This window comes from Dipodomys merriami, unplaced genomic scaffold (genome assembly GCF_024711535.1).
Source record: "Dipodomys merriami isolate MVZ:Mamm:240054 unplaced genomic scaffold, mDipMer1.0.p SCAF_5, whole genome shotgun sequence".
NCBI lineage: Eukaryota > Metazoa > Chordata > Mammalia > Rodentia > Heteromyidae > Dipodomys > Dipodomys merriami.
Window position 1 is genome coordinate 232006 of NW_027206068.1, and position 208154 is coordinate 440159.

Below are 208154 nucleotides of genomic sequence, written 5' to 3' on the forward strand. Positions count from 1 at the left end.
CTTTCTGGCTCTTAGACTTTCTATATGTTCAGTTGGTTTTTTTTGTTGTTGTTTTTTTTGCCAGTCCTGGGGCTTGAACTCAAGGCCTAAGCACTGTCCCTCATCTTCTTTTTTTGCTCAAGGCTAGAACTCTACCACTTGAGCCTCAGACCACTTCTGTATTTTTCTTTTTATGTGGTACTGAACAATCAAACCCAGGACTTTATGCATGCTAGGCAAGCACTCTACTGCTAAGTCTATTCAGTGTTTTTTGTGTTTGTTTTTGGTTTTTTGGGGTCCGGTCGTGGGGCCTGAACTCTGGGCCTGGGTGCTGTTTCTCAGCTCTTCAGCTCAAGGCTAGCACTCTATGACTTGGGCCACAGCGCCACTTCTGGCTTTTTTCTTTTTGCTTAAGTGGTGCTGAGGAATCGAACCCAGGGCCTCAGGCATGCAACGTAAGCGCTCTACCACTAAGCCACCTTCCCAGCCCCATGTTCAGTGGTTTTTTTTACTGTTCATTTCTAAAATCTTTTCCCCTGAGCATTTATTAATACTTCATAAATTCCTTCAATTCTTGTTAGTTGGATAATTCACATGTGCTGGTATTTTAATGACTGCAGATAAAAATATAAATCAAATGTATTTCCTTTTTTTTTAATTTAATTTTATTTTATTTGTGAACATACTGTACAGAGGAGTTACAATTACATGGGCAGGATAATGCATACATTTCTTACCAAGCATTGCAGCCTCCTCCTTTGTTTACCCTTCACATCCCTTCCCAGCCTCCCCCCTCCCCCCCATCCCAATCCTATTCCTTCCCCCCCCCCCCCCACACCGACTTTGTAAAGCTCATTTTGGACATGACAACTTGTACTTCTCATTGTTGCAACAGGTCCACCTGTATCCTTAAACAACTGGTTTTTCCCCATCTCCTCCACAAGTTATACTGACATCAAATATAGTGAAAGCAGGGGTTATACTGTGGGGTAGGGACATACAAAGCAACAAAGAGATAATCTTATAAATGCGTTAGAAACACATGCATGAAAGAAAAAACATTAAAATACACATCTAAGGGTTCATTTTCCTGACATCACATTATCTGACCTTTTCCACTTGACTCAAAATGTATTTCCTTTTAAAGAATATTATACTACTTTGTAAATTAGAACAAAAAAATTAAGTATGTTTAATGATGAGATAGGATCCACAAGCAAAATTTTACCTGGATGAAGCAGAGGAATAAATAGGATGAGAAATATAATTTACTTATATTTACTTCTCAAATTTGACATATCATATAATAGGTTGATATACCATTTCCTATAAAGTATACATCCCTATTGGAGACAAGAATGTGGAAATCAGTAATTTAAAGCTGGTATTTAAAATGAAAAGCACATATTTAGGGAGGAAGTCATCTATAGAATTGAGGAGAAATGAGAATATACTTTCTCTACCAGGTTGTCTGAGATCATTACACCAGGCCATAGTTCTGTACTGTTTCCTATTAACAGGGTACTGCATTCCTAAACCTGAAGTGATTGTGAAGCTGGAGCAAGGGGCAGAGCCATGGCTGGGAGAAGCCCCAGATAAGAGTATCACAGGTGAGTCAGCATTTACTGGACATGGATGTTAAAAAAAGAGCAGAGCTTGCCAGGTGCCAGTGGCTCATGCCTGTAATCCTAGCTACTCAGGAGGCTGAGATCTGAGGATTGTGGTTCAAAGCCAGCCCAGGCAGGAAAGTCCGTGAGATTCTTATCTCCAATAAACCACTAGAAAACCAGAAGTGGTGCTGTGGCTCAAGCGGTAGAGCGCTCGCCTTGAGCTGAAGAGCACAGGGACAGCGCCCAAGCCCAGAGTTCAAACCCACTACCGACAAAAAAAAAAGAGCAGAGCTCAGAAGAGGTGACTATATTGAGATGTTCTCATTCATGTTCCAGCTCCTGGATTCCTGTGTTGCTGGTTCTTTCCCGCAACTGTGGCAATGGATAAAGACTTGTCATAATGACACCATGAGATGTGTCAAGAGAAAATGTCTCTCTTTTTTTTGCTTCTATATGGTCAGATTTTAACAGGGCTAGTTTAAGGGAATTGCAGGAACAGATCAAAAGGTAATATTCTAAGCACTAAAGAACAAGATACTAAAAGGCAGTAAGGTTAAGTGCACAAAGGCAATTTTCCTGTCTTTGATAGGATTATTGCAGAACTTTAGACAGACATAATCCTGTCTTTAATTAAACACAGGATAAGGAATCATAAAACCACCAGTTTTCTACTAGAATAAGTGGCAGATTATATGTCCTAAACTTAAAAGCGTTAGCAGTGAGTTATTGAGTATTTTGACTAAATATCCCTTCTGATAATAAAACAGAGAACAAAACTTAAGAAGAGCATGACTGTATCAGTATTTGTTAAGTAACTTATTAGGGAGAAATGCATGCAGTTCCCATGAGTCCATTCCTAGTGCTATTGTTTTTTAATCTTCAGTAAGGAGGATGGGAAGAAATGATTTTATCTTTACATGAGTATTCATTAAGAAATTCTTACATACCATCATGATTTTATTCTGCCTTTTTGTTAAACATTTTAGATGTCCAGCAAGTTGATGGTTTCATTGAAATGTTCCAGGAATGTCCAGACACACATCTGTTGCAAATTGTAATCACCAATAATAACACAGTGGAGGAAAGAGTTAGGGTTTTAGGTATAAAAAATGTATCAAATCTTGCTACAAACCAGACCTCACTGTGTAACAGGAAACTCACACAGGAGAGATACCCTATGAATATAATGAATGTACTTCCCAGAAGTCAAAACTCATCAAAACTCAGAGAACTCACACAGGAGACAAATGACATGACTGTGGAAAGTCTTTCAAGCAAAACTCATACCTCAGTATGTCTCAGAGAAGACACACAGAAGAGAAATCTTATGAATATGACATATGTGGAAAGTCTTGTAAGTGAAAATCACAGCCAAGTGTGCATCAAAGAACACACAAGGGAGAAACCATATGAATGTAACATGTGTGGAAAGTCTTTCATACTGAATGCAAACCTCAAGGCACATCAAAGAACACACACAGGAGAGAAACAATTTGAATGTAACATATGTGGAAAGTCTTTCAGACAGATGTCACGTCTCCACATGCATCAGAGCACACACACAGGAGTGAAATCTTATGAATGCAACAAATGTGGAAAGTCTTTCTACTATAAGTCCCACCTCAGTGTGCATCAGAGAACACACACAGGAGAGAAACCATATGAATGTAACACATGTGGAAAGTCTTTTGTCATCAAGTCATTCCTCAATGATCATCAGAGAATTCACACAAAAGAGAGGCCTTACGAATGTAACAAATGTAGAAAGTCTTTCAGCAGGAAATCAAGTCTTCTCAGGCATCAGAGAATTCACACAGGAGAAAAACCTTATGAATGTCACAAATGTGGAAAGTCTTTTGTTTTCAAATCAAACCTCAATGAGCATCAGACAACACACACAGGAGAGAAACCATATGAATGTAACACATGTGGAAAGTCTTTTGGCCAGAAATCAAGTCTTAGCAAGCATAAGAGAATTCACACAGGAGAGAAACCTTATGAATGTAACAAATGTGGAAAGTCTTTCCACTACAAGTCATACCTCAATGTTCATCAGAGAACACACACAGGAGAGAAACCATACGAATGTAACACATGTGGAAAGTCTTTTGTCACCAAGTCATTCCTCAATGATCATCAGAGAATTCACACAGGAGAGAAACCTTATGAATGTAACAAATGTGGAAAGTCTTTTGTTTTCAAGTCAAGCCTCAATGAGCATCGGACAATACACACAGGGGAGAAACCATATCAATGTAACACATGTGGAAAGTCTTTCAGCTATATGGCAAGTCTCTGTAGGCATCAGAGAATTCACACAGGAGAAAAACCTTATGAATGTAACAAATGTGGAAAGTCTTTTACCAATAAGTCATACCTCAATGCTCATCAGAAGACACACACAGGAGAGAAACCATATGAATGTAACACATGTGGAAAGACTTTTGTCACCAAGTCATCCCTCAATGATCATCAGAGAATTCACACAGGAGAGAAACCCTATGAATGTAACAAATGTGGAAAGTCTTTTCACTACAAGTCAAGCCTCAATATTCATCAAAGAACACACAAGAGAGAAACCATATGAATGCAACACAAGTGGAAAGTCTTTCAGCAATATTTCAAGTCTCCACAGGCATCTGAGAATTCACACAGGAGACAAACGTGAATATAACATGTGGAAAGTCTTTCACCAGCAAGTCAGATCTTAGACATCAGAGTTTACACTGGAGAGAAATCAGTACCACCAGAAAAATGGAAATGAAAATTCTAAGAGCTTTGAACTTTGGTCTGGGTCAGCCTCTACCCCTCCACCTCCTTCATAGAGCATTGAAAATTACAGAGGTTGACAAGCATTCTTTAAAGCAGCATACTTTGGCCAGATACCTAATGGAACTGACTATGATAGATTATGGAATGGTGCACATTCCTCCTCAAATTGCAGCAGGAGCTCTTTGATTTGCACTGGAAATTCTTGATGGTGAATGGACATGACTTCTCTAGCATCTCTGTCTTACATTGGGAATCTCTTCCTCTTATGCAGCACCTGGCTAACAACATAGTCATGGACAGTTGGGGCTTCCAAAGCACATGACTTTTGAGAAGAGTATGCTACACATAGACATGCCAACATCAGCATCTACTACAGCTGGATTCTATAGTAGTGACAAAGGTCTCAAACTTGTCAACTTGTTTTGGTGTACTATGATAATAACTGCAAATAAAATTGGCACCATGTGCTGCTTGTATATACTATACTACATTGACTGGGATTTTAATGGAGGTTGTGGCCATTTTTACTTTTAATAGCTTAACTTGTCTAAATGTGGTTATTTCCTACTCTAACTTGTAAGTCATAAGTGCATTCTAAATCCAGTTTTCATTTTATGTATTTTTGTTTATTGGTTAGGGAAATAAAACAGGATGTTCAGAACAAATAAGCTAATTTATCCTACCCTTCTGAATCTTATCCTCCTGAAGGATATTGACAGATTAAGAAACATCCAGCTCCCATACCCTCTATAAACATCCATATATATGAGTTGTTGTGGAGAGTTTTTCATGGGTCCATTCACTATACAGCAAAATTCCATCCAGCATGTGTAGCCCTTTTTATATTTAATACTTCACATACTATGCATGTACTAAATGTAATGTAGACATATATTGCCCTGTTGACATTCAGACCACATTTGCTCATTGCCTGTACAGTGTTGGTTAAAAATTATTTTATACCATTTTTTTCTTGATGTGATACACTTCCCAAAGTATATGTGTTCAGGCAGAGCCAAATGAATTTGTCAAATGTCATCAGCAGTGTACACCAGCAGTGTACACCAGTGTTCTCTGCATCTTTGTTAAATCTGAATGTAATCTTTGTGAATGCATCACCCCCTGGTGATAAATACTTCCTTCCAAAGATGGGGCATTTCTTGGGCTCATTTCTTTTTTTGGGGGGGGGAGGGGTTCCGGTTGTGGGGCCTGAACTCTGGGCCTGGGCACTGTCCCTCAGCTCTTCAGCTCAAGGCTAGCATTCTTACCACTTGAGCCACAGCGCACTTCTGGCCTTTTTTTTTTTTTCTGCTTATGTGGTGTTGAGGAATCGAACCCAGGGCCTCAAGCATGCAAGGCAAGCGCTCTACCACTGAGCCACCTTCCCAGCCCCACTGGGCTTATTTCTTACCTAAGGTTTTGTGGTTGATGTGTTTGTAGAGTTTATCTTTTGCTTTTTGTTTTTTGTTTGTAGGTCATGGGCCTGGATGCTGTCTCTGAGCTTTCTTGCTCTAGGCTAGTGCTCTACCACATTGAGCTGCAGTTCCACTTCCAGTTTTCAGATAGTTAATTGTAGATAACAGTCTCACAGCCTTTTCTGCCCCGGCTGGTTTCAAACCATGATCCTCAGATCTCAGCCTTCTTAGTAGCTAGGATTACAGACATATAAGTTTACCAGTGCCTAGTTTTTCCCTGGCCTTTTCATTTTTTCTTGTTTTCTTTTTTTCAGTAACCATGATTACTTATACATGGAAAACTAAGTGAAGAGAAAAATAAAACCCATGAATCATGTAAAGAAAAAGATTTAGAGAATACAGGGAAATACATACACACACAAACACATTCTACCAAGTAACTGAAGAGATAGGTTCAATTTCCCTGTCAAGTAAATTGAAATTAGACCTTGAACAACTATTTGCCACAAAAATATCTGATTCCCAATAATCCTGGAGAGGAACATGAGCCAAAGAAGCATTTATTTTATTTAAAGACATATCAAGGTACTCACTGGTCGCTCGATATAATCCTAGCTACTCAAAAGGCCAAGATGTGAAATTGTGATTCATAGCCAGCCTGGTCAGACACGTTTACAAACGGATCTACAAAGCCCTTATTTCTAATTAAAATGATGATGTCAAAAGTAGAAAATTGGCTCAAATCGTGTTGTGCCAACTTGGAGGGACAAAGTGAAGTGAGAACATGAAGCTCTACATTCAAGCCCCAGTACTAGCAAATGAAGTCACATAAAAAGCTAACTTGTGGAAAGTCTCTCCTCCATATACTCACACTCAGAAATTAAACTCTTAGGAAGCTTATCTGAATGTATGTAAATCACTACTTCCTTTTACCCGTTTTCCTGCAAGAAAATGCAAATAATTATGCATTTTTACTGGACTATGGATTCATCGTAATTATAAAGACCCTAAATAAAAGAATAGGAGGAAAAAACACTAGTCATTTCAAAACCTCAATGAGGCAAATTAATGATTGGCAATGTCAGTCCAGAGAAAATGCTGCATTGGATGGTTCAGAACACATGGACAGGTAGAGCTCTTTCATAGGAGGGCAGAAAAAAAGACCTTCCTTTAGAAGGCCAGCAGGTGGCCACCTAGGCATGTCCACTAGGCATTGTCACAGGGGTTACATAAACAAGCTGTTCTGAGTGGGGTCACAGAAGGTGACCTGGGATAGTACCTTTCATTCTGATTTCTTATGAGGGCTGGCAGAAGGACTCATTCATAGCAAGGTGTACTTCAGATACCAGCAAGGGAATGGTCCTTTTAAGTCTAAATCTAGAGAGCATGGCAGGGGCACCAAATTCATGAGCGGTCCTATAGCTCCCAGAGCCATGTACATGCCTGTGTATGAGCCATACTTTCCTCTCTAGGCTTTATAGTTTTTTGAGAGGTGAACATTGAATATTACAATGTGGTCACTCTGGGAAAGAGATTGTCCCACCTCATGAGTTTGGTTTAGTGCCTTGCTGAAGGTTCCAATCTTCTATTCCAGCACCCAGAATGTGCCCTCCTCTCGATGAATGGGAGAAGACAAACATATAGACCTGCTACCCATCAGGCCAAGGAGGGGCTGAGGTCCCCTTGCAGTTGAAACTCAGAAGCTGACACAGATGTCGCCTTCAGGGCAGAGACAAATCACTGGATGAGGCCACAAAGCCACACCAAGACAGTTGTAAGATCACTTATGTCCTCGGAGAAGTCCGGTCTCAAAAGTTATATACACAGGGAAGCAGCAAGTCTGCTTAGTGTTCTTTGGGTCTGGATTAGGCAGCACTCATTCTCAGCCTCTGTAATATTTATTTTAATGATGCTGCTGGATGTCCCTAGTGAAATTTTCATTTCATATCTTACCTCGCATCCAGAATGTGTGGTTTCTGTTCATCACTTGAGTCTCCACGTTGAAATCCTAAGTGGCTGAAATGTCTTCTTGGTCCCTGGAATGGCAGGGCCCCTGGTTTCCTTCAAGTCACTGAGTATTACTAAACACGAATTTTTTTCTTTGAGTACTAGTCCCAATGTCTGTGATTCCTCCTGGATAGCTTTTGTCAAAACCATGATCCCTGTGCATGAGCCATGCTTTCCTCTCTAGGCTTTATAGTTTTTTTGAGAAGTGAATGTTGAGTATTGCAACCTGGTCACCCTGGGAAAGAGATTTCCCCCCTCATGAGTTTGGTTTAGTGCCTTGCTGAAGGTTCCAGGCTTCTATCCCTGATTACCAAGCCTGATCTCTTCACAGAGGTCACAATGTGTGGATTCTCACCACCACCTCTGGCCCTCAGTGCAATAGATATTTACCTGGAAAGACACTGGGGCTTCCACTCTGCCAATTTGGCTGTATTAGTTACTTTTTCAAAGACACCCAAAGCTGGGACACCAGTGGCTCATGCTTCTAACCTAGCTACTGAGGAAGCTGAGATCTGAAGATCATGGTTCAAAGCCAGTCTGGGCAGAAAACTCCCCGTGAGATTCTTCTCCAATTAACCACTCAAAAACCAGAAGTGGAGCTGTGGCTCCAAGTGGTAGAGTGCTAGCCTTGAACAAAAGAGCTCAGGGACAGCACCCAGGCCTTGGTTCAAGCCCCAAGAACAACAAAAGCAAAAGCACCCAAACAGACATTGCATGTCATATGTCACATACACAGAGGTCTTTTTTTTTTGGGGGGGGGTCCGGTCATGGGGCCTGAACTCTGGGCCTGGGTGCTGTACCTCAGCTCTTCAGCTCAAGGCTAGCGCTCTACCACTTGAGCCACAGCGCCACTTCTGGCTTTTTTCTTTTTGCTTATGTGGTGCTGAGGAATCGAACCCAGGGCCTCAGGCATGCAAGGCAAGCGCTCTATCACTGAGCCACCTTCCCAGCCCCACAGACATCTGAGGATTGAGATTCAGGACTTTCCAGGTGAAGAAGTCTATGAGACTCTTATCTCCATTAAGCAGCAAAAGGCAGAACTGAAATTTTGGCTCAAGTGGTAGAACACCAGCCTTGAATACCAAAAACAGCCCAGGCCCTGAGTTTAAGCTCCAGTACTGGCATAGACACACAAAAACAGTATGTGACAGCCTGTTACAATTCATTATGGTAAGGGCCAAAGTTGTGAAGTTGAAAAATATTGTGATCTCATAGTTACCCTCTATTTCCTTCTGCTCTTGCTGGAATCAAGCAGAGAAGAAAACTTTGCTTTTTAAATATGTGACTGAGTTGTCTTCACTGCATGCTGCTGTATCATTTTGGCATGAGCCCATTGACTATTTCTTTTGTATTCATGACATTAAGAGAGAGACCAGTGTCCACCATCATTGGAGGACATTTCAGCCACTGGAGATTCCACTATGGACATTGGAACAAACAGAAACCAAACATTCTGGATGCCAAGTTAAGAAAAGCAATAAAAAAAAAATTCACTAAGGACATTCAGCAGCCACCATGATGAGGAATGAATAATTTAAAAAATGAAGGTAAGTGAGGCTGAGCACAACATGGATGACCCAGGGAAAAGTGGCTGGTCACTGGTGGAGAAGCGAAGTGGGTGCTGCCTGAGCCAGCCCCAGAGCACACCAAGCAATTTCATGACTTCCCTGTGAATATAATCTTTGAGGCCTGAACTGCAGAGAACAGAAGGTGACCTTCCTTCCTTTGTGCAACGACAATGTGGTCTCATCTTCTAGAGATTTATCGCTGTCTCAATGCATCTGCTTTTGCCAGCTGCAAGGGGAATCCAGCCCCTTCTTGAATTGAAGAACAGGTGCCAGTGTTTATGTCTGTCTTTTCCCCTCCAAATCATTCAGAGGACAGAACATTTTGGGTGCTCTACATGGCCCTGTTGTTTCCCATGCCTCCCATTAATTAGTGCCCGTCATAGTCTCTAGATTCTAGACTACAAGGAATGTTTCCTCTGGTGACATCTGAAATTTCCCTCCATATTGCTCAGTCTCCTTGATAACCTTCTTCAGATAAGAAGTCAGAATGAAAGGCACTACCCCAGGTTGCCTTCAGTGATCCCATTCAGAACAGGCTCCTGTGTTTATATAACCCCAGTGACAAAGCCTGGGGGACAAGCCTAGATGGCCTGGTAAGAGAGAGAACCCAATGAAGTTATGCAAGGATGGAATGGGAAAGGATGAGGGTCTTGGAGTCTGTGACCCCTTCCTGAACCCAAAGATCCATCTGGAGCTAAGCTCTGGTTGACTCACCCCCACCCCCACCCCCCACCCCGGCTACGCCAAGTAACTTACAACCACAGCTTGGAGAACTTGGCTCCAACTCTGGGACTATAGAGACAACATTACCAGGACTCTGCTTTAGGCCTAGTCTAAGGGCACCACAGTCCATAGGTGGTTGTGAGTTGCCCTCTGGCTTTGCTGTAGTTTGTAAAAACCATTCCAGAGTCTACATAGAGCATCAGCAGAGCCCTTTGTGACTTGGTGGTCATTTTTGTATTGTCACCTGAGTCTTCTGTCCTCCTTATTTGAGATACCACGTCCAACAATGTTGGTTGTCACTTGCAAACTTTGCTCTTGCTCTGAAAGGTAAGGGCATGGTGAGTTGGCTAGGGGAACCATGTGAGCATCAGGGACCATTGGGGCAGAAGTTTTACCATGAGAATCATTGGCCCTCAGGGGTTTCTTAAGTCTCCTATTGGCAGGGAAGATAAGTAAGTGTCAATAAACCATGGGGACATTGTTCTACATGACTCTCCTTCTGGTGGCACTTAGGTTTAACATTGACCTTGATAAAATTGGCTGCTATCCACCTTGAGTATGAAGTTGAATCTAGTGATGATGGTACTGACACAGACTGATCTCTCATTTTTACTGATTACAGGTGAAAGCATCCATCCCAGAAGATCATGTGGATACAATCACATATAGGAGAAGGAAGTTTATAAAGAAGGTTTATCAGAGGGGCTGACAAGGCCATCTTCCTCAAGGGAGAGTGAGCAACATGGCACCCATGCCTATTGGGGCTAACATTGGGACTAGAGGTGGGAGGTACTCTGAGGGGTCAGCTGAGACTGAGCAGAGAGTGGAAATGCTGAACTATCCTGGAGAAACTGGTTGGTACCCTGGGAGTATAAGGGTGCAATTCTGGTGCTGCAGGAAGTGAAGTGGAAGGGGCTGAGGCCCTGAGATGGAGGGCATGCTGACAACAGGTATGTGCCAAGGGCAGCCCTGTTATGTTTCTTCCTGATTTTGCTTCTGGTTCTGAATACGGGACTTAAGGTTAGAATCCTTTTATCAGCCACTTGCATGGCTTTATGACTGTGATCCTGTGTGAATGGCCTTAATTGTCACAATCAGGCATTATATCCTTCCTGTTGAAATCAACTGTGATTAGACAGACTGGGTCAAGCCAGACCAAACCATGATAAAGTACATTAGATTGAACTCAAGCTCTCTGTATGTACTCAAACCTTTATATTAGATGAGATTCACTGGATGACAGATGACAGTGTGGAGAACAACAGGTAAAAACTAGGTGGCTGAGGCAGGAGGATTATGAGTTGGATCACAAGTTCAAGGCCAGATTGGCTATGATGTGATACCTAGTCTTAAGAAAACCCAAAGAAGGGGTGGGGTGGGGAGCAGGAGATGGGAAGAGATGGTAAGGGGAAACAAAGGAGGAAGCAACAATGCTTAATAAGAAATGCACTCATTACCTTGTCCATGTAATTGTAACCCCTCTGTATGGTATTTTCACAATAAAAAAAGAAAAAGAAAGAAAACCCAAAGAAACAAAAAAAATCCAAAGGACAACAACACAAAAAGCAAAATCCAAATTGTGGATTATCATTTCTGAAGTGTGGTAGAGTAAAGGAGTCAGGAACCTAAGAGTGAACAGATACTAACAAGTCATCCATACTTCATTGTGTGTGGATCATATTTGCCTAACTCAAACAAATTAAGACAACTAAAACAGATACAGACATTGCCTAACTCGACCCTATTTGATGATTTTAAGGAAGTAGATACAGCTACTGCTGAAGGGTGTCAATGGTACCTAACTTATGGGGAAAAATTATCATTCTGAGGTCTGATCCCAAATAACACTGGAAAAAGAAAATGAATATGACCATAGATTGAATAGACTGATCATAAGTGGACAATGATTGCTTAAGTTGGCTGGTGAATGTGGGGAGATATTACACATTATATGTCTGAAATTTTCCATAATAAAACATTTTGTTTTCATCCTGAGGGTTAAAATCAGGGCCTGGTTCCTATTACTGAGTTCTTTTTTGCTCTAGGCAAGCACTCTGCCATTTGAACCTTAGCTCCACTCTGGCTTTTTTTGGCCACTTTTGGAGATAAGTGTTTCACAAACTTTACTGCCACAGCTGGTTTTAAATTGACGTCCTCAGATCTCACTATCCTGAGCAGTTAGCTTTACAGGACTGAGCCACCAGCACCAGGCAATAAAGAGTCTTTTAAATAGGTTGTTATGGGGCTGGGAAGGTGGCTCAGTGGTAGAGCGCTTGCCTTGCATGCCTGAGGCCCTGCATTCGATTCCTTGGCACCACATAAGCAAAAAGAAAAAAGCCGGAAGTGGTGCTGTGGCCAAGTGGTAGAGCACTAGCCTTGAGCTGAAGGGCTGAGGGACAGCGCCCAGGCCCAGAGTTCAGGCCCCATGACTGGACCCAAAAAAATAAAATTAATAAAAATTAAAAAACAATAAATAAATAAATAGGTTTTTATATTTAGATCTGGGGTTTATACTCATTTAAAGAATGAAGTTGAGATCTAGCATTACTTCTTCCCAGGTTGAGTTGATCTACTACACACTGCCCCCTTTATTCTTCACTAGTGGGAGATGTCTATATTACCATCAAACTCCTTTTAAACTTGTATGTATTTTTTACTTGTTGCTTTTGCTCCAGGGATTTGTCTGTGCAGACTGGCACCAACAATTGTGTGTGTGTGTGTGTGTGTGTGTGTTGGTCATGGGGCCTGGTCTCTGGGCCTGGGAGCTCTCCCTGTGCTCTTCAGCTCAAGGCTAGTGCTCTACCACCTGAGCCACAGCACCAGTTTGGGCTTTTTCTGTTTGTGTGGTGTTAGGAATCAAACCCAGGGACTCATGCATACTAGGTCACTGAGCCACCTTCCCAGCCCCAACAATCTATTTTTGAAAAGTCACAATTTTGTACTGTAAATACCAAGTAGACTGTTTCTTTTCTTTTTTTTTTTTTTTGGTTCTGGTCATGGGGCCTGAACTCTGGGCCTGGGTGCTGTCCCTCAGCTCTTCAGCTCAAGGCTAGCGCTCTACCACTTGAGCCACAGTGCCTCTTCTGGCTTTTTTTTTTTTTTTTTTTTGCTTATGTGGTGAGGAATCAAACCCAGGGCCTCAGGCATGCAAGACAAGCGCTCTACCACTGAGCCAACTTCCAAGCCCTAGACTGTTTCATTTAAAGGAATTGCAATTTTGTAGTGCTAACAAAAATAGACTATCCCAGAAAATAATTTTCCCAATTCTTCTGCTTGTCTCTCTTTCTACTACCACTAAGCAATCTTCTAAACAAGTATTGTAATGTTTTACTAAGTGCCAAACACTACACTTGACTTGCTTGAAGGACAGAACAACCAACTTATAAAGCAGGCCTCAGAACTTAGTTCATAGTATCAAGATTCTGGCTACCATATGACTGCTCTGGCTAGTGAAAGTAGAGAAGAGGTATTGACTTAGACTCAATGCCACTGGTGTGATTCACACCTGCAGTTGACGCAAAATGCTCAGTAATAGGCTGTTGGTGGTGGTGGTGGTGATTGTAGTAGTGGCTATAAAAATCATATGGGTCATTATCTACCATTTTTATTATGTTTTGTTGGTCATGGGGGCTGAACCTAGAGCTCAGGCATGGGCGCTGTCCCTCAGCTCTTCAGCTCAAGGCTAGTGCCCTGCCACATGAGCCACAGTGCCACTGCTGGCTTTTTTCTGTTTATGTGATACTGAGGAATCGAACCCAGGGCCTCATTAATGTGAGGCAAGCACGCTATCACTGAGCCAACTTCCCAGCCCTATCTACCATTTATAAAACCAAGGACTTCCATTTACAATCTGGAACTCACAGAATGGCATACAGAAGATGAAGAAAATACAAAACATTGGTAAAAACACCGAGTCTTTTGAAAATATTTTAGTGTTTTAGTTATGTCTATTGGGGTGGGGGGGAGACATGTGAATAAGTACTATGTCCTCTTACTGCAAGGGACAGAAACTCTACAGGGCAGTGGGAGCTAGGTATACATATTTATTCTCCCCAACGTCTGCAATTGCAGAAGGCGTGCCTACTTAAAAGTAGGCCCAGGCAACTCTGAAGTTCTTGTACTTGTGTTTTCTTCACAGAAACAAGACAATTATCAGCAATAAGTGGAACTTGAAAGTTGAATGATAGAAGCAAAAGCTTGCTAGGCCGTCACTGAAGAGTATATGTGCATACTCAGGCCGGACCCTTGAAACATCACTTTAGGATCTTTAAGTCTTCAGAGATATGAACAAGTCCTGGTGGAGGAGGGTCCAGAGTTGCTACATTATAGCATTCACAATATTCAATTTTCACCAAAAATGGTGAGGAAAATTATTTGAAACAGTGTGAGTAGAGGATAAAAACACCTACTCTGAGAGAATGCAGCTATCAGGTTTAATAAAGTAGGAAAAAGAAACCCAACATAGTTGAGAGGAACAGTTAGGACTGAGGGCAGAGCTGTCCTGGGATGAGAAAATGATACCAGAAGAAAACACGGTGCCACAGAAAGTCATCTAGAGATATTTTCACAGTAGGAATGTGGAAGTAAGGTAAATGACCTTCCACCAATGAATGATCAATGATATGATACATCTATACAATAAAATATGATTTGGCAATGAAATAAAGGACAGACATGATACTACTTAGATGAACCTGGATATAGATTACTCTAAGTGAAAAATGCCACTTACATGCCTGTGTACGATGTGTTCTGCTTAGAAGAAGTTATCAACTGTAGAAACAGAGGGCAGACTGACAATTACTGAGGGCTGGAGAAGGAGGGGGAGGTAAACAAAGGTTGTCTTTTTATTTTTTTGTTTCTTTTTTTTTTTTTTTTTTTTTTTTTTTGAGGTGAGGAGAATGTCCTACAATGAACTACTATAATGGTCACCCAACTCTGGAAATACAAAAACAGTCCTAGCTCATAAAATGGGCATGATGTAAGAACTAAAAAAGATACACACACCAGATAAACATAGAATGGGCTTTTTGCTCTCACAGTTTTGGGATGTCAACAGTGTAGAAGCAAAAGCCAGACCCACATGGAAGCTGACAAATGCAAGAAGAAATCTGCCCTGCAGGGATGACCAGGCCAGTGAGTCAGGCCTGAGTTGTATCTGAGGCTGACAAATGCGGCCTTCCAAAACCTTGCTTTATCTGGATCCCCAATTCTTGCTGATACTGCTCTTCAACATATGGTTTTCAATAGTGAGTACTTAAAAAAAAATTGGATAAAACTGGAAGTGGTGCTGTAGCACTAGCCTTGAGCTGAAGAGCTGAGGGATAGCACTCAGGCCCAGAGTTCAAGCTCCACAATCAACCTCCCCCCCCCCCCAAAAAAAATTCTGTATTAGTTCAAATGTCTGTCATGTAGTGGAGATTTTCTTTGAAAAGTCCCAGACACACAAGCAGTAAAATTCCTAAACTAAAATTCCTACCAAAAGTACTTGTAGTTTAATGATACAGAAAAATGAAAGCATGCAAGGCAAATGCTCTACCACTGAGCCACCTTCCCAGCCCCTGGGTTCGAGTCCTCAGCACCACATAAGCAAAAAGAAAAAAGCCAGAAGTGGTGCTGTGGCTCAAGTGGTAGAGCGCTAGCCTTGAGCTGAAGAGCTGAGGGACAGCGCCCAGGCCCAGAGTTCAGGCCCCACGACCGGACCCCCCCCCCCAAAAAAAAGAAAAGAAAAATGAAAGGATAGCATATTCAGGAAACCAGATGGGGCTAGAAAAGATAAGCCAAGCACAGAAAGCCAAATAGGATGTATTTCCACTCATTTGTGGAATCTGGACACACACAGACACATACACTACACAAACAAGCACCTATTTAAAACATGATTGCCACAGTGGGAAAGAGAATGATGGAGGAACAAAAGTTGCAAAACACATTGTGTCTGTTTGAAGATGGCATAAGGAAACTCATTGAGAAATATGAACAATAGGCAGAAAAGGGACACAGGGAAAAAGGAATAGATGAGTTTAATCCATTATTATATATGCAAGTGTGAAATCCCATGGGGAATATAATTAAGTAATTGATATGTACCGAAAACAAAAAAGTACCAAATAAAAACAGTTGGGTAAAACATCTCTTTTGGGAGCTGAGGATGGAGCAATGGAGAGGCATACTGAGTATATAATATACTTATAAAAAAATATACATTAGTTGTATAAATGGATGAGGTTCTCAGATGTTTATAATGTGCCCATCTCACCCTCTTTATCACCCTCCCTTTCCCCTTTCCAAAACAGTACCAGGAGATTTAAATGTTTTATTCTTACACATGCAAACAAACAATGTTGGCCATTTACAAACATGTTTGAAAACAGAACAATGGACCTGCAGAAATTATTCTAAGAAGAGCACTAGATGATGGAGAATTTTGGAGAGGATTTTTTTTTTTTTTTTTTTTTTGGATGGGCAGTCCTGAGGCTTTAACCCAGCCTGGGTGCTGTCCCTGAGCCTCTTTGTTGTGTTCAAGGCTAGTGGCTCTACTGGAGCCATTGCACCACTTCTGGCCTTTTCAGAGTAGTTTATTAAAGATAAGAGAATCATGGACTTCCTGCTGGGGCTGGCTTCAATCTGTGATTCCCAGATCTCAGACTTCCGAGTACCTAGGATTATAGGCATGAGCCACCAATGCCTGGCTAGTAGGTGATTTGGATAAAGTAAAATATAAGCCTCTATTGTAATGTCACTGTGAAACTCCCCTGAACAATTCTTATGTACCAAAAATATTTTTCTTTAAAAGTAAAACTTTTTTTTTTTTTTTTTTTTTTTTGGTCCGGTCGTGGGGCCTGAACTCTGGGCCTGGGCGCTGTCCCTCAGCTCTTCAGCTCAAGGCTAGCACTCTACCACTTAAGCCACAGCGCCACTTCCGGCTTTTTTCTTATGTGGTGCTGAGGAATCGAACCCAGGGCCTCGAGCATGCAAGGCAAGTGCTCTCCCACTGAGCCACCTTCCCAGCCGAAACTTTTTTTTTTTAACTGTATTTTTTTTGTCTTTTCTTTTTTGGTACTGGGGATCGAACCCAGGACGTTGCACTTGCTAGGCAAGCGCTTTGCCACTGAGCTACATCCCAGCCCTAAAAGTAAAACTTTTTAATAACTATTGATATCAAATATCACAACATAATATCAGGACAAAAATATATGTACTCTAACTCATTTTATTTATTACTGGAGTTGCTAGCAGAGTCAATTTTACAGCAGAAATAAAACTATAATATTCTGCATCCAAAAGAGACTCCAAGATACCCAGTTAAAGGAGCTAGGAACCTTATTACCACCACGCAGGGATGGCTGCCTACCACACCACTGGGAAAGTAGGAGAAAGGCATTGAGCTCAGGGTAGGATGCGTTTTTATAGAGGTAGGTTACATAGATGACTCATGCAAGGCAGATTTGGCACATTTTCATTGATTATAGTATTATGGCCTTTAAAGTCATTTGTTCTTTATGGTAAATATCATATGTAATAATTGGGACTACTCAGTGGTGGTCTTCAATTGGTGGTCTTAAGGTCCTGTTACTGAGGCAAGCAAGCAAGATTACAGAAGCAAAACAGCAAAAGCACAGCCTTGAGTCACAGGAAGAAAGGCAAAATGTAATCTTGACTTGGTCAGCATGACCAAAACTATCAATGCTATTGACAATATTACAGAAATTATTTTTATTATAACCTCCTGACTAATACAGCAACTCAGTGCAGCTGATGATAAGCCTCATGGTTGTCAACAGCCTTCTGTAAAGCTGCCAGCCTGGTAAATGAGTGAGGGAGAGATGTTCTTTTGCTTTTTAGCAAAAGAACTAGTCAGCCTTTGCCTGGGGTTTTCCTTTACCAAGAGTTTTTGCCTTTTTTTTTTTTTTAATTTTTTTTATTGTAAAGATACTATACAGAGGGTTACAGTTACATGAGTGAGGTAATGAGTACACTTCCTCTTGAACATTGTTACCCCCTCCATTGTTTTCCCCCTACCATCCCCTCCCTCCCTCCCTTCCCCGAGGTTCTTTTTTTTTTTGATTGTGATTAAGTGATTACATAATTTCCGGAAATTCACAGTATTGTGGAATAATGATGCTCATTTAAAGTCACAAGTTCATTCTGACTTTCCTGGAGCAAATTGTCTATCACAGTCTGTAATATAACACGGTGCTCACATGTAATATACCATATATGTGATCAGCAGCATGGGGATATTTGGTAGTGGTTCAACCAGATGAGTGGGAGTTCTTTGTTTCTTAAGTCCTGTTAGTTTTGTCATATCACCTAACATTTTGGATTTAGCATCCACTTATCAGGGAGACCATGTACTGTTTGTCTCTTTGTTCTTGGCTTACCTCGCTCAACATGATTCCTTCTAGCTCCATCCATTTCCCTGCAAATGCCATTATTTTGTCATTTCTAATGGCTGCATAATATTCCATTGTGTATAGATACCACAATTTTTGGATCCATTCATCTGTGGTGGGGCATCTAGGTTGTTTCCATATCCTAGCTATTGCGAACAGTGCTGCAATAAACATGGAGGTGCATGTGTCCTTGTATATTGGTTCCTGTTGTTCAGGGTAGATGCCTAGAAGTGGTATGACTGGGTCGTAAGGGAGGTCAATCTTTAGCTTTCTAAGGACCCTCCAGACTGCTCTCCAAAATGGTTGTATAAGTGTACATTCCCACCAGCAGTGTAATAGGGTTCCTCGTTCTCCACATCCCCTCCAGCATTTGTCGTTGGCTGATTTGTGGATGTGGGACATTCTGACTGGGGTAAGGTGGTATCTCAGGGTTGTCTTTATTTGCATTTCCTTCACCACCAGGGATGAAGAACATTTCCTCATGTGTTTCTTTGCCATTTTTATTTCTTCATTTGAGAAGTCCCTCTTTAGTTCCCTTGCCCATTTAGTAATTGGTTTGTTAGGTTTGGGAGGGATTAGTTTCTTGAGTTCCCTGTATATACAGGATGTTAACCCCTTGTCTGATATATTGCTGGTAAATATTTTTTCCATTAGTTGGTTGTCTTTCTAGCTTGGTTGCGATAGCTTTATCTGTGCAGAAGCTTTTTATTTTAAGGTAGTCCCATTTGTCGAGTCTCTCTCCAACTTGTTGTGACCCTGGGACTCTGTTCAGGAAGTTCCTTCCTGTGCCTATTAGTTCAAGTGTCTCTCCTACTCTGTCCTGCAGTAGTTTCAGAGATTCAGGTTTAATGTTAAGGTCTTTAATCCATTTTGAGTTGATGTTGGTGCATGGTGATAGGCTGGGGTCCACTTTTAGTTTTCTGCATGTGGCTGCCCAGTTTTCCCAGCACCAGCGGTTGAAGAGGCTGTGTTTCTTCCATTGTATGTCTTTGGCTCCTTTGTCGAATATCAGCTGGCTGTAGGCCTGTGGATTTATTTCTGGATCTTCTATTCTGTTCCATTGGTCTTCGGGTCTGTTTTTGTGCCAGTACCATGCTGTCTTTGTTATTATAGCTCTGTAGTAGAGTTTGAAGTTTGGCATGGATAGCCCTCCCATATTGTCTTTATCCCCTAGAATTGTTTTGGCTATTCTAGGTCTTTTGTTGTTCCATATGAATTTTTGGACTGTTTTCTGTATTTCAGTGATGTACGTCATTGGGATTTTAATCGGAATTGCGTTGAATTTGTATATTAGTTTTGGAAGTATTACCATCTTTATTAAGTCGGCCTATCCAGGAGCATGGGAGGTCTTTCCATTTCCTAGTGTCTTCTGCAATTTCTTTCTTTAACTTTTTATAGTTCTCATTAAATAGTTCTTTTACATCTTTGGTTAGGTTAATTCCTAAATATTTTATTTTTCGGGAGGTTATTGTGAATGGGGTTGCTCCCTTTATTTCCCTCTCTTCCTGTACATTATCAGTGTATAGGAAGGCAACTGATTTTTGTGGGTTTATTTTGTATCCTGCTATTTTGCCGAAGTGATTTATGATTTCTAAGAGTTTGGGGATGGAGTTTTTGGGATTGTGGAGGTATAGTATCATGTCGTCTGCAAAAAGGGATAGTTTAACTTCTTCTTTCCCTATGCGGATCCCTTTAATGTCTTTTTCTTGCCTTATTGCCATGGCTAAGGGTTCTAGGACTATATTGAAGAGGAGTGGAGACAGTGGGCATCCTTGCCTTGTTCCTGATTTTAGGAGAATTGGTTGTAGCTTTTCCCCATTAAGTATAATATTGGCTATTGGTCTGTCATAAATGGCTTTTATTGTTTTTAGAAATGTTCCTTCTATTCCTATTTTCTCCAGAGCTTTTAGCATGAATGAATGTTGAATTTTGTCAAAGGCCTTTTCTGCATCTGTGGCGATAATCATGTGATTCTTGACCTTGGCTCTGTTGATATGTTGGATTACATTTATTGACTTACATATGTTAAACCATCCCTGTGTCTCTGGGATGAAGCCTACCTGGTCATAGTGAATTATTTTTTTTATGTGTTTCTGGATTCTGTTAGTTAGAATCTTGTTAAGGATCTTTGCATCTGTGTTCATCAAGGAGATTGGCCTGTAATTCTCCTTTTTGGTTGGGTCTTTGCCTGGTTTGGGGATGAGTGTGATATTGGCTTCGTAGAATGAGTTTGGGATAGCTCCCTCCTTCTCTGTTTCTCTGAAGAGCTTGAGGAGTATGGGTATTAGTTCTTGTTTAAAGGTCTTATAGAATTCTGCTGTGAATCCATCTGGTCCTGGGCTTTTTTTTGTTGGAAGACTTTTGATAGCTTCCTGTATCTCATTATAGGATATTGGCTTATTTAATTGGTTAACTTCTTCTTTGCTCAGTTTGGGCAACTTGTATTTCTCTAAAAATGCATCCATTTCTGCCCGATTTTCTTCCTTTAGAGAGTATAGCTTTTGAAAGTAGTCTGTTAGAATTGTTTGGATATCTTGGGTACGTGTTGTGATGTTTCCCGTGGCATCCCTAATCCTATTAATATGGGTTTCCTCTCTTCTTTTTTTAATTAATCTAGCCAATGGGCCATCAATTTTGTTTATTTTTTCAAAGAACCAGCTTTTTGTTTGGTTTATTTTGGTTATGGTTTTCTGATTTTCTAATTGGTTAATCTCTGCTTTTAATTTGGTTATCTGGCTTCTTCTAGTAGCTTTAGGTCCCATTTTTTCTTGTTTTTCTAGCTGTTTTAATTGCAACATGAGATTATTTACTTGGTCTGTCTCCATTCTCTTGATGTGGGCACTAAGGGCAATAAATTTACCCCTCAGGACTGCTTTTGCTGTGTCCCACAAGTTTCTTTGTGCGGTGTTTTCATTTTCATTGAGTTGTAGGAAATGCTTTATTTCTTCTCTGATCTCTTCTGTTATCCAGGCGTTGTTAAGGAGTGTGCTGTTCAATTTTCATGTATTAGAGAAATTTCTGCGGTATGCTTTGTTATTGAGAGCTAGCTTGATTCCACTATGGTCAGATAGGATACAGGGGATTATGTCGATCCCTTTGTATTTGCTTAAGTTCCTTGCATGAACTATGATATGGTCTATTTTGGAGAAAGTTCCGTGAGCTGCTGAGAAGAATGTGTACTGTGTTGTTTTAGGGTGAAATACTCGGTAGATGTCAGTTAATTCCGCTTGGAGTATGGCCTCTCTTAATTCGGTAGCTTCTTTGCCAATCCTCTGGTCGGTAGACCTGTCCTTTGGTGAGAGTGGTGTGTTAAAGTCTCCTAGTATTATTATATTGGGATCTATTTTATTCTGTAAGTTTGAGAGCATTTGTTTGACATATCTGGGTGCACCAATATTTGGGGCATATAAGTTGATGATGGTTATATCCTCCTCTTGGATTGTTCCCTTTATTAATATGTAGTGTCCGTCCTTGTCTTTCTGTACTGATTTTAATGAAAAGTTTATTTTGTCAGATATCAGGATAGCTACACCTGCTTTCTTACTGGGGGCGTTTGATTGGTAGATCCTTTTCCACCCCTTCACTCTGAGTTTGTTTGTATGTTTGGCTGAGAGGTGGGTCTCCTGAAGGCAACAGATGGATGGGTCTTGTTTTCTGATCCAGTCCTCAGTTCGTTTTCTTTTAACTGGCGAATTCAGCCCATTTATATTAAGAGAAAGTATAGAGAGATGCATTGTTGTCCCTGCCATTCCGTTTTCCTAAGTTACTCTTCTTTCCTTTCCTCCTGTGCTTGCTCAGTTAGACTTTGAGTAACGCCTGTTTGGGGCAGGCCCCAGTTCCTGGTTGCTTTCTTCAGGTTGTGTCCCCCCTCTTAGAATTCTTTGTAATGCTGGCTTAATGTTTATGTATTCATTTAGTTTTTCTTTGCTATTAAAAGTTTTCAGTTCTTCATCGAATGTGAATGCTAGCTTTGCCGGGTATATTAGTCTGGGTTGGCAGTTATTGGCTCTCAGGGCTCGTATGGTGCTTTCCCAGGCTTTTCTTGCATTCATTGTTTGTGTGGAGAGATCTGCAGTGATTCTGATTTTTTTTCCCATTGTAGTATAGCTCCTTCTTCATTTTTGCTGCATGCAGGATTGTTTCCTTATTATTCAGATCTATCATTTTTACTATAATGTGTCTAGAAGTGTTTCTCCTGGGGTCTTGCTTGTTGGGTGTTCGATAAGCTTTTGTGATGTAGTTAAGATGGTCGTTTTTGAGGTGGGGAAAATTTTCATTGATTATCTTGTTAAATAGGTGTTGCATTCCCTTGCTCTGGAATTCCTCACCTTCGTCCACTCTGATTATGCGAAGGTTAAATTTTTTAGCATTATCTGCTTGCTCTTGAATATCCCTTTGGTTTAATTTGAGTGATTTTTCCATATCTGTCACTTTTTGGTCCAGTTGGTGTATTCTGTCTTCTGTATCTGACACTCTACCTTCCATTTCATTCACTCTGTTGACCGTGGCTTCTATTGTGGTTTGCATGGAGGAAATGGATCCCTTTATGGATTCAATGTTGGTTCTCAGAGTACTGATCTCACCTCTCAATGAGGTATGCATTATCTCTAATTTGGCATTTATCTCACTTCTTACTGAGGTTTGTGCAGCTTCCATTTTTGCATCCAACTCTTGTTTGATATCCTGTATCTCTTTTGATAGTTCATCCTTGTGCTCTTTCAATTTCTGATCAATTTCTCGCTTTATTTCTTGAGTCATTGCCTCCAGCAACCCTTGGATGTAGCTTTTGTCTTCCATTCCTGCTTTGCTCCCACTGGGGCTCTCCCCTGCGTGGCTGCTGGCTTTTGAGGTGAGCTTGCTGTTCTGGGTGGTGGTAAACCTTGTGATTTTTCTCTGTGATTTTCACATGGAGGTTCAGGAGACTGCTCTTCAATTTTGTTTTGGTGTGTCTGTCTTTGCTTGGTTGCTGATTCTGTATTGGTAGAGAGAGTCTGTGCCTAATCTGGGTTCTGTTGAGAGCCTATTTCCAGCTGCTATTCTGACTTACTTAGGATTCTCAGCTCTCTGCTGTAGATTGCTGGCAGTTTCCGCCTTTGGAAGGGTTGAGCAGCTAGACTGCTTGTGTTTGCTCCTACGGGTGCTCTTGTGAAGAACAGATGCTTTGGATGCACTCTCCCAGATACTGGAGTCTGCTATGGGCTCCTGATGTGTTTTTGTTTGTTTGTTTTGGGCTGGTTGTGGGCTTGAGCTCTAGGTTTGGGTGCTGTCCCTCAGCTCTTCAGCTCAAGGCTGGCACCCTACCATTTGAGCCACAGCACCACTTCTGACCCTTTTTGCTTTTGTGATGCTGAGAAATCAGATCCAGGGCCTCATACATCCAAGACTATCACTCTATTGCTGAGCCGCCTTAACAGTCTGAGCTCCTGCTTACTATCAGGTGCTGGCAGCCTGTGTTGCCCAATTCCCAGTCTAGGGTATATGGGTGGAGTTTTGGTGGGGTTTGGGCTTCTCTTGTCCTGGGCCTCCAGGTCTTTTGTTGTCACAGGCGTGCTTCCCGGGGAGTGTTGTTTCCTGGTTTTCTCCCCTCTGTTGAGGCGTGTGCTCAGCTTTTTGCTTCAGTAGGGAGGAGTTGGTTGTGTTGTTCAGGCGCCGGATCCCCGGGCCTGGTTCCGGCCCCAGCCTGGAGCGCGCTCATTAGGCCTGTGCTGATGTGTATACCACCTAGGTTATGCAGCCTGGAGCGCGCTCGTTAGGCCTGTGCTGATGTGTATACCACCTAGGTTATACAGCCTGGGGGACACAGTTCAAATTTCTTCTACTGTTGGTAGTCTTGACCCAGGGATGCTGTTCCTGGCTTGGGCATTTAGACAGGTCCCTTTATCGCGCTGCTGGTGCTGAGTGGCTTTGGCGGGATGGAGCCTCTCTGCTCCAGTGGAGAGTGAGGGGTGGGGGTGGGATCCTCGTGGAGACTCCCAGCTGGTAGGTTTCTCTGTTCCTGGCGATCTGCTGTTCTGCAAACCGGTACCTGGTGATCTGCAGGCAGCCCCCTGTGTCTCTGGGGCTCGGCAGCCCCCGCCGGGCCGGCTGGCCGGCGGCTTGGCGCACTGCCGCGCAGCCAGTAAAGGTTGGGGGAGGGGTCTTTGCTTTTCTCTGTTCTGAAATTCTTCTTTTCCTCTCTTTCTTTTTTTGTTATTTTCCGCCTCTGGTTTTTCTCTGAGTGTTCGTCTTTTTGTTGTTGTCGGTCTCTTGGGGAGATTAAGCGTTGGAACTCGAACTCTCTTTTTGGTTGGAGAGAGCTGTGGCGATTCCCTACTGCCCCGTCGCCATCTTGGTTCCCCCCTCGAGTTTTTGCCCTTTATCAATAATCTTGTTTTGTTTTTTGATTTCACATTTTTGTTCCCATGGATATTCTTTTCCAAGGGAAAAGGGGGTTCAGGGAAGAAAATAAATTTCCAACAGCAGGAGGGACTGAGGCCAGACATAGGAGGAACTTTCTGCCAGTATATAGCAACTCAGATATTACAAAAACTATCCAGGCTGAAAGGAAGAAGTATAATTGTCATTATTTGCAGATGATATAGTTTATTGAGATAGTGATAGGGATTTCAGTGAAAAAATACTCAATAATTGTGGTTAAAAAAAACTAGCTGGGAAGGTGGCTCAGTGGTAGAGCGCTTGCCTTGCATGCCTGAGCCCTTGGTTTGATTGATTTCTCAGCACCACATAAGTAAAAAGAAAAAACGCCAGAAGTGGTGCTGTGGCTCAAGTGGTAGAGTGCTAGCCTTGAGCTGAAGAGCTGAGGGACAGCACCAGGCCCAGAGTTCAGGCCCCACGACTGGGCCCCCCCAAAAAAAAAACCTAACAGGATGTAGGATTCATATAAAAATAATTTTGCCTGGTGCCAGTGGCTCACACTTGTTATCCTAGCTACTCAGGAGGCTGAGATCTGAGGACCACTGTTTGAAGTCAGTCCAGACAGAAAAGAATCTAACTCCAATTGATCACCAAAATAGCCAGAAGTGGAGTTGTTGCTTAAATAGTAGAGCAGTAATCTGAAGCTCAAAATCTCAGAGACAGCATCCGGGACCACAGATCAAGTCTCAAGACCTGCACACAAATATTAAAAGTCAATTCTATTTTCAGTGGTATCAAAAACAAAACACTTGCCAGGGACCTGTGGCTCATGCCTGTAATCCTAGCTACTCTGGAGGCTGAGATCTGAGGATCATAGTCCAAAGCCAGCCAGGGCAGGAACGTCCAGGAGACTCATTTCTAATTAACCACCAGAAAACCAGAAATGGCTCTGTGGCTCAAGTGGTATAGTAGAAAGACCCCTGCTCAGGCAGGAAAGCCCACCTAGTCATCCGGAGTGACAGACCCCACGGCAGCAAAGTTGTTAACAGAGAAGCAACTTTATGGAGAAGTTTCCTACACTGACCAGTCAGGGTCATAGTACAGGCTGGGAAGCTGATATTGTGATCCCAAGTGGCCCACATATTTCAGTTTTTTTTTGTTTTTTGTTTTTTGTTTTTTGTTTTTTTTTGTCGGCCGTGGGGCTTGAACTCTGGGCCTGGACGCTGTCCCTCAGCTCTTCAGCTCAAGGCGAGCGCTCTACCACTTGAGCTACAGCGCCACTTCCAGTTTTCTGGTGGTTTATTGGAGATAGGAGTCTCACAGTCTCTCCTTCCCTGGCTGGCTTTGAACCGCGATCCTCAGATCTCAGCCTCCTGAGTAGCTAGGATTACAGGCGTGAGCCACCGGCGCCCGGCTCACATATTTCAGTTTTTAAAAGCAAAAGTCATGAGCCCGGTCATGCACAGGTGACCAATAGGATTGTAACACACACAAAGGATTGTACAGTCATACCAGACCACACACACAGGTGGCCAATGAGGTTGCAGTTTGTCTGTAATGGCTGTTTAAACCAGCCTATCACCTTGGTTTAAAGTGGCATGCAAATTTAGCGGGTAAGGCAGGGGTCTACCTTTTGGCGGGCAAAAGGAAGAGTTTACCATAGTCATGTGCAATAGGCGGGGTTTACTGTGTGTGGTGTCACCAGTTTGAGCCAGATTACAACCTGTTTTATTGGTCAGTCTTTAACTGAACAATCAAGAGTGGGTTAGATTGTTAAGGGGAGGGGAAACAGATGCATTTTTTTCATTCTGGGAACTAGGCCCATTAAGTCTAAAATCCCTAAAACAAAGGCAAAGCTTAAAATAGAATCATACCAGCTTGGGCCCCATCTCAGGGTCCACTTCAGTGGTAGAGTGCTAGCCTTATGCTGAAGAGCTCAGGGACAGTGCCAGGCCCAGAGTTCAAGCCCCAGAACAAAAAAAAAAACAAATTTCAAGAAAGTCTAACCTTGAACATTGAAAACTAAAATAACAGCTACTTTGGAAATACCCCATTTTGTTCACCATCCTCTTCTCCTTGCCTCTGATGAATTTACTGTTACAGAAAGTGATTCTGTTGTTGTCCTTTATATTACTAGAGGTATTCTCATGTTTAATGTACACATCTGAATATACCTTATGTTAGGACCACTTTAGCCTAACTCCATTTTTTCCACCTGGTTTGTAAAGTATAAGTAAGAACTGACCTTGCCCGTGAAGTAGGCCCTGAGAGGAGACTTGAGCTGGTACAGCTTCTTTCCAGGCTTTGCCTTTGTTTTAGGGATTTTAGGGGAAAAAAAAAAAACAACCTTTAAACAAGGTTAACTAGACCGTGGCTCCAACTGGCCCAGTTCCTGAAATGGAAAGAAGGCTTCTAGGTCCCCCTCGCCTTAACAACCTAACCTAGCTTGATTGTTCAGTTAAGGACTGACCCGATAAAACAGATAGGTTGTAATCTGGCTCAAACTGGCAACTTCATGAGTTTACCTTAAACTCGGTCTTTTTTCACAAGCTTATGGTAAACACCACTAAACTCCTCCTTTGTGCATGCTTACCATAAACTCTGCCTTACCCACTGAATTTGTGAGTCATTTAAACCAAAAGTGATAGGCTGGTTTAAACAGCCATTATGTGACAAACTGTAACCTCATTGGCCACCTGTGTGTGGTCTGATATGACTGTGCAATCTTTTGCATGTGTGACAATCTCATTGGTCACCTGTGTGACCAGGCTTGACCTCGTGAATTTTACCTTTAAAAACCAAAGTACAGGGGCTGGGAAGGGGGCTGGGAAGGTGGCTCATTGGTAGAGCGCTTGCCTTGCATGCATGAGGCCCTGGGTTCAATTCCTCACCACCACATAAGCAAAAAGAAAAAAACTGGAAGTGGCACTGTGGCTCAAGTGGTAGAGCTCTAGCCTTGAGCTGAAGAGCTGAGGGACAGCGCCCAGGCCCAGAGTTCAAGCCCCACGACTGGGCCCAAAAAAACAAAACAAAACAAAGTACATGGTCTGCTTGGGTTGCAATATCAGCTCCCAAGCCTGTGCTGTGACCCTGGCCAGTCAGTGTAGTTGTTTCTTTGTTAACAACTTTGTTGCAGTGGGCTCTGTCACTCCATAATGTAAGGTCCGCTCCCCTCCTCGCAGCAAAGTCTCCACCAGTACCTGCGTTACCTAGGCAACTGGGATACCTGGAAGAGGTCACTTCTGCATCCACTTAGGTCACATCTGAATTTGATGTGGCCACACCTTTCTCCGCCCATACCCTAAATAAGGCCTAGCCCAGGCCCAGACGCCTTCTCTCTGCTCTTTTCTAGCTCTTCCTTAAATCTTTCCTTCTCTTCTCTTTCCCAGCTCTCTCTCTTTCCCAGCTCTCCCAGCTCTCTTTCCCAGGCCTTTCCCCACCATGTGGAGGATCAAGATGGCCTGGTGCCAGCTGGAACGATGAATAAACCTACCCCTTACCTGAATACCACTTGGGTGGTGCTGTTCTTAACTCGGCTACCTCTTTTTAAAAACCTAACACAGATAACTAGGTGGGCTTGCCTGCCTGAGTAGGGTCTTCCTACTACACCCACATCCATTGTTTGTGCAGTAAGGGCAAGCCGACCCTGTCTGTAAGGGAGCCAAAAAGAAAGAAAGAGAAAAAAACAATTTCCAAAACAGCCAGTTCCCAGAAACAAAGCCAGAACAACAAGGTCAGCAGGCCAGGTGGAGGGGTCCACTCAGCAAAAGCACATATGTAACCCCTCTGTTTTAACCAATAAGAGTAAAATTAGCTATATGTTTACAGTTAGTTTATGATTTTCAGTTTTTCCCTATAAAAGCTAGCCTGTGAGACTAGGCAGGGTTGCACTCACCATAGAGATGGCCCTGAACCGTCAGTTTGATTCTCAATGCTTGACTTTTGCTTTTTATTGGTCTCGTTCCTTAGATCAAGGACTCTTATCACCTTACTTTCACTATCTTCATAAATAACAGCCTCAGGTCCACAAAGAGGAAAAAGGAGATACTGTATAGTAGAAGGTGAATGAAGAAAATGCCCCATACAACCCTTTCTAATCATGTTGTGTGTAAAGGATCCTCAGAACTCACACCATAAATGTTTAAGGAAGAATCACAGAGTCCAGAGGAATGAGGGAAGAAGAGAAAGGATTTTTCCATGTAAGGTCTGCACAGGAACACCTCCCTCCCTCTTGGATAAGTTTCCACCAAGTATCTGTTACCTAGGTAACTGGCAGACCTGGAAGTAGTCACCTTCCCCTCTGTCTAGGTCACATCCTGGGCCACCTCTGGTCACATGCCTCCTGTCTTAGGAGGATCCCAGACCCTGAGATCACAACCAGATCCAGTGTGGCCACACCTTTCCCCCACCTGGCCACACCTCTTCCTGTCCCAGGCCAAGATAAGTCCTGGCCCAGAGGTGGGTGGCTCCTCTCCACCTCCCCCCTTTCCTTTTCAACCATGCTTCTCCATCATGCATGGGGGGTGGAGGGGGGTTGACTGGAGGCAGCAGTTGGGTAAATAAACTTCTCCTGCCTGAACAGCGTGTGGTGTTCTCTTAATCGGCTACCTAATGAAACCTACTTAGTTAATATACCTTACATTCCACAGTCTAATGGAAGAAACTCTGGGAAGTCAAGTCTGAGTTCCCTAGATTTGCAACCTGGAGTTATAGTATTTGGAGTAACTTGTAGAAATAGCAAGAATACAGGAAATCAACCAATGCAGAGCATACAACTCAGAAAGGCTAAAGCAGGCTGACTTTGGGCCCATTGTCAAGCTACACATGGTAACAGACCTACACAAATCTTCACTCCTCCAACTAAGCCCAGGCTGATCACCCAAAACCAACTTCTGTTGGAAGAGCAATAAAATTTCTGTAAGAATCTAGAAAGTATTGGGGTGGCTCCTCAATATTGGGGTCTGTGATCAAAGGAATGAGACTTAAACAAAGCGGAAGTTGGACAAAGCTATATTTCCCTTGAAGCACCTAGAAACTGACTGGTCAGGGCCGCCTTGGCAGAGAGAGAACCCACCCAGCTGCATGGGCTAACTTTTATAGGGAACAGGCCAAGCAGTTTAGGCTGGCCACACGCAGGTGGCCAATAGCATTGTAACACTCACAAAATTGCACAGTCGAGTTACACACAGATGGCCAATGAGGTTACAATTATTCCTAAACAGTTGTTTAAACTAGCTTAGCACTTTGGTCAGTTTTGGCGAGTGGATTTGGCAGGCAAAAGGCGGGGTTTGCATTTCTTGGTGGGTAGGGGGTTACAGATACACTCACTACTGATTGGATGTGTCCACCTGGCCTCTCATCATTATTCTTTAGGCTCTGTTATCAGGGACTTGCAAAACACATTTTATACTGGCTTCCTAGACTTGTTTCTCTAAGTTAGTTCCTCTAGGCTGATTCAGTTCCTTTGGGGGATTGGGGTTAATTTTAGTTTTGCTGCACAAACAACAAGATGGATGTTTAACCAGGCTGGAGTTACATACGCTCACTGGGTCCTAACATTAAGATGGGGTCCCAACAGAAGGGAGCTCTAAGAAATCTTCATGTAGAAACTTTCCCCTAGTTTGTAGAAGACATTGGAAGAAGCAAGGCAAAATCCAAGTCCATCTTAGAAACAAACAACCAAAAATTGCTAACATGTGATAAGCAGAAATTGAAATATATGGGAAAATTATTATGAGCCTTTAGAAATGTAAACTGAGACAAATGTTTTTCAGTACTACTATTTTATTCTAGTGTGTACATTAGAACGGTAACATCCTTTGCAAAATATAATCCATGACAGGCCGCTGGAGGGCAGAGGTAGCCGAGAAAAACCACTTCCTTTTACACCACCTGTCCCAATTATACACCACCTGAACCAATCGTACCTTGGGGGCACTAGCCTGAAACTGCTCCAACTCACAAAACAGGTTGCATGCTAAAAGTTCCTGCTGACCCCAGCCATATAAACCCTGCTACAACCAGACTCTGTGCGACCTCTCTGATTCCAACCAGGGAGTTCATCTGGGAGCGTACCCCAATAAACTTTTTGTAAGGTTCACTCCTGGATGGCAAGCAGACTCTGCCCTCCTTGCAGCCAAGTCTTTGCCCAGTATCTGCATTGCCTAGACACTGGCACACCTGGAAGAGGTCACATCTGCATCTGCTGAGGTCACATCTGGACTGGATGTGGCCACACCTTTTCCTGCCCCTACCCTAGAGGAGGCCTAGCCCAGGGCCAGACCCTCTCTTTCCCAGCTGCACAGAGTGCTAACATGGCCAGGTGCCAGCCAGAACAATGAATAAACCTTATCTGAATACCACCTGCATGGTGCACTTTTTTTTTTTTTTTGGGGGGGGGGTCCGGTCGTGGGGCCTGAACTCTGGGCCTGGGCGCTGTCCCTCAGCTCTTCAGCTCAAGGCTAGTGCTCTACCACTTGAGCCACAGTGCCACTTCCGGCTGTTTTTTCTTTTTGCTTATGTGGTGCTGAGGAATCGAACCCAGGGCCTCATGCATGCAAGGCAAGCGCTCTACCACTGAGCCCCTTCCCAGCCCCCATGGTGTACTTCTTAATCAAACTCTTTAAAAACCTAACACTGTGGGGCTGGGAAGGTGGCTCAGTGGTAGAGCGCTTGACTTGCATACAGGAGGCCCTTGGTTTGATTCCTCAGCACCACATAAGCAAAAAGAAAAAACAGCCGGAAGTGGTACTGTGGCGCAAGTGGTAGATCGCTAGCCTTGAGCTGAGGAGCTGAGGGACAGTGTCCAGGCCTAGAGTTCAGGCCCCACGACCTGACCCCCCCACGCCCACAAAAAAAAACTAACACAGGCGGGAGGGGGAGATGGGAAGGGACGGGAAGGGGAAACAGTGGAGGAGGAAACAATGCTTGATAAAAATTGTACTCATTATCTTGCCCATGTAATTGTAACTCCTCTATACAGTATTTTCACAATAATAATAATAATAATAATAATAACCCCTAACACTTATCTTTCTTCACCCTTACCTCCTCATGCATATTCTTTCCTTGCCTAAAACCTTACAATCCATTAGTCAGTTTAGTGGTTGAGAACAATTGTTTTAAGTGAAATGGGTTGTTTTTAAGGAGAGCAAAAACTGACTCCATCTTTAAGGCACTAAGAGCTGAGAATTAAAATAATGGTTTCAAGGGGCTGGGTAGGTGGCTCAGTGGTAGAGTGCTTGCCTTGCATGCCAGAGGCCCTGGGTTTGATTCCTCAGCACCACAAAAGAAAAAAGCCAGAAGTGGCACTGTGGCTCAAGTGGTGAAAGATTACAAATTAGAGTTACATTTTACAATTGCTAACTGCTGATTTTGCTTCTGTAAACTTGCTTATGCTAGCACTGACCCTTCCCCTCCCTAAAAATAAGTAAAAAAAGTTTCAGAGTCCAGATGCCGGCCCTGAGACATGGTCTGTGGTTAAAGATAAAGAACAAAAGAGTACGTTTTTCTAAGTTCTTGTTTGAAAATTCCCCAAATGGGACCCAATATAAGGACCATCTGGCGAGTCCAGCAAACTAGGTCAAATGTCAACCAATCACAAGCCTGTAACTATGTGAACTCCCCTCCAGGGTGACAGCTCCCCCTAGATTTGCCCTGAGCCAACCATTTTACCAAGAGTGTTACAAATGATTGCTGGAGTACACAGTGACTTGTAAATGGACCAATCCCGGGGCACCTGGTTTCTTATGCTAATCCTGTGGTTTTTGTCTTTAAAAATGCCTGTAACCGCTGCTCGGGCTCTCTCCTGAACCGGGGTAGAGAGACCATTTGCGCAAACGCTGAATAAACTCCTCTTGCTTGTTGCATCTACTGGTTTGGAGTCTTGGTTTTGGGGGCGCCCTCCCGTAGAGGAAAGTATCCCAGTGAGTCTGGGGTCTTTCAGTGGTAGAGCGCTAGCCTTGAGCTTCATGAAGAGCTGAGGGACAGCGCCCAGGCCCAGAGTTCAGGCCCCACGACCGGACCCAAAAAAACCCCAAAAAACTGGTTTCTCACAAGCACCTCAGGGTCAGGAAATATGCTGTGTCTGTTGAGACTCTGGGAAATATGAGACACTGGGAAAACTGTTTGGAAAGTCCCTCTGCTTGTTGTGATAAGATTGTGTAATCTGCTTGACTACCTGCCTTGGGAAATGTGGGAGGTTAACTATAGGAAAACAGCCCAGCCACTACCTTTGCCCTTCCAGGAAGAAGCAGCCTTATCCCCGCCCCACAAGAAAGAATATCTGCCTGCTTTGTGTGGGGACTGCCAAATTCACACACCAATTTAAACTGATTGAAGTCAGGACTATGTCCTCTTTTTGCAATTTACTAAGTTCTTTTTACAATTTACTAACTGCTGATTCTGCTTCTGTAAATATATGCTTATGCTAGCACAGACCCTACCGAGGAAATAAAGTAAAAAGTTACAAAGTCCAGATGCAGGCCCAGGGACAAGGTCTGCAAACATAGATAAAGAACAAAAGAGCATGTTCTCCTGAATTCCTGTGTAAAAACTCACCGCAAGGGGCTCAAGATAAGGACCATCTGGAGAGCCCAGCAAACTAGGTCAAATGTCAACCAATTGCAAGCCTGTAACTATGTGGACTCCCCTCCAGAGAAGCCTCCTCCTAGGGAACCAACCAGTTTTCAACAAGTGTTACAAAACTTCCCGTACAGTTGATTTTTAAGCTGAGCCAATCCTGGGGAGCCTGGCGTCTTATGCTAATCCTATGGTTTTTGTCTTTAAAAGTGCCTGTAATCTATGCTCAGGGCTTCCTGTCTGCCTTGGACAGAGAGCCCGTTTGCACAAACGCCTAATAAACTCCTCTTGCTTGTTGCATCTGCTGGTTTGGAGTCTTGGTTCTTGGGGTGCCCTCCCGTTGAAGAAAGCATCCCCGTGGGTCTGGGGTCTTTCAAAACCACATGATAGGTTAGTTCAAACAGTTACTATGAGGCAGACTATAACCCCACTGGCCACTATGCAATCCTTCTGCATGTGGCCAGGCTTGACCACGTGGTTTTTGGCCTTTAAAAACCCAAGTTTAGTCTCTGCTGCGTCCCTGGCCAGTCAGCTATCCACTTCCCCAATAAATTAATCTATTTGCATGAGACTGTCTCTGCATAGTGGACTCTGGTGGTATGTGGAATCCCCTCCCCCAGAACTGGTAACAGTTACCATTAGAAAATTTAAGGCAGCCGGGCGCTGGTGGCTCACGCCTGTTATCCTAGCTACTCAGGAGGCTGAGATCTGAGGATCGCGGTTCAAAGCCAGCCCGGGCAGGAGAGACTGTGAGACTCCTATCTCCAATAAACCATCAGAAAACCGGAAGTGGTGCTGTAGCTCAAGTGGTAGAGCGCTCGCCTTGAGCTGAAGAGCTGAAGGACAGCGCCCAGGCCCAGAGTTCAAGCCCCACGACCGACAAAAAAAAGAAAATTTAAGGCAAACGGAGACACAACTGTCATGCTTCAGAACATACTGTTAGTGAAATGGGTCCCTTCCCATAGCTTAGTCCACTCCTTCCCTTCTCCACAGCTTGGCATGCTCCCTTCCTAGACAACACCAGGCCCATGTAGTAAAGGCAGTAAATAATCATCTTCCAACCCCCTTTACTTTGGCATGGCACTTCTCTGGGGCAGCTACCACCATATAAGGCAACAAGAGCCCCTTAGAGTGACCTTCAGATCTTGGCAGTTGCAGGACCTTTATCTACCACTTGGATGGCAGCCATAAATCCTAGTCCGACATGATGAATGAAGCCCCTGGCCCACACCAGAGTCTTCGCCTGCTAGCCCATTGTAGCCCCTCTTAAACCTCCTAGGTTATATAGGTCATCCCAGACAATAGCCTGTGCTTCTTCTCATTCCTCCCTCATGAAAATGAGTCTTGCTGGCTTCCCTCTCCTGGCAATAAGCCTTGGCAATAAACCTTTCTTTGTTCTCTGTACGTGGATATCTGTGTGGTTCTCTGGCAAAGTCTATTAATCTTAATTTTGCTAATACATACCGTTAGGAAAAAGAAGATATGGAAAAATTGCATCCATTACCTTAATACAACTAGATACTTAAATAAATTAATTAAATTAAATCTTAAATAATAAATTATTATTTAAGATTGAATATTATTTAAAATTATTATTTAAGATTATTTTGTGCTGTGCCCACATTTGAATTTGTATTTGGTCTCACAACATCGCAGGGGAAAACCAGGATTTCCAGAAAGTACTTCCTCTCACCTGGCTCAGCTGGAAGAGTTAGGTCCTCAGCCAGCCCACAGAAAGCTAAGACATTAGATCTAACTCTGGGTAACAACTCTAAACGTCCTCTTCCACTAGTGTAGCGCAAAGCATAATGGGAAATGTAGTCTTCTCCAGGCACAGACCCACTGGCAGGGCTCTTTCAGGCTCCTCCCGTTCATGCGCCTCCCCGCCCACTCACGGCGTTTTCTGCTCAGGAATTCCGGTTTCTGGCGCTGAGCCAAGCTCCTGGGAAGTTTCAGGAGTGAAGTTCAGTGTTCTGAGCGCCGGAGCAGGGGTGGCAAGAGGCCCCGCCGCGCCTTGGCGAACCTGGGGACCTGAAATGTGAGTGGATGGCAGGCAGGCAGGAAAACGGGCTGCAGGCGGCAGCTGGAGCCGGGCGGGTAGCCTGGAGGCTCCACGCACTGCCGGTCCCTCCGGTCTGGGTGACTGTGCCTGGGGTCGTGATTGCTTTGTCAGAGTCGGTTCTGCCAGAATCAGTGTCCTTCCAGGTGCCGGAACCTAGCTGGCTCGGGAAGGTTCGCGGGCAGGCTAGAAGGTTGTGCAGACTAGGAGAGCTGGGGAGGCCTGCGCTTCTGTTCCACGTCTGATTCTGCTGTGAGCCAGTGTGATGACATCATTTGTCCAGCTGAACGATGGACGAGTCACAATTCTAGTGAGGTTGTGAAGGGTGTGCTGGCCGAGTCATGTGCTATGGCAGTTGTGTTGGTGGGGTTCTGTGTTGTTTCTTGTGGGACTGTTTCTAGTCCTTCAGGGCGCTGTAGCCCTCTTAGCACTCCTGGCTCCAGTTCACACATGATTGTACATGACTGGCTGATGGACCTGTATTCCTTGAAATTAAGTAAGTGTGGCAGATTCGAAGGAGGGCAGATTCTGAACAGGAGTGTGCATCCTGAAAGAACACTGTCCTTGTGAACGCTCACTAGCCCTAAAGAGCAGAGGCAGAGAAACACTAGAACGGGAAGATCTGGTTACCCTCCCTTGCCCTAGCAATGATTGATTCGACTTTCCAGAGCACAAGATTCACCTGGTACAACTTTCTCTAAAGCTTCCAAGCACTCTCCAATGTTGAGAGGAGGGAGGTGAGCTAGACTGAGAAATGAACCAGAGCTGAATTATCAGAGAGTTAGGAGCTGTGGTTTATAGTACAGAGCTATGTTCTCACACCTGAAAGATCTGCCTCTACAAGAAAGCTAATCCCCTTCTCTTTCTCTCAGTCTAACCTCACTGTCTGTCATTTCTAGAATGCAAGCTCTCTCAAACTTATCCTATTATTAAATGCAGCATCTAGTGGTACTAGTTCTTTCTTTTACCTGATGCTTTTTCTGGCAATTCAGGAAATGTGTGCTAGGCACCTTATGCTTTAAAACAAACATGACAAAACACAACTTAAGTGATGTACCTTGCTCACGGTTGTATGGTTTGTAGATGTTAAGTATCCTAAAGGTTTAGCTAGTGTTGGCCATATTGTTACAATCTGCCCAAAGTAGTATTGTTTCACTTTGGAAATTTTTGTGGGGACAGGGGTGAGGGAAGTGAATGAAGTCAATGTCGCACAAACATTGCTTGAAAATATTTCACTTGAAAGATTCTGGTCCTTTTCATATCCTCAGCATTTCCTGTGGCTTTTGTGACTGAAAAATATTACTAATATGGATATATTGCACTTTTAATATGTTCTTGAAATATTACATATTCTTCAGTACAATAATGAACTTATTTTACATTACTTAAAATAGAGTGGACTGCATATACTTTTGTCCTAACCCTGATTCCCTCCCTCTTGTTTTTTTTTTTTTTTTGTCTTTTGCCAGTGGTGAGGCTTGAACTTGGCCTGGGCACTGTTCCTAAGTTCCTGAACTCAAGGCAAGTGCTCTACCACTTGAGCCACAGCACCACCTCCACTTTTCTGGTGGTTAATTGGAGATAACATTTGTAGGCAGAAATTCCATAATATGATTTTTTTTTTGCTCTAGGGATGTCCAAAAGGAAAACAAAAAGAAAAAGTCCTCATGAAATATATGAAAATTTCATTCCCTTAAATTGAGATATTCAGCCTATAACAAATTTATTTTATTTTATTTTTTTTGGTTTTTTTTTGGGGGGGGTGGTCCGGTTGTGGGGCCTGAACTCTGGGCCTGGGCGCTGTCCCTCAGCTCTTCAGCTCAAGGCTAGGGCTCTACCACTTGAGCCACAGCGCCACTTCCGGCTTTTTTCTTTTTGCTTATATGGTGCTGAGAAATCGAACCCAGGGCCTCAGGCATGCAAGGCAAGTGCTCTACCACTGAGCCACCTTCCCAGCCCCCTATTTTACGTTTTTTAAAGTAATAAACAAACTATTGTAATGCAGAAAAAGTTAAAACTAGAATTCATACATTGCCCTTTAATGATTCACTTGATCTTGAGAAGGCTGGCCTGGCCAAAGTGCAACCATATTGGATATTAAGGCCATTTTGTAAAAAAGGCTTTTACTGACATGAGTTCAGGTTCCTCGAAAAATGGCAGGACCAAAACCGCTCTACTGGTAATTCCCTAGCAACAGTCAATCAGTAACTAGCAGGAAAGTAAGACTCCAGATTTTTCTTAAGATAGCATAATTAACATATTTTGCTGCTCAGCTGCTTAGCCTGAGCACTTTAGCCAATAAGATTGTTACAAGACTTACTTACTAAATGTTAACCAATCATGTAACTACTAAGTTGGAAACCTCCTACCCTTGCTAAAACCACAATAAAAACCCTGCTGAATTGGAAGTCAGGGATCTCAACTCTGACCCGTTATGTCGGTGAAGGTTATGAGTCCAGGCTGGAGCTTGCAATAAATGACTCTCGTGAGCTTGCATCAGAATCGGTTCATTGGTGGTCTTTGTGGATCCTTATCTGGGCATAGCAGTCTTTACTTGCAAAAGCAAACTCACTGAATTCTAGACAATTGACTTTTGTGGTGATTTGCATTATTCATCCACTGGTTGAAAAGTTCACTTCATTGTACTTCAGAAATTTGTCTCCTTGGGGAAAAACAAGTTGTTTAAGGATTCAGGTGGACCTGTTGCAACAATGAGAAGTACAAATTGTCTTGTCATAAAACGAGCTTTACAATGTCGGTGGGGGGGAGGGAGGGGAAGGATTGGGTGGGGGGAGGGGGAGGGCTGGGAAGGGAGGGGAAGAGTAAACAAAGGAGGAGGCTGCAATGCTTGGTAAGAAATGAATGCATTATCCTGCCCTTGTAATTGTAACCCCTCTGTACAGTATGATCACAAACAAAATAAAATTTAAATTAAAAAAAAGATTTCTAAAAAAAATGAATTTATCTACAGGTTGACCCATTATAACAATGAGATGTACAAGACACTATGATGAAAACTGAATGTTACAATTTAGGCCGGGGGCAGAGTGGGGGGGAGGGTAGTTGTGGAAGTGGGTGGGAAGGGATGGTAGGGGAAAAACAAAGAAGGAGGCAACAATGCTTGATAGGAAATGTAATGGTTACCTTGCTCATGTAACTGTAAACCCTCTCTACAGTATTTTTACAATTAAGAAGTTATTAAAAATTTATCCTTTAATGGCCAATAGACACATGAAGAAATGTTCAACATCCCTAGCCATAAAAGAAATGCAAATCGGGGCTGGGAAGGTGGCTCAGTGGTAGAGCGCTTGCCTTGCATGCATGAGGCCCCGGGTTCGATTCCCCAGCACCACATAAGCAAAAAGGAAAAAAGCCAAAGTGGCACTGTGGCTCAAGTGGTAGAGCGCTAGCCTTGAGCTGAAGAGCTGAGGGACAGCGCCCAGGCCCAGAGTTCAGGCCCACGACCGGACCCAAAAAAAAAAAAAAAAAAAAAAAGAAATGCAAATCAAAACAACATTGAGATATCACCTCACTCCAGTTAGAACAGCAAAAATCAAGAACTCTAACAACAACAGATGCTGGAGGGGATGTGGACAGAAAGGAACCTTACTTCATTGTTGGTGGGAATGTAAACTTGTTCAACCACTTTGGAAAGCAGTATGGAGGTTCCTCAAAAGACTTCACATAGATCTCCCCTATGATCCAGCAATCCCACTTTTGGGCATTTACCCAAATGTTTACAAACAAGACCACACTAAAGCTACCAGCACAACTATGTTTATTGCAGCATTATTTACCATAGCTAAGATATGGAACCAACCCAGATGCCCCTCAGTAGATGAATGGATCAAGAAAATGTGGTATATATACACAATGGAATTCTATGCCTCCATCAGAAAGAATGACATTTCCCCATTTGTTAGGAAATGGAAAGGTTTGGAAAAAATTATATTAAGTGAAGTAAGCCAGGCCCAAAGAAGCATAGGTCCCATGGTTTCCCTTATTTGCAATATCTAGTATAGGTATGAGTCAAGCGGAAAAGGTCAGATAATGTGATGTTAGGAAAATGAACCCTTAAATATGTATTTTAATGTTTTTGTTTCTTTCATGCATGTGTTTCTAACGCATTTATAAGATTATTTCTTTGTTGCTTTGTATGTCCCTCCCCCACAGTGTAACCCCCGCTTTCACTATATTTGATGTCAGTATAACATGTGGAGGAGATGGGGACAAACAAGTCGTTTAAGGATTCAGGTGGACCTGTTGCAACAATGAGAAGTACAAAATGTCATGTCAAAACCAGCTTTACAATGTCGGTGTGGGGGGGGGAGGGGGATATAATTGGGTGGGGGGAGGGGGGAGGCGGGGAAGGGAGGTGAAGGGTAAACAAAGGAGGAGGCTGCAATGCTTGGTAAGAAATGTATGCATTATCCTGCCCATGTAATTGTAGCCCCTCTGTACAGTATGTTCTCAAATAAAATTAAATTAAATTTAAAAAAAATTTATCCTTTAAAAAAAAAGAAATTTGTCTCCTACATAGTTTTATTAAAAACAAAGCTGTAAGCCGGGCGCTGGTGGCTCATGCCTGTAATCCTAGCTACTCAGGAAGCTGAGATCTGAGGATCGCGGTTCAAAGCCAGCCCGGGCAGGAGAGACTGTGAGACTCCTATCTCCAATAAACCCTCAGAAAACCGGAAGTGGTGCTGTAGCTCAAGTGGTAGAGCGCTCGCCTTGAGCTGAAGAGCTGAGGGACAACGCCCAGGCCCAGAGTTCAAGCCCCATGGCCGACAAAAAAAAAAAAAAAAAAAAAAAGCTGTAGATGACCTAGAATTTCCTATATTATTTACCAACCAATATATATACTGGCAAAAATATGCAGTCATTTCATTCATTTAAAGTTTTGAGAAGCTACATTTTAGGTTGGAATCAGCATTGCATTTCTGTTAGTATTGATTGTTGAACAGATGAGGCTTTACTCATGTCATGTTCTTACTGAGGATAATTGGTTTAGGATGATATCATTCCTATTAAAAGTAATTTATGTTCTTGATTAGGCCGTGTATATCCAGCAGAATAGCCAAGATTCTTAACAATATATTTGTTAGGTTTTTAAAAAGAGGTGACCGAGTAAGAACTGAAACTGCACCACGCACGTGGTATTCAGGTAAGGGGTTTATTCAGTAGACCTGCTGGGACCAGGCAAGGTTGGCACTCCACGCGGCTGGCAAAAGAAAAAAAGAGGGCGGTCTGGCGGCGGTTTAGGCCTTATATAGGGTAGGGGGCGGGGAAGGGTGTGTCCAGGTAAAGGGAAGTGGGATCAGGTGGGAGAAAGGTGTGGCCACATCAGGTTAGGATGTGACCTCAGCAGATGCGGACGTGACCTCTTCCAGGTATCCCAGTTGCCTAGGTAACGCTCAGCAGATGCGGACGTGACCTCTTCCAGGTATCCCAGTTGCCTAGGTAACGCAGGTACTGGGCGAGGTCTGTTCGTCGTCCAGGAATGGACCTTACATTCCAGCCTTTTGATAATTATGAAAAAGGGCGAAGACTCTCTCTGGCTACTTCCTGCTGGCAAGGGGCGTCGTAGGGGTAAAAGGCTGGGATGTGGTCCATGCTGGGAGAAGGCAGCAGGCTGCAGCTGTCACTTGGGTGTTGATTCCTCGATGAAGTCTGGAGGAGGCGAGTCTGTTGGACGGAGTCTGGAGAAGTTTCATGAGGCATTGACGGAAACCTGAACAAATGGAAACTCTGACAATTTTTAAACCTAGAATGGCTAGCCTTTGAGAGGGAACCTAGAGGGGAGGGTCCCCGGGACCCAGCCTGCGTCACACTCTTCAGGGCACAAGCCAAAAAGTAGAGTCAGTCTGGTGAGTGAATAAGAGCTGACCAGGCAGAAGCGGCGTCCCGACTTCCCCCAGAGCCCTCTAGAGAGAAATGGCCAAGCCCCCAAAGCCAAGCGTCCTCGGCTTCAGAGGTGACCGGCCTTTCAGCTAAAGGCCGTAGGAGCTCTCTGGCGTGGCGCCACGTCTGGACAGAGACTGAGTGACAGAGAGCCGTAGAGTAGTTTCACTCACCAGAGTAGAGAAGTGGTGTGGACGTGGATGTGAAGGCCAGAAATGGTATTGGTGAAAAATCTCGCATGGTGTCAAGGCACTTTGGTTCACACAAAAGGGGTAGTTATTGGGTAGATGAAAAGAACACCATGCGCTATTCAGGCAGGAAAAGAAGTTACTGAACTGTAGTCCCACCCAGCATGGTGGAGAAGCATGGCTGAAAAAGGAAAGGGGGGGGAAGAGAGGTGACCTAGTAGGAGGTGACTGCTTCCTGGTCTGCCAGTTCCATGATGTCTGCAAGAAGTGAGTCTCTTCGATGAAGTCTGGAGGAAGTCTTCTCAGGCAGGGGGCTGAACAAAGATGAAAAGCAAATATATTACTGGAAAGAAAAGATTGGATGTCCATGGCTTGGAGGTGACCTAAGGGATGAGGTAGTGAGGTCTTTGGGGAGGAGAGCAATTAGCTCAGTGTTACTCACCCGGATCTTCAGGGATGCGAGATAGCTTTACCTTGGTAGGCCCAAGGGGGGAACAGGTGTACCTCGAAGTCAGTGTTGGCATAGAAGGGGCAGGAGCAGGAGACCTTTTTATTCTTGACAGGTGAATCCACTGTGGCTGTCCCTTGAGCTTGACTGCTGTGGGGGTGGTCAGCAGAACCTGGTGAGGGCCTGTCCACTTAGGGTGTAAACCAGATGGATTAAGGGTCTTGAGAAACACTTGATCACCAGGCAAAATTGGGGGAGTGGGAAAGGGGCCTTGATGAGGCTGAGGGAGACACTGGTCAGCATGTTGGCGCAGCATGTGCCTAAGAAAGGTTAGGACGGGAAGGTAGTCTATTAGTGGAGTTTTGGTATTGTCAGTAGGGAAATTACCTAGGAGAAAAGGTCTTCCATACATTAACTCAAAGGGGCTGAGGAAAGTAGGGCTGCGGGGAGAAACACGTAAGCGGGTGAGCGCCAGGGGTAACAGTTCTGGCCAGGATTGTTGGAGCTCTAGAGAAAGTTTAGTAAGTTGTGTCTTAAGGAGCGCATTAGCTCTTTCAACCTTTCCAGAAGACTGAGGCCTATAAGGAATGTGAAGATTCCACTGGATGTTTAGAGAGGATGCCACCTGTTGGGTCACTTTGGAGATGAAAGCAGGTCCATTGTCAGATTGAAGTGACCTGGGTAAGCCAAACCTAGGAATAATTTCTTTAATAAGGACAGAGGCAACTGTGTCAGCTGTCTCCGACGTTGTGGGATAGGCTTCAATCCATCCTGAAAAGGTATCAACCATAGTTAGAAGGTATTTGAGCCGCTTACATCTGGGCATGTGAGTGAAGTCTATCTGCCAGTCTTCCCCTGGGGTGTGTCCCCGTGCTTGGTGTGTGGGGAATGCAGCTGGTCGGAGACCACCCTGTGAGGAAGTAAGAGAACACGTGGGGCAGGCTTGGGTAACAGCCTTTAGTCGAGTAGTTAGGCTAGGGCAATGGATTAAAGGTTTAAGAAGGTGGGAGAGAGGCTTGTATCCAATATGCAGCGCCTGGTGAACCTGGGAAAGAAAGCTGTCTGCTTGTGTCTCAGGAAGAACAACTCGTCCTTCCAGAGACCACCATCCCTGTGCTTCCTGGGAGGCTCCCTGGTGCATAAGTTCCTCGATCTCCTGTGGGGTATAAGAGGGTTGAATTGAAGGCAATACCAGAAGCAAGGGAGCTGGAAGTTGTCCCTGGAGTTGTCTCTGGGCTGCTAGCTTTGCCTCCCGGTCTGCTTTTGAATTGCCGACTGTAATGGCATCCAATCCTGTCTGGTGTCCTCTGCAGTGGATGACCGCAACCTGTTGGGGAAGGGAAGCAGCTTCTAATAGTTTAAGAATAAGTGAGGCATTAGTTATGGGAGTCCCTTTGGTGGTCAGGAAGCCACGTTCCTTCCAAATTGCTGCATGAGAATGGAGAATATGATAGGCATATTTTGAGTCTGTATAAATATTGATCTTCCGGCCCTTGGCTAGAATTAAGGCCCTAGTTAAAGCTATAAGTTCTGCCTTTTGTGAGGTAGTGCTAGGGGGCAGAGGGCTGCTTTCAAGAATGGTAGAGTTATTAACGATGGCATAGCCCGCAACTCGGCTTCCTGAAGAGGTAGATGTGGAACTGCCATCGATGTACCAGGTGTCTTCTGGGTCAGGAAGAGGAGTTTCCGAGATACCTGTAAAATGGGGTGTGAATTCCTCCAAGGTCTCTGTACAGGAATGGGAAAGAGGGTTAGAATTGGATGGAAGCAAGGTGGCTGGATTGAGCGGGGAGCAGCTTTCCAGTGAAAAGTCAGGGTTTTGAATAACTGTGGGGAGAGCGAATGGTAGTGGGTTGGCCAAAAGTGAGTTTTGTCTATCAAGGGTAATTCTTCTCTCTGTAGGAGTTATGGACAAACCCAAGTATGTTACCTCTGACTTTGCTATCTGGGCCTTTGAAGGAGAGACTCTATATCCTTTTGTCAACAGGAAGTTGAGGAGGTCAGCTGTATGTTGGCGAGCCAACTCAAAGGAAGGGCTGCAAAGCAAAAGATCATCCACATACTGGAGAACAATGCTAGGAGACACCTGAAGAGAGAGGAGATCCTTTGATAAAGCCTGTCCAAAGAAATGGGGACTGTCTCGAAACCCTTGAGGGAGGACCGTCCAGGTCAGCTGTTGTGCCCTTGAAGTGTCTGGGTCCACCCAAGTAAAAGCAAAGAAATCTTGGCAGTCAGGATGCAGGGGGATTGTGAAGAATGCATCCTTGAGGTCCAGCACCGAGAAGTGGGTGGTACCAGGAGGTATCAGATCTCGTTGAGGGGTCTGAGGACCGTTCTCAGCCTTTTTTAACTTTTTTCTAATATCGGGGGCTGATTGGGCAATAAAATGAGTATTGAGAACCACCTTAGCCTCTGGTGACTCTGGGTCCAGCCTTGTATAGCGCTGGAGCGCTACTGTAAGGCGTTCAAGAAATTCCGCCGGGTTTTCATTGGGCCTTTGAGTAATGTGGTTTAATTTGTCGTAATTAACAGGAAGATAGGCTGCCTTTTGAAGGCCAGCCACTAAGCAAGTTATCATCCTATTTCTGCTTTCCCGCCCAGGAGCATTATGTTGATAATTCCAATTGGGCTCTTCCCTAGGCACAGCTGTTGCTCCCACTGGAAAGTTAATATCTAGGCGGTGAGCTTCATCGGCATGTGCCTGGGCTGCAGTCCACACCCTTTCTTTTTCCTCAGCAGTAAGGGTAGAGGATAGCATTAGATATATGTCCTGCCAAGTAAGGTCATAGGTCTGAGCCAGGTTCTTAAACTGCTTGACATAATTATTAGAATCTTGGGCATAAGATCCCAGCCGCTTCTCAATCTGAGCAATATCAAACATTGAGAATGGCGCATGCACCCTAATTACACCTTCAGCCCCTGCCACCTCTCGCAAAGGGCACAGGGGGTCTGGTGGAGGTTGTGTGCCACCAGTGCGAGACCGGGTGTGAGCTGCAGGGGGGGAGGAGATAGAGGGTGAAGGAGAGGAGAGTGAAGAAGGTGGGGAAGGCACCAGATGCTCAGCAGGAAGAGGGGCAGAGTCAAAAAGAGGGTCAGGCACCTCAGGCTCCGGAGGGAGCCCTGCGCTAGAGTTGGGTTCTCCACGTGCCAGGAGGAGTGGAAAGGCCGGGCATGATTGGCATAGGGCCGGGTTGTCCCGGAGAGCAAAGAATGGCTGAATATGAATGACCTCAGACCATTTACCATTACGACGGCAAAAATCGTCTAAATCTCTGAGAATGACATAGTCCAAAGTCCCATCTCTGGGCCATCGAGAACGATTATCCAGTTGGTACTGTGGCCAAACTTGAGTGCAATAATAAATCAGGCGTTTCTTGTCGATGCAGTTAATAGACAAGACGTCCAGGGAACGCAGGAGGCATTTCAATGGAGTTTCCTCCTTTGGGCGTGACTTACAACAACCCATTAGAAATGCAAAAGAGAAAAACGTAGGGGGAAAAATTTAGTGAGTGAAGGAGGGCTTACTGAATGGAAGCGGTGTCCCAATTTACCACCGAGCCCTCTAGAGAGAAGTGACGAACAACCGGAGTCAAGTAAAGGCCTAGTAGGTTCTCCGGCGTGGTATCTGTAAAGAGACTGAACGACAGAGACCCCTTAGGGAGCAGGTCACTCACCAAAATGTAGAAGTGTCGAGGAAGATGCAGAGGCCAGCAATAGAATTGATGCACTGTGTCCGCAGCAGATAGACGGGTTCATAAAAGGCCGTCAGAACTGTGGGTATTCCTCAGAGCAAAAAGGGAAAAACAAAAATGAAAAAAAGAAAAAAAAACAGAGAGGAATCTCGGCTGTCCTGACTTTAAGCCCTTTATCCGAGTCACGGCACCATTTATGTTAGGTTTTTAAAAAGAGGTGACCGAGTAAGAACTGAAACTGCACCACGCACGTGGTATTCAGGTAAGGGGTTTATTCAGTAGACCTGCTGGGACCAGGCAAGGTTGGCACTCCACGCGGCTGGCAAAAGAAAAAAAGAGGGCGGTCTGGCGGCGGTTTAGGCCTTATATAGGGTAGGGGGCGGGGAAGGGTGTGTCCAGGTAAAGGGAAGTGGGATCAGGTGGGAGAAAGGTGTGGCCACATCAGGTTAGGATGTGACCTCAGCAGATGCGGACGTGACCTCTTCCAGGTATCCCAGTTGCCTAGGTAACGCTCAGCAGATGCGGACGTGACCTCTTCCAGGTATCCCAGTTGCCTAGGTAACGCAGGTACTGGGCGAGGTCTGTTCGTCGTCCAGGAATGGACCTTACAATATTGTGTTAAGGGAGGCACTCACTAAGGAATTTTCAAAACTTTGTTCACACAATATTCATTGACATCTTTTTGGCCAAAGCAAGTTAAATGACAAAGTCCATATCAATGCTTGAGGCTACTTTGTTAGAGAAAGATGAGCTATCTGGGATCCATTATTGAAACAGGAAGCCACAAGAAATATATATTCTATTCACTTTCCCCCTGTAATTCTGAGTTTAAAATACTGAGTTGTAACCAACATTTTGCATGATGTTTAAATATTCCAAAACATGAGATATAGTAAAATACTCAATGGAGTCCTATGTGATATCTTTACATTAACCAGAAAATAGTTCATAGATTCCTAATTGCAATTCTGTAATTTGTAATTTTAGTAAAGAGATTATATGTCTCTCTTTGAGTTAGATTATTCTACAATTTTTTAGGGAAAAGGTCTTCTGTACAGGAAGGTGTTTTTTTTCTTCTTTTCCAATCCATGTGAATGTATTGCCTTGAGCAGGAAAATTTAAGACAAATTTGAAAGATTAAAAATTAGAGTTACATTTTACAATTGCTAATTGCTGATTTTGCTTTTGTAAACTTGCTCGCCCTAGCACTAACCCCCACCCCCAGCCCCCTTTCTGGAAATAAGGAATTGAGTAAAAAGTTTCAGAGCCCAGATGCCGGCCCTGGGACTAGATCTGTGGTCATAGATAAAGAACAAACAAGTAAATTCCCCAAGTGGCCAAATGGGACCTAAGATAAGGACCCAAGATAAGGACCACCTGCCAAGTCCAGCAAACTAAGCCAAATGTTAATCAATCACAAGCCTGTAACTATGTAAACTCCCCTCCCTGGTGACGATCCCCCTAGACTTGCCCCTAGCCAACTGTTTTACAAAGAGTGTTATAAACTTCTCCACATAGTAAAAATGATCCTGGGACACCTGATGTTATATGCTAATCTTGTGATTTTTGCCTTTAAGAATGCCTGTAACCGCTGCTCAGGGCTCTCTCCCTTGCCGGGGCTGAGAGACCGTTTGCACAAACGCTGAAAGTATCCCATAGACGAAAGTATCCCAGGAGTCTGGGATCTTTCAAAATTCATATTGGTTCTTTCCTGATTCCATTTCATTTGCTTTCTCTTCCAGCTTTGCTTTCACAATCATCTCTGCATTGCCAACAGCAACAAAAAAATGAGTGGATCCCTGGTGAGTTTTTTGCTTATGTCTTTCTTTGCTTTTTAGAAACTTTTTATTAACAATGTGCTCCAAAATTAAAATGGAAAAGTAGAAAATATTTAGCCTCAGGAAAACATTCAAAAATAAGATGAAGATGGCTTTTAGATTTAGTGGATTTTATGTTCTTAAGAGTCAAACTGAGGGAGGGGGCTGGGAAGTAGCTCAGTGGTAGAGCACTTGCCTTGCATGCATGAGGCCCTGGGTTCGATTCCTCAGCATCACATAAGCAGAAAAATAAAAAGCCGGAAGTGACACTGTGGCTCAAGTTGGTAGAGTGCTAGCCTTGAGCTGAAGAGCTGAGGGACAGCACCCAGGCCCAGAGTTCAGGCCCCCCTCAAAAAAAAGTCAAACTGAGTTGAATACAAGTTTACCTCAAATTTATCTGTTTTTACTGATGTCAGAAAAAGTAGCAAGCGCTACATGATCCACTGACACTTAGGAGGTTAGTATGCTAACTTCTGATGGAATGTACATTTGCAGGCCCTTGGTCAGAAATCTTACCCTTATTAGACACAAATTAAACTATCTTCATGATGCTAAACTGGGTAGTGATTATTTTTGGAGTAATTGAATTAGTATGATTCCAAGTATCTTTGAATGTTAAAGGCCTGAGTAAGCCATCTATATATTTAAATGACTGTCCACATATAACCTTTGGCTGTTGTGTCTTTTCTATAGGGAGTGGAACAGGCTGCATGGAGTTGTATTTTTTTCCAAAGCTGTCATCAATTGCTTAAATTATTGTCAAACCCAATGACTGCATTTATTGTTTTTCTTACTTGACTGTGGTGCTATATTTAAAGACTTTGTCTGTGGCCTTTCTAGAAATATGTTTTTATTCTCTTTTAAATTGACCTCCTAGGGGCTGGGAAGGTGGCTCAGTGGTAGAGCACTTGCCTTGCATGCTTGAGGCCCTGGGTTCGATTCCTCAGCACCACATAAGCAGGGAAAAAAAGCCAGAAGTGGCACTGTGGCTCAAGTGGTAGAGTGCTAACCTTGAGCTGCAGAGCTGAGGGACAGCGCCCAGAGTCCAAGCCCCATGACCGGACTCAAAAAAACAAACAAACAAACAAAATAAATAAATAAATTGACCTCCTACACTATTTTCCTCCATTACTCTCTTTCCTTTTATTGTTACTATTTTTTCCTTTTTTGGGGGGGGGGCGTCCAGTAGTGGGGCCTGGGCGCTGTCCCTCAGCTCTTCAGCTCAAGGCTAGCACCCTACCACTTGAGCCACAGCGCTACTTCCGGCTTTTTTTTCTTTTTGCTTATGTGGTGCTAAGGAATCGAACCCAGGGCCTCATGCATGCAAGGCAAGCGCTCTACCACTGAGCCACCTTCCCAGCCCCTTATTATTATTTTTTAATTAAACAAAAGTTTACACTTACGTAAGTCAGGCAAAGAGATATCCTTTTGGATAATGTCACTCCTTCCCTCACTTTTCCCCAGTTTTTTTCCTCCCTTCATACTCACAGGTTCTATAGTTCATTTTCAACACGGTTTCCAGTGAGTACCATTGCTTTCCTTTTATTTGAAAATAGAGACATTGGTGATAAGGGTCCTTGATTAAAGGAACGAGACTAATACAAAGTGAAGTCAAGCAAAGCTTTATTCCATGCCAAGGAATCAAACTAACTGGTCAGGGCTCTGTCTGTGGAGAGTGACCCCCACCTAGTCTCACAGGCTAGCTTTTATAGGGCAAAACAGCAAACTACAAACTAATTGTAAACATGTAGCTAATTTTACTCTTATTGGTTAAAACAGAAGGGTTACATATGTGCTTTTTACTGATTGGACACCTCCACCTGGCCTGGCCTGGCCTTCCCTTCCTTCCCCCCCCCCCCCCCCCAGGCTTCATTTCTGCTAACTGGCCGTTTTTGGAAATTGTTTTTCTTTTTTTCTTTTGGTTCTGTAAGGTATATTAACTAAGTAGGTTTCATTAGGTAGCCGATCAAGAGAACACCATGAGCTATTCAGACAGGAAAAGAAGTTTATTTACCCAACTGCTGCCTCTCCTCCCCCCCTCCCATGCATGGTGGAGAAGCACAGCTGAAAAGGAAAAGGGGGGGAGAGGAGGAAGAGTGGTGACCCCCCTCTGGGCCAGGACTTGTCTAGGCCTGGGGCAGGAAGAGGTGTGGCCTCAGGGTCTGGGACCCTCCTAGGGTCAGATGGAAGGCATGTGACCAGAGGTGGCCCAGGATATGACCTAGTAGGAGGGGAAGGTGACTGCTTCCAGGTCTGCCAGTTGCCTGGGTAACATATACTAGGCGGAAACTTAGCCAAAAAGGAGAGAGGTGTCCCTGTGCAGACCTTACAGTTCCTTTACAGACAGAGTCAGTTTGCCCTTACTGCACAAAGAACAGGTGCAGGCAAGGTCAGCTCATACTTATACTTTACAAACCAGATGGCTGCCTTTACAAAATGGAGTTACTTTGGCTAAGCTGGACGACCTAATAATTGGGTTTTTGCTTATTTCATCTTTGTGTTTATTTTTGTATTCTTTTTTTCGGGGGGGGGGGTCCAGTCGTGGGGCCTGAACCCTGGGCCTGGGCGCTGTCCCTCAGCTCTTCAGCTCAAGGCTAGCGCTTTACCACTTGAGCCACAGTGTCACTTCCGGCTTTTTTCTTTTTGTTGTGCTGAGGGATCGAACCCAGGGCCTCAGGCATGCAAGGCAAGCGCTCTACCACTGAGCCACTTTCCCAGCCCTATTTTTGTATTCTTAAAGGTATGCTTTTATGAGTGATATATTATTGAATTGTTTCCCTTTTTTCTCATGTCAGGCAATGGCATGTATCTTTACTCCATTTACATTACATACTAATATGGTTTCATTTATGTCTACCATTTTGCTACTTACTTTCTCCTTGCTTTATCTGATATTTATTTGTTACTTTCTATCTTTTTAGGGGTGTGATCATATCTTTCTAGCATAGTCATCTCTGGGTATCCACAAATAGCAAAATAAATGTTCATGTTTCTTATGTAAAACTGTGTTGTGATTTCATATAAGCAGCACACATCCATCTATATACTTTAAATCACCTCTGACAACTAGTACAAATTAAATGCAATGTAAGTAGTTGTTATTTGGTATTTTCCAGCATATTATCACAAAATTTTAGGACTGTACATGTTCAGTACAGTAGCTATATGTTTTCAAAGTTCTGGATCCATAGTTGGTTGAATTTGTGGGACTCACAAATATGCAAGGCCCACTGTATTTTAAGGTTATCATGGATGAGCACTAATGGAGTGTGGTACTACATTTTTCCTCATGAATGAAAAATGAGTGATTTTACATTTACTGGAAGTTCATCCTCAGCCTGAAGCATGATGTTTTAGAAGAAGCCAAACCTACAGGCAATTGTTCTATTGTTCTTGAGTTCTCATCTCTAGAACTACAAGAAAATATATTTCTCTCTCAATTCTGTTTTTTTTGGGGGGGGGAGATCCGGTTGTGGGGTCTGAACTCTGGGCCTGGGCGCTGTCCCTCAGCTCTTCAGCTCAAGGCTAGCGCTCTACCACTTGAGCACCACTTCCAGGTTTTTTTCTTTTTTCCTTATGTGGTGCTGAGGAATTGAACCCAGGGCCTCAGGCATGCAAGGCAAGCGCTCTACCACTGAGCCACCTTCCCAACCCCCTCAATTCTGTTTTGATATGGCAGCCATAGGAAACTAATATACTGTAATGCATTGCATTATTATTAGTTACTCTGAGTTTTGAATATGCTTAGAGTACTGTTTTACTGCATCAAAATCTATAGGTGCTTTACAAGGGAATAGCTCTATATATAAGCTTTATGCTTAATACCTTTAAAAAATTGGCTATATTGTGGCTTTGAACTTAGGGCATGACATGTACAAAGCAAGTGCAGTAGCAGCTGGATATTGGTTCTTTATCCCTAGTGCATGTACTTTTGTATTCAATACATGTATGTATGCACATATTGAATTCTCATTTATATGAATCACCTATATACTATGGTATTTTTGCATTAAGCCATCATTTAAAAAATTACATAAAATAAATATGTTTGTATCCGTATCTGTGTGTGTGTGTGTGTGTGTGAGTGTAGAGGAGTAGTCCTTTATGCTTACCTACAATTTCACTATTTCTGTGATTCTGATTCTATGAGTACATCTAAGTTAGCACATATTGTGATGTAGCACCTTTTCATGTAGCTCTCTGGTAATGCAGGTGTGTTGCTGATAAATTAGCTTAATCAGAAAATATATTCAATACATATTTTTAGAATAGTTCCTCTGGAACTGTTGGGGTGAGGGAAGTTATTTTCTTTTAATACTTTATACACATATTTCCTTTTGGTATATTGGGGGGTCATCATTCATTTCTGGTATTGTTAAGCATAGTGACAGTAGAAAAATGGTTAGTCATTCTTTTTTTTCTTTTCTTTTCTTTTTTTCTTTGTTTTTGTTGGTTGTGGGACTTGAACTCTGGGCCTGGGTGCTGTCCCTCAGCTCTTCAGCTTAAGGCTAGCACTCTATCACTGGAGCCACAATGCCACTTCCAGTTTTCTGGTGGTTTATTGGAGATAAGAGTCTCACAGACTTTCCTGCCTGGGCTGGCCTTGAACCGCAATCCTCAAATCTCAGCCTCCTGAATAGCTAGGAGGCACCAGCTTTTTTTTTTTTTTTTCCTAATGCTTAAACTCAGGGTGTGGAAACTATCCCTGAGCTTGTTTTGCTTAAGGCTAGTTCACTCTACCACTTGAGCCATAGTGCCACTTCTGGCCTTTTCTGTGTATGTGCTACTAAGGAGTCAAAACCAGGGCTTCATGTATGTTAGGCCAGCACTCTACCACTGACCACCTTCCCAGCCCTTCCCTGATCTTTATTCTTATTTTTCTTTGCCTTGCTGGGGGTTGCTAGGTCTGACAGTGCTTTCTGATATTCTTAGTTCTTTTTCCATGTCCCTTCCATCCTTCCATGAGGTACTAGTAAATGCAAATATGGTCAAGACACATTTTATTTCATTATGATTAATGTTTTGTAATGCAGAAGGAGGGTGATGTCATAATAGTTAATGCTACCAGTTCAATGGTTTTTAGGAATGACATATAAGAAGGCTTCAGAACATCTTTAGGGTTATACTAATAATGAGACGTTTATTGTGAGAACTAAGTAAAATATTCTGTGTCCCAGATTATATTACTAATCAGTTTCTTGAGTACTGTTACTTTCTTTAATACTTACCTAGGCACTGTGTTTTTATAGATCTGCTAATGTGGTTGGTACCCCTTGTGATTTCTTTTTATTTTTTTTTATTTTTTTTGGTCCAGTCGTGGGCATGAACTCTTGGGTGGGCACTGTCCCTCAGCTCTTAGGCTCAAGGCTAGCGCTCTACCACTTGAGCCACAGCTACTTTCGGATTTTTTCCCCTGCTTATGTGGTGCTGAGCAATCGAACCCAGGGCCTCAGGCATGCAAGGCAAGCACTCTACCACTGAGCCACCTCGCAGCCCTCTTTTTTTTTTTTTATGTTCATTTTTTTTATTGTGAAAATACAGAGGGGTTACAATTACATGGGCAAAATAATGAGTACATTTCTTATCAAGCATTGTAGCCTCCTCCTTTGTTTCCCCTTCCCATCCCTTCCCATCTTCCCCCCACCCCTCCACCCAATCCTCCCCACTTCCCCCCCACCAAAGCTGTAAATTTCATTTTCGACATAAGGACTTGTACATTTCATTGTTGCAATGGGTCTACCTGTATCCCTATTTAAACAATTTGTTTTTCCCCTTCCCCTCCACAAATTATACCCACATCAAATACAGTGAAAGCAGGGGTTATACTGTGGGGGAGGGACATACAAAGCAACAAAGAAATAACCCCTTGTGATTTCTTGACTGAGCTCTGGACGATCTAGATTCTAGGCATCTAGTTACAATTGATGCCAGTAGTGAAGGTCATTAGCTCTTTAAAAGAGGAATTTTATCTTGTTTCTATTGCTAGCACCAGAAACACTTCCTGATTAATAAGGTAAAACTTATTTTAATAATTAATAAGTTTGTATAGAGGCAGCTATTCATACTTTGACTTTTTTGTCCTGTATTGCATAGATAACAGAGCAAGGTCCAGCCATTTTTTTTTCCAGTCCTGAGGCTTGAACTCAGGGCCTGGGCATTGTCCCTGAGCTGCTTTTGTTCAAGGCTAGCACACTATTACTTGAGCCCCAGTGCCATTTCCAGCTTTTTCTGTTTATGTGGCACTGAGGAATTAAACCCAGGGCTTCATTCATGCTAGGCCAGCCCTCTACCAATAAGCAACATTCCTGGCTCTCCAACCATTTTATGTAAGACAGAAACATACATGTAGAGAAATAGAGTCCTCAGAGTTGGTTATCTCATGACTCATGGCTAATGACTTCTTAAATATGCCATTACAGGGGTTGGTATCATTTGAGGATGTGTCTGTGGACTTCAGCTGGGAGGAGTGGAAGGACCTGGATGATGCTCAGAGGACCCTCTATAAGGATGTAATGCTGGAGATCTATCGCAACCTGGTGTCCTTGGGTGAGCAAAGGTCACATCAATTCTCATGAGCAAGTGCTTTGTTCTTGATAGATATATGAATACGGATCAGATTTAATGCTATTTAGATGTAATATTCTGGTTTGTTTTTTTTGGGGGGGAGGGTCCGGTCATGGGGCCTGAACTCTGGGCTTGGGCACTGTCCCTCAGCTCTTTAGCTCAAGACTAGTGCTCTACCACTTGAGCCACAGCGCCACTTCTGGCTTTTTTCTTTTTGCTTATGTGGTGCTGAGGAATCGAACCCAGGGCCTTGAGCATGCAAGGCAAGCGCTCTACCACTGAGCCACCTTCCCAGCCCAATATTCTTTTTTTTGAGGACCATCATGTTCCCATAAGAGAAAGTTCATTCTTCAAAGTAGTTTGGTGAAAGTTCTATACTATTACCCAATAACAGGGCACTAGTTTCCCAAATCTAACTTACTTCTGAAGCCAGAGCAAACAGCAGAGCCATTGATGGAAGAAGGATACTCTAAACAGGGCTTCCCAGGTGATTCAGTGCAGTTTAGACAGGGAGGTTGTGAAGATCAGAGCCAGTGTGGCTGTGTTGAGCTGTTCTCCACAGTTCCCACAGTTTCTTCACCTAAGACAGATCCTGTCATGCATTGGACATCTGCCCTCTGCAGTCTTCATTGGTATCTCTTTTATAAATATACCTCCTCATTTTTCTTTCCTTAAGTGTTACTGAGACTCTAGTCATGTTCTGGCTCTTAGACTTTCTTCTTGGTTAGTTTTTCTATGTTTTCAGTTACTTTTTCTCTATCCAATTATAAAATCTTTCCCCCTAAACTATTTACTAATACTTCATGAATTCCTTCAAGGTTGGTTAATAGAATAATTTGCATGTGCTTTTATTTTTGTGATGTGAAGATAACAAGAAAAATCAAATATATTTCCTTTTAATGAACTTAATACTATTTTCAGAACAGACACAAACAAAACAAATATGTTTAGTTGTGAGATGAGATCCACAAAGAAGTTTTTGTTTTTCTTTTGTCCATCGTGGCACTTGAACTCTGGGCCTGAGCTCTCCAGCTCAAAGCAAGCGCTCTACCACTTGAGTCACAGCACCACTTCCAGTTTTCTGAGTGGTTTATTGGAGATAAGAGTCTCATGGAGTTTTGATGGGGCTGACTTTGAACCGCGATCCTCAGAACTCATCCTCCTAAGAAGCTAGGATTACAGGCGTGAGCCATTGGTGCCCAGTTTCCACAAAGAAATTTTACCTGGATGAGACTGAGGAAAATATTGAATAAGAGATATTCTTATTTATTTTTATTTTTATTTTTATTTTATTTTATTTTATTTTTTTTGTCAGTTGTGGGCCTGAACTCTGGGCCTGGACACTGTCCCTCAGCTCTTCAGCTCAAGGTTAGTCCTCTACCACTTGAGCCATAGCACCACTTCCAGCTTTTTCTGCTTATGTGGTACTGAAGAATCGAACCCAGGGCCTCCTGCTTACAAGGCAAGCACTCTACCACTGAGCCACCTTCCCAGCCCGAGATATTATTTACTTAAGAAAAACTTTATTTCATTTTAATATTTATTTATTTATTTTATTTATTTATTTTTGTTGTTTTTTGTTTTTTGGGTCCGTTTGTGGGGCCTGAACTCTGGGCCTGGGCACTGTCCCTCAGCACCTTAAGCTCAAGGCTAACACTCTACCACTTGAGCCACAGCGCCACTTCTGGCTTTTTTCTTTTTGCTTATGTGGTGCTGAGGAATCGAACTCAGGGCCTCAAGCATGCAAAGCAAGCACTCTACCACTGAGCCACCTTCCAGCCCCTATTTTAATATTTAAAATTTTATTGTAAACACGATGTACAGAGTAGTTAAAGTTACATTTGTCAGGAAATGAGGACATTGCTGTTGGAAAGTGTTATGCAATACCTCATTTTCTCTCCCTGTTTCCCCCAGGATAACTTAATTTTTTTTTTTTTTTTTTTTGCTTATGTGGTGCTGGGGAATCGAACCCAAGTCTCAGCACTCTACCACTGAGCCACCTTCCCAGCCCCGATAACTTAATTTTTATGTGATGCTTTTCTAAATTTGCCATACGATATATAGGTTGATATATAATCTAATATAAAGTGTACATCACTATTATAGACACAAATTTGGAATTCAGTAATTTAAAACTGGTATTTAAAATCAAGAGCACATATTTGAGGTCTTCTTTAGAATTTATGAGAAAGAAGAAAATAGGTTCAAAAGTAGCCTTCTACCAGGTTGTCTGAGATCATTACACCAGACCAAAGTTCTATGTTCCCCATTAACAGGACACTGTGTTCCTAAACCTGAAGTGATTGTTAAGCTGGAGCAAGGAGCAGAACCATGGCTGGGAGAAGCCCTAGATAAGAATATCACAGGTGAGTCAGCATTTGCTGGACATGGATGTTAAAAAGAGAGAGCTCAGAAGATGTGACTATATTGAGATGTTCTCATTCCTATCCCATCTCCTGGATTCCTGTGTTCCTAATTCTTTTCAGCAGGTACTAGGGTAATGGATGAAGACATACTATAACTTTGTAATAACATCATAAGAGGAGGAATGAATGTAACTAACCTACATGACTTAATAGACAATGTCTCTCCTTTTTTTGCCTCTATATCATCAGATTTTACCAAGGCTAGCTTATGGGAATTACAGGAACAGATCAAATAGGCATATTCTAAGCAATAAGAAATAAGATATCAGGGGGTTGGGAAGGTGGCTCGGTAGAGTGCTTGCCTTGCTTGCATGATACCCTGGGTTCGATTCCTTAGCACCACATAAGCAGAAAAAGCTGGAAGTGGTGCTGTGGCTCAAGTGGTACGGTGCTGGCCTTGAGCTGAAGAGCTGAGGGACAGTGCCCAGGCCCAGAGTTCAGGTTCCATGACCAGCAAAAAAAAAAAAAAAAGAAAGAAATAAGATATCAGAAGGCAGTAATGTGAGTACACAAAGGCACTTTTCCTGTCTTTGACAGGAAGATTAGAAAAATTGATCTTATATAAATCAGGTGCCTATAATCCTAGCTACTCAAAAGGCTGAGATCTGAGGACTGTGGTTCAAAGCAAGCCAGAGCAGGAAATTTTGTGAGATTCTTATTTCCAGTTAACTACCAGGAACCCAGAAGTGGCACGGTGGCTCATGTGGTAGAGTGCTAGCTTTGAGCTGAAGAGCTCAGGCCCAGGCCCAGAGTTCAAGCCCCACTACCAGCACCACACACACACCCCAAAAAAATCCTGTCTTAAACACAGGATAAAGAACCATAAAACAATAAGTTTTCTGCTAAGATCAGTCACTCTGCAAATATTCACAGTTCCCATCGGGATGAGGGTCCCCATACTGTGTGTGGCAGAAAAGAAGTTCTTTAGACTCAAGTCCAAGTGAGCCAACACTAATGTGGAGCATCCTAAAATCTGTGTGAGAGTATTTAAGGTTAGCCTTTCTGTTTTATCTTTGGAACCCATTCTGAAACAAAGAAAATGGAAAACTTACAGGAACTCCATTTTCTGTTAACCCTGATGATAGATGGTATCAGGAACTAAGGAGGACAGGATATTTGCAGCCTCAGATAAGTCAGAAAAGAAACTTCTCAACGGTGGAGCAGAAACCTAGGATTCAGAACCAAAGCTTTTAAAAAATGTAACCAAGTTTGGGGGTCTAGTGTCACCCATGTGGGCAATGCTATGAAAATAGGAATGTGGAAGATATTTTTTAGAACATACAAAAAAAAGAGACTTGAAAATCCCCATAGGTACCAGGTAGAATTTTCTGGGAGGAGAGTTTGTCAAAGATAGGCATGAATCCTCCCTTCAGGAACCACTCCTGCTTAGGTGACAGGTAATTTACCCTTTTATATATCCTTAGGTTCTCTGAACCTGGAACACATGCTGTCTTCAAATCTAAAGGTTTCAGAAGGAAAGTAGCACATAATTTTTGCAAAATATATAAAAACTTCCCTAAAACAAAACAAAATTGAGCCGGGTACTGGTGGCTCATGCCTGTAATCCTAGCTACTCAGAAGGCTGAAGACTGAAGATCTCAGTTCAAAGCCAGCCCAGGCTGGAAAGTCCATGAGACTCTTATCTCCAGTTAACCACCAGAAAACTGGAAATGATACTGTGGCTCAAGTGGTAGAGCTGAAGACCTCAGGGACAGTGCCCAGACCTAGAGTTCAAGCCCTACAACAGACCAAAAATAAAAAAAAAAAAATTGAAAGAAAAGAAAGGAAGAGAAATAATTGGCAGATTATTTGTCTTCAGCTTAAAAGCAATAGCAGTTATTGAGTATTTTGACCAAATATTTCCTCTGATATTTAAACACACAATAAAACTTTAAGAACCAGAGAAGAATATGATTTTATTAGTATTTGTTAAGTAACTCCTTAGGGAGGAATGCATTCAATTCTCATAATTCCATTCCTAGTAGTATTATCTTTAGTAAGTAGAATGGGAGGAAATGTGTTTACCTTTACTTGAGTATTCTCTAAGTAATTCTTGGATCCCATCATGATTTTAATCTACTTATTTGTTAAACATTTTAGATGTCCAGCAAGTAGATGGCTTCGGTGAAATGTGCCAGGAAAGTCCAGACAGACATCTGTTACAAGTCATAATCAAAAGTAGCAACATAGTGGAGGAAAGAGTTCGTTTTTTAGGTGTAAAAAATGAAACAAATCTTCTTACTACAAACCAGATCTCAGTGCACAGCGGGAAACTCTCTCAGGAGAGATACCCTATGAATATCATGAATGTAATTATCAGAAATCAGATCTCAGCAAGCCTCAGAGAACTCAAGCAGGAAACAAATCACATGAGTGTAACACATGTGGAAAGTCTTTCAAGCAAAACCCATACCTCAACCAGAAAAGACACACAGGAGAGAAATCTTATGAATATAACCCATGTGCAAAGTCTTTCAAAAGGAAATCATAGCTCAAGGTGCATCAGAGAACATACAGGGGAGAAACCACATAAATGTAACGTGTGTGGAAGGTCTTTCAGCAAGATGTCTTATCTCTGCAAACATCAGAGCACACATACAGGAGAGAAACAATCTGAACGTAATGCATGTGGAAATTCTTTTGTCATCGAATCAAACCTAAAAAGGAATCAGAACACACACAAAGAGGAGAAACCATATGAATGTGAGTCATGTGAAAAGTCTTTCAGCAAGATGTCTTATCTCCACAAGCATCAGCTTACACATACAAGAGGGAAACCATATGAATGTAACACATGTGGAAAGTCTTTCACCCAGATGTGGTATCTCCACAGACATCAGAAAACACACACAGGAGAGAAACCTTATGAATGTAACACATGTGGGAAGTCTTTCATAGTGATTTCACATCTCCGCATGCATCAGAGCACACACACAGGGGAGAAACCATATGAATGTAATACATGTGGAAAGTCTTTTGTCATCAAGTCCAACCTCAATAGGCATCAGAGAACACACACAGGGGAGAAACCATATGAATGTAAATCATGTGGAAAATCGTTTAGACGGATGTCACATCTCTGTAGCCATCAGAATAAACACACAGGAGAGAAATCTTATAACTGCAACACATGTGGAAAGTCTTTCTTCTACAAGTCAAACCTCACTGACCATCAGAAAATACACACAGGAGAGAAACCATATGAATGTGACACATGTGGAAAGTCTTTTCTCATGAAGTCACACCTCAATACACATCAGAAAACACACACAGGAGAAAAACCATATGAATGTAACATCTGTGGAAAGTCTTTCACCAAGAAGGCAATCCTCAATTATCACCAGCCAATTCATACAGGAGAGAAGCCTTATGAGTGTAACAAATGTGGAAAGTATTTTGTCTACAAGTCATCCCTCAGTATACACCAGACAACACACACAGGACAGAAACCATATAAATGTAACAGATGTGAAAAGTCTTTTCTCACGAAGTCATACTTCAGTAAGCATCAGAAAACACATACAGGAGAGAAACCATATAAATGTAACACATGTGGAAAGTCTTTTCTCATAAAGTCACACCTCAATACACATCAGAAAACACACACAGGAGAAAAACCATATGAATGTAATATCTGTGGAAAGTCTTTCACCACGAAGGCAATCCTCAATTATCACCAGCCAATGCATACAGGAGAGAAGCCTTATGAGTGTAACAAATGTGGAAAGTATTTTGTCTACAAGTCATCCCTCAGTATACACCAGAAAACACACACAGGAGAGAAACCATATAAATGTAACAGATGTGGAAAGTCTTTTCTCATGAAGTCATACTTCAGTATGCATCAGAAAATACATACAGGAGAGAAACCATATGAATGTAATTTATGTGGAAAGTCTTTCAGCCAGAGGTCTCGTCTCTGCATTCATCAGAGCACACATAAAGAAACCATATGAATGTAACACATGTAGAAAGTCTTACTGAAAGATTAAAAATTAGAGTTACATTTTACAATTGCTAACTGCTGATTTTGCTTCTGTAAACTTGCTTGCGCTAGCACTGACCCTTCCCCTCCCTGGAAATAAGTAAAAAGTTTCAGAGTCCAGATGCCAGCCCAGGGACAAGGTCTGTGGTTAAAGATAAAGAACAAAAGAGTATGTTTTTCTAAGTTCTTGTTTGAAAATTCCCCAAATGGGACCCAATATAAGGACCATCTGGTGAGTCCAGCAAACTAGGTCAGACGTCAACCAATCACAAGCCTGCAACTATGTGAACTCCCCTCCAGGGTGACAGCTCCCCCTAGATTTGCCCTGAGCCAACCATTTTAAGAAGAATGTTACAAAGTTTCCCGCGTAGCAAAATGATTGCTGGAGTACACAGTGACTTGTAGATGGACCAATCCCGGGGCACCTGGTTTCTTATGCTAATCCTGTGGTTTTTGCCTTTAAAAATGCCTGTAACCGCTGCTCGGGGCTCTCTCCCATGCAGAGGCAGAGAGACCGATAGTGCAAGCGCTGAATAAATTCCTCTTGCTTGTTGCATCTGCTGGTTTGGGGTCTTGGTTTCTGGGGCGCCTTCCCGCAGACGAAAGTATCCCAGGAGTCTGGGGTCTTTCATTACCAAGTCACACCTCAGTACCCATCAGAGAACACACTCAGGAGAAAAGCCATATGAATAGCACAATTCATCCTTCAAGAGGCATCAGAGAACACATAAGGGACATGCCATATTAATTGAACACAGGTGGAAAGCCTTTCAGACATATCAAATCTCCTCGAGCATCAGAGAACACAGAGAAAAGAAATATTAGAAATGTAACAAATGTGGAAAGTCCACTACAAGTCAAACCTCAATGTTCATCTGAGAATACAGACAGGAGAGAAACCTTATGAATGTAACAATTGTGGAAGGTCTTTCAAGCAGAAGTTTAATCTGAGTGTGCATCAGAGCATTCACACAGGAGAGAAACCTTATGAATGTTGCAAATGTGGAAAGTCTTTCACTTACAAGTCAGATCTTAGCAGACATCAGAGTTTGCACAGGAGAGAAATCAGCACCAAATCAGACAGATGGAAATGAGGATTATAAGAGTTTTGAACATGTATTTTAATGCTTTTTTATTTCATGCATTTGTTTCTAATGCATTTATAAGATTATCTCTTTGTTGCTTTGTATGTCCCTCCCCCACAGTATAACCCCTGCTTTCACTATATTTGATGTCAGTATAACTTGTGGAGGAGATGGGGAAAAACAAGTCATTTAAGGATACAGGTGGACCTGTTGCAACAATGAGAAGTACAAGTTGTCATGTCGAAAACAAGCTTTACAACCTTGGTGCGGGGGGAGGGGGGGAAGGTAGGGAAGGGATGTGAAGGGTAAACAAAGGAGGAGGCTGCAATGCTTGGTAAGAAATGTATGCATTATCCTGCGCATGTAATTGTAACCCATCTGTACAGTATGTTCACAAAAAAAATAAAAAAGAATTTTGAACTTTATTCTTAGCCACCTTTTAACCCTGTACCTCCTTCATAGAACATCAGAATTAGAGAAGTTGATGTTGAGCAGCATATTTGGTGAACTACCTGATGGAACTGTCTATATTAGATTATGAAATGGTGCACTTTCCTCCTCAATTCCAGTAGGAGCCTTTTGCTTTGCCCTAGAAGTTCCTGATGATGGTAAATAGACACTACCTCTTCAGAATTACCTGCTTTACACTAAGGAATCTCCCCTTACTACAAAGCACCTTGCTAAGGACATACTCATGGTGAAGGCGGCTTTCAACATGACTCTCAAGAACAAGTATGTGAGGCTGGGAAGATGGCTAAGTGGTAGAGTGCTTCCCTTGCATGCATGAGGCCCTGGGTCCAATTCCTCAGCACCACATAAGCAGAAAAAACCGGAAGTGGTGCTGAGGCTCAAGAGGTAGACCGCTACCCTTAAGCTGAACAGCTGAGGGACAGCACCCAGGCCCAGAGTTCAGGCCCCATGACCAAAAAAAAACAAAACAAAACCAATGAGTATGCTCCATCTAGGCCTGTCAACAGCATTTTAACACAGGTGAATTCTACAGTAGTTCAACATATATCCAGAGCAGGGGTCAAAGTGTAACTTGTGAGCTTGAGTTAAAATACTGTGATAATAGTTGCAAATAAAATTGGCACCATGTGTCATTTTTTTAAATTTAATTTAATTTGTGAACATACTGTACAAAGGGGTTACAATTACATGGGCAGGATAATGCGTACATTTCTTACCAAGCATTGCAGCCTCCTTCTTTGTTTACCCTTCACATCCCTTCCCAGCCACCATGTGTCATTTTTGAATATTATCTTACATTGACTAGGATTTTAATGAAGGTTGTGAAATATTTACTATTAATACCTTAACTCATCTGAATGTAATTAGCTCTAGGGGATCCCAAATCTCACCTTAGCCCAAACAATCCTACTGACATGACATCTTAACTCTATCCCCTAACTCCACCTAATGCTAAACCTAACCCAATTCTGACCCTAAACACAGCCAAAATGTAAACCCTAACTGAACCTCAACCCTCATACCTGATTGGAGCCTACAGTCGAACCTCTGATCAAGCCTCATTCCATTGCTAATGCTCAGCCTAGCACAACTTGTGATCCTAACTCTAAGCAGAACCCTAGCCTTACTACCTAAGACCACTCAAAACCCTTGTCTATACTGCTGAGGCCACCAATAAGCCTAACCTAAGCAAAAGCCTCATTCTAACATGAAGAAGCCTTCAAACAAAGAAAAGGGTGGTCTGTGCTCTGAATCTAACAATTCCTGAGTCTAGCACCATTGGACATGCAGGCAATGCTAGTTTCCCTGGCCTCCTTTTCCCTGATCTATTATCTTTTTCACAGTTCTAGAGACATGCAAAGGTGTGTGGTGCAATAGGTGGAAATAAAAGAATAATGAAGCAGCCAGTGTTTGTCTATTTTCCAGTCTGGGAATAAAATTATGGGCCTTGCCAACGTTGGGCAAACTTAAGCTAACAGAATGCACCACAGACTGTGTGGATAGCTCAGTGGACCCATCTACTCATCCATCCAACTAAACAAAGAATTTAAAAAGCATCAACAACAATACATTCAAGCTAGCAACCAAACCATGAGGTGTCCCAGAAATTTTTTTTAGAAGCTCACATCTAATTCTTCCTAGACAGGAGTTTCAGTACACGAGCCACAACCCTAACAGTTGTTTTTTTCTTAGTTCTTCTTTGTTTCTTTAGATTTTGTTTTTAATGACTTACTATTCAAAAGGGGGCAAGGTTTGGTCACAAGTCCATGAGCAAAACAAGGACATGTGCCTTTTAGCTGCCCAGAAGAAGCCGGTTGGACCCTAGATAAGGCCTAGCCCAGGCCCAGATGCCCTCTCTCTGCGCTCTCTCTGCTCTCTGCTCTTTTCTAGCTCTTTCCTCTCTTTCCTAGCTCTCTCTCATTCCCAGACCTTTCCCAGCCACGTGGTGTGCCAACCTTGCCTGGTCCCAGCAGGTTTACTGAATAACCTACCCCTTACCTGAATACCACGTGCGTGCTGCTGTTCTTACTCTGCTACCTCTTTTTAAAAACCTAACATAAATGGTGCCGTGACTCGGATAAAGGGCTTAAAGTCAGGATAGGTGGGATTCCTCTCTGGGTTTTTTTCCCCTCTTTTTTCTTTTTCTGTTTGTTTTTCCCTTTTTGCTCTGAGGAATACTGACGGCCTTTTGCGAAGCCGTCTGTCTGCTGCGGACACAGCACATCGATACCATTGCTGCCTTCACATCCACATCCACACCACTTCTCTACTCTGGTGAGTGAAACTACTCTCTACGGCTCTCTGTTGCTCAGTCTCTGTTCAGATGTGGCGCCACGCCAGAGAGCTCCTGTGGCCATTAGCTGAAAGGCCGGTCACCTCTGAAGCCGAGGACGCTTGGTTTTGGGGGGGTTGGCCATTTCTCTCTAGAGGGCTCTGGGGGAAGTTGGTACACCGCTTCTGATTGGTCAGCGCTCTCCTTCATTCATCAGACTGACTCTACTCATTTAATGGGGTGCTGCGAATCACGCCTGAGCCGTGAAACCCCTTTGAAATGCCTCCTATGCTCCCTGGAAAGACAGAGCGCCTCATTTTTATGCCATTCTTAGATGTAGACAGTTTTTGCCACTGCAATGGTAAATGATCAGAAGTCTGTTTACTTTTGGGCTCTCTTTGCTCTCTCTGCCATTCATGTCCAACTTTCCCTATCTCTCCCTTTCTCTTTTCTACATTTTGGCTTGTACCCTGAAGGGTGCGATGCAGGCTGGGTCCTGGGGACCCCCTTCTAGGTTCCCTCTCAAAGGCTAGCCAATGTAGGCTTGATCTATTTGTTCAGGGTTTCTTTGCATTTTTCAGAAATTCGCCATCTTGAATTCTCCATCTTGGTCACATGGTGGGTTAAGGGTTTGGCCCCATCTGACCCTTAACCTTCCACCAAACTTACAATGCCATCCAGCTATTCTAAGATGCCTTGCTAATAAGTTGCTCTTTTCACAGGCCCTGGCAACTGAGGCCCAACCATGTGATGTGCTTTGTTAGCAAAGATGTCTAAACATTGTTGTCAAAATTTTAGATTTTGAGTTTTGCCTACATGGTTCTAAAATACTGGGCATATCTGTGCTATAATTCTCATTACATCTAATGAGTTTTGTCATTTCAGAATATTTGTGGGCAATTCTTGATAAGGACTAGGTAAGCTCTACTTATTCTATTTGATCTCCTTGTTGCTTTAATTGGAAATAATAAAGGGCTTTTGTGGCAAAGATTGCAGTTCAAAGCCAGCCCAAGCCAAAAAGTCCCTAAGACTCCATCTCCCAACTAACCTGCAAAGAGCCAGGCTGGAAGCATGGCTCAAGACTCTACTCTGCAAGTGGTACTATAACTCAAAGTGGTTCAGTGCTAGCCTTGAGCAGAAGTGCTCAGGGACATTGCCTAGGCCTTGAGTTCAAACCTCCTTGAATACCAACTGGGAGGGACAAGCCATCCCAGCAACGAGCACCTAGACTCACCAGTCTGGGGAAGAAGGGAACATGGAGAGGAGTAAGAGGAGATGATGTCACATCAGCCACTTGGTGCCTGCCCTTTCAAAATTAACCAGAGCCGGGAGATTAGTAGAAGTAAGAAGCTTGCCCATCTAGTGTCCATACCTGTCTACCTATTAACTGGACAAGAATTTATATTCTTGCCTTTGTTACCTGACTTCTCCTCTACCTAGTCACCAGATGTCAGAAGTAGCTAGGGACATTTCTACCAACATTTTCAGCCCCAAGTCCTTCTCTTGCCATTTATTTGCTCTCTGGTATTTTTTTTCCAGCCCCTCTCTGGTATTTTTTTTCCAGCCCCTCAATGCTCATGAGACTTCTCCTGACTTCATCTAAGGACTCACGCCACCAACGGATAGCTGGTCCTCACTGCCTTCTCTGGGAGGGGACCAAATTCCAGCCTTTTACCCCTATTGTCGACACCCCTTGTCAGCAGGAAGTAGCCAGGGAGAATCCACGCCCTATTTCATGATTATTAAAAGGCTGGAATGTAAGGTCCACTCCTGGATGGCTAGCAGACTCCACCCTCCTCACAGCAAAGTCTCCACCCAGTACCTGCCTTACCTAGGCAACTGGTACACCTGGAAGAGGTCACATATGAATTTGATGTGGCCACACCTTTCTCCACTGATACCCTAGATAAGGCCTAGCCCAGGCCCAGATGCACTCTCTCTGTGCTCTCTCTGCTCTTTTCTAGCTCTTTCCTCACTCTTTCCTCTCTTTCCCAGCTCTCTCTCATCCCAGGCCTTTCCCAGCCACATAGAGTGCCAACCTTGCCTGGTCCCAGGAGGTCTACTGAATGAACCTAACCCTTACCTGGAAAAAAAAAAAAAAGCCGGTTGGTGGATAATGCCTGCACTATCCAGATCTGACATAGATACACAGGTCAAGCTAGCACTGTGTCACCCAGAAACAGGAAGCCTACCCATGGCTTCTGCTTATCCAACCAAATAAAAAAAATATGTGTGTCAGTGTGTATATATAGATATATACATACATATATACACATATGTATATATATATATATATATATATATATATGATTTAAGTTGGAAACTCAACAAACTCCCCTTGAGTAGAAGTGCTCAGGGCTCTGTGTTTTTCTGACAAATCCTCCTCAATCTTAAAACACATGTTGACTGAAGGTTAAAAATATTTTCACTAAAGAAAAGTGGATTTGCAAGGTTCCCAACCTACAATCAGTGTACAGAAAGGACTCACTTGACAGGTCTTTGACCATAATGGAGATAAAGGTTGAGTGTATGTGGAGCAGGTGATTGTCACTCGGAGGGACTCAGCATGCCAGAAGGTGTATAAGCATGTGTGGAGAAGTGAGGGTGACCGGTGTGGGCTGGGGTTGTAAAGAAGGAGGCTAAGAGGGGCTGGCTTTGATAAAACAACAGTTGAGCTAAGCCTCATTTCAGTGACTGGAATTCTTCTATTCAAGGAGTAGGCATCACACATAGAGAAGGTTGGGCAAAGCCACAAAGAAGCCCCTCAGGTACCCACAGGAAGTCATGCCAGGCAGTAGAGGGGCGGGTGGAGTGTCTGAGTGATGGGCGGATACCGGTCCGGGTCCGGTCAGGGAGCTGCTGGCCACAGGCTAGATGTGATTGCAGCCAGAAGCGAGAAACCAGTGAGCTAGGCAAGAGCGGTGGGGGGGGGGGGGGGGGTGTGGGGTGGGTGTGAGTGCGCCCCCGTGCGGAAGTGCAGGGTGTGGCACGGGCCTGCGGTGTGGTCAGAGTGTGTGGGGTGGGCAGGGGCTCCCTAGGCAGGGCTGTGAGCACGGTGGAGCTAGGGGTTGAGTGTGTGTGGAGCAGGTGATTGTGACTGTGAGGGAGTCAGCGTGGCAGGAAGGTGTGTGAGCATGTGTGGAGAAAGTGTGGAGAAGGCAGGCTGAGCGGTGCGGGCTGGGGTTGTGAAGAAGCCGACTAAGGTGGGCTGGCTTGGAGGAAAGAAGAGGGCAGGGGTGTGGAGGGGGGCGGAGGAGGCAGTAGGCCTGGGGTGGGCGTGGAGAGGTGGAAGGGCGGGGCGGGCCCCCGGGCCGAGTGGAGGCAAAAGCCTACAGCACCCGATATTCCCAGGCGGTCTCCCATCCAAGTACTAACCAGGCCCGACCCTGCTTAGCTTCCGAGATCAGACGAGATCGGGCGCGTTCAGGGTGGTATGGCCGTAGACGCCTGCTGCCGCTGCGCGCAGCCCCAAATGCTGCTCGCCGCCTCTGCAGCCTCCGCTCTCCACACTCTCGCCAGCCTCTGCCTCTGCCTCTGCCTGCGGCTCTCGCCTCACACACACCTGCTGCGCCTGCCTGCCTGCCTGCTCGCGCACAACTGCATCGGAGCACGCTCGCACCAACGCACGGACCGCAGCCTCTGCCAGCAAGCCGAGCCTGCTGCTCTCGCCGCCAACCGCTCTCTCCCCCCTGACACCCAACCTTCCCCACACACGCACTAATGCCCACAAGGAGACCGGGCCGATTTCCCAGCGACTCACTGCCCTGCCATCCTACCCCGCACCCTGCCTGCGTCAGCCACGCACATTCAAGCGCTTAAGGCAAGTGCACTTGCAAGGCTCCCCACCTGTCTTCTCCGGCCGCCAGGCTACTGAGGGACCGCTTCCATCTCTCCGTGCATGCCTGTGCATTTGCCTGCTTCCCGATGCTTTGCATCTCACTGCGCTTGCCTCCCTCCCTCACCTCGCTTTGCCCTCACCGGCCGTGCACTGAGCAGAGGCCTGGGCTTTGCAGAGCATCGTGCAAGTCACCTCTCTAGTGCCGGTGCACAACCACCTAACCCAGAAACCTGGTCCACAACTGTCCTCAGGACAGGCCCATTCCTCACCCCACCAGGAACCCTCACCCAAACCCTCAACCCCATGGAGTAGGTCTACACCTAAGCTCAAACCTATCCCAAGTCTCACCCTAACCCCATCTTCCATACTGAAATCGCACCTGACCCCTGTCCCCTACCTCTTCCCTAACCCTCACCTAATCCAAGCCTAAGGCCAATGCTGACCCCAATTCACAGCCAAAAGGTAAAGCCCAACCGAACCCCCGCCCTAACACCTAATTGGACCCTTCAGCCCAACCTCTGATCAAGACCTGCACAGCAGGTCTCTAGATCCCACCAGGGCCCCAACCCTCCCTGCAAGGAAAACGAGGGAGGACAGGACTCCCTTGGACGGTACATGGAATGGGAGGTCCCCAGTGTGGGAAAGCACGAGCGTGAGGCTGGTGCCTTGTCCTTTTTCTGTCCATCCAATCCAGCCTTGCCAGCCTCCTGAAACCACTGTGACTCTGTGTTTGCGAGAAGGGAGGGGTGATTCTCTCCCTAAACCAATTGCTTGCTAGTGATCTCTCTGTCTTTCTCTCTCTCTCTCTCCCATCCCAGACTTGCCTCTAACCCCTTGCGTGGCCAATGCTATTCTTACCAATGTAATCCTGTTAAAATGACCTTTAATATGGAGGAAAAAGGATAACTAACTGGGAGGTGGGTCTGCCATTAAAACAAAAAAGTGGCAATCTGTGGAGCACATGGGCAGCAAAGATGATGCTGAGAGGGAGTTGAGTGAGCAGAGTCCGATATGCTTTGAGTTCAGTGCATAACAAGCCCCTGGAACCTTAGGTGCATGATAGGGTGTGACCTTGACAGTGATTGGTTCCTTTTCCTCCCCTCCCATGCACCCTCTCCTTTTTGCTATAAAAACTGCTTGCTCTGTGTTAATAAACATGTTCCTACTTGACTTGACTCTCCACTGTGTCTTATTGTCTCCCAGTCTCTTTCTTTCTGTTGTAGAATTTGCCATGGCTTTAGAGGAAGAACTAGGTTGTGGCAAGATGGCAGGGCAGTGTGTCTAGCACAGACAGAGGTGGTAAATCAAAACACTCAACTCCCATGCTCAAGGCAATGAACCTGCCTTGCAGTTCCATAGCGGATAGACAAAGCAGCAATGGAAAATTAAAAAAGCAACCCCCAAGTAAAAGTAATCATACCACAATTCCAAAGAGAGTAGATGAAAGATGATAGTCTAGGATGTAAGATATTCCATGAAATAACATTTTAGTTATGAAGAATAGGAATGAAAATAATTGAAAAAAATAATGCTTGAGAACAAAACTAGGCAAAGGAAAACAAAAGGAGGATGGACAGGAATAAAGTAGATAGAAAGCAGGATGAGAAAGAAGAGGAGGAGAGAAAAGATCCAGATAATGTAAAATAACAAAGGAAATAATATGACATACAGCATAACAAAATCAATATAAAGAATTTTAGGTTGAAAGATGATGAAGAAAAAGCAATGTAGGCACAAGGCTCTTCAGTTCAAATTCCAGTTCAGACAGAAAGATGAAGCAAGAAAGGAAGGAACAAAGGAAGGAAGAATCAAAGGAAGGGAAGGGAAAGAGAGAAAACAAGTGAAAAAGGAGAAAAGTGAATGGGGGAGGGAATGGAAAAAAACAGAAACAAAGCAAAGAAGGAAGGAGGAAAGAAGGAAAGGAAGGGTAGAAGAATGGAACAAAAGAGGAAGGAAAGATGAAGAGAAGCTGGAAAGAAGGAATGAAAGGACACAAAATTCATCTTTATTGTAGACACAGACCTAAGGCACAAAGAATCAAGCAAGTTCATGTGAGCTAACAATTAGATCCAATTTCTCATTATTAAACAAGTAGCATTTGTTAAAATCCAATCCATTGTATGGAATACAATTGTTATAAGTGATATGTGACTTACTTTTTTTAATTTGTAGAGCTTTTCTGGTGTTCACATCATCAAGTTTGTCCCAGTAATATTGTACATTTTCCCCAGGTAGGGAAATAATAGAATGTCACTGTCTTGTCTCAAAATCATGATAATGAGAGGTGTGGTGTTTAGAAATGCCTTTTTTTTTTGATCCGGTAGTGGGGGCTGAACTCTGGGCCTGGGTGCTGTCCCTCAGCTCTTCAGCTCAAGGCTAGCCCTTTACCACTTGAGCCACAGTGCCACTTCTGTTTTTTCTGCTTATGTGGTGCTGAGGAATGCCTATGTTTTAAAGTCTGGTAAATCTGATTGATGATAGAGCTGAGAAAGAGAGCAAGTGCTTTAAAAGAAAGCTAAATCCTTGAAAATGATGATTTTTACGTGGTACACTGCTGGTAGATTCACATAAATATGCCACCTGCAACAAATACAATTTTCCAGCCAGGATATGATATCTCGTGCCTATTGAAGAGGCTGAGATCTGAAGATTGAAGTTGGAAGCCAGCCTGAGAAGAAAGTCCATGAGATTCCTTATCTCCAATTAATCAGCCAAAAGCTGTCAGTGGAGGTATGGTTCAAGTGGTAGAGTGTCAGGCTTGAGTGAAAAAACTGAGTACAGACCCTGATTTTAAGCCCAAGTACACACACACACACACACACACACACACACACACACACACACACACACACACACACACACACACACACACACTCCCAGAATAATATAAAAGGAAGAACAAAGACTTATGTGCTGTAAGGTGATCTTCCTGTGGATAACAGCAAGGACAAGTGTGACTGGGGAACTATGCTTAGATAGAAGCTGGCCACTAATGTGCTAGTCCTGCAAAACCAGCTCTTTTGAAGCTGAAAATGCAGATTTGGAAACAGAAGGTTTAAGGATTAGCTATGGTATGTGTAAGTTATGAAAACTTACTGAAGCCGTTAAGTAATTTTGATCCAATATTTTAAATCCAAATACTTTCCAGTTCATTGTTGGAATTCACTTTTTAGGTTTGTAGAATACAGGGAATAGAACCAGTTTGCTCCTCATAGACCAAAATTTCTTTCAGGCCTTCTCTTTCCCTCAGGAGAAAGGCAAATTTCCCAGTGAGTCAACAGAAAGCTCGGCATAGATTATGCAGGATGTGGCAGGACTTGAAGAACTGGCAAGGTAGGCAGGGATATTTTTGTGTAAGCTAGGCAAATGTTCACCAATACCACCACTGGGAAAGACTTCTGACTGAATTTACTGGTCAGACAAGGAGTGCATGTCATCCTGAGGGCTTTATGCAGGCAGAGACGAAGCAGTGGGACTAGATGAGTGTGGTGTGTGCAGGAGCTTTGCTCAGGGTTGGCTCTTGGAGAGAGGGCACGATGGCTCACCTATTTGGTACAACAGCTATGGAGATGGCTGTGGTACTGGTGTCTGACTACACAACCTTCTTCCAAGTTGAGCCTCCCAAGATTCCCAGGAGACTGATTCTGTTCACAGTGGAGTGACAGCTTTTGTGTGTCTGCTAGCTTGTGGCAGGAGCTGCTTAGAGCCACTGAGACATGGTACATGTGGTAGTAGATAGGGAACAAGCTGATGGATTCAAGCTCTCCTTACTTTATGTCAGGTGCTGGTGGTTCATGCCTGTAATCATAGCTACTCAGGAGGCTGAGATCGGAGGATCATGGTTCAAATCCACCAGGGCTATAGTGTCCATGAGACTCTCATCTCCAATTAACCACCAGAAAATTAGTGGTGGAGCTGTGGCTCCAAGTGGTTTAGAGTACTAACTTGAGTGCAAATGCTAAGGGACAATGCCTAGGCTCTGAGTTCAAGCCCAGGACACGGCCCGCCCCCCCACCCACGTGAGTAAATCTAAGCAATTTTTTTGTTTATTTAACAGAGATACACTGAGTCTCCAGTTAGATTTCATTAGCCCCTACATACTGTGGTAGCCAAGACCAAAGGAAGGAGGGTGAGGGAGTCACAGAGATGAATTAAGATGACTTGTTCTCAAGGGACAAGAAGAAAAGGGAGAGATATAAAGTCCTTAGGGGTGAGTCAGTTATTGTGCAAAGTACCACACAAACAAACAAATTTATAAATAAAAAGTTAAAAAAGACTAAGCAGGTACTTGCATTTTCTAGATGTGAAGATATAGCACTTGGTACCTATTTTCTCTTCTGTCCCAAAAGTCTCCAAACTGTGCCAGATAATTATAAAAAGCTAGTCATTGGAGCAGAAATCTGGAAGTGCTGCAAACTTGGAGGCATAAGAGCTTCAGGAACACAGCACACATACAAGTTGGAGAAAAGCTATCTCATGTGGAATCTTTCTTCCTTGAAGACTTGTAGGGAAATGGAAAGGAGTTAGAGATAGAATAACAGCAGACTCCAGCTCATCACTTCCCCAGTCAGGCTTGGGAAACTCTAGTCGCTGGGTAATATAGGCCCTCACAATCACTTGGTCTAGGATGAGGTGGCCATGTTTGCTTCTTGCTGGGTTTGTGCCCTTTCTGTACATACTGATAATTTTGCATAGCTTGTCAATGATGTAATGATATCCAAATAGTTCTTAGCAGAAGAAAGATTCCCCACTCCTGAGTGAAGGCCAGAGTATGAGTTCATTCAAAGCAGACCCTGTGCAGAGACTCACAGGCAAACATTTGGTCTGGAAGAAGAATGGAGAATCCTCTGCTTATGTGGCCTCTGTGTACTCTGCCCAGGCTCACCTTGACTCCTCTCAAAAGCAACCTGCTCCTAGTAAAGACTTCCATTCACAAGCAAGTGAAATAGAATTCTCTTTTGAATAATAAAAATAGGATTGTGGCCAACATAGTTTTAATCTAAACTATCAATTTCAAAAGGGAGCGTGGGATTCTAAATGCTCAGGAATTTCAAGAAAACAATGACATGAAAAAGAGACACCAATATTACATTAACTCAAGAACTAGGTGAGGAAACAGTGCTAATAGGAGAGGGACAGAGAAGATCTCACACTCTAATTGGACAATTCGGTAGGTGTTAGGCGCGCTTTCTGCCAGATTATTAAAGCAGAGCTGGGTAGGAGTGTGTTCTGAGAGCTACCTGCCAAATGCAGCTGTTTCAGAGGCCTGTTTGGGCCTGAGCCCAAGATAGAATTTATGCAAGAGAACTTTCTCTGAAATGACAAATAGGTGCATTCTTTCTAAACTTTGACAATGTGGATAAAAGAGATGATTTATACTGAAAACTATTGAATTACTGTGAAAGAAATATTTTTGAAAGAGATTTCCTGTTTCAGGGAAACCAATAACTGCCAAAATGGGAGTCATTTTTATTTTTGGATAATTTGAGGAAAAAGTTGAAATATTGATCTATTGTTCAAAGAATAGGTTTTCAACCTTCTAAAAAGATGCTTCTTTCTTTTTCTTTTTTTTTTGTTGGTCGTGGGGCTTGAACTCTGGACTTGGGCGCTGTCCTTGTGCTCTTCAGCTCAAGGCGAGCTCTGTATTGCTTAAGCCACAGAGTCACTTCTGTTTTTTTAGTGGTTTGTTGGAGATAAGAGTCTCACGGACTTTTCTGCCTGGGCTGGCTTTGAACTGTGATTCTCAGATCTCAGCCACCTGAGTAGCTAGGATTACAGGCTTGAGCCACCCATTCCCAGGTCTTTTTTTTGCTGGCCCTGGGGCTTGAATTCAAGGCCTGGGTGCTGTCCCTGAGCTTCTTTTGCTCAAGGCTATTGCTCTACCATTTGAGCCACAGTGCTATTTCCAGCTCTTTCTGAGTAGTTTATTGGCAATAAGAGTCTCATGGACTTTCTTGCCTGGGATAACTTCGAATTGCAATCCTCACATCTCAGCCTCCTGAGTAGCAAGGATTACAGACCTGAGTCACTGGTGCCCAGCATTATTTATTAAGGCATTGTAGTGAGATCATTTTGTCTGATTCACTTAAGTTATAAATTGCTGAATTGCTTTAAAAAAGCCTAAAACTTAAAATGAGTGAGTTTTTAAGTGTCCTTCAGGATTTTATGACTGGTTAGCTGAACATCAGTGGCTCATGCTTGTAATCCTAACTACTCAGGAGGCTGAGATCTCAGAATTACAGTTCCAGGTCAGCCTAGGCAGGAAAGTCTGTTTGGCTCTTATTGTGGCTCAAATAGTAGAGCACCAGTCTTAAGCTAAAAAGCTCAGGGACAGCACCCAGACCCTGAGTTTAAGACTTAAGACTGAAACAACAATAAAATAAAGATTTTATGACTGGTTGCATTCATTTTCCCTGAGGACTAGGAGAAGACTTCATGTGTTCTGAGGAAAATACCTTGAGAGATTTGGGAGGTTTTATGCATCATAGCAGGAGTAAACCTTAGTTGAATCCTAAGCCTTAGCTGAATTGTGAATACCCCTTGAATAAACTAGTATCATTAAATTGGAGAAGCTAGAGAAGTCTTAGGAGCAACATTCAGATGGAGCAAAAGTTTCACTATGGGCTCTGTCCAATTTATATTCCAAGATTGCAGACTTTTTTTCCATATAACTTTCCTTCCTTCCCTTTCTTCCCTCCCTTCCTTCTTTCCTTCCTACCTTCCTTCTTTCCTTCCTTCCTTCTTTCCTTCCTTCCTTTTCTTCATTTCTTGCTTCCTTGCTTTTTCTCCCTCTTTTAACTTTACTTCGTTAAGAATAATAAAGTTTTGTTGAACTATACTCTTATAAAATGGTTCTTTTTAGGAAAGTAATAACTGCATTTCCTTGACAGTTGTGTTCTTCATTTTCTACTAAAGTACAGCTTAGTTTGTGTGTGTGTGTGTGTGTGTGTGTCCCCGTCATGGGGCCTGAAATCTGGTCTGGGTGCTGTCCCTCAGCTCTTCAGCTCAAGGCTAGGTTTCTACCACTTGAACCATAGCCTCCGTTCTGCCTTTTTCTGCTTATCTGGTGTTGAGGAATTGAACATAGAGCCTCATGCATGCAAGGCAAGCACTTAACCACTAAACCACCTTTCCAGCCCCTATTACTACTTTTAAGTAGTTATCCAAGAGAGTTTCAATTTAGCATATGGGTTTATTAGTACAGTGCATCTGGATCAATGTCACCCTTAACATCAGACAATTAGGGCAATTTTCTTGGCCACTGGCCCTTGAACAGATGAAAAAGACAATGGTTATAGGGCTGGATAAAAACACATTCTGTTCAAAAGCAGAGTGGAAGAACTAGAGAGAAGGGGTAGAAGAGATAGTACACTGAATAATTTTCTGTTTGGAGGCAGATGATGGGAATGTGTTGGAGATGGATTCAGGATAATGGTGCCACAGAGAGGACCAGGAGTCTAACAAGAATGGTGTCATCCTTTTCATTTCCTGTGCAGGTCGCTGACTTGGGGGAAGATGTAGGTGTAACTATGTTGGCCTCCAGGTGCTAAGAAAGCAGACCAAGTTCAGTATTTCATTGACCAACACAGAAAAAAAAACTTGCTCATTTGTGCATGTCTCCATCCCACATGGCTATCTCCTGAACCACACTTGAATTTCTATTATTGTCCCAGCCCTTCCTTCAGTTGAGGCAGGACAGCTTTTCATTATTTCCAGACTCACTTTACTACAATAACTTTCAGTGAATTACAGATTTATGTTGGTTAAGCCACCCAGTCTATGGGCTGTTGCTAGGGCAGACTCAGGCTGAATAAAGCACTGTTCTTCCCACATGCATTTTTGTCTCTGCCTTAATCCATTCTCTGCCCAATAGTATAGTCAGCCTTAGCAACAAAACTGACCAGCAGATTCCCTAGTATAGAACATTTCAGTGGAGGCCCAGAACAAGCGGGAAAACCTACAGTGCCTTTCTACTAATGTGCTCAGATTCTGTGAGATGACTCTCCAGGGCTTCCAAATTTGGGGTTTTGAATGCCCCTCTTATTTATCTTGTGTTGGTATTATCATACTTCAGCCACATTGACTTTTTTCCCATTTGTGTGACTTGAATTCAGAGCCTAGTCTCTGTCCCTGAGCCATTTTACTCAAAGCTAGCATTCTACCACTTTGAACTACAGCTCCACTTCCAGTTTTTAGGTGATTAACTGGAGATGAGAGTCTTATGGACTTTCCTGCCTGGGCTAGCTTTGAACTGTGATTCTTAGATCTCAGCCTCCTGCATAGTGTAGGATTATAGGCATGAACCATCAGTGCTCTGCTACATTGACTTTCAAGGTGCCTCCTACACTGCAATTTCTTTCTTTTTTGGGGGGGGGTCCGGTTGTGGGGCCTGAACGCTGTCCCTCAGTTCTTCAGCTCAAGGCTTGTGCTCTAGGGCCACTTCTGGCTTTTTTCTTTTTGTTTATGTGGTGCTGAGGAATCGAACCCAGGGCCTCATACATGCAAGGCAAGCACTCTACTGCTGAGCCACCTTCCCAGCCCCTACACTGCGATTTCTATAGACTTCCTACAAAGGCATGTGTTTGCCAAGAATCCTCACTATCACCAATCTACTTCCTTTCCTTGCTTGAGTCTCACATTGCCTCACTCACCTGAACGTCAGGCCTCACCTCAGGTGGAGCCCATAGAGGGCAGCTATCTACTGCAATCTCTTCTCCTTCCCCAGATATCACATTCCTTATTGTTGTTTCCATTTGAATCTATCAGCTTAGAATGGAAGTGCCAGAAGGGCATATGCCATGTTTCTTTTGTCAGTCCTGGGGCCTCCTTATGCCCTGCTAGCAGTTATCTTTAAGGCATTTTCTGCATGTTGAAGTAGTGAATGACCAGTGAAGAAATGTTTGCTTGCTTGCAGCAGAACTTTCTGCCTCCCTGCTTGTTCAAAGGATTGCAAGTGTCTGCTGCATAGACTTATCTCTGGTGCACTAGCTTCCTGGAACTGTTTTTTTTTCTCTCTCTCTGTCTCCTCTCTCTCTCTGTCTCCTCTCTCTCTCTCTGTCTCCTCTCAGTCTCTGTCTTGCTCTGTCTCTCTCTCTCCCCCCCCCAAGTTTTGAGAACTGGGACAGATAGGAGAAGTCTTATTTCCAACACAGGAAAGATGAACAAACTCATGATTGAACCTGACTGTGAGCTGGGGCAGAATTCTGAAGCTATTTCCTAAATGTATTATTAAATACATGGGTCCTATTTGGAGCCCCATAAGTGTTTTTACTTAATAGATTGTGAATGAGTGTTTGTGAGCGATCAATACCTGTTATCATTGATTAAAAATGTAAAGGCCAGTTGTTCACTTAAGGAGTTTCATGGTGACATTCTGTTAATGTCCCACTACTCATTTTAAAATTCTGAATCCCCAGAAAGGGTAAAGACCTGTTTAAATCTGAATACCTCTCCATCCATCAACAATGAACAAAGCACATTTTTTTTTTTTGCTTTTTGTTTTTGTTTTCTTTTTGGTGCTAATCCTGGGGCTTTAACTCAGGGCCTAGGTATGTCCCTGAACTTTTTTTTTGCTAGGGTGATTACACTACAACTTGAGCTATAGCTCTACTTCAAGCTTTTCTGGTGTTAATTGGAGACAAGAGTCTCATGGACATTCCTGCCCAGGCTGGCTTCAAAAAACAAGTTGTTTAAGGATACAGGTGGACCTGTTGCAACAATAAGAAGTACAAGTTGTCATGTCAAAAACGAGCTTTACATCGTCGGTGGGGGGGGGAAGGAATAGGTAGGGGGAGGGGGGAGGCTGGGAAGGGATGTGAAGGGTAAACAAAGGAGGAGGCTGCAATGCTTGGTAAGAAATGTATGCATTATCCTACCCATGTAATTGTAACCCCTCTGTACAGTATGTTCACAAATAAAATAAAATTAAATAAAAAAAAGTGATCCTCAAATCTTTCTCTAGTCATCTGTCCCTACTTGCTCTCTTTTTTCCTCCCATCAGGAGACTGATATGGGTGGGTTCTACAGAGGAGATCTGGGGTGAACTTCCCTGTACACTCAAGTGTCCATAAAAATGGGCCATGTGTTCAGAGTCCAGGCCCTGCCCAAGTTGTCTGACTAAAGGTGCAGATCATCAGTCCACTTGGAGTCTGCTTCCCACCAACAGTACAATACATGGACCCCATGGCTGAATGTCCCAGGCTCCAACCAGTACTGAGACAGGATTGTTAAATCTGCAGTGGACAGAGGCTGACATAGTAAGTCTGCCTTACTTGTGGATTTAGCAGGCAGGGTTTGACCCAGTGCAACTAAAAAAAGAAAAAAAAATTCAAACACAGAAGTTGAAACTCCCAGTGCCCATTCTGAAGCTGGGTGGAGGCAGGCACTCAAGGCAGCGCTGGCCTGTGGTCAGTTGTGTCTACATCCTTGTATCAGCTGCTGAGTGTATGTTTCCCTGGCCTTCATTTTATGAAAATTTGCTTCCAAAAAATCGAGTGGGGCTCTGAAAGCAAGAGAAAAGTGAATGTGTTTTGCTGAAATGATCAAGTGGAAATTTTACATTTGTTGAAAGGTGGCATGATAGAAAAATGAACCACGCATCAACGGTACAAGACTGAATCTTGGCACCCTGTGCATGCACAGTGTTTCCTCAGTGGCAGGCTTCTTGCTACCACAAACCTGAAGACAGCAAGGTGAAAAGAGTGGGCAGATATTGCTCTTTTTTGCAACTCTGTTGATGTTTCTTGCATATCAGTGTATTAGCAGACTGGTGTAGACACTGGCAATAGCTCAGCACACATTTACTGAGTGTTTTCTCATGTTGTAGACCTCCACAGAGTTAAGTCATTTTGTCTTTGTGCAGTGTTTGCAGTTGGGGGGTAGTTTTCATCCCTGGGCCTGCTGTTTTGCATAGAATAACAACCTAGGGGCATGCAAGGATTTATATTCATCAGCCAGGTGGTGAGATGAGCCCTTATCCATGACAACATGACATTGTCCACCTGACAGTGACATTCCTGACCACCAGTGAATTCCTTCAGGACACCTGACAGTGTGTCTAAATGTCTTCATCAGGAAAATGAGGTTTGGAAAATGTACTGTTAAGAGCATTAAGAGCATTGCTAATATTGGAATGAACCTGAGGATTGGAGAATGCTGTTTCTCCCCTTTGGCAGCAGGAACCCCAGAATCCTCCACTGGGATATCACATGGTATCTAACTTTTTGGTTGTTTGTTTTTTAACCTAATGTGTGGTGGTGGTGGTGGTGGGGAGAGACACTCACTAGTTTTCACCCAAGAGACCACAGAGAAGGGGGATGAAACCAGGATGCTACTTAAGCCATCTTGATTGCCTGGGGCAGAGTTACAGGGAGGTAGACTACAGCAGTCCCAACACCTGATGGCTCACTGGTAGCTGAACTGAAGATGAGGTCTCTGCAAGCCTTAGCTAGACAGCTGTTGACCAGATGCTTATTGCTCACTTCATGCATCTCATTGTACCACTAGCAAACTTACTACTGAGTGGTTGCTTCTAAAATGTTCTCTTGCCAGGTGCTGGTGGCTCACGTCTGTAATCCTAGCTAGTCAGGAGGCTGAGATCTGAGGATCTCAGTTCAAAGCCAGCCCGGGCAGGAGAGACCATGAGACTCCTATCTCGAATAAACCACCAGAAAACCGGAAGTGGCGCTGTAGCTTAAGTGGTAGAGCGCTCGCCTTGAGCTGAAGAGCTGAGGGACAGCGCCCAGGCCCAGAGTTCAAGCCCCACGACCAACCAAAAATAGATAAATAAATAAAATAAAATAAAATAAAATAAAATGTTCTCCTGTCCTTTTTAGCCACTCTGTTGACGGTTATTATTATGGCATTACTATTCAGTTCCTTTCTTTTCTTAGAATCTTCCTACTTTAAGTACTTGGCTTACAGCTACCTTGGACTCAGGCATTCCCACTGGTAAGCCTGCCTCCCTATATTCAGGACCTAGATCACTGCTATTTCCTAGTAACACATCAGAATGTGTGGAACATAACTGAGGAAATCTATTTAAATTCTATGTATTTATATCTTACGCTGATATATTAACTGTTGACCTTTTAGTTCCAAACCGTAAGCATTTTCAGTTACTGAAATGATAGAATCAACATGAAAATAATTTCAGCTAACTTGCATTCCGTTTAATTTACACTCAACCTTAGGCTTGTTCTACACCTAATAATCTTTTCAGGACGCTGCTCATTTCAAGTATTCAATAGTGGCTAGCAAACAGGGTTAAAATTTAAATCGTGTGTATGTGTGTATGTGCAGGAGTGTGCAGGAGAGAGAAAGAGAGGGAGAAAGGCAGAGAGCTTTGCCTTCTCCCCTAGACTCTGATCCCTCAAGGCTTGAGCTTCCTTACCACCTTCACCATTAGCAGCGAATGCCTAGCCAGCACCCGGGCCTTTTCCAGAGAAGCAGGGATTTCCGCATTTGCACAGCACAGGTGTTTCTCCTGAATGTTCCAGCAGCTGTCATTCCTTTCTGCCAGCTAGGCTGGGCGTCACTGCTTTGAAAATAGGTTGTTTGGATGTAAGAATTTACCCTAAATCCAGTTGCGGGGAGGTGGGGAGAACACATGGCTTTCTATGCAAGGTGCAAACTTCAGGAGGTGGCTGCTTGGTGGAGAGACATGCTGGTCGTCCAGTGACTGAGCGCACGCAGGACAACCGGCTCTGTGTTGTTTCTGCCCTGCCGAAGGGGAGGAGCTGAGTGAAGCCCCGCAGTCGTCTCCGAGTGCGAGGCTGAATGGAAGCCTGTGCAGAGCTGCAGGCGCTGCTGGCGGCCCCGGCGGCCCCGGGGGCGGAGGTGGACGGTGGCCGGCCTTCTCCCTGCGCCCTCGGTGCGTGCGCGCAGTCTGGGCGCGGGCTGTGGCCGTTCCCTCTGTGTGAGGTGGGACGTGGGGAAGTCGGCCCCGCCCTCGGCGCGGTGGGCGGCGGGTGGGGGCGCGAGCGCCGGGTGGGAGGGGCCGGAGGTTGGCGGGAGTTCGTCGGGGAGCGCGCGGTGCTCTGCGCAGGTGCAGACGGAGCCCGCGGCCGAGGAAGAGAAGGTGAGAGCGGCGCGGCGCCGCCCGACCCGCAGAGTGAGAGCGAGCGGAGCGGCAGGACCGGCGGGGAGCAGCGATTCGCCACCCGCAGGGCCTGGCCGCAGAGCCGCGGGGCCTCAGTGCACTGCGGGGGTGGGGTCGTCGGGGCTCCGGATGCCGGGAAACCCGGCCGCCGCCGCCGCCGCTGTCCGGAGACCCCGGGCAGGTTCATGGTTTTCTGGCCCGCGCCCCGCGGGGTCGCTGACCTCGTGCCCGCGGGGAGGGGAGAGGGCTCCCAGGGCCGGCGGGGAGGGGAGAGGGCTCCCGGGGCCGGCGGGGAGGGGAGAGGGCTCCCGGGGCCGGCGGGCAGGGGAGAGGGCTCTCGGGGCCGGCGGGGAGGGGCCTGGACCGGGTGTGGGCGTGGAGGGCTCCGGGGTGCGCGGGAGGCGACCGGCGTGGGGCGGTGGGGATGGCGGGCAGGGGGCTCCAGGGCGGACGGGGAGGGGGTCGGAGCCGGGCAGGGGCCGGGTGATCAGCGGAGAGGGCGCCCGTGCCTGTGACGCGTCCCGGGACGCCGCAGGACGGAGACATCAGCGAGACGTGTGCACCGGGATCGGCTCGCGGGGCGTCAGGACGGCCGAGTCCGCAGCTCCGGGCAGCTGCTCCGGGACGCGGCTGACGGGTGCCTGGGCCGCGCTCGTGGTTGTGTGTAGCCGAGAAGCGCCCCGGGAGCGCGTACCGGGCCGGCCGCGGTGGATGAGGCCGTGGGGGCCCCGGGGGCGCCGTGGACAGCTGCGATCCCCGCAAACTCCCGCTCCTGGGGATGCGAAGGGGCCCCGCTGGGGTCCGTGCTGGAGGCGTGGACCCGCTATGCGCACCCCGCAGGACGAGGCAGTAATGCCAGGGGACTCGAGCCCGATCCAAGGGCATGGCCCGGTGGACCTGGGACGGTTTCCAGGGCTGAGGGAGTAATGCCTTCTGTCCCGGGCTGAGCATGGGGCCGGGAAAGTCGGGAGCCGCGCGGGAGCTTGAGGCCAGAGCAAGTGTGGTTGAGGGCGTCTCCCCTCCCACTGATCCTGTCTGTCCAGAGGCCCCTTGAAGCTGGCCAGGAGGGTCAGGAGCCTTTGATTTCAAAGGCTTATTGCCAAAGGGCCTTCCTCCAGCAGGGCAGGTTTCTAGAGGAAAACACCTTAAAATGTTTACACACTGGCTGGATTCCGTCCTTAGCTTATGGAGCACCCTTAGTAGGTGCTCCTTAAATGTCTGTTGACTGCAGAGATGCCTGTTTAAGGAGAGGCTCACCAGGAAAAGAGACCCAGAGAAGACTGTAGCATCTGGAGCAGATGAGAAGCCTGACCCTTGTCTGTTGGTGGCCACTGTTCTTTCAGACTCTCTACTGACTTGCCCCCTCCTCCCTTAGAATCTCAGACAAGAGAGGGGCCAGGAGGTGATTTCCTTGGAGAGTGAAAACACATACTACTCTTGGTCTGATATTGCATCCTTTATTTTGCTACCTCTGGGTCTGGCTGAGGGAGTTATGTACTTATAATTCATATAAATATTAATTGAGCTATATAATACCCCATCAATCCATCATCTATCATCTATTCATTATCCATCTACCATCCATCAGTCATGCATCATGCACCGTCTATTCATCATGTATTTATCCAACCAGTCAGCCATGTGATAGTTGTTCTGATTACATTGTATATTCTGGGGTCAGAGGACTCATGTGGAGCATAGGATTGAGTGCTGAATTAGAGGAAGACCTATTAAAAGACAACAATAATTAAATATATTAAATGTATGTTTACAGTCTTTGTTTGTAGAGGTAGGAGTTCACAACTGCTCTGAGTATTAAGGAAGATGACATGCCCATGGAATTCTACAAGTAGTGTAAGGCAGTCTGGAAGGGCCCGTGCCAGCTCTGCTGGGAGCTGGGCATTTGAATTGAGTGGGAAACAAAGCTAATGGATCTTAGGGGAGGGAAAGAGGCAGTCAGAGTTCCCTGAGAATTCTTCTCTCCTAAAGTGGAGGATGATAGATTGGATAATATAACCAGCAGGAAGAGATCCGGACCAATGTGAACTGTGAATTTGTCTTCTAGGCCTACCCAGGTAAACAGCATGGTCTCTGCTAGATCAGTCAGTCAATCAATAAATCCAGCAGTGTGCTTGCTGTGCAAATGCCATTTGAAATCATTTCAGCCCTCCCGGGTTGCCCATCTAACACCCCATGTGCTGATGCTGGATGGGTCAGGAGAGGCAGACATTTGCTCCTGATGTTCACAACCAAGTATGGATAAGAACACTAAAGGATTTGCTGATTCTTTGGATTTGGGGAATAGGAAAAGAAGGAGTCTTTGAAGTCAAAGCTAAATAAGGGTTCAAGTTTGTTTCTGAGTATACCAGCTGGATGATTGGGGTAATTCAGTTATCTCCCTCCACCTCAGCTATTACTTTTCTCAGACAGAGGTAATCTGAGCTGTGTACCTCATGGTGCTGAGGTGGATAAATGTAATCCAATGGAGTGCCCCAAATGCATCCTATTGGCCAGTTCTGTTGATGTTATTGTTAATCATTTTATAATTTCTACTCAGGTTCTTAATTCAGATATGGTGCTAGAATCACTTAAAGATCCACATTGGTTATTTCATCAATCCTCCTAAAATCTCAACTCATTATTTTTGCTACCTTATTCCTTCAAGAAAGCAGAAGTTTCCTGCTGACATATAGGCAAGGATGAATTACAGTCATTCCTAAATTAAAAGAACTCTTGTAATGCATTCTGTTACCAGTTGGTTTGTATTCTGGTAAAAGCCTTGGTAAACTGAGGCCTACCTCTACTTCTACTTGAAACAACCTGAGATTCTGCTGTTTTATTGTCGTTTTACTTTGGAGGGAGAGAATGGATGTTGGTAAGATACTCTCCCTTGTTCTCAGGTGTTATAATCACTCTGTACGTGAGTGTGTGTGTGTGTGATCGCGCATGCACACACACACACACACCTGTACTTGCCAATACTGGGCTTGAACTCAGAGCATTATGCTCTTGCTTAGTTTTTACTAAGGCTGGTGCACTGTCATTTGAGCGAAACCTCCATGTTCATCTTTTTGCTAGTAAATTGGAGATAAGAGTCTTGCAGTCTTTTCTGCCTGTCCTGTTTGGAACTGAGATCTAAGGATCTCAGCCTCCAGTGTAGCTAGGATTATAGGCATAAGCCACCCGTGGCTGGTGTACCATTACACTTTGAACTACTTGGAACTTTCCAGTAGGTAGGAGATTATTGAAATTGGCTGTGGGTGGCGATAAGGTGTTAGTCTTTCTTCCCTCATTTGAGCTAGTTCATCCAATTATCAGCCAGATTAGAAATCACTCTCAGCATAAAAAATAGAGAAATAAAAGGAGGATGACTATGGCTCTAAGTGTATAGACCTTGTCTAGCTCATTAGCCCAGGATAATGAATTATACCAACTTGTACTTTGCAAAGGGCCCTGTGCTAGAGGCTGACCTCATTCCCTTTCTGGTCATTATTTCTGATTATTGGTATTTGGCTGGGCTACTTTTCCACCTTCCACTCTTCTTTTCTTACAGGCTCGGCAGCTCCTGGTGCAGCAGTTCATGTCCCCATGCACTTGTTCCTTAGTAATGGCTTTTATGGTGGAATGGTTGGGGAAAAGAAAAAGCTTCATTGTACTCTAAGATGCCACAGAGAGAAAGAGATATGGAAATGGGAGGTGTTGTCCTGGTGTATATTTGGAGAGTGGAATGGGTGGATTTCTGTCTCCCTCCCACAGCTATGGTCCTGAAAAGCCATTTATCTGAGCCCTGTATGTAAATCTCTGTGGAACTAACATTTACACACTGTTTCCAGTATACACATTTCTAGTTCGTCTTTTCTGCCAGGGTGCTGTCCTTGAGTTTTTGCTCAAGGTTAGTGCTGTACCACTTTGAGCCAAAGTGCTACTTCTGGCTTTTTCTGGGGTTAATTGTCTCACAGAGTTTCCTGCCTGGGCTGGATTTGAACCAGGATCCTCAATTCTCAGCCTCTTGAGTAGCTAGGATTACAGGCTTAAACCACTGGCACCTGCCTGCCCCTCGCCCCCTTCTGCTTATTGATAAAAGTTCAAGGCTGGGGTCCTTATAGAAAAGGCATTGATGAGAGGAAGGTCTGCAGCGGGAGGAAATGTGTTCTCAGGATGTCTGGGAAGACGGCAAGTGGGTTTCATGGGGAGAGGGGCATCTATGTGGGTGACTGGCTTCTGAGGGACAGGCCTTGGCTTTTCAGGACTGTAGAGGGCTCTGTGAGGGAACTTCATCCCTAAGTTGGCTTGGGCAGGAGGGGAGGCTCAGGCCATGGGCCAAGGTCTCAGTTGAAGGACCCTGGGGAGTCTGGTGTTTCTTTCTAGGGGCAGTGATAGGATCACCTCTCTGCTTTGACCAGGTCTTCCATCATTTCAAATTGGTAACAGTGTGACTGAAGAATTAGTATTCTGAGAGCCTTAACAATTGGCCTCTTAGCCATTCCTGTCTCCTTTGGATTTTCAGTAGCCATTTAAAAGAGTGATTTAGAGGGGCCCGGTCACCATTCAGGAATGATGATGGGCCTGGTTTCTGGGTCTCAAACTTCAGAACACCTTGATATCATTGAGACCCAGATTTTAACCAGTCTCTGGGTGGTCCTGGCCTCCTCTTTGAGTAGCATCACCCAGAAAGGGTCTCAAGGGAATTGTAAGTCTCCAGGGAGTGCCTTGGCAGGTGGCCTGGACTGGGTGCAAGCTTGATGCTGCCTGGGTTTGAAGCTGGACCTGCGCATCCAATTCTGGGCAGGATTTTCTTCCATTGCATTTGGAATCCATTCTAAGACCTTTTGAGTTTCTTCTAATCCTTTTCTTCTGCAGGTTTCCAGACTCCTTGGCTCACCCTGGCTGCATCTCAGATATTTGACTTCTTAGTTTGCCACCTCTGTGGGCGAAGCAGTTCTCTTTGAGTAGGGGTGAGATGGGCAGGCAGGGAGGAGGAGGAGTCGGAGTCTGATGAGGAGTGGGATAGGGAGGCTCTGCTCTGTTTTACTGTCTGGAGCAGGAGGCTGAGCTCAGCTCAGAATTGCTGCAGTAGGGAATTGGTTGCAGAGATCCCAAGGACCCAGGAAAGCGGGAGAATTTTTCTGCGGGGGGGGGGGGGGGGGAAACAGCTCTCCTTAACTTCCCTGTTCCCTTGATTGTCTCCATATTTGTCTTAGAAGTGTGGTGGTAAGGCTGAGATTCAGGCTGTTCCCTAGCAAGTCAGTATGGGGAGCCCAGAATTTCTAGTTGGGTGAAAGCAGGGTAAAATGAATATTAATGGCAAAAATACAGCAAGGGCAGCAAAGTCATGCAGATGGACCCTGGAGGTCATGCCTGTAATTTTAGTGACGTGGGAGGGCAAGATTGTGAGGATCACGGTTGGAGGCCAACCTAGGCAGAAACATTCACAAGAACCCATTTCAAGTGAGCACTGGGTGTGGTGGTATGTGGCTGTCATCTCAGTCACAATGAGATTCCTAGCATAGGGGGATCCAGGCCCAGGTATACACCCAGGAAGGAAGCAACACCCTATGTTAAAATTAATCAGGAAGGTAGCAAGCAGTTTAGCAGGAGAGAACAAGTTCCTTTTTAAGTGAAGAGCCAGGACCCACAGCTCCTCTTACTATCTGGCATGCCACTCAGTGGTCTCCTCCTGGCAGCTTTCCAGGATTTCCAGGTGCTCTATACTTGACCTCCAAATGCCTGGTCATGCTGTCTCGCCCCAAGGCTCATGGCTGGTGACTCCCAGTGTTCTGGAGGACTGGCAAGTGTGTCCTGTGCCCTGTGGAGCCAGCGAAGGTTGCAGAAGGAAGCACTGATGCCCAGGTATGAGGCACTGTGACCATTAATAGAGAGCCTTTCCAGGAGAGCCAGGCAGGGGCCCATGCACACTCCTCTGCTCTCAGGCCTGCCTGCCTGCCTGCCATGTGACTGCCCTTTGTCCCCATTTTTGCTGAAGACACACCCTGCCAACAGTCACCATGTCAGGGGAGAGCTTCAGGCTGTGGGCCAGTTTGTGTCAGGTCAGAAGTCCTGGTGTCCTCATCTCCCACGGGCCTCTGTCACCGTCTTGGTGTCACTCTGCTGTGTCCCAGTGTCCTGGACATCAGAAGCCCCCAGAGGAGGAGAGCAGAGGTCTTCATGACAGCCCCGTCTCCAGCTGGCAGACAGGCCCTGCGTATGCATACCATGCACACCAGAAGACCAGGGCTCCAGAGGACAGAGGCATTTCTGGGTCAAGCCCACATCGGTACCCTGGGTCCCCACCCTTGACCAGCCTGCTTGTTTCTCCCTCCCCCCAGCCAAGCTTCTGACCACAGCATCTCTGACCACACCAGGGGAGAAAGGGCCAGGGGCAGGAGGGGGGCAAGGGTTCTAAACGTGGTTATCCACATGGAGGGCAACATGGCTTCAGTCATTTATGTCTCTAAGCTATAATTGCTTATTATTTTCCTAGTTGCTATCAAGAGCTTCAGTGAGTTATGGAAACTGGAGCTGTGGAAACTTGATCTGATCTTGGCTTTTTCCAGGCTGCTATGGTTTATCCTGATGCTTGAGTGGCTGAGCTGTGCGCATCTCTTTGAAGCCAAGTAGCACACACAGCCAACTGCAAAGTTGAGTCTTCTGAGTTCACTCTGGAAGCAGAGCAAATCTGGGCCCTTGGGTCTCCGGCCTCTCCCAGGGTCTTTTGCTCTCCAGGGTTGGGGGTGCTGCTGTGGCTGAGGGTGTATATGTGGTAATTATCCATCCTGTAGATCCATCCTGTTCTAATTATGCATCCTGAAACTGGAGACAGACCTGATCCCAAAGCCCACTGTCTCCCTCCCCTCACAAGCCCTTCTTTCTCTGGGGCCACAGTAATGCTTTGTCTTCTGGAACTTTCCAGTGGTCCCTAGAAAGCCTGAATGGATGTCTTTTGATCTTCTCTTCTTATAAAATCACTAATATTCTACCTCAATAACGTTATCTAATTCAAGCATCCCCTTCTTCCAGCAGAGTCACTGTGTGTGTGTGTGTGTGTGTGTGTGTGTGTGTGTGTGTGTGTGTATGTATGTGTGTAGTGTAATGGTCATCCCATGTTGAGATGAGAGAGGCAGGAGATCAGATAACAAGACAAGGGATGGGGAGATTGAAGATAGAAGTAGAAGTCCATGTTTCTTTTGGGCTGCAGTGTAGACACAGAGAGCCAGCCAAGGTGTTGGGGTGGGGTGTGGAGGTGGGAGAACCTGCTGTACTACTGGGGCATATGGAGGCCCAGGGAACTGGGTGTGATGACTTATGCTTGTACATTTCATCAGTTAATGGAGGAGAGTTCAAATGCTCTAACAGTGAGATGTTTAAGAGTGTTGGGACCCAGAACCACAGACTTAGAATAATACAATGAGATCCACGACCTGATTGATGAAAGAAGACAAGAATGGAAATCCAAGGTCAGCTCTGAAAACATTGTTGGGATTAGGGTCTGGGTGGTTGAGGGGCACACATTTGATTGGAGCAGATAGAAGTACCAGGCCAAGCCCTGTGCCTACAGTCATTTTCATTGGCTAAGCTGCATGGTAGGTATTCAGATAGCTGCCATTCCTTGTGGTGGTTTTTCTTTAATCTTTCTGTATTGAGTCTCTAAGGTTTGTATTTTGTTGGTTTTTGTTCATTTTATATATCCAAGTTCAGAATATTCTAGATACAATAGAACTCCAGAGACATCCGACTTTTTTTGGAGGGGGGGTCCGGTTGTGGGGCCTGATCTCTGGGCCTGGGCACTGTCCCTCAGCTCTTCAGCTCAAGGCTAGCGCTCTACCACTTGAGCCACAGCACCACTTCTGGCTTTTTTCTTTTTTGCTTATGTGGTGCTGAGGAATCGAACCCAGGGCCTCAGGCATGCAAGGCAAGCACTCTACCACTGAGCCACTTTCCCAGCTCTGACATCATCTTTTTATACTTGATTCTGTATCTATGAATCAGACTTTAATTAAAATTCACAGTATGTGCTGGAAAGCCTCACCTAAAAAGCTGAATTGGGGAGAACAATTGCATTCAAAGTCTTGTCCTACCTCAGCAACAGTCTCCTTCTCTTCTGATCTGTGGCTTCCATGTAATTTAAGATCAAACCCCAGCCTGCTTATTTATGCTTTACTTTTAAGGGTGCAAGAAGTCAGATTTGGCAATGAGAGAGTCTTTGATGGAGCTTACCTCATACTGGTGATCTGAAGGGGTCTCTGGAAGCTAGGAGTACAAAACTGTTGTCTCCTGGGAGAGGTTTTGTTCCTAAAACTCCTCTGTCATTTAATAGTCTGCCACTTTGCTCACAGTGAGAGCCATAACAGGCTGACCAGTCCTTGCTAAGACCAAGGACTTGTGCAAGGATTGTACCATTATAGACTTCTGTCACCACTTCCATTCTTGTTGTAGAGGAAACCAACTCAGGATGTCAAGAATGCCCCCTCCAACCCTCAGTCCTGAATCTTCCCACTTACAGTGATTAATTCTGCAGGACAGTATGTTAAATTACATAAATCATCCCTCTTAAAAAAAAAGACATACTACATGTTTTCACTTACCTGTAAAAGCTAAATGGTTAGTCTTGAAGTACTAGGGAATAGACTGATGATTACCGGAACATGAAAATGGGGTAGGGTGAGTGAATAGAAGATGGTTTATGGGTACAAGAGTGAAGTTGGATTAAATAGGTAACTGTTTTTGGTGCTGAGTTTTGAACACAGGACCTCATGCATAGAAGTGTATATTGTACCACTGAGCAAGACCCCCCAGTTTAGAAGGAATATCTATGAAAGTTAACCCATTATGGTTAAAGGTGATTGGTTGTGGGGCAGGGATGTAAATGGGGAGTATGGGTTAATGTGTAAGTGAAGAACAGACAGATAGATAGAGACAAACATATATACACACATTTATGTATAGATGCATTCATATCTATATATGTAGACATATATATGTATATACACTATATGAAAATGACATAATGAAACCCACTCAACACTGTGAACAGGCAGTTAAGGAAATGTGATAATAAAACAAAGGGCAAACTTGTTCTAAGAGCATGTGTCCATCTATGGAATATAGTAATGAAATCCTCCTGTATTATACACATGTGTGAGAATAAAAAGCAAAGATGATTTATTAACTGTCTGAAAAGAGCTAGCATAAATGTGCCAGTGGACAGGCCAGTTCTGTGAGTGGATAATTAAACATTAGACACTCATGTGTCTCTGCTCTCTACCCTGTCTGTGTCTTAACCCAAGAATAGGTAAAGGGCCTGGCAACAAAACAAACACAGACAAAAACATTTAAATAAATTAAAAATGTGAAAACACAGATATTCTTGTTTTCTCTTCTCTCAGGAACTGTGTTTAGCAGAGTTCTGGGCAGAGGCAGACACTGTCTTGATGATGTTGAGGTAGCGAAGTGTAGGTCACCTGCTGCACAATGAGGTGAGGAATTGCACAGGAGCTAAAGGAGTACTGGGGGAAGACTCTATGGACAGTGCTCAGAATTCCCCAGTAGAGATGGAGTGACATTGTGTCCACACAAGTATATTGTGGGGGGATAAAAAGCTCTTTGAGTAACAGGAGAGGAAAAAGGAGGCCTCTCCCTTTCTGGGGTCTTTCACTTTGACAAATTAATTCCTATTTAATTTACAGCGATTTATGTTCCCAACAGCCTTGAGCAATGCAGAAGTTCGGTTTGCATGACAGAAATTGCTAGTGGGGCAGAGTAAGGAAATGCTGGGTGACATACAGACAAGTTGACGGAACTAGGAAGTGAACTCACCCTACTGTCAGAGAGACAGTGATAGGCCATGCTTCTACATTGATACATTGATACATATATATACATACATACACATATATATGTATAGATATGAATATGCATATATGTGTGTATCTATGTATGCATATATATGTATATGTGTATATATATATATATATATATATATATATATATATATATATATATGATTTTCTTGGTGGGCATATCTGGAAATCCAAGACTATGCATTATATTTCTTGGTTTCCTCTTCCTGTCTTCACCATCCGTTTCTCATCTGTGATTAGTTCTCTTGGTGGACACAGTCCTCCCTGACTTGGAGACAGTATCTGTCCACATCCCAAACAGAAAGAGTTCAGAGATCTCTGGGCAAGCGAATGTTTCCTCACTGCGTTCCTTCACTCGGGGGGACAGGCCGAGCACAAGTGTGGCTGTGAGGACCGGAGCACAGCTGTGGTCAGCGCCAGTTGACACGGTGGCACATGGAGTCCTGCTCACATTACTCCAGTATGTTAGACCAAACATGCTGTGAGATTGATGTTTAATGGGGCCACACTTGAGGGAAGAATCCTGTGCACTCTGCAGGAACAATTTTGCAACATCTCATGTCCCATGTGCCACATTCTTCAAAAAATCTCATGAATCCAAACTTGTCTTCATAAAGCCAGTTGACTGCTTGCTTGATTCTGGTTATTCCTTGAACTTGCAAATTTTTGTTTGCCTGAATAATACGTATTTTGTCTCAACGTTAACAAGGCAAAATTAAATATGTTATATACTTTGTACAATAAATGCTAAGTATAGGGGAAAAAAAAGGGCCACAAGGAAATAAATCATTAATAGACTAGGTAGTGACTTGCTAGCAGGTTGTGAACCCTGAGAATGTAAGAGTTCACTCACAGCATAGAATAGTTAATGGAAATTCTCCTTGCTAAGTTTTAGTTTTTTTTTAAAATGTAAAACGATGAGATGAAACTTCACAGTGTTTCCTTTTTTTGTTATTTTGCAGAAAAAAAACCATGTCTCCAATAATCAAGGAGGTGTGTGATGGGTAAGTGTTGCAAAGATTCTTCTGAAGCATTCAGTCCATACATTGGCAGGAACATAGAGTATTTCCACTGGAGGGATAAAATATTATCTTTCCCCTATTCCTCTAAGACTAGACAGCATGGAATGGCTGGCTCCATGTGTACAGTGGGTTGGTGTTATTTCTTTTGAACAGTTGTGTTCCTTTTGTCCTTCCAAACAGGGAACCTTTAGACTAAAGGTTCCTGAGAGTTAAATACACACTCCATCTGACATACACTGAAAGCATCCCACAGGGCCCTGTGGAAGATGGCAGATTTAACAGACAAGTCCATGGGTAATTGTGTGCTTTGTGGACTTTTCTCACTGACTGATATGGCTTTCTCTCTTCTTCTGGGCTGTCCTAACAATCCTGGGGAAGGGTACATTGGAAAGTTGCATGGTATTTCTTGACTTGTAAAGCAGAACTGTGAACAGAATATCAGCAGAAGTTAGAGAAGACTTGGTTGGTGTATGTATGGAGTGGACTGATTGTGAGTTAGAGAATTCAGTGACAATTGGCAAAGTACTAATTATCACACGTTTAAATTGCTGCCATTTACCTTGCTATCATTTCTTTGCCTCAATTCTTCAAAAGAAGAATGTTGCCACTCACAGTTTAAGTCCCCGACCCAAGCCTTGAATTGAAATGCTTAAAGGTGAGCAGTAGCCTTGGTCTAGGAACTTCAAAGAGGAAAGCACTGTTGGTCTCAGGGTAATAGGTGAGTTAAAGTCATTTTGTTTAGAATTTCCCCATTGTGCCTATTTGAGACTGGCTCTTTTCAAATCATAGTGAATGTAATTCAGCTGACCCCCAACAATTAATAAAAATGAAGATGAACACTTTTGTTTCTCTGATCACTTATGCTATGTTTTGGAGGTGGTCTCTTTCCAACCATGAATGCTTTGCACTGCAACATGCTGACAGTTCAAACTTGTATATCATGGAAAAGGTAGGCCAGCCACATTGTTTAATCTGGGATACTTACACAGAGTCTGGGATTTCTTCTATGTAGGGCCTAGCATGCTACATTAAGTTTTATGTCTTCACTATCCATAATAATAGGATCTATAAAAAAATAAAAAACAAAAAACTAGCAAACTAAAACCGTACTACTTCTTACAAGAAGATAGTTATTCTTTTCAAGACTAAAGGCTAAGTATGTTTCTGAATCCTGTTAGCAAATTACATTTCCTTTTTAGCAATTAAGTATTGCTGGCTTAGAGAATTTACTTGATACTGGATAACTTAGTTTAGTTCTCTTGCCTCAGATTTTAATTTCTCCTGTAATTTTTTCCCTCTGGTCCTGGCCTAGTTGCTGCCTTTGGTTTCTTTTGCTCAAGGGTAGTGCTCTCTCTACCACTTGAGCTGCAGCTCTGCTTCTGTGTTTTTTTGTTTTTTTGTTTTTTTTTTTTTTTTTAATGTAGTTTATTGGCCATTACAGTCTCACTGATTTTACTGCCTGGGTTAGCATTGAAACATGATGTAACTAGGATTACAGGCGTAAGCTACCAGCACTCAGTTTCCTCTGTCTTATTAGTTTTTTAAGAGCTTAGAACAGTGACAGGAAATCTTTTCAGCTGTGGCACTGTATAGTCACTTGCTTATGACTGTTGGAAACCAACTTTCTTCCTGGCTGATCTTCACATTCTTTAGAAAGCTTGAATGAGGGCTGGGAAGGTGGCTCAGTGGTAGAGCGCTTGCCTTGCATGCCTGAGGCCCTGGGTTTGATTCCTCAGCACCACATAAGCAAAAAGAAAAAAGCCAGAAGTGGCACTGTGGCTCAAGTGGTAGAGCACTAGCCTTGAGCTGAAGAGCTGAGGGACAGCGCCCAGGCCCAGAGTTCAGGCCCCACAACCGGACCCCAAAAGAAAAAAAAAGCTTGAATGAGAAGCGATTTGTAAAGACTATAAATGGACCTAGAAGCAAGGAAATTTAGTACCCTAAAGATCTCTGATGGGAGAAGGGGAATCTAGCATTTGCAGAGCACCTACTGGATACCAGGTACTGAGCCAAGCAAATTATATTGGTTTGTTGATTTTTTTTCCTTACAAGTTAATATAATGGATGAGAGGCCAGATGATTGAGATCACACAGCTACACCAGTGTCACTTAATTGACTCTTTAGTTATGAAGTGAGATTTGATTTTTGTGCCTCAGGTATTTTATGGAAATATCCAGAATGCATTAGCATTCAGCTCACATTTGGGGCAAACTCACTAGTACTGTATTTGTGGGTGATGACTATGTGGAGAGAAGATTCTCCCAGGGAATGGTTGACTTTGCAGTGTGGTAGCCTTCCCTGGGAGGAAAGGGATATGAAAATACCATCTATGTCATATTTTTTTTTTTTAATTTTTTTATTGTAAAGATTCTATACAGAGGGTTACAGTTACATGAGTGGGGTAATGAGTACACTTCCTCTTGAACATTGTTACCCCCTCCATTGTTTTCTCCCTACCATCCCCTCCCTCCCTCCCTTCCCCAAGGTTCTTTTTTTTTTTTTTTTTTTTTTTGATTGTGATTAAGTGATTACTTAATTTCCGGAAATTCACAGTATTGTGGAATAATGATGCTCATTTAAAGTCACACGTTCATTCTAACTTTCCTGGAGCAAATTGTCTATCACATTCTGTAATATATAACGGTGTTCATATGTTATATACCATACACGTGATCAGCAGCATGGGGATATTTAGTAGTGGTTCAACCAGATGAGTGGGAGTTCTTTGTTTCTTAAGTCCTGTTAGTTTTGTCATATCACCTAACATTTTGGATTTATCATCCGCTTATCAGGGAGACCATGTACTGTTTGTCTCTTCGTTCTTGGCTTACCTCGCTCAACATGATTCCTTCTAGCTCCATCCATTTCCCTGCAAATGCCATTATTTTGTCATTTCTAATGGCTGCATAATATTCCATTGTGTATAGATACCACAATTTTTGGATCCATTCATCTGTGGTGGGGCATCTAGGTTGTTTCCATATCCTAGCTATTGTGAACAGTGCTGCAATAAACATGGAGGTGCACGTGTCCTTGTATATTGGTTCCTGTTGTTCAGGGTAGATGCCTAGAAGTGGTATGACTGGGTCGTAAGGGAGGTCAATCTTTAGCTTTCTAAGGACCATCCAGACTGCTTTCCAAAGTGGTTGTATGAGTGTACATTCCCACCAGCAGTGTAATAGCGTTCCTCGTTCTCCACATCCCCTCCAGCATTTGTCGTTGGCTGATTTGTGGATGTGGGACATTCTGACTGGGGTAAGGTGGTATCTCAGGGTTGTCTTTATTTGCATTTCCTTCACCACCAGGGATGAAGAACATTTCCTCATGTGTTTCTTTGCCATTTTTATTTCTTCATTTGAGAAGTCCCTCTTTAGTTCCCTTGCCCATTTAGTAATTGGTTTGTTAGGTTTGGGAGGGATTAGTTTCTTGAGTTCCCTGTATATACAGGATGTTAACCCCTTGTCTGATATATTGCTGGTAAATATTTTTTCCCAATTAGTTGATTGTCTTTCTAGCTTGGTTGCGATAGCTTTATCTGTGCAGAAGCTTTTTATTTTAAGGTAGTCCCATTTGTCGAGTCTCTCTCCAATTTGTTGTGACCCTGGGACTCTGTTCAGGAAGTTCCTTCCTGTGCCTATTAGTTCAAGTGTCTCTCCTACTCTGTCCTGCAGTAGTTTCAGAGATTCAGGTTTAATGTTAAGGTCTTTAATCCATTTTGAGTTGATGTTGGTGCATGGTGATAGGCTGGGGTCCACTTTTAGTTTTCTGCATGTGGCTGCCCAGTTTTCCCAGCACCAGCGGTTGAAGAGGCTGTGTTTCTTCCATTGTATGTCTTTGGCTCCTTTGTCGAATATCAGCTGGCTGTAGGCCTGTGGATTTATTTCTGGATCTTCTATTCTGTTCCATTGGTCTTCGGGTCTGTTTTTGTGCCAGTACCATGCTGTCTTTGTTATTATAGCTCTGTAGTAGAGTTTGAAGTTCGGCATGGATAGCCCTCCCATATTGTCTTTATCCCCTAGAATTGTTTTGGCTATTCTAGGTCTTTTGTTGTTCCATATGAATTTTTGGACTGTTTTCTGTATTTCAGAGATGTACGTCATTGGGATTTTAATAGGAATTGCGTTGAATTTGTATATTAGTTTTGGAAGTATTACCATCTTTACTATATTAAGTCGGCCTATCCAGGAGCATGGGAGGTCTTTCCATTTCCTAGTGTCTTCTGCAATTTCTTTCTTTAACTTTTTATAGTTCTCATTAAATAGTTCTTTTACATCTTTGGTTAGGTTAATTCCTAAATATGTTATTTTTCGGGAGGTTATTGTGAATGGGGTTGCTCCCTTTATTTCCCTCTCTTCCTGTACATTATCAGTGTATAGGAAGGCAACTGATTTTTGTGGGTTTATTTTGTATCCTGCTATTTTGCCAAAGTGATTTATGATTTCTAAGAGTTTGGGGCCATCTATGTCATATTAGTGGCATACATGGAGGTGACATGTATATGGGATCTGCTGAGGACATAGACATGACACCTATGTGCCACTAACTGCCTTCCATTCTATGTTTTAATACATTCAGCGAGGTAGAAAATGATGGAATGAAAACAGGATGCCCTATAAAAGACTAAGACACTTTAACCTTTAATCCTATAATCCTTTAACACTTTAATCCTATAACCCTTCAACTCCTTCAATCTCATTTTTGTCTCTTTATTCCCAGAATTTGACATTCATGTAGCCAGGTGATGATAAAGAAAATGGCTGTTTTTGTTTGTCATTTTGTACTGCTGAGATACAGGTCAGTGGTGACTGCATCCTCCGATTTAAAGCAGGGGTGACTAAGGTGAATCACTTGACTGTTCCAGTAGGGTGATGACTCTCTTTGAGGTACTAGGGGATGCCACCACACCTTCTGTTGAAGGAAGACAGACACACTGGAAGAAGAAACCAAAGATTTGTGTTTACTAATTTTCACATCATCATCATCTTACTTTAATATCCTGTTGACAGTACCCAAAAGAAGATGCATAAAATAAGGAGCAGGGATGGTGAATGGTCCACATTCAGTATGAATCCTTGATTTATTCAGAAAATAAAGTCTTTTATATTTTCCTCTCTCCTGTTAAATGGCAAAACCATTGCAAAAGTGCAGGGTGCAAATGTGCTCCTTGTTAAGAGAAAAGTCATTAGCTTGGTCAACAGAGAGTGGGAAATAATGGTGAAATAGCTTGTTCTCAGGTCATGTAATGCTGTCAATTGTTACCTAAAAAACGTTTTTAAAGAGATTGCATTTAGGGCTGGGAAGGTGGCTCAGTGGTAGAGCGCTTGCCTTGCATGCATGAGGCCCTGGGTTTGATTCCTCAGCACCAGAAAAGCAAAAAGAAAAAAGCCAGAAGTGGCGCTGTGGCTCAAGTGGTGTAGCACTAGCCTTGAGCAGAAGAGCTGAGGGATAGCGCCCAGGCCCAGAATTCAGGACCCATGACCGGACTCCCCCCCCCCCCCCAAAAAAAAAACATTGCATTTATGTGATTTCACTAAACCATATTTTATCACTGTGAGATAACACCTGGAAGAAAGGTGTGTTTGGCGTTGTGGCTCCAGAGGTTTCAGTCCTTTGGCTCTTGACTATGGTGCTGTGGTGGGCAGAATATGATGGTGGGTGTCTTATGGTAAACTAAGTTCATCACCTCATGGGAGCTAAGAAGGGTAAAGAGTGGAGAGGTGGCAGTCACTATTGCTGCCTCACTGCTCTCCCCCACCCCGCCCGCACACATGTCCTCCTTGTCTCCCTCCACACATAATATTTGGACATAACTTCCTCCTACTGGGGTTCACCTCTTAAAAGCTTCATGAGCTCTTCTTAGCACCAGGGCTGGGCACCAAATCTCAATTTTATACATGCCTTTGGGAAACATTCGTTCACACCACGCCCCTTGAGAGCAAAGTGGGTGTTCGAATAATGTACTTCTCAGAAATATTTTGGCCTCAGACATCAAAGACATTTTGCTCCTTTACCTTGTATGGTTTTTTTAGGCATGAGTATTTACTAGAAACAAAATTTCTAAGTATACTTTCATTATTATATTCCTGTGCATTTATACTTTATTTGTGTTTCTCTTTCACAGTATAACAAAATTGTACCTGGCGACACATTAAGAGGGGATGATGGGGGATGAATTTCGGAATATGTTGGTAAGTATCTTTATAGTATTGGCTAAGTTTTCCTGTACAGTGGTGTTCATTACTACAATACTTGTAGCTACAAACAACTGGTTATCCCTTATGTTAGACAACGAAGGACTGTTCAGATTATGTTTCCTTCTTTGCATGTCTCAGCTCTGAAAGTCACTGTTTTCTGTTCCTCCATCTTGTAGCTTTGTTCTCTGGGTCTGGAGTCTTCAAAGGTTATCCCAAACCATGAACTAATGACTCTTACAACTAGCCGGAACAGTAGACTTCCAGTTCATCCATCATCCATTTCCAAAGCCATAGGAAAATCATTTCCTCTCTGAAAACAGTGGACAATTTTATGCCCTGACTGGATTCCCTGTGCCTGTTTGCCTGTCTGGGTTTCTGTTTATGTGTCTGTGGATGTGTGTTCATTCAGAAAGACATCTGAGACAAATAACCACCCTCAGCCAGCTACTTGCATGAAGTGTGTCTTATGGATAGAGAAGTCACAGATGGTAACTTTGTCGTTTGAATCTTGTAGAGATGTGGTTGAAGTTTCTCTCCTTGGTCATTCAGATCCACATGAACCGTGAATGTCAATTGTGATGCATGTGAATTCTGTCAGGATCACCTATGCTGAACTATGCACTATTTTTTGCTCCCATCCTACAAACTTGGTGATGCTTCCCCTGTGGGTACATATAAGAAGCATGCTTTGTTTCTAAGTAGAAGTTTGGGGAATGGAAATACCGCAGAACACACAAAGCTTTCAGTTATCAAATTTCACCACACTGTAGAAGATAGGCATTTCTAAACACCACACCTCTCATTATCATGATTTTGAGCCAAGACTGTGACATTCTATTGCTTCCCCCCCTTACGCCCCCCCCTCCCCAGGGGGGGAGAAAAGTACAATGTTACTGTGGTCAAACCTGATGATGTGAATAGTAGAAAAGCTCTGCAATTTAAAAACAAAACAAAATCAAAAAAGGAAGTCACATTTGCTCAGGATGGTTTCATTTATTTGAGAAGTTACAATATGTGTACGGATAATTGGGAGACAAGCTTATTTGTAACAAAATAAAACAAATGCAGTGATGTATGTGGTACCTCTAAATGCTTTGAACATTCTGTCTTTACAAAACCACAACTGACTGACCACTCTAGCCATTCTTACTAAATAACGTTGCTTGAGCCACCAACCTATATCACTTATAAAAATTATATACCATACAGTGGATTGTAACAAATACTATTTCTGTTTAATAATTAGAAATTGGATCTAATTGTCAGCTCACATCAACTTGCTTGATTCTTTGTGCCTTAGGTCTGTGACTACAAAAGATGATTTTGGTGTCTTTCATTATTTCCAGCCCCTCTTCATCTTTCCTTCCTCCTTTGTTCCATCATTCCTTTTTTCTGCCTTTACTTCCTTTTCTTCTTTCCTCCTTCCTTCTTTGCTTTGTTCCTGTTTCTTTTCCTTTCCTTCCTTGCTTCCTATCTTCCTTCGTTCGTTCCTTCCTTCCTCCCTCCCTTTTTCTATCTTGCTTTCTTTTTCTCTTCCCTTCCTTCCCTTCCTTCGTTCCTGCCTTCGTTCCTTCCTTCATTCCTTCCTTGCTTCATGTTTCTATCTGTCTGAACTGGAATTTGAACTGAGGAGCCTTGTGCCTACATTGCTTCTTCATCATCTTTCAACCTAAAATTCTTAATTTTGTTATGCTGTATGTCATATTATTTTCTTTGTTATTTCACATTATCTGGATCTTCTCTATTCTCTTCTTCTCACCCTGCTTTGTATTGAGTTTATTCCTGTACCTCCTCCTGTTTTTCTTCTTTGCCTAGTTTTGTTCTCAAGTACTATTTTTTCCAATAAATTTCATTCCTATTCATCATAACTAATATCTTATTTCATGGAATATTACTTTACATCCTGTTTTCATCTACTCTTTTTGGAATTGTGGGATAATTACTTTTGCCTGGGGCTGCTCTTTTTATTTCCATGGCTGCTTTGTCTGTCAGCTATGGAACAAAGCCGGTTCATCACCTCACTAGGAAAACACAAGATGACATAACCCTTGAAATGTGCATTACACACGCGCGCAGGCACGCACACACACACACACAAACACACACACACACACAGATTCCATCAAGTTCAATGCCATTCCAAAGAATGATTCCAAGAATGAGGAACATATACAAATACAATGCAGTTACCTCTGCCTTCCATACATCCTGGATTATAGGTGTATCCCATATGCTTAGTTTCCCCATGGAATTGATGGGGTCCTTCCATGATGTGCATGTAAACCTGAGTGACTTAGTCATGCCTGTACATAACGAGCTTTTACTTGTTTTCCATGTGATCTCACATCACATCTATAGATAGCCCTCTGCAAGACAGCCCAATGCAAGATTAGTCATAGAAGCAGAGGAGACAAAGATGCTCAGGGAATAGGAAGAAAGATTTCTTCAATCAAATGGCAGAGGAGGTAAGAGGCTTTGAAATGAGCTATTGTGTATTCAGAAATAGCCAGGGATTCTTAGGAGCTCCATCTTTAAGACAGAAAGCAAAAGAGTATGGCCAAAGAAATGAGCCTGGGGGGGGGGGGAATGGGAAGGTGGCTCAGTGGTAGAGCGCTTGCCTTGCATGCCTAAGGCCCTGGGTGCGATTCCTCAGAATCACATAAGCAAAAAGAAAAAAGCCGGAAATGGCAGTGTGGCTCAAGTGGTAGAGTGCTAGCCTTGAGCTGAAGAGCTGAGGGACCGCGCTCAGGCCCAGAGTTCAGGCCCCACAACCGGACCTCCCTCCCCCCAAAAAAGAAAGAAATGAGCCTCCGGTGTTTCTGAACCTATCCATGTTATGGTATTCAGCAGCTTGCAGCTCTGGGGAGATCACTGTTAGAAGTAAGGACACCCTGACAAAACGGAATGTGTGGCTCTGTGCTTTGTGACAGACTTGTCTTCTACAAGTGAACAGTCAGATATTTCCTATAATTTTGTGACTAAAGGCTCTCTGGTCAAGGTCCCAGGAATGCTTCCACCCATTCTTTATCCAAGTCCTTTCTCCCAGATAGGGTTATGAACACTAAATTTGTTCAAGTCCAATAATGCTAAATATTCTCTCAATTGCTCCAGTTCCATTCCAAGTGTCCAGTAGCCACCTGTGACTATGGGGTTGCAGAGCATTGGGAGATGTTTGTCACAACAGAAAGTCCTACTGGACAGCAGTGTGCAGATAGAGCTGGCTAGCCTCCTCAACCTATTGTTTCTACCTCCTGTTTCCACAGGTAGCACACAAAAGCAGCTCACAGACTCCAGGCAAAAACTAATTTGTCATCTTCTGTGGCTGTGACCAAACACCTGACCAAAGCCTGCAAAAGGACAAAAGGATCCTTTTGGCACAAGGTTTTATGGATTTCCATCCATGGTCAGTTGGCCCTCTTTCTTTGAGCCTGTGCGTAGGCAGAAATCATGACAAAGCTGTTGAGTTGGTGATGGTCAGGAAGCAGAAGAAACCACAAAGTGGAGAAGCCAAGGTCCCAACAACCCTTGCCATGGGGACCCCATGACTTACTTCCTTCTGTCTCCTAAGTAACACCAGAGGCTAGTGGCCAGCCTTGAGCACATGGGCTCTGAAGCAATTTCAGTTGCAGGTATTCATAGATACTGGCTGGAGCTCAGAAACTTGTATGCTAACATTCCCTGCAGATGTAAACCTCCCAATGCTAGAAAAGTGATCGACAGACTGAAGTCCCAGTGCCTGCGAGCTGTGAGCCTGGATCCCTCAAAGTCTTTTCTAAGCAGGACATGGTTTAAGGATAACATCCTCTTGCCCATGACGGTGAGGCAGAGATCTCACAGGCCTTTCACTGTAGCTGCCATTGTAGTCCACTGAACTGAAGATTCTGAAGGAAGCAGCTTGTCCTATTTTGCAGCCTGACTGTGAAGTCTCTGTCCCTGATGACCTCTGGCCTCCACTATATTCTAGTAATTTCAATGGGAACAGAAGGTGAAAATTCCTTGGAGATTACTTCTCAGTGGGGCAAGCTAATGAAAGGAAATGAACTCTATCACTTGGGGGGTAAGGGGAATCATGAGGATAACACTGGGAGAGCGTGAGGGAAGGGGTGACACTTTTGAAAAGAAACGGACTCAGAGCCTAACTGTAATCCCTCTGTATCTCATCTTTACAATTAAAAGAATCATCTGAATCTCAGAATGAGTGTGAAGCTCAGCCCTTACCTAGAATGATAAAGAAGAAATGGGACAGGTAGTTGCAAGCAGGAATTCCTGTATTGTGTACAGTGTGGAAGGAGTCAATGAAGTGTGTGGCCCTCACCCACCTCACAACTGAAGCACAAAGGTTTCTGTGTTCAAAACCCAAGTATTTCTTCCAGTCCATCTGAAGCTGCATCTCCAGAAAAGCTGGGGTTGCCCCAAGGACATTTGAAAGGGAAAAGCTTATTCTGCTTCTTATTGTGAACATGAGACCCAGTCCTTCAGTCTCATGGCCTTGGTCCTAAGGCATGGATTGGAGCTATGCATTATCCCTTCCTAACCAATCTCATCCATCTCCTCACATCCTCCTTCCACCTACCCTGTGCATGAAAAACATCACATGAGGTTGGACACATGACTCATGCTTGCAGTCCCAGCTAGTGTGGAGGCAGCCATTGGGAGGAGCACAGTTCAGGGCCAGGCTGAATAAAACTGTTAGCATGACCCCATCTCAAACAGTAAGCTGGGTGTGGTGACAAGCACCTGTGAGTGTAGCTTCTATGGTTGACTGAAGATCCAAAGGATCCTGGTCTAACCTGAAGTAGGACAAACCAGGATGTGCTATGACAGATTTGCCTGAGAGAATAGTAGGCAGTAAATTACTGGTGTGGTGTGTCACCAACAATGATAAAACTGACATCATGCAGGGCACTGGTGGTTCATGCCTGTAATCCTAGATCCTCAGGAGGCTGAGATCTGAGGAGCACTGTTCAACGGTGATAGAGGGAGGAAAGTCCAAGAGACTCTTATCTAAAATGGACCACCAAAAAGCCAGAAGTGGCAACCTTGAACATAATGTTTAGGGGCAGTACCTATGCCCTGGGTTCAAGTCCCATTATCAAAACACATACACACACACACACACAACTAACCTCCTTTAAAAGTATATAAGAGTAAATTATTAGGAAAAATACTTTATGTTAAAATAAGAATAGAAAATTCATCTACTATAGGCAGTGTGTCACAGGTCATCTGTAGTAGATGCAATAGCAATACACTATAGATCTCAAAATACATTTTCTGTTTATAAAGAAAACTCTACCAAAAGATTGTAAATTGTGATACACATTTTCTGCTTATCATCCAATAAAACTGGAAATTCACGATAAGTAGCTGAACGAAAATATCCACTTGAAAAGAGGACACTTCTTTCAAAAATGATCTTTGAAGACAAAATTAGAAAGGAGAGGAAAGCTATCTGAAATCTCCTCACAGGAGAAAGGAAACATTTCTCTTTTCAAGTAAACATTGTATCTTCAGGTGTTTCCTCTCTCATCACATCCAGCACTGATGCTGTTAGGTCATTCATTTGGGCAGTGATTCCATTAGGAAGTTGGGTTGACTATTCTATTCTTGCATCTGATAGAATTTACCATTCTGTGAAATGTAGCTTTCATGCAAAAGCTGAACTCCACATGATTTCTGACCATGTAATCTGTCACTGTATGGCCATGGATATGAAGCTTTAAGTTTTGACCGTTTTGTGTTTGGTTTCAACAGTCTACAAGGATATCTGGAATGACAGTGTGTATCTCAGTTGTATAAGGTTGAAGATCTCAGGCTGTTGAGACACTGAAGTTGCAGATGTTAATCACAAGCACCTGGCAGGTAATTTACAGTGGAGGATTGAAACAACAATTATCCTCTATTGTGCATTATCCTCTATTGATCTCTTGCTGGGCTCCTTTGCTACTGCTCTGTGGAGGAGTCCAGAAGCATAGTCCTCACTTTCCTTCCTGGTCATGTGTGTCTGCTTGGCCGGATGGACATTTTGTCCACTGGAACTCTGGTATTGTGAAGTAAACACAAAGGGGAAGTGCTCTTGCCATGGCTTTCTTCAACTGTGTAATGGAGAAAAGCTAATATATCTTCCTATAACAGGCATAAAAGCCCAGGAGGGCAACTATTCAAGAATTATTTGAACAATGAAAGAATGAGGGAAGAGGGTTTATATTCCCTTAGGAATCTGTGAGTGGCTCTGGCATTTGACTGATGTGCTTTCTGTGATCTGTTTTCTCCTTTGCATGTTTCCCTGTGTTTTGCTTCATCAGTGTGTTTATGGGTTTAGGAATGAACTTCTGTTGTAAAATTGTGATTTTGGTTTGACTGAGTTTAGCACTTCTTGCAGCTCAGCAGTGTCTCCCTCCCTGGAGCACTGCCCTGGGTCTGGTGTGGCATCAGGTTGTTTTTCCCCAGGGTCCTGCAGTTGTGCATGGTGACTCCAGTCCCTCCCAGCAGGTTGAGGGAGGCTTCCCTACCTGCATGGAAGTAAGCCAGCAGCTTCCCACACAGATGATGGCTGTTGCAAAGGAGACTTTTCAACACTCAGATTTCAAGGCTTGTGGAACAGTTCATAAGAACACCTGACTGAAAGCCTAGTTCCTAGAGGGACCTGCTCTTGCTCATTCTGCAGGAAAAAAAAATGAGCTCAAAGCCTGAAAGGTTTTCTTCTTAGAATAGAATATGCAGAAGTCTCTGCCATTAACGAAGGCAAAGAAAAGCACCCACCAAAACCTTGCTCTTGTAAAGAAATGGTTTGAACAGGCTATTGTGTTTCCACATAGGTTTTTAATCTAAATGACCTGACATTTGAGTCTTTGTGCATTGTGCAATGCATTTCCCATAACTCATTGGAGAATATGATTTTCTGTGGTTGGAGTCCAGGCATCTGGGCTGAATAAAGGACAGCCTAGGACAGAGCCCCATGCCCAGCTTTCCTGGAGGGTTGGGGGCTCAGGAGTGGCAAGATTCCCTCATATTCTGTCATCTTTGCCATGTAGATGTTTGGGGCAGACTGATATAATCGATTGCAGTGTGAAGAAGGCTTGGGTGAGCAGCCCAAGTGCACGCTGGGTACATGGCTGCCATTCCCACTGCTGAGCTGCTCATTTGTCTCCCACTGGGAACTGCCATTGTTGCTGAGCTCTCTTGTCAAAGCCTGGCAACTGAATGGAGGGACTGCCTTAATTCCAGGGCTTCCCTGAGCACACAGGGCTGTCCCATACCCACTGCCCCCTGGGCTTGAGGCAGCCTTCATTAATGTTCATTTTCAAGTAGCCATATGCCTAATCCTCTGAGGACCACCATGAGACCCCAATGAAGGAAGTGAAGTGGGCAGAGGTCAGGCCACACCACCCAGACAAAGGCTTGTGTGGCAGTTGGTGGGATGGCAGCCCAGCTCATCAGGCTGCTTGTCCCCACCACCCAGACCCTGGGGAGTCCCTGGCCCCATGGGCCAATGTGGTTACTTTCCTGAGCACTTCCTCAGGCGAGGGCTCCTCTTGTTCTTGGTCAGGACAACTACCTGGCGGGGAGGCTCCAGCTCCCTGGATAGCTTGGAACTAAGACAAGAAGTAGCTGGTTGGACAGCAGGCTCCCCTGGGGGTTCCCTCCCAGGGGCCCTGGGGACTCAGGAGCTCATACACCCTTCCTTCAACAGGTCTGGTGGGAGGCTGACTCAGGCAACAGGCTCTCATGGACTGGTGCTGGGGATTCCCATGTTTGTTGTCCCCACTGCCTACCCCAGCTCACCTTTCCAATTCACTTAGGTGCTTCAGATTGTTAAACCAAGACACGAAGTTCATGTCAGGAACCACCTGGAGCTCCTGACATGAGCCCTGTAGTTCCTTCATCAGTGCCATCACCTTGAATTCCTGGTTGAGAGAAAGGACACAGTGGTGATGGACCTGGACCAGGGCAAGGTAGGCCAGGCAGCTGACTTCGGGTCTTCACTTGGCTTCACTCTTGTCTCTCCCCAACACACTCGCCTTTCTCTACTGAGATACAGTGCCCAACCCCAGCAAGCTGTCCTAGATCCCCAGCTCAAGGCCCCATCTCCTGACCTCTGGAGGACAAGTGATGTGACCATCCACATCAGAGGGAAGGAAGGACCTAAGGGACCCGCACAGCTGGCTGCCTGCAGAGGAAGGTGTCATTTTCTCACCTCTCGTCGTCTTTTTATGTTTAGCCAAGAGCCCTGCACAGCAAAGAATATGTGCTAAGAAAATGCTGTTTCCACTTGGCGCCCTACCAAGTCCTTCCAGCAGAGGGCAGGCTGGGTGCAGAGCTGGACTAGGATTGCTCTCAGTCTAGGGCAGGGAGGCCTAGGTCCTGAGGACAGGGAGCTCACTGCTCAACTCTCTGTGGACATGGCAGACACTCGAGGCTTCCAGTGACAAGGCCATGCTATTCCCACATGCTATGTCAGCTTGAGCACCTGCTGTCACACTGCCACCCTTGCTCACCACCCTCTGAGAGATGGCCCCATGTCATCAGCAGCACTGAGGTCTGAGGGCACAGGGCATCACAAGTAGGATTGCTGTGGTGCTTGGCACTCTGGGGCTAGGAAGGATGTGGGCTCTTGCTGGAGGTCAAGGGGCAGGGAGAGGCTCTTTGTCCCCAATCTGCTTTCCCAGGGCTGGGGCCCTGTTCACTCACATCCTTGGAATCTTGGTCTTTGTGCAGTGAGGCCAGGTGACTGAGGATGGTGCCCAGGTAAGGGACTGTGCCCTCGGGATAGTCCTGTGGCATTGGGTGCAGAAAGATCAGAAGGGTCCTGTTAAGCTCTTTCCAAGAACCCCAGACTTACCCCAGCCCCATGGAGCCATCTATCTAGCAGAACTTGGGGCAAGACAGGCTCATTCCTCAATGATCCACCCTCTACCCCATACCAAAGACACAGCCCTGCATGGGGAAATCTATCTAGGTCTGGGCCCCTCCAGGGCTGGCACTTCACACGAGCAAGGTCTGTGGCCCTGCCCTTCACCTGCTCCTCTACTCTTGTGCAGGCCTTAGTGCAGTGGCTGCAACTCATTGCTGCAACATGCCATCTGAGCAGAGGCCAGGTGTGATGGGGCATTAAGGGAGTGGGCCAACAGGTCGGGGTTGGGGGACACCCCTCAACTACTCCTTCTAGAAAGCCCCTGGCCTCAGGCATGCACACTCACCAATTGTTGAGGCTTCTTGCAGCCTCTCTTGAGTTTCTTCCAGAAGGTCTTGTATCTGGACTCTCGCCCCTGGCAGCAGTTAGCATGGATGTGGAACATACTCATTCTCTAACCATTCAACCCTCCAGAGTCCCCTCTTGCCATGTGGTGTGACAGCCATGGCTTGGGCCCTAGGATCTCAGGCTCCCTGGGACCATCAGCACTGTATCCCTGGGCAGGTCAGAGCATATGCCAAGGCCTGTCTCCATGGTGGATGTGGCCATTTGCATCCCCTAAAAGATGTTTCTGTGGCTGCCTGATCTGAAGGGACATCTTGAGCTCACGTGACTGCCTAGGCTTCCCTCCTGGGAAGGGAAGGCCACCCAGAAATAGAGCCAGGGCATGGCTTGGGCATGCCAGGCTGGCGGGGTGTAGAGAGGCAGCCTCAACACAGGCCGCACTCAGGAGGAAGCTTGACAGGAAATCTCAGCAGCAACCTTGACAACCCAACCCTGTCACTTTCTCCACCCTCCTCAGACACCCAGGTGGCCTCGTCCACTCACTCCACGGGGTCCCCAGGGTCCTCCTTTTCCCCATACAATCTGTCCCCCACCCAAGCCCACGACGGACGCTTCTCCTAGCTATGTTGGATATGCTCCTTGAATTCCATCAGAGAGAAAATTTCCCTCGCCTCCGTCCGGGGGTCAAATCTTATTCCAGGGCTTATACAACCTTGTACACTTGCTCCTGGCAGTGTATCCTCCTCAGCTCCTGATAGACAGCTACTCTCTCCCTGGACGATGGGCAGAGACAAGGTGACAGATGGGAGAGGAAGGGAGAGGAGGAGTGTGAATGGATTTCCCATTTTGAGGCAGGACTTTATGTGAATGGGAACAGAGCTGTGCAAGGAGAGCCACTGTGACCCCTAGGTCACATGGTTAGGAGCAAAGTCTTGAGGGGAAACCTCCAGCTCCACCCCAATTCCCAGAGTGGTTTTGCTTGGAAGAGCACTGCACAGACTGGTGTAGCTGTGATGTCTCTGAAGGAAAACGTCCCCAAGGGCCTTGTGCAATGTATGGCAGAAGAGGAATCCCAACCTAGCAGGCAAATCCTAGGCAAGGCCATAGAGCTGTGGTCTCTGCCATGGGGCACTGCCATTGGGCTCCCAGAAGATGGACGCTAAGCTGAGGAAGCAAGGGTTGCCCAGAAGAAAGGTGCACCCACCTGCAAACCAATCTCCACATCTTCTTCAGGCCTTGGAGCTGGCTGCTCTGCAGAGCACACACAATTGCAAAGAATGTGGAGATATTTTTTCGTAGGTGGCACTCCTAGGAGTGAAGAATGGGTGAGGAGAGCTGTGGAGGAAACTCCTGGGCTCCTGCTTGGCCTGGGGCTGGGCCTTTGTTACTAGGCTGAACTGGGACAGCTTGGGGGAGGGGAATGACAGTGGAAGCAGGGCAGGAATGCACACAGCCCAAGTGAGGGCAGAGTAGGAGGAGGGCTTTAAGGCTAGGCAGTGGCTGTGAGTGAGCAGGCAGACACCTGGTAGGAGTGGGAAAGGGAAGAAGGGCCCCCGGGCCCCTCCTGCTCATACCAGAGCCACCTCTATCCAGTGCTGCACCACTTGGGCTCTCTCTGCTGCCTCCATGCTGTGGTCCACGAGGCATGTGGTGATCACACAACTGGAGACCTGCTCACAGTGCTCCAGTATGGGAAGCAGAGTGGGTGCCAGGCGCTCCAGACACTCCTTCTGGTCAGGTTGTACATACACGTAACTCAAAAGGTGGTAAGGGACAAGTCTTTTGAATAGTTTCTTAAGAGAAGAAATAAATGATCAGTGACTCTGCCCTAAGGCAGGTGTGGCAGTAAAGGTGCAAAGGAAAGCCCGCACGCCCAGCCCTGCCAAGCTACTTACGACGGCCATGATGGAGAACTGAACTGCCTTCTCTTCGGGCAGCCAATCTAGCACTCGAGCTGTCTCCTCATCACTGTCTAATTCCATCATGCAAATCCGGGATGGCCCCCTGGAGGAAATCTGCACATCCTCCATCTCCACGCACTCCCAGGGAGCTGGGTCTATTTCCGCAGGCCTGTCTGCCGCGCTAGCTGGTGGGCGAGCAGGCTCTTGCTCAGCAGCACAGGCCAGAGCACCATCAGTGTCTTCAGCCACTGGGGGCTCAAAATAAGTAACTGGATGAATGTCCCCTCCTAAGCCTGTGTCAGTTTCCAGCTGCACAGATGGGACGGGTGCTACATCCTGGCTGGGCGGCAGAGGCTCCTGTGCGGGTGGCTCTGGCTGCTCAGCAACAGGCTCAAGACAGTCAGCCTCTCCAGCAAGCAGGCAAGACTCCACTTGCTCCTCAGATGGAGCGAGAGACTGCACTTGCTCCCCAGATGGACCGAGAGACTCCACTTGCTCCCCAGATGGACCCAGAGACTCCACTTGCTCCCCAGATGAACCGAGAGACTCCACTTGCTCCCCAGATGGACCGACAACAGACTCCAGGCTTTCATCTCCTGGAGCCTCTAGCTCTGGCCCTGAGCTGCTCACTACAATAGGTTTGGAGGGATCTGGTTGAACTGCTGATGCGTCTTCTTGGGCAGGTTGCAGAATTGGGTCACACTGGCCTTCAGGCAGGTGGGCTTCTGGAGTGGGCACTGGTATACCCGCTTCAATGGCATGTACTGGTGCACCAATTGCTGGCTCTAGAGCCATTGGTACCACTGGGTTAAGTGCCTCTGGCACTGAGGGATCAGCCATTCTTTCCTCATTTGAATGAAGAAGACTTGCGTATTGCAGGTCAAGATCCAGATGTGGTGCTGGAATTGGTGCAAGGCTGTGGGCCATTGGCTGACCTGCAGGTGGATTGATCTCTTCGGTCAAAGTTGATCGAGTTGAGTCAGAACATCTGTCTGCATGGGGTTCTTGTTGGAGCTCCACTGTAGCTCCTGGAGCTGAGGGGGCCTCTGAGGCTACAGCTAGTTCCAGCTCTGACTGACATGGTAGTACTGCTTCTATGCAGGGTGTTGGATCCAGTGGTTGAACAGTGGTTTTCTCATAAAGCCTGGCAGTTGGTGGAACAGCTGCAAGAAAAGATCCCCTACAGCACTGCCTTCCCCTCAGTCATTCCTACGGCCACAGACCCCTGCCTGCTGAGAAGCCCTAGTCCTTGGACTCCACCCCAGGAAGCCCTGCCAGGACAGGTTTCATGCCACGGCATCCAGGTTCCCTGGCTGTCCTGTTGATGGCCCCATGGTAGCATGGGGGCTGCCTTCAGGTGGACAAAGCTTGGAATCCCACACCTGTTCTCTCCTTTGCCAGCCCATGCTACTCACCCTCCAGCTCTGGCTTCTTGAGAAGCATGTGCTCCAGCTGGCTGAGCAGAAGGTGGGCCTGCTGTTCCTCAACAGAGCCAGGCATATTGAGGTGCAGATATGTTACCAGGTGTTGCAGGCAGGACGTGTCCGGTGCTCCAGTGAAGTCTTCAGGGTACTCCCTCATCCAGGAGCCCAGTATGAAGAAGGCTCTAGGTGCAGAGGGAGAAGCAGCAGAGTCAGAGGCTGGGCCTATCCTCCTTTCATACCCCCTCAAACACAGGTGTATGAATTGGGCTCCTGGGCCTGCTCATGCCCATAGCCCATAACGAGCCTGGTCACCTGACTGCACTACACACATTGTCTACACGAGGGATGCGACTAGACCTACATCACAGATGAAACCACCCCACCCACACCCACCGCCTGGTGTCCCTGGGCATGCTCCCCAAACTGTCATCTCTGGGGTGCTTTGTCCTGTTGCTTGTTATCTCCAGAACCCAGAATCTCCTCACTTGGGCAGCCTCTAGTGGCCTCTAGTGGCCTCCTGTTCACATAGAGCCAGGTGTCAACAGTCTTGTCCTGACTCTCAACCCAAACAGCACATCCTGGCCCTTGAGCACTCACTGAGGCCCCTGGAATCTCAGGGCATTGTCCATGATGGCGCAGTGTGGCCCTCCCGGTTCTGTGTGGTCCTGAGGATTCCCAGGGCAGGCAAATGGGACTGGGTTGGTCACATGCCAGAGGCTTCTCCCACCCTCCATAGGCACAGAACAAGCACACACAATCCCTGCAGGGACACATTTCTACCTGGACTTGAGCCTTCCCCTCAGGAATCTCAATTTCCCTTTGCCCAGGCCTCCCAAAGCCAGCTCTTTGCAACCACCCCTAAGACACATGCCCTCCCTCCTCCCCCAGGCACACTCACAGCTGCAGGTGCTCCTGCGCGCCTGCCTTCTCCTCCTCATACTCAAGGAAATGACTGTATCTAGGGGACACCATGAGAATGTCAAACATACTGTGTCTGCACATGATGTCTAAGGTCCCAATGGTCTCTCTGAGCACAGGATGGAGCTCAGGATGACAAGGATTTCCCTGTTCTTTCACTGAGTGGTGTCAAGCGTCTGGAAATGGATCCCCACACAAGATGATGAGCCCACTAGCTTCCTCCCACACACACACCTCAATGGGCATGGGGTCTCTCAGTGTTTCCCCTGGGCTTCCTAGTGAGGTTCAGGTAGGTCAAGATGCCCAGAAGGAACATCCACCACCACTGTCAATTTGGAAAATGCTTTTCTTGAGGTCTTATTCATAGGAGGCCTCGATGTAGAGAGGGGGCTTCATGAGAGAGGGGCTTCTCCCAGCTCCGCCCACATCCCTGCGCTCCCTAGTGTGTAAGGTCATGATGTGGACAGGCCTGTTCAGGACCCATCCCACCACTCCAGCCTCAGGCAGTGAGGATGTTGCTCCTAGCATGCCTGTAGTCAAGATCCAAGCAGATCCTCACTGGTGCAGCACATGCCAAGGCCTAGCCAATGGATCCATCCCTAGGATCAGAGGTGGCACTTACCTGTTGAACAGAAGGTTCAACACGTGATGGGCAGTCGTGAAAGTGCGGTATGTCCCCAGAAATACTGGGATAAACACGGCATCTTCGAAGAGCAGGGCAGGCACTAAGTGGTCTACTAGCTTCTCCACTTTGCCTCCCTGCAGGTATCCTGCTTTGCAGGGATCAGGAAGGGTGGGGGCTAAAACCCACTCTAATTCCTGTGAAGAAATGAGACACAGTTAAACATAGAAACAGCAGCACACTGGGAAAAGGCTCAGGGCCATACCATGAAAATAACCTGGGGACACACACACACAGACACACACACACACAGACACACACACACACACACACACACACACGCACACTTACACCCCACTCAAGAATGTAAACACATGGCGTCTGAGGCTGCCAGAAGGCAGTAGGTTAGGGGACTCGCCCTCCCCCCACACCCTCCTTCTTCCTTGATTCACCCGTGGGATACATGTATTTCTTCTCAGGCGACTGGGACAAGGGATGACCCAGCGTCTTCGAACAATATCGAACTCGCTCTGTGGCGCTGTTCTGTGGAATAGCGGGCAACAGCAGGAGAACATCCTGCTGTCCCTCCGCTGTCCATACAGCTCAGCTGGTTCAGCTGGTAACCAGCACCAACTCCTGCTGGGCCTTTGTGACATCATTTCTGAAGATAACATCATCAATGAAGGGAAGTCCCCTCTTCTGAACTCAGCCTCAGACCAGACCTCTGCAAATGTCCCCTGGGTGCTAGCTGGGCCCCATGGCAGGGCAGGAGCCAAACGAGACACACTCCACATACACAACCAACTGTCCTCTGTCTAGTTAATGTCATGGTTATGAGGACACAATGAGTTCCCACCAGATCCCTCCTACCAGTTTAAATGTCTCCTCATGTACAAGTGCCTGTGCTTGCCTGCCTCCCCCAGTCACCCATTCATTCCTAGTGCTTCCACCCAGCACCTGCTTGAGCATATCATACACTGAATAAGACCCAGTATCTATCCAATGCTTGGGAACCCTAGAGCTGGTGTCAGTCATTTTCACTGCACTCTTGTAGAGATTCAGTCCCTGCACATGGTGTCTAGACAGAGAATAAACTGCAAACCACTTGTTCTTGCCTAGGCCTCTCTTTCCTGTAGTAGGAGCCTCCAGGAGGAGGATACCAAGTCCAAGGAGGATACCTAGGCAAGAGATTCTATCTCAAATCCATGCAAGCCAACAATGAACGACAAAGAAAAAGGAAAGGCAACATCTGAGCTCTATGTGGGGGTGAGAATTTCACAAGTGCACACACAGATGAGGTCTTCTCTATTTGGAAGCCTACCCAGGAGAGACTCCCTTGTTCAACACACCTATTGAGAGAGGTACACACATAACCTCACATGGACACACAGACAAAGATTCATCCACACAGACACGGTGGCACACGTCTGTGTTCATTCATATGGGTCCTCACATGCGCATATTGGAGCTTTGCCTGCCACAAGGTCTGTGTGCCAATGAGAGGGTGGGTGAGAGATGGGAAGCTGAAAAGAATGGGGAGTTTGTTCAGTGTCCTGTAGCTTCAGCTCTCTACTCTTCTGGAGAGTCAGAGAGTGTGGCAGCCTGGGATCCAAGAGAATTTGAGGCCAATCTCTGGGCTCATTTGGTGGCCTGATGGAGTGACCAGTGTGGGCATGGAGAGACAGTGACTTCTGCACCATGTTCACTGAGGTAGAGGTGGAAAGGGCACAAAGGGATCGGGCTACCAGAGTGGATTGGGCGCCACTCAGCTCCTAGGGCTGAGAATTTCGGCTGCCACTGGGCATGGGAAGAGGAGTTAGAGAGCAGCCTGAACGTGGAGTTTGTTGATGTGGAGAAATGTGGGGATGGGAGGCCTTTACTTTTCCAGCAACAGGGGAAGTGGACAGGCGCCTCCACCACGGGGATCCTGGCAGGGAAGGGAGAACCTTGGCATCCTTTGCCTCTAGATTCCTAGGTGTGTCCTTCCCTGTCTGCTCCTTTCCTAGGTCCACCAGTTCCCTTGCTCAAGATGTCACAGTCAGGGCTGGGAAGGTAGCTCAGTGGTACAGTGCTTGTCTTGCATGCCTGAGTCCCTGGGTTCGAATCCTCAGGACCACATAAGCAGAAAAAGCCAGAAGTGGCACTATGGCTCAATTTGTAGAGCACTAGCCTTTAGTTGAAGAGCTGAGGTACAGCACAGAGGCCAAGTTCAGGCCCCATGACTGAAAACAAAAATGTCACAGTCAGTGCCCAAGACTCTGATGATGGCAACTTATGCTCACTGGCATGGTTCGTACATGCAGGGCCAAGGAGGTCTATGCATTCAGCCTGACTGGGAGCCATGGTGGGGGCTTTTTCATGGGAAACAGAGGCCGGGGTTTCCTGCTCTAAAACCACCCAACAGAAGCCCTTGAGGCAACCCTCCAATGTGGTTTCCACCTCCATCACCAGGACCATGTTACTGGTCCTGCCAACCATGGCGCTGATCCTGCCATCTATCCTGATGACACAGTCCCTGACTCCTCCTGCCTGCTCTGAGGAAGTGACCACTGTGTGAGGGCTGCAGGTAGAATCCAGGCCTATGACATTGATTTGATATATCTGTGCTTATTATTTTATACCATTATAGACTTAACCATTTTTAATTTCCAAAGGCTAATATACCAGTGACAATTGTCCACCTCTTAGGATGGTGGGGAAGAACTAATGGAACCAGAAGTATGGCACCATCAATTCAGCTCCACCATGGTATGGACTTTCTTTGTACACAACTCCAAATCTCACTCCCACGATTGGTCGCGGCATACTCATCCTCTTTCTCCAACATGTTCAATGGTAAGAATGCAAGCAAACAGCCAAGAACATCCAACTGTGATGTGGTGCTGGTGGTACCCACCGCTTCTTCTCCTACTGCTCCAAGCAGCAGCACCTCTGCACCACCTCTGCCAGCACCAGGCAGGGCAGGATGAGCTTCCTTTCTGCAGCCAGTTCCTTCTAAAGACCTGGCCCCAGAGCTTCTGCACAGATTTGACTTTTTTCTGGAAACTGTTCTTGCTGACACCTCCATTTGGTACATTCTCCAGGGATCCAGATTTGAAATGGAACCTTCAACGTCTGTTTCTTTGAAGACAGGCCCGTTCTCCTCAAGCCAGGTTAGCAGATTGTAAAAAGACAGGAGAAGCCTCACTTTAGACAGCGCATGGTGGGGAGCAGGTGGGAGGCTTGCCCACCTTCTGCAGACATGGCCTCACTGTGTACTCAGCTTCCTTGCAGCTGTGGCTCAATGTGGCGGCTCATTGACCTCCAGATGTCCCTCACACCACAGGCCATCGGCATTCTTAGTGCTCTTCTCATCACATTCTCATGACTCTCTCAACCTAAACATGCCAGAAAATACCAACAATTGGGCCCAAAGCAGACAGGGTCCTCTGTTTCCCTTCTGTTTCCCACTGAAGCTCCCATCAGAGCTCCTGAAAACCTACAAAGTATGTAAAACGCCACTTCTCCAAATTGTGACCCCTTTCTCTGGGTTGTTTCTCTTCCGATAGCAGGGAAGAGCTACGATGTCTGCCTGTGCAACAGTGAGGACATTTTCCTGGGTAAATTCTGTCCTAAAGGAAGGGTCTGGTTCATTCATAACCTGAGTATGTATGGCAACTGATGCTACCCAGTCCACTGGAGCCAGGCCTGGGCTCACTTTGGGGGTTCCTGTTTGACATCACTCATGAATATTTACAAATGCAACTACTCACCAACCAGGGCACTGGCAATTCACTCTTCTCTTTGCAGGAAGCCACATCCACACCTGTGTCAGCATGTCAGCACATGCTTTGTAGGCATGGCCAAGGTGGCAATTTTGGAGCAAGTCCTGAAGAACCAGACAGGGCCCGTGCCTCCTTCCACAGCATCCTGAGGACCTGAATACAGGTGTTTTTGTCACTACTTCTAAATTGGATATCTGCATGAGTTGGTCTTGAACAAACTGAATACATACTTTGACAAAATTTAAACACAGCCAATAAATTAGTAGGGACTATGGTATGTGAGGACTGTGAGAAGATGCAGACAGTACCATGTGTGGTCTATACTTGTTTCTGTGTGCTTCCCGCATGGCTGGGGAGAATGCACACAGTGTGAGGACCGCAGAAAGGCAACTGGAGTGAGGACTGAAAATCCCTGGATCAGTTACTAGTTGAACAGGAAATGTTGCCTTGGTCCTTTGCTTGTGGACTTAGCTGGGGAGGTGCTGGGAACTTAGCAGTTGGGACCTAGTGCAATAGATCACTGGTTAAGTGTCTGTCCTGCCCCTTCCTGTACTGTGCAGCCTGCTTTGGCTGCATGAGAGAAGCAGCCTCTGCCATTGCTCACTGCTGATGAGATGATGTCTGACTTACCACAAGCCTCTCACAACCAAGCCTGGACTGAAGAGGCCGGAAGCAAGCCAAAACACTCCTTTCCTCCTTGAAACAGTTTCTTTCAGTCACTTGTTGTAGACAAGGAAAGTCTAACAACATCCTTGCGAAGTTTCTTGACTTCTGTGCCTCAGTTGCCCCTTCAAGGAGTCAGTATACAGACTGAGTCAGAAAACACTTGTAAAAGGCTGACCAATCCGGAGCAGGGTAATATATAAGGATTCCACTTCTGAGCATTTACCCAAATGATCACAAACAAAACCATACTAAGGCTACCAGCACAAATGTGTTTATCGCAGCATTATTCACCATAGCTGAGATATGGAACCAACCCAGATGTCCCTCAGTAGATGAATTGATCAAGAAAATGTGATATATATATATATATATGTATATACATATACACATATTTAAAATGGAATTCTATGCTTCCATCAGAAAGAATGACAGTAACCATTAGTTAGGAAATGAAAAGACTTGGATAAATCATATTCACTGAAGCAAGCCAGACCCAAAGAAATATAGGCCCCATTGTTTTCCTCATATGCAATACTTAATATACATCTAGCATTATTTTGTCAGATGAGCAGAAAAGCTCAACAGCTACATACATGTGACCATAGAAGATGATGCTAGGTGAAATGAACCCCAAGATATGGACCCAAGAGGTCGGTCTTTATTGTAGTTTTTAATGCGCTATATGATTATTTGGTTTCATTTGTATGTTCTTCCCCCTATGGTATATCCCGTTTGTCACTCTACTTGATTTTGGTACCCTGAATCTTTTTTTTTTCACCTGTACCCTGAATCTTCTATATACATTTGTATAATTTGGTGAGGGGAAGGGAAATAACAAAACGCTGAAACAAGGACACAGGATGACCCATTGGAACAATGATACTCATAGGACAGTATATTGGAAATGAAATTTACAACTTTCCCTCTGGGGAGGACTGAGGGAGGTGGGGATGGCAAGGGATAGTGGGAGAACAAGGGCAGGGGTAACAATGCTCGACAAGAAATGTACTCATTGCCTTACTCATATAACTGTAACCCCTCTGTACAGCATCTTCATAATAAAATAAATAAAATAAAATATAAAAAAGAATTGACAAGGCCAGGCCATGCTACTCATGAGACATTGCCTCCTACTGCATTTGTATAGCAGGGATTGGAGGGATGACCCCTGCTTTTCCAGGCAATTCGTGTGTGTGTGTGTGAGTGTGTGTGTGTGTGCATGCGCGCGTGCGTGTGCGCGTGTGCACGCGTGCGTGCGTGTGTGTGTGTGTGTGTGTGTGTGTGAGAGAGAGAGAGAGAGAGAGATGGGGCTTGAACTCTGGGAGTGGGCACTATCCCTCAGCAATTCAGCTCAAGGCGAGCACTCTACCACTTGAGTCACATGCCAATTCCGGTTTTCTGAGTGTCAAGGTGTGTCCTGCCCAGGATTGGCTTTGAACCTCGATCCTCAGATCTCAGCCTCCTGGGTAGCTAGGATTACAGGTGTTAGCCACCGATGCCCAGCTTTTTCTAGGCATTTTATGGGCTACTATCATAATCAGCCTGTGTCCTCATTCACTCAACTATACTATCTGAAAGTAACTTAAGGAATTCTGTCCCAAGACAACAGTTATCAGTAGCTCTTAAGGTGTGATGATAAGGTCCAGACAGATGCCATGTTTGAGCTAAAATATCTCATTCTAGCAGAATGGGATAAGCTGCAGGGAGAGAGAGAAAATAACTGGAAACATGTGAAAGGCATTCCTCCAAGGCACCATCAGAAGCCAGGAGTGTAGTCATTGGCTATGGCAGCTAAAAGACATTGGATGTAAATAAACTTTAGGTAATATAAACAGTCTGATCTATCTCAGAATGTTTATCATGTCTTCAGATATGAGGCAGTGAAGAATGGCAACATGTTTCTCACACCTCCATTTCTTCATCAGTAAAGCTACATGAAGGGAGCTGGGAGCAGGGGTGCAGGCCCCGAGTCCCAGTTACTGGGAAGGCCGAGGTTATGAGGATCACTTGAGTCAACTACATCAGGATCCTCCTGGGAAATGCAGAGAGAGGCCAATCTCTAAATTGAGTATGCAAATAAAGAAGTATACAGTAAAGATTCTAGTACTTGACCTCCGCAACATGCTTCAATTCTATAAGCAACTATTCACTTACTGGACAATGGAGCCAACACAAGTGGAACTACTTTCTAGTCTTTGCAAGCTGTCAGCTCTGCAAAGGGACACACTGGCTGTGTCCCTTGGGGTTTTCTCTGTTGTCACCCTTGTATATAGTGGACACAGCCTGAAGTCTCCTTCTCATAGGTTTCTCATGATTTACATCTGTCCTTGGTCTCTAGGTACACAGTCATTTACATATACTGCTCCTCTTCTTGCTCTGCCAAAGTACCAGACACCAGGAAATGCTTACCCAAGAAGGATACCAGCCAGGTCAGGCGAGAGATGCCACTAAATGCAGGAAAGCCAAACTGCTCTTCTTCCATTGGCCAGCTGTGGGCAATCACAAATGCTGTGAGGACTAGGAAGAAGAGAATGCCTGACAAAGAGCAGGACCCAGGTACATGGGAGAGCGCATGGACACAGGGACTTTGCCTTTCCAGGCAGCCAAATGTAGCCTTAAATAAGAAAGCCTCTTGTATGTTTGAACTTCAATTTTGCTAGTAAAATGAGACATGCTACTGGCAATAGCACACAATTCAGCTAAACAGTATGATGAAAAGATCTAGGCTTTAAATATAGGAAGTTTACATGTACTTAGGAAGACAGCTACCCTCCCCCCCCCCCCAAGAAAAAAACGCCTCTACAATAAATGATTTAAAGTCACCCACCATCCAGGCACAGTAGAGCAAACCGTAATACAACCTACTTGGGACATAGACACTGGAGGAGTGTGGTTCAAGACCAGCAGTCTGGACAAAAGTTACTGAGGTTCTATATCAAAGTCTATATCAAAATATAAGGGCCTGTGGTCCCAGTACTCACAGGCAGGACTAGGAAGGTCACTGACTGGATCTGGCACCAGGTAAATGTTCAGGACCCTCTGACAAACAAACTAAAGCCAAAGGTGCTGAGGCATAGCTCATGTGTAGCAGGTAGAGAGTCCTGAGTTATTTGCCACTGCCACCAATAATGTTAAAGTCTTCTGGCAAGAGGAGAACAACCATGGTCTGCTAAGCTCCTGAAACCCAGATTCTTATCAACTCCATGTGAAATGGCGCACATCATGAAAATGGAAATAGAGAAAACAGCAACACTGGTCAGCTAGTTCAAGAGCATCAAGTTGGTGGGGTGCTAAATATTCCCTTCTCTCTTCACAAAACCACACTCTGAACAGTGTATGCACTAGAATTTCTGCCTGATTATGAAGCTGATTGCTCATCTTCGTCCTTTGCCCAAATCTTAAACAAAACCTAAACTTAAGACTTCATATACATTATATTAAATTTGTCAATCATTTCTTATGATTGTGACATTAACACTTAAAACAATGAGCGTGTTCTAGAGAATGACATATACAAGTTGTAGCTGGGTGCTGGCAGCTCATGTCTAGAATCAGCTACTTGGGAGACTGCAATCTGAAATCATGGTATGAAGTCCATTGGGTCAGGAAAGTCTGTGACACTCATGTTCATGAACCACAGAAAGCCAGAAATGGAGCTGTGGCACATGGTGGAGTGCTAGCCCTGTGAGGAAAAGCTAAGGGAGAGCACACAGACCCTGAGCTCAAGCCCCAGCCTTGACACACAGAAAAATTCTAAGGAAGCACACATAACAATTCATGGAGGCACTAGGACCTAAATGAAGCATCAAACTTAGAAGCAAAATCAGCTCCCTCAGGCTGCTCACCATCTCCTGAAGTCCATCTCCTCTGAACACCTTACACAACAGCTTCTACCACCTCCTGCCACAAACTGAATCTAACCTGGTCCTGACTGGTGTGTGAGCTCAATGCCTGTGAGCTTCTATTGCTTTACCTGTTCTGAGGTAAGAATTACCAAGGTTACATGGCTATTATGCGAGTTTCTGACACATATTGTTATCCTTCTTGTCATAAGTCTCCTACATCATTTTCAAACATCTGGACAATGATATTCCATTGTTTTGAAACTCATGAGGAGATAAAGCATCTTATCACCCATTGAAGTCCAGGATCCTAAAGATCTTCCTTCTCTATGAAAAGCCACTCAGATGGTCCTGATATCCATATGAGCATCCATCCAACCACAAGAGCAGGTATCTCTAACAGGGTCCTTTTCTACTGTTCTTGCTCAAAGAATGACTACCATACAATAAATGATCCAATGTACAATACATGAAATACTGTGCACCCAGCCAATGTTCCTCTAACTTCCCGGACAAGGAAAGGAGCTGAGTGTTCAATGAGTCTGCGGACTAAAACTGACCCGTGAAGAGAAGGGACCCTTTGAGCAGTTCTTTCCCCAGCACTTCTCTTTGCAGGATTGCAAATTCCTCCATCAAGAGTTCTCTGTGTTCTTCCTGTATGATTTTCCTGTCATGACAAAAATCGGGTACACAAGCCAGTTTTGAGTACTGGGTACAGGTGCACATCTTGAGAGGCTGTGTCAGCCTCAGGACAGGACAGGACACATGTCCCTTACAACTATTTCTCTTAGCAAGGTCCCAGTGTCTCACTACTGTAATCCAAGCTACTCTGTAGGCTGTGATCCTTGGACCAGCACAGAAACAAGTACTATCGTTGGCCAGGTGTCTAGGCTCTCCCCACACCTCCTCCCACGTGCCAGCTGAAGGAGACTCCAGGTGGAAGCTCAAAACAAATAAAACTCTTAAGAAAGCACGACGGTAGCCACCTGTCTCCAAAGACACCATGAAACTTCAGAAGTGTCTGAGAGCCCACAAGGGGTTAATCTGGGTTCTGGAAAGGATTCAGTTACACACACACACACACACACACACACACACACACACGGATTCAGTTACACACACACACACACACACACACACACACACACAACCTGAACAGGAAGGGGTTAGACAAACTAGAGGAAGGGAGAGAATGTGTGACTCTATTAAAACTGAAGGAACCATGATTTATCAAATGATCGTGTCTTCAGGATCACTGAGAAACATTATTTATAATTCAAATTCTCAGTTGTACAAGTAAGATGTTAACAGTTTTTGATGTGTGGTGGAATTTTCATATCAAGGTGTGATGTTTCCCTGTATGTAAAACAAACAGGCTCACAGGTGGTTTGAGTTACACAAATTATCTAGAATAAAATAGAACACAGAGCCAGGCACCAGTGGCTCACAACTATAATTCTAGCTACTCAGGAAGCTGAGATCTGAAGATCAAGGTTCAAAGTCAGCCCAGATAGTAAAGCCCAGGTAGTATAGTTATGTCCAATTAACTACTAAAAATAGTCAGAAGTGGAGCTGTGGCTCCAGTGGTAGAGTGCTAGCCTTGAGCAAAAGAAGCTCGAGATAGTGCCTTCCCCCTGAGTTCAAGCCACAGGAATGGCACAAAAAGAGAAAAGGATCACAATGCTCCTCTGTTCACAGTGTGTTCTTTTATTGCACATCTTTGGAAAAGTACCAAGCAATGACACTTGCCTGTGTGTTGGGGAAACGGGAATCATATGGGACAGGCCCCCTGGGACTCAATGTCAGGCTCCTTCACTGGAATTAGGGAGTCAGGAAGATACAGTTATTGGTGTGATGGTAGTGAAAACACAAGACTGGCTGAATCACAGCCCAATAATGTCTTGCAATACCAGAAGCTTTACAAAGGACGAGCAAGTGTCCAACGGCCCTCCAGGGCCAGTACACATGTTACTCCATACTGTAACATCATGACCTAGCTGGTCCCAACAGCTGGCCTCTGGGAGGCTGCACTCAAGAGGGCTAACCTCCAGAGCATCAGGCAAAATGTGCTAGGGAACCCATCCCTATAAGGACAAAGCCAATACTTACTGCTCCTTATCAGTCGTTCCCAGTTGACAGCAGCCACAGGCAGAAGCAGGAAAGGCAGTGCAAGCTGCAGAGATGAGATACCTCTTGGCCTCAGAAGTATTTGCAGCCTGCGGTGAGGACCCTGTAAGCCACGTAGTGCATTAGAGTCGGTTCCATCATTTTGCAAACATTTGACCTCCCTCCCTGAGATCTAGATCCTGTGTCAAACACAATGAAGATCACAAATATGGTAAACAATCTTGTTCTTGGGGTAAAAAATACTGATGGCCAGGGGGAAATCTGTGCTGTTGAAGTTTCATCATTTTCTCTCCTTGTAATTTTCCACCTTTGCTGCCTGTTCCCAATACTTCTACTACTGCATGAGATGCTGAACTCAGTATGCTAGAACAACAAGGGGCAGAGGAAGTTAAATGTAACCTCCTTAGGAAAGAAAAGAAAAAGTAGTAAGGAAATAAGGAAACAGTCTCATTCTTGGTTTTGGCATCTTTAAAAGGTATTGTTGAGTGGATGGTCTCAAAGGTCCTCCCAATATGATAACATGACTCACTAGTAATCATCAAAAAGGAAGGTAGAATACAATAAAATGCCAGGTTCACCCTTCCAATGAGAAAAGCACAAAGAATACAACAATACCATGCATCAACAAAAATATGGCATAAGCCAGATACTGGTGGCTTGTGCCTGTAATCCCAGCTACTCAGGAGGCTGATCTGAGGTAGCAGGGTTTCCCAGTGAGCCTAAGCAGGTTAGTTCATGAGTCTTTCATGACTAATTAACCATCAAAAAGCCAGAAGTGGAGGTATGGCTTGAGTGACAGAACACAAACCTTGAGTGTAAAAGCCAAGAGAGAGTTTAAGGTCCCAAGTTCAAGGCCCAGTATCAGAATACACATGCACACAAAAACACATGGAATGACCAAGATCACATACACAATGCTAAATGAAGTGTAAAATAGCATAACCTGTGTGGAGAACAATTCACTTACTAGAATAAAGTTGAACAAATTCAACAGGGCCTTTATTCAGAGTCCAGGATAACCCGTTTGGGTTAAATACATAAAAATATGAATTACAGGATGCTTCTTTCAGTGGAATTAAAAACAATTTCCATGTCTAGCAGTGTATAAGGGAAGTACAATGCACTTGGGTGCTCTAACAGCTTAGTCTTCTTTGCGTTGCTAAAATAAATATTTGAGGTGAATTAGCTTATACAGAAGAAAGGTATTATTTCAGTTTAGTTTTAGAGGTTCCAGTTCAGGGTCATTTGGCCCTTTGCTTTCAGGTCTGTGGCAAGGAATACCACCATAGTGGGAGTATACACAAAATAGCCAAGGAGAGAAAAAGACAAGGGCCCAAGATCCCAGGATCCACTTCAAGAGCAAGCTGCTCCCCACACCCCACCATTGACCTACCTTCCCTTCCATCAGGCTCTTCCTCCTGAAGGTTCCACTTCTCTTTCCTAGTGCCTCTGACTTGTCATTGGCCTTTCACACATGAGCCTTATATGACATTCCAGATACAAACTCTAGTATCCAATTCACAGCAGTTAAAAGGATAAATAGTACTTGTATAGCTCCTCGTTATGTTTTTGCAAAGAACAGATAAAATAAGATGTTGATCAATATATAGATCATTCCTGAGAATTAGAAAAGAAAGCAAAGAAGAGAAAAGAAAAACAAAAGGGAAAAAAAAAAGACTTTAAAAACCAAGTAATTCGGCTGGGAAGGTGGCTCAGTGGTAGAGCGCTTACCTTGCATGCATGAGGCCCTGGGTTCGATTCCTCAGCACCACATAAGCAAAAAGAAAAAAGCCAGAAGTGGTGCTGTGGCTCAAGTGGTAGAGCGCTAGCCTTGAGCTGAAGAGCTGAGGGACAGCGCCTAGGCCCAGAGTTCAGGCCCCACAACCGGACCCAAAAAAAGAAAACCAAATAATTTTCTGACCCAGTAAAGGACATAGAGTTCAGCAGAATCTTGGCAGAAAGCCCCTCCAGGAAGCTCACACACAATAGGGTCTTGCAAATAACAAATAAAGTTCCCTAAAGCCTACTGGATACTATTGATGATTTCTATTAAAACTTACTTATTAGTAACACAAATTGTTTTAAAAGCTATCATTACTGGAAAGCTACTTTTCATGCTGATTTACAGGCATTATTTCATGGACTCTTCTTAGTGACTTTCTATGACAAGCATCTCACTTATATATTACTGCATGAAAACAATCCTAAAACCCAGTAGTTTCAAACAATAACAATAGTTTTAGTCCTCTTATAAAAGGGCCAGGGTTGGTCTGTGTTCAAGCAGAGTCAACTAAACCCAGGCTTTCTGGATGATCCACTTGCAAGACCGTCATTCACATGGTCAGGATTGGTCCCAGGCATTTACCAAGAGCTCAGCCAGGTCTAAGGGCCACAGGGCTCAATGATTCCCACATGGGTGTGGGCTTCCTCACAGCATGGCGGCTGGATTCCAAGAGCAATACATGTCTAGGTGCTTAGCATTTTGATCATAGAGCTTTGCTAGGAATATAATAATCGATTTCACTACAGTCTGTCTGTCAGTCAAGGCTGTCACAACATAATCCTGGAGACCAAAGAGAAGACACATCAACCCTACCACAAGGTGAGAGGAGTAAAAAGGGAGCAGTGTGGGAAATGTGTGTCCAGAGATCCATGCATGGCTATCTTTGGAAAATTCAATATGCTACAGGGTCCTTGGTATCATCTCCATTTGGAAAATGGAGAAACTGTGTCCTACACAGACTCAGACACAGTTTTCTAGGCACACAGCTCACAAGGCAGAGTCCTTGCCAGCAACTATCCAGCTTTCTAGTTCTTCTAACATTTCTCCTGTAATAATCTGGCCTGGATCTCCTCTCCTTTCCTTTTCTGGGAAGGGTCTATGTCATGACTAACAGAAAAATGAAGGTAAACTTCCCATTATGGGAGATTTTGCTAAATGAGATACATGTCCTTTCTCCTCAACTAAAGTCTGAACTGCTTGGAAGACAGGAAGCAGCTCAGTAATACCTTGTATCCACTTGAAATTTGATCTGGTTCCATGGGTACAACAGGAGTTCAATGAACTCCTGTTTGAGATGCACAGATTTATTTCCAGCCTGTGTCTCTGACTCCCCCTACGCTATGAATAAAAGGCACAGGGAGAGGGGCTGGAGGCCTGTTTATACCTCCTACTCTACCTCCTCATCCCTCAACTCACATATAGCCCCTCATGTTATATTCCTTGAATGAATTAAGGAATGTATGCATGCATGAATGAATGACAGATGGATCTAAGTGGGATAGTGTTCCAGATTTATCATCACTTTCTTGATCCAAACAAGCAAAATCTAGCATAAGAGATAGACAATGCCTTCTCATTGAGACCTCCAAGCCTAAGACAAGGCAACCTGATGTTTTGGTGGAAAATTAAACCCAGTGGGCCTCATGTTGGAAAGAAGCAGATAAAGATGCATCACACAGAGGATGGCAGTGCAAAGAGTTTTTAGCTGAAAGAGAGAAAGGATGTAAGCTTTGTTGTTTTCATTTTATGCTGGTACTGGGACTTGAACACAGGATCTGTACACTGTCTCTTAGCTTATTCACTCAAGACTGGTGCTTTACTACGTGAGCCACATCCGATTTCTAGCATTTTGGTGGTTAATTGAAAATAAATGTATCATGTACTTTCTTGACCTGGCTGTCTTTGAACCATGATCTTCATAGCATTATAGAGGTGAAACACTGGCAGCCAGATACAAAGCTGCAATCTTTAAGCCTCTTCATCTTCTCTGACATTTTCTAACACTCTCCTTACTTGGATCCTGGGGTTAAGTGCAGAAGACACAAGGATAAGAGGAGGAGGAAGCAGTCAGTGTTCCCTGATGCCTCCTCTACTCCATGCTGTCTGCTGAGTAGAAGCTTGGGCGTTTACTCCTACTTAGACAGTTTCATAATGAAATGAAATGGGGCTGGGGGAAGGCAGCTGCAACTGGAAGTAGGGACAAGAAGTAGCTGAGATGCAGCAACCAATTCCATTTCACCAAGATTCTACATTGGAAATCCCACAGTTATCCTGAACTGTTAATGGAGTAACTCAGAGGTTCATTCTCCTTTACCACACATCTCTGTAAATAAATGAAACCCTCTGGCTTCTACTTACCATGCCAATCTAAACCTGGTTTCTCCCAGGTTTTTCCCATCTACCACACTTTCTTGGTTTGAAAAGAAATCACTGCAGGAAGGTACACACATTTTCGCTTCCCAGAATGAGTGGCACAATGAATTGTAACCGTGGAGCGATCGTGGAGAAAATTTTCTATTTTTTGCTTTGCCTTCTAGAGTTCCTTCAGCAAAAATTAATTTTGCTGAGTCTTGACCCTTAAGGGTCTTAGAGGGAGGTCATAAACTGACCTCAATTGAAATGCTGAATTGAAATCTCTTTGTGCAACTACTGAATAAGATATGTGTGTATGTATGTGGATTTATAAAACATTTACTAAATGGCATGCTGTGAAAATGAAGAAATAAGAGAGAGGTAATGCATTCTCTTGTCTAATTTCTCTATTGTGTTGAAAGGTATCTTTTCATAAACACAGTCTACCAAAATATTGGGTACTATTGATGACTCACATCTGTAATCCTAGCTACTCAGGAGGCTGAGGTCTGAGGATCATGATTCCTAGCCAGGCCAGGCAGAAAAGTCCGTGAGACTCTTATCCTCAATTAACCATCCAAAAGTCAGAAGTGGAGTTGTGGTCAAGTAATAGAACTCTACCAGACTTGAAAAAAAAAGTGAGAACTCCTGAGAATTTGAGTTTAGGACTGTTGAGAGAAAGATTCATATGATCAGTGAGCATAGATTTTTCCTTGTCTGGTCTGTAATAATTTGCTGTGCTTTATCAAAGGCACTCAACAAGCACCTCCACAGTCTGCACTTCTCAGCATGGTAGGGGAACAAAGTCCCTGCATGGCTGCAGCTGTGTGACTACTGAGGAGGGAGCTTGAGTTCCTCCACTGTGAGGCCCTGCCTGGGGATTCAGGCCCTGGCACCTTATCAGCTGCCTGGCAACACCTCAGTCATGAGGTAAAGAAGGATATGTTAAGATGGTAACAGAGCTGGGAAATTCCTACCACCCACTGATGTCCCAGGCTCAAACAGCAAGGCAGGCCTCAGTGTCTGTGATGACATGTGAGAGGCCAGGTGCCTGCAGGTACCATGGAAAGCCAGCACTCTCTCCACTCTATAAGCACACCACCCTGCTGTGCCCTGAGTGCCTTTGCTCCTTTATGTGCTTACTACCTGGTACTTTCCAGCCCTTACAGCATGTTTCTTCTTCCATTAAAAAAAATCAGCACCCATTCTATGGTCACAGCTTCATACTTGTGTTTATTGTTGCATTTTTCTGTGCTGTTAAAAAATATTTTCTTGTTTTGATTGTTTTTAACAAGGTCTTGCAGTATAGCTCAGGCAGTATTCAAGGTCTCAATCGACCTGCCTCTGTTTCCTAAGGGCTAGGATTACAAGTATGCCACTTCCCCCTACTTACTGCATCCAGAGACCACATAGAGTACCTGACCTGAAACAACCAAGTTTGTACAGGTACACAGGTATCATCCACACCTAGGACTCATTCGTTCACCACCAAATGATGGATGATTGATGAATATTGGATTGGTTAAGTGATGCGCAACTATGTACATAATTTGTGCTCCAGAGAGAAGATTCTTTTCTAATTACAGTCCACTTCACCGTTTTCCACTACCATCCACCTCTGTCCATAACACAACTTCTAGAATCGAAGGCACGACTCAAGGGGTAGAGTAACAGCCATGAACAAGAACGCTAAGGGACAGCATCCAGAGTCTGAATTTAAGCCCCAATACTGCCACAACATCAAAATCTGAAGAGAAAATTACAATAATGGGGAAGAGAGAAGTACTGAGTATTTATAAGCAGCACTTCCAAGTCAGGGAAGTGTTAGAAGATAAGAGTGCTGTGACTGTGCTATGCGAGGTGTGAATAATTTCCAGGGCTTTAATTTACTGTCGAGTTGGATTTGTTTTAATTGCTTTTTAATAAAAGGTAAAGTGTGTTGTTCCTGTTTTTATCCATATCCTAGTTGTTACAAGGAAGAAACCTCATACTGTGTGACTATACTGAGAAACAGTTCAGCAAACTTAAGATTTCCTTGTCTATTGAACTGTAGGGGTCAGTATCATTACTTTGTCATTAATAATTGCACACTGTTGGCTAGATGCAGGAAAGATCATCTGTCACCCACACATCTTCATATTATGTATTTTGCTCATCATTTATGGAACTGAGACCACAGTCTTTCAAACCACATGGCTTGTCCTTATAGGCATCTTCCCTTGCACAAAATGTTTCAGTCATTGCTCTAAAACTGAATGCAGGAAGACAATCACATTTCCATTTACTTCTCACTGGAAAACTAGGCTGTTTTCATTTCTTCCCGCACAGCTAAGCAGAGTCATCCTCTTCAAACAAAAATCCTTGTCCAGAGTGTAAGATAAAACCCTTGAAACTTTTACCAAGTTCCAGGCACTACATTATGTCCTGGAACTTTCTGCACCTTGCTCCCAGTCATCTTACCAGCACACTAGCTGGGTCCCCATCAGGCTAGGATCTGTCATCTAGACAGATCACAGGGGAAACCACATAGGCCAAGTTCACAGTCCCAACATGGACAAACTGCCTCCTAGAAAAGCCGGAGTGATTTTACCCAGCAGAGCTGTCCTGGCATGGCCAACAGCAGGACAGCAGTTTTATTAGGCTTTGAGCTAGGGACAAACACATTTTATATATGATCATCTAGGCACAGGGGTGCATTTGCCATCCAGCTTATAAAACCCTTCCCATGATTGAGCCCTTGCCATTCTCACTCCAAGTCATTTTTTTTCCCTTTTGTCACTACTTTGGTGTTATTTTCTTGCAAGCCCTGCAACCCTAGATCCATTGTCTAGCAAGACCACTGGGGGCTGTGGCAAACATAATGCTAAGTGCACTATGCCAATGGCACTTTCCATAGCCACACATTTCCCAGGCACCTTGGAATTTGCCACAACTTCAAGGAACACAAGTAGAATGTAGGCCCAGGTTGGCAATGCCCCTGAACAGCCCCATTCGCACTACCATCAATATTTTGGGGTCATTTTATTGGATAAAATTCTTAAGAGGACACTGATTGGAACAGATGAAACCAGTAATGGACTCACTCGTGTTAATAAATAAGGGAATAGATCCAAGAAGGAGCTCTTGGCCTATCCTGGCAGCCCTGACTTCAGTTAATGGCAGAAGGACAGATAGCTCATTAGAATAATGTCAAACATAACTAATTAGACAATTATGCTGTCACCAATTAGAACCTGTGGATATCTAATGTTGACTTCTGTCTAATCAGGCAGGCCCAAAATTCTCCTAACTTGTTTGTGACTCAGAGCTAACGATCATTTTTTCTTTTTCTTTTTCTTTTGTTTTTAATTGCTCTGTGGTATACTCTGCTGAATGTAATTAGTCTAAGAGGATCTTTTTTTTTCTTTTAATTGTTTGAAACAGCATTTAGCCTTACCTAGGTAACTAAGGAAAGCAATGTCTTCCAAGAATGAACCACTCTCAAGTCCTGCCAGTCTTTATGGCTCTCTTGGTATGTCCAAGTCCAAATTACCTAGCTCACTTAGCATCCTTTGTTCCTGTTTCCAACCGAGCCATCCAGTCTGCCCACTTGGCTGTGACAATCTTAGCATTCAGAGCTAGAAACTCCTAATATCAGGGCATAAGCACAAACCAAAATTCCTAGCCACGTTTTCCTTAGGCCTAAATATACTCTGCACCAGGCTTAGCTGTCTAGTGAGGAGGCAGAGTGAGAGGCTGTGTTGAACAATTTCCTTCAAACAGTTTAAAATCCAGAGTGTCTGCAAAGGTGCACAGATGTTCTGATCTCTGACAACAGCCAGAATTTGTTGCCAACACATCAACAGAGAAAAACAGACACAAAATACCAGATCTACGTGACTCTTTTTCTGCCTGACCTAGCACCAACTTTCTGATCTCCCAGGACACACACAGTTGGCGATTATCAGCAAGAATGGCTCAATGTCACTAGTACCCTTCAGAAACCTCTGTACTCCAGCCAACAACCTTATCAAAATATCATGGTTCATTTGGGTCACCCGCCAGATATGATAAATCTTTCCCTGTGAGGATTCTTTCCACATATCAAAGCAGAGAACACTTGAGCCTGGAGAGTCTCCACCAGAATCAAGACTTCTGAACTCTAGGCTGACCTCAATTCACCACCTGGCTTCTTCGGGATTTGAATCTGAAGACAATAAATGAAGAAGCATCAAAGGTAGGAGGAGAAAGTTTAAGTCTTTCTGAAAACTGGGCACTGTGATGGATCTTTCAGAACATTGTCCCAACAGGCAGTGTTAAAAAAGGCCAGACATCACAAAATCCTGCAGGAGAGAGCTAGCCAGAGGATTAAGTCACTTTCATTGTCCAAAACTGGCCTAGTGCTTAGAGTTTGCAAATATACTATGGGGTTTAACTACAAGGAGCAGGACCAGAAGTGATGGGTGGGTGGATCAGTCCTGAGTCCAGGAAGCCAATCTACTCTCCCAAAATACAGAGAAGGGGTGCCTCTGTCCCCATCCAAGTGGTAACCTTTAAAAAATGTAGTTAACAACCCTAGTGCATTGTACAACTAAGATATGTGTGACCTTGTCAGACTGGTAAGCTCTGATGCTTAGGACATCTGACCAAATAGATGAAAGCCAGGCACAGCCAGAGTAGAGCAGCCCACCTTGATGCCAGCATCAGATGCATCCTCAGCCCCACCCTGAATCACCACACAAGCAAAACAGGATTTACTGATTGTTGATGACACTCAAGTAACATGGCTGCCTTATTCATCAACGTCTTATTCAGCCCTGAAAGAACCTTATTTCTAAATCTCCACAGGGAATTTATCCAACAGGCTGGATATTATCCGCTTAATTCATCAGGTTGGTTTTTAATTTTACATGTGCTTTGCTTTGGCCTCGGGGGTATAGCAAAAGTCAGAACACATGTGTGGCATCAATGGGGAAGCTCATGTGGTTTTCCTGCTTCTTCTGGAGGATTTGTCTCTCGGCAAGAACAGACAACACTTTTAGGGAGTCTGTTTTGTCAGGAAGCAGTTGCTTTTCACTGGCTTGCCACATTCCTGTGGCTGTTCTAATAGTTGAACAGGTGCATAAGCAAAAGAGGCAAGTGACAGACACCTTCCTACTCAGGAGAGGGTCTTAGAACATGTTCAGTAATTGTCAAGTAGTGTGTTCTGTACTGCAAGGTGTCCCATTGAAAGAACTTACCAAATCCAAGGATGCTTTGGAGTTCCTTTGTGGGCTGGCTATAAACACTTGGAAACTTGTACACTTTTCTACTTATAATTAATAGGAAAGGGAGTCTACAGGTGTGTGTTGAATGTTCCTATCTGGCAGAGGAAGAATGGGAGATTTTCAAGCACTACCTACTTTAAAGTCTCAATCCTATGACACTAAAAAAGGATCCAGGTTTGGCTCTTCCTGACTCCAGGCTTTCTGCCCCACACAGATGTTTTTCCCCATGACAGGCCATTTCCTAAGAATATGCAAGAGGAAAACCCTCAGCACTTCCCTTCAGTAACATATGTCATGATTTCTTATGCCATTCCCTTAAGACGGACACCAGTGGTTCATGCCAGTAATCCCGCCACTCAGGATGCTGAGATAAGAGGATCACCGTTCAAAGCCAGGCTGAGCAAAAAAGTTCATGAGACTCTTACCTCCAGTTAGCCAGCAAAAGAACAGAAATGGAGCTGTAGCTCAAGTGGTAGAGCACCAGTCTTGAGTGAAAAAAACTAAGCAAGAGCAGGAGACCCGGTGTTCAAACCGGTAATGGCGCGCGCACACACACACACACAAACACACACACACATAAACACACACACACGCACACACACACACACACACACACACACGACATTCCTCTTACAAGCTATGGCAAACTGCACATATGACTAATCTATGTCATACCTTACCTGTAAAGGCTCACCTTCCCCTCTCAAACTAAAGAAACTCACAGCTATCAATTCATTTCTCAAGCCTCTCTTCTTAATCTTCCTATGTATTTCATTGTAGCTCTTTCCTCAGATATAAAGGTCTGCCATTGCTACAGTCCATAAACCCATGTAGAGGGGAATCATTCTTTCCTGGAAGTGCCCTCCTTGGGATTTACCCCAAGAATCCTGCAAATGAAGCTGAAAGATAGGGTCAGATTGCCTTCCCTTCCTCTTCCTAAAGGTATGAGAGCCTGTACCTGAGAGGGGCTTGGGATTTACCCCAAGAATCCTGCAAATGAAGCTGAAAGATAGGGTCAGATTGCCTTCCCTTCCTCTTCCTAAAGGTATGAGAGCCTGTACCTGAGAGGGGCTGCATTCATAATCAGTGAAACTCCCTCTCTTATGTTTCTCATGCCTGTCCCCCAGCCTCCTCAGAAGCATTGGGAGATGACAGTCTGAGAGCTCTGCAAGGTGGTGATCTAGGATCCTTGGGGGACACCCCTGGAGCAGGGAGTTCCCAGGGACAACGTAGACTAAGGCCCCTTGAGGCGAGACAGAGCACACTGTCAAAGGCCAGCCCTGGGGACCGTGCTGGACCAGCAGCTTCCATGTACCAGCTCCTCTGGGGATAAAAAAGATTGAGGGTGGGCTATCATTGCTTTGTTGGCTTTCTCTACCTTTCCAGCTAGCATTGAGCATCTGGGAAGCTCAAAACCACTTGTACAAGGGGCTCAAAGCCTCTTGCATCATTTTATTTTTTTTTGCCAGTCCTGGGGCTTGAACTCAGAGCCTGGGCACTGTCTCTATACTTCTTTTGCTCAAGGCTAGTACTCTATCACTTGAGCCACAGTGCCATTCCCAGTATTTTCTGTTTATGTGGTACTGAGGAATTGAACCCAAGGCTTAATACATACTAGGCAAGCACTCTACCACTAAGCCACATTCCCAGCCCTCTTCCATGGTTTTAGTACTAACCATTTTTCTTATGCCTGCATCCTCCCCTGCCAAGTTGCTATTCATGCATCTTTTTACTAGTCCTTGGTCATTTATGGACAGAAATACACTAGATAGACTGGAAAACTGCACACATTGCCCAAGCCCCTCTCATTCAGCCCCTGAAACACTAACTGGTTTGTATGAGAACAAATGACAACCCTCCAAGAATAGGTTGATACAAGCAATTGGGGTAAAGCATTGACAATTTGGGTATTTTAGTAATAGGGCCAACAGTCTAGATATCTGCCAGAGAGTTGATGGGATTTACAAACCTGGGCCTACAACACTGCTTAGCAAAGCTGAGAAATGTACAGAGATCATTTTCAAGCACAAGTCTCATATACAATCTCTCTTCTAATGGGTGTCTGAGGTAAAGGCTATTTCTATGAGACAAAAAGAACCACTTCCATCTGGAGACCTCTCAGGACATTTGGCCTTCAAGTTCCTAAAGCATAATGCATCCTAAAAGTAGTGATTATTGTTGCTCATTGATCTTAATCGTATTCTATTATTCACTTGCTTTTGGTTACAGAACAGGAACCATTTTGGAATCTTCAACAGCTTGTTCATTTACCTAAAAAATACTGATTAAAGCCATATTGGTCCTACCCACCGCTAGAAATGAGGAAAATAAAGATGAAAGGTGAAGTTAAGCCCAATCTCTCCAGGATGCCCAGAGAAAGCACACATTTCCCACCTCCCCAGACTTGCTTTCTTTGTCAATTCAGCCTGCTCTAGCAGCTTACTGAAGCCTACATGGCTGAAACAACAGAGAATTCTTTCTCTCTACTCCTGAGTCTGGAAGTTGGAGATGGAGGTGTAGTGTGCTTGGAAGGTTGAAGACTGACAACAGCCTATATGAAGTTATGAGGGACCAGGACGAGAGTTCTTGTGTCCTCTCCATATGCACTGTGCAGAGTAAACTCATCACAACTTCATTTTCCACCAGTGAACACCAAGAACGGAGGGAACGTCACTTCCTTCCTGCATTCTAACAGAGATGCATCAGTTAGGAGAACTGGGTACTGGCGATGCACACCTGTAATCCTAACCACTCAGGAGGCTGAGATCTGAGACTCATGGTTCAAAGTCAGACCAGGCAAGAAAGCCTATGAGACTCTTATCTCAAATTAATAACTAAAAAGGTGGAAGTGAAACTGTAGCTCAAGAGGTAAAGTACTAGTGTTGAACAAAAAACCCAAAGACAGTACTCAACCCCACAACCAGCAGCCAAAAAAAATAAAAAGAGGAGGAAAAGGGAAGTGTAAATAAAAATGAATCCATTGCAATAACTATGTGAAATTATTCATGTGTCTTTCTGGGTTTGGGGATTTGTGGCAGTACTGGGACTTGAACTCAGCACCTCACACTCTGCTGCAGAGCTTTTCCATTCAAGGCTGGCATTTTATCACTTGAGTCACAGATCTACTTCTGGCAGTTTCTTGGTTAACAGGATAAGGGTCATGAACTTTCCTTACCAGGATTGCTTGGAACTAAGATCCTCAGATCTCAGCCCTCTAAGTAGCTAGGATTACAGACAGGAGCTACAGTGAGTGCCTGTCCCAAAGCCTTTCTAATCTTCTAACAAAAGCACCTCCCTATTGAAGCACAATCCAGAGAACTGCAGGCCATCTTTCCATTCAACTCTGCCTCTGTTGGGATTCCTCACCTTCCATGAGTTCACACTCTCTGAACTATGAACTTTTCTTAAATGAAATAGGAGTACTAATAGTTAAAAGGCTGCAGTGAGAATTAAATGAGATAGGCTAACTCCATCACTGAGCACCCTTCTTTGCAGCGAATGCTCCAAATGCAACTGTCACCATCACCAACACTGAGGTTTCAAGCTATGTCCTATCCAGCCTCTGCACCAGCTCAGGCCCCACACAGGCTCTGCAGTGCATCAGTGCTGCCCAGGCCTTTTCTTGACCCAATTATACTTCCTATATCTCTTAAAATCACTGCAACTTAGTCTCATCTGAAGCAAGAACATCAGTCCATCACAAGTCTGCTGTGCTCACTATGTTTCATCAAATATGGGTTAAAAGAAACAAACAACCATTTAAATATTCCTTAAATGCCAGCAGGTATGTCTCCCACATTTCTTCCACATTCTGCAAACTGTTCACTCAGCATCCTCATCCAAATTCCTATCCCTAAAAAGTCTGTAGCTTCCTTCTGGAAAAATCACAAGCCAACCTCTCAAACTCTCCCCTGAGCCTCCCAAGGCTGTGGAGAGAGGTTCAGAACACCAGGGGATGTCTTTGGAAATGACCTTCAAACCACTGACTGTCTAGAGTGTAACCTTGACAGCTCCCCACCCCCAGGCCTAGGTGTTAGCTCTGATGACAGCCTGGAAGGTTCTAGAACCTTAGCAAGAAGGGCTTAGTGGAAGGAAGTCAGGTCACTGGAGACTTGTCTAAGGGATGGTGGGACCCCACCCCTTCCTGTTCCTCTCTTTTTGCCTCCTGGCCACCATAAAGTAGGCAGCTTTGCTCCATCCTGTGCTTCCACCATGAGGACTTGCTTTGCCACAAGGCCCAAAGGCAAGGGACAAAGACACCAAGACCCAAATCTCTACAACCCAAATAAACCTTTCTTCCTTAGAGTTTGGCTGTCCTGGGTGTTTTGTCACAGTGACAAATGCTGACAAACAGGTATGGAGCTGACCCTATGGCTTTCCTAAGTCAGACTGACACCCAGACTGCTCCTGTCAAGAATGTTAACCTATGTACTTTGGTGGAATCAAATGGCTTGTCTCCATGGTCAACGTTTTTGCAGTTCAGTTGAGAGAAGAATAAGAACTCTCTGTAATGAGCTGTATTCACTGAGAGAGGAGAAAAAGTTTTCTTTGGTGGTGCTAGGGTTTGAACTCAGGCCTCCCATTTGCTAAACAAGTACTCAGGTTATTGAGTCACTTCAACAGTTGCTTGATGCAGTGGGTTTTGTGGGGGAGGGGGTTGGGGGGTTGCTGTTTTTTGGTTTCTATTTTTGTCAGTTGTGGAGTTGAACTGTGGGCCTGGATGTTGTCTTTGTGTTTTTCAGCTCAAGGTGAGCACTCTACCACTTAAGCCATAGCTCCATTTCCAGTTTTCTGCTGGTTCATCGGAGATAAGAGTCTCATGGGCTTTCCTGCCTGGGCTGGCTTTGAACCATGATCCACAGATTTCAGCCTCCTGTGTAAAGAGGATTACAGGCATAAGCCACCAGCACCGGGCTGCAGTGGTTATTTTCAAGGTGAGGTCTAAATTTATGCCCCAGTCAATGTAGACTGTGATCCTTCTATTGGTGCTTCCATTCAGGGATGATAGGCATGGACTACCAAGCCCAGTGATTGATTGAATGGGTCTCAAGAACTTTTATGCCCAGGCTGGCCTCAAAATACCATTCTCCAATCTGCACCTCCCGAGTAGCTAGGATCACAGGCTGGAGCCATGACATCTGGCTGAGGAGCACTTCATAAAGATATAAGTTGGGCTAAGATTTTTCCCAAGTTCTGGAATCGACAAAAATCATGCAATAGATAATGGTCCTGGCCAAGAATGAGAGGCCCAGCCTCCCTCCAGGAAAACCTCAGAGCCCAGTCACATCCATAAGAAACAGCAGCAGCCACCACACCATAGGGTGGTAGCAACCTGCACAGAACATAATCACAGCTCATGCCCACAGACACCCTCCTTCCTATGTGGCAAATGGAAAGCCACTGCTGACATGGGGGGAAAGTAAGCATCATTAAAATGACCTAGCATGAAATTTGAAAAATCTGCTATGGACTCCAAAAGCTCAGCCCTTTCATGGAAAAAAAGCTGTTACTCACACACGTGTGTGAATGCATCTATGCATGAATACATCTGTGTTTGCATGTATTGGGGCATGTGTGTATAAATACATATATATGCATTTGTGAGTGTGTATATGTGTGGGCATTGTAAGCATGTGTGTATGCATGTGTCTGTGTGTGCCTGTGCATATGTATGTGTGAGAGCATGTACCTGTGAAGTCATGCATATGTATATGAGCATGTGTATGCATGTGTGTGCATGCATTTCAGAATCTGTATGTGCATGTGCACATGTGTGTGCAGCTGTGTGGTCATATATGCATGCATCCATGTTTGTGTGTGCATGTGTGTGCACACATATGCATATGTTTAAGGAAACAGAGCCCACAGTTCCCTTTGGAAGAGAAGAGTTCATATTCCAGATGTGATTAATCCTGTAAGCCTCTTCCTCTAAGGACACATCCCAGGGAAAAGAGAAGCAGGTCAGAGGCACAAATCAGTCCATAAAATAATAAGATTCTAAAGCTAAAACTGCCCCTAATAAGAGAGGAAAAAAAAGTGAGTGATGACTTTTGGCATCTGTCCCCAGATACTAAAATTGTGTAAATGTGAAAGTAAAACTTCAGAGGAGCTGCCCATACTCAGGACAATGAGGGCTGCTCTGCAGCCACTTAGCAGCTCTGGGTAAGGGGACATCTGGTCCACACAGGGAGAGGGCACCCCAGTGAACAAGCAGGGACATGCTGCAAAGCCCAGGGCTCCCACCTCCTCTGCACAACCACCAGGGCCCCTGGCCCACACAGGATGCACCCGTCCTCATACAAGTCCCCAAGTCCACATACAGCCTAAAAGATGAAACCCACGCAAAGGAAAGGCAAATTACCGACACCTCAAACCACATGCTTGCCACACTTTTACATTTTCACCAACTCAAAGACTCCACAGAAAAAAGCAGCGCAATTCACCGCGGAGGGCGGAGGTGGACGGAGGGCGGAGGTGGACGGTGGCCGGCCTTCTCCCTGCGCCCTCGGTGCGTGCGCGCAGTCTGGGCGCGGGCTGTGGCCGTTCCCTCTGTGTGAGGTGGGGACGTGGGGAAGTCGGGCCCCGCCCTCGGCGCGGTGGGCGGCGGTTGGGGCGCGAGCGCCGGGCGCGGGTGGCCGGCGGTTGGAGGGAGTTGGCTGGGAAGCGCGCGGTGCTCTGCGCAGGTGCAGACGGAGGCTGCGGCCGGCCGGCGGGAGGAAGAGTTGGTGAGAGCCGCGGCGCCTCCAGACTCTCAGAGTGAGTGCGAGCGGAGTGGCGAGCGGAGCCGGGGACCGGCGGGGAGCAGCGATTCGCCGCCCGCCTGGCCAGGCCGCAGAGCCGCGGGGCCTCAGTGCACTGCGCGGGGGGGTCGTCGGGCTCCATTTGCCGGAGATTCCCACACCCCCTTCCCTGGCCGCCGCCGCCGGGGAAGTTCGTAGTTTTCTGGCCCGCACCGCGCGGGGTCGCTGACCTCCGGCCGGCGAGGAGGGGAGAGGGCTCCCGGGACCGGCGTGGAGGGGAGAGGGCTCCCGGGGCCGGCGGGCAGGGGAGAGGGCTCCCGGGGCCGGCGGGGAGGGGCCTGGACCGGGTGTCGGCGTGGAGGGCTCCGGGGTGCGCGGGAGGGGACCGGCGTGGGGCGGTGGGGATGGCGGGCAGGGGGCTCCAGGGCGGACGGGGAGGGGGTCGGAGCGGGGCACGGGCCGGGTGATCAGCGGAGAGGGCGCCCGTGCCTGTGACGCGTCCCGGGACGCTTCAGGGCCGGAGACACCAGCGAGACGTGTGGACCGGAACCGGCTCGCGGGGCGTCGGGACGGCCGAGTCCGCAGCTCTGGGTAGCTGCTCCGGGACGCGGCTGACGGGGGGCCTGGACCGCGCTCGTGGTTGTGTGTAGCCCAGAAGCGCCCCGGGAGCGCGTACCGGGCCGGCCGCGATGGATGAGGCCGTGGGGGCCCCGGGGGCGCCGTGGACAGCTGCGATCCCCGCAAACTCCCGCTCCTGGGGATGCGAAGGGGCCCCGCTGGGGTCCGGGCTGGAGGCGTGGACCTGCTATGCGCACCCCGCAGGACGAGGCAGTAATGCCAGGGGACTCGAGCCCGATCCAAGGGCATGGCCCGGTGGCCCTGGGACGGTTTCCAGGGCTGAGGGAGTAATGCCTTCTGTCCCGGGCTGAGCATGGGGCCGGGAAAGTCGGGAGCCGCGCGGGAGCGTGAGGCCAGTGCAAGTGTGGCTGAGGGCGTCTCTCCTCCCACTGATCCTGTCTGTCCAGAGGCCCCTTGAAGCTGGCCAGGAGGGTCAGGAGCCTTTGATTTCAAAGGCTTATTGCCAAAGGGCCTTCCTCCAGCAGGGCAGGTTTCTAGAGGAAAACACCTTAAAATGTTTACACACTGGCTGGATTCCGTCCTTAGCTTATGGAGCACCCTCAGTAGGTGCTCCTTAAGTGTCTGTTGACTGACTGCAGAGATGCACACTTCATGGGCCGACCTTATGTCACCTCGGTATAGTTACCTGAGGGAACAAAGTGCAGCCACAGAGGTTTCCTTTCTTATAAAAATCTTTAATGAAAATAGCTACCTACAGAGCAGATAATAAAACAGATGCTTCTAGCTCCAATTTCCTTCCCCCAGCCAGGCACAGAGGTAAAGCAGATACTTCAGGTGGCTCTGGCTAATGGAAACTGAGATTCCGTTTTCAAGAGAAGATAGGGAAAAACATCACATTTTTTTATGCTGCCTCTGTAGTTGATTCTCCTCTTTTCAAAGTCATGGAGTAAGACACTTAGCTAGGTGGCAACCTGTTTTACATATCCCTATATAAAACAAATGGATTCATAGGGTAGCAAAGACATTTGTACGAAGTTGGTGGCCACGGTGTTCAGCACCCTGACAGCTACGGGGAGACAAAGGACAGAATCCTACCCTCAGACCAGCTGATGAGGCAGAAAAAGGTGCAAGGACAAAGGATGGGAAAGGAGGCCAGGTGGTGCCTGCCACAGCTGCATGTGCAGGTAGTCCTGGGAAGGGCGGTCACTGGCATCCACGATATCCTCCAGACTCCAATGAGAACACCCACTTGTCCTAATATCCCAGGAGCCTCTTGGCTTCTTCACTTTGAACCTGAAGGGTCTCCCTGGCTTATTTCTGAAGCAGTTTCATTTTCTTCCTTTGCACCAGGGCCTCTTCAGTCTCCTGCTGTGATGGCACAGGAACAGGAGCAATGAACTTCAGCTGCCCATCCTCCCCTCCCTTCTCCAGGCTGCCTTCCTCATCATACTCCTCCTCAGTGACAGCATAAATGTTGATCTCCTCTTCCTCCTCCTCCTCCTCTTCTTTTTCGCCTCTTGCCAGCCAAGCCTCTCTCTCTGCTTTCCGTTTTTCCACCAGCTCAGCTCTGTTTCTTTTCATATTCTTGCTCCAAAGGCACAATAACACCATCATCTTCATCTAGGTAACCATAGTATTCAAAATCAATTGCCTTCATCAGCTCAGCACGTATCTTTCTGGGAGGAGGAAGAGGTTCTTTTTCAAGCAGCTCTCTAACACCAGGTAAATCCCTTGCTGCTCCAAAGTACTTGTAACCTCGGTTTCCTGGGACTGCTTTCCCTTCATGATCCAGCATTTTAGGACCAACTTTCCCATAATCAGGGCCGTCAAGTTCTTTTATCCGCACCTCCCAGTGACCTTTTTCTCTTAACAGCTTATTGATCTCATCATTCCAGTTTCAAATTTGGAATTCACCCAAACCAGCATTCTGAATCTGAGCTACTTTTTTGGAGATCTCTCCAATAATCTGTCGTCTCCACTTCTCTGCTTTGGGCAACTCTGTACATTCTGAAGCAAGGAAAGGTCTTCGTTCCTTCACTTTTCCCTCTTCCACCTGGGCTTGGCGAAATCTCGCTAAGGCCCTCATGGCCTTTTCTGCATTTCGGGCCATGGCACCAAGGTGCAGCCGACGTCTCCTAGGCCCTTCTTTTTTTAAGTTTTCTTTAATAATCCAGGAAGTTCTAGGAATCTACACTTTTTGCCAACTTTGTAGTGACTCTGAGAATATTGAAATAAGAAAGACATAGCTGTTTCTGGTGGCTGTTGGTATAATCTGTAAAAGACACTATTTCTAAAGCTTGAAGCAAGAGCAGTAAATGTCAGTCATTGGCTTAACTTTAAAAAAAATGCCTCTTAAGGCAATTTTTGTCTTCTGTACTAGAGTTTGAATTCAGAGCTTTGTGTTGCAAGGCAGGCACACTACCATGTGACCCAGGCCCTTAGTTCTTTATTTTCTGTAGTTATTTTTTGAGATAGGGTCTTACTTTTCATCCCTGATGGCGTGAATGGACTGGTGGTCCTGGGCTGGCAGGTGCACACTGCTGCTCCCTGCTGAATTTTCTGTTCAGGTGGGAGTCTCAACATCTTTTTGGCCTGGGCTGACCTGAAACCTAGATCCTCTGATTTTTTTTGTCTGCTTATGGACCACAGCAGTGTGCTAGGCCCAAACATCGCCCTCCTGGAGGGATCAGAGACCCAAGACCATGCTTTTCACTGTGGTGATACAGAATTACTTAGTTACTGCAATTAGAAGTAAATCTATTTGCTAGTTTAGAACTTTGAAGATTTTTGGAAATTTACTCTGGTATGCCTTCCTTTTCCTATTTTATGCTGAGCAGTTGTCATATGTTTGATTTTAATTAAGAGATTTGCAGAGACACTGGCAGATCTCTTTTGCTAGCAGCCACAGTGCTGCAGTATCTGATTCAATTAGGCATTTCAGCCAGTTGGGACTTGAGATCCTTTATCTAAAGAAACAAGCCAAGGGTTTCTAACTTCAGCACTGTCAAAACGTAAGGATGTGAAAGCCAGCCCTGCATCCAAAGTTCCAGTGTGGTCCCTGGAAATTACCCGTCCCTCAGCCTTTCAGTATGTCAGCGTTGTGTTTGCAGGCTACTAAGCAAAGCCAGCTCAAGTGCAGCATGCACACAGGTTGCTCTTCTCAGTTAGTTCTGAGCATAATTTATGCTGTGTGAGTATAAGCTATCATGACCTACCTATGATAACCACAACTGAAGCCTGATATACAATTCGCATGATATACAATTAAATTAATGGTGTCTTTGCAGTATATCTTCTAAAGTTTTGCAAAGTCAGTGCTCTGATAATTTGAGCACTTTTGTCACTGTCCTAAATCCAAGGGAGGTGTGTGTGGGAGGTGATGGGAGAATGGAGTCCAAGGAGTTAGAAGTGCATGTGGGCACAGGAACGCTAGCTCACCAAATGGAATCAACTGCAGGCACAACCTGATATAGTGGTGAGTGGAGAAATGAGTCACATGTATAAATAGAAGGAGATGCTGCTCAAGGTTTCTGAGGCCCTCTTCACTCCCCCCACCCCCACTTCTCCTGTCTTCCAGAAATGGAGTAAGATTATTATTGGAACTGCAATTTTAAGAATTGAGGCTACAGTTTGGGCTATTTTAGTTGTGAGAGTTAATAATGTAGGAACAAAACTTTACCTCAGTTGAAAATGCTGGATTCTTGGTTCTTGATCTGCTCCAGGGAGAACTGTATTTCTGCACAAAGAGCAGTATTTGGCAGGATGGTGGGTCGGTAAGCACTAGCACATGGGTTGGAGAACCAGTGTGGAGTTAGTTGATTCTTCCCGTGGGCAGGAACCCATTTCCCGCATGCAATTTGGAAGCCCAAGGAGAGTCTGCACATAATCCATCTCCTGACACCTAGGGCTTGGAGGAGTGAAATGTCTTGGGGGTATTTGGAGAGCATATCTGAGCCTAAATCCAATTCTTTTGATTCTTTTTTCTGCTACCCTTTTTTATCTTCTATATCTAATGTCTGAATGTACTGGTTGATTGCTTCTCTTGGTGGTTTTCCTGGACTTGCCAGCCTCAGAGACTAGAATGCTTGAGTCAGACTTTTCCTGCAGTAGCTTCTGGGGAGGATCATCATCATGCATGCTGATAGAAATGCTCAGTGGGCACCTGTAGTTGTTAGCGCCTGTAATCCCAGCTACTCAAAGGCTGCAGCTGAGGATCATGAGGATGAAATTGGTGTGGTTCAGCTGAGGGAGTTGCTCAAGTTGCATGCCACCTTGACTTCAGTCCCCAGCACCATAAAAAAAAACCAAAAACAACACAAACAAACAAACAAAAGAATGCTGTTGCTTGTGAGGGATGGTTTCTGGGTTGCCATGGAAACCAGGGCTACCTGCTGCCACTGAGGCAGAACTCTGTAGAGCTGACTCCTCTTTGGATGTGCCATTCTTCAGATGACCCTGGCTTTCACCTTCACCTAGGGACAGTGTGCCCATCAACCTAGCCCAGGATAGATGTACTCTGGCATGTGAGCCAGAGTGCAATTTAAGTCATCAAAAGAACTATTTGCCGTATAGAACAAATGTGTGTGTGTGTGTGTGTGTGTGTATGTGTTTTTCTTGTGCCAGTGTGTGTGTGTGTGTGTGTGTTTTTCTTGTGCCAGTACTGGGGCTTGAACTCAGGGCTAAATTCTCTCTTAGGTTTTTACTGGTGGTCTACCAGTTGAGACACACCTTCACTTCTGGCTTTTTGGTGGTCTCATGGACTTTCCTGTCCATGTTGGCTTGGAACAGGGATCCTCAGCTCTCAGCTTCCTGAATAGCTAGGATTACAGGCCACTGAGTCACGCTGAAGACAGGAGCATAGGCCCCAGGGTGCCTCTGCTATTTTCAACCATAGATAAATACAGAGTCTGTTAGGCAGGATGGCTTTCCTCATGGGGGATGCTCAGGTCTCTGGTAGTCTTTTTTTCTCTACTTGCAGAACTGCCCTTGAAATTGGCCGTCTATTTCACAAAGTCTGAGTCTCAATGCTATTGACATTTCAAGCTTTATAACCAAAAAGTTTCCCTCCCCACTTCTGGGGACTGGCTTGCTCATGTGTTGGGATAACCAAAAATGTGTCTACACTTTCCAGATTGTCTTCTCAGGGAGCAGCCTATTCCCTTTCCCACTCCTGCCTAGCTGAGAACCCCTGCTTTGTTCTGCCTAAGAAGTGAGAGCAGTTGTGTGATATCAGAGCATCTAGACTTTCTGCAGCAGGTGGAAGCTGCATTTTCATTCTTTGAGCCTAGAAGTAGGACTCCCACGTAGAGGATTCCCAGTTGGGGGTCTGTCCTTTGTGTTCCTTTAATTTCCCTTGGGTTCTTTGCCCTTTGAGTTGCTTTATTTTCCTTAGGTTCTCCACATTTCCTCCCCAGTTTCCTTCACTCCTAAAAGGCCATTCATTGTCTTCCTAACACTCCCTAAATGCTTTGCAATTTGGACCTTCCCGTTTCTTTCTCTTACTTACCTATATGATGGTGGAAGGGAGAAGTGGTGGCTGGTGAGTTTGAGTCTTAGTTTTCTAACAAGGTTTGGATTCTGAGTGCTTCTCACTGAGTTGACAGCTACCTTCAGAGGCTAAGAATAAGATGGATGGAGGAGGGTGGGTAACTGGCCCAGCGTGGCATACTTAGTGGTCTGAGTCAGAAAAGAAAGACATGTATAGGACCGGGGCAGTGAGTAAAGAGCCACACTTCTCTTTCTCTGTCTCTCAAGTCCTCTTGGCTAGCTGGGTAATAAAGGATATTGGTACTTGGTCAGTGTCCCCAGTAGAAGGCTAGAGATACTTGTTTACTTGTTTAAATTAAATTATTTATTTTGGTTTGTCACTGGGACTTGAGCTTTTTTCTTTCAGGCTGGGACTCTACCACTTGAGGTATACCTTTCCTTCTTGCCCCCGGCTTTTTTTGTTTTTAATAAGTTTTTTATTGTAAAAATACTGTACAGAGGGGTTACAGTTACATGAGAAAGGTAATGAGTATATTTCCTGTCAAGCATTGTTGCCTTTGTTTTTCCCTTACCATCTCTTCCCTCCCACCTCCACAACTACACTCCTCCCCTCACCTAAATTGTAAACAACATAGTGTCTTGTATATCTAATCGTTATAATGGGTCAACCTGTATCCCTACTTAAACATTTTGTTTTTTCCCTTCCCCTCCCCAAATTAGACTGACATTAAATACAGTGAAAATAAGTGTTATACCGTGGGGGAGGAACATACAAAGCAACAAAAAAAATCATATGGTACATTATAAATACATTAGGAACAATAGCAAGAAAGAAAAAACCACTTGTGTCCCTATCTTGGGGTTCATTTTGTTAACATCATCTTTTCTGGTCATATGTACATAGCTTTTGACCTTTTCTGCTTGTCGCAGACATATACTAGTTTTTGCAAATAAAGGAAACCATGGAACCTATTTTTCTTTGGGCCTGGCTTACTTCCCTTAATATAATTTTTTCCAAGTCTTTCCATTTCCTAAGAAATGGGGGCCCCAGGCTTTTTGCTGATTAATTGGAGCTAAGAGTCTCATGCACTTTTTTGTCCAGGGTGGCTTTGAACTGTGATTCTCAAACCTCACCTTCCTAAGTAGTTAGCATTACAAACATAAGCTACCAGCACCTGGTGGTCCCCCATTTGTGTAAAATCTTTACCCAGTTTGCCTGAGGGGATTTGTGTCCTAACCCAGCCACATTCTTTTCTTATATAATGACTTTCCTTTTGTTTACCTTCTCTGTCTGGCTATTGCATCTGGTGGCTTAAGCTGCATCCCTGGGCTGTTGATTAGCTGAACCTCCCCAAGCAGCCTTCTCAAAAGTCATAGCCCCATACCAACCCTACACCCACCCAACCTTCCTTCCTTTCCTTCCTTCCTTCCTTCCTTCCTTCCTTCCTTCCTTCCTTCCTTCCTTCCTTCCTTCCGTCCTTCCGTCCTTCCTCTGAACTGTTTCATTTTCAATTCAAAATTGCCAGGGTTTAGGATTCTGGCGTTCAGTGGTTCTGAAATCCTGTGTGAGCTATTTTTTTTCTATGTGGCTACACACAATTAGCCTTGATTTTGAAGTGTAATGCATTTCCAAATAATTGTGTGTGCGTGTGTGCACTCCTGTGTGTGCATGTGTGCACTTGTGTGTGTGTATGTGTGTGTGTGTGTGTGTGTGTGGCTTGTAAGTACAACCAGTTGAAGGGTTTGGGGCAGATTGCACATTTTTTGGCTGAGCAAGATGTGAATTCCAATAAGCCTTGGAAGGATGGTTTCTCCATAACTCCTGCCCACCCTGATCCATGATGCCTCACCGTGGCCCAGACTTTTTCAGTGGATTCATGACCTAATTCTTTCTATGGCCACTTGTGGAAGTTACCCCTTAACATCTTGAACATTTTTGACTTGGGGGAATGAGACTCTTGTATATGCTAGTTGATAAATAGGTGCTGAGTGTGTCAGATGCACATATCTACACACACTCAAGCAGTTATACTTAGAGTGGAAGGTGGTCAGCAGCAGAGAAACAATTCTGTCAACCACAGAATCCCATTTTCTCTGGTGTGTGTCGCTTTTACAGTAAGTTGGCTCAAATCTCCTCAATCAAAGCTTTGGCCGAGGACTGGGTGTGTTGGTACCACATCTAGCCTTCATTTAAGACCAATGACAGTCTCTTTAGAAGTGCTTTCTCAGTTCCATTCCTCAGTTGAACCTGTTCTAGAAACCTTCCCTCCATTCTGGTGGGAGAAACTTGACAATACTTTATTTCTTCTAAGTGTTGGAGTTGTAGGTGATGATAATGTGCAAACCCAGCATGCATAAGGCTTTACTATTCCAGGCCCTCCAAGGTGGGGGTAAAGAGGAAGAAAAGAATAAAAAAGAACTGTGAAGCATATACTGCATTTTGGCAGTGCTCAGGGCTTGGACCTCACTGTTAGTAGTTTGTTGCTCCACCACTTGAGTCATGCTTTTAGCCAAGCTTTTTGCTGGTTATTTTGGGAAAAGGCATCTCCTAGACTTTTCTGCCTATGCTTGCTTTGAACTGGGATCCTCTAGCTCTCAGACTCACAAGCAGTAAAAATTACATGTGTGAGCTACCTCTGGGTCTGGCTGAGGGAGTTATATACTTAAAATTCATATAAATATTTTTAATTGAGCTATATAATACCCCATCAATCCATCATCTATCATCTATTCATTATCCATCTACCATCCATCGGTCATGCATCATGCACCATCTATTCATCATGTATTTATCCAACCAGTCAGCCATGTGATAGTTGCTCTGATTACATTGTATATTTTGAGGTCAGAGGACTCATGTGGAGCATAGGATTGAGTGCTGAATTAGAGGAAGACCTATTAAAAGACAGCAATAATTAAATATACTAAATGTATGTTTACAGTGTTTGTTTTTAGAGGAAGGAGTTCACAACTGCTCTGAGTATTAAGGAAGATGACATGCCCATGGAATTCTGCAGGCAGTGTAAGGAGGTCTGGAAGGGCCCGCGCCAGCTCTTCTGGGAGCTGGGCATTTGAAATGAGTGGGAAACAAAGCTAATAGCTCTTAGGGGAGGGAAAGAGGCAGTCAGAGTTCCCTGAGAATTCTTCTCTCCCAAAGTGGAGGATGATAGATTAGATAATATAGCCAGCAGGAAGAGGCCAGGACCAATGTGAACTGTGAATTTGTCTTCTAGGCCTACCCAGGTAAACACTCTGCTAGATCAATCAATAAATCCAGTAGTGTGCTTGCTGTGCAAATGCGATTTGAAATCAGTTCAGCCCTCCCGGACTGCCCATCTGATACACCCATGTACTGATGCTGGATGGGTCAGGGGAGGCAGACATTTGTTCCTGATTTTCACAACCAAGCATGGATAAGAAGACTAAAGGATTTGCTAATTGATTGGATTTGGGGAATAGGAAAAGAAGGAGTCTTTGAAGTCAAAGCTAAATAAGGGTTCAAGTTTGTTTCTGAGTATACCAGCTGAACGATTGGGATAATTCAGTTATCTCCCTCCACCTCAGCTTTTACTTTTCTCAGACAGAGGTGGTCTGAGCTGTGTATCTCATGTTGCTGAGGTGGATAAATGTAATCCAATGGATTGCCCCCAATTCATCAGATTGGCCAGTTCTGTTGATGTTATTGTTAATCATTTTATAATTTCTACTCAGGTTCTTAATTCATATATGGTGCTAGAATCACTTAAACATCCACATTGGTTATTTCATCAATCCTCCTAAAATCTCAACTCATTATTTTTGCTACGTAATTCCTTTTAAGAATGCAGAAGTGCCCTGCTGAGATATAGGCAAGGATGAATTGTAGTCATTTCTAAATGAAAAGAACTGGTGTAATACATTCTGTTACCAGTGGTTTGTATTCCCTTAAAAGCTTTGGTAAACTGAGGCCTACCTCTACTTCTACTAAAACAACATGAGATTCTGCTGTTTTATTGTATTTTTACTTTGGAGGGAGAGAATGGATGTTGGTAAGATACTCTCCCTTGTTCTCAGGTGTTATATTCACTCTGAGTGTGCATGTGAGTGCATGCGCATACACACACACACACACACACACATACACACATACACATGTACTTGCCTATACTCAGCTTGAACTCAGAGTGTTAGGCTCTTGCTTAGTTTTCACTAAGGGTGGTGCTCTGTCATTTGAGGCATACCTCATAGCCTTGAGTGGAAAAAATATTTCAACTCAGTCTAGTCAGATTAGCAGTCATAGGAAATCAACATAAATAGTGGGACGGAAGGGAAACGAGGGAGGAACCATCATGCTGTTGGCGGGAATATAAACTAGTCCAACCACTATGGAATCAATAGGAAGGCTCCTCCAAAAACTGAATGCATACTCACCTATAATCCTACCACACCACCACTGGATATATACCAGAAGGCGTGTAAATACACAAGAAAGACACCTGCATACCTAAGTGTGCTGTACACAATAGCAAAATGGTAGAATCAGCTCAAGTGCCCAACAACTGATGAATGGATAAAGAAAACATAATACATACCAGGCAAGGACTATTAGTAATATGATACATGTATACCATGGAATATTACCCACTCTGTTTTTACTTACCACAGAATGTTAGCCATCAAAAGAGGTAGTATGTCATTTGCAGCTAAGTGGATAGAGCTGATGATCATCCTTTTGACAAAGTTATAAATAAGATCACATAAAGTTGATGATGCCTAGAAACTCCCTCTTACTCTTTTCTGTTTAGGAGTTGTCTGCTCAGTAAAGTAGTTTTGTCCGGAGTGAACTGTCTTCTGAAATGAGGTCTGGCTGGATATTTCTTTAACAATATTTAATAATAATAGTCTAATCACCACCATATTGTGTATAATACCGACCTACCTTGATTTTTTCCAGCAGGCTTTAAGTGGCAGGACCTTTGCAAACATAATATCACATCTCATTCCTTGCCTCTTAATTCCTTTCTCTTAAATGGTATGGCTCTCCAGGCTCCAGTTCACCCAACTCAGCAGCTCTGATGGAAATGCTGTGAGATCACACAGGTCTCTGAACCCTGCTTGCCATTGGCTCAGGCTGGACCAGACAGCACTGCTCAGCTAAGCTCCATAGTGAATAGTTCCACTTGTGTGTACACACACATACTCAGCAAGGCAGGTTAGCATTGTAGTATTCCCTAAACCTATCCTATGCACTGTACTTACTATGTGTTGAATATCACGTGTGCAGTGTTCCTGAATCATTTATCAAACAATAATGCATCCACAAACAACCAGTTCCCCTAAAACCTGAAGACCTCTAATATGAGCAACAGTTGCGCTCCCTCTGCTGGATATTTATTTTTCTGCAGTTAGTGAAACAATTGGGGTCCTTTCTGAAAAGGAGATTCAAGTACAAACCTGCACTATTGATTATCTCATAAAAGCCACACTATGCCCCATTAGGAAAGAATAGCATCAAACCATAGAGACAGCTCCAGTGGCTCCTTGCAGTCCTGGGTGGATTGAAGGCTGAATTTCCTGGTGTAAAATAAGGTAACGTTTGCAAATCGCCTGTGTCTGTGAATCATAGTAATGCCTAATAAAATGCAAATGCAATGCGAATAGTTAGTACGTTGCATTTTTAAGAGAAGAATGTCAAAGAAAAACTGTACATGTTCAGAATAGGAGTAAATTGTTCTCTAGTATTTCCTATTCTTCATTGGGCGGAACATGTATATGTATGGCATAGCAAGAAGGGTATAAGAAAAAAATCAATATACAATCCTTATCACACTATTATTCAACCCCTAATGGTACACTTGTTATAATACAAGCATTGTAAAGATGACGCACAAGCCATCTGTCAAGACAATGTCTACCTCTTATACTTTGGTATTGTAAACTAGTTCCTTCCAGCCCCCCTCTTTGTTCTTTTGAAAGCATGAAAAGTTATAGTTTCAAGAAAATTTTCTAGAGCTAAGCTTAGAAAGGAGTACACCCCTGTTGCTGACCAGGGTATGAGGGAACTTTGCGTGGATTTCCTTCACCAGCCTGGGCTGCAGAAACCCTGCTTAGATAGTGATGAGCTTAGGTGACTATATTTCCACAGGCAAAACCCTGATCCCACTGAGTAGGAGTCTGGAGCCTCTGGAAGGCAATCAGCCAAAGCCCTTATCAGAAGTGAAGCTTAGCCAAACACCTGTGCTCAAGTCTGTCATCCTAGCCAATTAGGAGGCTGAGATCTGAGAATGGAGGTTCAGAGCCTCCCTTGGCAGCAAGGTCCCTGAAACCTTTATCTCCATTTAACAACCCAGATGCCAATAATAGAGCTGTGACTCAAGTGGTAGAGCACTAGCCTTGAGCAATCGGGCTCTGAGTTGAAGCCTCAGGACTGGCACAAAAATATTAGAGACCAAAAAAATAGAGGAGGAAGTTTGGGTTTTGTATGTCTGGGGAAAGAAGTGTAATTATTTTTCTTCTTTACACTTTTCTGTATTTTCTCCCATATTTGATGCTGCAAATGCAACTTTAAATATTCAGAGCAATGTCATAAGGACTATTATGTTTCTTCTTTAACTTCTTTAGGTAGTTTTATAATGTCAGTTTATGGGTGTAATATATCTTGATCAATGTCACCCCTTTATCATCTCTGCATCTCTCTCAACCCTACCCGTCTCTTACAGTTACCTGCTTCCATTTTCACCTATGTGCCTTGAGTATTATGACTGTGTTTTCCCATCCTTCCTTTCCCCATTCATCGGGACCCTCTCCTAACCTGTCTCCCCCTACAGCACCTGTGCCATCTTCCTGCGGTTCAGCCAGCTTATTGATGATTTCAATGCTCCACAATTGCTCCTTGTTATTGGTCATGGTTCTTAGTAGACAAAAAATTGTTTCTAGCAAGTTTCAGCAGGAAGACTATTTTCCTTAACATTTTTCCCTCATAGGAATTGTTGAAAATTACTTTCAATGAGAAATAGAAATCAGAATTTTCACTTTCATGTAATTATTTCTTGACTGGATTCTTTGACCTTTCGATATGATTCAATGTTTTTAGTTTTAAACTACCATTCCTCTATACATCATCATAATATGCTTTTGTACATATACCAACCATTCTCTACCACCTCACAGCTACTAAATTGCTTCAGGAGTTTCAGTGTTTGTTTTCTAGTCCTTTCCATCCTATAACCCTTCAACTCCTTCAATCTGACTTTTGTCTCCTTATTCCCCACAATTTGACATTCATGTGGCCAGGTGATGATAAACAAAATGGCTATGTTTTAGTTGTTTGTCATTTTGTGCTGCTGAGATACAGGTCAGGGTGGCTGTGTCCTCAGATTTAAAGCAGGGGTGACTAACGTGAGTCTCGTGACTGTTCCAGTAGGGTGATGACTCTCGTTGAGGTACTAGGGGATGCCACCACACCTTCTGTTAAAGGAAGACAGACACACTGGAAGAAGAAACCAAAGAGTTGGGTTTACAAATTTTCACACCATTATCATCTTACTTTAATATCTTGTTCACAGTACCCAAAAGAAGATGCATGAAAATAAGGAGCAGGGATGGTAAATGGTCCACATTCAGTAAGAATCCTTGATTTATTCGGAAAATAAAGTCTTTCATATTTTCCTCTCTCCTGTTAAATGGCAAAACCATTGCAAAAGTGCAGGGTGCAAATGTGCTCCTTGTTAAGAGAAAAGTCATTAGCTTGGTCAACAGAAAGTACGAAATAATGAATGGTGAAATAGTTTATCCTCAGGTCATGTAATGCTGTCTATTGTTGTCTCTTCTAAGTTTTTAAAGAGATTGCATTTATGTGATTTCACTAAACTACATCTGGAGGAAAGGTGTATTTAGGGTTGTGGCTCCAGAGGTTTCAGTGCACAAGCTCTTGACTGGTGCTGTGGTGGGCAGAACATGATGGTGGGTGTCTTATGGTAAACTAAGTTCATCACCTCATGGGAGCTAAGAAGGGTAAAGAGTGGAGAGGTGGCGGTCACTATTGCTGCCTCCCTGCTCTCCCCCACCCCGCCCGCACACGTCCTCCTTGCCTCCTGCTGCACATAATATTTGGACATAACTTCCTCCTTCTGGGGTTCACCTCTTAAAAGCTTCATGAGCTCTTCTTAGCACCAGGACTGGGCACCAAATCTCAATTTTATACATGCCTTTGGGAAACATTCGTTCACACCACGCCCCTTGAGAACAAAGTGGGTGTTTGAATAATATAATACTGCTTCTCAGAAAAATTTTGGCCTCAGTCATCAAAGACATTTTGCTCCTGTACCTTGTATGGTTTTTTGAGGCATGAGCATTTACTAGAAACAAAATTTCTAAGTATACTTTCATCATTATATTCCTGTGCATTTATACTTTATTTGTATTTCTCTTTCACAGTATAAAAAATTGTATCCTGCTACACATTAGGAGAGGATGATGGGGGATGAAATTCGGAATATGTTGGTAAGTATCTTTATAGTATTGGCTAAGTTTCCTGTACAGTGGTGTTCATTACTGCATGACTTGTAGCTACAAACAACTGGTTACCCCTTATGTTAGACAATGAAAGACTTCAGATTATGTTTTGTTCTTTGCATGTCTCAGCCCTGAAAGTCACTGTTTTCTATTCCTCCATCTTGTAGCTTTGGTCTCTGGGTCTGGAGTCTTCAAAGATTATCCCAAACCATGAACTAATGACTCTTACAACTAGCCGGAACAGTAGACTTCCAGTTCATCCATCATCCATTTCCAAAGCCATAGGAAAATCATTTCCTCTCTGAAAACAGTGGACAATTTTATGCCCTGACTGGATTCCCTGTGCCTGTTTGCCTGTCTGGGTTTCTGTTTGTGTGTCTGTGGATGTGTGTTCATTCAGAAAGACATCTGAGACAAATAGCCACCCTCAGCCAGCTACTTGCCATGAAAAATATGGATAGAGAAGAAGTCACAGATGGTAACTTTGTCGTTTGAGTCTTGTAGAGGATGTGGTTGAAGTTTCTCTCCTTGGTCATTCTGATCTACATGAGCCGTGAATGTCAATTGCGATGCATGTGAATTCTGTCAGGATCACCTATGCTGAACTATGCACTATTTTTGCTCCCATCCTAAAAACTTGGTGATGCTTCCCCTGTGGGTACATATAAGAAGCAATGCTTTGTTCCTAAGTGGAAGTTTGGGGAATGGAAATACCGCAGAACACACAAAGCTTTCAGTGATCAAATTTCACCACACTTTAGAAAATAGGCATTTCTAAACACCACACCTCTCATTATCATGATTTTGAGCCAAGACTGTGACATACTATTGTTTCCCCCCCTTCCGCCCCCCTCGGGGGGGGGGGCTGGGGAGAAAAGTACAATGTTACTGTGATCAAACCTGATGATGTGAATAGTAGAAAAGCTCTGCAATTTAAAAACAAACAAAACAAAATCAAAAAAGGAAGTCACATTTGCTCACGATAGTTTCATTTATTTGAGAAGTTACAATACGTGTACGGATAATTGGGAGACAAGCTTATTTGTAACAAAATAAAACAAATGCAGTGATGTATGGGGTACCTCTAAATGCTTTGAACATTCTGACTTTACAAAACCATAACTGACTGACCACTCTAGCCATTCTTACTAAATAACATTGCTTGAGCCACCAAGCTATATCACTTATAAAAACTATATACCATACAGTGGATTGTAACAAATACTATTTCTGTTTAATAATTAGAAATTGGATCTAATTGTCAGCTCACATCAACTTGCTTGATTCTTTGTGCCTTAGGTCTGTGAATACAAAAGATGACTTTGGTGTCTTTCATTCTTTATTTCCAGCCCCTCTTCATCCTTCCTTCCTCTTCTTCTTTCCTCCTTCCTTCTTTGCTTTGTTCCTGTTTCTTTTCCTTTCCCTCCTGGCTTCCTATCTTCGTTCCTTCCTTCCTTCCTTCCTTTCTTTCTTCCTTCCTTCCTTCCCTCCCTCCTCCCTCCCTTTTTCTATCTTGCTTTCTTTTTCCTTTCCCTTCCCTCCCTTCCTTCGTTCCTTCCTTCGTTCCTTCCTTCGTTCCTTCCTTGCTTCATGTTTCTATCTGTCTGAACTGGAATTTGAACTGAGGAGCCTTGTGCCTACATTGCTGCTTCTCGTGCCTATGTTGCTGCTTCATCATCTTTCAACCTAAAATTCTTTAACTTGATTTTGTTATGCTGTATGTTATATTATATTCTCTGTTATTTAGCATTATCTGGATCTTCTCTATTCTCTTCTTCTCACCCTGCTTTCTATCAACTTTATTCCTGTACATCCTCCTGTTTTTCTCCTTTGCCTAGTTTTGTTCTCAAGTACTATTTTTTCCAATGAATTTCATTTCCATTCTTCATAACTAATATCTTATTTCATGGAATATTACCTTATGTCCTGTTTTCATCTACTCTTTTTGGAATTGGGGAATAATTACTTTTGTCTGGGGGCTGCTCTTTTTATTTCCATGTCTGCTTTGTCTGTCAGCTATGGAATGAAGCTGTTCATCACCCACTAGGAAAACACTAGACGACATAACACTTGAAATGTTAATTTCACACACACAAACACAGATTTCATCAAGTCCAATTGGAGAAATTCCATTCCAAAGAATGATTCCAAAAATGAGGAACATATGCAAATACAATGCAGTTACCTCTGCCTTCCATACATCCTGGATTATAGGTGTATCCCATATGCTTAGTTTCCCCAGGGAATTGATGGCGTCCTTCCATGATGTGCATGTAAACCTGAGTGACTTAGTCATGCCTGTGCATAATTAGCTTTTACTTGTGTTCCATGTGATCTCACATCACATCTATAGATACCCCTTTGCAAGACAGCCCAATGCAAGATTTGTCATAGAAGCAGAGAAGATAAAGATGCTCATGGAAGAGGAAGAAAGATTTCTTCAGTCAAACTGCAGAGGAGGTTAGGGGCTATGAAATGAGCTATTGTGTATTCAGAAATAGCCAGGGATTCTTAGGAGCCTTCCATCTTTAAGACAGAAAAGCAAAGCAGTATGGCCAAAGAAATGAGCCTCAGGTTTTTCTGAACCTATCCATGTTCTGGTGTTGAGCAGATGGCAGCTCTGGAGAGATCTCCGTTAGAAGTAAGGACACCCTGACAAATCGGAATTTGTGGCTCTGTGTTTGTGGCAGAATTCTTGACTTCTGCAAGTGAGGAGTCAGTCATTTCCTGTAATTTTGTGACTAAAGACTCTCTGGTCAAGGTCCCAGGAATGCTTCCACCCATTCTTTATCCAAGTCCTTACTCTCAGGTAGGGTTATGAACACTATATTTACTCAAGTCCAATAATGCTGAATATTCTCTCAATTGCTCCAGTCCCATTCCAAGTGTCCAGTAGCCACCTGTGACTATGGGGTTGCAGAGCATTGGGAGATGTTAGTCACAACAGAAAGTCCTACTGCACAGCAGTGTGCAGATAGAGCTGGCTAGCCTCCTCAACCTATTGTTTCTACCTCCTATTTCCACAGGTAGCACACAAAAGCAGCTCAAAGACTCCATGCCAAAACTAATTTGTCATCTTCTGTGGCTGTGACCAAACACCTGACCAAAGCCTGTAAAAGGACAAAAGGATCCTTTTGGCCCAAGGTTTTATGGATTTCCATCCATGGTCAGTTGGCCCCCTTTCTTTGAGCCTGTGTGGAGGCAGAAATCATGACAAAGCTGTTGAGTTGGTGATGGTCAGGAAGCAGAAGAAACCACAGAGTGGAGAAGCCAAGTTCCCAACAACCCTTCCCATGGGGACCCCATGACTTATTTCCTTCTGTCTCCTAAGTAACACCAGAGGCTAGTGGCCAGCCTTGAGCACATGGGCTCTGAAGCAATTTCAGTTGCAGGTATTCATAGATACCGGATGGAGCTCAGAAAATTGTATGCTAACATTCCCTGCAGATGTAAACCTCCCAGTGATAGAAAAGTGATTGACAGAATGCCTGGAGTCCCAGTGCCTGTAAACTGTGAGACTGGATCTCTCACGGTCTTTGGAAAGCAGGACACAGTTTAAGGATAACATCCTCTTGCCCATGATGGTGAGGCAGGAATCTCACAGGCCTTTCACTGTAGCTGCCATTGTAGTCTACTAAAATTAGGAGTCTGAACTGAGCAATTTGTCCTTTTATTTTGCAGCCTGACTTTGAAGTCTCTGTCCCTGATGACCTCTGTCCACTATATTTCAGTGATTTCAATGGGAACAGAAAGTGAAAATTCCTTGGAGATTACTTCTCAGTGGTGCAAGCAAAAGTAAGGAAATGAACTCTATCACTTGGGGGGTAAGGGGAGTCATGAGGACAAACACTGGGAGAACCGGAGGGAAGGGGTGACACTTTTGAAAAGAAACGGACTCAGGGCCTAACTCTAATCCCTCTGTATTTCACCTTTACAATCAAAAGAATCATCTGAATCTCAGAATGAGTGTGAAGCTCAGCCCTTACCTAGAATGATAAAGAAGAAATGGGACAGGTAGCTGCAAGCAGGAATTCCTGTATTATGTACAACGAGGAGTGTGTGGCCCACACATCTCACAACTGATGCACAAAGGTTTCTGTTTTGAAACCCCAGTATTTCTTCCAGTCCATCTGAAGGTGTGTCTTCAGAAAAGCTGGGGTTGCCACAATGACAAAGGGAAGAGCTTTTTCTGCTTCTCATTGTGAACATGAGACCCAGCCCTTCAGTCTCATGGCCTTGGTCCTAAGGCATGGATTGGAGCTATGCATTATCCCTCCCTAACCAATCTCATCCATCTCCTCACATCCTCCTTCCACCTACCCTGTGCCCAAAAAACATTACATGAGGTTGGACACATGACTCATGCATGCAGTCCCAGCTAGTGTGGAGGCAGCCATTGGGAGGAGCACAGTTCAGGGCCAGGCTGAATAAAACTGTTAGCATGACCCCATCTCAAACAGTGAGCTAGGTGTGGTGACATGCACCTGTGAGTTTAGCTCTGTGGTTGACTGCAGATTCAAAGGATCCTGGTCTAACCTGAACTAGGACAAACCAGGATGTGCTATGACAGATTTGCCTGAGAGAAGAGTAGGGAGTAAATTACTGGTGTGGTGTGTCACCAACAATGATAAAACTGACATCATGCAGGGCACTGGTGGTTCATGCCTATAATCCTAGCTCCTCAGGAGGCTGAGATCTGAGGAGCACAGTTCAAAGGTGATAGAGGGAAGAAAGTCCAAGAGACTCTTATCTAAAATGAACCACCAAAAATCCAGAAGTGGTAGCCTTGAGCATAAATTTAGGTGCAGTACCTATGCTCTGGGTTCAAGTCCCAAGATCAAAACACACACACACACACACACACACACACACAACTAACCTCATATAAAAGTATGTAAGAATTATTAGTATAAATACTTTACGTTAAAATAAGAGCAGAAAATTCATCTACTATAGGCAGTGGATCACAGGTCATCTTTAGTAGATGAAATAGCAATACACAACTTCTCTCTTCTCAAATACATTTTCTGTTTATAAAGAAATCTCTACCAGAAGATTTTCTGCTTATCATCCAATAAAACTGGAAATTCACGATAAATAGCTGAACGAAAATATCCACTTGAAAAGAGGACACTTCTTTTTAAATGATCTTTGAAGACAAAATTTGAAAGGAGAGGAAAGCTATCTGAAATCTCCTCACAGGAGAAAGGAAACATTTCTCTTTTCAAGTAAACATTGTATCTTCAGGTGTTTCCCCTCTCATCACATCCACCACTGATGCTGTTAGGTCATTCATTTGGGCAGTGATTCCATTAGGAAGTTGGGTTGACTATTCTATTCTTGCATCTGATAGAATTTACCATTTTGTGAAATGTTACGTTCATGCAAAAGCTGAACTCCACATGATTTCTGACCATGTAATCTGTCACTGTATGGCCATGGATATGAAGCTTTAAGTTTTGACCATCTTAAGTTCTGTGTTTGGTTTCAACAGTCTGCAAGGATATCTGGAATGGCAGTGTGTATCTCAGTTGTGTGAGGTTGAAGATCTTAGGCTGTTGAGACACTGTAATTGCAGATGAGTCACAAGCACCTGGCAGGTAATTTACAGTTGCGGATTGAAGCAACATTCCCTTCCCAGATGGTGAGTGTGCATTATCCTCTATTGATCTCTTGCTGGGCTCCTTTGCTACTGCTCTGTGGAGGATTCTAGGAGCATAGTCCCCACTTTCCTTCCTGGTCATGTGTGTCTGCTTGGCCGGATGGACATTTTGTCCACTAGAACTCTGGTATTGTGAAGTAAACACAAAGGGGAAGTGCTCTTGCCATGGCTTTCTTCAACTGTGTAATGGAGAAAGGATAATATATCTTCCTGTAACAGGCATAAAAGCCCAGGAGGGCAACTATTCAAGAATTATTTGAACAATGAAATGATGAGGGAAGAGGGTTTATATTCCCTTAGGAATCTGTGAGTGGCTCTGGCATTTGACTGATGTGCTTTCTGTGATCTATGTCTGCTCCTTTGCATGTTTCCCTGTGTTTTGCTTCATCTGTGTGCTTATGGATTTAGTAATGTACTTGGGTTGGAAGAATGGTGATTTTTGTTTGACTGAGTTTAGCACTTCTTGCTCAGCAGTGTCTCCCTCCCTGGAGCACTGCCCTGGGTCTGGTGTGGCATCAGGTTGTTTTTCCCCCAGGGTCCTGCAGTTGTGCATGGTGACTCCAGTCTCTCCCAGCAGGTTGAGGGAGGCTTCCCTACCTGCATGGAAGTAAGCCAGCAGCTTCCCACACAGATGATGGCTGTTACAAAGGAGACTTTTCAACACTCAGATTTCAAGGCTTGTGGAACAGGTGACAAAGCGACAGATGGAAGAGGGAGGGAGAGGAGGAGTGTGAATGGATTTCCCATTTTGAGGCCGGACTTCATCCTAATGGGAACAGAGGGGTGCAAGGAGAGCCACTGTGACCCTTAGGTCACATGGTTAGGAGCAAAGTCTTGAGGGGAAACCTCCAGCTCCACCCAATTTCCAGAGTGGTTTTGCTTGGAAGAGCACTGTACAGACTGGTGTGGCTGTGATGTCTCTGAAGAAAAAAGTCTCCAGGGGCCTTGTGCAATGTGTGGCAGAAAAGGAATCCCAACCTAGCAGGCAAATCCCAGGCAAGGCCATAGAGCTGTGGTCTCTGCCATGGGGCACTGCCATTGGGCTCCCAGAAGATGGACGCTAAGCTGAGGAAGCAGGGTTGCCCAGGAGAAAGGTGCACCCACCTGCCAACCAATCTCCACGTCTTCTTCAGGCCTTAGAGCTGGCTGCTCTGCAGAGCACACACAATTGCAAAGAATGTGGAGATATTCTTACGGAGGTGGGACTTCTAGAGCTGAAGAATGGGTGAGGTGAGCTGTGGAGGGAGCTCCTGGGGTCCTGCTTTGGCACTTGGGCTGAGCCTTTCTTACTGGGACAGCTTGGGGGAGTAGAATGGCAGCGGAAGCAGGGCAGGAATGCACACAGCCCAAGTGAGGGCAGAGTACGAGGGGGGCTGTAGGGCTAGGCAGTGGCTGTGAGTGAGCAGGCAGCCACCTGGTGGGAGTGGGAAAGGGAAGAAGGGTCCCCGGGCCCCTCCTGCTCATACCAGAGCCACCTCTATCCAGTGCTGCACCACTTGGGCTCTCTCTGCTGCCTCCATGCTGTGGTCCCCGAGGCACGTGGTGATCACACAACTGGAGACCTGCTCACAGTGCTCCAGTATGGGAAGCAGAGTGGGTACCAGGCGCTCCAGACACTCCTCCTGGTCAGGTTTGGCATATACATAAGTCAAACAGTGATAAAGGGACTAGCTCTTTGAACAGTTTCTGAAGAGAAGAAATAAATGGTCAGCGTGACTGTCCTGAGGCAGCTTCGGCAATATAGGTGCAATGGAAAGCCCGCATGCCCAGCCCTGCAAGCTACTCACAACAGCCATGAGGGAGAACAGCTCCGCCTTCACTTCCGGCAACCATATCACCGTCTGTCTCCACATCATGGTCTAACTCCATCAGGGAAATCCAGGATGGCTCCCTGGAGGAAATCTGCACATCCTCCATCTCCACACACTCCCAGGGAGCTGAGTCTATTTCTGCAGGCCTGTCTGCCTTGCTATATGGTGTGCAAGCAGACTCTTGCTCGACATCACAAGGCAGAGCACCATTGGTGTCTTCAGCCACAGGCAGCTTATGGTGTTTGTTAAAGTCATTAATTGGATCACATAAATAAGCCTGTGTCAGCATCCAGCTTCGGAGATGGGATGGGTGCTACATCACAGTTGGGCCGCAGAGGCTCCTGTGCAGGCTGCTCTGCCTCCCCGGCAGGTACTTCAAGAGAGTCAGCCTCTCCAGCAAGCGGGCAAGACTCCACTTGCTCCGCAGATGTACCAAGAGACTCCACGTGCTCCTCAGATGGACAGAGAGACTCCACTTGCTCCCCAGAGGGACTGAGAGACTCCACTTGCTCCCCAGATGGACCGAGAGACTCCACTTGCTCTTCAGATAGACCGAGAGACTCCACTTGCTCCCCAGATTGACCGAGAGACTCCACTTGCTCCCCAGATGGACCCAGAGACTCCACTTGCTCCCCAGAGGGACCGAGAGACTCCACTTGCTCCCCAGATGGACTGAGAGCAGTCTCCAGGCTTTCATCTCCTGCAGCTTCTAGCTCTGGCCCTGAGCTGCTCACTACAGTGGGTTTGGGGGCCTCTGGTTGAACTGCAGATGCTTCTCCTTCTTGGGCAGGTTGCAGAATTGGGTCACCCTGGCCTTCAGGCAGCTGGGCTTCTGGAGTGGGCAGTAGCATACCCTCTTCTCTTGCATAGACTGGTGCATCGATTTCTGGCTCTAATTCCATTGCTACCACTGGGCTAAGTGCCCCTGGCACTGAGGGATTAGCCACTGTTTCTTCACCTGCTAGAGGACTTGCGTATTGCAGGTCAAGATCCAGACTTGGTGCTGGTGACAGTGGAAGGCTGTGGACCATTTGCTGACCTGCAGGTTGCTTGATCTCTTTGGTCAAAAATGGTGCAGGTGAGTCAGAACATCTGTCTGCATGGTGTTCTCGCTGGAGCTCCGCTGCAGCTCCTGGAGCTGAGGGGGCCTCTGAGGCTACAGCTAGTTCCAAATCTGACTGACATTGTAGTACTGCTTCTACACGGGGTGTTAGATCCAATGGTTCAGGTGACTTTTTTTGGGGGGGGGGTGCAGTCGTGGGGCCTGAACTCTGGGCCTGGGCGGTTCCCCTCAGCTCTTCAGCTCAAGGCTAGCGCTCTACCACTTGAGCCATAGCGCCACTTCCGGCTTTTTTCTTTTTGCTTATGTGGTGCTGAGGAATCAAACCCAGGGCCTCAGGCATGCAAGGCAAGCGCTGTACCACTGAGCCACCTTCCCAGCCTTAGGTGACTTTTTGTACACTAATTTTCTCATCAAGCATTAGAGCTGATGGAACAGCTGCAAGAAAAGATCCCATACAGCACTGCTCTCCTCTCAATCATTCCTAAGGCCACGAGACCCCTGCCTGCTGAGAACCCCTAGTCCCTGGACTCCACCCCAGGAAGCCCTGCCAGGACAGGTTTCATGCCAAGGCATCCAGGTTCCCTGGCTGTCCTGCTGATGGCCCCATGGTAGGCTTGGAGCTTCCTTCAGGTGGAGAAAGCTCAGAATCCCCGACCTGTTCTCTCCTTTTCCAGCCCATGCTACTCACCCTCCAGCTCTGGATGCTTGGGATGCATGTGCTCCAGCTGTTGGGCCTGCTGCTCCTCCACAGAGCCAGGCATATTGAGGTGTAGATATGTTACCAGGTGTTGCAGGCAGGACGTGTCCGGTGCTTCAGTGAAGTCTTCCGGGTACTCCCTCATCCAGGAGCCCAGTATGAAGGAGAAGGCTCTAGGTGCAGAGGGAGAAGCAGCAGAGTCAGAGGCTGGGCCTATCCTCCTTTCAGACCCCCTCAAACACAGGTGTATGAATTGGGCTCCTGGGCCTGCTCATGCCCATAGCCCATAACGGGCCTGGTCACCTGGCTGGACTACACACATTGTCTACACGAGGGATGCGACTAGACCTACATCACAGATGAAACCACCCCACCCACACCCACCGCCTGGTGTCCCTGGGCATGCTCCTGAGTCATCTTTGGAGTGCTTTGTCCTGTTGCTTATCAGCTCCAGAACCCAGAATCTCCTCACTTGGGCAGCCTCTAGTGGCATCTATGTCTTGAGCCAGGTGTGAGTGATCTTGTCCTGACTCAACCCAAACAGCACAACCCGGCCCTTGAGCAATCATTGAGGCCCCTGGAATCTCAGGGGATTGTCCATGATGGAGCAGAGTGGGCCTCCCTGTTCTGTGTAGCCCTGAGGTTTCCCAGGGCAGGCATATAGGACTGGGTGTTCATGGTGACAGAAGCTTCTCCCACCCTGCTCAGGCACAGAACAAGCCAAACAGGCTCCCTGCATGCACACATTTCTACCTGGACTCAAGCCCTCCCTCAGGAATCTCAAGCCAAGTGACTGCCATTTCCCTTGGTCCAGGCCTCCCCAAAGGCAGCTCTCCAATGCACCCACCCTCAACACATGCCCTCCTTCCTCCCCCAGGCACACTCACTGCTGCAGGTGCTCCTGCGTACCTGTCTTCTCTTCCTCATAATCATCGAAATGAGAATGTCACACACACACTGTCTTCATGTGACGTCTACAGTCCCAATGGTCTCTCTGAGCAGAGAATGGAGCTCAGGATGACAAGGATTTCCCTGTTCTTTCACTGAGTGGTTCCAAGTGTCTGGAAATGCATCCCCCCACAAGATGAAGAGCCCACTAGCTTCCTCCCACACACACACACCTTAATGGGCATGGGATCTCTCAGTGTTTCCCTTGGGCTTCCTAGTGAGGTTCAGGTAGCTCAAGATGCACAGATGGAACATAACCACCATTTTGAATTTGGAAAATGCTTTGCTTGAGGTCTTAGTCATGTGAGGCCTCAAAGTAGAGAACTGGGTCTTCATGTGAGAGGAGGCTTCTCCCAGCTCCGCCCACATCCCTGCGCTCCCTAGTGTGTAAGGTCATGATGTGGCCAGGCCTGTTCAGGGCCCATCCCACTGCTCCAGCCTCAGGCAGTGAGGATGTTGGTCCTAGCATGCCAGTAGTCAGAATCCAAGGAGATCCTCACTGGTGTAGCACATGCCAAGGCCTAGCCAATGGACCCATCCCTAGGATCAGAGGTGGCACTTACCTGTTGAACAGCAGGTTCAACACGTGATGGGCAGCCGTGAAAGTGCGGTATGTCCCCAGAAATACTGGTATAAACAAGGAATCTCTGAAGAGCAGGGCAGTCACTAAGTGGTCTACTAGCTTCTCCACTTTGCCTCCCTGCAGGTATCCTGCTTTGCAGGGATCAGGAAGGGTTGGGGCTAAAACCCACCCAAACTGGGTGAAATGAGACACAAACATGAAAGAGCAGCACATTGGGAAAAGGCTCAGGGGTATACAATGAAAATAACCTGGGGACACACACACACAAACACAATCGTATATTTACACCCCACTCAATGTCAACACACATGGCGTCTGAGCCTGCCAGAAGGTAGTAGATGAGGGGACTCTCCCTCCCTCCACACCATTTCTCTTTCTTGATTTACCTGTGGAATGCATGTTGGAGTTCTGCTCTGCCAAAAGGGACAAGGGATGACCTAGTGACTTTTAATTATTTCAAACGCTCTATGTGGAATTGTTCTGCGCTAATCCTGCCATCTATACGGATGGCACAGTGCCTGACTCCTCCTGCCTGCTCTGAGGAAGTTACCACTGAGTGAAGTTACCACTGGTGGTGGAGCTGAATTTGTACCCACTTCCAGGGCCCCATTCCCCAGTCTCACTCCCATGGTTGGTAGCATACTCATCCTCTTTCTCCAACATGTTTAATGGTAAGAATGGAAGCAAACAGCTGAGAACATCCAACTGTGATGTGGTGCTGGTGGTACCCACCGCTTCTTCTCCTACTGCTCCCAGCAGCAGCACCTCTGCACCATCTCTGCCAGCACCAGGCAGTGCAGGATGAGCTTCCTTTCTGAAGCCAGTTCCTTCTAAAGACCTGGCCCCAGAGCTTCTGTACAAACAGATTTGACTCTTTCTGGAAACTGTTCTTGCTGACACCTCTATTTGGTACATTCTCCAGGGATCCAGATTTGAAATGGAACCTTCAATGTCTGTTTCTTTGAAGACAGGCCCTTTCTCCTCAAGCCAGGTTAGCAGATTGTAAAAAGACAGGAGAAGCCTCACTTTAGACAGCGCATGGTGGGGAGCAGGTGGGAGGCTTGCCCACCTTCTGCAGACATGGCCTCACTGTGCACTCAGCTTCCTTGCAGCTGTGGCTCAATGTGGCGGCTCAGTGACAGCCAGATGTCCCTCACGCCACAGGCCATCGGCATTCTTAGTGCTCTTCTCATCACATTCACATGACTCAACCTAAACATGCCAGAAAATACCAACAAATGGGTCCAAACCAGACAGGCCCCTCTGTTTCCCTTGTTTCCCACTGAAGCTCTCATCAGAGCTCCTGAAAACCTACAAAGTAGGAAAAATGTCACTTCTCCAAATTGTGACCCCTTTCTCTGGGTTGTTTCTCTCTAGATAGCAGTGAAGAGCTCTGGTGTCTGCCTGTGCAATTGTGAGAACATTTGCCTGGGTAAATTCTGTCCTATAGAAAGGGTCTGGTTTGGGGCACGTGGGCAGCAAAGATGGCGCTGAGAGGGAGTTGAGTGGGCAGAACCTGATTTGTGTTCAGTGTGTAACCAGCCTATGGAAGCTTAGGTGCATGATAGGGTGTGACCTTTACAGTGATTGGTCCTTTTCATCCCTTCCTATGTCCCCTGCTCTATTTTGCTTTTAAAAGTGCTTGGTGTGTGTTAATAATCAAGTTTGAGTTCCTGCTTGACTCCCTGCTGTGTCTGATTGTCTCTTGGGCTGAGGGAGGCTGGGGAATGGGCGAGCGGTGCACTTACCTTTCCTCCCAACCCGTCCATCTTTCGTGGGATGGACGAAGACCCAACATCTGGCGCCCAATGTGGGGCAGTAAAGGAAAAGATACCGGCTGAGGTTAAGCGGTCTCTCGGAGTAAGTGAAACCCTTAGTATGGGTAATGCTATCTCACAGAAGGAGGAGGAGGAGGCAACATTAGGCCTAGAGGGAGTAAAGGAGGACTTGGGAAGTGAGAAGGAAAAGGAATGAGGGTGAAGGTTACCCCTCTGACTCAGGTGCCCCTGACGGTCGTAGGCCCCCTCCCTATTCCCCCTGTTATGGGGAGGTACGGCGCCCTACGCGACCTGCGAGAGGGACCTGCAAGACCCGGACCCCTACCAACCTTCCATGGAGGGGCCCAGCGCTGGGGAACTAACCTACTCGGAGGCCTACCCTGGAAGGGAAGGGCCACCCAGGATCCGAGGTCCTAGGTCACAGGATTGGCTTTCTCATGTGTATCCAGTCAATCTGGCACCAGGGGCTAACAGGCCCTTGGAATGGTATCCATGGGAAGCTAAGAGTTCCACAAGGCTGGGGTGGAGGATGGCCCAAACTCTCCTTGGGCCCAGACCCTATTACAGGATATTGCTTATCACCTGTGTGTCCCTAAGGACTGGCTGGATGTGGCCAAAGCCGTCCTCACCAGTTCTGTTTATTAAATGGTGTGCTTTAAGGAGGAATGCAGAGTGCAGGCAGGGAATAACCGGCAGTCTCAACCCGCGATACCTATTACTTATGCCATGTTAACAGGGACAGGGGAAGGGTACTCCACTGGCGTCCAACAGGGCGCAATACCTGGCCCGTACCATGACCAGGTGAGGCAGGCAGGACTTGCTTCATGGTACAAACTGGATGATGGGCCTACTGAGTCCCCCATAGCAGGTGTGAGACAAAAACCTGGTGAGCCTCTACCTGAGTTTGTAGACCAAGTCCAACAGAGCATTTACTACAAGCTGCCAGTAGGGAACCTCCGAGATCAGTTTGTAAAACTGCTGGTCTGGGAAGGGATGAATGCAGACCACCACATGGCTTGCACGGGATTGAGAGAGAGTTCCCTGAGCAGATGGGTGGTGGCCTCACAAGATGTTGGAACTCAACAGCACCAGTCCCAATCACTAGCTTTAGCTTTACAGGCTCAGACATCTGCAATGACTGAGGCTATTACCCAGGCACTGGCAGCCCAGGGCGAAGGAACCCCAAGACCATCGGGGAGAGGGACTTGTTTTAAATGCGGGCAAGAGGGGCACTGCCAACGGGGGGGGTAACCCTCCCCCTACACCCTTCCTCAGGGGCAGGAAGGGATACCATTGGAAAAAGGATTGCCAATCCAAGTTTGATTTAGATGGGAAGCCTTTAAACTATGGGAGGGGCATCCTCCAGCCCCATTAACTCAGGAGGAACCCCCTCTGCTGTAAGGCCCAGGCAGCCTCATGGCAGGGCTACCCAGGCCCATTGGACTGTCTCCCTGGTGGAAGGACTCCGCCCTAAAATGAGTATTCTCATAGGCGGAAAGAGGTTTCACTGCTTAATTGACATGGGGGGGGGCAGTTCGAACCATACTCAGGGAGGAGGAAGTGCCCTTGGACTGGAAGCTTGTACCCGGGCCCCGATATTGGTAAGGGGCAACTCCCAGTCCAAAGACATGGTTGCCCTTATGAAATGGACTAGCCCAGATGGAGAACAGGGAAAGATATGCCCTTTAGTGGCAAAAAACCTCACTGCCAATTTACTAGGGCAAGACATGCTAAAACAAATGGATGCCATGGTCACTACAGACCATCAACCATCCTATGATGATATCCTGGATGGGGAAGAAGCACAAAGGCTTAAACAGGATCTAGAGGGAGTTAAGGAAAAGGATTATTTTTTAACTTTCATAATTACAGAGAAGAACATTGGGGACCTGCTTGGGTGCACCCCAAATCCTAAAGGCCACTGCCCCCGAGTACCTCCTATTAGGTGGAAACCAGGAAGCCCTATTTGGGTGGAGCAGTGGCCATTGACCAAACCTAAACTTGGAGCCCTCCACCTTTTGGTGGAGGAACAAATAAACCTTGGGCACTTGGGCCCTTCTATGAGTCCTTGGAACACACCCGTATTTGTTATTCAGAAATCCTCCAGGGCTTGCCCTATGCTCCAAGATCTATATAAGGTAAATGAAAGGATGAAGCTAGTTGGAATGCCCCTAAGAGGCATGCCCTGGACTCCTGATGTACCTTCAGTATATACTTTGGTTGTGATTGATATTAAAGATTGTTTTTTTTCTGTCCCCCTGCATTCAGATGACTGCCAGAAGTTTGCTTTCTCCATCCTTCTCTTAATTTTTCCCAGCCTGAACGGAGGTTTGAATGGATGGTGTTGCCACAGGGAATGGCCAATAGCCCAGCCTTTTGCCAACAATACTCGACCACACTTTTAGGGCCTGTGCTGGGTTCAGATACCTCCCTTGCCTATGCCTACATGAATGACATAATTCTGGGGCACCAAGACCCAGGCTACCTGGAGGGCCTTCTGGCTCAGGTTCTCGCCATATTAAAAAGGGGGGGGGTTACCATAGCCCTCAATAAAATTCAAAAGGTACCTCCTTTTAAGGTGCTCAGAACCCACCTTACCTTGACTCAGGCCAGCCCCCTTAAGTCTTTGCTGGATATTCCAGCCTCTCTAACCTTAACCCAACTTCAGAGTCTTTTAGGGGAAATCAATTGGCTGTTGCCATGGGTTCCTGTCCCTAAAGATAGTCTTGTGCACTTATTTGCCCTACTAAAAGTCAGGATGCCCCAAGAAGTTATTACAATTACAGACAGCCATCTGGCAATATTTTTGCAGTTCCAAAAAGCCCTAGATGAAGTTTCCCTGAAGAGGTATTCTATTTTTGAGCCCATTTCCCTTTGGTTGTTTGCAGGTGTCACATTGATTTTGAAATGTCCATTTCTCAAAGAACACAGGAGACCACTGGAGACTTAGACACTTGAACTGCAAAACACAAGGTTTATTCAGAATAAGCCAAGGCTGGGCCTCATCCCATACATTCTGACAAGCAGAGGGAGGGAGGAGACCAGCAAGGTTTATAAAGGCAAAAACCACAAAGTGACAAAAGGATACATTAGCAAAAACCACAAAGTGACAAAAAGATACATTATCCAGGTGTTCAAACAGAATTACATGTGAATACAAATCTGATTGGCTCAGGGCTAGGGGTAACATTCCAGGGTGGTTAGCATCAGCAGGGGGTTATAGAACCAGATGGGTCATTTGTGTGTGTGGTGGGGGGGGCGGGGTAGTTAGGGTCTGATGGTTTCAGTATAAACAACCTCTTTTCCTAGTTTGTTCAGGTTCTGGTCAATTTCAACATAATACCTCTCAATACAATGGCACTTCTCAGAAACATCTTGGCCAGCAGGGGTTAGAACAAAGGCAAAAAGTTACTCATGGAACGTCCCTCTGTGTCGCCTGAGTAAAATGGAGTTGTTTTTGCCAGAATTATTTTTGCTCTCTTATTCTCTCAATTTCTGCAGTTAAAGGGGGAGCCATTTGAGTGGGTTCACACTCCCCTGGGGGGCACACCTCAGGTGTACTCTCAGGCGGACCAACTTGCAGATGCTGAAAGATAAAAAAATTAGAGTTACATTTTACAACTGCTAACTGCTGATTTTGCTTCTGTAAACTTGCTTGCGCTAGCACCAACCCCCTCCTCCGCCCCCCCCCCCCCAAATAAGAAATTGAGTAAAAAGTTTCAGAGTCCAGATGCCGGCCCTGGGACAAGGTCTGTAGTCATAGATAAAGAACAAATGAGTATGTTCTTCTAAGTTCCTGTATGAAAATTCTCCAAATGGGACCCATCTGGCAAGTCCAGCAAACTAGGCCAAATGTCAACCAATCACAAGCCTGTAACTATGTGAACTCCCCTAACCCTTGCCATCCAGGGTGACCACCCCCCTAGACTCGCCCGGGGCCAATCGTTTGAGGAAGAGTGTTACAAAGTTTCCCCGCGTAGCAAAATGATTGCTGGAGGACACAGTGACTTTTAAATGGGCCAATCCTGGGATACCTGGTGTTATATGTTAATCTTGTGGTTTTTGCCTTTAAAAATGCCTGTAACTGCTGCTCGGAGCTCTCTCCCTTCCCGAGGCAGAGAGTCCGCTTGCGCAAACGCCAAATAAACTCCTCTTGCTTGTTGCATCTACTGGTTTGGAGTCTGGGTTTCTGGGGCGCCCTCCCGTTGACGAAAGTATCCCAGGAGTCTGGGGTCTTTCAATCCTATTGTCAAGGGAAGGACCCAAGCTCAAAGGTATTATGGCCTCAACCCTCACTCCATTGTTTTTCCTTTTCGAATGGCAGATGTTAAGTGGCTAACTCAAGCCAATGCTCATCTTGCTCTCTCCTTGGAGGGGTTTCTAGGCCAAATTGACTGCCATTATGGGCCATCCAAATGGACTGTCATGTTATGGTGACTTCCCCTCCAAATGCCTTCTCTATTTTCTCCTATGCCTATTCCTGGCACCCTCCATGATTTTACTGATGGAGGTAAGGCAGGCTCGGCTTATGCAGCCTTTGAGGAGCAACAAAAGACCCCAAGCCAACAAAGATTTCAACCTTGTCAAGGGTCAGCACAATATAAAGAAATGCTGGCCGTAATTATGGCCCTTCAGTACATTCAAAAACCCTTTACTTTGTAATCTGATAGCCTATATATGATTAACTTGCTCCTTCATATTCCCCAGGCACATATTAAACTGGATGAAAACCCTATTTCCCCTCTTATGGTTACCCTTAAGGGCCTATTAGAAGAGAAGGGAGCTCCTATTCATATTCAATATTTGAGAAGGTATTCAAAACTTCCTGGGTTTTTATCCCTAGGCAATAATTAGGCTGACCAGTTAGCTACTGGCCCACAAGCATTAAAGTTACAAGAGGCTACCTGTTTGCATGATTTAACCCACATTAATTGGAGAGGTCTTCAGCATAGATTTCCTCAGATTCCTGTAAAGGACCTCAAAAGGATAGTACATACCTGTAAAACATGCCAGCCCTTCTTAAAAGTACGCCATTACAACCACCAGGGGTGTAAGGTCCGCTCCTGGATGGCGAGAAGACTCCACCCTCCTCGCAGCAAAGTCTCCACCCAGTACCTGTGTTACCTAGGCAACTGGCACACCTGGAAGAGGTCACATCTGCGTCCGCTGAGGTCACATCTGAATTTGATGTGGCCACACCTTTCTCCGCCCATACCCTGGATAAGGCCTAGCCCAGGCCCAGACACTCTTTCTCAGCTCTTTCCTTCTCAGCTCATTCCCAGCTCTCTTAGCTCTTTTCCCCAGCTCTCTCTCTTTCCCTGCTCTTTCCCAGCTATATCTCTTTCCCACCTCTTTCCCAGCTCCAGCTCTCTCTTTCTCAGGTCTTTCCCAGGCCTTTCCAAGCCACGTGGAGTGCCAACCTGGCCTGGCAAGTCTACTGAATAAACCTACTCCTTACCTGAATACTACGTGCATGGTGCTGTTCTTACTTGGCTACCTCTTTAAAAACTAACAAGGGGTAAATCCCAAAGGCCTTAAACCTAACGTCCTCTGGTAAATGGATGTTATTCTTTTCCTAGCCTTTGGTAAGTTTAAATATATCTTTGTCTCTATAGATACCTACTCTGGAGCATGCTGGGCCACAGCACATACAGGAGAAAGAACTAAACATTCACAAGCACATGTTCTTCAATGCTTTGCCACCTTGGGTCTACCAGCACAAGTTAAAACCGATAATGGACGCTGTTTTGTTAGTAAAGCAATGTCAGAGTTTTTTGACAAATGGCATATTAATCATACTACAGGAATTCCCTATAATCCCCAAGGCCAAGCAATTATAGAAAGAAATCACCAGTGTCTTAAGGAGCAATTATTAAAACAAAAAGGGGAGTTTGCCCCCATATACAGTTACAGATAGCTTTGTTTACCATTAACATTTTAAATTTTTCAAAAGGGGCAACTGAATCCAGATTTCAGAAGCACTGGGGACAACTAAGCCCCAAGTGAAAGTCAGGTGGAAGGACCCCCTGACACAACAATGGAGAGGACCTGACCCCCTAGTTACCCTGGGCAGGGGATTTGGATGCATTTTTCCCATAGGGGAGACAGCCCCCATTTGGATCCCTGCCTGGAACCTTAAGTTTTTACCCATCTCCTCTATACAGGAGGATGCCCAAGGATAAACCAACAAGGAAAGAAAAATGGCTATGGTGGCCAAGGCTTGTGTTTAAAAGAGGAAAAGCCAGAAAGATGATTACTAACCATCCCCAAGGGCAACCAGCCCTTGAGAAGCTCTTGTGTTCTCTAACATGTGCAGATGTCCTGACCCTCCCAGTCCTGGCAATGGCCCTACAGAATCTGCACCAACCTCAACAGGTCACCTGGGCAGTGATCAGCACTGGCCATGCAGAAATCATCAAATAACTTGTCTTTAGATCTTTTTCAACCCCACAGGCAAATAGCCAGATTAGAACAAGCCCCACCTCTGGACTCTGAAGTGGCAAAGACTGCTATCCCATCCCTGGCTAATGTTAAAGGACTGCTAATGACATTGGTTGGCCTGCTAATGCTTTTGCTGATGGTTTTTCTATGCCTTCCTTGCATTATACATGCACTGCAAAACTCTTATGAGCTTAGCGAGCCAGTTACATAAGATCCAGCTCCAAGTGAATGAATTTCCCCTGAGAGGAATCACAGCCAGAGATGGGTAAGAGGGGGGTGTCAGTCTGACCAACCTAAGACAGGGCCTTCAGCTTCGCTATGAAGAAGTCCCCAGTGATGGGTAAGGCAGACAAGGTGATCCACCCAACCTAAGACAAGTGGGTTTGCTTCTTTAAACAAAACGGCAGAGATGTTGGGAGCTGACAGTAAAGTTCAAAGGTCATCTTGACCCTGTGCTCCATTAAAGGCATGTACAAGGAACTGGCTTACTGCCCAGGATTGCTTTGCTATGTCTGCCGTTTGTTTTAAATTTTCCTTGTTTTTCTGGCCTGAGTGTGGAGGCCCACGAGGATGCACCATGCCATGCCGCATGTGTGGAACTCCCAACGCCCAGGCTGCTCCCATGTTCTGAAGACAACTACGACCTTACAACATACTGACTTTTATATATGCCCAGGAATTAATCGAACTGCTTCAGACATTTCTAACCGTAGCGGGGCTGATGTTTATTACTGTGCTAGGTGGGGATATGAGGTAACTGGGACGGGCTCTTGGATCATGCACAAGGGCCCTCTCTATCCTTGTCTGGTGAATCTCTCCCCCCAGACTTGCCTCGAACCCCCTTGCGTGGCCAATGCTATTCTTACCAATGTAATCGTGTTAAAATGACCTTTATAATGGAGGGAAAAGGATAACTAACTGGGAGGTGGGTCTGCCATTAAAACAAAAAAGGGAGAATCTGTGGAGCACATGGGCAGCAAAGATGGCGCTGAGAGGGGGTTGAGTGGACAGAGCCCGATTTTGCTGTAAGGCACGTGGGCAGCAAAGATGGTGCTGAGAGGGAGTTGAGTGAGCAGAGCCCGATTTGCTTTATGTTCAGTGGTTCAGTGCATAACCAGCCCCTGGACGCTTAGGTGCCTGATAGGGTGTGACCTTTACAGTGATTGGTTCCTTTTCCTCCCCTCCCATGCACCCACTCCTTTTTGCTATAAAAACTGCTTGCTCTGTGTTAATAAACAAGTTCCTGCTTGACTTGACTCCCTACTGCGTCTGATTGTCTCCCAGGATCTAAGGGAGGCTGGGGAACAGGCGAGCAGTCTCACTTACCTTTCCTCGGATGGGGTCCATCTTTCATGGGACAGACAAAGACCTGCTTGTATGGCAACTGAAGCCACCCAGTCCACCAGAGCCAGGCCTGGGCTCACCGAGGGGGTTCATCTTTGACATCATTCATGAATATTTACAAATGCAAGTACTCACCGACCAGGGCACTGACAATTCGTTCTTCTCTTTGTAGGAAGCTGTCTAGCCATAGCCACACCTGTGTCACCCTGTCAGCACCTGTCTATAGGCATAGCTGAGAGGTGATTTTCGAGCAAGTCCTGAAGAACCAGGAAGGGCACAGGCCTGCGATCCTCCATCCACAACATCCCGAGTACCTGGATACAGGTGTTTTGTCAAGACTTCTAAACTGGATATCTGCATGAATTTGTCTTGAACAAACAATGCATACTGTTACAAAATTTAAACACAGCCAATAAATTAGTAAGGACTATGGTATGTGAGGACTGTGAGAAGATGCAGACAGTACCATGTGTGGTCTATACTTGTTTCTGTGTGCTTCCCGCATGGCTGGGGAGAATGCACACAGTGTGAGGACTGCAGAAAGGCAACTGGAGTGAGGACTGAAAATCCCTGTATCAGTTACTAGTTGAACAGGAAATGTTGCCTTGGTCCTTTGCTTGTGGACTCAGCTGGGGAGGTGCTGGGAACTTAGCAGTTGGGACCTAGTGCAATAGATCACTGGTTAAGTGTCTGTCCTGCCCCTTCCTGTACTGTGCAGCCTGCTTTGGCTGCATGAGAGAAGCAGCCTCTGCCATTGCTCACTGCTGATGAGATGATGTCTGACTTACCACAAGCCTCTCACAACCAAGCCTGGACTGAAGAGGCCGGAAGCAAGCCAAAACACTCCTTTCCTCCTTGAAACAATTTCTCTCAGTCACTTGTTGTAGACAAGGAAAGTCTAACAGCATCCTTGTGAAGTTTCTTGACTTCTGTGTCTCAGTTGCCCCTTCAGGGAGTCAGTATACAGACTGAGTCAGAAAACACTTGTAAAAGGCCAGACCGTTCCGGAGCAGGGTAATATATAAGGATTCCACTTCTGAGCATTTACCCAAATGATCACAAACAAAACCATACTAAGGCTACCAGCACAAATATGTTTATCGCAGCATTATTCACCATAGCTGAGATATGGAACCAACCCAGATGTCCCTCAGTAGATGAATTGATCAAGAAAATGTGATATATATATATATATACACACACACACACACACACACACACACATATGTATATATATACACACACACTCATATATAAAATGGAATTCTATACTTCCATCAGAAAGAATGACACTGCCCCATTAGTTAGGAAATGGCAAGACTTAGAAAACTTATATTAACTGAAGGAAGCCAGACCAAAAGAAATATAGCTCCCATGGTATCCCTCATTTGCAATAATTATTACACATCTAGGATAATTTTATCAGATGAGTAGTTCAACAGCTCTATAAATATGACCATAGAAGATGATGCTAGGTGATATGAACCCCAAGATCTGGACCCAAGAGGTCTTTCTTTGTTGTAGTTTTAATGTACTATGTGAATATTTTGGTTTCCTTTGTATGTTCTTCCCTCTATGGTATAAACCCTGTTTCACTATACTTGATTTTGGTACCCTGCATCTTGTATATACATTTGTCTAATTTGGGGAGGGGAAAGGGAATAACAAAACTCTGAACCAAGGACACAGGATGACCCATTGCAACAATGATACCCAAAAGACAGTGTATTGGAAATGAACTTTACAACTGTGCTGCGGGAGAGCAGTGAGGGAAGTGTGGGAGGGAAGGGACAGTAGGAGAACAACAAGGGAGCGGGTAACAATGCTTGACAAGAAATGTACTCATTCCTTACTCATGTAACTGTAAGCCCTCTGTACAGCAGCTTTACAATAAAATAAAATTTAAAAGAATTGGAAAAGGCCCGGCCATGCTACTCACAAGACATTGCTCCTACTGCATTTGTACAGCAGGGATTGGAGGGACAAACTCTTCTTTTTTAGGCAATTTGTATTGTGTGTGTGTGTGTGGGGGGGAGTCATGGGGCTTGAACTCAGAGTGCGCACTATCCCTTAGCAATTCAGCTCAAGGCGAGCACTCTACCACTTGAGTCACACGCCACTTCAGTTTTTCTGAGTCTCACGGAGGGTCCTGCCCGGGGTTGGCTTTGAACCGCAATCCTCAGATCTCAGCCTCCTGGGTAGCTAGGATTATAGGCGTGAGCCACCGATGCCCAGCTTTTTTTTTTTATGGGCAACATTCATAATCACCCTGTGTCCTCATTCACTCAACTATACTGTCCAAAGGTAAGTTAAGGAATTTTGTCCTAAGACAACAGTTATCAGTAGCTATTAATGTGTGATGATAAGCTCCAGGTATATGTCATGTTTGACCTGAGGTGTCTCATTCTAGCAGAATGGGATAAGCTGGAGGGAGAGAGAAAATAACTGGAAACATGTGAAAGCATTCCTCCAAGGCACCATCAGAAGCCAAGGAGTGTAGTCATTGGCTATGACAGCTAAAAGACATTGGATATAAATAAACTTTAGGTAATATAAACAGTCTGATCTATCTCAGAATGTTTATCATGTCTTCAGATATGAGGCAGTGAAGAATGGCAAGATGTTTCTCACACCTCCATTTCTTCATCAGTAAAGCTACATAAAGGGGACTGGGAGCAAGGGTGCAGGCCTAGAGTCCCAGTTACTGGGGAGGCTGAGGCATGAGGATCACTTAAGCCAAATAGATCATGATCCTCCTGGGAAAAGCAGTGAGAAGCCCATCTCTAAAATGAATACACAGATAAATAAAATACAAAGTATAGATTCTAGCAGTTCACTTGGGAAACATGCTTCAATTCTGTAAGCAACAATTCACTTACTGGATCATGGAGGCAACACAAGGGGGACTAATTTCTAGTCTTTGGAGGGTGACAGCTTTGCTGCACTGGGACAACTGGCTGTGCCCTTTGGGTTTTCTCTGTTGTCACCCTTGTGAACAATGGACAAAGCGCAAAGTCTCCTTCTATGCAGGTTTCTCAACACTTACCATCTGTCTTTGGTCTCCAGATTCACAGTCATTTGCATATACTGCTCCTCTTCTTGCTCTTCCAAAGTGGCAGACACCAGAGAAAGCTCACCCAACAAGGATACCAGCCAGGTCAGATGAAAGATGCTACCAAAGCTAGAAAGCCATACTGCTTTTCTTCCAGTGGGCCAGCTGTGGGGAATCACAAACTCTGTGAGGACTAGGAAGAAGAGAATGCCTGACAAAGAGCAGGACCCAGGTACAAGGGAGAGCGCATGGACACAGGGACCTTGCCTTACCAGGCAGCCAAATGTAGCCTTAAATAAGAAAGCCTCTTGTAGGTTTGAACTTCAATTTTGCTAGTAAAATGAGACATGCTACTGGCAATAGCACACATTTCAGCTAAACAGTATGATGAAAAGATCTAGGCTTTAAATATAGGAAGTTTACATGTACTTAGGTAGACACACACATACAAACACATACATTTCACACGTGCACATGCATATACACACACCTCTTCAATAAATGATTTAAAGTCACCCGGCAGCCAGGCACAGTGGAGCAAACCCGTAATACAAGCTACTTGGGACATGGAGACTGGAGGAGTGTGCTTCAAGAACAGAAGTCTGGGAAAAAGTCAGTGAGGTTCTATATATAAAAATAAGGGCCTGTGGTCCCAGTACTCACAGGCAGGACTAGGAAGGTCACTGACTGAATCTGGCACCAGGTAAATGTTCAGGACCCTTTGAAAAACTAAATTAAAATGTGTTGAGGCATAGCTCATGTGTAGCAGGTAGAAAGTCCTGAGTTATTTTCCTCTGCCACCAAAATTGTTAAAGTCTTCTGCAAGAGGAGAACAATGATGGTCTGCTAGCTCCTAAAACCCAGATTCTTATCAATGGCACACATGAAAATGGAAACAGAGAAACAGCAACACCTTTCAGCTAGTTCAAGAGCATCAAGTTGATGGAGTGCTAAATGTTTCCTTATATCTTCACAAAAGCACACTCTGAAGCATGTGTGAATTAGAATTTCTGCTTGATCATGAAACTGACAGCCCACTTTTGTTCTTAGCCCAAATCTTAAACAGAACTAAACTTAACACTTCATATATGTTGCATTAAATTTGTTAATCAAGTCTTATGATTCTGACATTAACACTTAAATCAATGAGCATGTTCTTGAGAAATACAAAAAGAAGTTGTAGCTAAGTGCTGGTAGCTCATGTCTAGAATCTTAGTTACTTGGGAGACTGAGATCTGAGAACCACAGTGTGAAGTCCTTTGGGTCAGGAAAGTCTGTGACACTCCTATCTTCAGAAACCACCATAAAGCCAGAAGTGGAACTGTGGTACATGGTGGAGTGCTAGCCCTGTGAGGAAAAGCTAAGAGAGAACACACAGACCCTGAGTTCAAGCCCCAGAGTAGATACACAGAAAAATTCTAAGGAAGCACACATAAAAATTCTGACACGGAGACCTTGCCTTACCAAGAGGCTAAATGTAGCCTCACAAAAGCAAGCCCTTTTAGGTTTAAACTTCAATTTTGTTAGTAAAATGAGACATGCTACTGGCAATAGCACACAATTCAGCTAAACAGAATGATGAAAATTTTCTAGGCTTTAAATGTAGTTAATTTACATGTACTTAGGTAGACACACACATACATATGCACACGTGCATGCCCCCCCCCCCACATACACCTCTTCAATAAATGATTTAAAGTCACCCAGCTGCCAGGCAGTGGAGCAAACCTGAAATACAAGCTACTTGGGACATGGAGACTGAGGGAGTATGCTTCAAGACCAGCAGTCTGGGAAAAAGTCAATGAAGGTCTATATCAAAAAATAAGGACCTGTGGTCCCAATACTTGCAAGCAGGAATAGGAAGGTCACTGACTGAATCTGGCACCAGGTAAATGTTCAGGACCCTTTGAACAACAAACTAAAGCAAAAGGTGCTGAGGCATAGTTTATGTATAGCAGGTAGAAAGTTCTGAGTTATTTGCCACTACCACCAAAAATGTTAAAGTGTTCTGCAAGAGGAGAACAACCATGGTCTGCTAAGCTCCTGAAACCCAGATTCTTATCAACTCCATGTGAAATGGCGCATATGAAAATGGAAATAGAGAAAACAGCAACACCTTTCAGCTAGTTCAAGAGCATCAAGTTGATGGAGTGCTAAGTGTTTCCTTAAGACTTCATATATAGTGCATTAAATTTGTCAATGAAGTCTCATAATTCTGACATTAACACTTAAATCAATGAGCATGTTCTTGAAAAATACAGTGACCAGCTGAATGCTGGTCACTCATGTCTAGAATCTTAGTTACTTGGGAGACTGAGATCTGAGAACCACAGTGTGAAGTCCTTTGGGTCAGGAAAGTCTGTGACACTCCTATCTTCAGAAACCACCATAAAGCCAGAAGTGGAACTGTGGTACATGGTGGAGTGCTAGCCCTGAGAGAAAAAGCTAAGAGAGAGCACACAGACCCTGAGTTCAAGCCCCAGCCTTGATACACAGAAAAATTCTAAGGAAGCACACATAAAAATTCTGACAATTCAATTGTTATCCTTGTCATAAGTCTCCTACATCATTTTCAAGCATCAGGATAATGAGGTTCCATTGTTTTGAAACTCATGAGGAGATAAAGTATCTTATCACTCATTGAGGTTGAGGATCCTAAAGATCTTCTTTCTCTATCTAATAAAAGACACTCAGGTGGTCCTGATAACCACAAGAACATCCATCCAAACACAAGAGCAGGAATCTCTAACATGCTTTTCTAGTGTTCATGCTCAAAGAATGATTACCAAACAATAAATGATCCAATTACAATACATGAAATACTGTGCACCCAGCCAATGTTCCTGTAACTTCCAGGGACAAGGAAAGGAACTGCAGACTAAAACTGACCTGTGAAGACAAGGGACCCTTTGTGCTGTTCTTTCCCCAGCACTTCTTTTTTCAGGAATGCAAATTTCTCCATCAAGAGTTCTCTGTGGTCTTCCTGCAGGACTTTTCCTATCAAGACAAAAATGGGTTACATAAGCCAATTAGCAGTACTGGGTACAGCTGCACATCTTGAGAGGCTGTGTCAGCCTCAGGACAGGACAGGACTCATGTCCCTTACAAATATTTCTCTTAGCCAGGTCTCAGTGTCTCACTACTGTAATCCAAGCTACTCTGTAGGCTGAGATCTGAGGCCTGTGTTCCAAAGCCAGCCTGGGCAAGAAAGTCTGTGAGACTCTCATCTCCAATTAACCGCCAAAAAGACGGAAATGGAGCTGTGGTAGAGCAGTAGACTTGAGACACAAAAGGTCAAGGACAACATTCAGGGCCTGAGTTCAAGCCCCAGGACCAGCACAGAAACAAATACTATCCTAGTCAGGTGTCTAGGCTGACCCCACACCTCCTTCCACATGCCAGCTGAAGCGACTTCAGGTCAAAGCTGAAAACAAATAAAACTCTTAAGAAAGCAGGATGGTAGCCACCTGTCACCTGTCTCCACAGACACCATGAAACTGCAGAGGTGCCTGAGAGCCCACACGGGGTTAATTTGTGTTCTAGAAAGGATTCAGTGCCTGCCACACACACACACACACACACACACACACACACACACACACACACACACACACACACACACACACACACACACACACACACACACACATCTATGACTTGAACAGGAAGGAGTTAGACAGACTAGAGGAAGAGAGATATGACTCTCTTAAAACTGAAGGAACAATGATTGATCAAATGATCGTGTCTTCAGGGTCACTGAGGAGAACATTATTTATAACTCAAATCTTCAGTTGTACCAGTAAGATGTTAACAGTTTTTGATGTATGGTGGCATTTTCATATCTAGGAATGATGCTTCCCTGTATGTAAAACAAACAGGCTCACAGGTTGCCTGGACTTAGGTGAATATCTAGAATAAAACAGAACACACACATCTGAGGATCGTGGTTCAAAAACCAGCTGGGGCATGAAAAGCTGTGAGACTCTTATCTCCAATTAACCACCAGAAAACCAAAAGTAGAGAGCTATCCTTGAGCTCAGTGACAGCACTCAGGCCTTGAATTCAACATACAACTGACAAAAAATAAAAAAATAAAAACTGTATCCGGTCTATTTGTAGTGAAGCTGTCTTGGGCGAAGAACACTGACTACCCATTCAACACTGCTAGCTGCAGCAGATCCCAACACGTGTCATGTCCCCCTCCTTTCTTAGCTATCCTGCAACAGGGTAAAATAAAACTGCTCCAAAGCATTATGAAGGCCAGCATGTAGAGGCCCAGGTCCCGTCCTTCCCAGATCATACCTGAGATGTACTTAAGGAAGTTGAACATCCAGGAGGATGTGGAGGTTCTGGAGCAGTTTGGCAACCTTAGTATGTGAGCAATCTCTAAGACATGTTCAAGCAAAGATAACCATGACTTCCACTGACACTACTTTTTCCAATACATGCCAGGCATTCTGCTTCAGGTGAAAAGTGGCAGGGAGGGAAAAATATGGGGGGAAAATATAATGCCTGGTCAATATTTGCACAATGATGTTCATTGTGGCATTGTTCACAATCACCAAGAGATAGAAACAAACGCTCATCACTATGTGAATGCCTAAACAAACTATGATGTATGCACAGAATGAGATAGTACTCAACAAGAAGGAAATCTCAACATTTGCCACAACATGAGTGATTAGAGAGGAGGAAATGCTAGTTACAAGAGACAAACAGTGTAATGGCAGTAAATATGATTAAAGTTGTCAAACTCTTAGAACATTCTAACAAAAAGGCGAATGTTGGTGACCGGGGCGGGTCAGAGTGAATGGTGGGAGTTGTTCAATGGCAAGTTTCAGTCAGGCAGAATGAAAAAAGTTCTACAGGTCTGTTGCAGAACTGTACAAAGATGGTCAATATTAAGAAATGACATACTTTAAAATGTTCATCGTGATACAATTCATGTTCTTCTTTTCTGATGTCATGGTTTGAATTCAGGGCCTCATGCTCACTCAGTATGCCTCTAGTCTTGTTCTTGGCTTGTACTTTTAGAAATGAAGTCTCATAGATATTTTTACCTGGGCTGACTTTGAACTGTAATACTCTGTATTTTGGCTTCCTGAGTAGGCAGGATTATAGGCATAAGTCACTGGCACCCAGCTATGTTGCTTTAACACACACACACACACACACACACACACACACACACACACACACACACACACACACACACACACACACACATGAAAGAATTTTAAGCTGGGCACCTGTGGTTCATACCCATAACCCTAGCTACTAAGGAGCTGAGATCCGAGGATCCCAGTTCAAAGCCAGCCCAGGCAGGAAAGTCTGTGAGACTTTTATCTTCAATCAAATCACAGAAAAAGCCAGAAGTGGTGCTGTAACTCAAGTGGTAGACTGATAGGCTTGAGCAAAAGGAGCTCAGGGACAGCACCTAGGCTCAAAGTTCAAGAGTTCAGGACTGGTAACAAAAGTAAGAAAGAAAAAAGAAAGAAAAGAGGAAAAAGAATTTAAAAACCAAATAATTTTCTGACCCAGTGAAGGACATAGCCCTCAGCAGAATTCAGCAGAAAGCACCTCCAGGAAGCTCACACACAGTAGGGTTTTGCAAATAAAACATAAAGTTGCCTAAAACCTACTGGATACTATTGATCATTTCTATTAAAATTTTAATTAGTAACAGTAATTTTTTAAAGCTATCATTACTGGAAAGCTACTTTTGTGCTGATTTTTGGGCATTATTTCATGGACTCTTCTTAGTGACTTTCTATGACCAGCATCTCATCTCAGTTATATATTGCTGCATGAACAATCCTAAAAAGGAGTGGTTCAAACAATACCAATAGTTTTAGTCAACTTAGGAAAAGGCCAGGACTGGTCTGTGTTCAAGCAGAGTCAAGGAAACCCAGGCTTACTGGATGATCCACTTGCAAGACTGTCATTCACATGGCCAGGATTGTTCCCAGGCATTTACCCAGAGCTCAGCCAGGCCTGCAGGCCCCAGGCCTCAGTGACTCCCACATGAGTGTGGGCTTCCTCAAGCATGGACACTGGATTCTAAGACAAATATATGTAGGTGCTTAGCATTTTGATCATGTAACTTTGCAAGGACATGCCTGGATGCAAAAGATGAGGGAACCCCATTAAATTAAGCATGGACAGAATGGGAGAGGATGAGGGCCTTGGCCTTGGAATCCCAGTCCTAGGCTCCACAAGAAAGATGAGAATCAGCTAACCATTGGGTCACTGTGACACTTCCTTCTGTCTCTGGTTCCAATTAGGGTTGACAAAGACCTCGTGGAAACTGGCTGCTATCCACCTTGGGAATATGGTTGCATCTACAGATGGTGGTAATGACAGGGACTGGTCTGGTATCTTTACTGAGTAAAGGTGTCTGCCAAGGGCAGCCCTGATGAGGTTCTTCTTTCTGACTTGGCTTCTGGAGCAGGTATTGGGAGCTATGGTTAGACTCCTTGTATTGATCACTTCCATGGCCTTGTGACTTTAGTCTCATATGAATCTCCTAGCAACACAGTAGACTGGAACAGCTATATGGTCTGCCATTCTCCCTTCCTTCAGTGCTCTTGTACACACCACTGGTGGCCATTCTCTAAGAAGGTCTTTCTTATGCCCTCCTATGAAAGGGCTCTATATGTGTATCCCTTCTGTGTCATCCAATACAACATTTTTTCTGGACTAATATTGCTAATTGTTCATTTATTCCCCTAATTGAAGTTTTAAAATGACTAGTGCTTTTTCTTCCTATTCTTTTTCATTCAGGGTCCTTATAACTACTGAGAATGTATAATCTAGTGAAAATGCATAATCATCTGTATTTTCTTGGAGTAGAGTAGGTGAAAGGAAGCAGTGATTAATATACATCTAGATAAGCTTCCCGAGAGTTTAATTTCTGAGAGTGAGTATATATAGGAGCAACTTTCCACAAGCTTTTCAAATGACTTTATTTTCTGGTACTGGGGCTTGAATTTAGAACTTCATGTTCTCACTTCACTTTTTCCCTCCAGGGTGGCACAATTCAATTTGAGCTACTTTTCTACTCTTGACATCATCTTGTTAATTAGAAATAAGGGTCCTTTTAAATAGGGATACAGGTGGACCCATTGCAACAATGAGAAGTACAAGTGGTTATGTCGAAAACAAACTTTACAACTTTGGGGGGGGATTTGGGTGGGGAGCGGGTGGAGAATGGGAAGGGATGGGAAGGGGAAACAAAGGAGGAGGCTACAATGCTTGATAAGAAATGTACTCATTATCTTGCCCATGTGATTGTAACCTCTCTGTACAGTATTTTCACAATAAAAGAAAAAGAAAAAAAAAAGAAATAAGGGGTCCTGTAGATTTGTTTGTAGATTTGTCTGACCAGGCTGGCTCTGAGACATTATTTTTCACATCTTAGCCTTAGGAATAGCTAGGATTATAAGCAAGAGCAACCAGTGAATGACTTGATGTGTCTTTAAATAAAACAAATGCTCATTGGCTCATGTTTCACTCAAGGATTATACGGACTTAGCTATTATTTTTGTGACAAGTGGTTGTTCTAGGTCTAACTTCAATTCGCTTTTCAGGAACTCCTCTTTAGTTACTTGGTAGAATCTGGCTTTTTAAAAAATTACCCTGGATTCTCTAAATCTTTTTCATTTACATGCTTTACAGGTTTTTCTTTTTTCCTCTTGACATAGTTTTCCATGAATAATTAGTTGTGCTTACTGAAAAAAGGAAATAGAAATTAAAAGCCCAGGGTTAAGCCAGTTACTGGTGGCTCATACCTATATCCTAGCTACTCAGGAGGCTGATATCTGAGGATCATGGTTTGAAGCCCAGACAGGAAAGATTGTGAGACTGTTATCTACAATTAGCCAACTGAAAACTGGAAGTGGAGTTGTGATTCACTGTGGTAGGGCACTAGTTGGGAGCAAGAAAGCTCAGAGACAGCACCCAGGCTCTGAGTTCACAACCCCATCCCCAACAGGAAAAAAAAAGGCAAGGGATAAACTCTAAAATTACATCAATCACAAAATTCAGAAGTGTGAGAAATGGACCCAAGGAATGCCCCATCTTTTTTTTTAATTTAATTTTATTTGTGAACATACTGTACAGAGGGGTTACAATTACATGGGCAGGATAATGCGAACATTTCTTACCAAGCATTGCAGACTCCTCCTTTGTTTACCCTTCCCATCCCTTCCCATCCTCCCCCCTCCCCCCAATTTCCAATCCTTCTCCTTCCCCCCCCTTCCACCGCCCCCCCCCCCGCACCGACGTTGTAAAGCACGTTTTGGACATGACAACTTGTACTTCTCATTGTTGCAACAGGTCCACCTGTATCCTTAAACACTGGTTTTTCCCCATCTCCTCCAGAAGTTATACTGACATCAAATATAGTGAAAGCAGGGGTTATACTGTGGGGGAGGGACATACAAAGCAACAAAGAGATAATCTTATAAATGCGTTAGAAACACATGCATGAAAGAAAAAAACATTAAAATACATATCTAAGGGTTCATTTTCCTGACATCACATTATCTGACCTTTTCCGCTTGACTCATACATATACTAGATATTGCAAATAAGGGAAACCATGGGACCTATGTTTCTTTGGGCCTGGCTTACTTCATTTAATATAATTTTTCCAAGTTTCTCCATTTCCTAACAAATGGGGAATACCCCATCTTTTGAAGGAAGTAGGTATGACCAGGGGGCAGGTAACAAACGATGTTGATTTTTAATTAAATTGTCTCTCTGAGGGATCTGAGTAATTGGTACCAAGTAAATCTGCATTCTGTACCTTCAATAAAGGTGATTCTTCACTTAGTGCTAAAAAAATCAAATATTTAAAAGACGTAGTCTGGGGCCTTATTGAAACCCTGACTTCAATGCCTAAGACCAGCACAAAAAATGTACTTTGACCATATTCATCAACAATCATCATCTCCATTGTCCTTCCATCTAACACTCATCTCAGCTCCAAATAGACTGTTTTACTTGTCTCTCATGCATTCTTTAGAATATATTTGTTGCACACCAAGTTTCACCATGGTATTTCACACATGCAGCTTTAATAATCGAGTCTGGTTAATCTCCTCTATTGCGCTCTCTTTCTTTATGTTCCTATGTATTCCTGTGGCTCAATGGCTTTCAGTGAGATTTCTTATGCCATCTTCACCTAGGCATAATGCATTTTAAAACCTTTTCTCCATCCTTCTCTTTCACTCTTGTTCTGCTAACCAACCCCAATGTCACAATCATGTTTGTTTTCTTAACCAATAAACAAGAACAAATCTGTAAAATGAAAACTGGATTTAGACTGCACATTTTTATAGTGAGAAAGATAAAAGAAATGAGTTGATAGCTCAAGAAAGTGGTGGTAACAGAAGCAGGGCAGCACAAGCACCTGAAGAAACTGAACACAAGTGAACTAGGGATGAGGTGGTGGACTTTGAAAACAGAACTAGGCAAGAAGCTCTCCAAAATGACTTTGTTGACATGCAATTATGCTCCATGGTAGTAACAGTTTTATTTATCTTCACCATGTTAGAAGTAAAATCCAGGTACATGAAACAAGAACCAACTATATAAACATATAGGTGACAATTATATACATTAGTTGGAGTCCCTGGTAACCTGAAAGCAGTTTAAATTAAAAAATTTAACAATATACCCTTTTAAAAAATGACTTACAGGTTACCCTAGAGTACTAAGTAACCATGTTTAGATGAGTTCAGATATTAAAAGTAAAATTGGCTACAACCTTCATTAAAAACTCAGTAAATAGCCGGGCGCTGGTGGCTCACGCCTGTAATCCTAGCTACTCAGGAGGCTGAGATCTGAGGATCGAGGTTCAAAGCCAGCCCAGGCAGGAGACACCGTGAGACTCCTATCTCCAATAAATCACCAGAAAACCGGAAGTGGCGCTGTAGCTCAAGTGGTAGAGCGCTCGCCTTGAGCTGAAGAGCTGAGGGACAGCGCCCAGGCCCAGAGTTCAAGCCCCACGACCGACAAAAAAAAAAAAAAAAAAAAAACTCAGTAAATATAGTATAGTATGTACAAGCAGCACATAGTGCCAATTTTGTTTGCAGCTATTATCATCGTACTCTAACTCAAGCTGACAAGTTACACCTTTGTCAGAGCTGCAGTTAAATCTTGAACTAGTGCAGAATCCAGTTGTGGCAGATTGCTGACCTGGCATGTCTAGATGAATGTACTTGTTTTGGGAGTCATGTTCTTTGTCAGCCCCAAATTTACCATGAGTATATTCTTAGCTAGATGGTGCATAACAGAAAGAGATTCCTCTTTTTCTTCAAGTAATGCTAAAGAGTTATTGTCCATTCTCCTTCACTAAGAATTTCTCCAGGCTAGGCACTGGTGGCTTATTCCTGTAATCCTAGCTACTCAGGAGGCTGAGATCTAGGGATCTTGCAAGGTTTGAAGCCATCCTGGGCAGGAAACTCCATGAAACTTATCTTCAATAAATTACTCAAAAAAGCCAGAAATGGCACTGTGCTTCAAGTGGTAGAGCACTCACCTTAAGCAAAAGAAGGTCAGAGACAGAGCTCAGGTCCAGAGTTCTAATCACATGACTGGTAAAAGAAGGAGGACGAGGATGAGGACGAGGAGGAGGAATTATTTCCAGTGCAAAGCTGCAATTTAATGAGAAAGGTATACCATTTCATAGTCCAACATAGTCAGTTCCATCAGGTATTTGGCTAAAGTATGCTGCTCTATATCCACATCTCCAGTTTTCGATGGTCTATGAAGGAGGTACAGGGGTCAAGGGTGGCCCAGACTAAAGTTCATAGCTCTTAGAGTCTTCCACCTGTCTGATTTGGTGTTGAGTTCTATCCTGTGTAAATTCTGTTGTCTGCTAAGATCTGACTTGTAGGTGACTTTCCACATTTGTTACATTCATAAGGTTACACTCCTCTGTGAACGCTCTGATGCACACTCAGATTAAACTTCTGCTTGAAAGACCTTCCACAATTGTTACATTTATAAGGTTTCTTTCCTGTGTTTGTTCTCTGATGAACATTGAGGTTTGTCTTGTAGTAGAAGGACTTTGCACATTTGTTACATTCCTAAGATTTCTCTCCAGTGTGCTCTGATGCCTGTGTAGATTTGATATCCATCTGAAATACTTTCCACATGTCTTAAATTCATATGGCATCTCTGATGCTTAGTGAAAGCTGAGTTGTGCTTGAGAAACTTTCCACATTTTTTTTTTACATTCATAAGGTTTCTCTCATTTGTGGATTCTCTGATCATTTCAGAGACTTGATTTCTGGCTGTGTGTGTTCTCTGATGCACACTGAGGTGGAACTTGTAGTAGACATTCCACATGTGTTACATTCATAAGATTTCTCTCTTGTATGTGTGCTCTGATGCTTACTGAGATTTGATTGATGGCTGAAAAACTTTCCACATGTGTTTCATTCATTCATAAGGTTTCTCCCCTGTGTGTGTTCTCTCCCCTGTGTGTTGACGCCTGTGGAGATATGACATCTGTCTGAAAGACTTTCACATGTGTTACATTCATAAGGTTTCTCCCGTGTGTGTGCTCTAATGCATGCAGAGATGTGATATCCATCTGTAAGACTTTCCACATGTGTTACATTCATAAGGTTTCTCCCCTATGTGTATTTTCTGATGCATATTGAGGTTTGACTTATAGACAAAAGACTTTCCACATGTATTCCATTCATAAGGTTTCTTCCCTGTGTGTGTGCTCTGATGCATGGGGAGGATGAACACTTTCCACATGTGGTACATTCATATGGTTTCTCTCTCGTGAGTGTGTGTGTGTATGTGTGTGTGCCCTGATGCTTGAGGAGATAAGACATCTGTGTTACATTCATACGGCTTCTCTCCTGTATGTTCTCTGATGCACACTGATCTGTGATTTCCAGTTGAAAGACTTTTCACATGTGTTACATTCGTAAGATTTCTCGCCTGTGTGTCTTCTCTGATACACACTGAGGTATGAGTTTTGCTTGAAAGATTTTCCACATGTATTAGATTCATGTGATTTTTCTCTTGTGTGAGTTCTCTGAGGCCTGCTGAAGTCTGGTTTCTGGTAATTACAGTCATTACATTCATAGGGTACCTCTTCTGTGTGAGTTTCTTCCTGTACAGTGAGGTCTGGTTTATAGTAAAAGGATTTCCTCTGTTTTATATACCTAAAAAGCCTAACTTTTTCCTCCACTGTGTTGCTATTGGTGATCACAACTTGTAACAGATGTCTGTCTGGAATTTTCTGGCACATTTCAATGAAGCCAACTACTTGCTGGACATCTAAAATGTTTACCAAAAAAGAAGAATAAAATCATGATAGCATCCAAGCATTTCTTAGAGACTACTCATGTAAAGGTAAAGACATTTCCTCTCACCCTACTTATTAAAGATTCAGAAATAATAGCACTAGGAATGGATTTATGAGAACTGTATGCATTTCTCCCTAAGGAGTTACTTAACAAATACTGATATAGTCATGTTCTTCTCTGGTTCTTTACATTTTAGTCTCTGTTTTAATATCAGAGGAAATATTTAGTCAAAATACTCAAAAATTGACTACTAGTGCTTTTCAGCTAAGTATACAAAATCTGATATTTATTTACCTTCCTTTTTTCCTTTATTTTAGAGAAGATTTTTGGTTCATTTTGTTTTGCACCAATTATGGGTATTTTGTACTACTTTCCTACTGGAATTGAGATCGGTTCTCTGAGCTTAGACATGTTTTTAGAGATGTATAAAAGGATAAATTGCCTGTGACCTCACTAGGAGAGGTGCTTGAGAGGGAGGATATATGTTTATGTTTTACGAACTCTTAACTTCTCCCTGAAAATTCTAGTTGGCATCTATGGGGATTTTCAAGTCTTTTCTTCTCTATGTTCTACAAAATGTCTTTCAAATTGCTATTTTCATAGAGTTGTCTCCCAGAACCACAGCCTACATGGGAGACACTAGCCCCTCAAATTGGGCATGTTATCTTCACTTAAAAGCCTCAGTTCTGAATCCCAGGTTTGTGTTCCACCTTTGAGAAACCTTTTCTCACTTATCTGAGGCCTGCAAATCTGCTGCTGTCCTCCTTAGTTCCTGGTACCTTCTGGCTTCAGGATCAACACAAAACAGGTCTCCTGTAAGTTTTTCATTTTCTCTTTTCTTTTAGGATGCTTTCCACAAAGACATATGAGAAATGTAAAACTTAAATGTAAACCTTAAATACTCACTCACAGATTTTAGGATGTTCCAAATGAACTGTTGGCTCGCTTGGCATTGAGTCTAAAGAACAACTTCTCTGCCCCACCCAGTGTAGGGACCTTAGGGTTCTGTGAGAACTATGAGTACTTGGAGAATGGCTGATGCTGGCAGAAAACTGATGGATGAAAGAGTCTTTAACCTGTGTTGGAGTAAACACAGGATTATGGCTGTCTAATCCGCTGGAATAATCCTGTCAATAAAAGGAAATGTGCCTTGAGCACTTATCTTACTGCCTTCTGATATCTGGTTTTTTAGTGCTTAGAATATTCCCTATTGTTCTGTTCCTGCAATTCCCTTAAACTAGTCCTGGTTAAAAAAAATCTGAAGGGAAATAACAAAATGTTGAAATAAGGATACAGGTTGACCCACTGTAACAATGAGATGTACAAGACATTATGTTGAAAATGAACTTTACAACTTGGCTGGGGTGGGGAGGGGTGGGGGAGGTGGAGGGGGGGTGTTTGAGGAGGTCCGGAGGGAAGGGATGGTAGGGGAAAAACAAAGGAGGGAGTAGTGACTATGCTTGATAGGAAATGTACTCATTACCTTACGCATATAACTGTAACCCCTCTATACAGTTTCTTTACAATAATATATATATATATATATATATTTTAAAAAATCTGACCATATAGAAGCAGAAAAAGGGGAAACATTTTCTGTTAAGTCATATCTCTCAGTTAAATTCATTCCTTCTCTCGTGGTGTTTTTAAGAGATTAGTGCATGTCTTCATCCATTGCCCCAGGACCTGCTGGAAAGAACCAGCAACACAGAAATGCAGATCAGGGATGTGAATGAACATCTCAAGAAAGTCACATCTTCTGAGGTCTGCTCTTTTCAACATCCATGTCCAGCAAATGCTGACTCACCTGTGATACTCCTGTCTGGGGCTTCTCCCAGCCATGGCTCTGCCCCTTGCTCCAGCTTCACAATCTCTTCAGGTTTAGGAACACAGTGCCCTGTTAATAGGAAGTACATAACTATGGCCTCTCTACTGCAACCTAGTAGAGAAGGCTTCTCCTGAACCTATTTTCTCATTTCTCACCAATTCTATAGTTGACCTCCATAAGTATGTGCTTTTGATTTTAAATTGCTGATTTCCAAATTCATGTCTCCAATAGTGATGTGTACTTTATAACATCGTATTTCAACCTATATACTAGATATCAACTTTGGAAAAGTGTCACATTAAAATTAAATTATCTCTAAGTAAATAATATCTCTCATCTATATATTTTCTCTGTCTCATCCAGGTAAACCTATCTTTGTGGATCTCATCTTACAACTAAACATATTTGGTTTGGGGGTTTTCTTTTGTTCTAAAAATAGTATAAGTTCTTTAACAGGAAATATGTTTGGTGTATATTAGCACAAATATACCAACACATGTGAATTATTCAACTAACAAGCATTGAAGAAATACATGAATTATTAATAAATGCTTATGGGAAAAGACTGTAGAAATGGATGGTCAAAAAGCAACTGAAAATATACAAAAACTAACCAAGAAGAAATTCTATGAGTCAGAAAGTGACTGGAGTCTTAGTAAGACTTAAAGAAACAAAAATGGGGAGGTAGATTTATACAGGAGGCACCGATGAAGACTACTTAAGGCAGACATACAATGCATGATAGGAGCTGCCCTCACATGTGGAAGCTGTGGAAACTGTTGAGAACAGTTCAGCACAGCCACACTGGCTCTGATCTTCACAACCTCCCTATCCAGAATCCACTGAATCAACTGGTGAGTTCTATTCTGAGAGTTCTTCTCCCATCTATGGCTCTGTTGTTTGCTCCAGCATCATAATTAACTCAGATTTGGTAACATAGTGCCCTGTTATTGGAAAGTAATATAGAACTTTCACCAGACTACTCACTCAACAGCTTGAGGAATGACAAGAGGTTTGGCTTCAGGAGTTGTGCAACCAAATTGAACTTTCTGTTATGGGGACATAATGGTCCTCAAAGACTAGAAGATAATATCTAAATAGCATTAAAGGGCTGGGAATGTGTCTTAGTGGCAGAATGCTTGTCTAGCATGCATGAAGCCCTGGGTTTGATTCCTCAGTACCATATAAACAGAAAAGGCCAGAACTGGCCTTGTAGTAGAGTGATAGCCTTGAGCAAAAGAAGCCCAGGAACAGTGCCCTGACCCTGACCTGAAGCCCCAGGACTGGATCGATAAATAAATAAATAGCATTAAATCTGATACATGTTCATCTATCTATCAAGAAGAAAGCCCTTGTTCCTGGGAATTGATGTGACCTTTGCTCACCCAAGGACACCAGGTTGCTATAGATCTCCAGCATTACATCCTTATACAGGGTCCTCTGAGCATCATCCAGGTCTTTCCACTCCTCCCAGCTGAAGTCCACAGACACATCCTCAAAGAATACCAACCCCTGTAATGTTATATTTCAAAAAGTTATTAGCCCTGAGTCATGAGAAAACCAAGTCTGAGGATTCCATTCTTCTACATGTATGTTTCTGTCTTACATAAAATGGTTGAAGCTTGCTCTGTTATCTATGCAGTATGGGAAAGAAAAGTCAAAGTAGAACTATCTACCTCTATACTAACATTAATTACTAATACAAGGTTTCCCTTATCAATCAAGAAATGCTTTTACTGCTAGCAAGAGACAATAAGTTACAAATTACCTTCCAAGGACCCAATGATCTGCACTAAAGGCATCAACTATAGACAAAGATGCCTAGAATCTAAGCTATACAGAGCTCTGTCATGCAATTACAAGAGTTGCATACTACATTAGCAGATCTACAAAACACAGTGTCCAGGTAATTGTAACCCCTCTGTATGGTATTTTCACAATTAAAAAAATAAAGAAAAAAGAAAAAAAACAAAGTAACACTAAGCTGGGTTCTGGCTCATGCCTGTAATCCTAGCTTCATAATAATAGCACACAGATCATACATCAGAATAGAACAAGGTATATGCTTAAAACAAAGTCTCCCAAAACATGTAACAAAAGCAATGGAATTGAAGAGATTGTTTTTAAATCAAACATTACAATTGGATAATTAATACTTCTTTTAATTACCAATAGAACAACCAAACCAAAAAAAAAAAAACAGCAGGAACACACACATGGATAACATTGTCTTGACCTCACTGTTGTTCATCAAGCATTGTGTGTTACACTTGCCAAAACACACTGAAAATGAAAATGAATCTCTAAGCAAAACCACAAATTGTAAATATATTATTATTACATGATATATTTCTAACAATCTATGATTCAAAAATCTTGCAGAAAAATTAGAATGGGTCTGGAACAAAAATGTATTGTAATATTGGCATTTATTGTTTATTCATGGTGGCCACAAACTCAATATCTCCACCTTTGGGTGAAAGCAAATTCCTCCTTGGAGGTGGGCTGTACTTACTATTTCCTTTTTCAAGAAAACCTTTCATGGTCAGAAAAAACAAACTGGAAAAAGAAAGAAGAAATCATCAGATATGGTGGGAGGCTGAGGTAGGACTATTATTTAAGCTTATCAGTTAGAGAGCAATCAAGGAAACCCAGAAAGTCCTGTCTGAGAAAAAAAAAAAAAAGAGAAAAAAAGGCAGGGAAATAGATTTAATACCAGAGGGAAGGGAAGTGAAAAACAGTATGAGGGAGGAAAAAGGTTCATGAAATTAACTTTGACACTTATTTCTTGCATATAACACCAAAAGTGCATAGAACAAAAGCCAGACAAGTTCAAATATATAACATTAAAAATGATGCCGGGTGCCAGTAGCTCACGCCTGTAATCCTAGCTACTCAAGAGGTTGAGATCTGAGGATCATGGTTTAAAGCCAGCCTGGGCAGGAAAAGCCTCAGACTCTTATCTCTAATTAACCACCAGAAAACCAGAAGTGGCACTGTGGCTCAAGTGGTAGAGTACTAGCCTTGAGCTGAAGAGCTCAGGAACAGTGCCCAGGCCCAGAGTTCAAGCCCCATGACCTACCAAAAAACTCAAAAATATGATAAATATTGGGAAAGATGTAGAAAATACTAAATTGGTAGATTTCTGGAAGGAATTCAAAGTGGCCAAAGATGCTGAAAGAAAGAACTGTATATACAAATACTCAGGAATATGGCTCAGTGGTTCTAGTTTTGTATCCAACCAAAGAGAAAGCAGGGGTTTGAACAGGTATTGGGAAGATCATTTTATAGTAACTACTCACAATAATCAAAAGACAGAAGCAAACCACTCATACATTAATAGACTTAAAAATACAGTAAACAAATAGCTAGGATATGGAAACAACCCAGATGCCCCACTACAGATGAATGGATCCAAAAATTGTGGTACCTATATACAATGTTATATTATCTAGCCATTAGAAATGACAAAATAATGGCATTTGCAGGGAAATGGATGGAGCTAGAAGGAATCATGTTGAGCGAGGTAAGCCAAGAGCAAAGAGACAAATGGTACATGGTCTCCCTGATATGTGGATGTTAAATCCAAAATGTAAGGAGATACGACAAAGTAAACAAGACTCGAGAAACAAAGGACCTCCACTCATCTGGTCCTATCATTACTAAATGACCCCATGTTGCTGACCACATATATTGTATATATGTGCACACATCTGAGTGAAACTAGGAGGAAGACACAGAAACAGGGGAAACCATACAACAGTGGGACCCATCAGCTTCACTGAACATTGACCAAAATGAACTAATCAACTCAATGGCAGTGATGGGAGAGAGGGAATGAGAAGGAAAGAGGGAACAGCTGACACAAAAGGAAAGAAGTGTATATCTTACCCGATGTGGAAGAAATAACTGTATTGTCACAGCTCATAGAATTTACAAACTTTATAGACCACAATAAAGACAATTTGCCCCAGGAAGGTTAGAATGTGTTTGTGACTTTAATTAAGTATCTCTATCTCACAAGACTGAAATTACAATAAAAAATTCAGTAAACACATAAAATTTAGTGTAATTATGATTTCAAAAAAAGAAAAGAAATTCTAGTACATGCTACAACACTGATGAATCTTGAATAAAGTAAGCTAAATAAATCAAATGAGTCACAAATAAACGCTGATAGGCTGGGCGCCAGTGCCCCACACCTGAATTCCTAGCTATTCAGCAAGCTGAGATCTGAGGGTTGTGATTTGAAGGCAGCCTGGGCAAGAGAATCCCTGAGACTCTTCTCTACAGTTAACTACCAGAAAAGATATAAGTAAGGTGGTGTGGAAGTGGCAGAGTGCTAATCTTGAGCAAAAGAATCTCAAAGATAGTGTTCAATCTCTGAAGCCAGTATTAGCATACATTCATGTTTTTTTTTTCTCTCTCTCACATACATACACAAAGAATAGCTATGGTAGAATTTCCTTTACTGAGGTTCCCAGGGTCAACAAACTCATAGAGACAAAAACCAGAATGATGGTTCTAAGAGACTAGGGTAGAGAGAAGTGGGAACTGCATGTTTCATGAATATGTACAGCTTTGTATAGGGAAGATGGAAATACGGATGGATGGAAAAGGAGGTTGCACAAGCCCAGGTCTCAGACAATAATAATAACAATGGTTAATGAGCCAGGTATGGTAACAAACACCTAAAATCCAAGAATATGGGAGTTTGAGGCAAGATTACTAAACAGCCTATGCTATATATCAAGTTCTAGAAAATCTTGGACTATACAGCAAACTTGTCTTCAAATTTACGGTAAAAAACTAATGTGACAAATATTAAGTTATATAAATTAGCTTAAAATATACTATGTACATATATACCTATTTTCCTTACTGACTTTAAGTAATTAATAGAAATTACAAAGAAAAAAGAAAAACAGGTGGCTCACATCTGCAATCATGGCAAGTCAGGAGGCTGAGATCTGAGAGTTACAGTTTGAATTCGGCCCAGGCAGGAATGTCCATGAGACCCTTAATTCCAATTAAGCAACAAAAAGCTGCAAGTGGAGCTATGGCTCAAATGGGAGAGTATTAAGGACAGTGCCCAGTCATGAGTTCAAGTCCTAGGTCTGGAAGCAAAAGAGAGAGGGAGAGAGAGAGAATTTGAAAACATGTTAAGTGATATTTAGCTGGAAATTCAATGATATAATACAAACTTCAAATGAAATTACTAATAAATATACAGGAAAAAGATAGAAATTATTAGATTCTGTGCCTCTTGATTTTATCCTTTGTATATCATTGACTGTATTACAAATGTGTCCCACTAACTCCTGAACACTTTCCCCCAGTTGAGTCCTAAGGAGATGTTGCCACAAATATTAGCTAAAAGCAGAGTTCCTGAGGGCCCAAACATTATTACTGAATAAATGTCCTTTAGGTATGTGAACAGTCACATTTCTAATGCAATAAACCAAGTCCCTGTATTGTATGCAAGAACCATCACCTCCTATTCTTATAGACCCAACCAATGAAAATAGTAAAATAATGTGAGAAGAGCAAATCAAAAAGCAGCATCATATTAAATGAGGCCAAACCTAACAGAGGATGCAAGAAGGAGAAATCCATTTCATTGCAGTTGATAACTTTATGGAAGGTAGCAGGTTTCCTATATATGGTGTAAGAGAAAGTAAATTTAGAGTATCCTAAGACAAGGAAAACTGAAGAGTAAGAAGAAGAGGTCCATGAGAGAGGATTTGGAGAAGAAAGATTTCTAAACAGGCCATAGATTACATCATCAATTATATTATAAGTTCAAGTAAGAACAACACTGAAAAGCAGTCAAGGGGTTTGACTATAATTTAAGGGACTAATGAGCTTTTGAAACAACATGCAACTCTATGCAGTCTGTTGCACTCCTTACAGAAAATACACACCAGCCAAGGGTTATGTGTGGACAGTCATTTAATGGCTTTCTCAGGTCTCTCAAACATTCAAAGAAGTTTGGGACCACATAATTCAATAGCTCCAGAAAAATGTCACTAACACATTTTAACATCATTAAGATAGTTAATATATGGTTCCTGAGGATGAGATTTCAGACCAATGGCCAGCAAATCTTTGCATTCCATAAGAAGTTAGCATGCTTACCTCCTGGGTGTCAGTGGATCATGTAACAATTGTAACTACTTTTTCTCACATCAGAAAATCCAGAGACAAATTCGAGATAAATTTGCACTAAATTTAGATTAACTCTTTTTTTTTTTTTTTTTTTTTGCTAGTTCTGGAGCTTGAACTCAGGCCCTGAGCTTCTTTGTGCTCAAGGCAAGTGCTCTACCACTTGAGCCACAGTGCCACTTCTGGCTTTCTGGTGGTTAATTGGAGATAAGAGTCTCATAGACTTTCCTGCTCGGGCTGGCTTTGAACTATGATCCTCATACCTCAGCCTCCTGAGTAGGCGTGAGCCACCAGCACTGGCTATTTTTTAAATTTGTTTGTTTTTAACAAAATTATGCAGGAGACAAACTGTTGAAATAAAATGAAGTGAACTTTTCAGCCACATGAATGAAAAATGCAAATCATCATGAAAGTCAATTATGGAGAATTCATTGAAGTTGTTGCTGTTAGTAAAGACTATGTGAATCATTAAGAAAGAATGTATACCAGGCTGGGCGCTGGTGGCTCACGCCTGTAATCCTAGCTACTCAGGAGGCTGAGATCTGAGGATCGAGGTTCAAAGCCAGCCCGGGCAGGAGAGACTGTGAGACTCCTATCTCCAATGAACCACCAGAAAACCAGAAGTGGCGCTGTAGCTTAAGTGGTAGAGCGCTCGCCTTGAGCTGAAGAGCTGAGGGACAGCGCCCAGGCCCAGAGTTCAAGCCCCATGACCGACAAAAAAAAAAAAAAAAAGAAAGAATGTATACCAGTCATGGGTGGCCCATCCTTGTAATTCTAGCTGAGGCTGAGATCTGAGGATTCCAGTTCAAAACCAGCCTGGTCAGGAAAGTACATGAGACTCTTATCCCCAATTAACCATCAGAAAACCACAAATGGCACTGTGGCTCAAGTGATAGAGCACTTGCCTTGAGCTGAAGAACTCAGGGATAGCACCCAGGCCCAGAGTTCAAGCCCCACAAAAAAAGAAAAAAAAAAGAATAAAAAGAAAGAATAAAAAAGAAAAAATAAGAAGCAATGTGTGCATTTTAGTTTTAACTTTTTCTGCACCCTAATAAAATTTTTTACTTTAAAAAACATAAAATAAATTTGCTATAGACTGAAAGTCTCAATGATGAAACTGGAATTTTCATAGGTTTCATGGTTTTCTTTTTTTTTGTATTGAATTTTGTACATTCCTACACCAAAAAATGTAAAGTTTCATATTACAGAATTTGTTTGAAAATATAATCTCCACTTAAAAGAGGAAGTTGCACTGGGGTGGAACAGAAGTATATTTAGTCTTATTTATTTACTTATTTATTTGTCAGTCATGGGGCGTCAACTCTGGGCCTGGGCACTGTCCATGAGCTCTTGAACTCAAGGCAAGTGCTCTACTGCTTGAGCCACAGTGCCACTTCCAGTTTTCTGGTGGTTCATTGCAGATAAGAGTCTCACGGTCTTTCCTGCCCAAGCTGGCCTTGAACCGTGATCCTCAGATCTCAGCCTCCTGAGTAGCTAGGATTACAGGCGTGACCACCAGCACTCAGCCTTGTTTAAGTAATGGGAAATAAGTTCATTATTGTACTGCAGAGTTTGTACTATTTCAAGAACATATTTAACATGGAAAATGTTCATGTTAGTAATATTTTTAAGTCACAAAAGCTACAGGAAGTGCTGAGCATAAGAAATAAGAGCAGCATATTTCAAGCAAAGTATGTGCTATATTGACTTCTATCACTCCTGTCCCCCCAAAAAATCCCCAAAGTGAAAAAAGTACTTCTTTTGTAACTAAATGGGTAACACTAGCTAAATCTTCAGGATACTTAACATCTAAAAACCATATAACATTAAACAGTATACATCACCTTAAATTGTGATTTGTCATTTTTGTTTTAAAGCATAAGATCCTTAGCGAGCATTTCCTGAATTGCCAGAAAAATCATTAGGTAAAAGCAAGTACCAGCATATCTCTAGATGGCACATTTAATAACAAGATACATTTGGGAGAGCTTGTATTCTAGCTATAATAGTGGGGTTAGATTGAATCAGAGAGACTGGGATGAAGGTACTTGTAGAGACAGATTCTTCCAGGTGTGACAAGATATCTCTCCACTCCAAACCGTAGCCTGCTATCCCCTCTGATAATTCAGCTCTGGCTTATTCCTTGGTCCAGCTCACCTCTTTCCTCTCAAAGTTGGAGTGCTTCAAAGCTTTGGAGAAAGTTGTACCACGTGAATCTTGTGCTCTGGAAAGTTGAATCAATCATTGCTAGGGCAAGGGAGGCTAACCAGATCTTCCCGTTCTAGTGCTTCTCTGCCTCTGCTCTTTAGGGCTAGTGAGTGTTCACAAGGACAGTGTTCTTTCAGGATGCACACTCCTGTTCAGAATCTGCCCTCCTTCGAATCTGCCACGCTTACTTAATTCCAAGGAATACAGGTCCATCAGCCAGTCGTGTACAAACATGTGTGAACTGGAGCCAGGAGTGTTAAGAGGCTACAGCTCCCAGAAGGGGACTAGAAATGTCCCACAAGAAACAACACAGAACCCCACCAACACAACTGCCATAGCACATGACTCGGCCAGCACACCCTTCACAACCTCACTAGAATTGTGACTCGTCCATCGTTCAGCTGGACAAATGATGTCATCACACTGGCTCACAGCAGAATCAGGCGTGGAACAGAAGTGCAGGCCTCCCCAGCTCTCCTAGTCTGCACAACCTTCTAGCCTGCCCGCGAACCTTCCCGAGCCAGCTAGGTTCCGGCACCTGGAAGGACACTGATTCTGGCAGAACCGACTCTGACAAAGCAATCACGACCCCAGGCACAGTCACCCAGACCGGAGGGACCGGCAGTGCGTGGAGCCTCCAGGCTACCCGCCCGGCTCCAGCTGCCGCCTGCAGCCCGTTTTCCTGCCTGCCTGCCATCCACTCACATTTCAGGTCCCCAGGTTCGCCAGGCACGGCGGGGCCTCTTGCCACCCTGACTGCAACACTCAGCATGCTAAACATTACTTCAGAAACTTCCCAAGAGCATGGCAAGGCTCCAGAAACTGGAACTCCAGAGCAGAAAACACCGCGAGTGGGCGCCGAGGCGCACGCACAGAAGGAGCCTGGAAGAGCCCATCTAAAGGTTCTGTCCCTGAGGGGAGACTACATTTTCCACTATGCGCTGCCCCATACAGGTGGAAGTGCGCATATTGGGTGGAGATTCTTAGGCTGCTAGGGCTGAGTGGGGACCTTAAGCTCCCTGTCTGAGCCTAGTGAGTGAAAGTATTTCCTAAAATCCTGGCTTTCCTCTGAGAGATTGTGAATTCCTAACAGTGACTGCCTCATTGAGCTTTCCATTTGAAATCTGGCAACAATACACAAAGATGCTCTGTACCATTTCAACCTCAGTACCAGCAGGCCTGACTTCCCAGCGAAAGCTAAATTAAATAGGCAGGTTTAATTAGGGAGCCTAAGAACCAGAATACCACAATGGTATTCAGGCAGAGAAGTTTTATTTCCCGGGGTGGAGAGAAGGTGTGGCCCAGGTGTGGCCACACTGAATGCAGATGTGACCTCAGGGTCTGGGACCCTCCCAACAGTCCGTGGAGAGGGGAGAAAGGGGGCTGCCCAAGATGTGACTTCTGAGGAGGGGGTGGTGACTGCTTCCAGGTGTCCCAGGTGTCCCAGTTACCTAGGTACCACAGGGAGGTAGGCAGATGTCTGCACAGGGCCTGCTTGGCCTTACATCCAGCTATGTTTGGGGATGTGAATTAAAGGTCAGGCTTTAATTCTAAAACAATCTCCTATGTAATTTAGGCAGGCCTGCTCACACATACTAGAGAAGTGATAGGTGCATGCCATCATGAGTTTATCAAATTTTTGCAAATTTCCAAGTAGATAAACCAGCAGGTCAAGGAAACTTCCCTAACTATTGCTGCATTGGTCCCTGGTTCGTTGTTTATAACTTTAGTATATAATGGAAAATGTATGTGAAGGAAACTTCCTGAACCAGGCCAAGAGACTTATACTGCAGGCCCAGTTATTTTGGGGCTATTAGGAGGATTGCTTGAGTTTGGAGCCAGCATGGACACCATAGTGATTCTGCTGAAACAGGATAAACTTGAGGAAAATAAGGCCTCAGAAATATGGTATTTAGAAACATAGAAGTACCATCTTTTCTTCAAAGAGAGACAACAAGATGCATTCCTTCCTGAAGGATGCATTTCTCACACCAAGAATCAACACCTTGTCTGTAAGGATGTATGCCTTCCTGAGAAAAACGCTCCCCCCAATACTTAAGCAACCTCCTACCCAAAATGCAGATAACAAGACACCTTCCTTATCTCAAGGAAAAGGACCTGTGTTGTGGCAGGATGTATTCTCACCTGGAAGAAATACCCCAAAACATCCAGAAACCCAGAAAGTAACACTGGGAGTAATTACAGCAAAGATAAAACACCTAGCTTTGTACAACTTTGAATCCAGACCCCCATCCCTTTACCATATAAATGCCCCTAAACAGCCAATGACCTGTGTCTCTCTCCGTAGGAGAGCACCCACACTTTTTTATAGTGTGCTCCTGCCCTTCTGTTTATCTGTCTGTCTGTGTTTTGTCTGTTTGCTTGCTTGCTTACTTACTCAATAAAACTCCACCATGTTTTCTTACCATCATGACTTGTCCAGAAGTTCTTATTTTGCCATCAAAGTCTAGGACCATAAGTGAAGACTCCCTACATTTAAAGGAAAACATCACAAACCCTCACCTGTGTACGGTGACACTGCTATCTCAAAAATAAAAATAAGTTTCCTAGTGTTTCATTGACAGAAGAGGAAGATGTAAAACGTTTCTAAGAGGAGCAGTGAGAGAAAAGATAATTTATATTACAGCGGTTTACCATTTAAGATGTATGTTAACATTTCATTAATTGTAACTCAGGTCTTATTTTGCTGTATACAGCATTGATTCTTTTTCTCTATAAAATCAAATTCCTTAGTGTTGACATATTATAATAGGCTTTAAACAATCTTTTTAATTTACTTCTTTTGGCAGGTCAAAATTGTGGCTTGAACTGAGCCTAGTGTTCTTGCCTGTTTTTTTATTTTTGTTTTTGTCTTTTTCACTCAAGGCTGATGCTTTAAAATTTAAGTCATAGTTCCACTTACAGCTTTTTGCTAGATAATTGGAGATGAGTCTCACAGACTTTTCTGCCTGGGCTGGCTTCAAACCTCAGTCCTCAGATCTCAGCCTTCTAAGTAGGAAGGATTACTGGTCTGAACCATCAGCACCTGGCTAAGTGTATTTTTACTTGACCCATAAAGACTGGGGCTGGGAATGTGCCTTAGTGGTAGAGAGCTTGCCTAGCAAACATGAAGACCTGGGTTCAATTCCTCAATACACATAAACAGAAAGAGCCAGAGTGGCACTGTAGCTCAAGCGGTAGTGTGCTAGACTTGAGCAAAAGAAGCTCAGGGCCAGTGCCCAGGCCCCAAGTTCTATAAACACTGGCCCAGAAAACCAAGCAGACACACGGTCACATAGAAGAAAGAAGCATTTATTGTCAGCCAAAGCTGACAGACTATCTCTCGCAGGATAAAGAGTAGCAAGCCTGCTCTCAGGCAGGGGAGACAAGGCATGAGAAGGGGTTGGGGGCAGGAAGTCTTTGTAGTTGCAGCTGGACACTGGAGATACCAGACAGCCAGGGCAGGACATTCTATAGCTGGCTTGTAGCTAGGGAAAACATTTCATATCTGGCATGTAGCCGGGACAATACATTCTATGGCTGACACCTAGCCAGGGAAAACATTCTATATCAGGCATCTTGCAGCTGGAACTAGAACTAGTGTGTGACTGGGAATAGGCATCCGGACTATGTCAGCAGCATGTTGCTGGCGCAGTTGGGGCTGGAGATACGTGCAATTTGGGTGGGAATGGGCAGCTGCAGCTTGTGGATGACCCCAAATGAAGGCTGTAAACCCAAAATAGGAGTGAATATGCTTACAGGTTCAAACCCCAGGACTGGCAAAAAAAAGTGCATATTTATAGGATACCTGGTGGTGCTGCAAAAATACGATTCTACAATATATAATGGTCAGATCAAGGTATTTAGCATATCCATAACTCACTTTTTAGGATTTCTTTGGTTTAGGAACATTCACAGTCCTTTCTTCTATCCACTGGGAAACAAACATACACTTAATTATGGCTAGTTATAGTTACCTTCCTACTAATCTCTGGTCCCCTGGGTAAAGATGACTTAACACATAGACTTGGAAATTGGGAGAAAACCAAGCTCTAGAAACCAACACAATCACAGAGCTGAGTCTCTGAGATGCTGATCACAGAGGTAGGTCTCTTTCAACATGGCATTACAGTTTTGGGTACAATATTAATGTCCAACTCTGGGAAATGTTCCAGGTGCTCTCTAGGTTTGTTGTTGTTGTTGTTGTTTCAGTTCTGGGGCTTGATCTCAGACACTTATACTATTTTAGCTCATCGGTAGTGGTGTACCACTTGAGTCACAGCTCCCCTCTGGTTCTTTGCTGCTTAAAGATTCACTTGGATTTGTCTGCCTACAATGACTTTAAACCTTGATGCTCAGATCTCAGCCTCCTTGAGTAGCTAGGATTATAGGCATGAGCCGCAGGCACTTGGCTTCCATGTCTTAATTCATGAACATTAAGCTATAATGATTTTTATTCCAGCCTATGGAGATTTCACATTTTAGGAATAATCCATTTATTTTACCTTCATATTTCCTAAAACTAGCATTCTCATTATGTGTGTGTGTGTGTGTGTGTGTGTGTAGATATAGTGAATCAAATAGTTTTCTTTGCAAGTTGAGGATTTTACTTCTCCAACAGTGTCTCTCTCCCTGGAGTACTGTCCTGGTTCTGGTGTGCCTTTACTCTTTCAGAGTCCTGAAGTTGTTCATGGTGATCTCCAGCCACTCCCAGCAGTTTAAGGGTGACTTCTCTGCCTTATAAAATGAGGCCCTGGGAACAACCCACACTGTGAATTGATGGTGCAAAGCCTACTTTTCAACACTCAAACTTCAGGGCTTTGTGGGATGGTCCATGATAACCTGAAAGCCTAGCTCCAGGGATTACGAGGCACTGGCTTAAGGGCCTCACCCTGAATTCAGGCTCTGTGCAAGGTGGATGTGTGTTTCCTTCTGGATGCCTGAGATAGAGGTGAGGGTGGGACTGCTCTTTCTAATTCTGTAATAAATGTCTTAAGAGCCTCAAAGATTTGGTAAGGTATATCAAGTAAGTAGGTTTCATTAGTTAGCTGATGAAGAGAATACCACACACTATTCAGGCAGGAAAAGAAGTTGATTTACTGAACTGCTGTCCCCACTGTGCATGGTGGATAGGCATGGACAAAAAGGAGAGACCCACCCCCAAGCCAGAACTTATCTAGGCCAGGGACAGGAAGAGGTGTGGCCAGGTGGGGGAAAGGTGTGGCCACATTGGATCTGGATGTGATCTTAGGGCCTGGGACCCTCCTATGGTCAGATGGGAGGCATGTGACCAGAGGTGGCCCAGGATGTGATCTAGCAGGAGGGGGAGGTGACTGCTTCCAAGTGTGCCAGTTACCTAGGTAACAGATACTGGGCAGAAACCTAGCCAAGAGGTAGGGAGGTGTCCGCACAGGGCCTTCGTGGCTGGAGGCAGACCTTATAGATTTCATGTTAGTATAGGATTTGTGCACATCTCTGTTATAAACTGAGGAAAAGAAAAACACCCACAACAGCCTTGCTCTAGTAAAGAAATCATTTCCTATTAATATGCAAACAGCATTTTTATCTAACCCACCCAGCCATCTACTCCCATGGGTAAAGCATTGCATTTAATGCTTTTTCTTTCCCTCTGCATGTATTGTGCAGTCATATAGTTCCCAGGATGCATTGGTCAGTGGTATTGTCTTTGATTGGAGTCCATACCAATGAGTGGAACCAGACATCTGTGCTGAAGAGACTGTAGTCTCTGCAGGATATGGCTTCATCCCCAACTCTTCCTGGAGGGCTAGGGGCTCAGGAAAGGCAAGACTACATATTCTGTCAGAATCTTTGAGACATAAACATTTGGTGCAGAGTGATGTAAGTGAGAGGAGTGCAGATCAGGACTGGCTGAGCAGCCTGACTGCATGGTGGGTGTGTGGCTGATATTCCCACTGCTCAGCTGGGCACCTGTCTCCAACTGGGAGCTGCCATTGCTGCTGAGCTCTCTCTCAGAAGCCTTGTGACTGAATGGAGGGACTGACTTAATTCCAGGGCTTCCCTAAGCACACAGGACTGTCCCACACCCCACTGGCCCCTGGGCCTGCAGCAGCCTTCATTATTCTGCTCACTTCCAAGTAGCCATATGCCCAATCCTCTGAGGACCACCGTGGGACCCCAATGAAGAAAGTGAGGTGGGCAGAGGTCAGGCCACACCACCCAGACAGGAAGTGGCTGTGAGGACAGCAGGCTCCACCCTGGGGCTTCCTCCCAGAGCTCTTGGGGACTCAGGAGGCCATGTGCTCAGCCTTCAACAGGTAACAGGGATGCTGATTCAGGCTACAGGCTCTCAGGGGCTGGTTCTTGAGATCCCCATATGTACTGCCCCATTACCAGCACCATCTTTCAAACTCGCTGAGGTGCTTCACATTCTGAAACCAGGCTATAAAATGGAGCAGGTACCACATGGAGCACCTGGCATGTGGACTGCAGTTCCTGGTGATTGAAAGGACTTTGAATTCCTCTTTGAGAGTGAGGACAGAATTGTGATGGGCCTGGACAAGTGCAGGTGGTAGGCAAGGCAATATACTCTGGGTCTTTACCTGGGCTCACTCCTCCCCCACCCCAGAGCCTCCCCCTCCACTCCCACAGCCTCCTCCGTGTTTCTCTGCTAGGATCCAGTGCCCACCCTCACAAAGTTATCCCAGATCCCCCCGCAAGGCCCCATCCCTTATCCTCTGTACCAAATGTTGCCATTTTCATAGGCACAGATGGACCTACGTGGACTACACAGCTGGCCACCCTGTGGTGGAGGGCTTCCTCTTCAAAGAGCCATTGTGAAACAGCCTGGAATGCATACACACACACACACTCACACACACACACACACTCTCATGTCTACACACCCCACTCATACATGCAAACAGGCAGAAACACTCTGAGGTTGCCAGAGGTTAGTAGGTTAGTGGGATTCTAGTCATTTATCAACATGGGCTGCCTTGATTCACCTGTGTTGTGCATGGTGACCGGGACACCGGTCATGGTTAGTTCTTTGGAAATCCAGGCAACAACATGAGTCCACTGTGGTATCCCAAAGGTTTCCATGCAAGTGAGCTGGCTGAGCCACACAGAAATGTGCGAGCCTTGTAACCAGCATCCCAAGTCTTGCCTGGTCCATTGTACGGTTATCTCTGAAGATGACATCATCACCGGAGGTCCCCTCCTCTGAACCTCAGTCTCAGATAAGACCTCTCCAAATGGCCCCTGGTTGGCTGTCTGGACCCCATGGTGGGCCAGGAGGAAAATTGGACACAGTCTTATCCACATACCTCACCAACTGTCCTCTGTCTGTCCAGTTAATGCCCTAGTGGTGAGGATACATTGGGTTCACATTGATTAAATAAAACAGCAAATGCAACATTTAGAATTCAAATAAAAGTTCACCTGTATAGAAGTAGCATTTTGACCCAAGCCATAGGCAGAAGCCTAGAGACTGTGAGTACTTTAGGACATAGTCCTCACTTTCAAATCTATTGTGGGTTGCAATCCCCGGGAAGAAGAGTTTATAGAGTTGAGGCTGGATACTTATGGAAGAGAGAAGCAAGAAAACAGTATTGAGAAGAGAGTGAAGTCATGCTTCTGTGCAGATAGCTATAATGTCACAACTGAGCTGTTCTATGTTAGGATGAGATAGCCAGGCCTTAGTCCCCTCACACTGGCCAGTCACTGGTTGCCATCCACCTTGTGTGTGAGGGGGGTTGATGAAGGTGGCTTTCCACTAGTGGAAACAATACCCCTAGGGGGTCAGAGGCTGGAGCATCCCATCCCCTAAAGCAATAAATCCTGAGAGCATTATCATGTTTCTATGATCCCCAAATTACAAAGGTAAGAATTGACAGATGTTGTTTGGAATTAAAATTCCAGTACATTACTGGGAATGTGGCTTAGTGGTAGAGTGATTGCCTTGCATGCATGAAGCCTTGGGTTCGAGTCCTCAGTACCATGTACATAGAAAAGGCAGAAGTGGAGCTGTGTCTCAAGTGGCAGAATGCTAGGCTTGAGCAAAAGCAGCTCAGGGACAGTGCCCAGGCCTTGAGTTCAAGCCCCAGGACTGGGAAAAAAAACCCTCCAAAACCCAAAAAACAAACAAACAAAAAATCCTATAGTACTCATTTAGCAAAATAGCCTTTAGGAAGTGGGAAAAACACACAATGAAACTGATTATACAAAAAATGAAATGGACTTCCCAGATGGAGCAGAGGCATTCTGTGTTGAACCATGTATACAATCTGCAAATAGCTTCTGCTTTCTTTACTGCTTTACTGCTTTCTTTACTCATTGTCATGTCAGGGGTCCATCTTTGATCACAATTCTGACCCGGTGAAATGCTATTGCAGAGTGGAGACAAGTAATGTATTCAGTAGATGCAGAAGATGCAAAAATACTATCCCCAGATTTCCTCTGTGCCAAATATGGAATTAATATTTTAAAAAATGTTGTCCCAGCCGGGCGCTGGTGGCTCACGCCTGTAATCCTAGCTACTCAGGAGGCTGAGATCTGAGGATCGCGGTTCAAAGCCAGCCCGGGCAGGAGAGACCGTGAGACTCCTATCTCCAATAAACCACCAGAAAACCGGAAGTGGCGCTGTAGCGCAAGTGGTAGAGCGCTCGCCTTGAGCTGAAGAGCTGAGGGACAGCGCCCAGGCCCAGAGTTCAAGCACCACGACCGACAAAAAAAAAAAAAAAAAAAAAAAAAATGTTGTCCCAGAAATGAACCTACAGACCTATAGCCA

At 44.4% G+C, this 208154-nt stretch overlaps 3 protein-coding genes, 3 long non-coding RNA genes, 1 other non-coding gene and 2 pseudogenes across 32 annotated transcripts in view; 4 read left to right on the forward strand and 5 right to left on the reverse strand.

Annotated features, from left to right (window-relative positions):
• LOC138809431 (zinc finger protein 717-like) overlaps nucleotides 1-12279 on the forward strand; it is a 24660-nt gene extending 12381 nt beyond the window's left edge. Inside the window, exons 4-6 of one of the 5 annotated variants that reach the window (XR_011366839.1) lie at nucleotides 1500-1589; nucleotides 9149-9330; nucleotides 10697-12279. Coding sequence is in view for 4 of the 5 variants with exons in the window: in XM_069995943.1 (XP_069852044.1) it covers nucleotides 1500-1589; nucleotides 2576-4176 (1691 nt within the window). In the remaining variant the exon portion in view is untranslated. Of the gene's footprint in view, nucleotides 1-1499; nucleotides 1590-1925; nucleotides 2116-2575; nucleotides 4275-7370; nucleotides 7438-9148; nucleotides 9331-10696 lie in introns of those variants that run through there. The other 4 variants (XM_069995946.1, XM_069995945.1, XM_069995943.1 and 1 more) reach the window with 4 other exon arrangements.
• Nucleotides 12280-40617: 28338 nt separating this feature from the next.
• LOC138809429 (uncharacterized) lies at nucleotides 40618-42007 on the reverse strand. The gene is made up of 2 exons (XR_011366838.1): nucleotides 41538-42007; nucleotides 40618-41162 (listed from the first exon to the last, which is right to left on the reverse strand). It is a non-coding gene; the product is annotated as an uncharacterized lncRNA (long non-coding RNA).
• Nucleotides 42008-53895: 11888 nt separating this feature from the next.
• LOC138809430 (zinc finger protein 33B-like) lies at nucleotides 53896-61321 on the forward strand. Of its 2 annotated transcripts, none has more exons than XM_069995941.1 (3): nucleotides 53896-54055; nucleotides 56350-56439; nucleotides 58600-61321. In XM_069995941.1, the coding sequence occupies exons 1-3, from the start codon at nucleotides 53896-53898 to the stop codon at nucleotides 60453-60455; spliced, it is 2106 nt and encodes a 701-aa protein (XP_069852042.1). In that variant the 3' UTR covers nucleotides 60456-61321. The 2 variants fall into 2 exon arrangements, with proteins under 2 accessions (XP_069852042.1, XP_069852043.1); XM_069995942.1 differs by lacking the exon at nucleotides 58600-61321 and adding an exon at nucleotides 57924-58583.
• Nucleotides 61322-63935: 2614 nt separating this feature from the next.
• On the forward strand, nucleotides 63936-117869 carry LOC138809437 (uncharacterized). 17 transcript variants are annotated; one of them, XR_011366846.1, is made up of 8 exons: nucleotides 81159-81228; nucleotides 92069-92110; nucleotides 96846-96923; nucleotides 98251-98317; nucleotides 100682-100788; nucleotides 104078-104185; nucleotides 106126-106278; nucleotides 110303-110388. It is a non-coding gene; the product is annotated as an uncharacterized lncRNA (long non-coding RNA). The 17 variants fall into 17 exon arrangements; XR_011366844.1 differs by lacking the exons at nucleotides 106126-106278; nucleotides 110303-110388 and adding an exon at nucleotides 115042-117869; XR_011366851.1 differs by lacking the exon at nucleotides 106126-106278 and having other exon boundaries at nucleotides 110303-110389.
• On the reverse strand, nucleotides 67639-67757 carry LOC138810246 (5S ribosomal RNA). The gene has a single exon (XR_011367057.1). It is a non-coding gene; the product is annotated as a 5S ribosomal RNA (ribosomal RNA).
• Nucleotides 96917-113021, reverse strand: LOC138809432 (ral guanine nucleotide dissociation stimulator-like). 5 transcript variants are annotated; one of them, XM_069995947.1, is made up of 14 exons: nucleotides 112840-113021; nucleotides 112388-112584; nucleotides 111746-111805; nucleotides 110839-111029; nucleotides 109418-110586; nucleotides 109097-109315; nucleotides 108727-108830; nucleotides 108235-108295; nucleotides 107524-107592; nucleotides 107015-107098; nucleotides 106521-106553; nucleotides 106109-106230; nucleotides 104836-105918; nucleotides 96917-97059 (listed from the first exon to the last, which is right to left on the reverse strand). In XM_069995947.1, exons 1-13 carry the CDS (start codon nucleotides 112960-112962, stop codon nucleotides 105822-105824), a joined length of 2529 nt encoding a protein of 842 aa, XP_069852048.1. In that variant the 5' UTR covers nucleotides 112963-113021; the 3' UTR covers nucleotides 96917-97059; nucleotides 104836-105821. The 5 variants fall into 5 exon arrangements, with proteins under 5 accessions (XP_069852048.1, XP_069852051.1, XP_069852050.1 ...); XM_069995948.1 differs by lacking the exon at nucleotides 96917-97059 and adding an exon at nucleotides 104184-104363; XM_069995950.1 differs by lacking the exon at nucleotides 111746-111805.
• Nucleotides 117870-138725: 20856 nt separating the features above from the next.
• On the forward strand, nucleotides 138726-156630 carry LOC138809441 (uncharacterized). Its single transcript, XR_011366866.1, has 3 exons — nucleotides 138726-138923; nucleotides 153389-153454; nucleotides 156493-156630. It is a non-coding gene; the product is annotated as an uncharacterized lncRNA (long non-coding RNA).
• On the reverse strand, nucleotides 140741-141596 carry LOC138810019 (pre-mRNA-splicing factor ISY1 homolog pseudogene; annotated as a pseudogene).
• Nucleotides 156631-164973: 8343 nt separating the features above from the next.
• LOC138810000 (biliverdin reductase A-like) lies at nucleotides 164974-201816 on the reverse strand (annotated as a pseudogene).
• Between the last annotated feature and the right edge of the window lie 6338 nt (nucleotides 201817-208154).

Excerpts from the sequence above, each read along its gene's own strand:
- LOC138809430 (XM_069995941.1), top strand. The coding sequence starts at position 53,896 with ATGGCTAATGACTTCTTAAATATGCCATTACAGGGGTTGGTATCATTT. Across the intron at positions 54,056-56,349 it reads TCGCAACCTGGTGTCCTTGG|GACACTGTGTTCCTAAACCT; the intron begins GTGAGCAAAGGT and ends CCCCATTAACAG. Across the intron at positions 56,440-58,599 it reads CCTAGATAAGAATATCACAG|ATGTCCAGCAAGTAGATGGC; the intron begins GTGAGTCAGCAT and ends TAAACATTTTAG.
- LOC138809432 (XM_069995947.1), bottom strand. The coding sequence starts at position 112,962 with ATGTTCTCCTGCTGTTGCCCGCTATTCCACAGAACAGCGCCACAGAGC. Across the intron at positions 108,831-109,096 it reads ACTGGATAGAGGTGGCTCTG|GAGTGCCACCTACGAAAAAA; the intron begins GTATGAGCAGGA and ends CTTCACTCCTAG. Across the intron at positions 106,554-107,014 it reads AAGACCAAGATTCCAAGGAT|GGCTCTTGGCTAAACATAAA; the intron begins GTGAGTGAACAG and ends TTTGCTGTGCAG.